Raw genomic sequence first — 288,358 nt, 5'->3', positions numbered from 1 at the left:
GGATTAAATAAAATGTAATTACAATCTTGTTTACGATCACATGCTACAATTGTAAAAGAAGCTACCAAATAAGCAGAGTTGTTGATAAACAACTTGGGATGAAATTTACGGTATAGTGTGAGCATTTGCCGTGATGACACACATTAGTAAGTCTCAACAAGTGCAGAAACAGTGATTTTCACAGACCTAGCCTTCCTTTTGTGCCCAATTAAATAATGGCATTGTCATTCTGTTCTTAGTGTAAACATAGCAAAGGTGCGCTTGATCAAAACCAGTCCCCCGATAATCACAATTGTCACTCGGTCACCTTCTGCTGCAATAAAAGTTACCAAGTGTTAGATTGCTGGCATTCAGTTAAACCCATAATGGCATTGGCTAGGGTGCAGTTTAAGAGAAATTATGGAGTGAAATCTGTTGGCATAAATCTTGAGTAGGAGGAGTGTATGTTTCTAACACACTGTGTGCTTCCATGTCCATCTGGTGTTCTCAAATAAGAAGAGCTGGAAGGTCTGCAAAATGTACTTGATGGAACATTTGAGCAAGTGATCTGAGATAATACATAGTCACACTTTCATTTTATTACAGTACCTATTAGTAAGGGCAGTGGACTGAGTAGGTTATAACTGGATTCTGTTTAAAATGAATTTTAGAGATATGATCCTTCTCATTTGATGAAGACATGCATGATATTCAAAAAAAAAAAAAAAAAAAAAAACAACTATGGAGTCAACTGGTATTGTATTTTTATTTTTTAACTATAAGAAACACAAGTTAAACAATAACCTTAAGTGTGACAAATGACCATGTTTTCACTTTTCAGAATGCAGATATTTGCTTCTTTACCTGATATGTGATTCACTACACACTACTTCATTTTATTAAATTAAATTATATATATATATGTATATATATATACATATATATGGTGTGTGTGTATATGTATTTCAACATTTCAATATGACAAACTTGATGAAACAAAAATAACTTTAAACAGAGTATCATAAAGACAAAATACCTTTCCTTCTATTCCCCCAAAATTACAAAGTATTTTGATGAGTCCTTCCAACATTATATGCATTGACATACTCAAATCTACACTCTCCTCTCAAAATATTTTTAGATATTACTTGGTAGTCTGTTCTTTCATTTGGAAAAATAACAATGATATTTCTTTAAGTTTTTTTAAATTACATTTTAATCAGTGTGTGTGTGTGTGTGTGTGTGTGTGTGTGTGTGTGTGTGTGCGTGTAAACGGCATAATGTTTCAATTAAGTTTATGGTTCTGTGTGGAGATTTATTCACTAAAGTAGCCCGTACTCTATGTGGGAGCAGACTCAGCTTGTCTATAACTTAATGACATCGAGGAGGTGTTTCCTATGAAGAGTAAATCTTTTCTCATAGGATGCAGCTTGTCAGTATCTTGAGCATGGACTCCCCATATCCCAAACTGTGCTGTGGAAAACTCTCCTTTGCTTGTTTGCTACCCCATTTATGATGTGTGGTAATAACAACCTAAGTGAACTCTGAAAAATGTCTCCATTAGAGAGGGCTGTCTCTCAAATTGTACCCCTATTGAGCAAGGTAGCAGACTCCACACTTGCTGTCCCAGAGCCTATGTCCCATTCTGGTGTTGGTTCCCTTGTATATGAACCCAGATGTCACAGGTGGTCTGTTCAGTTGGCCCAGCAAACTTCAGGCATTGGACAGGTTGCTTGTTATTTAATTTTTTCCAAGGCCTGGCTGAAATATGTAACTCAGGAAAGCAACTTAGGTCTCTGTGTAATCCTCATCCTCTGAAAACAGAATACCCTTCACTTCCCTTTCCTCTGAGAAGGGATTGTATTTTCTGGATCAAGTCAAATGGAGTACTGCACTCAGCATCACACAGACATGTGCTTTTGGTGCTAATGTTTAAGGGGATGAAAAAGGAAAGGATGTTCTAGAAATGTTATGGTGGGCTTTGGGGCTCAAGTCATTCCTCTCACCCTGGAAACCTCTTAAATCCAACACAGACCTTTATGTCTTCCTGAAGGATCAGACCTGAGTGATGAGCTAGAGGTTTCAATGTCACCAGACTGGAAAAGTACATACATTATCAATGTAGTGTACCTTTCTGCTGTTGAAGAATTAAGAAAAGAACTTCACTCTCATGATGACCTCAGAACATCAGTAAGATCCCCAGTCTTCCTTACTCTCATTTTCTGCCCCGTGTTCAGCTAGGTAACATGAAATCTGAAGTTATTGCTTGTTTCAGAAAACCTGGCTTTTAATGCTTAACAACATAGAAAGGCCATGACTTTTCAATATGAAACAGAAAATAATGCATATCTCCTTCTCTGATTAATCCTTTCTCCAAATTCTGGCTCAAGTAACTTTAAAATTATATCCTCTCTGATGAGTATGGTTGTACCCAAAGTGGTCCACACCTCATTAACTTGCCATCTATCAAGTGTGTAAATTCTGATGTTTAAATTCATATTTGGATATTATCTAATCATTTCTATGGATGTCAGTAGTATATCTTTTAAAAATAGAATATTTTAATTATTTTAAATTAAAATAAAATATCTTTGCCCCTTCCCTCTTTTCTCATTGACTCTTCCAATGTACCCCCACCATTGTTTCTGTCAAATTCAAGAACTCCTTTTTCTTTAATAGCTTACTGTGTTTTATTTCACCTGTTCCTAGAAAAATACCTAATATGTAGGGTAAGTTAAATCACCCGAGGCTTGTCTATTGTCTCCTACATAAAAGGTATCAATGGTTCTACTAAAGAGGATGCAGCTGCCTTTCCTTTTGTTGTTCTTGTTGAACAAAGATTGTATTCTTGATGGTACAATTGCTTTCTTCTTTTAACAATTATTATTCTGCTAAAAATATAAACATTGTGACATCCTTTAAAAATTAACTATGTTCTTTATAAAATTGACATCACTATATGGATTCTCCTAAGTTTTATAGAATATTTGTTCATTTTTGACTCCATTTTACCTTTGCCATATCATTCTTCCATCCTAGTAAATTGTTATATTTGTATTATCATTTGTTTTGTCTTTTGTTTCTCTTGAGATAGGGTATCACAATACGGTCCAGCCTGGTTTCCAACACATGACTTTTCTGTCTCAATGTCTGAGGACTGGCATTATAGGCCATTATAGGCATTATAGTCCATTATAGGCATATGCCAGCACTCCTGGCTTTAAAGTTTTACAGAATCAATACATGTGGGATGGATTTTAAGATCCTTGAACTGGCCTACCCCTGTAATCAGACTGGTGAACAATTCAACTGTCACCATAGAGTTTTCATCCCCTAATTGATGGAATGAGACACAGAGATCCACAACTAAGAACCAGGCCATGTTCTGGTAATCCAGTTAAAGAGAGAGAGGAGGTAATATATGAGCAAAGGAGGTCAAGATCATGATGGAGAAATCTTCAGAGACAGCTGAACCAAGCTCGTGGAAACTCATGAACACTAGACCGACAGCTGTAGAGGCTCCAGGGGATCAAACAAGACCCTCCATATGTGAGAGGCAGCTGTGATACTTGGATTATCAGAGGGGCCCTGGAAGTAGGACCACATTACAAACCTGGTATATGAACTAGCTTGTTGGACCCCACTCCCTATGCCATTTTCAGTCTTAATGCATGGGAGAAGGACTTGGTTCTGCCCCAACCTATTGTGTTAGGCTTTGTGTTAGGCACAGCATGGGGGTGCCTACCAGTGAGGAGGAGTGGACTGGAGGTGGGCTGGGGGAGAGTTCAGGGGGGGCAGGAGAGAGAAGAGAGGTTGGAGTGTAAAATGAAATTTAAAAGAACAAATAAATTATATTTTAAAAAGACCAGATGAGAAAAGATATCCTGTTGCTCCTAGTTTGATGGGACCACTGTGGTCAAGAACAGTTTCCAGAGCAATGCTATCAGGAAATCTTTAAGAGTGACTTAAGAGACTGGGGACATGAAGGATTCTTCATGAGAGTCCTCTGGTAATTTGAGCAAGAGCATTGTTATAAGATCAGTGTCCACTCTCTTATTCTCTGCTTACATGCAAGATGTGACCACATGACACACATTCTCATCACAGTGTGTCCCCACCAGAGGACCTCACCGTGTCAATCCAAATGCCTCTAACATCTGATCTCCAAGTAAGAACACCAAGACTGTAAGATAAAGAAACCTTTTCTTTATAAAGGGTCTCATCCCACTGCAAAGCTAATAATTTACTACCTGAATGCAAAGTCCTAGGACTCTTTGATGACCTAGGAAATCCAGGAAGGTTAAAGACCTGGACAGTCTCACAGACCACAAGATATTGGTGACAAAGCCAGGACTGCAGAAAGTACTTTGTTAAATTGGCAGAGAACAGGACTGGAGAGATTGCAAGAAGTTAAAGGCACTTACTGTCTTTTCAGAGAGCACAATTTAGTTTCCAGCACCCACATCAGGTGGCTCATAACTGCTTAGAACTCCAGCTCCAAGGAATCTGATACTGTGTTCTGGTTTGAGGGCATCTGCTCTCATGTGCACGTCCTCTGCTCTGAACACATATAATTAAAAAAATATTTGAAGATGATTTGGAGACAACAACAGGGATAGGAAATTTGGAGGGGGAGGGAGAGAGGAAGGAAAAGATGAAAGGAGAAAGATAGGGAGGGAGAGATTTCTTTAATATACTTCTACTGTCAGAAATAAAAAAAATGCAAAAAAAAAAAAGTATCAGAACAACCACATTAACAGAGAACAGTTAAGTTCTTGCAGTGATTGTCATCCATTTTGTTAATCAGCATCTCCAGCATAGGAGATCAACAAGACAAATGTCCAGACACAAAACAGACAGAGGTTCTGAGTGAGAGTAGGCGACTTGTCCTTGCTTTCAATAATCAATGCTGAAAGTAGAAGTTGTTGGTACAGATAGTCTCTGCACATCCCCATCTAGCAGATCACAGAGCTTACCCTTGGGTGAAGGGTGGCCCTGCCAGTGGGCGAGTCATACCCAACCTGGTGACTGGCTTATTTACCATTAGCATTCTTGTCGGTTATTTATAAGTCTTTTGAAACAAGCAAACATTTCTTTTGCTTTGTTTTGTTTTGATTTGGTGAAAAAGAAAATGATTTCCTTAATTACTAATGTGTTCTTTTAACATTGTGGAAAATATGTTTGGTCACTTAATATGCTGCTTTATTATGCAATAAATTAAAAAAAATGAATGATGGGGGCTCAGCCATTAAAGGCTAGTATCACAACCAAAAATATAAAAAGCGAATGATGGAACTAGCTATGGAAAAACATTTTTGTGCAAAAATTACAGGAATATTTCATAATTCAAAACGACATTCAAATGAGACGATCATATGAGGGTTTATATGAAATTTTCTAGAGTCAAGTCAAGCTTATTGTAGGAATTTATATGAAATTCTGAGGTTTTTCATAATGAGGCATTTAGATTTTTAGAGGTTTAGCTTATTTTAATTGTGATTGTGTGTGCGTGTGTATTGTGTGTGAATGTGTGTATGTGTGCATGGGTGCATGTACATGTATGTACATGAGTGCAGATGTTCACAGAGGCCAGAAGAGAACATCAGATCCATTGGAGCTGAAGTTGTAGTCAGTCCTGGCCTCCTGATATGGATGCTAAGAACTGAATCCAGGTCCTCCGCAAGAGCAATAAGCACTCTTAACCACTGAGCCATTTCTCCATCCCCTGTGGAATTTGTTTTAAATAACAAACTTTGAACAAAGCTTTAACTTCAGCATTCCTTAGAGAACACTCTCTTTGATTGGATAGCACTGACCGAATAATATGTCTTTACTTCAGTAAACATCTGTAATCAATAGATAGGGAAACCAAATATAAAATACTGTACAAGCAGTAAAAAGTATTTATGATGTAGTTATTTCTGTCAGAATTCTTTTAGTCTAATATCCTGTGTGGGGTGATTTTTTACACTGTGGTAATCTAATGGCTTCCTTTTAGAATAATTATAGACTAATACTGTCTTCATAAAGTTATATCTGCTCCCAGGAAACACAAATGATCAGGGAAATTTGAAATTAGCTAGAAATTTGGGAACTTGTGGCTAAGAACAAGCTAACAGTAGAAAAGATTTTTCTCCTTTTAGTAGATTTCAGATGCTGGCAACACAGATTTGCATCAAGTAAAAACTATTATAATTTTGGACCCCAGATGGAAGTTGTTTATGAATAACTAAGGAACATCCACTTTATTTATAGCACAGAAACCACTAACACTTGAAATACAAAACAGCAATTGCTGTATCTCCAACCGTGTAATGACCATATTAGATAAACATTTAACTCCATAATTCTTAAATCAAAAGCTGGGTGTTGGAGAATGTGATGCTTTTGTAAAATTAGAGAAAAATAACATTTTTAGAATTTAAGCATAGAAAACAATTAAAGCTGTTACCTTTATTCCCAAGAATAGTAAAGTTCCATTTGGGAGAAAAGAGAAGTAAGTCCTCAAAGAAATACTAAAATAAAATCAATTAAATAACAATAACTAGATCCTTTTACTTCACATGTGTGTGTGTGTGTGTGTGTGCCTGTGTATGTGTGTGTATTTATCCTATGACAGATATCTTTTTACAGCTTCCTCTCCCAATGTTTTTCTTTGTTCAGAGTCCCAACATTCCTATTCCTTTTCAGAGGAATTAAATGTGCCTTTCTTACTCCTTGTTATGAGGTGACCTTCCACTATACTTTGGCTGCCATATTTGGGGGCTTAGAGATGGAAACTCAGTGGCTCTGTCAGGTTTTACCTTCCATTTCCAATACTCTAATTAGGAGACAGCTGGTGGTCAAGAGTACAGCAAGATGTCACCTTGTCAAGATATGGTGTAAGACTCTTTGGGAATATCCACTTTCTTTTTCTTTTTTATTTTAATTTTTTTTTTTTGCTCTTATTCCAGTTCCCACTCTCTCCCTCCCTCCATCCCTCTGTTCCTCTGTCCCTCCATCCCTCTGTCCCTCCTTCCCTCCCCTGCCCCCAGGCTTCCTTCTCATCCCCACCACTCCACAGGGATGGTGGTGCCTTCCAGAAGGGGTCAACAAAATCTGTCAAGTAATGTAGAGTAGGAACAAGGCACTCCCTCCTGCCTCTAGGTTAAGGAAGTATCCCTCCATGGAGAATGTGCTCCCAAAGTCCTTTTATACACCAGAGATACATCCTGGTTCCACTCTCAGAGGCCCCTTAGACTGCCCAGGCATTCTAATTGAGAGCCATGTTCAGAGGGTCTGAGTCGGTCCAATGCTGGATTCCCAGCTATCAATCTGGGGGCCTGTAAGCTCCTCCTTGTTCAGGTCAGCTGTCTCTATGTGTTTCTGTAGCCTGGTCTTGTCCTCCCTCTCTGCATCTGGATTCCAGTTCGGCTCAGTGTTTAGCTGTGGATGTCTGCTTCTGTTTCCATCAGCTACTAGATGAGGGCTCTATGATGGTGGATAAGTTAGTCATCAACTGAAGAATGGATAAAGAAGATGTGGCACATTTACACAATGGAATATTACTCAGTGGAAAAAAAAACAATGGAAACTTGAAATTGGCAGGCAAGTGGATGCAACTTGAAGAAACTATCCTGAATGAGGCAATCCAGTCACAAAAACAGAAACATGGTATGTACTCACTCATATATGGATTTTAGACACAGAGCAAAGGATCACCAGCTTATATTTCACACCGCCAGAGAAACTAGGATACAAGGAGGAAGCTAAGAGATTCATAAAAGATCCCTCACAGAAGGGGAAAAGAACAAGATCTCCTGAGCATATTGGGAGTGGAGGGGCAGTGACTGGAGAGGGAGCTAGGAGAAAAAGAAGGGGAGGAGAGGAGAACATATGGGACTAGGAAGATTGAGACAGGGGAGGAATAGATGAGAGGAGAGAGAGAGACAGAGAGAGAGAGAGAGAGAGAGAGAGAGAGAGAGAGACCATAAAAGAGGGAGCCATTGTAGGTTTGAATAGAAAACTGACTCTAGAGAAATGTCCAGAGGCCTACAAGACTGACCCCAACTAACAATGTGAGCAACAGTGGAGAGGATAGAAAAGCTACCATAAATGTCCTTCCCTGATAATGAGAAAGTCCAGTTTCTTAAGGAGCATTGTTTCAATAGTCCAACAGCCACAGGGAGGGGCATGTGTATCTTTCAATATCTCCATTCCTGCCAGGATGTTACACACTCCCACATTTCCCTCCTTCCAGTTTGTTTCTCTTCTGTTATCTCTGTTATTATATGCAAGCTCTATAAACTCTGAAGAATGAATGAATTCCTCTGATAATTATATAAAATGACCACAAACCACTTTTCTGGTAACGAACCCTTTGCTTCAAGAGATGAACAAGGAGACAAAGAAGCTACTCTCCATAAAAGCTAAATGTGGTACCTTAATGACTGCATTGAACAGCCCAAAATTCTTTCTCAGTACTAGCACAGTAAGCTTCCATGCATAATTTTGTACCATCACTGATCATGTAGTTTCCCACATGATGCTATCCAGCACTCTTTAATAATAATCATTTACTCCTTCCCTGACTCAATCTTCCTAGTTGCACTTGCTTTTCTCTCCTCCCCTTCTCTTTCTCCTACTTCTCTCTCCATTCACTGTCAGCTCCCCCCCACTTCCCATGTGCTCTGGGGGACTTGTACCTTTCCCCTTTTGTGAAGGAATTTATATGAATATCTTGGAATACAACTTATATCCTAGTTCCTTTGGTGGTGTGAATTATAGACTGGTGATCCTTTGCTCCAGGGCTAAAATCCATATATGAGTGAATATATATCATGTTCCTCTTTTTGGGACTGGGATACCCCATTCAGGATGGTTTCTTCAAGTGCCATCCACTTGCCTGCTAATTTCAAGATTCCATTATTTTTTTTCTGCAGAGTAGTATTCCGTTGTGTAAATGTGCCACATCTTCTTTATCCATTCTTCAGTTGAGCGGCAACTAGGTTGCTTCCAGGTTCTTGCTATTATAAATAATGCTGCTATGAACATAGTTGAGCACATGTCTTTGTTGCATGGATGTGCATCATTTGGGTATATGCATAAGAGTGGGATTGCTGGGTCCTGTGGTAAACTAATTCCCATTTTCCCGAGGAACCACCATACTGGTCTCCAAAATGGCTATACAAGTTTTCAGTCCCACCAGCAGTGGAGGAGTATTCCCCTTTCTCCCCATCCTCTCCAGCATAAGTTGTCACTGGTGTTTCTAATTTTAGCCATTCTGGCAGGAGTAAGATGGTATCTCAAAGTTGTTTTGATTTGCATTTCCCTGATAGCTAAGGATGTGGAGCACTTTCTTAAGTGTCTTTCAGCCTTTTTGATTTCCTCTATTGAGAATTCTTTCTTCAGTTCTGTACCTCATTCTTTAAAAGGGTTATTTGGTGTTTTGTTGACTAGTTTCTTGATTTCTTTGTATATTTTGAGATCAGCCCTTTGTCAGATGTAGGATGGGTGAATCTTTTCCCAGCCTGTGGGCTGCCATTTGGTATTGTCCATTGTGTCCTTTGCTTTTCAGAAGCTTCTAAGTTTGAAGAGGTCCCATTTATTAATTGTTGATCTCAGTGCCTGAATTCCTGGAGTTATGTTCAGGAAGCAGTCTCTTATACCAATTTGTTCAAGGGTACCTCCTATTTTCTCTTCTAAGAGGTTCAGTGTGGCTGGATTGTTGTTGAGGTCTTTGATCCATTTGGACTAGTGTATTGTGCATGGCGACAGACATGGGTTTACACCCTCATCCAATAGTGCCAGCACCATTTGTTGAGAAGCTGTCTTCACCCCATTGTATAATTTTAGCTGTTTTGTCAAAAATCAGGTGTTCATAGGTGTGTGGGTTTATAGCGGGATTTTCATTTCAATCCCATTGGTCTACCTGTCTATTTGTGTGCCAGTACCAGGCTGTTTTCAGAACTATAGCTCTGTAGCAGATCTTAAAGTCAGGGATGGTGATGCCTCCTGAAGTTCTTATATTGTATATGGTTGCTTTGGCTACCCTGGGTCTTTTGTTTTTCCACATAATGTTGATTATTATCCTTTCAAGTTCAGTGAAGAATTGTGGTGGGATTTTAATGGGGATTGTATTGAATCTGTAGATTGCTTTTGACAAAATTGCCATTTTTAGTATAATTATCTGAGAAAGAGACAAAGGGAGACAGAGACAGAGAGAGAGAGAGAGAGAGAGAGAGAGAGAGAGAGAGAGAGAGAGAGGGAGAGAGAGAGAACATGAAAGAGGGAGCTGTTATTGGTTTGAAGAGAAAACTGAACCTAAAGAAAGGTCTAGAGACCTACAAGACTGCTGCCAACTAACAATTTGAGCAACCGAGGAAAGGCTACCATAAATGCCCTTCCTGGATAGTGACATTAACAACTAACTTATCTATGGAGCCCTCATCTAATACCTGTTGGAAACAGAAGTAAACACCCATACCTAAACACTGAGTTGAACTAGAACCCAGATGCAGATGGAGAGGACAAGACCAGGCTGCAGAAGCACATAGAGACAACTTACCTGAACAAGGAGGAGCTAACAGACCCCCAGAGTGATAGCTGGGAAGCCAGCATGGGAGTGACTCAGGCCCCCCTGAATATGGGTCTCAGCCAGAAGGACTGAGCAGTCTAAGGGACCTCAAACAGTGGAACCAGGATATATCCCAGGTGCACAAAAGGACCTTGCAGACACATCTGCCATGGAGGGATACTGCCTTAACCCAGAGATAGGAGAGAAGTCATAGTCCTTACTTCAAATGACTTGTCAGATCTACATGACCCCAAGTGGATGGCATTGCCCTACATGTGGAATTGGGGTAGGAGGATGGGAGGGGAGGGTGGTTAGGGTGCATGTGAGGTGACAGAGAGGGTAAGAGGGAGGGAAGGAGGGAAAGGGAACTGGGATTGACATGTAAAATAAAATATATTAAAAAAGGAGAAAAAGAATAATCATTTACCTTTCTTTCTTCTCTCTGTTCATAAATGTAAAATAATCGCCCTCAAAGATTTGATTTCATATGAATTTGTTCCCTGCATTCAACATATTCTTATGTTTTGCTCTTTATTTTTAATCATTAATCTCTCCTCTTTTCTGTTATTTTATTTCTTTCACCTAATACGCCTATTTCTTTCTCTCCCATCCTCCTCACATATTCCATTTTTACATTTTTTTCTTTTTTTCCCAAACCCCCTTTCTCCTTCCTTTTTGCATTCTGATTCTTGTCCAGAAAAGGTTTCCCTGAGGCCTTGTCTGTCAGCCTCAAGGCCCAGAGACAATCAGTCATTAGAGAAGGAAAGTAGATACTGTCTGGCCTCATTCTGAAAAGATTACTTCTTAGTCCTCACTCTCTCATCACGCCCTCCTACCATGACCCTTTTCCCATTGAAATATTGATGCCATCTCACTGTTCACCTACTAAAGTAACTGTGGCTGGCACTCTGAAGAGGCAAGAGGAGCTGCAGCCTGGCAGCAGGTAAGACACTTTAGGCATTTTCCCACCTATCTGTTACTTGCTCTCCTGTAGTATCTGGGACCCAAGCTTGCCAAGGACAGAAAAACACATGTGCACACAGTATATTTGTTGCCCAGAGAAAAGCTCTGCTTCCCTTCAGCTGTCAACTTTCTGATGCTGTATCAGCATCTTCCTGGGATACCCTGAAGCAAGAGGAAAGGTCAGTCCCGGTTCATCAAGTGGGGAAATGGTCAGTGCAACATTTGAGATTCTAGTGCCCCATGCCTGCGTGTTTTGGAGAACAAAATCCTTATTGGCTTGGGTCTTCCAGAGCTGCATATTCTCAGCCCATCCAGAGGAGCAGCAAATGTATCTGCCTTGCCCACTGGTTTGCACACCTCACCAGGGGAGCCGAATTGGTGACTGCCTGTCCACTGGTATGATGGTTCTGGAATAAAGACAGTGTTGTTTCTGAATGTCAGTGTTACAGCACAGGTTCCTGGAGACTGATGACACTTCTGAGTGCTTCAGTGTGTGCCTCTTAATTACTTGCCCCATGGAATTTCAGAACAGATCTATTTATAGAGAGACTTAATTTTTAAAAAGCTTATATTTTAGAAGTAGGAGGCGATGCAAATCATTTTAGGCCTTGTAATGAGCCTTAAAATGCCACTCCATGGAGCTGAAAAATTGGCCTGCACTTCAAATGGGTCACATTTAGATCAAGATGACAGTAATGGCAGGGTTTGAAAAAATATGAGATGTAGTACATATTTGAATGGATAAGTCTGATATATGTTATTGTTGTTGTTGTTGGTGGTGTGTGTGTGTGTGTGTGTATTTATTTAATTTATCATTTTACATGTCGATTCCAGTTCCTCTCCCTCCCTCTTTCCCTCCCTCCCTCATTCCCTCCCTCACTTTTACCCTCTATGCCCTCTAACATGCAGCCTAACAACCATCCCCTCCCATCCCCCACCCCAATTCCATATGTAGGGCAATGCCATCCACTTGGGGTCATGTAGATCTGACAAGTCATTTGAAGTAGGGACTAGGGCTTCTCTCCTGTCTCTAGGTTAAGGCAGTTATCCCTCTATGGGGGATGTGTTTGCAAGGTCCTTTTGTGCACCTGGGATACATCCTGGTTCCACTGTCTGAGGTCCCTTAGACTGCTCAGTCCTTCTGGCTGAGACCCATATTCAGGGGGGCCTGAGTCACTCCCATGCTGGCTTCCCAGCTATCACTCTGGGGGTCTGTTAGCTCCTCCTTGTTCAGGTAAGTTGTCTCTATGTGCTTCTGCAGCCTGGTCTTGTCCTCTCCATCTGCATCTGGGTTCTAGTTCAACTCAGTGTTTAGGTATGGGTGTTTACTTCTGTTTCCAACAGGTATTAGATGAGGGCTCCATAGATAAGTTAGTTGTTAATGTCACTATCCAGGAAGGGCATTTATGGTAGCCTTTCCTCGGTTGCTCAAATTGTTAGTTGGCAGCAGTCTTGTAGGTCTCTAGACCTTTCTTTGGGTTCAATTTTCTCTTCAGACCAATATTGGCTCTCTCTTATGTTCTCTCTCTCTCCCTCTCTCTCTCCCTCTCTCTCTCTCTCTCTCTCTCTCTCTCTCTCTCTCTCTCTCTCTCTCTGTCTCTCTTTGTCTCTTTCTCCTGTCTTCTATTCTTACCTGGACTCAATCTTCCTATTCACACGTATTTTCCTCTCCTCCCCCTCTATTTCTCCTACTTCCTTCTCCATTCACTCCACCCCCCACCATGTCCACTGTGCTATGGCGGACTTGTCCCTTCCCACTTCTGTGAGGGACTTTATAAGAATCTCTTAGAATACACCTTGTATCCTAGTTCCTCTGGTGGTATGAATTATAGGCTGGTGATCCTTTGCTCTAGGGCTAAAATCCAGATATGAATGAGTACATATTATATTCCTCTTTTAGTGACTGGGTTACCTCATTCAGGATGGTTTCTTCAAGTGCCATCCACTTGCCTGCGCATATCAAGATACCATTATTTTTTTCTGCAGAGTAGTATTCCATTGTGTAGATGTGCCACATCTTCATTATCCATTCTTCAGTTGAGGGGCATCTAGGTTGCTTCAAGGTTCTTGCTATTACAAATAGTGCTGCTATGAACATAGTTGAACAGATGTCTTTGTTGCATGGATGTGCATCATTTGGGTATATGCATAAGAGTGGGATTGCTGGGTCCTGTGGTAATCTAATTCCCATTTTCCCAAGGAACCACCATACTGGTCTCCAAAATGGCTGTACAAATTTTGCAGTCCCACCGGCAGTGGTGGAGTGTTCCCCTTTCTCCACATCCTCTCCAACAAGAGTTGTCACTGGTGTTTCTAATTTTAGCCATTCTGGCAGGAGTAAGATGGTATCTCAAAGTTGTTTTGATTTGCATTTCCCTGATAGCTAAGGATGTGGAGCACTTTCTTAAGTGTCATTCGGCCTTTTTGATTTCCTCTATTGAGAATTCTTTCTTCAGTTCTGTACCCCATTTTTTAATAGGGTTATTTGGTGTTTTGTTGACTAGTTTCTTGAGGTCTTTGTATATTTTGGAGGTCAGCTCTTTGTCGGATATAGGGTTGGTCAAAATTTTTTCCCAGTCTGTGGGCTGCCATTTAGTATTGTCCAATGTGTCCTTTGCCTTTCAGAAGCTTCTAAGTTTGAAGAGGTCCCATTTATTAATTGTTGTTCTCAATGTCTGTATTCCTGGAATTATGTTCAGGAAGCGGTCTCCTATACCATTTGTTCAAGGGTACCTCCTATTTTCTCTTCTAAGAGATTCAATGTGGCTGGATTGATGTTGAGGTCTTTGATCCATTTGGACTAGTGTATTGTGCATGGCGACAGACATGGGTCTATCTGATGTCTTCTCCACACCCTCATCCAATTTTGCCAACACCATTTGTTGAAGATGCTGTCCTCCCCCCATTGTATAGTTTTAGCTGTTTTGTTAAAAATCAGGTGTTCATAGGTGTGTGGGTTAATATCAGGATTTTCAATTCGATTCCATTCGTCTGTCTATTTTTGTGCCAGTACCAGGCTGTTTTCAGAACTATAACTCTGTAGTAGAGCTTATGTGTTGTAGAGGTGGTTATTTATTACTAGTGAAAAAAAAAAACACAGAATAAGTCAAGTACATTTAGCATGTCTAAGAGCAATTTGTAGTTTATGTAAATATTTAATGAAACCAGATTGTGTCTGACATAGATTCAGCATGGATTCCAAAGATATGGGTGTGGCCAGTAATAAAAAGCTGACAGTAAGGATGTGGTGTTTTCTGTGTTGTCAGTCATGAAACAGTATCTGGGGAGAGTGGAGAACCTTATATGTACATGGATTTCTGTGTGCACAGAGGTTGTGTCTATGTGTGCACATGAGTGCACACTCATATCTTCAGAATCAGTCACAATCTGGCCTCACTGGTGGCATGGGCAATCTATTTTTGCCACATCCACATGGAGAAGTGGCTATCACTTCCTCAGCAACTGTCAGTGGCCAGTAGTTCCTCGGATACAGACAGGGCCTTGGAAGGCCCTGTATCTTTGTTGGAAATTTAACTGTCTTTACCTTGTGCAGGCCTTGCTCAGGTAACCACTACTTCTGATATTTCATGTGTGCAAAGCCATGCCAATCAGAATTGAAATTTTCCTCATCTTTCTTCCTTGACTCCCTCTAGTTCCCACCTTCTTTCCATGCCCTTTTGCATTCTTTTTATCTATCTCCTCTTTTAGGATGTTCCCTGAGCCATAGAGGTGGGTGGGAGACTAGGTAGCTATCCCATCTACAGATGAGCATAATTATTTTTTCTAAGACAAGACAGGAATGGCTGAAAATTGTAAACAATTTGAGAGGATCTAGAAGTACACCAAAAGTTATATGTGTCTTTCCTAAGAGTGAATCAGCTCTCAGTCATCTAATGTGATGTAATCAATTTTATCTCTCCACTTACCCTTGACTAAGATTCAGACAAAGCCCTACTGCAGGCCATCCAGAAATGCAGAGATGGCTAAGAGCTTTAGAGTTATCCCAACATACACCTAGCTGCCTGATTCCAGCATCAGATCTTTGGGGACAATCATGGTCAGGCCCATCCCTGAGCACAGTGGGGAGGCAGGATAATCAGTTGGCTGAATGTTTCTATTTTCTGAGCCTGATTGTTCCATTGTGGAGATACAGCTGCATCATCTCTTCTCCTTTCTTAGCTGCCCCTCCTTGTACTTATTTCTGGCTCATTTTCCACAGCCACATTCAGTCTTAACCCTTACCACTACCTCTAGGCATATGCCTGTCTCCTAACATTCAACTGTAGTTCCAACTCCCCACCCATGTTTCCTATCCTACCCTTTAGCTGTTCACTGCCATTCCGGGCTGTACACTCATGTTTCCTGAAGTAACCACAAATCATATGAGTTCACAGAGACTGAAGCACCAAGAACAAAGCTTACATACATCTACATTGGGTCTTCTGTGTATGTATTATAGTCTTTTTGGGAATCCTCACTGAGAACAAGTGGACCTGTGACTCTTGTGCCTGCTCTTGAAACTCTTCTCCTCCTGTTAGATTGCTGTGTCCAACTTTATTATGATAAGGTTTTCTTCATCTTAGTCTATTTTGTCAAAAAAAAAGAAAGAAAATAAATCTTTTGCAACCAAGAAACAATGAGGAGATTCAATACATTTTCAATATCTAGCACATACTCTATATTAAAAGTAGAATGAAAACATTGAATTTAATCCTAGGAACCAAAGCAAACATCAGTTTTTGAAAATGGATAGATTTTAGTTTGTTTGGCACAGGGTTTCTCTGTGAAACAGTCCTGGCTCTCCTGGAACTCACAGAGAACCCCTGCCTCTGCCTCCTGAGGGCTGGGATTAAAGGAGTGTGTACCACTACCACCAGGGTTAAGTGGATACTTTTAAGGGACAGTGAGATGTTTGAGTGAGGAAAAGAATTTGATAATCTTAGTGACCTGAGTTTAATCCCCAGAACTAAAGTCAGGTGGAAGGTAGATACCAACTCAGCCAAGTTACCTTATGTTTACCATGCATGGACTGTTTTATGTTTAATATACATTCATGCTAATTCACACTAAAACAGAAATTTTTAAACAGCTATACCTGTAGTAATCTAAAAACATATAACTCTACAGCATTTTATTTGCTAAACTAGACTAGACCCTGAGAAGAGGGTGTTTAATTGGTGCAGAATAAGCATTTAAATGATGCTAAATGTTTTCACATGTGTGCTTTCTTTATCCTCCTCACAATGCAAGGGTTCTGTCTCATCAGCTCATTTTTCTCTACATCATGGATATGCCTGGCCCTACAGGTGAGAAGCCAGGATTAATAATTGGTGGTTATGTGGTTAGCAGCGCAGGTTAACATCTGCTTTGGGAATTCCAAACACACATAGAAGGGCTTGACTATCAACTGACCTATCACAAATTTCTAAAAAAGGTGATTTTCTCCCCACTAAAGTAAACAGAGAAGAGGTCAAGCATGGTGATTTGCGATGCTTCAGTCTCTCCTCAAACTGCCTATGTATCCTGAACTCGTGATTCTTCTGCCCTCACCTAAGTGTTGAAATTATATTTGTCGCCATACCAGACTAAGGTAAAATATTTTACATTAAGCCAATATTGTGGTCCTAGTACAAATTTTGGAGTTTGCCATTCTGGAAATGTAATCATTGTATGACCAGCCTATTTTTGGAGCACTGATCTTAAAGCAGTAACAGACATATAGAACTGCCTAACAATCACATTTTACAAGTCATTCAAACACATACAAATGGTTATTTAATTTCATCACAGGTTATTGGGACACTATTTGCCATTTCCAATGATGTGTGTTCAAATGGGTCTGAAATTGTCAAAGCCGGTGCCTTTATTCGATCTTTGGTCTTGGGAACTGTACAAGCTAAAAGGGTGCTCTCATAGTGTTGTTATGTATTTCTGTCTTCCTTTATAGAATCCCTAGGGAGGTGATAGTGTGCCTATTCTAGCAATACCTGAGGCTTGCTGCAAGAATGAGGTCTCTGAGCCCTAGAATCTTTAGAAATTTTGAGGAAATATTAAGAATTCTGCCCACCAGGAATGTGAAGGTAAAGCACTAGAAACACTGTGTAAAGGAAAATAACTAGATGCAAAGCTTGTGGTAGCTACTGTATCTACAGAAGATGTCAGGGTTGATCATGTATGTTAAAGTTAGCTTAAAATAAAAGATGATTGAAGAAATATTTTGAGTAGGAAAGTTGCTTTTCTACTCCTCAACAAAATTATTAGGGAAATGTCCTCTTCAAGGACATCTATATTTCTTTGTCATAACCCAGACTAAAATAGCTCTTTCTGCGAAGTCCATGTAACTGGAACGAACGTCATAATTATTGTCACTGCATGCTCATTGATTGAAGGTCAGAGCCCTCCTTTAGCATCCACACTCTGTGAAGCACAGCCATCAGAGATATGAAGCTATAATGTCAACAAATCACCTGCTGCTTGGGAATCTCTTGTGCTTTAGAAAAGGGGCACTAACTAACTGTCCCTTCCAGCACAAAGGAGCCCAATGGGCACATGGCTAGAACAAGAGATACAGTGAAACTGGGAGTTTAAACTGTGTCAACTCTGTCTCATTTCCCTCTTTAGGAGACATTAGGAAGTCAGGCAACATCTCTAACAATCTTTTTGTTTTGTTTTGGTTTTTGGTTTTTTTGCTTTATTTATTTTTTCTTAATTTACATATCGATCTCAGTTCCCCCTCCCTCCCTCACTATCTCCCTCCCTCCCTGTCTCTCTCCCTCCCTCCCATGCCCCCCCAACTACCCTCCCATCCCATCCCCCCCCCCACTCCACAGGGCTGGTGGTGTCTTCCAGGAGTGATCAACAAAATCTGTCAAGTTATTTGGAGGCCCTTCCTCCTGCCTCTTGGTTAAGGCACTTATCCCTCCATGGAGAATGTGCTCCCAAAGTCCTTTTGTGCACCAGGGATACATCCTGGTTCCACTGTCAGAGGTCCCTTAGATTGCACAGGCCTTCTAACTGAGACCCATGTTCAGGAGGTCTGCGTCAGTCCAATGCTGGTTTCACAGCTCTCAGTCTGGGAGTCCATGAGCTCCCCATTCTTCAGGTCAGCTGTCTCTGTGGGTTTCTGTAATCTGGTCTTGTCCCCATTTTCTTATCACTCCTCCCTCTCTGCATCTGGATTCCAGTTTTGCTCAGTGCTTAGCTGTGGGTGTCTGCTGTCTGCTTCTGTTTCCATCAGCTGTCTCTAACAATGTTATGTCACATGTTAATAAGCATGTTAATAAATGCTTTGACAAACAGATTTCAGTTGTTGCAAGAATAATAGCAATTACTGTTCTGAGTGTATAGTATATAGCCCATGACTTTCTGAGTCTGACTGACCATCCCCCCCATGAGGAATAGATGTCTGACACTATTTTTAATGTTTCTTCATTCTCATTAGGTTGAGCATTTCAGCTGCTATCCATTGAAGGGTCTCTAGGAGTAGCTCGAGCCAGAATGGGTGTCAGGTCAGTAGCACAAGGGGAAGAGATACATTTCTTGGGTGGCCTTGTCATATGTGCTACCTTTCTTTTCTCCTACATGGTCCCTTTCTTATCAGAGCTGTCAGTGGACAAGTTTGACTCTCAAATACAATGAGTTCTAACATTTACAATCAAAGCCCCATTGAGGAGGACAGGAAGCATGAACAGCGATAGGGCATAAGAGACAATGATTCCCAGTGTATAGAAACACATTTATCTATCGGAGAGCATGCTGCCTCTGCCTTCTGCCTCTTCTAGCAGCAACAATGAAGAGACTAAGAATAATTAACTCTTTAGGCTCCCAGGAAGAGTGTCCCAATTCTCCTTTTCCATGGCTTTAAGATAAGTATAAACTTACCTAATGGTGCGTGAAAATTACTTTGCCATTGCATAAGGATTCTTGTGATCAAACTACATAGGAAAAAGCAGAGTTTAGGTTGATCATATTATTAGATCCAGTGCTACTATATAAGGTGGGTTACTTTTCTAGAACTTAACTGTCAGATCACATCTATCTCTGATCCTTTCCAAATCAGTTCAAGGGATACCTCTCCGTTCAAGAAAACGGCATATCTCATGTGATATTCAGCACACCTGAGTTAATCACTTTCATCTTTAAAGTCTTGGTTCAAAGTAATAGATATCTTCATTTCTTGCACACATCTTAATAAAGTCAGGTCATTGAACTATATCAATTCTTCCTTTTCCTATGATTATATAAGATGTAAATATTATATCATTGCAACAAAATACCCAACTTAAAATCAACTTAAAGATGGGAAGATTTTTGGGGGGGACTCAGGTTTTCATAGGTGTTAGTCTGTGTTGGCAGCATTCATTATTTCTGGGCCTGAGGTTGCCATGGTGGAAGAACATAGAAGAACAAGCTGCTCACATCACGGGAGCTTGGAAGGAGAGACTTAAGAGCGAGCCACAGCGCATACATACCCTTTCAGAGTATGCCCTACTGACCCACTCCTTCCAGTAGTCCTCTCATTTTAAAATTTCAGTTTCTTCTAGTTATGACATCAGATTATGGATGAATCAGTGAATTAATCCAGTGAGAAGGCTGCAGCTTTCATGATTCATTCATCTTCCCCAACCCCCAGACCTGAACTCTGCTGTGCGGGGAGCCACCTTTGGCTAGTGTCCTACAGATCTGGCATTTCTCAGTCACCTCTCTGTCACAATCACCACTACTTTTCTATTTTACATTAAGCTCTTCTACATAACTTGCTTTACTTACCCCATCTGGAGATGTTTTTCCATCTATTTATAACCGTAAAGTAATTGAGTTAACATGGAACTCTGATCAGAGCTAAAAAGGCTAAGTGTATGCTTAAATATTTAGCTCAGTTGACAAAGAAGGTAGCAGCACACCCCACTTGGAGAAGATAAAGTGTCTTTTTCCTTTCTTCCTGTCATGTGAGATAGCTTTTAGTCCATAAGCTTTCCATTGTCTCCCTCCTTGGTAAAGTTTATTCCTTCATCATTGTGATTGATAATATTTCTGGATTGTGGCGTGAATGAGTACTTGTGTTTTCTTCCTGATCCTCTGTGTAAGTGTGTTCTTCTGTGCAGGGACAGGTGTTCACTCACACATGCGAGGCCAGAGGATAACTTTGATAACCTTGATAGTTGTGTCTCGGTGTCTGTGAATCTTGCTTTTTTTTGTTTTGTTTTGTTTTGTTTTTTTTTTTGTTTATGCTTTTTGTTTTGTTCTTTTTTGAGACAGTATCTAAATAAACAAAAATAAAAAGCATGTGTCTTTGTGTGGCTTTGATTTTTAAACATGACTATTTGGAAATGAAACTCAGTTCCTCAAGCTTTGAGGCAAGTACTTTACTGATAGAGGTACTATGTTGTTCAAGTCTTGTTGCAGAAGGAATGCTTTCAGTTTCTTGCTAAGGAATCTGTCTCCAGCTAGTTGTGAGCCTTTCCTAGATGACTTTCCTTTAATTTCCTTTAATTTTCCTAGTTTTTTGGGGGGTGTCTTTGTCATGAACGGGCTTTAAATTTCATTGGATGTTCTTGGTACATCACATGAGATTATCGTATTGTCACTATCAATAGTTTTACTAATCTGTACAGTAAATTTAATTGTTTTCCTCTTTAAAACATAATTCTGCAGAGAGCATGGTTAATTTCATTTTTTGATATTAGAAGAAGTATTTTTTATTAAAACACCATTTTTTCACATCACTTGAGAAGCACTGTCCTTATAGATCCCTGTTTATGTGTGTGGGGTGTCATACATATGTATTTGTCCATGAGAGTGTAGAGTTCAGAAGTCAACATCATGTATTTTCCTCAATTATGCTCCACCATATTTATTGAAACAGGGGCTCTCAATTGAGCATGAAGCTCAACAATTAATTAGGGTAGCTAGGCAATGAGCTCCCCAAATCCACCTTGCACCTCATCCAGTACTTACTGAAGTTGATTTCTTCCTTTTGGATATTTTAGAAGGGTTTGAGATGACCATTAGATTGGTATGGCTCTCAGATTTCATCTGCAGAGTTTGTTTGTTCAGTGAATGGTGGTTAATGCAGAAACACTGATCAAATTGCAGAATAAATGTCTATGAACTGCCTAGCCACACCTGGAACACATATACATTCTGCCTCCACCCAAGGTTCAGGGACCATGATAAACCAGAGGATAGAAAGACTGAAAGATACAGAGTACAAAGAGGACTGGAGGAATGCAGGGTCTAAGGACATAGCAGGACTTATGCACTCATGAACTCACAGCAGGAGAGTCTGTATGTATATGGGATGATGCCAACAAACATTCTAGTATGGAGGCGAGAGAGACTCATGAGTCCCTACTGCTGACAGGGGAGCTGTTGACAGATTAAGACTTCTAGGGGAAGGAGAGCCAGTTTTCTTTAAAAGTGTAGTACCTGATAGATTGATGACACTCCAATGGTTGGATTCATACTCATGAGTGTATTGCAGCACAAGTTGGAGTTGTTTTGGTCATTTGAGAAAAGTGAACACAAAGTTAGGGTTTGTGTGGAGGTGGAGAATGGATTACAGAGGAGTTAGTATGAATAGTGGGAAATGAAATAAGAATACATTGCATCAAAAAAAGAATATATTGCATCAAATTTTCAAGGAATTAATTAAAATAGTATATTAAAATGAACAAAAATTAAAAATATCTTGATTCACAAAGCAATCTACAGGACAAATGCAATCATTCAAAAATTCAAAAACCACTTAAAAGTATAAAATACTAATACTTCTAAATAAAGGCCATCGATAGAGAAAGCAACTCTAAGAAACGAGAATAAAGTTGGAAGCCTTGTACTTCTTAACTTTAAAACACAATACAAAGTGACACTAATCAAATAGGCATGGTAACAGCATTATTAAAATAGATGTAGGGATCAATAGAACAGAATTAATAGGCTAGACAAAAACCAAGGTACATTATCACCAAATGTTTGACAGAAGTACTAAGACAACATAATGTGAAATAACAGCTTCTGTAACTAATATAGTGGGGGAAACTGGATGTTTATATGCACCATGGCTATTATTGTATCACACACACACACACACACACACACACACACACACACACACACACACATATTCCCAATGTAGAAGAAAATTAACTATAGGACTTCAACTTTCAGATGGAAGCAAACACAGTGAAAGTCTTACAATGTTGGCTGTGCAAATGACTTCTTGGATACAATATCCAAATCACTATGAGGAATAACAAAGAAAGACCACAAACAAAAGTTTCTCTGCATAAAAGTTAAGTGATATAGTCAATGTATAGAATGAAAGAAAATATTATAAACCAAATATCTAAATAAGCATTCAATTTTGAAAATACATAGGGATAATAGACAGTTCAATAACTCAACTTAAAAGATCATATTACTTGAATAGATAATTCTCAAATAAAAGCATGTTGACATGTTTATCAAACAATGCTTCCTCATAAGTATTATTAGGCAAATGCAAGCGAATAGTGCACTGAAATACCTCATATGGTTTAAGATGGCCACTTTTACTATTTACAAATAAGTGTTAGTAAGGCTGTGGAAAAACAGAAATCCTTGTGAATTCATGGTGAAAATGAAAACTGTTATGAAACTAATAGGAAGGTTTATCAAAAACTTAAAAGTATTAGAAGTATATCTCATCCAACAATCATATTTATATCCGCTAAAATCTAAGACAAGGCCTCCAAAGATACTCCCATTCCTCTGTTCATTTCTATATTATCTATGAGAGGCAGAAAACAGACACTCATGTAGAAAATGTGATCTATACAGACAGGGTACTATTATTTTGTCTTAAAGAAAAAGTACTAGTGCATGTTATAAGTATGAAGCCAGAAGATAGCATGATAATAGCATGATTCAGCATGGAAGAACAAATAAATGTATTATACTTCTCAGAGGTATCTAAAGGTATTGGAGAAGTTGAATCAGGAAATAAAATGCATTTCAGGAGTGAAGAAAGGAAAGATTGGTGTCAAGGTTCCGTCTTGCAACGTGATGCAATTGTAGAGATCTGTTGTACAACTGCACACATAGGTTAGTAATAGTGAGCTATACACTTAAACATTTGTTAGGAGGGTAACTCTCACGTGACGTGGAAGTTCTGGTTCATCACATATTTGTTTAGAGAAGACTAAGAAAATAGAAACCAATGTTGCTGTAGTCTAAAGACTGCCTACTAGAAGTACTCTGGGGGTTTGCATCTCTGCAATAAGATGAATTGCCCCAATGTTATTAGTAAGGATTTTCCCTGCAGGCCTGGACCCACAGCTGTACCAGCCCCAAATAATACACTGTTGGCCTGTTGGCCTGTTACTATTTTCTTATCTGCTAGCTCTGTCTTAAATATAAACCCATTTCTATTAATCTAAGTATTTCCACGTGGTCATATCTTACTGGAGAGAGGGGCTGGCATTCTGCTCTCTCTATCTTCCATCTTGAATCTCCCCCTACTACTTCCTCTCTCCTCCTTGTCTCCTAGTCTCACCTATCTTGCTTTCCTACTAGTCAACAGTGCTTTATACATCAACGAATAAGAGAAACATATTTACAGAATGACATCTCCCATCATCCCCTCTTTTCTGTCTAAAATAAAAAGAAGGGGTTTAACCTTAGTTATCAAATAAGAATCACAGTTAACAATGTTTAGTCCATTAACATTAGCAAGATTTAAATATTTTATCATCTATCCTATCTTTGTGAGTCTAAAGTCTTATATATAACTTATCTTTAAGCTTAACTAAGGAAAACTATAACCATAACTATCTATCTTCAATTCCTTCAAAGACCACAGAAGGATAATATGTAAACTCTAGAAATGACAGAGACAATTCACTGGCTGATTAGTCACCTGAAGTTCTTCTGTAATGTTCCATCTTCAGCCTATAGGCCATAGTGTGTCTGGCAGACTCCTCAGCAAAGCAGGAAACTTGCAACTGTCCATCTGTATTGGCAGTTTGTCAGTCACTTTTTTCTTGTCAGTCACTTTTTTCTGTGTCCTGTAGACTGGCAGACTCTTCCATGAAGCAGGAACCCTGTAGCAATGCCCATCTTGTATCAACAGTCACTTTCCCGTGAGTCTTGCATGTCCAGTTTATCCCGCATAAAGTCAGACAGTCCAGACAAGAGCAGTATGTTGCCCAAATGGCTAGTCTTGCCACATTGAAAGTAAACTCCATAACACATTTCTTTGATGTACATCTTCCTTTCTGATGCAGGTGGTGTTGCCAGGAGCAGTTATGTTTTATTGTTAAGGAAAACCCTAAACCATTCTAAATGCCATATTCTTTGGGTCTTTGAAAGGTTGAAGAATGCCTATCCATCTCAAATACATCTCCATATATCTAGAAAACCTAAGCAACTTAACTATAAGTTTGGCTATTATAGGTGACTATCTAAAATCTGTACTAAAGTATACATTTCTAAATGAGCTTTATAAAGACAATATCTAAACAAGAGGAGAAATATACATATCACAAAATTGATCTTAAATTTGTATCAATAAATGAAAATCCATTTTAAAACAAAGTATTAATATCTATACCATAATCCCCTTTTTCCCTTTAAAAAGAATTGGTTGTGATCATTAACCATTTATAACCAACCCCATTTAAATGAAAACAAACAAAATGAAAACAATATTTGGGAATTTGGGTGTTAAGTGCAAGTCCTCTTTAGTGGACCTTGTAATTGGAGTGACCCTTTATCCAGAGAAGGGGAAACTTAGGTTCTTTCTCTTTTCTGGAATAGAGGAGGTACTGTGTGTGTATGAAATGTGTCCATGGAATGTAGACAGCTACCCTCACTAAACAATTAGGAGATGGGTGCAGGTTCATTTATGTTGAGGAGTGGACTCCAGGTCCTTGAGAAAGATGCTTATCTTCAGAAAGCTCACAGAAGGCTTCCTAGTCATCTAAAGAATCTATAGAAAGTTCAATGAGAAGAAAATGAATCACATTTGGGGTTCACATGCATGGCAGAGTAAGCTTGGGGTCAACACTTTCCACTGGAGGACATTGGGCCAGCTGAAGATAAACTATTCCAGCCACATAGGCTGGCAAGCTGGGTTTGGGAATGGAGACTAGCCTGGTCTCTTCACCTCAGCCGTCAACTCCCATCTCCTAAAGTAGACTTTTAGGATGTCATTGTTGTGTCACTAGCAAACCCCTAGCTATGTTCAATTTTAGTTAATTATTTGAGATGTATGTGAGGATTTTTTAAAGTAAGGACTTGGCCCTTTCTATCAACTTGTAACTTTTGATGGATGTGTATTTTGAAATAGCATGCAGTTTCTTTCAAAATGACTACATTTGATTACTATCTAAAAGCTATCTTCATAAATTATTTTTCACTCAAAATAATTTCTTCTACTGTTGCTAAATGCAATGTAACCAAACATCTGAGTCCTAGTTAGGCAGTTTTCAAATCATCTTGTATGCAACCACAGGCTCTTTTTTGTTTAGTCAGTGAGAATAAGCCAGCCAGAATTTGAAACGAAGGCATATAGCAACCTTGGCCCATTCTTTCCGGTTACCGGATACTGTCCCATCAGATCAGTTGCTCTGCAGCAGCATTTAACCCAGACTGAGTGATAATGGTAATAGCAGGTGTGGGTATCATAAGACAAGATCAAGTTACCCAGCCCCATCTACAAATTCTGCTTCATTTTGGCTGTCATCACTCTTGGTTCTTGATTTTCTACAACACAAGTGAAGGTGAATGAGGCTGTGTTGGAACTACCACATCCATTGGCATGTCCAAAGCTACAAGCAATAAGAAATTGCTGGGAAAGGGATACCATTTATTCTACTCCCTGAACTGGTTTGAAGTTCTTCATTGGAAACAACTACATATATGAGTTAGAAGTAACCCTAAATACTCTGTGCTGTGGTGGATCAAGCTTGTTTAGCAAAAGCTTTAAGTAATGAGCGTGCATTTAGTTACTAACAATATTCAAGACAAAATGATAATTTTAAATTGTTCTAACTTCAGCATGAAGAAATGCAATGATTTTCTTTACATTATTATCCTGAGTTGAGTCCTCCCACTCTAACTCGTGTATATAGTTTACCAAAATCTCAATTTTAATCTTTGGTTCTTCTCCATTAATTCTCTTTCCTCAATTACACTTGGCTATACTATTCTTAGGAATATGTGAGAAAATATGTCCTCACCCTAGATATGGAACCAACTACAGACCAAGAAAAGATATCTTCAAAGTCCAACTTAGTGAACCAAAGAGTTTCATTAGTTTTACTTGCAAGAGTGTGAATGAAGTTACTTACAAAACCATAAATGACTCCAAGACAGCTGCATCACAAAATCCTTCTAAGTATGAGTGATGGCTCACAAAAAAAAATGGAAACCTGTGGTATAATACACCACCTGAGACATCTCAGTAAATTGGCCAGTGTCCCTCACCAGTCCTTGCTACTTATATAAGCTTAGAAAGAGACATAGTGAATCTGGTCAGTTTCAAGGATTTTCTGAAGCTATTGAATTGTTTATTTCTTGAATCTGAATGAACTTCCCCACAGAATGGAATGCTTATTTTAATTTCAAATATATTGAACGTTAATAAGTTTCTAAAATGGAATGTTTTTCATTGCAGGGAATTACTATGTAACGAATACTAGTTGGTTCTTTTTAGTTGAGATAATTTTTAGTACTCATGTATTGAAGAGAAGTGTTTGCAAGCCTTGGTCTTGACAAATATCTCTCCTTTCCTTTTATATTTGAGTGTAGCTCTTTCACCATATTGTGTATCACTAGATAGATCTTAAATTTCCTAAGAAATGATATGTGCTTTTGGAATTCATTTCTCATAGCACCTAATGGGGTGCCTATTGTTACAAGCAGTTTCCCATGAGCCTGGTCCCACAGTCCCATCAGCCCCAAATAACACACAGAGATGCTGTATTACATATAAAGCTGTTGGCCTGTTACTAGCATTTCTGATTGGCTAGCTCTGTCTTAAATATTAAGCCATTTCTATTAATCTAAGTGTTTCCACATGGCCTTATCTTACTGGAGAGAGGGTCTAAACCTTCTTCTCCCTCAAGTCTCTACATGTTGAATCTCCTCCTATCTCTCCGTGAATCCTCCTTGTCTCCTCATCCTGCCTATCTTGCTTTCCTATTAGCCAACAGTGCTTTATTAATTAACCAATATGAGAAACATATTTACAGAATTACATCTCCTCTTTTCTGTCTAAAATAAAAGAAAGCTTTTAACCTTAACATAACAAAATATATAACAAAACAGTTATCAAATAAGAACCACAGTTGACAATATTCAGTCCATTCACATTTAGCAAGATTTAAAGAAAATATTCAGTCTATTAACATTTAGCAAGTTTTAAAGGAATTATTTCATTATCTATTCTATCTTTGTGAGTCTAAAGTCCTATATGTAACTTTAATCCTAACTAAGGAAAACTATAACCATAACTATCTGTCTTCAGCTCCATCAAAGACCACAGAAGGAAAATATATATCTCTAGAAATGACAGAAACAACTCACTACCTGGTCAGTCACCTGAAGTTCTTCTGTAAAGTTCCATCTTCAGCCCATAAGTCATAGTGTGTCTGGCAGACTTCTCAGCAAAGTAGGACGTTTCAAACTGTCCCACCTGTATTGGCAGTTAGTCAGCTACTTTTTTTGTGCCCTGCAGAATGTCTGGCAGACTCTTCCATGAAGCAGGAACCCTGTAGCAATGTCCATCTTGTATCAGCAGTCACTTTCCTGTGGGTCCTGTATGTCCAGTTTATACAGCATAAAGTCAAATAGTCCAGACAAGAGTAGTACTTTGTCCAAATATTGGAGGCAAACTTCCTAAGGAGTTTCTTCGATGTCCATCTTTCTTTCTGCTGCAGGTGGTGTTGTCAGGAGCAGTTGTGCCTCACTGTTAAGAGAAAGCCTAAACCATCTTAAATGCCATATTCTGTATGTCTTTGAAAGGTTTGGAGAATGCCTATCCATTTGAAATATATCTCTGTATATCTAGAAAACCTGACTAACTTAACTATAAGTTTTGGCGATTATAGGTAACTATGTATAATCTGTAGTAAATTATATATTACACTTTTAAATGAGCTATATAAACACAATACCTAAACAAGAGGAGAAATATACATACCACAAAATTGACCTTAAATTGTATCAATAAATGAAAATCCATTCCAAAACAAAGTATTCATAGCTATACCATAATCCCTTTTTACCTTTTACAAGATTGGCTGTGGTTATTAACCATTTATAACCAACCCTATTTAAATGAAAAAAACATTTATAAATAATATCTGGGAATTCAGGCATCATTCTTTCCAAACTGCTTCCTGCTGGTAGTGGGTGCGGTCTTGGGAATCCTAAGAAGATGCAGAAATCCTGGTTGTAGTGATCTGCAAGGGTGCCTTGTCCCAGCTGTTTTGAATGTTGGATCACCTGGGACACTGCTTTTAGGAGGTCTTGCTTGATCAAACCCTGTATGTCTGGAAGGAATCCACAGCTTTTTGTTTTGTTTTGTTTTTTGTGGAAACAAAAATAGAAATTATTTTCCCCAGTGACCTGTCCTTAGACTTAAATTTGGAAGTCAAAGCATTTTAAAAATATATAAATTGGATTAATTCAGCAGCATTGAGGATCAAGTGTATTGTAGCAATTATTCCTTCCTTAGCAACTGAGTAATTCAAGACAACCTGATAGCATACAGTACCCATACTCTCTGTGTATTTTCTGTTTTTACATGGCTTTATTATTACTATATTTCTTCTACTTTTATTTTTATTTTTTTGAGACATGGTTTCTCTGTGTAACTTTTGCCTATCCTGGAAAAAAGTCTGTATATCAGGTTGGCTTTGAAATCACAGTGATCTGTTTGCCTCTGCTTCCTAAGTGCTGGAATTAAAGCTGTGGGCCACTACATCCAATTGCTCTCTCTTTTTTTTAAAACCACTTTATCCTGTTTCTTTTTCTATCCCAAGCCTACATATATTTTAAAACACACTGTAAACCTTTAGAGGTTTTTCTTAATCTGAATATGTATTTACTGTAAATCTTTATCTTTTTCTGTCCATGAGTCTTTTATCTGCTAAATAACATTGTTAAAATTAAAGCCACAGCTGTATTAGCTGGGGTATATCCAAGATGGTGGGGGTATCTTTACTGCCAGAACTGAGAGCTGTGCTCACTGTCTTGGTCTTCGCTGCCATCCACCAGCTGGCTTGGAGATGTGGTCACTGCCATTGCCAGCTAGTGTACACACCATTCAATTGTTAGCAGAGCTCTTAAAAGCCTTATGGGTTTGTTTTTGTTTTTGTTTTGCCACTATGCTGAGTCAGGAAATTTCCCTTAAAGGAGCCATGCAGGTCTCTGGTTGTCTCTAGCAAAACTCAGTCCAACCAAGAAAAATGCTGCTACTAAGAAGCCTTGCTTGTCTCTGCTCTTTTGTTTCTAAAACCCTTTTTTTTAAAGCTTTTGTTAAGTTTTAAGTGGAAGTTCTTAGTACCCATGTTGTTCAGGCGCCATTTTGTTACGAGCAGTTTTCCCACCAGCCTGGTCCCATAGCCTATAACATTCTTTTTACTATATAGATTTTGCATTTACTGGGAGAATAAAAAGAACCCTGCCCAGTCCCCACAAAAAGAAAACTATTCCAAAATGCTAAGAAAAATTTAATTACAATTTAAGTCAATTTGTTAACATACATTCAATAAACTTATTGTAGTAATCTTTCACCCATTTTGCCATGGGCAAAATGTTGAACTGTTGAACTGTGGTTCAGCTTTCTGTAAAGGGTAGAGAAAGGAAAAGAATAGCCTTTAAATTACTCCAGGGATATGTGAATATTATAAATATCACAATTGCTTTTTAACTGTGTGTTTATGATACAATGCCGTTGACTAAAATAATCGCATATCTTTCAATACTGAATCCATTCATTTTTGGATGAAATCTGATTTTGTATTTGTATTATGTTTGTTTATCCTTACATTTAAGGAAGAGGTGAGTGACCACTTGGAGCTTGAAAAACATGGCACCTTACTATATTGTTAGTGTAGCAGAACAGCTAGTTTCTCCTTCCACATTCCTACACCAATGGAATTAAAATCAGTTTGGATGTAGCATCTGTGGTCCGTTTGGTTTTCAGAACTTAAAAAACAAAAACAAATGAAACCAAACTGGCTTACCTATTTTAAGAAAGATTAAATAATTTTTAATGTACCTTTAATATCAATCATATAAAACTATAACTATTTTGTTTGTCAGTGGTTTAAAGTCGGAGAATAGCTTACAGAAGTCAGTTCTCTCCTTCCAACCTGTGGGTTTCCAGGAGCAAACTCAGATAGATAATCAGGCTTGACAGCAATTGTCTTACCCACTGAGCCATTTCATATACATCATGTGCATATGTTATTACACCATTATTAAACTAAATGTCTTAAGTTGGATGATGTCTTAGTTACTTTGCTATTGCTGGGATAATACACTATGAACAAAGACATTCATAGAAAAGAGAGTTTATTGGGGCTTTAAAGATTTAGAGGATGAGTCCATGGCCATCATAGTAGGGAACATAGCAGTGGGTATGCAGACTTGGTGCTGGACCAGTAGCTGAGAGCTTATATCAGAATCCATAAGCATGAGGTAGAGAGGAAGCCACTGGAATTGTCATGGACTTTTGAAACTTCAAAGCCCACACCCAATGGTACATCACCTTCAATAAGGCCACATCTCCAAATCCTTCCCAAACAGTACTACCAACTGGACAGCAAGTATTTAAACATATGAGCCTGTAGGAGTCATTCTTATTTAAGCCACGACATATGACATAGATTAACATTAACACTAAATTGGCTTTGATTCTCTGGGAATTAATGCATGGGTATTACTGTGTATTACTGTGAGATATTTTTAATTCCTCAAGTAGATATCATAATTGTATGAGTAAAGCTGGGTCCTATAATATCAAATCAAGAAATTGTACTGTTGGGGCAATCTTTTAGCATAAAACTATTTCTAATGAATATTTAGGAGCAAGTGTTACCTACTAATACCATATATTCTATTATACTTCACCAATATGGGAATTTGGGGCAGTTAACAAAATTAATTTTTGTAAAATAAAATTTATTTGTAGGATCAGTTTTGATTTAGTAGGAATCCACAGACTTAAGTAGAAAATTAAATTTATATGACTCTAAGAGATTTGTTGGTCAAATTTGGGATGCTGAATTCAGGCTGAAGCTATTCAAACCTCCATCTTTGAGTATATTTTTCTTCCCGGTGAATATATTCTCTTGGGTTTATATTTTATTCTTAATGTAAAATAATATGTTCCATTATGATGCTTCATAATGCTTTCTCATCCCCGCTATGTTCCCTCATACCTCTGCCTCCTTTTGGGTATTCCTTTCCTCCCCCTGTACAGCTCCTATTGTGTTTTAATGTCATGTGTCCTGTGGATGTACTTTGAAGCCATGGTGGTCTCAATAGCAATACTCAGGCATCCTGAGAAGAGAGTGATGTTCAGTTTCAGCAATTATGTCATGCAGCCACATGAAGTCATCATAAGTGTCCTCTTGGCAATACATAAAGGCCTCAGACAATAATAAGAGAGCCATCTATCAAAGGGGTCTGCCCTCTCAGTAAGAATTCTCAATGACCTCATCCCTAACCAACATCATGAAGAAGCCTTTAAAGAGACCGCTGAGCCAAAATTCCCCATATGAGACCCTTCTTAACAGAAACAGAAAAGTTGTGAATATTTATCATCATAACATGCTAAGTGTAAAATAACTAATTCAGAGCCAAAATACATGGGATACATACACATTCATACATGTGCATGCCTGTGCCTGTGCCTGTGTGTGTGTGTATGTGTGTGTGTGTGTGTGTGTGTGTGTGTGTGTGTGTGTGTATGTTCTTTTGTTCTCTGAGTATTTAAATTTAGCTGTTACATTAGACTGGGTGAGTAAAAAGAAATGTATTGAAAACACAAATTACCATTCAGAAAGTACCACAGAAGAAGGTGAAGTAATAGCCTTAAATGTAATATAAATGAGAATTTTAGTTCATTCTCTATACTGTCCACACTGACAAATAAATTACCTAAGAAGGCACATAAAACCTTTGGTATCAGAAGATGTTGCAAAGCCAGAAAGGACTTGGAAGAAGCTTCATTACAGCTTTTACTCATCTGTTAGCATTTAGAAACAGTTATAAAGGATTTTCTGAGTATTTTGCCTTAAAATTGTTTCATTGTATATTTGTAATTTACATTTTATGTCAAGAATCACACATAAAAGGTAAGATTTTATAATATGTTCCTGTGCCTATGAAAATCAGTGTAAAGCACAAGACTAGTTTTGAATCATCAGTAAATATAGATGTCTGGACTCTCAGCCTTCTATAAATTCTAAGTTCTGAAAGTGGTTCAAAATGTTCCAAAAAATCCTACTGAACTCCTGAGCAGTTTTTCTTTGGTTAAAGATTTGTACTTGCACTAATTAGCTTAAAGCTGTCAACATGCTGTAACCTGGAAATCACCTGAGAGAAGAGCCTTAGGTGTTCCTTAGATCAGATTAATCTGTTTATTAATATGCAAGGGATTGTCTTTATTGTCAGCTTGACATAGAAGTGCTTGGGAGCAGTGGGTGATGGCAGTTTCTGTGCAAGTTATCCAGACCTATACATAGAAGGTATCTTAGGGTTTCTATTGCTGAGAAGAGACACCATGATCATGGCAACTCTTAAAAAAGAATAACATTTAATTGAGGTGGCTTGCATTTTCAGAGGTTTAGTTAATTATCATCATGGTGGGACATGGTGGCATGGTGCTGGAGACAGAGATGAGATTCCTACACCTTGACTTGTAGGCAACAAGAAGTTGTCTGTCTCACTCGAAGTAGCTTGAGCATAGGAGACCACAAAGTCTGCCTTCACAGTGACACAATTGCTTCAACAAAACCACACCTATAGTCCACCAATGTCACACCTCCTATAGCGCCACTTTTTATGAGATTATTGGTACCAATGCATTCAAACTACCAAAGAAGGTATCTGAGCAGGATTTTGCATTGACGGCATCCTCCTTGCTTTCTGCTGTACTTCCAGGGTTGCCAGTGAGTTATCTGGTTAGAGATAATTCTCTGTGGAGCAGCAAGCAGGCCTGCCTTCAGGTTCCTGCCCTGACTTCATCAACAATGTCCTGTGAAATGGTAGTGTAAGTCAAATAAACATTTTCCTCCCTTAATTTGCTTTTGTTATCAAATACAGCAACAAAATAAAGCTAGAACACTACCATAGAACAAAATAACGATGGGGGTAGGTAGGTGGGCATGGCTGACATGAAACAGAATTCTGATTATATTTAATGAGCTGTGTGTCATCCTGGATGACATTCCTTTTCTCAACATGTTGTCTTGTTCATAAAACATTGATAATAGTTCTGATTTCATTACATTTCCAGGAAAATCAAGTGAGGTATTATTCCTTGGGAAGCACAAGGCCAAGCATGCTTCCCAAGGAATGTGTCAAATGAACAGGAAATGGATGCTGATGTCTTTTTTTTTTTTTTTTTTTTTTTTTTTTGAAGTCATGTTAGTGACTGAAACCTTTTCTGTGTTTTTTTCCCAAACATACTCAAATAGAAGGACAAATAACTCCCATCAAATTTCCATTGATCTTCTACCCCATGTTGCTTTTTCTCATCATTCTAATTCTTTCAGTACATTTTACTGCAGGTCAAACATAAAGTAAAGGGATTATAAGCATTCCTCCATATCTCTTGATCCAGCCTTTCGAAAAACTATCAGAAAACAGAGACAAATAGTTTTAACTGAATTTTAGAAAAAAAATGTATGTATGTTTTTACTTTATGAGACACTGATTAATGTAGTACAGGTATATTTCACCTTATATTATGAATTGGATCTAGTGATGTGTTTTGTTCATGTCATTACCTATGACAAAGGGGTAGAAGTTTTCACAGCTTAAATCATATTTAAAGTGATTATAACATCTATAAGATTTTGAAATAATTTTGAGTGAAACATCTAATTAGAGTTTTTCAGATCTGTTTGCAAGGTCATAAGAAGGTAAGAACTATAAAATTCTATTAAAAATGAGATCTCCTCTTACCTCAAAGACCACTGGGGCCAAACTCTGTGTGATATTTGCCCTCATTTTAAGTCCTTACTGCCATTCTTTCAAACTATAATTTGCTTATTTTCCTGGATTAGGGCAGGTCCAAAAATTCTGGATACACTACTAAATTTATACTTTTTGATGCTGGTATCTTCCATTCTGCTTCAAACTCTGGGAAGATGGAGATACACACCATTTAGTTTGTTATGCTGTACTCAGTCTCCCACACAATGCTCAGAAAATGCTTGTGGACATTTGAATAATCCTTGACATGGTTACAAGCTAGCTTTTAAGGTCCTATTTTTATGTGGACTACAATACTAGTGATGCACAATTTCAAGCATCTCCTTCCTATATCTTCTTATAACTATATACATGAATAGTTATATATAAGTAAATGTATAAAGCTAAAACCAGATATATTTCCATCTTTATAGGTTATCTAGTGAGCCAAAGTTTAATAAGACCTGGAAGGGGAAATCACTAAAGTCCCCAGACTTAAAGAATGATGGCAATTGGGTAGACTTTTGAAATTGTTTGTTCCATCAAGTTTATTCCCAAGTAGTACAAAACACGAGTTGAATAATCAATATACCTACAAGGAGTTTTGTCTTGTCTACTACAGTATCTCCAAGATATATAGTAGTGTCTAGCTTGTAGAGGCACATGCTACATAATTGTGGAATATATTGTTTAGCTGTCACAGATGAATCAATAAGCAAAAGATAGGTCATTGATTCTTCCTATTACCTCATCAAGATCATCTCTGGACTAGAGTATATATTCCTATAATATAGGAGGACAAATCAAGCCTAGAACAAATTATTAGTAGTCTATGCACACACACAAATGAGTGCACTAATTACATCTAGTTACCCAGTTAGAAGATGAGTGGCACTTCTTCAGAGTAGTAGATATTGGCTACCAATATAGAGAGAAGATATTGAAAGACAGTGCTTATGATGCATAAATAAAATCTCAATAGAAGGCACAGTTTTCTCACACAAATGGCTTTAGAGAATGTATTTGCTTTCAGAAAAGAGAAAGGTTAATCACAGGCTATAATGCATGTTGCAAAGATATAGATCATTTTGACAGCGCCATATTGAAGGACACAAATCAAAATTGTCTTACAAGTGGCATTTGCTATAGATGATAAAATTTTAGGTCTTGTGCTCCATACATACCTCAACTTTTTTTTTTTTTTTTGTTACCTGCTCCCTAAGTAAGGATCTATTTTACATTTTCATAGGCCACAAGTGTATTGTTGAAATTTTGAATATGTGTTATTTTTTTCAAGTAAAAGTATTTTGTATATGCAATTGTTTCAAGAACTAACTTAGCCTCTGTGAGTGAAACATGTGTTCTCTCTCTTTGTAATTGCCATTGCCAACTCTGTTTTAGAATCATCTAATAGGTATCTGTGAGGTATGTATGGGAGCGAAGGCCTATCGTAAGTGTGTATGTGGTGCCCAGACTAGTAACTAAAATTCTGTTCTCAGTATCTATGACAGCAAGTTTATTGTGTCCTACATATTAGTAAAGTCACATGGTACTTATTGTATGCCTAGCTTACTTCATTTAACATGGTGATTTCCATCTCACTTATTGCAAATGACGGTACTTAGGTTTGCTTATGATTGGTTTAATATTTTTTTATCCACCACGTTTCTTTAAAAATCCATTCAGCCATCGACTGAGAGATTGCTTAGTTGCTATGAGTGAGTACTGCTTCTGCTGAAGACCTGGGTTCAGTTCCCAGCACTGGCATTGGGTACCTTACAACTGCTTCCAGCTCCAGTAGATCCAATACCATCTTCTGGCCTCTGTAAGAATGTATACTCATGTGCACAAACCACACACACACACACACACACACACACACTTAAAGTAAAAATACCTGTTTAGCCTTTGATGGCTTACATTGATTCCCTTTCTTGGCTACTGTGAAAAGTGATATAACAATCAGGGGAGTACAGGTGTCCCTTCAACAATCTTTAATTTTCTTTGAATTCATAACCAGTAGTGGGATTATCATATCATGTGATAGTCTACTTTTTAATCTCTTAAACATTATTTTATCTTTTAATTATGTGTACATGTGTATATTTCCGTCCCCATGGAGTCCAGAAGAGGATGGCAGATCCCTAGAGTTGGAATAACAAGATGTTGTAAGTCTCCTGACATAGTTGCTATAAACCAAACTGGGACCCTTTGCAAGAGTGGAAGTCACTCTGAACTGCTGAGATGTCTCTCCAGGCCCCACTTTTCATCTTTTGAGGTCTCTTGATAAAGACTTTAGTAATTTGTATTCCCAACTACAGAATACAAGGAATTATTTTCTCCACATTCCTGACAGTTTTGTCATTTTTTAGAGTTTTTCTCTAAAAATGCCCTTCCAATAAAAGTTAATATCTAGAATATATAAGGAGCACTGAATGTTCAATTGGTATAAATCAAAAGACTTGAGAAAATAGACTTAAAGAACCATCTGTCATAGGAAGGCATACACACTCAACAGCATATGAAAAAACTATATTATTAATCAACAGGGAAATACAAATTAAACCACCGTGAGATATTACTTCACACAAGGAAAACAAGGTGACCATATTTAACATTTCAGTTTGTTTCAGTAAGTGGCAGAGGTGCCCCTGTGATCCACACCTGTCACATTTATTCTTTTCCTCAGATGTGTCACTCTGTACTCAATCCAGCATTGTTTTGCCTATTTGGCCCTTTGTTTAGCTTCAGTGATTGATTTTCTCCCATGAATAACATCCCTTTTCATTAATTAACATTCATCAGAAGGATGGAGAGCAAATCCTAAACAAAATAAACCCCATTGAGCCTGGAAACTAGATGATCATCCACTGCCTTATCATTTCTTAGATGTCCTTATCTTCATAACTTGTTGTCTTCTGATTGATCAAATGTAAGACTCAGAGCACAATAGCAGAATACCCCCTGCCCCTGGCATGAGCACACTGGTTCCTCTATAGATTAATAATTTAGGAACAAAATGTGTGTTCAAGTCCATGCAGACATTCCTATTATTATATTGTTCTAACTGGCTTTCTCATTGTCTGAATTGTCTGTATAAAAACAAGATATTTAAAAATTTCCTGATTCCAGTTCTTTACCCTTAAATTAAATAAATAAAACAAAATAAAACAGAAAAAAAAAAACCTTTCACCTCCAGTTTTGTAGAAGAAAGGAGAAACCATCACGCTCAATTTTCTTAGCTTGTTTCAATCTACACATGATGTCCCCAGTGTGAGACTTCTCTAACAATGTGTTTTCAATGGGAAAGATGCAGCTATTTGCTTTGCTTGTTGTTTTGGGTCTTAAACATATTTGTGTCCTCAAGGATTGTGTTCTGATTTCTTTTGTTGTTGGTGGTTGTGGCAAGAGCAACCATGGTGCACTCCTGAATACATCTGCATTGGTGTTAGTCACGTTCCAGACCACACAGTTCCTCAAACTAACTATGTAGCTCATGTACACAACCCTCTTCCCTACCCAACTTCTTCTGTGCTGGCAGTGTAGATGTTTCCTCAATTGGCTACCTCTATTATCTTTTTAATTTATCTTCTACTTCTTTTTTGTATTTACCATTTCAATGGTTAAAAATAATTAAAGAATTTAAAGGGGCTGATTGAGAGAAAAATAATTTAAAACAGAAACTCTCAAGAAGCAAACAAGACCCTTAAATGAGCCCTATACTTCCCAGGTAAACTAGTTTAAAACAAGGGAGATTGAGAACTGGCATTTGTGAAAACCAGTCAGTGAAGAAAACCCTGCTTTTTCCTTCAAAACAGAACTGTTGATACAAAGATTCTTGTTGCTATATTTGTGGGTAAGCCTGATAAAATTTTTATTAATTTTCTTTTTGACTGACATATAATCATTTTTCATATCCTGCAAGTACTATGGGTTGTCTATCACACACGTGCATTGATTGTATAATGATTAAATCTGAGTGGTCAGCAGGTACATCACCTTAAACATTATTGCTTCTTCCTACCCCCCTTTTTAAATTTAAATTAGAATCACAGCTTGTTTTACATGTCAATCCCAGTTCCCTCTCCCTCCCCACTTCCTCTGTCCCCCACCAACCCACTATCCCATCCCCTTTCTGTTCCCCAGGGAGCAGACTTCCATTGGGAATCTTCAAGTCTGTTATATCATTTGGAGCAGGGCCTAGGCCTTCTCCTTGTGTCTAGTCTGAGAAAGTATCCCTCTATGTTTAATGGGCTCACAAAGTCCACTTGTATACTAGGGATAAATACTGATCAACTACCAGAGGCCCCATAGAATTCCCAGGCCTCCTAACTGACACCTACATTCAGGGAGTCTGGGTTGGTCCTATGCTGGTTTCTCAGATATCAGGTGGAGCCCATGAGACCCCCTTGTTCAGGTTAGCAGTTTCTGTGGGTTTTTCCACCCTGGTCTTGACCCCTTTGCTCATCACTCCTCCCTCTCTGCAGCTGGATTCCAGGAGTTTGGCTCAATGTTTAGTTGTGGTTCTGCTTCCATCAAGCTAATAGATGAAAACTCTAGGATGACATATAAGGTAGTCATCAATCTCATTATCAGGGAAAGACATTTAAGGTAGCCTCTCTACTATTGCTTAAATTGTTAGTTGTGTTCAACCTTGTAGATCTCTGGAGATTTCCCTAGTTCGATTACTCTTTAAACTAATAATGGTTCCCTCTATTATGGTATCTCTTTTCTTGCTCTCCTTTATTTTTCCCCTGAGTCTATCTTCCTTCTCCCTCATGTCCTCTCCCTTCCTCTTCTCCCCTTTCTTTTTCTCCTGACTCCCTCCCCTCCCCCTGGTTCCCAATTTGCTCAGGAGATATTGTCCCTTTCCCTTTCTCCAGGGGACCATTTATGTGTCTCTTAGGGTCTTCCTTGTTTCCTAAATTCTCTAGCAGTGTGGATTGTAGGCTGGTAATCCTTTGTTCTACATCTAAAATCCACCTATGAGTGAGTACATACCATGTTTGTCTTTTTGGAACTGGGTTACTTCACTTAGGATGGTTTCTTGTAGTTCCATTTGCCTTAGAATTTCAAGATTCAATTTGTTTGTTTGTTTTTGTCCCCCCACCCCATCTGAGTAGTTCTCCATTGTGTAAATGTACCACATTTTCTTTATCCATTCTTCTTCAGTTGAGGGGTATCTAGGTTGCTTTCAGGTTCTGGCTATTACAAATTATGCTGCTATGAACATAGTTGAACAGATGTCCTTGTTGTATGAATCTACATCTTCTGGGTATATGCCAGAGTGAAATTGCTGGATTGTGAGGTAGACTGATTCCCATTTTCCTGAGGAACCGCCATACTGATTTCCAAAGTGGCAGGGAAAGTTTGCACTCCCACCAGCAGTGGAGTGTTCCCCTTTTTTCCACATCCTCTCCAGCATAAACTGTCTTGTTTTTGACTTTAACCATTCCAATTGGAGTAAGATGGTATCTCAGAATTGTTTGATATGAATTTTCCTGATGGCTAAGGATGTTTGTTGAGCACTTTCTTAAGCGTCTTTCAGCCCTTTTAGATTCCTCTATTGAGAATTCTCTATTTAGTTACATACCTCATTTTTTAATTGGATTATTTAGTGTTTTGGTAACTAACTTCTTGAGTTCTTTCTATATTTTGTAAATCAGTCCTCGTCAGATGGGGGGTTAGTGAGTATCTTTTCCCACTCTGTGGGTTGCTGTTTTGTCTTGTTCACTGTGTCCTCTGTCTTACAGAAGCTTCTCAGTTTCATGATGTCCCATTTATTAATTGTCAGAAAGGGGTCTCCTGTACCAATTCATTCAAAGATACCTCCCACTTTCTCTTCTAAGAGGTTCAGTGTGGCTGGATTTATGTTGAGGTCTTTGCAACATTCACAATGGCCTGTTCTCACTGTTTTGAAATCTATAACACTTTATTTGTAATTGTGATCTTTTGACTTTGTAACAAAACACCAAATCTTGTTCCTCCTGCATGACTATAAACATGTTGAGCAACTTTTCTTTTTTGCCCTTCTTTCTCTCACCTTTTAGTCTCTACCTCAGCTGAAAATTCTCCAGCACTTGACAGTACTCTAACTTGAAGGATTTTTTTTTCCTATGGAGTTTTTGTTATATAATTGTATCTTTCATTCTTCCTCTTCCTCCTTTCTTCATGCCTATGATTTCCAAATCTATAGCTGTAGACTACCTGTTGGTTTTGAATAGGTGCTAAAACAAATGTCCAGAAACTTATAACCATAGATATTTACTCTGTCCCCTTTCTGAAGCTTAAAGTATGAAATGAAGGTACCATACATCATCCAGTAGTCCTGGAGAGAATCCTTTCCTTGTCTCTTTTGCTGATCAAACACATTTCCTGGTATAATTTTCATATCTACTTCTCTAAGCTATGGTAACCAGTGATTTCTCTGCACATTGACAGAGGTATCACTGTGGTGATGATGGATTATAGATAAAGTTATCTCACAATCTGGTGACCTGAAGAAAAACTATTGTTATATGAGATACCATAATATTATTTTAAATTAGAACATTAGGCTGTTGGTGTAACTGGCATATGTAAGGAAAGGAACTAACCAATTCCTAGGTGATACTAGTTTCCCTTGAGTCCACTCATATGTTCCTGATATCTAGCTTCCTGCCTGACTACAGATTCTTGTCCGGCCTAGCTGAGCTATGTATGTACTTTCCATCTGAAAGATATTTAAGCAAGTAAGACCTATGTACTGAAATCTCTAAAATAATACTCAGATGAATTATAGGAGGAAGGAAGAAATGGAGAAATATACATCCATGATTGTTTTACATATTGATACAATCTGAACAAAAATTCAAGTAGACTTTGAGAACACCAAGAGACTGACTTAGACATTTATAAAAAATAAAATGACAGAGCTGAAGGTATAGTAGGAACAATCCAATCTTCATGGAACAAAACATTTGAAGAAGAAGCTACAATAATTGATACTGCTAGTAAGATGTTAGTAAATAAATAAGGAAGAACAAAAAGACATGAATTAAACAGAGAATACAGAGAGAGACTCATACATAGTTGGTCCCTTGATTTGAAGCCAAAGAATCAAAATAGTGACTTGGGAGAAGGGCAGCCTCCCTGATAAGTAGTGTTGTAGCCACTGAGTATTCACATGAATGGAATGAATACATCGAATTTGACTTCGTACAGCACATGTAAACATGAATTTGAGACAGATTCTGTGCCTGAACTTTTCATGTTGGTGACTTTCAGAATGCCGTGAAAGAGGTTAGAAAATGGGAGTATAGGTGGCTGTGTCTTGAACAAAAATTATGCTCCTAGTCTGATACACCCATTTTGCACTGACCTTGTCGAAAGCATAGCACATTTTGATTGATTATTAAGAAACATGAATACTGGTGGAAGTTTGGGGGGCTTTAATTTGAAAGATGATAAATGAGCCATCTGTGTTCTAACTACTAGACATCAAAGCACTTACCACTTCTCAAACAGCTTATATATGATCATGAAGAAGGATGTTCTACTCATTAACTGTGTTGATGTGTATGTACCATGTACCCACTTAGCAAGTGGTAACTCTCTCTTAGTTGAGTAGAAATTAAAATACAAATGTTTTGTGTACAATATTAGACTTGGACTTGATGCAGAATCTGATTGTTGTACCAGCTGCTTACCATAGTAGGCATGACATTTCTAAGAAGCCTGTCATCCCTTGTTGTTGTGTATATTTTAACATTTGAAAGATAAAAATGGAACAAAGTATAATAGAAATATGCTTGATCTTTAAAATACTATATAGGTGATAAATGAGTAGGACAATAATGAATTTCATCCTGAGGGGAAGACAAATACATATCACACACACAATGAGAGTCAATGATAGATTTCTTCCTCTGGAGATGGCATATACAAACCACACACACACACACACACACACACACACACACGTGCGCGCGCGCACACACACACACGCATCTCCAAACCCTTCAGTAAGCTGCTTGCCTTGTGTAGCAGTTCTCTTTTATCAGTTGGTTGGGGAGTGCTATCACATTTCACTTAACTCATCCTATGAATAGTAAGCAAGTGATTGCCTTAGTTTTTGGGAACCCACCCTTGCCTATAAAATTAGAATCCTCTCTAAGAATTTTTCACCAGATTAAGAAAATTTAAAAAGGGCTTAATCCATCTTTGATGCCAAAAATAAAGATTCAAAACTCAGAAGCCATATTTTTAATCCAGAGGAGGCAGCCAGCTTGCTATAAGAGGACAAGTCTGTCAGGAAAAGAAAAGCAAGGGCCACTGTAGAAAATGAGAAAGGAAGAAGAGAAAAGAGAATGAGAAAATATTCAAGTGGTTTGGTGGCTTTTTCTGAGTCATTGTAGCTATTTTTTTTTTCAGTTAGGCTGAAATTCCATTTTAGATAAGCCAAGGCTCTTATGATGAATGTTGCCCTTCATTTGGCTTTGGTTGTTTGTTTTTCCATCTGGTTTCCATTTTTTGGTGTATCCATCTGCTAGTCCTAAGCTGTACCTTTGAGCTGTCAGGTGTTCTTTATACTTCCAGAAGGTGTCGCCATTCCAAAGTGACAGACCATTTTCTCTTCTGGGAATTATTGCTTTTCAGATCTCTACTAGTGCAGTAAGCAGCCTGTCATGTCCTCAGGGTCATTTCAACTTAGCACTATCATTAATTCTTCTGCTGTTGATGCTTGGGTTGAACCCGGTTAATACAGGAGAAAAATGGGTTCTGACACTCCGGTTATATGCTAAAGAATAAAAATCCTTCCTCCCCCCTTTCTCCCTCTCCCTCCCTCCTTCTCTCCCTCCTTCCCTCCTTCTCTCCCTCCTTCCTTCCCTCCCTCCCTTCCTCCCTTCCTTCCTTCCTTCTTTCCTTCCTTTGTTTTTAAATGAGACAGGGGTTTCTCTGTGTAGTCTTGACTGTCCTGGAACTCACTCCATAGAACAGGCTGGTCTTGAATTCTTTGCCTCTTGAGTGCTGGGATTAAAGACCACCTGGCCCTTATTTCTTTTCTTTTAATTTAATTTTATATAACAAAGTCCAATTAAATAAAAACAAACATTTATACACAATATTTGGGAATTTAGGCGTCGTTCTTTCCAAACTACTTCCTGCTGGTAAGGGGCGCTGTCTTGGGGGATTCGAAGAAGATTCAGATATCCTGGCTGTAGTCTGTAGGGCTGTTTTGTCCAGCTGTTTTGAATGTAGATCAGCTTGTACTCTGTTTCAGGCGGTCTGGCGTGATCAAACCACATTAGTCTGGAAGGAATCCACATCTTTTCATTTTCTGTGGAAACAAAAATAGAAATCCTTTTCCCCAGTAACTTCAAGTTAAATTTTGGAGTCAAAGCATTTTTTTTTTAATTTATTATTTTACATGTCGATCCCAGTTCCCTCTCCCTCTCTCCCTCCCTCCTTCCCTCCCTTTTACCCTCTCTGCCCTCTCACATGCACTCTAAACACCCTCCCCTCCCATCCCCCCACCCCAATTCCATATGTAGGGGAATGCTATCCAGTTGGGGTCATGTAGGTCTGACAGGTCATGTGAAGTAGGGACTAGGGCTTCTCTCCTGTCTCTAGGTTAAGGCAGTATCCCTCCATGGGGGATGTGTTCGCAAGGTCCTTTTGTGCACCAGGGATACATCCTGGCTCCACTGTCTGAGGTCTCTTAGACTGCTCAGTCCTTCTGGCTGAGACTCATATTCAGGGGTGGCCCTTATTTCTTTTCAAAGAATAAATCTTTCTAGCTTATTTGAATGACATGTTTTCTTAACTTTTTCATCTCTTCCTCCCTCTTTACTTCCCTCCCTCCTTCTCTCCCTCCTTTCCTCCTTCCATTTTTTTTTTTTTTTTTTTTTTTGCTTTCTCCTAAATTGAAGCAGAATTTTGACCAGAGACAGTACTGAGCAACACTAGATTATACTAAGACCTCCCCGCCCCTCATTTTGAAGCAGTGTTGTGAGCATGTTCATGAGTTTCTCTGGGAAATATCTCTGTCTTTTAGATAGCAAGACCACAGGGGTATTTCTCATGTTGATCAGATATTCTTATTTACGTATAATGCTAGCTATAGATATAGGTTAGTCTGAGGCCAAACTTTTTACCAAACCTATATCAAATATTTCTGGATGAGAGTGGTAGTGTCTCTCAATCTTATTTTTAAATTGTGTGCATGTGTGCATGCAACCGTGTATGCGTGTGTGTGTGTGTGTGTGTGTGTGTGTGTGTGTGTGTGCATGTGAGCTCAGGTGTCCTCAGAGGTCAGGGTATCTGATTATGCTGAGAACTAAATAAATCCTCTGAGAGAGTGGTACAGGCTCTAACCACTGAAAATCTCTCCAGTTCCTCAAAGTTAGTTTTGTATTGAGATCATCCAAAAAGAAACTTAGAACACAAGAGTTTTGTGATCTGCTGCTAAGAGAAAAAAAAAAAAAAAAAAGCTTTTAAGCTTTTAGATGTTATGCCACAATGCATAAAAACAAAACAAAACAAAATCAAAAGCTTTGGCTACAAACTAGAAAGAAATATTGGTAAACCAAATATTCAAAATTGAAGATAAAATTCCCAATTTTTCAAAAAAAGGTTTTAAATTTATAAAGTATGGACACTCACCAAAGGGGTTAAAGATAGATCAAACAATACTCAGGCTGGTTGTGGTGGTGCATGCTGGCAGGATGTGTAGAAGAAGGCAGATATAGAAGGTTCACAAGCTTGAGACCAGCCTGGGCTACACATTTACCTGGGCATTGGTGAAGCATGCCTTTAATCCCAGCACTCTGGAAGCAGAGGCAGGAGAATCTTTGTGAATTTGAGGCCAGACTAACCTACAAAGCTACAGAGAAACCCTGTCTTGAAAAACAAAAGAAAACGAAACAAAAAAACCAACCAAACAAAAAAACAATACTCAAGAGCTGGAGAGGCAGCTTTGTGAGTAAGGGCCCTATGTAAGCAAGCATGAAGACATGCATCCCCAGGACACACATAAAAGCCACAGTTGAGAACTGTTGTGGACAATGTCAGCCTCCTGTTCCCTCTCTCTGTTTTCAGAAAAACTATAGCTGTACAACATTCTGTGTGTGTGTGTGTGGGGGGAGGTTGTGCAAAGCACATTTTTGTGCTTTTTATGAGATGGCATGCTATTACAACCTGATAGTAACACTTTGCTATCCTGATTCTGTCCTTGGGTATCTGAGAAATGTCTTTATTTCCAACTAAGACTTTCATGTTGGAGATTTCATGAAATAACATGAAAACTTGAATCCAGTTGTCCTCAGGTGCTGTCCCAGTTGATTTCTTTTTAAAGGAGTCATTGATATGGTTATCAAGTGGGCTGTGCTGGCTGTTAAAAAAGTGAGCCTCAGCGATCCATCTGACTGTCTTCCCAGAGCTACCACCCTGTGTGCTGGCTATTCAACTAGCTAAAATCCCAATGGCTGGGCATGCCTGTGAGCTCAAGAAAAGAATAGGGAAGAAGGAAGCTTTCTCTCCTTGCCTGATTGCTCTCACTAGGGAGCCCATTCCTTCACTGGCCTTAGAGCCTACTTCTTAGGGACTTTGGCTTATACTGAAGACTAGCTGACACATCCAGCCTACTGGATTCTCTGTTCCTATAGAGAACCCTGAAGAAAATACACCCTATTAATTTATTCTTAGAGAAGCAACACAACCTGTCTTCACTCACCATTTCAAATATTTTAATGTATCCTGTACCCTGGGATGTATTGCTACACAAAATCTTTCTCATTCATTTGTTATTCATTGCTAATCTCTTATCCAAAACAAAACAAAACAAAAACAAACAAACAAAAAACCTTCTATATGTTTCTTCTCCTCTTTCTTTAAAAATCACTTTGAATAATTTTAATTCAAAAAAATAAATTAAGCAATCCCCTTTAGGGAATGGGGAAGCCAGGCTCTACAACCTTCCTCAAATGACAACTGAAAAAGCCTCAGCACTGTTTTCCAAAGATGAAAGGGGTCTCATAGGCTGAAGTCAAGGGTACTGAAGGACCCCCAGGAAGTCCCAACGTGCTCTCCAAGCCATCTGCTGAAAATCTAATTGCTAATGGAAGAGCAGTGTTGGCTTTCTTTTTATCCACAAATACAGCAAGTCTTAGGAAAGGATCAAGACAGGATTTTTGAGGCTGCCTGGAACAGTGAAGATGTAGAAGAAAGCAAAAGAGGATAGCAATACTTTAGGTATATTGGACCACACAAAGTCCCTCTTTTCCATTACATGGATGTTATGTGAAACATTTTCAAATCCATTGTCCTTCCATCCTCCAGTAACTTAGCTTCACTAATTAGGACCAGTTTTTAATTTCTTTTTTGAAAAGAACGCCAGTTGTGACTCAAATATATTTTTTCCCTGAAAAGATGATGCTGGAGCTTTAATTGTGCTTGGAGCTGAAAGGTTGTCATGGTGATGGGAATCTGTGCTAGGCTGCTCCACTTCCCTGGCCTTGTTCTGAGCCTGAAGTGGATGGTTCTATTGTTAGGGTGGGATTCAATGTCAGCTAATCGAACCTGTATTAATTTTTTTAAAAACACAGATACCTGTTGGTATCTTTTGTCTCATGGAAACAATGCAGGCATTCAGGCGACGGTAATGAAAATGTTTTAGATTGACAAGCCTTCTGCTCCTGATTGCAGCAGATCGCGCACACACACAAAAATGGTGTCCGGCAGATACATGGTTACCAGCCATCGTTGGAAATGTCTGCCACCTGGTGGTCGCAGTGGAAACTGCTGAATAATATTGACAATCATTTGTTAGGAAGCCGAAAAACTGAAGACCTCAGTGAATGTACTCTTCATAGTTCTCAATTTCCAGCGATTCTTACTATGTTTGTAAAAACGGTGTTTCTGTATTTGAAGATTTCACTTAACTTTGACAATAATACTGTTTATCATGTCTTTTTTTATATACAACTATCAATGTTATAGGGATGCTCACTTTAGTGTCTGATGCCATTCCTTCATTCTGTCCATTTGGTTTAGAAATATGTTATCCTTCTCTGGGACTCGGCTTCTGCTTTACTTTATCTACTTTATTGTGTTGTTTTTCTCATTTCTTTGAATTTATTTGAAGGTCTTATATTTCTTTCATATTTCCCTTTATTTTACATATCAATTCTGTAAGTTTTCATCTAGACATGGCTTTACATACCGTGTTCATTTTGGTATGTCAATTATCATTAATTTCCAAGCATTTTCTAAATTTCATCTAGCGAGGCATGACTTTTAAGCACACGGGTGAATAGAAAGTACGAACGTTTCTTCCCATTTATCTTTTTGTTATGTATTTTTTAAATATAATTCTTTCTGAAGAGAATAGATTTCTTTTGAAACTAAAAACAAATAGGTAGATTGTTCAAGTGGATTGTTACTTAATAAATCTAAGAGCTAAGTGCTTTGTTTATTACTAGAAGTTTTTTTTCTTCCAGCTGGTACCTGGAATGCTCAGAGCCCACGTCAGCCACTCAATAAAGTCTTTGCCAGTTCTTTCCTTCCTTTGCTACCTGATAAGAAAAATCTCAAGTTTCTATTGTGTTCTCACTAAGCAGGGCACTGTGTATGTGTGTGTGTGTGTGCTTATATGTGTATGTATGTGTGCATGTGTGTGTGAATGTATGTGTATGTATGTGTGTGTATGTGTGTGTGTCTACACTTTGTTCTTCCTCTAGAGTATTGCTATTTATGACTCTTATCCTCTGTACTGTGTTTCCTAATGGAATGATTTCTATGCCTTCTGCCGTTGAGCTACCTCTTGAACACTCTACCCTGATTTTCTACCCTTCCTCTTACTTCCTCCTCAGTGGGATGGTGCCCATCTACAGACCCACCAGACAGGTGTTTCTTCTGCTTGAAATATTTGTCTTTTTATCCTTTCTCACCTCCTAGCCATCATTTGGTTTTCAGTTCAGTTGTCTCCTGAGGATGCTTTCTAAGGACAAATGGGACTTTGGGACACTCCTGTTCCTGAGTGCTTTCTGACTAGGATTGTCAGTCGCTTGGTACATTACTGTATTCATGTCTGCCTTGTCCAGAAGTAAGGAAGGCCCTTGGTAACTGATTCTAATAGACTGCTAATAGAACCTATGTTTACTTTTTTAAAAATATGGTTTGCTTATTTATGACAATAAAATTAAATATTAGCCTTATTGTACTTCTAAGATGTTTTACAAAAAAATTTAAAGGGAGTTTAAAAGAGAACAAGCAGAGAATTTCTGTACTTAATTTTTGAAATTTTGGTTGTGAGCCTTGCCTTTGAGGGCTGAGCCATCTCTTTGGCCCTGATTACCCCTACCCCCTTTTTTGTAAGAACAGAATAATGTGCAAAGACAATGTCCCTTCTTGCCCCTCTCCTCTCTTCTCTTCTACTCCCTTTCTTCATCACCTGGTAATTCACAGTCAGTATAGACTGGATCCTATTGTGCAGGCAGGGAGAGAAGGGTAAAGATACAGCATGGCCAAATTTCACTTACTGCTTGTTACACACTAACACACTGCTCCGTCTAAATGTCGTCTCTTCTCAGTACAAGATTTAGGGCTTGTCTTTTACTTTCTCTGTAGAAATACAGCAGTTTACAAAGCACTTAATATAGCCAAGACTTTCTCCTCATTGCTTTATGTGCCTTAATTCCCAACCCTTACAACAATCTCACTTCATACAAGGAAAACTAGGAATTGATAAAGGGGATAGCAGTAGTGACTATGTTATCTGTTGGTACAGAAATAGTAAGTGGTATGTCTGGGATTTAGACCCCGCAGTCAAGCTACGTAGTGACATGCTTTATCATAAATGAGTCCAGTATGCTAACAACAATAACAGTAATAATAGGTGTATATCTGATGTAAAGTATACTTCTACAAACTTGGCTGTTACCACTATCAACCCACTGCAGTTAGGAAAAATATTTGCTTACTTAATTTTTAAAATGTAACTAATTCTCTGGGAAATAGTTCAAGTTCTTGTCTCTAGTTTTCACCAATACATATAGGAAAATCACTAGCAGAGGGCAGTGCTTTTGCCTGCTAAGAGCCCTCTTGTGGAAAAATGTAACAATTCGGGGAAACAGTTTTACTTACCTAGGGACTATAAAATAGATGGGTTGCAGGGGCTCAATGCAAAGAAAATCCACTAATAATAATATGGCATTATCTACAGTTTTATTGACTGCAGCAAATTTTTATCAATGGCTTGCAATATGAAATTAAGTGGGCAAAATGTGCAATATAACAACCATTAAAAGCCAAGACTTCAGGGCAAATGAAATTTATGTGTAAGCTGTAATGAAGCAGAGTTAGCATGGCCCCAAAGACAGTTTTAATTAAGCAATTATAATTTTGGAAAAGTTCCAAGGTTAGAAATATTGTTTATTTGAAGAAACTAATTCAACATTAGCACTTTGTATGGCCCAACAATATGCTTTTCTTTCCATCTATTATTTATATTTAAAAATGTTTGACTGAGGGATTAACCTTGGACAAAGAAGAATCCTGAAAAAATTTAAATATTCTGTAGCATTTGAGAGGCTTTTAAATTAATTAAAATTAGGAACTGATTAAATATTAGTGCCTGGATGAATTGTGTATTAACTTATCTTATTGTGAGAGTTTAATGCATAGATTATGCTGAAGAATAATTGCCCAGGCAACAGGTCTTTATTTGCTTGCTCCTAATACTCCGTGGTTTGGTATTGCAGGAAGGTATGTGATATGATTTTATCTCTACTTTCATTTATAAACTGATGCTGTTATCAGCTCTCACCTCAGAAAGGGACCTGCATTTTCTGTCTTGTGTTGCTGAATCAGAAGTCATCCTGGTCCTTTGGGTTAGCCTTGGTTTATGCACATTCCCAACATGAAAGAGAGATGGTATGAAGAAGAATTCCCAAGTGAAAAATATTCCTGAAGGCTCCTCTGATTATGAGATTCCTATTAAGTAATTTCCAAGCCTCATCACTTAAACTGATTAGAAAGAGCTCAGTGGTAGCCTCTAATTGAATTTGCCTCCAACAAACATGTTTACTAAAGTTCTGTACTGTTACTCTGGCAATGTGCTAGTGTTTTCTGCCCACTGTCTTTTCTAATCTTCAGAAGAAGTCAGCGTGGATCCAGGTAATTAAGGTGTTCACAGGTGTTGGGCTGACACTGGAACCCAGATGTGCCTGAGTTCACTGGTAGTTTCCCAGCTACATCCAGTGACTTCAGTGGTGTCTTGGTGCAAACAAGAGGTAACTTGGGTGCTGCCCCATTTGAAGTGGGATTTGAAGAGACCTAGCAAGCATGAGTTGGGTTTATATCATGCTTCTAGGAACTATCTAAATGTTTCCTACTTTCTAGTGCTCTGAAATAATTTACAGAAGAGTTTTTCAACTAAGATCAATTTGAATTTCACTCTGTTTACACAGATTGCCTGGCAGTTTGTGTCTATGACTTGGAAGGGATAGTATTGGAGTTTCCCTCAGTGGCATTGTTGACTACTGTCCCCTTTATTGGTATCCTTTGAATCTCTTACTACAGTCCCTGTTAGAGTACGTATATAGTATGTTTGCACAGGAGTACATTACACCCAGTTTGCCTGGGCCCATTATTTCTCTTCCAGCTATATTAGAGATACAATCCAGATAATGAAGATGGCTAATAGGAAAAAAAAATTAAAATCCAACAGAAGAGCCTGAATTAAACACCCAAACATCATAGCTGTCACCCCAGGTGTATTTGAAACCTCCCTTCTCACAGAATTGGACTCTTTTGATTTGTGAGCTTGCATTTAAATCTTTGTGAGAACTACCTACCAAAACCTGCAACTAAATTCAATGCCAGGTAAGAACTAATGCATAAATCCAAGATGGAGTGTTCCCAATCAGCGTAAATAGAGACAAACATGCTTTCAACAGGAAAGATACTAGTCTCGGCCACATACATCTGTTTCACTAGGAAACTGATTATAATTTTGGGGAGGGCATCTCTCTTGGGACCAGTGTGGAGACAATATCTGTATCTTATTCTAAGTATTGCTTAAGCATTGTAAGTCCTTTTGCTTCTTGGTATTGATTTGATAGAAGAACTAAAAGGAATATGGAGTTGTTTTCTAGAGAATAAAGAAAACCCTATATTCAATTACTTAGTACAAAGAAAGTAGAGGTTCAATAAGATTTGGCAACTTGCTCAGAGGGCTGTATGGAAACAGCTGTGCTGCTGAGAAAACCCCCAGAAACTCCTAGGTCCTTCTTCGGTAGTCTGTAAACTTTGACTTTCTGAAGTGCTTGTCATATTGCCCTAAGGAGTCATAGTTGAGTATCATAAATGCAATGACACTGACACTTGCTTCTGTGTTTTATATCTCTATATTGGAGAGAAGAGTTGCTTTTGCCTGTCATTTTCTTCTAAGAGTTCCATTCTCACTACAACTTTTTCTTAAAAAAAAAAAAGTTGCAGTATTATTGCTTGGTGAGTAAAATAAACAGTATGTTTTCTGAAAAAAATCATAGGCATAGTTTTTCGGTTTTTTTTTTTGTTTGTTTGTTTTGTTTTGTTTTTTATTTTTTTCTGTTAATGTCCAAAGTTGTGAAGCCAAAGATGTAAGCCGGAAGATAAACCTGGGTAAGAGAGCTTGGGAAACTGGACATTTAATGATGCCACTACCTCGTATCAAGGAAACCAGAGAGACCTCCAAAATGGTGCTAAGGTGGATTCAGTGAGTAGAGAAAAGAGATAGTAGGAAGGAAGAGGGAAAGTAAGAAAAGAATGGAAGAAGAAAGGAAGAAAACATAAATTCAGTTTTGTCTACATCCCTAAAAATAGAAAGCTGTCTATCCAAGATTCATATATCCATGGAAAACTGAAATGATAAAATTAATTTCTCATTCTTGAGTCTATTAGCCAGGTCTTCACAACAGCCTTGAGTGTTAGCATGCTTTCCAGTTTACAGGGGGAGAGTCTGAGTTTTGAATGGTGCAAGTAATATTGCCCCTGTGGGAACATCAGTTGGTTGAGAGTCACTCCTTTTATTTTTTTTAATCTGGAGTCCAATGTGTGTGTGTGTGTGTGTGTGTGTGTGTGTGTGTGTGTGTGTGTGTGTGTGTGTGTGTGTGTGTGTGTGTGTGTGTGTGTGTGTGTGTGTGTGTGTGTGTTTTAATTTACAACCTCTAGAACCTGGCCCACTTATGATTATAGCTGTTAAAATTAGCAGTAAGAATTTGCTTTTTGTGTACTGTGTTAAAACCAACAAACAGATCATATCCTTTTACCCAAACAATGTTTTCCAGGTGAAATGTTTTTTTTTTTTTTTTTGTTCTTTGTTTGTTTGTTTTTTTTTTTATTTTATTCTCTGCCTCTGTCCTTTTTGAATATCCATTATCAGTGCTAACACTGGGAAGTAGAATGTAGAAGCCCCTATTAAAGTGTCTCTTTATTCATAGTCAGGGAAATACCTTCTCTCTTTAAGTCCTTACCAAGAAATGCAACAGTGTCCCTGATTGCCCAAGAACAGGCAACCAGGTAGGAAGTGGGAACAATGATACTAGCTGCCAACTGGACCCCCAGTCCCTTTCACTCACATCAGACTTGAGTTGCAGAGCTGAAAGCCCTGGGGTTCCCTGGAATAGGAAAGAGAACACCCTACCCCTGTAAGCCATGCATTGACATCTGGAGCACATCTGTGGAAACATATGTATATCTGAATGATTCCCTTGGCAAAATATTTCTGTCTTGTTGCCATGGTCATAATTGCATTTCTACCCTTCTTATTGTGTGTGTGTGTGTATGTTCTTGACCAATTCTGGAACGCAGTTTAGAAATGGAAAGAAAATTCAGGTTGATATGATAACAGTGCCCAGTTTTCAGGATAAATAGATTATCTGTTAGATTTATCCTTCCCCCTTTCCCTCTTTAATTACTTCTAGCAGGACTTCTTCAGTGTGTGTTTTGACTCTGGAAATTAAGTTAATGTATTCCAAATCACATTTCTACAACCAAATTACTAATCATAAACCCAGTTATTTACTGGGTAGGCTAGGGAAGCATCTATTCCTGATGTGGAAAGAAATATATATATGAGTATTTAAATATTTCAGTATGTTTTTTCCTGCAGTGCTTCAGATTGAGTCCAATTTATGTAAAGATTTAGCATGGAGCATTTGTGAAGCCTGCCTTCAGTTGTTGTAGATTTTGTGTAGGGAAAGATTTAAAGCATTCATTACAATTTTTCCAGCTATGCAACATCTTGGTTCCCCATATTCTACTGTGGGTGAATATGTGAGTTGAAGTGTACCCTTCAAAATTTGTCTCAATCTCATAATTTGTTAACCTAAGAGAAAAATACATCGCACCCTAAGGATTAAATAAAGGGAAATTGTAGCTGATCATAATTTAAGAGGTCCCCTGTAAATGATGTAAGGAAAATGAATCTTGGTGTGTGCATGTAAACATACACATATACATTTATGCATATATATATATATATATCCATATTTCTAAAATTAAGAATATAAACCCAGTTGTCTTTTAAGCATGGCCATGAAAACTAAAATTCTCTTTAAGAAAGAATAATAAGAGGGCTGAGGATATAGTTCAGTCAGTCTGTGCCTTCTCTGCATGCACAAAGACTTGAGTTTGGTTTCCCAAAACCTATTTAACAAACCAGGGTTACAAGCATACCCCTGTAACCCCATCACTGGGAGAGAGTAGGCAGAAACAGGCAGGTCGCTGAAGCCCATTGACCAGACAGCCCAGCTTAACTGATGAGCCTCAGGTTCAGTGAGGGTTACTATCTCAAGAAGAAGACGAGAAAAGAAAAAAAAAGAAAAAGAAAAAAAGAAAAAAAAAAAGAAAAAGTGGAGAGTGCTACTTGAGGCACGCATTTAAATAGCAAGTATACACAGCAGCCCTCTACACACTAGAAATAAGAAGAAAGAGAAAAGCCAAGAATACTAAATCATTGAAAATTATAGACTATTCATTAGAATACCCGATACTGGGGAGAGGGAGACCATATCTGTTACTATGTTTAAAATAACTTTTGTATTTTATATTTTTTATATTTGTATTTTTTTTATACTTATCTGGAAATAAAATGACTAAGTATGAACTTTGCAATATAGAGAATACCAAGTTCCAACACCACCCAGGGAAAGAATTTAATGCCGAAGGGCTGTCTAACAGGCTTAAGTGTGGCAAAGACTGCAATGGGGGTCTTTCCCACTCCACTTCACTCTCCTTCACTAAACCTTTATGTTACCTTCCTAAAGCTAGCCACTAAGGTCTATTCCTTTATTTGGTCACTTCCTCATGCCTGACTAAAATTGCAGTCTAACAATCAAAATTCATTACTTGGCTATACTGACAAGCATGCCTAATTAGGACTTATCAACTTACCCAGACACAGACTTCCCCTTTTGTCTCCTTACAAACTATTCCTGCAGAGACACCTGTTATTGTCTTTGCCTGATTATGAGGTCAGCAGGCCCCTTTCTCACTTGTCCTTTTGGGGAAATAACATCTTTGTGCTAAGAATTTGGTGTCTGGACATGTTCTGTGCTGAATCCATGGCTCCCTTCAAGGACAGTCTATGTGTGTACTGAGTGCCATTTGTTTAAGAAAACTCAGGTCTTAAAATGAGCCATCAAATAAGGAGACTTGAACTAGTATTTTAAATGACTTTATTTGACAAATTTCATTGATATTAGTAAGACCTTATCAGCAGAGAAATTTACTAGCATTTTTTGTTACTGATTATGAATAAGCAAATATAACTCGGTTATAATTATTGTATGTATCCATTCATTGGGACAAAGTAAAACTTCAGGAACTTAACAAAATTTTGTAATGTTTAATAATAATCAGAGAAATCTCCATGTCATAAATAAGACAAAGAGTGGTTTTCAAGTCTCCGATTTTACTTCTGAACTGTCTTCCCTGTGAGGTTAGCAGTATTTTCAGCCAGTACCAGTTATTGAGTGTTTATTTTAGGTCACACCACATGAACTCATCATCTTGCCTCTATTTGGATTGAACCATATAGGCTGGTATTTGTCTTAAAAACATAACTCTGGGGCTGGGCATGGTGATCTATACCACCTTTGATCACTGCATTCTGGAGGCAGAGGAATGTGAATCTCTAAGATTTCAAGGTCAGCCTGGTCTACATAGTGAGTTCCAGATCAGCTAGGGCTATCCATTGAAATCTTGTCTAAAAAATCCAAAATCCAAACAAACAAAAACCTATAACTCTGTAATGTCCACAGTCATTAAGGTTTATTTCTTATTCATATAAGCTATCCAGGTCGTGATAGATGTTCTAACACAAAGGCAATAAAGCTGGCTGGGTGGTTAAGCTTCTGCATTTTGGAACTTTACAAGACTGATATGTGGGGTGGTGAATATCAAACCATTCAACTCTATTTACATTTTATGAGTCATAGAAGTTCATAATCCTATACTACCTTAGGGAAGTTTGTGCTTCCTTATACAAAGCATATAGAAGAATGGCTGATATCTACTACAATCCCCATGTCACATACCAATTCGAATTAGCTTTAAGAAGTCTTTTAGTAATTCATTTGTAAAATTCTAAAGCCAAATTCCGTTTGAATCATTTAACAAAAGGCACACGGGCTGTATTTTAAACGATAGACTACCAAAGGAACAAAACAAGCACATAACAGGTAAAATGCCATTTCAGAATTAAGTGAAAAAAAATATGATTCCAGCTCTATTCATGGACCAAAACCCAACCATAGTGCCTGTTGTGTAGAGGAGTCACTCAAATCTAGTTAAAACATGTATGACTGTGTATGAGTCAAATGCAGACTGAAAGATTTGGAGGAGAGGAAGCCAGAGATGTACATTGATAAGCCTGGGTTGTCCTAAGCAGCTTTATTGAAAATATTAAAGAATTACAAGCATAATTAAATATCCAAGACAAGTAACCTGGAGAGATCACAAAAGATACACAAGGCAGGTGGCAGGAATGATTTAATAAAGATATTAATGAGTTTTAGAACAAGAGGGGAAGAAGTGGGATTAGTCACAAGTTCCCCGGGTGTGGTTCTTGGAAAACAGCAGCAACAGCAGCTGCTGGAGAAACAGCAAGAGCAACAACGAATTTAATATTCAGAGAGGGGAGAAGCAAAGCTGACACTTCACATTAGTAGCAGAAAATTCAATTATGAGCGGTCTCAGGGCAGTTAAGAGGCATGAAGAACCCAGTCCTCCCTTAACAACAAATAGTGTGTCAAATCCAAGATGGAATGGCATGATGGATGAAGTATAAATTATGTATTTTGACTGAAGCAAAGACTCATACCTGGAGTCCAACCACTGAAAATATTTAGCAAGTTGGGAGATCTTTATGGGAATTTGCAAATCTGGCTAATTTTAAGCATTAAACATTAATGCATTTAAATAATGCCTAATTTCTGAAACTGGAGTAAACTATTCCCTGGGTTGTGTACAGTGAGAATTATACACACATGAGAATCTGATGATGATCACATAGAGTTTTAAATGACCATTATAAAAAGATGTAGCATTCTTCCAAAATTCTTAATGTAATAATATGGTACTATATCTTAAATATTTATAGAATAAGCAATAAAATCAGCCCTTAAAAGAAAGAACATTTCGCTACATGTTTGAAAAAAATAGGTCCCCATAGACTCATAAGGAGTGACATTATTAGGAGGTCTTGTCTTGAAATAGGAGTGACATTGTTGGAGGAACTATCTCACTATGGAGGTGGGCTCTGAGGTCTTATAAGCTCAAGTCTGGCCAGTGTGACACAGGTTTTCCTTCTGTTGTTTTCGGATCAACATATAAGGCTCTAAGCTTCTCCTCCAGCTCCGGCCCTGCCTGTACACTACCATGTCCCACCATGATGATAATGGACCAAAGCCCTGAAACAGTTAGCCAGCCCCAGTTAAATGTTTTCCTCTATAAGAGTTGCCCTTGTTATGGTGTCTCTTCACAGCAATAGAAACTGTAACTAAAACACTACATTAAATATTTAATAAAAACCCTACGCAGGTTCTCTGGGCTGGAGTTCATATTCCCTTGGAAGAGTAAACCTAGGAACTTAGTAATAAAATGATCTGTAGTGATAAAAAAAAGACTGTAGTACTGTCTCAGAATTGACAAATCAATAGCAAACACCAAATGCAAAAGACAGAGCCAAATATAAATAGGATAACTGTATATGGTGTGTGTAATAAAACTAGACTGAAGTCTGCTGTAAAGTCAATAGCCTGTAATGGCCTGCTAATTTTGCATTTAAGGGTCCTTACAGCTGTGTTTCTCCTTCACTTTCCCAACTGGGAGAAACCACCATGTCTACTTGCTAGATTGTGTACTGACGCTCCTCAACCATAGTTTCTTGGTAATTTATAATTAAATGGACACTAAAATGATTTGAGAGAGGTTTATGTTGAAAATATTTTTGTTCATAAATATATTCTGATCATGGTTTCTTCTCAACTCTTCCCACCAGATTCTCCCCACCTCCCCACTTATCCAACTCCATGCTTCTACTTCTTTAGAAAACAAACAAAAATTCAAAAGGTGTTAATGTACAGCTAGCAATTTATATTACCAACAAAGCTCCACCTTATATTGAAAGTTTAGGATGTGTTTTAGTTACTATTCTATTGCTTTGAAAAAACACCATCACAAGGGTGATTCTTACAAAATAAAGCACTTAACTGGGGGCTTGCTAACAGTTTCAGAGGTTTAGTCCATTATCATCATGGCTAGAGAATGGTGGTAGGAAGTAACTCAGGCTGGGTGTCTTTTGGGAGGTTTCTATCTTTAAATGTAACCATTTCCTGACTCATCTCTAACTTTACAATCAGTCATGCATTTTGATGTGAACTATACTGGAAGAAGATGATACCTGTATGTTAGTTTGGGAAAACAGGGTTTTCTTTGTAATTGTCACCATATAGGTAGGTTCACAATGAAATTTATTGCATTTCTTGTGGTAGGAAATAATATAATCCCAGAGACAGATAATGGGGTTCAAGCTGAAGATCAGAGACACAAAGCAGCCAAGTCAACCAGGGAGTTCTCACCTGTACCAAGGCTGGGTCATTTCTGTCCTCAATGTGGCTGGGGACTAATTACCTGTGACTGTAGAGACTGAATGCCAGGTTTGAGACCCTGCTCCTGTTCTATATAACTCTACAGTGCTGGGATTAAAGGAGTGAGCTTTTCATGTAGCCCTGGGTGGTCTTGAACTCATAGAGATCTATCTGGCCTCTGTCTCTTGAGTCCTGGGATTAAAGGTGTGTACCACCACTGCCTAGCCTCTATGACTGTAGCTAGCTTTGTATTCTGATTTCTAGGCAAGCTTTATTAGATCATAAACAATATATAACCATAATTTCTAACATTGGTATCCACGTAGCATGATGCTCTTTCCAGCAGCTTTACCTTGTCCTTGGGGCTAGTGTGGAATGAAGAACCCTTCAAAGATGGTCCAGATCTACTAACTAGGACTTTTACATATCCTGAAGAAGGCCAACACTTTAGAAGCAGTGAGCTATTGTCTTCTAGAGTAACCCATATCAATTGGTGCTTTGATAGTTCCTTCTTATACCTATAAAGTGACAGAAGATAGCCAACTGAGTCTGTCTTACTACACATCCATTTCTTTCCTTCTCTACATATCCATCAATTATAAAAATTAATAATCATAGGAGACAAGATTAGATTGGAAAGCTTTGCCTGTTTTTCAGCATTTCCAGGCTATTTTACTAATCAGTCATTATCCCAAATATAAATGTTAATAACACAATGATTAGTATATTTTCCTCCTTCCTGTATCTTGCTTTCAATCAATTCAAATTATATTTTATTGTTAACTTTAACCTGTTTTCTTATATTGCCAGTGGACCCCCCCAAAAAAATCTATGCCTATAAACTATTGGCTATGGATAGATTCTGGGGAAGAGGGACCCACTCTGTTTATTTGTACTGTCAAATGAATCAATCTACGAGGCTCCAATGGATATCTCCAAGACCACTATCACATAGGTGGTCCTGGTTTGTCTTGGTGGGTCATAAAACAAAATGAATAGACAGGAATGTAAGAAGACATGTGCTTAGAGAGAGGTGAGTGCATTGTGGGGGTAGAAGGGTGGGAAGTGAGGGTGACTAGTATAAATGCTATATATATGTAAAATTGTAAAAGAAATTAAAACAACTTGAACACTGTATAAAGATGACACACTACAACAATTTCTTCCAGTCAGAATGAGAATGTTACGTTCTATAACTCCTTAATCTCTGCTAGAAACCATAGTTTCACAGTCATGAATAACCTTGGAAGAAAAATAACACATATTGCAATTATGTGCTCTAAATTGTAAGAAAATGCCTCTAAACTTGTCTAAAATTTTGTGTATTTCCTCACTTCAGTAATAAGACAGATTTTTTTCCTTCTGTTGTATTATTCATTCAGTCAAAGGAAACTTGAATAGTAATTACAGGTGTACTTTTGAGAGACAGGCATTTTATAATCTTTCTCTTTTTGTCACAGTATGGATTGGCTTATTGGTATTGTGTCTTTAATTTAAAAGCAGATGATATGCTCAATAAGATAAATCTTGTGCACCAGGACACATCCTGGTTCCACTGTATGAGGTCCCTTAGACTGTCCAGGCCTTCTAGCTGAGACCCATGTTCAGGGGGTCTGCATCAGTCCCATGCTAGATTCCCAGCTATCAGTCTGGGGGCGAATTAGCTCCTTCTTGTTCAAGTCAGCTGTCTCTATGTGTTTCTGCAGCCTGATCGTGTCCTCCCTCCCTGCATCTGGATTCCAGTTTGGTTCAGTGTTTACTTGTAGGTGTCTGCTTCTGTTTCCATCAGCTACTAGATGAGGGTTCTATGATAGTGGATAAGTTAGTCCTTGATCTCATTATTAGGGAAGGTCATTTATGGTAGCCTTTCCACTGTTGCTCAAATTGTAAGATGGGGTCAGTCTTGTAGGTCTCCGGACATTTCTCTAGGTTCAGTTTTCTCTTCAAACCAATAATGGCTCTCTCTCTCTCTCTCTCTCTCTCTCTCTCTCTCTCTCTCTCTCTCTCTCTCTCTGTGTGTGTGTGTGTGTGTTTCTTTCTTTCTTCCTTTCTTTCTTCCTTTCTTTCTTTCTTTCTTTCTTTCTTTCTTTCTTTCTTTCTTTCTTTCTTTCTCCTCCTGTCTATTCAAGCCCTGCAATCTTCCTAGTTTCACCTGTTTTTCTCTCCTCTCCTTCTCTTTCTCCTAGTTCCCTCTCCACTCACTGCCCCCTCATTCCCTATATGCTCAGGAGATCTTGTCCCTTTCCCCTTCTGTTAGGGATCTTATATGAATCTTTTAGAATCTTCCTTGTATCCTAGTTTCTCTGGTGGGGTGAATTATAGGCTGGTGATCCTTAGCTCTACATCTAAAATACATATATGAATGAGTACATACCATGTTCCTCTTCTTGTGACTGGGTTACCTCATTCAAGATGGTTTCTTCTAGGACTTTGGGAACACATACCACATGGTATTCCCTTAACCTAGAGACAGGAGAGAAGGCCTAGTCCCTACTCTAAATGACTTAACAGATTTAGATGACCCCTCTTGGAAGGCATCACCTTACATGTGGAATGGGGGAGATAGGAGGGGAGGGTGTTGGTGGGGGAATGAGAGGGTGAGAAAGAGAGAAAAAGGGAGTGAGGGGAGGAGGGAGGGATGGAGGAAGAGGGAACTGGGATTGATATGTAAAATAAAAATAAAAATAAAAAAAGGAAAAAAATTAGATAAATCTTGGCCATATGTCACAGCCCAGAAAAAGTTGATAGAGAACATGGTGAGAAAATATGGTACTTAACAAATTGTCCACATTGTTTTATGACTTTTAGTCATAAAACTTTCATAGTACATATGAAATTTACTCTTATAACAGGAGTCCTTCTTTTATCCAACGGGTTCCCTCAGCAGGTTTTCTTGAACCAACCTTTGTCTTGAAGAGGAATTTCAGATTGTATAATTCCTGTGAGAATATTCAGATTTATGGGGAAAGAGAATGAGTAGTGTAGGTGTCTGGGCTTCTGTGAGGTGGCTAGAACTGTGTCCATCTCAGGGACAATATGGAATCTCACTGTAGGTAAGCACAGTCCTTGTTGTGAGACATATGTGCTCTAGCTTAGCTAAGGTAAACATCAATATCATTCGCTTATTCTTCCAGCATTGACAGGTCTAATTCTTGTATAAAGCACAGATTGTGACACAGCACCAGACAAGACAATGTAGCTTGCTTGTATTTACCTAATTGTCTAATGGAAGAAGGAAAAGATAAAGTATGCAGCATAAAAGCAATCCAATACTCAGGATGTTAGCTTACTGTTGTGTGGGAAAAGGGAATCAGGAAAGGCAGCATTAGACAGGTTTCACTTGAATGTACTGCTTAGTCCACCTTCAAGTTCTAGTTTATCTCTAGTGGAGTATTAGAAGGATGCTAACAAAATGGTCTACTCTCTTCACAGATATAGGAAACACTATTAGAGTGTGTGCTTCAAAACGTTTTAAAAAACAGTTTTTTTTTCTTTTTCAGCTTTAAAAAGTGCACTTGGTGGTATAATGTCAGTCTTCACAACCTTCAAAGAACTGCTGTCTCTCTGTGTTAATCACAAATCCTTATGAAGGCCCTCAAGACTCTCAAGGTCTAACCTTCTGCTAATTGATTTCAATGCCTGCCACTCTGCTGCAGAATCATGGCCTCATTGCATCCTCAATACACCAACTTTTTTCTCAGTCCATCCATATCTACTTCCTTCCGCTTGAACTCTTATTCTACAGATAGCTAACAGGCTTGCTCTCTGGTCTTTCCTCAGCTTGAGGCTTCAAAGAAGTCTTCCTGGAACCCCTTAATTAAAACAATTCTCTGTCTACCTCTACCTCATCAGTCATTCCTCATTATGGCGACTGAACATTTTCATATTTGAATTGGGTTGTCCATGAAGGGCCTCTTCATATATTTGACACTGTAGCAAAAATTCAAGTGGCAAAGATAGCTTGAGGCATACACATAGCAAAGGAATGTTTTCTAGGCAAATGAGAATGATGCCTAAATGGGAAGTGAAGTGACAACTTTGGCTTGGAATGCTCCTAAGGCTGGAAAAGGAAGAAGATTTTAGATAATGTCAGAATGGCGACTAACATAAGAATTTCTGATTCACAGTAAATGCAGGTGGCAGAAAGGATTGGGGGTCATTGAATGAATTCACCCTTCATATCTGAGAAGAAAGAAATCAGATCAATCTTATTGCAAATAACAGGGGGCTGGGAAATAACTACAGAACTGCATGCAGCATGGGACAGTGAGCCCCCAGAAATCTCCAACATCCATTTTTGGTTGAGTTACTAGGTGTGAAGTTCACAGTTCATACCTACTGCTTTGGAAATGATAGCAATTCACATCCCCTGGCACACAGTTTTAGAAGGTTATCATGAGCTTCTATACACAGTAATTCCCAGTTATTTCATCCTCAGTATGCAGATGAAAGCAATGAAAATTATGCAAAAAAGGGTAGTCATGGTTAGTCATGATCTGGTCTTGAGAAGAGTTAGAGCAACCGTGCAAGGCTGCAAACTTCCAAAGATTCTTCGGTTGTAACCAGATGCATTTTTCTGGTCTCTTAGTAATAGTGTTCCCTTCACAAAATGGGTATAGGTGTTGACCTTTATCTGGCAGGAAGACATTCAAGGATTTTAAATGAGTAGTATTTAAGCAGATATTGTCTGTAAAGGACCTTGCTAGTCATGGTGTAATGGAATCTAAAAAAAAAAAAAAAAAAAAAAAAAAAATGCCAGGAAGGGGAGGGCCTTGTATGAGGGGGAGTAATCAGTAATTTTGTTTTGTTCATGTCTGGCTGATGTGCTTATAAAGTAGCCATATGTAGGCACCACATAGACACAGAGTTCTGGAGAAATGCCATGGCAATGATGTTGTCTTATCATGGCATAAGGAGAGTTATCAATTGATTAGGATGTATTACCTAAGTAATGTGCTCTTTACTGTGTATGAGATCAGGAACAGAGAGTTGATATTAGACACACATTTTTGTTCAATGAGTTTCCAAAATAAATAAGAATATTATTATCTGTGGTATTTTTGCTGTGATAGTATAACCTAGAAAAGACAATTTAACAGAGAAAGGATTTTAGTTTTGCTTTTACTTTATGACTCTGAGGATTTTGTTGTCATGTCATATATGTGAAGTGTCTGTATGGAGATTAGAAGAGGGTATCAGATCCTTTTTCTTCCCAACCTTTAGTCGCTGTCACCCAACAAATGCCAGTTTGTATTTGTGTATTATGTATTCATAATGGTTGAAGACTTTTACCTCTAACCATCTTCAGCATATATTTATCTCCCTCAAAGAGCACCCAAAAGCCATGAATTAATTGTTCTTCCTCCTCTCCAGCCTCTGGTATTGAATAGTTTGCTTCCTATTGATAACAAGATTTTATTCTTAAAAGTCAACACTTTTAAACCTGAAAATGTAATAACATACTTAACATTGTGAAAAAAATTATTATTTTTGCTACATAAAATTTGTAGCCTCACCAGTATGAAGTTTTCAGACCAAACTAATATATTTTAATCATACACACAAATATAAGTCTTCACATCTTCAAATTATTTCAAACACTGAAATTTACTCAAAAATATTATCTGCATATTTTATACATGTAGGGGCTGCAAGAACAGAAGAAAAGCAGAATGAGATAGCTAGCTCTTATACTCATGTAATTAATTTATTTTGAGTCATCAGTTTCAATCCAGTCACTGGAAACTTTAAACCCACCATATTTCAGAATAACTACTTCATGGGGACTAGGTGCTCTTTGAGGGAGACACAAATGTTTTGGAACTTGATAGGGGTGAAAGTTGTAAAACATCTTGCATATACAAAATAGCATTTGTTTGGTGACAGTGACTAAAGCCTGGGAGAAAAATACGATGAAATGACACTAAAATTCTCATGCTAGGGAGTGCTCCCAATCCCTAACCCTATCTCTAACCCTAACCCATAACTCTAACCCTAACACAAATACTAACCTTAACCCTAACCCTAACCCATAACTCTAACCCTAACACAAACACTAACCCTCACCCTAAAGGAAGTTGCTTCTTCACTTGTTGGACTGGCTCTTATTGCCTCAGTCTGTGTAAGGGAAGTGTTTAAATGAGGCGGACTGGTTCAGGGCTGTGGAAGTGACTTGTTTGCTTTTGTGTAGGATTAAGAGAATCATGGTTACATGGAGCTGTAATTCAAGTGGCAAATGTATATTTTAAGAAATATTTGAGTGTTGCTATTTATAAGGGTGAATTTCAAAATTCACATCTATAATATATGGATAGGTGTATCTAGCCGTAGACATATCTTTTTTAGTTTCAAGCAACTGCTCTGTGACTTTCCTACGAAAAATATTAGAAGAGGAAACTTGTGATAGAATAATTACAGCAATTTAGAGAAAGTTGAGCACTAATGTTACTGAAATTAAATTGTGTATTCCTTCTTTATAAACTTTAAGTTACTCAGGAAGAAATTTGATTTTGAATGGCTGCTTAATAATTGTCATTTGTGGGAAGGGTTGAGAGATGGGAAGGCAGTCATAACATGTGTGGCTGTTTCTTTTGCTGTAGCCTCTCCCAGCAAAAGTGGGATAAATGGGATAAATTAATCTAGAGGTTATGTTTTCTGAAGGCATTGGAATTTGCCTCTTATACAGTTAGAAGATGCTGCCACAGTCTCTGTGAATTCATATATGTATCAGCATCTTCCATCCCCTCTAGTTTTACATCATTTCCACCTCTTCTTCAGCAAGAGCTCCCTGAGCCTTGGGAGAGGGATTTGATAGAGACACCCAAATTAGGACTGAGTGTTGAAAGGCCTTTTGCTCTTCTCTGCATATTGTCTATTATGGGTTTCCCTTAATTTTTAAGCATACATACAATTATATTCTATTTATCTACCTAACAATCATGAAGGTTAATGATGGACCAATATCCAATTGATAGCTTGGGAATACTGTTGAAGAGGAGACAGATTTTAAGAGCCAGTGGCCATAGAAAATGCCTTCAGACATAACTGGACTGATTGACACATATGAACTAACAGAGACTGTGGCATCATGCACAGGGCCTAAAACAGATGGGTTTCTAGAGCTAAGAGAGGAAGTGGACACAAATCCCTACTCCTAAACTGGAAGCCAACTCTGACCGATAACTGCTCATAAAGGAAACATTATCTTCAATGGAATTCCAGTGTGCACATGGATAAAGAGGTCAGATAAATAGAAATTACAATGACAGCACTATTCTGTAACAGACAGAACCAAGGCTAGTGGATTGCCACTTTGTTAGGAAGAAATCTCCTTGGTTGGGGATAATTCTGAAGTTATAAAACTCTCATCTCTATAGAAAGCACCCCTCCTCTGTATAAAAATCCATCCATTTCTGCTTGCCTCTAAGCACCGAGGTTAAAGCACCCTCATGATGAATCTGATGTTGGCTCATCCTTGCAGTCTGCTAACCAGAGTTTGGATTTCCTTTGCTCTCCTTTGCTTCTGCCTTTGGGATGGACTTGCTTTTCTCTATGGCATCCTTCTTCCTTCAAAGCTTTCCTCCCCATCCCTTAATTGTTCTCATCTGGGAAAAACTTACTTTCCTCACACTTTTAAATTATAGCTTCCGTGGATGGTTCTGAAGTTGTGCCCCTAGGGCCTGTGAAAGGCCAGTGCCCCTGCCACGTGCTTATTGCAGTATAATCACATTGGAATCAGGAAGCAACAGCCAAGGTCAGGTCTGGTATAATTAACTAAGTCAAATCAATTAGAGGCCACATGGCAGGGCAGCTCTCTGGAGCCTCTGGACCAGGCACACGAGCCCAAGATTTATTCCTCTATGAGGTCATCAATGCAAAATGAAATTTTTCATCCAGGATGCTTCACAAGCTTAGCAAGTATAATATCACGGGATTATAACCCTATCCCCAAAATTGATGATTTAAACCTAGAAAATTATTAGTTCATATAGATATAGGCTGCCTTGCAATGAAAATTAATACCCATATTGCTATCTACCAAAGCCTAAAGAAAGAATTGAGTTCTATGTTGGTATGCCTTGCAATGTTAGGCTAAGCTGTTCCTTGGTGGTCAAGGGAACACATTCCAGAAGCCATATGTTGGTAGGCAGAAATCATCTCTGTATAAAAGCGTCAATTTGCCATTGGAATCTGCTATGAAGTACTGAGGTAAAAATCCTGCTTAGTTTGCCTGTTTGATCCATAGGAACTAAAGCTGTTGGTTTGGGCTGCTGTCACTAAAAGCCATGGGTAGATGTACAATAAAGCTTGGTCTACAATCACCGGCACAGTCTGTGGTGTGTGGGTCCATGTATGTCATACACAGCACCCCCAAAGGGAAATATACAATATCTCCTAAGTAGATTGGGAATAGGGCAGGAGGGTAGTGGGAGTGTGGGGATGGGATTAGGGGAGGGAGAAGGAAAATATGAGCATTTGGAGAGCAGGGAAAGAGATACCTTGATAGAGGGAGCTGTTGTGAGGTTAACTAGAAACCTAGGACTAGGGAAATTCCCAGAAATTCATAAGGATGACCCCAACAAAAATCTAAGCAATAGTGGAGAGGGTACTTTAACTGCCCTTCCCCTATAATCAGATTGATGACTACCTTTTTTTTTTTTCAAAATAATTATTTTATTCCATTTACTATATTTATTGCTATTGAGAGTAAATCTTTTTGTGTAATTATCATATTACTAAAAAATAACCGATCAGCATAAAATAACGACTATTTCAAGAGGAAATAAGAAGGTGGCTTATTCTGAACCACCTGTGTTCTAGAACTAGAAAAATAGGTTGAAACTACCCAGAAAGTATGTTCTTAAGAAAATGAAGTTGTAACAACTTTTCAAGACAGAACACAAGTAAGAACAAATGGTATCTTGTGACTACTACACTGGTGGGGACATTACCTTATCTCATCTAGGTAAACTCTGACAAATCTAATTTTGTACTGGGATGATTACTACTTCACTTAGAGGGAATATGAGTCAGGTGAGGGGTCCTTCCTTCCTGTTTCCTGTAACCAACTGAGAATCAGTGGCTCCTGCAGAAATAACCCTAGTGGCTGTGAGTTCATGGCTGCAATCTCCCATGCCATGAACAGAAGATATTTCAAACAACTTGTTTTCCTTTGGCTCTTACATTCTTCTGACTCCTCTCTGATAATTCCTGAGCTTTGAGGAAGGCTGTAATAGTGTGACATAGATGTGTCATATAGCGTGTGCTCTAAAAGGTCACTTATTCTCAGCACTTGGACAAGGCAGAAATATAAAAGTCCAAACCAGCCCTTATGTGATAAGCCTCACAGTACTTACTTCTATTTGTTTTCTCTAGGTAGTGTATTATAATTTCTTTGGAAATGCCACTTTCACAGAATGTTGTTTATAAACATCGATCAAGAAGCTAATACACTAGCATGTCACTGTTTTCACAAGTTAAATAAATACAAAGTAAAGAATAAAACAACCTTCCACACACATATGTGTGTCTAGTATGTGGAAACATCATAAAAACTGACTTTCTTGCTTTTCCAAGTAGAGCACAAAACTACTTGAAGTCTGAAACTGCCCAACTCATGGATTACTGCATGCTCAGATTGGACTCTTGGATTTCTAAAGTGCCTAGCCACAAGTGTAGCTTAGTGGTAAGGAATATGTTCATAGTCACTAGGCCCTGTGCAATATTTGGTGACTATTGCACAGTCAGCCAGCAAGCTATCAAGTGAGCAAATAAGAAGACAGAAAGTGATAGAGATGGGTAGAGGTTTTATTTCATCACTTTTTTCTTCATTATTTATCAAACTTCATGAACAGCCATGGCCATGCCAGTGTTTTTTTTTTTTTTTTTTTTTTTTTTTTTTTTTTTTTGCTACAGCCTCACCAGGATCCCAAAAGAGATGGTTTCCCAAAAATATTTATTGAATAACTTATTACTATTACGTATACCCATGAGTCAATAGGGAATTAATGTATACTGGTGACCTTGTCAGGTCTTCACAAATGTTCACCTTACTAGCTTTCAAGAATAAAAAACTTATCATGTATTTAATCAATAGATATTTCAGGAAAAGAAAAAAACACTGTTTTCTGAGATGGTGTGAATTTAAATTCATTGTTTTAAGTCATCAAATGACTATGATCATATAAGGACATGCCCTTCAGTACAGTAATACCATTTTTTAAAACTTTTACTCTAAGCCAAAACATGATGGGAAATTTACCCATAAAACATTTATGTAGTGCATATAAATAGGCTTGTGGAAATAGAAGCATCAGCCAGCAGGATTTTCCCTGTCAACAGAATCTATTAACATGGTAAATTGACATTATAAGTGGAGATTTCCTTTATAAAAATAAGTTTCTTCTGTAAAGTATGACCACTATTTTGGAAGTTTCTATTATCTATGAATACAATTGATTCAAACTGATTCTTGTGCCAAGAAAATATATTTTGGATTCTTAAATCTAGTATTTTCTACATTAGTATCTACATTATATATAGTTATCATATATATATATATATATATATATATATATTAAGAAAACAGATATAAATTTTGACTGCTAAGTAAAATTTAATTGAAAAATAATAATTCTGCATTATATTAAGAATACACTTAAAAACTTCAGTGCAAGACCTCTGAATGTATATAGGCCACTGATATCTAACAATAAGTTACCTTTATTTAGAATTGTTGTGTTTTAGGAACTGGTCAAAGAAGACTCTACATATCTTCTCATTATTTAGGCCTAGACAGCAGACACATGTATTGCTGATCTTTGATTTAAATTGTTGTGAGACAATGTAGTCCATGACAGGACCTGTGCCCTGTTTTGTGAAACTAACTGGCCATTCCTCTATACTTGGGAGAGGTAGTCCTTACACTGTTCTGCAAAATTATTGTACTTCACCAGTCAAGTTATGTACCTTCCTTTTAACCAGACTCCCTAAAGTCTAAAGACAAACACCACCTAAATAGTTAAGATGTTAACAGTTAAATCTCTCCTTACAATTTCAGAATCCAGAACATACAGAAACCTCTGTAGATTCCCACTGTCACCTGCACACACCAAGTAACCTTAACTACATTACATTAAAGCCAGCATTAATCTGTAGAAAACAATGACACCTGGCCATTAAATTAACCTGCATCCTTCCCTTCAAATGTTGCCTCTTGAGTATAGGCCAGTGAGTGGCAGACAGCCCAGGATTATTCTAGAAACAGTATAATGGACATATTTTACTAAAATATTGCACAGAAGATTGTCAAATTACATTTGAATTTGGACATATTTTAGCATAGCTTCACTACAAATTTTTAAATATTCAAATTTTCACAATATTCTCTTATAGGCTGATTCAAGCCATTCTCCTTGGTGTATGTAATTTGTTCTCATGACCACATAAAGCATTCAACTTTTAACATTTCTATTTGCTTGCATGTACCTCAGCACGAGGTCCAACAAAACAGAACTAATTTAGAGGACATGGGTTTTGCCTGCAGGCACTTTGTGTTCTAAATTGGACCCTTCTAGTATGAAGCAACTGAGTAGAAGCTCTCTATGTAAAAATGAGGACACATGAAACACAGAACTCCTCCTTGTAGCTGCCCCACCTCCTCTCTTTCGAATCTCTCCCATACTCCTCTTTCAAGTTAGTACCCTCTTTTTCTATTATTATTAGTGTTTTACATACACTTTTTCTTTTACATTTTAAAACACATGCTTGTACACATGCACGCACACACACACACACACACACACACACACACACCACAAATATGTAAGACTTCCAACCTATTCAGTCCTTTTTTGTTGTTCCTGTGTATATGGTTTCAAGGTTTACTATCTCGAACTGGACAACTGATAAGGGTGCTCATCTGGGAGAAGCTAATTCTTCTTTCATCCCTCATTATTTGCCTGTGGCCCTTTGTCTCACAGTGAAATCCTATGAGATTTCCATGTTAACATGTTTATTGATTTGCCATTGTTCCAGTCTTGTTTATGTAGTCATTTTTTAGGAGAGACTTGTTTTACATCAGGCTTCCTGGTATTCTAACTCTTACGGTCTTTCTTCCACAAGATTTTCTGAGCCACAGATGTAGGCACCTTGATGTTGATGTATTTGTTGAGGTTAGGCTACTCAGGATCTATTGATCCCAGCATTGAGACCACTTGTGGTGATCTCCATTTGATGCAGCTACACTTACCTGTGTGTATATGAATACAGTTTAGAACACAGGAAGGGATTGTACTGGTCTATTAAATTGGTGGTAGTACATTCCTTTTTGAAATTATGATCTCACTAGCCCTGGAAGACATTGCCAGCATATAAATGCCACTTGATGCACTTTTACACACATCTTTCCATGATGGTAATTGTCATATTCATAGTTATTTCTATTCAGTAACAGTTGCTTTGGGGACCTACTTTAACATTTTTGTGTTATGTTTTATTCCTACAAAGAGTCCTTATATTCTAGATATTCTAGAAAGAATTTATGAGTCCAATGATTCAATTCATTTAACATTGTTTTATCTTTGGAAAAGTTTTTTTTTTTTTTTAACTTGGCCTCCTTTATTTCACTTATGGATTTCCTTGAATTTCTCTCTCTGTTGGAAAATATGTGGAAATATTTAAATTTAATATATTTTTCACTTCTAAATTTTAATTTTTGTTTTTATTGCCATTTTTACTAAAATTCTATCAATGATTACCCTTCACCTATTCTCTTGTGATTTTCTGTACCCTGAGAAAATCCTACCTTAGCCATTCTAAGTCACTGTTGGTTATCTCCAAATGGGAGAAATTTAATGTGGATTTAAATACAGTTTGTGAAAATTACTTGGCTTGTTGCCTGACATTGGTAGGTGCCTGATAAATATTAATGTCATTTCTCCATTAAGGTGGATATCAAGGGTGTTAAGAAGAGAATTTAACAACTGTGAGTATTTTGCCAGAACAGAAAGTATAAGAGGTTAAGTTCTGAAGACATGGGACATAGATGGGCAAAAAGGACAAAAAGAAAAATGGAAGTTTTGTTTGATAAAATTTATCTCAACAAATGCCCATAAAGTGAATCTCATGTGGACTGTGTTTCTGATCATTAATTATCCTTAACAACACTTCTGAGCCTGAGATCTTGGACTTGTAAGACTTTTAAACCTTAGCTGTGCAGCCACTGTATTCTACCAAAGTAAACATGGTTATTTTTATCATACTTGTTTCAAAAGGAATAGAGGAATATGTGGGAACTTAACAAAGGCTGGTAAAGTATTAAAGCATGGTACAAAATGCCAGCTGGGTGAATCCAATAGGAAGATGAAAAAAAGCCCTTATATATGCAAACACTTGTAAAATGGAGTAAAAATATTGGGGATACATGAATTTTGTATTATCTAATTTGAATGTGAATATACAATTCATAGATACAAACAAAAAAGAGACAGGAAGTATAAGAAGAAAAAGTATAAAGAGAATCTCTTGGATAGCTATTTGGGTCAACAGAAGACTAAGAATGCAATGGAATGAAATCGTACATGGGTGGGTGATGGGAGATGACATTCTGTAAATATATTTCTCCTATTGGTTAATGAATAAAGCCATATTAGCCAATAGGAAAGCAAGATAGGTAGGACTAGGAGACAGGGAGGATTCTGGGAGATGTAGAGAGGAAAGTCAAGATGTAGGGGCTTGAGGGAAGAGGTCCAGACCCAATCTCTGGTAAGATAAGACCATATGGAAACACTTAGATCGATAGAAATGGGTTAATATTTCAGACAGAGCTAGCTAATAAGAAACACTAGTAACAAGCCAACAGCTATATATCTAATATAGCGTCTCTGTGTGTTATTTGGGGCTGATGCAGCTCTGGGACCAGGCTGGCAAGAAACTGATCATAACAGGTGGAAGCAAATGAAGATTTGATCCACTATCTTTACCTAGCAGTGGCTGCAGAGAGTTTCCAGCTCCTGACAGAATCCTTCATCTCTCTCTGAAGGCTGTAGCTAGTCTAAACATCCCCTGTACAATTTCTTGCTCAATCTGGTAGCATTTGATCATTTTAAAAATCAAGAAAATCTTATAGTGTACAGGCAGGCCTAATTCATTATACTAAAGGAACTAGTTTTCCCACATAAGAAATACACTGTCAGCCTATACCACTGACATCTTAACCTCAGTCTCTTCCCTCATTCCCTATGTATCTAGAGAAGTAGAGATATCCCCAGAAGGCTCAATCTCTAAAGTGAGAATTGAACCTCTAAAAGAGGGAATATAGTCTTTTGGTAGTAGGATTCTATTTTCTTTTTTAAATGATCTTATTTCTTGCTCTTCACCATAGTAATTGGTGGCAGTGCCTACTCTGGAAACACAAATACAACTTGAACATTTAATGTATGTAACTGACTTTGGTGGCTAATTCATAATTTAAATTTTCTTACCTGTTTGAGATCCTATTTCTCTAGGCATACTTACTTATAGCATGTACCATATTGAATTTTAATTGTCAGATATGATGATATAGTCTCATATGTATAGGCTTTTAAATTCATTGTACTGGAATTGACCTGTGCCAATAATCTGAGATGACAGTGATTTAGCATCCGAATGATTTACCTTCTATCTTATCTTCAGCCAGCAACATATATAGGGAAGGAAACCAAATGCAGTCAGTCATTTCAAAGGTTAGTACTGAGCCTCTGATCAGGTGATCACTTTTGTCTCTGAGGTTCTGAGACTGAAGATGTTGGTGAGTTTCACATTAAAGTTTCTCCTCTTCCCTCCCCTCCCTGTTTCCTCTTCCCTCCCCTTTGTATAATATATAACAGAATAAGAGAAAATGTTTAGTAAACTAATTTCTTAGAATTAAGATAATTGGTAATATTGATGTTTTATCCTAGTGATTTTTAATTTTTGCAATTTCTCTCATTTAAATACATATTTCAATTTTATTTACTAAATTTAATAAGGTTAAATTGACAAGTAAAATGCATGTATTTTTTAAAGACAATTATGGTGTTGGGGAGACAGCTCTTTTGATAGAGTGCTTATTCAGCATGGTGAATCCCTGGGTGTTGTGCCAAGAATTGCTTACATTGGTTGTGGTGACACAAGGCAATAGTTCCATCATATTGCACAATCTCAAGGATCAAATCTCAAGGTCAGTGCCATGCCATCTGCTACTTAGTGAGTTTGATGTTTGGAGCCAGCCTGGGATATGTGTATTCATGACAAAGAAAAAGAAAAATGACATTTAATCATGCAGTCTTTAAAGAAGACATGAGTTTGGATTCCTGTACTTGGGGTTCAACAGCCACTGAAACAGGTGCTATTGACAGACAGACTGATTATAGGGAACATCACCAACAAAGATCTTCTTTAACATATTCTACTGGGCTAACAAGATGACTTGGTATCTAAAAGTAGGCTGACAGTCCAAGTTCAATCCTTTAGAACTCATGGAGGAATAGAGAACTGACTCTTTCAACTTTCCTCTGACCTCCACACCCATGCTATAGCATTGTACATGCACCCACAGGAGCAGACACATGTAAGTATAAATACATACAAACAAATATAAACTACTCTAAAATCTGGACTCGGTGGTTCTAGTTCTATGAGGAGCATCCCCTGGGGGGGGGGTGGAGGCACTTTCTGCCTCCAATAGTGTGGCCCCTGAGTATACTGTACTATCAAATCAGTGGCTTAGATTACTTTCCCTAAACCTTGCATCTTACTACTCAAGTAGCAGTGAAAATGGATGTAAAACATATATACCAGCATGAAAAGAAAACACCAGCCTTGCTCTCTTGGGTGAGCTACCGTGCATGTCTCTCGTAGGACTGCCTATGCAAGTTTCCCAAGGTCATTTCTTATCTCAGTTCCACAGTTGAGAAAAATTAATAAAACTCCAGAATAGATGATGGGAATCAGAAAAACAGTAACAGCTGCATCTTACCCCCAAGAAGTAGCAGTTTTTAGGAAAAATTACATCTAAAATGGTTGATTTGGGCCTTGAAATTTAATTCATTCCTCCTTTGAAAGAAATTTAATAAATATTCCATTCCTCCATTTTCAGCTACACATATTTATTTTTTCTCTGATCTTATTTCTTTGTCTTAGAAGAGCTTGCCTGCTTTCCCCTCAGCATTTGAGTTGTCCTTTTGTAGCTTCCATTTGCTATTTATGATGTTGACTGCGATTTTTAAGTTGTTGGTATTTCATTTTGGGTATTCTGGCATGTATTTTCAAGTTATTTCAGCCTGCAGATAGTCAATCAGAAATAATTTATTAAAATGTAATTTATTTCACTTAAGTAGAAGGTTGGGTCTCTGTCCTTACTGTCACAGTTTCTGTGGGTGTGGTAGATGAACGCTAAGGATTTGGTGGGAACGTGGGGTTTTTTGAAAATTAGGTATCTAATTTTCAGTATCTATGTAGATAAGAAGCGGCATAATAACTTAAATGCTATGATTTCCAATGTGATATTTCCACAATAGAAAATAAGAACACAACACAGAACCCAGGATATTTAGCACACATACAAAGCATAAAAAATAAGAAAGAGTTGTGAGACATGGAAAATCAATAAGGGTTAAGCCTATATTTAAATTTTTTTTATGGAGAAGATCGGAGATAATACAGGAGAGATAGTTGGTCGCAGAAATACTATAAAATCAGTTGTCAAAGATGAGGAAAAATACAAATCTCCCAGTGAAAAAGCACTAAGCAATCTAATTTTTTAAAAAGACCCATAGACTCCTTCTCATTCTTTTGAAACTAAGATACAGAGTATATCTTAAATCTTATGGACACATTTTAGAATAGAATAGAATCGACTACAAAGAACTGAGATGCAAAATGACAGTGTTTTTCTTTCCACAATAACTATGATAAAAGACAATGAGACATGCTTAATTAAAAGACATTTTCCAGTATTAGAAAAATATTTATACACTAGGGGCATCCTGGCTGCATTTTTGTTTACTTGGTATAATTAGAGTAATCTTGGTAGAGATGCCTGAATGAGAAAATGCGTCCCTAAGATTGACCTCCATGCAAGTCTGTGGGACATTTATTAATCAGTGATTTATGTGGGAGGGCTGAACCCATGTGGGTGGTGTAAACCCTAGGTAGGTTTTCATGGGGTGTATAAGAAAGCAGGCTGAGCAAATCATTAGGAGAAACCCAGTATGTAGAGTTCCTATATGACTTCTGCTTCAGTTGCTACCTCTAGATCTCTGCCTTGAGTTTCTGCCTCAACTTCCTTGATGGACAGATGTATGGGACTGCATGCTGAAATAACCCCTTTCCTCCTCAAAGTGCATTTGGCTTGATGTTTTACAACAGCAATGGAAAGCCAGTTAAGGCAAGCAGGCACCAATGTTGTCTGTAATCTTTCCCAGATACATGGAGTAGTTTGCAGTGAGGTCCCTAATAAAGAATTGGCTTTCCTGCTGAAAGGTAGGGGGTCATATTCCCTGCTCCTGTCAAGTCTGTCTGGTGCTGTACAGATAAATGCAGATTGCTTCTCAGACAGTAGGTAAGTGGACCATCAGAGAGCACAAAACACAAGGGAGAAAGAATTGTCTCATTACAGGGTCCTTTATCAGTCACAAATCAGAATGGTAGAGAGAAAAATCTTTGCATCTATTTCAGTTTATATGTTGAACTCATCAGAAATGCAGAAGCAAGATCATAAAAGTTTTAAGTGTTCCCAAATCAAAGTAACTACGAGGTAAGGTAGGGAAGAGACTGTGATAGGATACTTAAAAAAAGAGGACCGAGGAAGCCCATGTCCCATGTTTAGAAGAACTTATGTCATTGGACACTAAGTTTCCTTTAGACTCCTAGGTGAAATTGTAGTTCCCTAATAAAGTATGCATAATTTGGAAAGATGTAAGGAATACATTGCCATAAAAATTGAGGCTAGTTTGGGTTAGGCCACAAAAAGTTAAAATGATCAATAACAACCCACAGTGGCTTTTTTTCTTTGCAAAGTGATCTAATCTAAGCTAATGTCACTATTTATGTCGCCATTAACAAAAAAGGCTGTGTCAGCATTTACGTGGCCACAGGTCTGAAAGTGTAGATGTACGCTACCTGTGTGCCCTGCTGATAATCACAGAGCACCCTTAGATGCTGAAATCACATAGGGCCCAAAGATAGTGCTTGCTGAATTTATGAGGTCTTAGTTTAAGGTTTGGGGAAGAAAAACAAACCTGTTTATTCCTTCCAAGCAGTAGAAATTACTCATCTCCTAGACTTCTTCGGCCTATAAATAGAAGATCCAGTGGGGCACATTTCCCAGTTTCCCACAGAGCTAGCTCTGGCTTCTTGAGTATGTTCTAGCAAATCTGGAACGATGCGTACATTTCCTTAAAAGGAGAGGATATATTCTCCTACCAACATTTTTCCTCTTCCCTTCCTTCAAATGCAAACATAGGGAAAATGGGCATTGTAGACTCCATAGGAGAGACCCTTGGGGAGGTTAAGAGGGCCCAACTGTTAGGCCACAGCACATGGCCTGTTACAAGAGTGGGATTTGCTGTTCTCTTTGGTTAATACTATGGAAGTTTTAGTCATCAAATATGACAGTTGGAAAAACTTCCTAAATAAAGCATTTCTGTTTTCAAATTGATAGATTAATAATGAAATTGGTTTTCCCAGGACAGTCAGTTTCAATGAATCCTTTCCTTTTAATGACTCATTATGAAACTGAGAGTGTTTTATATGATTCTTTCTGTCCTTGTGGAGAGTTGGGAAATTTGAAACTCCAAGAAACTTTATGATTTAAAAATCAAGATGAGACTTTTTTAGGTCTTGCTCTCTCTATCTCTCCCTTATCTTTCTCTCTCTCTTTCTCTCTCTCCATATATGAGCTATCAGTTAAATTAACGTGAACTGAAAAAACAATATGGAATGTATGCAGTGTACATAAACCATTATGACAATACTCCAGACTATACAAGGTTATTGGCGCTTTAGAAGCTTTAAAAATTTTTTAATACAAGCTGCAATCAGTATCCAGCACGGTTGCTTTCACAAGAAATCCTTGATCATGTTTATGGCATATTTGAGGAACAGAGGAACAATGAATGGAAATCAATTAATACAGAATAGGGTACTAAATGTGCAATACTAATAAAATGTAGAATGAAGGAATCTTTGGCAATAACAGTATAGCACTGATAGAATACAATTATATGAATTTCTCCTTGAAAATCCTTTTTTTTTTATTATGTCCACTTTTACGAACATAATAACATTACAAAAATAGTAATAATATCCAGACTATACTATTGTTATTAGTATTACTATTATTATTATTATATCTGTATTTAGGATGAATATATGAGATTAAATTAAGCTAAATTTCTGGTGTTCTTTAATTCATTACAAATGGGATGTATTATTTAGTTTGAGGGATAGAAAAAGTGCCAGCTTTGCCCTCATAATTATGTTTTTCTGAGACTAATAGTAACATTAATTAGTATTCCATTTGTGTTCATAACAAAATTGACTAGAATTTAAATTTGTCACGGTAAAGCCATAAGCAAATTAAGTAGTTTTTCTATGTATATTACTTCCCATGAAAAAAAATTAAATTTCCCTTGAGTAGAGGGAGGAAAAATCCAATTATAACATGGGAAAACATTGCCCAAATTATGTAGCCATTAATGGTTTGCAAGACCTCACTTCAATAATCTTTTCTTGCAAACACCTTTACCCATTTGTCAGCTATTCCCTAACCCACACAATTAAATGTTGAACAAATTCAAAATATCATTTGACATTATCCTAACTTGATGGCTACTTTCCAGAGTATTTGTTTGCAAAGGCTGCTATAACAAAGTCCCAATGATTGGATGTCTTAAAGAACAGAAAATTCCCTTCCACCCTAACTCCACTCACCACTCTAGAGCCAGATGTCAGAGGCAAAATGTCTGTAGAGTTGATTTCTTCCAAGAACTATCTTGTTGGCTATGGATGGTCAGCTTCCATAATGTTCTAATTTCTTCACATAAGAACACTAGATGGACTAGATTAGGATATACAATTATAATGTTTAATTTCACCTATATCACCATTGTAAAGGCTTTCTTTCCAAGTTTTGAGAGACAAATATTGTGGAGTTTTAAAATTAAACATATGATTTTGGAGGATACACTACCTATACCATATTATTAGGAAATAGACTATCCCTTTTCCTAACACAGAGATCTCAAACATGATTTTAGTAGACAAAAGGGTACAATGCATCTTCTGTTTCACTAAGGTTTGAAGTCTGGATGATCATGCCCCATACATAACTCTATTTGAATACCAAATTTTGTTAATTTGGTAGACATTCATTAGTCATTTTTCTCATTGTTATGACCAAATATGTGACAAAAAGAACTTAAAGAAGTAGTTCCATGGTTTGGCTCACAATTTGAGAGTACGATCCACCATGGCTATGAAGTCTTGGAAATAGGAGTATGAGATGTCTGGTCATACTGCATGGCAATGAAGGAAGGGCAACGGGAGTATGAGGTGCTTGGTCATGCTTCATGGCGATGAAGGCATGGCAATGAGAGTATGAGATGCCTAATTATAGTGCATCTGTAGTCAAAAAGCAGAGAGATCAGTGTTGGTGTCCAACTTGCTTCCTCATTGAGTTTTCACCAGAATTGCCAACCTATGGAATGGCTTTGCTGTACTCAGAGTGGGTCTTCCACTCTGGAAGTTAGAACTCAGAAAATGCCTTCACATACACCCAGAGATTTGTCTCTTAGGTGATTATAAACCTCATCAAGTGGACAATCAAGATTAACCATATATATATATATATATATATATATATATATATATATATGTGTGTGTGTGTGTGTGTGTGTGTGTGTGTGTGTGTGTGTATCTATCTATATATATATATATATATATATATATATATATATATATATATCTTTAGATGCCAACAATGTGTCCAAGCCCTTAGGGCAACAGGATTTTCTAATATAATCTCCATATTGGCCTAAAGTTAGGCATTCTGCTTTGCCTCCCTCTGAAGGAGGCTAACCACTGATGTATGCAGAAATAGGACTTAGAATATGGGGCACCATAACTTTGGGTCTTCAATTTTATTTATATGGGAATTTAGATTTTCTTTGTGTTTTGATGAATTATAGGTATACATTGATATTTACATGATGTAGTAGTTACTTTTCTTGTTTCCATGACAAAATATCTCACAAAAAGTAACTTAAGAAAGAATTTGTTTTGGCTCACCCTCTTGAGGGTATTGTCCAACATGGTAGGAAACTATGGTGGCAAAGGTGTGTGGTGGCTGGTAATGTCACATGGGTGGTTAGGAAATAGGTGGATGCTGGTGCTCAGTTCTCCGTTCCCTTTTTATTCCATCCAGAACTCCAGCCTATGGAGTAGTACCACCATATTCACATGGGGTTTTCTCACTTCAGTTAAATTTCTCTGCCAATACACACCCAGATTTACCTAGGCTATTTTTTAAATCTTGCTAAGCAGACAACATAAATTCATAATTACTTAAATCACTCTCATAATTCCATATACACATATAATTCAGATTGTTTTAAGATTTTATGAGTTTTATTTATTTGCTATCATAAGTGTTGATGTAAGTTTTCCATCATGAGACACATACTGAAAATATTTCTTGGTCATTTTGAATAAATTCACTGCCTGAACCATCAGGTGGTGTTTTTTTCCCCCTAAGAACATTTTATTTTGAAATTTTCAAACAGTATGCCAGCAATGATGGAGAGGATCCTTATACCAAAAGCTGCTATAGAGCTCAGAGCTGAGAACAGCTTCGTCCTTCTCCACTTTCTTAGAGACAGGGACTCAAGTTGTGTGAGTGTTGACAGGTTTCCTGGTGAGAGGCCGTCTAAGAACATGCTAGATGTTGTGAAGATTTGGTAAGGGAGGTACTGGGGTTGCAAGTCCTCACCAGACTCCCACCCAGCTCACAATAGGTACAGTAAATTGTCAGTTATCTTGCTGGACATAGGTGTAAGTGAATATAGATAATGATCTTGTAAGCCAGGGGACATATTAAAAAAGGAAGCATCCTTATGGATGCTGAATTCAAGGCAAGCAGAAGATATTAATGTTCTGACACTGTAAGCAATAGCTTGAAATGTATGATGTGAGTTCCTGGTAAGACAAAGTTAGCTTTATAATGAGAATTTATTGAGCTTCCACAGAGCATCACGCCATGTCCAAACTGGATTTCAGTTTCTGTATTTTTTTCCTTTATGCCAACAGGAAAATATGTTTCCTAATCATGAAGACCAAGAGTTTAGAAGCAACACAATTTTCCCCTGCTTTATCTTCGTAGAGGTAAGTACACTGAACATTTACCTCTAGAGTGTGTATTTTTCAAATGAAAGATATGCCATTCAAAGTAAGAGGTGACAAACATTTCCTTCCAGAAAGACTCCATGTAACCTCCTCCTGATATGCTGAAGATGTAACTGTTGAACCCTGATGTGGCACATATCATTTTCAGCTGAGCTTTTTCATGGTTAGGATGGTTGTGAACACTGATGCCATACTGGTACCATTCACAAATGTCTTTTTAGCTTGAGTTGTTTTTTTTGTCTCCTTCATGTCATCTTTCTTTCTGCCGCCACCTACTCTTCTCTTTATAAGCTTGTGCATAACCCAGTACTTCTCCTTCTCATTATAGAATGTCACAGTGTGTCTTGGCTTGTTGGTAGTATAACTATACTTGACCACAAATGAGTCAAGGGCCCTGCCTTTACTATGACTGTTTGAGGATCACAGCTATGTTTCAGTTTCCCCAGCTTCATTTCTCTTCTCTCACTTTTATCCCCCTGCATCGTGACAGAGACTCAGGGCTCCAGCTTACTCAGCTGTTAGCCTCATTATGTCCATCCTAAACTGAAGTTGGGATGAACCATCACTGAAGTTGGCCTTTCTAGATCAGTATATATATAGCCCACATGTTAAGTAGCAAGTTATCAATATCAAGGGTGCCTGTGGCCAGCCCAAACCACTACTGTATGCTCACTTTTTCTTTTGAGTCGGTATTTGTACTTATGCATAAAGACAATATTAAACACATTGTAATATATCTTACAATGAAATGCATGCAATTCCCATGTTGCAATGGATTATATTAAATTTTTGATTAAGGCAGAAATGTTAAACTGATAATAGCTTCTTCCCACGATGTCTTTAATAGTATTATAGCTTAGGCTCAGACATCACAATTACTTTCTTGGAGTCTTCCCATTCTTTGATTATTATGTCATTTTGTAAAAAAAAAAAATGACTTAGGACAAGCCAATGAAATTAGAGGCAAGAATATCTGAATGTTAAGATGGAAGAGTAAAATCACCTGAATTTTAGATTCTTTAAAATACATTTGAGTGCTTTAAGGGGACAGTGCACAAGACTCTTATGCGAAACTGAGTTTTTTTAAATGCCAATAAAGATTGGAAGTTTAATCAAGCCAACAAAAGACTTCAGCCCTAACATGAGCAATATATACCTAAAGATAGCAACAAAGGACAGATTTGGATAATTCTTTATAGTTGGGTGTAAAGACATCTCGTGTGCTAAACCCACTCATCTTTCTTGTATAATGTGAAAAACAAAGATCACTGTAGGAGGAAGGCTTTGGAAACACAATCACACTGTAAATAAAACAAGTAAGTGGATGCTCCTAGATAGAGGAGTAGGGCTGGAAGCAAGCATAACAGATGCTCTGTAGGAGAAAACCCACATGGGAGAAATCCTTTAAGGTGAGCCAGGAATATTTGGTCCAGCACAGGCAGAGGAAATCCATGAATTTGCACAGATAAGTGAGCTAGGAAAGAGGTTGGGACTGGGAGGGAGCAGACAGGATGGTGACCAGGTATTAGCACAAGAAGTTGGGAGGAAAAGTGTTGGGGAGAATAGCAGGGGAACTAAAAGGGAATTGGGGGAGTGGGTGTGATCAAAATATATTAGTAACATTTATGAAATTCTTAAAAGTAAAAAGGAGAATTAGTTTAGGTAGTACTTTTGCAGATGTTGATGTATGAACAGGTTGTTATATGATCAGCTTACTTGACTGATATTAACTGGTGCATGTGAGTACACTAAACTGGATACTACCTTAAAACATTTTTTATAGCAGCCAGGAATCCACTTTACTATGCTTGCAGTAAAGAAGGATAAAAACAGACATGTGAGGTTACATTTAAGAATATATATGTATGTACATATGGACATGTAGCAACAATTAATGGGAAACAAGTCACAAATTTAAGAGAGCAATGAGGAGTATGGGGGAAGATTTGGAAGGAGGGAAGAGGAAAGAGGAATGGAAAATGATTTAATTATATTATAATCTCAACAAATAAAAGAGATAATAAAACTTTAAAAAATTGGCATGTGCTTTTCTCACCATCTCGCCTACCCTAGTATATGTCAGATGCTGTGAAGGGCCCCCTGCCCATAGTGTACAACAGCCAGTCCCATGGAACTGTTTTCTCTGTGAAAAGAAAAGGCTTTATTTTGTACTGTACCAGCAGGGTGACCAGGGTTAACAAGCTCAGTTCTTCTTCCCTGATGGGTTGATAGCAAGAGGACTTAACTGCAAGGGAGGTGGAGGGCTATTTGTGACTGGACGTGGAGGAGGGCCCATTTTAGGGTATAGAATCGCATGCCTTTTCCCAGGCCACAGGCTTCTTTTGTGGGAGAGTTACATGCTGCTCAAGGGATTTGGAGATTGGGATCATCGAAGATCTAACTACTTCTGAGGTTGTTGATTATTCCAACACCAGGACTCTGGAAGTGTTTCCTGTAAAACACTTTAAATGCCTTGCTAACTGAAGGATTTTTGCACATATATGTCCAAGACTACAGTGATTTCACTTAATTAGCTGAGGCAGAATAGAAGATGATATTTTGGCTCTTTCCTGCACCTTCCCTTCTTGCTCAACTCCTAGGTTCTGACAGGCCCCAGGGCTAATTTCTTGTCATGTGCACTTTGCTACAGATGCCCTGATCTCTTGAGACACAGATAGCTCTCCTTGCACTTTCCTGATCTCTTCTTAGGCAGCTCCTTTGTTTTTCTTTATGATAAAAGTAACTATATGAGGGATCCTTGTTCATATTTTAAAGCAATCAACGGTTATTAAGTTTAAGAATAAGCATTAAGGAAGATTTCAATGTTTTCATGTACTTAGCTCCATTGCCAAATAACTTCTACATAAAATGCATTGTTTTAGTTTCTAGGGATGTGTTGGTGATAAAAGGTCATTGGAGACTCTGGTAGTGGGTCAGTATTTATCCCTAGCATATGAATGGACTTTGGGAGCCCATTCCACATAGAGGGATACTCCCTTAGCCTAGACTCATGGGGGTAGACCTGGGCCCTGATCCAAATGATATGACAGACTTTGAAGACTCCATGGAAGGCCTCACCTTCCCTGGAGAGCAGAAAGGGGATGGGATGGGGTTGGTGAGGGGAACAGAGGAGGACTGGAGCATGCGGGAACTGGGATTGATATGTAAAACAAACTTGTTTCTAATTTTAAAAAAAATATTATATAAAAGGCCATTATAATCCTGTTTTCATATGTGCTACATTCCCATAAGCAGGAAAACAAAAGACAGGATAGACAAGGGAATGGAATATTTAGAGCGTCAACTACGACAGAAGGGAAAGAGTCTGTACAGAGAATGGTTGTATTGCTGAAGTGCCTTCTCATAATTTTCCTAATGATGTTGCTGCTGGTGTTAACTCTCTGAATATTTTAACATATAAATCACCATAATTTTATCTCTCAAATCTCATTTTAGTTTTGGATTAATAAGACATAGGCATGAATTGAAAGGTCAAAAAGTGTTTAAAGTAATGAAAAGCTGCAGACAATTATTTGTTTGCCTCCTGCAACGTACCATTTTATCTACCTATCTGAAGTGTGTGCGTGTGTGTGTGAGAGAGAAAGAGAGGGAGAGAAGAGAGAAGAGAGAGAGAGACATGCTGTGTATTGATTTATAAGCGTAGGTATTATTTGCTGGCGGTATTTAAAGTGATGAAGACTTCTGCTTTTGTAAGTGTGTACTTATCTGCCTCCAATATATTATTGAAAATTCCATAGTACCCTAACCCTAACCCTATGTTTTAACCAAAAAAAATCTAGCTTTATACCTTTCTTGCAGTTAATAGTGGCTTAGTTACTAATTTTATTAGTTTTTTAAAAGTATCTATTTTTGACATTATTTGATGCCATATTCACTATTTCCCCTTCTGAATCCCTTGACGCTGCTCATTCATACACACACACACACACACACACACACACACACACACACATATATATATATCCATAGATAAATAAATCTTTCTATCCATATATATATATATATATACACATATATATATATATGTATGTATATGTATCTACTTCTATTAAGTATGCATTTGGAGACATTAGGAGGTCACAACCCACTCATCAAATACTAGCTTTTCTTTTTTTAAATTCTTTTTTAAATTAATTTATTATTTTACATGTCAATCCCAGTTCCCCCTCCCTCCCTTCCTCTCTCACTTTTACCCTCTCTGCCCTCTCACATACACCCTAACCACCCTCCCCTCCTATCCCCCCACCCCAATTCCATATGTAGGGGAATGCCATCCAGTTGGGGTCATGTAGATCTGACAGGTCAGTTGAAGTAGGGACTAGGGATTCTTTTCTGTATCTAGGTTAAGGCAGTTATCCCTCCATGGGGGATGTATTCCCAAGGTCCTTTTGTGCACCAGGGATACATCCTGGTTCCACTGTCTGAGGTCTCTTAGACTGCTCAGTCCTTCTGGCTGAGACCCATATTCAAAGGGCAACACTCCTCCACTGCTGGTGGGAGTGCAAACTCGTACAGCCATTTTGGAGATCAGTATGGCAGTTCCTCAGGAAAATGGGAATTAGTTTACCACAGGATCCAGCAATCCCCTTCTTAGGCATATACCCAAATGATCCACATCCATGCAACAAAGACATCTGTTAAACTATCTTCTGTCTTTAAGTGTGTTCCACAGCAGCTGTCTGGGGATTTGCCTTCCTTGCCACCTTGAGAGTTAACTTCTTGGCTCTTCCTTCTGTTGTGATATGCTTCCTTTCATTCCAGGTCTCCTCTTTCATATATTTTATTCAATAGACAGATTCTTCTAGAAGGTACTGTAGAAATTTATTACCTTATATTTCTCAAGGCTAGAATTCAATATAGACATCATTGCTCCAAAATAAATGAATAAATGTGGGTACAGCCATCTTCATTTCTATATCTCAAGCAGAGAATCTCTCTCTTAGATTCACTTTCAAAAACCTGTCACCTTCCTTGGCTGACTACAGAGTCTCAGATCTGCAAAGCCAACAAAGCCAGCCTTTGTGAGTGGGAAACTCCTCCCTTGCCGCTCTCTTACACCTTAAACAGTGTTTTTTAATTTATTGTGTGTGTGTGTGTGTGTGTGTGTGTGTGTGTGTGTGTGTGTATGTGTGTATGTGTGTGTGTCTGGCTGGGTTCACAAATGCCACAGTATATGTGTGAAGGTCAGAGTGGTTAGGGGTTAGTTTTCTCCTTCTACCATGTAGGTTTCAGGAATCAAACTCTGGTGTCTAGGCTTGGCTATAAGTGTCTTAACCTGCTGAGCCATCTGCTACCCATCTTATACTTTTAAGGACATTTATGATTATTCTGGTTCCACCTGAACCATCAAAGGCAAACTCTCCACTGTAAGGTCAGTTTGATTGTAAACTCTCTATTTCCAATCTTCATATTTCTTACCATTTAGAGAAGCATATTCACAGGTTCAAGAGCTTAGGACATGAGCAGTATGTGTGAAAGGTTCATTATTTTGTTCACCATGGGGTACCTAGAGAATATGTCTTGAAGCTTTTATTGCACATGAACATCTGATTGATGGATTTTTCTGGATATAGAAGTCTAGATTTATAATTTCACCTGTAATATATAATTTCATTCTTTTATAGCCAGCACATTATCCTTTAACTCAGATAATATTCTGAGTCACAAGAAATTGTAAAGAATTTCTTAGAACTAATGATATAAAATTTTACAGCCATTTATCTCAGTTTGAATATATTTTAGTCACTTCTTGGGGCTCTTTGACAGGCACTAAATCTGGGAGGCCTCATCTTTTACTTCGAGGGCAAATACTAATTATTCAAAATATTATTTTTAGGGATTGTTTTTTGCTTTCTTCTGTCTGGAACTTAAGGTTTGGCTGTTGGGAACCCTCCATATTATAACAAATAAGTGGAGAAGGTGCCCCCTTCTTATGTACAAACATACAGAAAAATACACACACACACACACACACACACACACACACACACACACACACACATATATATATATATATATATATATATATTCAACATTTTTTTTTCTTTCTGGAAGAGTCCCTCTCTTTTTTCCACTAACTTCCTGATTGAATTTAAAGAAATAGTTACAACTGGGCATGGTGGGGAATGTCGTTAATAATATCACTTGAGAAGCAATGTTAGGATGATTTCTATGGTGCAAGGCCAACCTGGTCTGCATATTGAGCTGCAGACCAGCCAAGTGACATAAGATTTCATATATATATGTATGTATGTATGTATGTACGTATGTATGTATGTATACACACATATACATGTATATACATACATACACACACACACACACACACACATATATATATATATATATATATATTATCCTGAACTCTTATACTCTTATTCTTTTTATCTGTTTTTTCTCAATTTAGAGATAAAAGTACTTTTTTTATTTTAGAAAAGTGTTTGCATGAATTTTTCATTAGCTATGGTATTCTTGTCACTTTTTAAATCTTATTTTTGTGCTTTGATATTATCCCATTCTCTTTCAATTTCTTTCCAGTATTTAATAACATTCAAATATGTATCCCATTAAGAACAAGAGACAGGAGCTGGAGAAAAGGATCAGTAACTAAGAGTCTGGCTGCTCTTCTAGGGCTGGGGCTCAATTCCAAGCACCTACATGGCTACTGGTGTCTTTTGTTACTCCAGACCCACGGTATCCCATTTTGACCTCTTCTGGACACTGCACATATGTGGTACACAGAAAGAAATACATTCAGGTAAAGCATCTTACATATAATTTTTAAGTATTATAAAATGTTTAAGAGACAAAAAATTTTAATGGGGGCTTTGCATTGGGTTCAGAACTATAGCTGATTGTGTTAGAATATAGTTTGCAAAGAGGTTATTTGGGTGTTGACTATGAATGACTCTGGATGTCACTAATAATGCAAGGGTTCAATCACCATTCTGTTTCAGTACCATACTAAGAACATTCAAACATTGTTCTAAGTAACTATCACAAGGGATTAAACACTATTCTAGTCTCCTTTGATCACATTTCATGACTTAGCAGCTATCTGCTTACACAGAGAAGGGGAATCTGAAAAATGGAAGTATCAATAGGTACAAAATAAAAATATTGTTTTCTCTTCTCTATTATGACATTAAAATCAATGCATTACACTGCTTATTTCTCTCATAAAACAAAAATATCTTACTACATTTCAAAAATTATATGGATTTTGATTTTATAAATTTTCTTTCATATTTGGCTATTTTATTCAAACAATCTCTCAGTTATTATTGTGTAAAAGTTATCTTGTTATAATTGATTTTTAATAATTATATACTTTATTCAACTCTAGATTTTAGGAACAGACCAGAAAAAGGAATCCTTCCTCTGGTTTCGCATTGTCTGTGTGTAAATATTATTGAAATCCTACCCTGAAAAGCACAATGATAAATTCTGGGGCCCTCAAACAATGGAAGCCCTGTCCTTATGCTGAGAATTGTTCAACAAACCAGCTGTTTATAACTCCATTATAATGCTTTCAGTGTACTTACATAAAGTAAAAAGGAATTGGAGGAAGGGTTGCCCATGTGAATACAGACTGCTGGGGCTTTATGAAGAGTCTTCTTAAGGCTTTATAGGCTATATTGGCACAGGGAAAAGAGATCATTTTAGCTTGTGACCAGTGAAAGGAGTGTTTAAGGGTTAAGAAAGAAAAAAATGAAGAAAGTAATCAACTTAATTTATTTACCATCCCTTCTAGAAAGGGATATGTCTTAATTTTGGCAAAGTATGTATCTCAAGGATTAATTCATTTAGTTTATAACTTAGAAGATAACAGGAATCATTATAAATATTCTTTTTAATAGAACAATTGTATCATTGAGTTAGGGGTTAGGGTTGGAAGTTTTTCGGGCATACATCTTTTATTTATCACATTATGAAAATATATTCACAGGATAAACAACATAATTTAAAGATACTAGACTATAATGAAAACCATACCTAATACCAGGAATATCTTAATCCTCCAATACTTTTAGAAGGGAGGCACGTGGAACAAATTAAATAAGAAGTGAAACAGCATTTTTTTTTCATCCTTTTGAATGAATATCTCACATTCTTATCAGTTCTTGGTGACTGAAGCATGCATTGTCTCCACAACTGCCACAAAGAAAGTTTTCTATTGTACTCCAGTAGCATACTTACTTCATTCATAGTCCCTCCAACATGCTATAGACTTTGTTAGATCTCAGAATTATTTGTGATCTCTGATAAGTTCTGACTTCTCCCTCTCATGTTTGTCTTTGTCTCTGGATAAACATGGTTCTGTGAGTTACTCACAAAAAAAGAGCAAACAGCATGTTGCCTCCTGCACACTTATTTCCATCAGTCTGTTTCAGTGCTTTGGTACCCTGACAGTTTCCACTCTCCTCCTTCCGGGAGCATTCAGACATCACAAAGGCATCTTTCACAGCAGGGCTTGTTGCTTGTCCATCCTTACAGTGAGATAATGATAGCCAATAGGTCTTTCTTCTAGTCATAACTCTCAGATTCATTAATACCCTGATGTGAAAATTTTTATCTATTATAAGAAGACTTGGTGGTTGTTATTGCTAACTTTTCACAATAATATGAGAACAGAAATACTTAGAGGATTCAGTGATTAAGACTCTACCAGAATGGTCCAATTATGAACAACTATGAAAACAAAATGTCAAGAAAAACTTTGTCTATCTACTGATGAAAGGCAGTCATGGTCCAAAAAACTATAATTGATGAAGAAAATCAATCAGTTAATTTCTGTTTCCATGGTTGTGTGTGTTTTGATGAGTGTTTAGCTTTCTCTTTCATCATTCCTTTTAAAGCAGAAAAACAAGCAGTGACAATGGACATGCAGTTTCTATGTGTTCAAGGTACTTGATTCTGGTGCCACCATTCACATAGTCAAGTATTTAAGTCTGCTCTGCTCCCTGGATGCCATGAGTAGAGCAGCTTCGCTCCACTCTACACTCCTGGCTATGATGTTCTATTTCAACACAGGCCCAGGGATGAGTGTTTCCCATCAGGTTCCACTTCTTAGTGCCACCAAGTGAGGACCCAATTGTTAATACCTGGGAATTTGGACCCAAACCATAGCAGCTGCTTTGTTTTTTTTTTTTTTTTAGAACATTTCTAATTTTTGGTGTCATTTCATCTTTGAGCTGTACTCTCTGTCAATGGGTCATATGCAAAATTTTGCATCTTAGCAATCAATTTTCCCTTTTGGTTAAATTCCCAGGATTTCATTTCTGGCATATAAAGGCAAAGTGAAAAACCAGAAGTGGTGGCATGGCCCACTTGGAAGTATGAGGCAGGAGGATTGCTATGAATTCCAGGCCTGTCGGGGCTATAGTGTGAAAGTCTGTTACAATAATAATAATGATAATAATAATAATGATGATGAAAATGGCATACTTTAACTAAGATAGGTGATTAGATAGGAGGGAATTTTCAGCTGTGGAAGCAAAGTCAAATCTTACAGAAAATTTGGTAGTCATAGAAATAGAGTTCATTTGGGGAAAGGAAGGTAAAGCTGAGTGCAATCTGAATGGGAAAAGCAGCACATACCAAGGGTCCTACCTAGATAGTACCCTGTGTGCTATCGTTCCCAAGCACAATTTCATGATCTACCCCTCCTTCTGGAAATAAGAACTCAGGTTACCTTTAGGAAAGATAATAAGGGGCTTCCCAGAGTTGGGATTGCCAAAGCTCATCTATGCTGTAATTTGGAAATAAGATTTATTAACAAAAAGATAGAGTCCCGTAGCTCAGTCCAGTGTGTACTCACACTGTCCTGTGTTGTGCTTTCTGTCCTTTTGTGAGTGGAATATAGACTTTTATACATTAGTTACTTAAATTCTGTGCCTTACATAATTAATAAACACTAGCTTTCTGAAAGATATTTGAGGTGGTACTCCATACTAATTATTTGTACTAATTAACTATATAAAATGTGCAAATTATCTTCCAGTAATCCTGGAATGTTTGGCATTCTAATTTTAGTTAATTATAGAATTAAAACCATTTATAAATCATTTTAAGTTTCAGGGAGGAGCTTTCCTAAAAAGCCAAATCAATTCTATTTAAATATAGCCTTTGTTCTGACTTTTGTATGTTATTAAGTTCCAAAAGTGCATACTTTTCATATAGATTTAATTTCTCAAAAGCATAAACAACAAAGAAAAAAAATGAATGAAAGCTTTCCTACTGGGGATGAGCCCACTGAATTTGAAGTCTTGCCTGTGGTAGAGGTCTAAAATGCTTTATCCCCTGGAGAAACATTTTCTCCTTTTGCAAATATTTGACAACTGCTCACTCTCTTAGAAAATGCTATTATTTCATTTAAAATATATTTTTATGACATTTCGTGGCAGAAATATTAGAGGAATAAGAACTGTATTTATGCTTCCTCCTGAAACAATTTCAAAACCACACAATTATGTTGAAGTAGTTTTCAGGTATTAGACATCAGCGGGGATGTCATGAGAAAGGAGAAGCGATGAGAGTAGTTTGGTGATAGTCCCAGTAATCCAGGAGAGGCTACTAGATAGAATCTGAGGACCCCAGCACCTGAGCTGAGCACAAGGCGATCCCCAAGGTGAAGTAATGAATGTTTCTGTAGGTGGGGCAGATCCAGAGAGCCACGGAGGGTCTTTCCTGAGCACTCCTCTGAGTTCTGACAACTCAGACATGAGAGGAAACAGTTCCGAGTGGGAATGGGATAGGGGAAGTTATGGGAAAAGAGTGGGATAAATACTTCCTGGAAATTATGTGAGGCCAAGAATAATGCATGTTCACCGGTCAGAAGTTAAAGAACAACTCATAATTCAAGGAATATTATGCAGAGTGCTCAAGAGCAAATTGCCTTACAGTTGGCAAAACTAATCTTACCTTTAATGCTGTTTGGGCCTGACTCACAAGCTTGCAGCAAGCCTTATAAAGATCAATTGCCAAGGAGCTTCATCAAAAAATAAATATTAAGAATATTTGAGAAATTATAGAACAGTAAAAAATTGGAAATAAAGAGGGCAAGTGTCCAGAATCTGGAAAACCAAGCAAAAAACTTGCAAGTCACATGAAAAAGTAGAAAATATGAACCATAATAAAAATAAGAACAAGTCAGGTAAAGCCATCGGTGTCTTTACCCTGTCCCATGGCAGTTCTAGCAATGCTGAGGCAATAGGAGTCTTTCTTTAGCCTGCAATTCCAGAGCTGTAGTGAGATAGTCCTTCTGTAGCACTGACCACACCCATTATGTCATGGGGATCCTAAGAAGTTGCAGAAATCTTGGCTGTAGTCTGCGAGGCTGCTTTGTCCAAGCTGTTTTGAATGTTGGATCACCAGCGACTCTGTTTCAGGGGGCCCAGCTGCTCAGTCGGTAGAGCATGGGACTCTTAATCCCAGGGTCGTGGGATCAAGCCCCACGTTGGGCGCCATTTGTAACGAGTACGGTTTTTCCGCCTGCCACCTCTGGTCTTGTCCTGTTGCCACACCAGCCCCAAATAACACACAGAAACTCTGTATTTGATTCAATGCTGTTGGCCCTGTTACTTGTTTCTTATCGGCTAGCTTCTCTTACAGGGGAGCCGGCGGCATACTGCTTTCTCCAGACTCTCCATCTTGGCTCCTCCTTCCTACTTCCTATTTCCTCCTTGTCTCCTAGTCCCTCCTATCTTCCTTTCCTATTGGCCAACAGTGCTTTATTATTAACCAGTATGAGAAACATATATACATAATGGCATCTCCCATCACAGAGCTTCAGAGGTTGAAGCAGGAGGATGTAGTGTTCAAGGGAAGCAAACTATATATAGAGATAGCTTCTTATTAAAAAAAAAAAACAGAACAAAACAAAACAATTAAAACACCCCCTACCTTTACACAAAGTGGAGGACTCATATGCTGTCCAACCATGTTTATGAGCTATTCACCCAGGGAGGAGTGATGGAAATTCTCTTATATTCTTCTCTGTTTTATGCTTTCTTAGTCACTGACTTAGTTACCGGCTGTCATTACTACCTCTACTGTCTACCTGTCAGGTGTCTTGATGACTGTCAATTCTACTAAGCTGCTGTTCTCACAGTTACATGACCAGCTCCTGGCTTTAACATGTCAGAGAGAGAACTCTATTTTAGACACTAAGGAACAGCTGTATTCCTTCTGGGTTACCAAAGATTTACCTCTTTGTCTATGGGGTGGTCTCCTGGGTGAATGCTTTGTGTTAGAAGCCATCCTTTCAATTTAGTCTATTACAGTTAGCTGCATTAGACATGAGGGTATGTTTATTCTACCTATGCAAGAGCATGGGAGATCTTTCCATTTTCTGGTATCTTCTTTAATTTCTTTCTTTAGAGCCACAGAGTTCTTATTATATAGGTCTTTCACTTGTTTGCTAAGCATTACCCCAAGATACTTTATGTTGTTTGTGGCTATTGTAAAGGGTGATGTTTGATTTCTTTCTCAGCCTCTTTGTCATCTGAATAAAATAGGGCTACTGAATTTTTGAGTTTATCTTGCATCCTGCTAGTTTGCTGAAGGTGTTTATAAGCAGATTGACCCATGTCTGTCGCTATGCACAAAACTCAAGTCCAAAGGGATCAAAGACCTCAAAATCAATCCAGCCACATTGAACCTCTTAGAAGAGAAAGTAGGAGGTATCCTTGAACAAATTGGTATAGGAGACTGCTTCCTGAACATAACTCCAGGGGCACAAACACTGAGAGCAACACTTAATAAATGGGACCTCTTCAAACTTGGAAGCTTTTGTAATGCAAAGGACACAGTGGACAAGACCAAATGGCAGCCCACAACTGGGTAAAGATTTTCACCAATCCTATATCCCACAAGGAGCTTATCTCCAAAATATACAAAGAACTCAAGAAACTAGTCAACAAAACACCAAACAACCCTACAGAAACAAAGAACAAATTCTCAATAGAGGAAATCAAAAAGGCTGAAAGGCACTTAAGAAAGTGTTCCACATCCTTAGCTATCAGGGAAATGCAAATCAAAACAACTTTGAGATACCATCTTACTCCTGCCAGAAAGGCTAAAATTAGAAACACCAATGATGACTCATGCTGGAGAGGATGTGGAGAAAGAGAAACACTCCTCTACTGCTGGTGGGAGTGCAAACTTGTACAGCAATTTTGGAGATCAGTATGGTGGTTCCTCAGGAAAATGGGAATTAGTTTACCAAAGGACCTGGCAATTCCCCTCTTAGGCATATACCCAAATGATCAACATCCATGCAACAAAGACATCTGTTCAACTTTGTTCATATCATCATTATTTGTAATAGCAAGAACCTGGAAGCAAACTAGATGCCCCTCAACTGAAGAATGGATAAAGAAGATGTGGCACATCTACACAATGGAATACTACTCTGCAGAAAAAAAAAATAATGGTATCTTGAAATTCGCAGGCAAGTGGATGGCACTTGAAGAAACCATCCTGAATGAGCTAACCCAGTCACAAAAAGAGGAACATAGTATGTACTTGCTCATATATGGATTTTAGACCTTGAGCAAAGGATCACCAGCCTATAATTCACACCACCAGATGAACTAGGATACAAGGTGTATTCTCAGAGATTCACATAAAGTCCCTCACAGATGCGGGTAGGGACAAGTCCCCCAGAACACAGGGGAAGTGGGGTGGGCAGTGAATGGAGAGAGAAGTAGGAGAAAGAGATGGGGAGGAGAGGTGCGACTAGGAAGATTGAGTCAGGGTAGGAATAGAAGACAGGAGAGAGAGAAAGAGAGAGAGTGAGAGAGAGAGAACATAAAAGAGGAGTCATTATTGGTTTGAAGAGAAAACTGAACCTAAAGAAAGGTCTAGAGACCTACAAGACTGCCTCCAACTACCAACTTGAGCTTCTGTGGAAAGGCTACTGTAAATGCTCTTCCTGGATAGTGAGATTAACAACGAACTTATCCATGGAGCCCTCATCTAATACCTGTTGGAAAGAGAAGCAAACACCCATATCTAAACACTGGGATTGTTGTGTAAAATAATAAATTAAAGAAAAAAATTAAATTAAAAAAAGTGAGGGTATGTGAAAGGATAATACAATAAGAACTTAAATATGCCAATTAAGGGCTTTCGGAGGCAGAGTGGGAGATGAGAGCCATCTCTATCCCAGAGTCCTGCTCTGCTCTTATATGTCTAGCTTGGTTATGTCATACTTATCTACAAGCCTTGTATTCATGTTTTTCAGTGTTCTACATCTTGCCATGCTAGTCCTCAAAACTTTTTAAAACCCTAGTTTCTGTTCTCACTGCAAGTTGGTGAGTAACTTGTAAATGGACCCTTTCCCCTTACTACCTGCTGAAAGCTAGTTCTTGACTCAAGTAATGATCTGATAAATTTGCTGAACCTAAGAAGACTGTCTTAGTCACTTTTCTGTTGCTGTGAAAAGACACCATTGGCAAGTCAACACTCATAAAAGGAGGCATTTAATTGGGGGCTTCCCTAGAGTTTCAGGGGGCATGTGGGAAGGTAGAGTGAGACAGAGGTACACCGGGTCTGGTATGTTCTTTTGAAATCTCAAAGCCCACCCCTAGTGGCACACCTCCTCCCAGAAGGTCACACTCACAACAAAGCCATACCTCCTAATCCTTCCAAACAGTTCTTTGTCTAAGAACTAAACATGCAGATATATAAGCCTATGGGGCCATTTCCATTCAAGCCAACACACTGAGCAAAGGACGAGTTGGCAAAAATGTGAGTCAGATAAAACAATCATCCTGAATGACATACCAAGTGTCAATCAATAGGAAGATAATCCATGGTTATGTATCAACATAATGAAATGTGTTTCAGCAGTAAAGCAAAAAAAAATATCAATTTATGAATTTATAAATTACAGATTAATTTCAAAGTAAGCATAAGTATGAGAAACTTAAAGTCTACACTTTATATTATTTTATATGTTAGAAGATGAAAACAATATGTAGTAAAATGGGCAGAAGACTCTTTGCTGGAGTGTCAGGAGGTAGAAGTTTGTTATATTAGCTCCTTTTAAATTTTTTACTGTGATAAAATACCCTGGCCAAGGCAATTTATAGAAGAAAGGGTTTATTTAAGCTTATGTTTCTAGAGGAATAAGAGTCCATCTTGGAAGGAAAGTCTGGCAGCAGGTGGCTGGAGCAGGAAGTTGAAAGCTCACATCTTCAAACTCATCTGCAAGTAAGAAGCAGGGCAAGGAAACTAGGTGTGTGTGTGTGTGTGTGTGTGTGTGTGTGTATGTGTGTGTGTGTGTGTGTGAGAGAGAGAGAGAGAGAGAGAGAGAGAATGCCTATCCCTGTAGGGTATCTCTTCCATCAAGGTTCTACCATCCAATCCTTCCCAAATAGTACTGCCAAATGGATATCAAGTATTCAAAAAAAAAAAAATGAGCCTATGGCAGGCATTTTCATACAAGATCCTCCAATAGTGTAAAAATAGTTGGAGTAATTTGGGGGTTGATGGATTTGTTCAATGTTTGATTATAGAGATATGCATAAGTGTATGTATCTCCAGTTTGCTAAAATTGTATATTGTAAACATATTCAATACAATGTACTGACTTTTAACAAGGAAAAAATTGTGTCAGTTCTTTTCCATTTAAATTACTTGGACATTTCCATTTAAATTTCTTGGACATTTTGAAACTTTGCAATGGAGTATTATTTGACAATTCTGTGTGTCATTAGTAAGAATAGAAATAAGAGTAATGTCATTGACTATGTACTAATATTTGTTGGGTAGTAGTAACTATCTACAGGTTTGTTACCATTATCTGTGCTTCAATCTATGCTTCTCATTTATCTACATGTCTGCTTTAAATTAAATAAATGGATTGAAATAGCTAGTTGAATGAGTAAAGAAAGGATTTATTTTATTAATTTGTCACTTGATTGATAAAACTATCTATCTTATGGTTATATAAAATAGGTTTCTTTGTCCTTTTTCAGACAGTTTTAAGTGACATGTTTCCTGAATATTTATGAACATTCAGACAGAACACCATCACCCACCTCCTCATTGCCTTTTATTAAGAAATAATAGAAATTAGATAGTGCATGTTTTGATGCAGTGAACCAGACCATTAAAACAGAGGAGAGTTTTGTCTTAGATCAGTGATATTCAACTGTAATTTTGCTACAGATATGAATTATATTGTAAATACCCATGTTTTCTGATGATCTTATATGTGACCCTTGAGATGGGTTCTCAATAGCTATGAAGTAGCAAAGAAAATAATTTTATGGTTGTGGGTCACCACAATGTGAGGAACCATATTAAAGTGTTGCAGCATTAGGAAGTTTGAGAACCTCTGCTGATAATCTGTCACAAGAAGGAATCCTACACATAACAGCATCATTAAGCGTTGGATGTGATGTTATTGGAGTATTGGAGGCAAGTGGCCTCCATGATTAAACACAAATGATCATGCTTGTATTTTATTCTGAAAAAAATGGAACTACTGGGGTAGGAAACAGAACAAAGTTCATCAGAAGTTAGAGAAAGGACCATCTCTGGCTAGAGAGTGTTTACTCCTGTTTACAGGAGGGAAATCTTTGGGCTGCTGGAAGTGTTTCACCTTCTGTGAGGTGACAGAAAATTCTTTTAAAGTTCTCATAATCTTGATGTATAAACTTTCAATTTGACAAAGTACATTTAGCAAATATGTTGAATTATTTCTATTATTCAAGTTGTAATTCAAGAGACCAATGAGTGCTCATGTTAATACAAAATGTTTAGTTTAAGGATACTTTTGTCTTCATGTAAGTGACAATTCTGAGACTAGGAAGCTACTCAGCCCAAGATCTCATTAATATAACCAAAGACTTGAAAATATTTAAACTATTTGGGGAGGAGTGGAAGGGGATATTTCTACCAAATGGCACTCTGACAGAAAGAGGTGAATTCTAATTAACTCATTAAAAGTCTATTATTGGGAGCTGACTCGACTATTGTACTGACAGAAATCTAAAATTAAGATAGGGTTTGACATGAAGGAATAACATATTTGATTATCAATGTATCTACTGGCTCACAAGGGGAAGTGAAGTTTCATATACATCAGAGAGGTCCTGTTTTCTATTTTTGTTGCTTAATGAATAAAATATCCAACAAAAGTAATTCATTGTATAAAGGGTTTAATTTTGGCTCATGGTTCAAGGTTATTGTCCATCATTTTGGGGAAGCTGAGGAAGCAAGAGCATGGAGCAGCTGGTTGTATTGTATCTGGGAGTCAGAGATGGATTATTGCTGATTTTTAGTTCTTTTTCTCTACTTATACACTCCAGGATCCAAGCCAAGGAAATGTGCCACCTATAGTGTGTGTCTTCCTGCTTTGATGAAATTAAGAGAGTTTACCATAGATATGTCCAGGGACCTGTCTCTCAGGTCACTCTAGAGCCTATTTAGTTGATCATTGACACTAACCATAGCAAGAAGCAAAATCGACTTCTTCATTTTATTAGCTTGCTAACACAACTCTAACAAAATATCAGAGATATCCATTCTCCTAGATACTCCAAAATCATGAGTACGGGCAACTTGATAGGTGTCCTAGTTAAAGTTATGTGGGTTTTTTAAGAGGTTGTCTTGATTGATGATTGATATGTAAAAGCCTACTGTGGGCAGCACCATCCCTATGCTAGTGAGCTTCAGCTGTGCAAGATACAAATCAGAACATGAGCCATTGAAAAATTCAGTGAGCCAGCAAGTCTCATTGTTCCATGGTCTCTGCTTCTGTCTTTTCCTTCAGTTCTGTCCTGACTTCTCTCAAGAATGGATTGTGCCCTAGAAGTATAGCCAAATAAACCCTTGTCTCTCCAGTCTGGTTCTGGCCAGAGTATTTTATCATAGCAACAGAAGAGAAAACTAGAATGCTAGTCTAAATCAATCAAAGTTCATAGTACTAATAGAAGCTGGTGACTGATGAAAGCTGATGGCAAGACATAAGTGGTATCAGTAGAAGCAGCAGTACAAATCCAAAAGAAGGGCAGTGGACCCAGAGCAACATGGTGTCCCCACAAGGGCCATTGTGACAGTGGTTGCAGTAGTATATATGTCATTCAAAAACCAGTGGTGGCAGCATCGGCGTCAGCTATATCTCTTAAGTGACTCATCCAGACTGTGACTGCTTGAGCTTCTTGTGGATGACTAACTTCTTTTCTTCTCATGAAACTGTGTTTTTAAGCCATAAAAAGGATCCCATATAAAACAGTTCAGTAAGTGTCCTTTCCACTTAATGAGTCTGCATAAGTTTGTCATTTTCAGCAAAGATCTCTGATTAACAAATTGTGATTTCATTAGTGACAAAACTACTTTTGCTTTTTTTCTACTTGCACTGCTTTGTCACTTGATTATGGTAGAAAAAAATTATGGTCTTTTTGAAATGTGTGCATCTATGTAAGTTCTCAATAGATTACTTAATGCAGTTTCTTCAGTAGTTGGAATAATGGAGTAGATAAAATTTATGCCTTTTTGACAAAGAGTCACTTATTTAGAAGTCTGAGTTGAAAGTAGAAAATCCATCTTCAGAAATGTGAGCAGTATGAATCATTTTTGTCATAATTTTTAGTAGTAAACAACTCAACTACTTCTCACATCTGTATTTCAGAATCATTGTCATCATTTCTCATCTTACTGCAACATCATCACCATCATTTCCCACCCTCACTGCAACATCATCATCATCATTGCTCATCTTTACTGCAACATCATCACCATCATTTCTCACCCTCATTGTAACATCATCATCATCATTTCTCATCTCCACTCCAACATCATCACCATCATTTTCCACTCTCACTCCAACAACACCACCATTATTTTCCTGACAGTTCCTCAGCAGCTAAATAACTGCTCCCTGGCCCCTCTGTGTTCATAAGACATATACAAATTATTCTCTGAATAAAACCTTCAAGGGCATCTCTTTAGGGAAAATGATTTTCCAGTCTCTATATTATTTTACTGTTGGCACTCTCAGAATCCGTACCTACCATTGTTGGCCTTTGTGCTCTTAATTATCACAACTAGAAAGACCCTGTCTAAGGGCTTTTGGTTTGTGGTTCTCTCTGGCTTTTGGGATGCATCGTTTCCATATTTTTATAGAACTTATCTACTCACTCAGCTGGTATCCCACAATGGGATTATCCTTATCATCATTTCTAACTCACTTTGTATCCTCATAACTTCTTGTTTTTTTTTTATTGCATTTACTTTTCAACTTTATGGTCAGCATCTGCAGTCACTTATTTATTTTTATTTATTCTCTTTCACTTTTCTCCCCATGAGAGTATGAACCTCATGGGAGATAGAAACTCAAACATGCTTTGTGTTTGTGTGTGTGTGTTGTGCCCAGCAGTATTTCTGGTACATAGTAATGAAGGAAAAAACACAGTACTTCATAGCGGGGTTCTAGAAAATGAGGAAATATGTTATATAGCACCTCATACTTTCTTGCTGCTGTAGTTTGTTTATTGCAACTGGTCTCAATGTCAAATTGACATCTTCGAGATATACACTTGACTACAATTTGTACCAAACAATCTAAAATGTCTAAGCACCAAGAGACTGTATAAAACTAATGATGACTAAACACAATTTAGAGAACAATAAAATGATGAAATAATAATTGGACATGAACTTGGAACTCTCACAATCATTAGGAATACCTTTGGAGGATTGACTTCTCATTTATAAGTTTGCTAGACCTATATATAGTATTTTGTACAATTGGCTTGACAAATTTTCTGAAATCTTTATATTAAATCAGAACAGGAAAAACATTTTAAACTGCTTTAAGTCATAGATATTACTTTCCTGGTATATATGACTCTTACAGATTCACCTCAGCAATCCATTTATCACCATTTATCACAAATGTCCGGGTCAGTGTGATTTACTCTCTTCCGAGAATACGTGTTATCTGTTGGTTGGTTCAAGTCAATTATATTGGGAACACTACACTATAAAATGGAGGTTTTTTTTTTTAAAGAAAATAACATATTTCCTGCCATCAAAGAGTCTGTCAGTTCTAACATTAGTACAAATCAGGTCTCTTGCTGAATGTGACACTTGGTTTCCTTCCAGCGGAGTCAGTCTTCATCTCAAATTCCTCAGCCAATAAAATAAAGCTAATAATATCACTGTCAGGAAATAAAATGAAGAACAAATATGTCAGTGTTTAGAGATGGAACTTGCCAGTGCATTTTGGAATGCTTTGGTTGTGTGAAACAATGAACAATGAAATTTGAATGTACTCTTCTTTCTGTTAGAGATCAAATTTAATTTTTTGAATAGTATTCAAGTTTTTAAATGTTGGGATTATATAAAATATTTAAGTTAATGAAAATAATCAAATGAGTGAGGTAAATAGAATAATACACATGTATACCATTCAAATAAAGGCTGACATCCCTTGACCCTAGCACCTGGGGATTCCTCACATAGACACAAACTCTTTTCAAGCAGTCTCTAACAGTGTTATTTATGATCATTTACACTAATTTGGACATTATTCTGTCTTTGACAGCCCAGGACAGATATGATTAACTTCCAAGACAGCAATCTAAGTTGCTCTGAGCAACACCAATAACCATAAAGCTATGTGTGCTGGTTATAAAAGAGCTCTGCTTTTCATCTCAGCAACCTCTGTTAGGTGTTACGAATTCTAAGCAGCCCTCTTTAATTTAAGTTATCTGATCCCTGTGTGTGATGTTTCCTGAAAGCTTAAGAAGCCCCCTATGCCTCATATTTGCCTCAAAAGTTATTTTGTCTTAGCCAAATGTACACACTTATATGTCCATGAGTATATATACACAATCTTATTTCACAAAGCTCTTGGTACCAGAAAATACTGGAAGTGTTCAGATCTGAACTTCTAAGAGGATGTGGATAAGAGACTTTCTAGATCTTGCTCTCAGTTAAATTCTAAGGAGGAATCATATGTCTATAAGTACATACATACATACATACATACATACATACATATGTACATACACTTATTCACCACTCAGTAAGACATATGATTTCTCTGGATCCAAGAAATAGTGATGGAAAATAAATTGGGTCTTGCCTTCATGAAGTTAACAGTCCTATACACAAATAATGCTTTGATACTTGGGTGGAAATCTTATTTTAGAGCATGTCATTTATATCAAATTGTAACAGAATGTGGGAAATTCCCCATATAGTTCCTAACATCAAAATTGTATAGCCTCTTCACTACAACACTTTCACATTCCAGAATGTTGCTGTAATTCATGAACCTGCATTGATGTATTATTAACACAGCTTCTATTGTGTTCTTACTTAATGTTTTATGTTCTGTGAGTTTTGAACAATACTTAATGATATGTATAGTCCATTAAAATGTTTGACATGGCTGGTGAGATGGCTCAATAAATAAAATTCTTGCCACAAAAACACAAAGACCTGAGTTCAGAGTCCCCAGAACCTACATGGTTGTACACATTGCAAACCCTAGTGCTGGATGAGAGGGGTAGAGATAGGAAAACAGATCCCAAGAGCTTTTAGGACAGCTAGTCTACTCAATGAGTAAGGTTAGACTTGGCTTCAGAAAATATTATGGAGCCCATTGGAGAAGACACATATACATTCCAATCTGGTCTTCATGCATGCATGATTAAACACACACACACACACACACACACACACACACACACACACACACACACACAGGCAAGCATGCATGCACGCACACACACACATTGTGTAGCATGATCTAACTTAATTTTATACTAAAATATCTTAAAGTTTAAGAAATACATAAATTAGCACTTACTCTCAAATTTTCTGTGTAAATATTTCCATTTTGTGTGATATTTGGCTTTCTGAACCAGCCCTCCCTGTCTGCAATGCACTTCCAGAACACATGATCTCACACATGAGTAAAGACTCTGGTTCCTCATTACTTCACAGGAAAACATTTTTATGAGAAGACCTTGAGGTGAGGCAACTTGTGAAAAAGAAAACATTCCTCCCCCTTTATCATCACTATGCACATACACCATTTCACAGTCATTTTGATGCTTTTGGACAGAGCCTCAGGTGACTGATTTGAATTTCAGAAGCTCACACAGTTTCAAGTGATTTGTCTGTGACTTAGAAATGATTCCTTGGCATGGAGTCCCATTCAGCCTCAACATAACATGAGGTGTTTAATTCCATCAGGTACACTTCTTTGCACACTTGGTCACTTAGCTGTCTAGGCTCTAGACTCAGAACTCCATTCCAGTGTACATAGAACCACTTTCTTGACTCAGAGATTATTGAGGCAACAAAAATTTGTGGAGGTGAAGGCACTTGTTTCAGAACCAAACAGCTAAGTGACAACATAGGTTCCCCCAGAACTCAGGATGTAGAACATTAATTTTTACTACTTTGTATGTATATTCTCTTCTATGATGTGCTGAATACTATGTGTTAAAGCCAACAGTAACAAACAAAATGTGTAATTGATTTTGCTCAGTAATAGTGCTCCTGATTACTAAACATGAGACAAAGAGAGGGATAAATTGGTCCCTTAGAGAGGCAGCAGCCAAGAAGCCAAAGACCAGCAACTGTCCTCTCATCTTTTCCATATTTGAGACACACTCAAGGGATCCTTTAATAACGTGCTCCATAAGTCAGGCACTAGCAAGTCATCTGCAGGGCCTTAGATTGTTTTAAATTCTATTTCATTTGAAGTGAGTGGTGTGACTATAGGAAAGATGATTCAATTTTATATACAGTTTTTGTTATGCATATATATATGTATATATGTACATGTATATGTGTGTATATATATGCATAACAAAAACTGTATATAAAATTGAATCATCTTTCCTGTAGTCACACCACTCACTTCAAATAAAATAGAATTTAAAAAAATATATATATGTAATATATATATTAAATAGAATTTAAAAAAAATATATATATATATTAATTTACACACACACACACATGAACATTAATCCCTTCTTTCAAACTTAAGTATAATGTGACCAATACCAATACAGCTGTACACTGTAAGCCAGATGAAAGAATGGTTTAATTCTCAGAAATCTGCAGGGAGCTTAGGCAAATCAACTAAAATTATTCTTTTGGAACTTAGCCCTGGCCTGAGCAGAGACACCATCACCTCAGGGAGGATGGCATGGAAGTTTTTGTAAGAAGATATAATAAAACATTGGTTTTATCCTTTGAAAAACATTATCATATTTCAATTATTTGAGAATTGTGTTGGAGTTCATAGCTACTCCATCTGGTCATAAGACTTCAGAATTGCAGAAATGGAAGCAGACAACTTCATTGAGCCAAAGGTTACCACATCCCTCCAGCATATGTAGCAGATGGATGTCTAGACTGTTTTTGATCACCTTGGGGGCAAAATTTCCACAGATTTTTAATTATAATGAACATTTCTAGACTATGTCAACATGCTTATACATGGTTTCTCTACTTCATATAGCAGTAGTAAGGATAAGATTAAATAACACAACCAAAATGGAGTTTAATACACCTTAATTTTATGCCCTTTGCTCATAAATCTAGGAGAAAAATTCTAGGGGAGCGTGGTCGGGGTGCATGTGAGGGTGGGAGGGAGTGAAGGAGGGAGGGAGAGGGAACTGGGATTGATACGTAAAATAAGATTAAAAAATAAATTAATAAAAAAAGTTATCCCCTTTCTTACTAGGAAGTCTACCCTCCTTTGTCATATGTGTAGTGGAACCAGGTTCTGATAGCACACAGGATGAGATGAAGAAAGTCAGTGGCTGGGAACAAGCAGCTCTGTTCTTCCAGAAGGAAGCTGAAGCCCTCTCCAAAGTTGGTAGAAGTTCAGTTTTCCACTTGGTGCCTGTTGCTTTATGGGAGAGCAGCAAGGTTTTTCCATGGATATAGAGATGCAGGAGTGAGGCTAGGGCAAGAAACATTTTCTGTTGTCAGGAAACATATCCTACATTTGGTTCAGGAAGACTTTTTTAGAGCTGGATTTGTTGTGTGCCTAAAGGTAGCTTTGAATTAGAGGCCCCTGAGGCTTCTGGGATGGATGAAAGGCAGCAATGGAAGGCTGTGGGACAGGATATCTGTCCTCTAACTCTGGGGTTCACAGCTGAATGTTGTGCCTTCCATTTTCAGAGACTTACAGTGCTTGCCTATGATTAGGATTGTGATAAAGTCTTTTCATTTTCGAATGGCTCATCCACCAGGGATAGGCATTCTAAAAACTGCCCAGCCTTGTGGAATTCTCCTGGGCTGACCTGATTGCCCAACCCCTGGGCGCTAGACATTCCTGGAATTTGGCCAGATCACACCTTCCTCTTTCATCCTATTGCAAATTAGCCAGTCTTGTCAGAACCTGAGGTTGAGCTTCCCCAATGAGATGAGAAGAGTCACCACCTGTGCTGGAGTGAAAAGGAACCTCCCACCCAGTATGCTTGCTCAACTTGGTTTGTCACTGCATACCTTTGCACAGCAGCAAATAGCTGTGCTGAGTTTCTTCTGCTTTGTTCTCGAATTTCCTTGTGTGACAAGGTGCATATTCTTTTCTGTCAGTATTCAAACTCCAGTTGTGAAAGGGATCTGAGAGAAAGAATGCTACACAGTCTTGGTGTGATGTGAAGTTCTCAAACTCTTTCATATATCAGATTTACATAAGGTCATAAGTATATGATTTGTTCACTATAAAATATGTGACCATATAATGAAATAAAGCACCTGCCAAACACAATTCTACATTTCCTATGTAAATTAACAGAACTTCAAGAGGTCCCGAGTGCTGGGACTAAAGGAGTGCGCCACTAAAGCCCGGCTGCAAATTCTATTTTTCATTCATTAGAACACTTTTTTTGTTTTTTTAGGTTTTTCAAGACAGGGCTTCTCTCTTTAGCTTTGGAGCCTGTCCCAGTGCTCTCTCTGTAGAACAGCCTGACCTTGAATTCACAGAGATCTGTATCTCCTGAGTGCTGGGATTAAAGATGTATTGTAACAAGTTTTATGTTTATTTTTATTTGTGTGTTGAGAGAGAGAGGAAGAGAGAGAGAGAGAGAGAGAGAGAGAGAGAGAGAGAGAGAGAGAGAGAGAGAGAGAGAGAATGTAGGTGCCACAGATGTCATAAAAAAGCATTAGATCCCCTGGCACTGAAGTTAGAGGTGTTATGAGACACTCTGACATGGGTGCTGGGAATGGAACTCAGGTCATTTGGAAGAACAGTTAACAGCCAAATCTACAGATATGAAAACTGTGGTGTGTCTTTTACTTCAGTATTCTACAATGTCCCCAAGGATGGTTTCTACATGTACTCAATAGTGCAACTGAGAACTTAATAATCAAACCTGCCTCCCCACCCTCTATTATCTGTGTCCCACATCCAATTTTAAGCATTTTCCATCCGGAAATGTTCCTGAATCCACCCATTTCTCCCCACATCTGCTGCCAGCCTCTAATCCAAGCTACTATCATGCTTTGCTAATGCCCACCTTTCAAGGAGATCTACAAGTATCATGGCAGGCAGCTGTCAATTGACCTTTAAAAGTAAATAAGCATATGTCAGTACTGTCCTTAGAAGTCCCCAGTGGTCTCTCTTAAAGGAGTTGGTTTAAAGCTATTCTGATCACTCTAGTCTTTCTGTCTAAGGTGTGAGATTCTCCAGCTATTTAAGCTTCCACCTTACTTCTATTCAGAATTCCCTGCTCATGCTTTTTGTTTTCAGATGGCCCTGTTATTTGAAGACCCTTACCTAAGGAAACTCCTGGTTAGAACTTTGAGATCTTCTTGAAGTGGAGATAGCAAAGGCCATTTTAATTTCTCTAAAAATAAATATAATTTATATTTTATGTGTGAGTATTCTGCTTATGAATCATGTGAATCCAGAGCCTACACATTGAACCCTCTGGATCTGGAGTTACAGATGGTTGTTAGCTGTTGAATGGATGCTGGATTCTATTAGAAACACAAACTAGATTTGACACATATGGACAAAGGGATTGAATATGCCCATCAGACCTTTATTACTGCTGATTATCTGGGTCACATTGTTTCATAAGCATAGCTGCAAGTTCAATCTTAAGCTGCTGTAATCGTACTTCTCAGGTGAACTAATTGGCCTTTTGGTATAGTGCCATGATTAACAAAGTCCCAGAAACCTTCATCTCATTGATTATACAGTATATGAAGGATGTAGTGGGTTGAAATTGAAATGTTCCCTGTAGACTCAAATATTTGAACACTTTGTCCTAACCAAGTTCTAAAGTCTTCCACATTCCTCCAAAACCCAGCATGGTCAGGTTCTTTATAGCAGTTCACTGCTTGGTACCTACTTCCTACTTCTGTGTTAGGGTCTTCTGTTGCTATAATAAAATACTGTGAGGAAAGGCAATTTAGGGGTTAATGAGTTTATTTTGGCTTATGGTTCCAGAGGGAGAGTCCATGATGGCAGAGGAGGCAAGGAATAGGCAGCAAAAGCAAGAAGCTGTGTGACCACAATTTCAATTACAACCAGGAACCAGAGAGTAAACTAAAAGTGGGGCTAGGCTACAAACTCTCAGAGCATACACCCAATGACCTACTTCCTCTAGCAAAATTCTACTTACTAAACATTCCCCAAACAGTGTCAACAATTAGGGACTAAGTGCAGATATATATGAACTCACAAGGGACTTTACTCCTCTAAATTACAGCAAGGGCCATTAATTTAGGAACAGATATGTTGTTATTTGTAGAAATTATATTGTGTCTATGAGTATATATTAGATTTTTTGATAACAAAAGACCACTGTGTATTATTTATTTACAAGTGTGTATATATGTCTATGCATGGTCAGGTATGTGTAAACGCATGTGTGTTGGGAGGTGCCTATATACATGGAGGCCAGAAAACAACCTCAAATGTTATTCCTCAGGCACTGTCCACCTTTTTTAATTGTTGTTATGTTTTGTTTGTTTAAGACAGAGCCTATTGTTCACTGTCTTAGCACTTAGCCCAGTAGATTAGGCTAGCTACATATCCAGCCTTGTAGTGGGGTGGGGGTGGAATGGGAGGATGATTGGGAGGAATGGGAGGGAAGGAGGGAGGGAAGGGGAAGGGAGAAGGAACTGAGATCAATATGTAAAATAATAATAATAATAATAATAATAATAATAATAATAATAAAGCAGCCTTGTATTTCAAAGACACATGCAAAAACAAACAAACAAACAAACAAACAAAACCATAAAATTGTCTCCTGATATTTTCAATGCTGACAATAAGCATTTTCATTCTTGAAAAATTGAGTTCATTGATATAACTTCTCATCAATGAGAAACAATTACCGAATAGTTGCTTGGAGGTTCTAGACTAGGTGGCAAGGGGTGGTAAACAGGGAGGAATACAGAAAACAAGTATAACCTGTTCCAGTGAGAACTGAGGACACACAGAAAGAATGTAGAATGGAAGAGCCCAGACAAACAGTATTGTCCCAATAAAGTTATTAGTTATTAAAAAGCTCAATCCTACTCTAGGTTCATCTTCTTAGGTCTAAAGATAAAATGGTAAATTTCCCTTTAGTAAGCACTGTAAAAGCATGCATGTGCTAATGTAACCAGGGTAACAAACATTTTTTTTTTTTTTTTTTAGAAAACACTGAAAGAGGGACCAGAGTGTGACTTAGTGGTATTTGTGTAGCATGTGAAATGCTCTAGGCTTGATCTGTGGCACCACAATTTATAACAATGATTGCTATTATCATAAATATTATTTTTAAAAGTCATAAGAAAAAAAAGACTACTCCCAAATAAACACGATGGGCAACTTTGTCATAGCTGAGACTTAGTTGTCAGTATTTGGACATAACAGGTGCTCAAGGAAGCTTCAAGATAGACTCTCATAGCTACTGCAGCTGTGGAGTGGTCAGTGGCCTCTGACCTCTGGAAATTGCAAAGGCTAGTTGGGAATCTGCTGTCTTCAGGAGCTTGTACAGAGCATACAGGTTGACAGGGCAATGTAGGACTGGATGCCTAGTGCTACCTTAGACTGGAAAGTTGGGAGATGTTTCTTAGGAATCTCAGAATCATTTGTGGCCAGGTATATGGGGTTAGGGAAGTATGTGTGCAGTCTGAAAATGGTGTTTTCAAGGTTTGTTTTCCTCATTTTGAACAATTCCCATTATGATAAAAAATAATGTTTAAAGTTCTACTTATATTGTGTTTCCCCCTGTGGATATGTGCAGTGAACCAAATGTATATATACATGATTACAGACTTCATGTATTTAGGTATAACCATTAGTAATAGTAGAAACAAAATTATTTTCTCATGTGGTCAGGCACATATTATGCGTGTAATTCTCATGTTTTTGTATTCTTGTCAAGACTATGCCATTCTCTGATTTTATTGAGAAAACTGTTCTTTAAGCCTCAAAACAGCAATATGTCTGCTGTAATGGCCATACTGCTTTAGAAACAGTTAGTAACCATTGACCACCCTCTTCCTGGATCTAACCAACTAAGAAATGGAATCAAGGGACTGAATCCAGAACACATTTCAGCACTAATTTTATCCACCCTCACTCTGAGATCAGACTGTACATTTTCTGCCTTCTTTGAACAGAGGCTTCCTGACTGCCAGGGAAGCACTTTACACTTATAGACAGAAATGTCAATCAAACAAGCAGAGAAAAGCAGAATGTGCCATGGCTTTCCTTGGTCTGATTGGTGGTACTTGCAGATCAGGTCCTCAGTACTTAAAGGCATGTGGAATCCAGGCACGCATGAGGAAATGCAAAATCATTTGGCAAGACCACATTTCTATACAATGGCCCCATCTCCTGTAAACTAAACTCCACCAAAGCTTGCCAGCAGGCAGCCACTTCCCTCTGCTTCTATATGTGTTTAAGTTGCCTTCACAGCACGAACTAAGAGAAAGGGAAACCTGAGAATGAGCATCAGGCAAAGTCTCACTGTCTTCCCTCTCTTTCTGCTCTCTGTCACTGCTCCTGTAGACATCCACAAAGTACTTAAAAGTAACCATCGTACAGCATAACCCAAAGTTCATAAAACCAGAGTTCATTTCTTGTTCAGTTTCCAGCTTCAAACTCTGATCATCCATATTGACAAATGCTTATTTGAGCCTACCAAAAATCCATCCCAAAGTGAGAGTATGACAATAACAACAAAACTTCCTAATAGCTGTCAACATGAACTTGGATCCTCCTGTTGTTACATTCTCAGAGATGAACCACAAGAAAAATCTGACTCCTACTCACTACAGTATAATGAAATTAAAATTTAAAAATTTATATTTTAAAAAAAAATTGGCGTTTTGATTATTATATGTCGAGGGGTCTTTTTTCTTTGGTCCAGCCTATTTGGGGTTCGGTATGCTTCTTGTACTTTCATGGGCATGTCCTTCTTCAGATTTGGAAAGTTTTCCTCGATGATTTTGTTGAATATGTTTTCGACACCTTTGAGCTGGGCTTCCTCACCTTCCTTTATGCCTATTATTCTTAGGTTTGGCCTTTTCACGGTGTCCCACATTTTCTGGACTTCAATTCTTAGATAATGGGACCTTGGTGGTGACCGAATAAGGGAATAGGCCATAGTGGCTAGCTTTAGGAATGTAATCCAAAGATTTTTTTATCAAGGCACAGGTAATGGGGGAAGGGAAAGACCTATCAGAGCCATGTTTGCCAGGCCCCTGCTAAAGTCCCTTCACCTGTTACTCTTACCTCTTCTGGCAAATTACCAAGGTCTATGAATCTCATGTCTTAGGAGGACCTTTTCTTTCCTCCCTATATCTGCCAAAGCTGGTGGTTACATGGGCTTAATTATCTCACTGCTACTTATTTTTCCAAGGTTTGTATCTTTGGTGGATTAAAGGAAATATAAATATTCCCATGGGAATTTTATCCCATGCCATCTTCCTTAGAGGTAGCAGAACTTCAATCTTGTTTCCTTCCAAGGCATTTTAACTATTGCTCTTGCTCTCTTTTCCTGAATTTCTGCATTTGCTCCTGGTATATTCCTTTCAGCTACTCTTTGCTGTTGGCAAGGCCCAATTGAACTTCTAAGTTTTGCAAAATTTTAAAATTATCTTTTGTACTCTCTTCAAAGCTCTTATTTGGAACCAGATCCTTTGTCAAGACATTTAAAGGTAGATGTGGTTAGTTTCTAATTATAGATAAGCACGTGAGGAATAAAGAGGCTGAGGTAGTTTTCGGAGCTAATAGACTTCAAGTGTACTTCCTGGCTTCTTTGTTCATTAATTGTCATGACACGAATCTATGTATCAACATGTACATATTAAATATAACCTACTTAGTCTGTATAATGCTACTGGCATGCATGTTTTCAGGGATGACCATCATTATTCGATAACGAATTGGTTTGCTCTTCTCTGGGGAAGACATTATTCCCCACTCTCAGCATTCTTTAATTGTCTACCTATCTCCATGTAGGGTCAAGACCTTAAGGTTTTCCCCAGTCTACTTGGGCATGTCCATTGATGTTATTCTTGTTCAGTCCATGTTTAGGCAGCCATGTTGGTGAGACTTAGGGGTGTAGCTTTTAACATTACTGGAAGGCAGAATTTCATAACAACCTTCCCAATCCTCTGGCTATTATAATCTTTCTGACCCTATTTTAGTTTTCTTGAGTAGATTAAAAAGCCTTAATATTTACAAATAACATTTAGGATAAAGTACTGGCATAATAGAGATTGTCAAAGAAATATTCTGGAGTTAGGATCTCTATCACACTCTTCATGATGTGGCAATGCATATACAAAATGAATTGACCAACAGGGTCTCCTTCCACTATGATTGTTCACATCCCACACTTAATGTCATGAGCAGGCTACTATTGTACAACACAAATTTTCCTTTTGCTCTGTCATATATGTAGATGTAAAGTGAGTTTTGCCAAGTTTTTCAAGCAGAAATTGTTGATTTTAGTAATGAGACCTGTCTTATTATATCATTTAGTAGCTTTGGAAACTCATAATTTAGGATGCTGACCACAAAGGGAGGGACTGGAGAGATGGCTCAGAGGTAAGAGCACCTCCTGCTCTTACAGAGGGTGCCAATTGGATTCTCAGCACTCAGAGGGCAGCTCTTAGCAGTCCTTAACTCCAGTTCCAGGGATCCATTGCCCTCTTCTGTCCTCCATGGGCACTGTGTTCACACTGTACTCATACATGCAGGGAAATCAATGCAAAAAGAACAAAGGAAAAAAGAAAAAAAATCTTCTGAACACAGTTTAGAGCTAGTTTGACTATGACCTGTTTCCCAGTGTCAATGCAATTTTTTTTCAATATCCAGTCTCTCCTGAACATTCTAGAAATATTGCTCTGAAAAGTATGTGTTCTTAAATATGAAGAACTGTAAATAGGATAACTTTAGAATAAATTTTAGGAACACTGTCTTTTTTTCATAAGAACACTATAGTTTGGGTTTTTTTTTTGTTATAGCTTGTTTTTATATTTTTCTGTTTCATTCAAAACTTTGTCTCTATGTTGTTCAGTTCCTAGTTAAAACACTAACTGAGAAAGAAATTATCTCATGAATGACTTTACAAATAAGAACGTTTTATGCCTTTCAGGAAATTAGTCTAGTCTTACTTGTGAAATAAGGTAGGTGGGTTTTCAGATTTCAGAACCAACTAAACTTTTGTTCAATCTTGCTCATATTTTGTCATTAGGCTCTTTAGAACCACAAATTAGCACCAAAAAGGTAAAAACAAGCAAACAAAAAACAAAAGAAAACAAAAAAGACAAAAAAACCCCCACAAAACAACAATAAAAACAAACAAACAAAACTAGTAAATGAAACACATGAATTGTCCACCCAAGAAGAAAACAATAGCTATAAATAGGTGGTCATTAAGTCTTTCCCATCTTTAATTGAATGTGATTATCAATTTAGTAGTATGTACCATGGCTAGCCTATGAGCCTGAATTGCAGTGTTCCTACATTAGCTTTATATTTTGACCTCTTGTTTTAATATTTTTAGCATGCATATCTTATTCTTAATTCACTCACATATCCATTCATGTACTCAGTAATTATTTATTGATATTTGATTATACCCTAGATATATGATGTGATCTGGAGATATATTACTGAACAACAACAAAAAAGAATTGGTGCCTCTATAACTAATGGTTAAATAGCTTGTGGTCCATTGAATACTCTCAGGTATTTAGTATAAAGTTCAGAACTTTTCAAATGTTACAGAGATTTCTTGACCCCGTGTCAGATCACATAGCTTAACTTACTCTTGGAAGGGGGATTTGAGAGAGGATCTCTCTTAGCCCAGGCAGACTTCAAGCATACTGTGTTAAGAAGCTCACCCTGATCTACTAGTCTTCCGGCATCAGTCTCCCAAACCCTGAGATTACAGAGGTGCACAACCATACCTTGCTGATAGTCTGATTTTTATCTGTGACCATCCTGATACTGACAAACTACCTCTACCATGGCAATTGTAGCAAAACAGTATGCTACATGAGTGTATCTGCAAATGAGTCCAAATTCAACACAAGGATGATACAGCTTACTTTATATTTTTGAGGTGAGATTTTTATTTCTGTATTGCTTTCTAGTACCTTAGAAAATTCTAATATATAGAGACTAACATATTATGATTTATGCTGCAAAATTTTATCAAATTTTATTCTAGAACTTCCCTGTACCACACAAGCATTATGAAAAATTATAAAAATGAACTTTAGACAATTCTTGTCTAGCCAAAGAAACACTGAAATCAGCTCTTTAGGAGAAAATACATTAAGTTTTATATTTTAACAATAGAGGTAATATGTCTTCTATATTACTTCTGTATCCTCTTACCAATGATGCTGGAGGAAGAAAGTAACTGTTGATCCAGTCAATGTACAAATTTCTTTAGGTGACAGTTTTAGATACATTTTTCATCCTTCAATTCGTCTGTCCTTCCCTATGTCCAACAGAGTCTCATGATGAAGATGGGGACAGTCACCTCATCTCCAGTAGAGGAGGGAAAACTTGGGCCCATGTGCGTAACATTGAGTCTGCTGGCATACCATGCTGAAGTGTGTATCTGGGGATTCATTCCATCTTTAGTTCTGCCAGAGTTTAGAGATCTTCTCTTCCTGACTCAACTTGATGTTCACTTATTTGTTCTGAGAAGTCTTGGGTATTTTGCTTGGCTACATTTGACTGTAAGGCACCCAGTCCTGTCACAACTCTGTGGAATATCTGACATTTATAAGAGTTAGACATCTAATCCATCTGCATCTTCATATCCCTCCTACCTTGAAGGCATATAATATCTTCCAAGACTTTTCTGTGTCATCTAAGAGTTATAGGAATGCCTTACTCAGCCTAGACACAGGGGGGAGGGGCTTGGCCCTGTCCCAAATGATATGCCAGACTTGGATGATTCCCCATTGGAGATCTCATCCTTTCTGAGGATTAGATGGGGGGCAGGGTGGGGAGATGGTAGGGGGAGTGGGAGATTGGGAGGGAGAAGGAAATTGGGTTGGTATGTAAAATAAGATTGCTTTAAAATGAAAATTAAATATAAAAAAGTAAAAAAATAATAAAATAAAACTTATTTGAGCTGCAAAAAAAAAAAAATAAAAATAAAATAAAATAAAATAAAAGGACCATTGATTGTTACATGACCCCACCTGCATGGCATTGCCCTACAGGTGGAATTGGGGTGGGGTCATGGGAGGGGAGGGTGGTCAGGGTATATGTGAGGGGGCAGAGAGGGTAACAAGGAGAGAAGAAGGGAGGGAGGGGGAACTGGGGTCGACATGTAAAATAATAAATAAATAAATAAATGAAATACTACTGTCAAACAGAAAAGAGTTGTATTTAGTTTATAAAGAATGTATGTTTAAGAAATGTAAATTGTAATAAAGGAAAATACTTTTGATAAAAAAAAAGTTACAAACACTTGAAAGTTTCCCCCAAGGAAACTTTTATTTAAGACTCACTACACTTCATATTAGTAAGTGCCTTTGTCTTTTGCATTAACTCTGGAATGATTTCCTTCTGAGGAACATCAGGAGTAACAGGTTGTGCATTGCAAAACTCTCCAATGTGTCATATTTTCCGTAGAAACTGATAACCTGTCTATCTCAGTAAGAGTGTGGCTGCAGTAGGACAAAACAAACTATTTTCCAGATTGTACGAAACAAACTATTATTAGTACGAAACAAACTATTTTCCAGATTGTGCTGGAGAATGTCTGACTTTTCTTAATATGTTTCAATTTAAGAACTGCCGTGGTTTAGTTGGACACTTGGGATCAGACTAGTGAAGTTGTAGGCCATAAAGCATGGCTGCCACCAACAAGTAGCTACTTGATGGATGCTGATGTAGCTGTTGATGTGAGCAAGTGTAACAGAAAGTTATCCTTTCCCCGGGGAAGTTATTGGGATGGTATTATAATATAAACTTGTTGCCAGCAATTTATTTTTTCAAGTCATTTGCAATTTTAGAGACATCCACTTTGTACTAAGGCATAATGAACCCCGTGAGATTTTAACATTGTTGGCCCAGTTTTAAAAGTGTTTAACTGGCCTGTTAATGTCCTCTCAGTTCCTAGCATTGTCATTAGGTCTATCAGTCTAATTAGGTTGCATGCTTACTGGGCAGAGCCTGTGAGGGTTTTAGTAAGCTTTCCTGGAAAATGCTGTGCATTGTGTCTTAATAAATGTCTTTTGCACCAACTCTCATAAAACAATATTCAGAACACTATTTAAATATGTAAAAAAATCACGATTTATGAAACTAATACTTTCATTCAATTTACAAATTGATGATTATATGGGACAGTTTTGGAAGAGTTTCATTTTTCTTTCCTCTTTTGTTAAATAGTAATGGAAAAACAACCAGTGATACTTGTATGTGGTAGATAGATGTTAGGCTTTTAGTCTCTTTAGGAATTTATAATTTATATTGTTAAAGCATAATATATAATTTCCATCTGAGGCTTGGGGGAGTGCTTTATTGATTGGTTCTTACTTAAATCCATAGCTCAAGATGCCTTGAGGACATCCTAACTCTTTATTAAGTAGAATTGGCTAGTACTAGTTTGTAAAAGTGCACTTTTGTGGTTCATAGACAGCTAATTTTAAAAAGTCACCAGAAGGACCTGGAGAGATAGCTCAGTGAATAAGAGCCTTTGGTCTGTAAATATGACGACCTGAGTTCAAATCCCCAGCACCCATACAAAACAACCAACCCCAACTGTGAGGAGAGGAACTAGGTGTATTCTAAGAGGTCACTGGTCAGCCAGCCAAGCTAAAAAAGGCAAACATCCAGCTCAGTGAAAGACCCTGCTCTAAAGAATTGAGGCAGAGAGTTAGAAAAGAAAATAGCCCACCTCCTGCTGTAGCCTCTGCATGTATATGCAGAAGAATACACACCTTCACACTCATTTACAGGAATCATACACCTCCATCAAATACACACAGGTACCATGCACATCGTAAGACCTAACCTCTTTTCTTTACCTTCAATACACACAGGCACACAAACACATCATAACTGCTAACCTTTTCCTATTGCCCATAGTACTTATGCTCTTGGGATTATAACATTTTTCAGAAGAAATGTTGTTGTCATATGCCTATAACATAGTGACTAAGGCTATAAGATGCATAAGAATACATGCAAAGTTCTGCCACACAGAGATTGTAATCCTTAAGGAGGCCACAAAATATGAATGACTACACAGCTGATTGAAATTTCCTAGAAATAGTATTTTTTCATGTGCTTATGAGACAACACCTTGGGTGGGAAAAAAAGGGACAGAAGGACAGAGATTTTGACCTAGGAAACTGTAAAAGAGTCCTAGGACCTTCAGTCAGGACAAAATTTACTCAAGATTGCAAGATCCCTGTGAGTAAATGTTTCCCTGCAAATAATGTTATCTATATCTTGGCATGGCCATAGAAACTTTAATTTATTTGAGAATGCATAATAGATTCCACAAAATTCACAAGATTGCAAGATCCCTGTGAGTAAATGTTTCCCTGCAAATAATGTTATCTATATCTTGGCATGGCCATAGAAACTTTAATTTATTTGAGAATGCATAATAGATTCCACAAAATTCACAAGGCCCATTGTTTTATGGTCCATGAATGATACTGTGTGAGAAGATCTTAGAGCTAGTGAGAAAACTCCAGGAAAACAATATGAGAGTCTTGTGACCTCATTCCTCCTTAATACGTGTTGTCTTCAAAATATGGATTTATGCCCCTCCAAGGTATAGAAAAGAGGAATGGGTTTACTTCATTGTTACTCAGGCGATGCTTACAAGGACAGGTTGTTCTTGACTGTATACAGCCCAAATCATGTGACATTTGCTCATCTGACTTCACTTAATCCTCAGGATATACATTGTCTGATGCTCTGAATAAAGTTGGCTATTGAGTGAGACATTAGTCTGCCTCATTTTTAGGCTCCACCCTCCAAGGTACATGCAGCCAGCTAGAGGACTAACAGTCCAACTATCTTAGGACTATCATTATCATAGCAATGTTTTATAGCATCAGAAAATATTACAATTAAGAAGAATTGAAATATAGGTCATCAGTGCATGCTTCCACCAAAGATTTGTGATCTCTCCCCACTCATAGCAAATAATATAGCTTGGGCTTTTTATGAACAGGATGTTCTATTTTACAGATTGTATATGTGTGCTTGTGATACAAACAGGTCCAAAATTTAGGAAAATGCATAGGAGCGAAGAACAATATGGGTAGGCTAGAAGATCTGATTCTGGATATAACAGAATAAAACTGACTAACTAGAATGAGTCAAATACCCAAGAGAGTCGGGGAACATCACTGGATAAAGAGCAGACATACTTTCAGGCCTTATCCCAAACCTATTTGTTCATCATTAACAGTGTGGAATGTGCCTTTGGTTCAAAACCAACAACCAAACCCCCCCCCCAAAAAAAAATCAAAACCCCATTTGACTACGTGGAAAGGTTTACAATCTCTTGGGACAAACAAGTAATTAGAATGATAATAGAAAATATTTGCAAATGCTATTTAGAAAGTAATGACAGAAAGTGTGTGCTAAAACTTGTAAAATACAATTCCAGTGCTTCCATCATGTTTGCTGTTGTTTGTTTTGAAAGTCATTTTCTACTTTCATAACCAATGGTAGGGAAGGAAACTGGTTTCAATTCTGTGTTAGGAAATACCTATGAGTTTTGAACATCTGTGCTGCAGATAATGTGGAAGCAACTCACAGTTCACTGCCTTCATATCTGAATGAACCCGGGAGAAATGGGAGGCAGTTTTCACAGAACAAGGAAGGGAATTTTGGGCAATTATAAGTGAAAAGTTTCTACACTCCGATAAGCCTCTCTGCTGCTGCAGCAATCCAAATCAGACCAAATCAAACCGAATTAGAAAAAGCCCACATTTAGTGGATGCAAAACTCCCAGATGGCCTTCCAGTCTTCCAGAGTGGAGACAGGAAAGGGAAATAAGAAAAAACATGAGTCTGTTTTCTGGGAGGGCAGTTTAAATACCCTGTGGAGGTGGTCTTGAGCAATAAGAATAGTGGTTCTCTAGCTAGTTCAGCAACTACATTTAAATCTACAAGTTCATGAAGATAATAAGCCTCTCTATACCTTCCAAATCCTTGTTTTTCCTGTGAAAGTACCAACTCAATTATTTTTAAATTTACAAATTAAATCAGGAATTATTCACTTAACCTTTCAATACAATCTATACCTCAAAATAATCAATTATGAGTGGAAACTTCTCTTTATGGAAATCTTATTTTATTGGTGTGTATGTGTACACATTTATGTGTATGGTGTGTTAGCATGTGTGAGCACATGCATGCTATAGTGTGGACATAGAGGTCAGAGGTTGCTGGTTCTTATGTTCCATCTCATTTGGGACAAGAGCTCTTCGTTGTTTGTTGCTGTGCCACATAAGACAGGCTAAACAGTCTAGGAGCTTTCAGGGATTCTCCAGGATCTGTCTCACCCTAGCTATCACAGGGATTACAGACATGTGTCACTGTGCCAGTCTCACAAGGGTTCTGAGTATCTGAACTCAAAACCTCCAACTTCCATGGCAAGTACATTACCCACTGATTCACTTCCCCAAATCTCTTTATGGCACAGTTGATCTAACAAAATAAGGAATGAAAAAAAATATAGATGGTCATTCTGTACCTCCTAGTGCAAATATCATGTACTCTAGGCAATAATTGTACACATATGCTAAGAGGGCAGGACAACAACATTCTGTCTTTGTAGGAGCCAAGGCAATGTTTATGATCAGGAGCCATTTGGAGGGAGATGTGGAACAGGAAAGAACACAATAAACAGCATCAAGGCAAACAAAATAAATGCAAACTGGGATACTATTTAATTGTACCATGAAACCTCAGATTCCTGTAATACCAATAGTGATTTAAAGAAGAGAAAGAGAAAGGTGGGGGAAAGAGAGAGACTAAATACTTAGAAGATAGAGTAAATAAGTTATATAAGGATATATATTTTTAAGAGGATGAGAAGACACAGTGTCTGAGGTTGAATTTTAAATAACTCAGTGGTGGGAGATGCAGTCACACTGCTACAAACTAAAGACTGACAGCTCCTGGTTGATAAAGCTACAGCTGCTTTTCTGTCTATATCAAAATTTCTAAAATGAAAAAGTTTAAAAATCATGGAATAATCACACAGTAGTTCTCAGAGAAAATATTTTAGTCAGATAATTTCATCATTAAACACAGGATAAGGAAATCATTCAGTTCAAGAGCTTGGACTTGGTGCATTATTTTAAAATGATGAAATTGGGAAGGGAATGTGACAAGAAGGATATATGGAAGGAGTTGGAGTTGGAAAATGAGTGATCATATGATCAGATATTATTTAAAAATATCTCTGTGAGACAGCTGACCTGAACAAGGAGGAGTTAATGGGCCCCCACCCAGACTGATAGCTGTGAAACCAGCATTGGACAGACTTAGACCTCCCAAATATTGGTCTCAGTTAGAAGGCCTGGGCATCTAAGGGACATCTGACAGTGGAACCAGGATGTATTCCTGTTGCACAAAAGGACTTTGGAAGCACATTTTTCATAGAGGGTTACTCCCTTAACCTAGATGCAAGAGTAGTCCCTACTCCAAATGACTTGACAGAGTTTGTTGACCCCTCCTGGAAGGCATCACCCTCCCTGTGGAGTGGAGGGGGAAATGAGATGAGAGGGTGGTTGGAGGGCATGGAAGAGAAGGAGAGAGGGAGAGAGAGAGGCAGGGAGAGGGAACTGGAATAATAGCAAAACAAAATTTAAAATAAAAAAATCTCTGTGTTATAAGTAATCTTTAATATAATAATTGATTCAGTCACTTGGGCAAAAGTAAAAAAAAAATAACCAATATTAAAACCTATCTTTGTAGCAGGAAAAGTCCTTCAGCTGGAATTCATATAGAATATATTCTTCTGTCTTCATCAAGATTTCCTGTTCCAAATAATATATAGAATGCCTTTATGGTGTCTGATACCAAAGAGTCAGTGAAGGTTATGAGAACAATTCCCTTCAAGGCAGTCCAAAACCATTTTGGGACCCTGAATTGTTTGCAAATTTCATGCTCACAGTTGGAGGACTATTGATATTCTTCTGGTTTGAATGTTTATGAAGATCCTAATAGTAACTCACTGCAGGGGCACCTCCATTCATTGTCAACATCTGAGTTCCTCAAGGGCTTTTCAAGTCATCCCACCCTAGCTGCCTGCTAACTTCCCTCATGTAGACTCTTGTTCCATTCCTGCTCTCCCTAGCCAATTTTTCCTCAGTTTCCCCCCCCCAAATTCTTCCTTTTATTACCTCTATTCATATGATGAATACCTGAATACAGTTGTTTTTTCCATGATAAGTTATTTTCTGCTCAATTGAAGTGCAATTCCAAAATTAAAATTGGTACATAAATAGCAACAGATGGCAGACTCCCCTTGTTATTGAGGGATGCTGATGTTCAGTAAGCTAACTTTTTATGCACACAGTCAGTTTGTAATGTATCTGTAAGCAAATAGTAAAGGTTGAGGTATAGTTTACAAAATATTTCAATATGTAGAATCATTCAATTTATTAAAAGTATTTTTCTAAATTTTGAATTGGCAGTAGTTCAAGTAGGTATTGTTATATGTGTTTATGTAAACAGTCATCTAATTATTTTCTGCATTCCTGATGATATTGCAAAATGTTCGTCATTGAATTGAATTTCTTTACAGATAATGTTGAGAAAATAAATGTCTCATGGATTAAACAGCAATACAGAGTTTCAATTTACCCCTGACTTATGGTGAGGGCTATTATTATTATGAACTAGACAGAAGTTAGGATAAGCTAGATGACAGACATCTTGTCCTGTCTGTGAGGGCTTATCTTTATTGTGTTAGGTGAGATGGAGAGACCTGTTCTCTATAGGTGGAATCATTCTTAGGTAGAGGATCCTGTATTGCATAAAGCAGAAAAAGTGAGCACCAGCACAAATACATTTGTGGTTCTCTTCTTAACAGTGTTTGTGACGTGAGCTACTACTTAAACATCTTGCTGCCTTGACTTTCTAGTCATGATGCGGTCTTCCTTGAACTGTAATCTAAAATAAATCTCCCACCACCCAAATTTAGTCAGAATATTTTCTTGCAGCAACAGGAAAAGAAACTATAACATACACTGTATGAATTCTGTTTCTCTTAACATTTGGACAACATTTAAATATTAAGTACAAATTTCTTCTTCTTTTTTTGTATCTATCTGTCTGTCTGTCTATCTATCAATCATCTATCTATTTATTTTTCTTATTTTACATATCGATCCCAGTTCCTACTCCCTAACTCCCACCCTCCCTCCGTCTCTCCCTCCCTCTAATGCTCCCCACCACCTTCTCTTCCCATCTTCACCTACACCACAGGGAGGGTGATGCCTTCCAAGAAGGGTCATTTGTCAATTCATTTGGAGTAAGGACTAGGCCCTCTCTCCTGCCTCTAGGCTAAGGGAGTATCCTTCCATAGGGAATGTGCTCCCAAAGTCCTTTTGTGCACCATGAATACATCCTGGTTCTACTGTCAGAGGTCCCTTAGACTGCTCAGGCCTTCTAACTGAAACCAATGTTCAGGGGGTCTAAGTTGTATAATGCTATCTTCCCAGCCATCAGTCTGGGGACCCATTAGCTCCTCCTTGTTCAGGTCAGCTGTCTCTGTGGGTTTCTGTAGCCTGGTCTTGTCCTCCCTTTCTGGATCTGGATTCCAGTTCAGCTCATTGTTTAGCTGTGGGTGTCTGCTTCTGTTTTCATCAGATACTAGATGAGGGCTCTGTGATGGTGGATAAGTTAGTCATCAATCTCATCATCAGGGAAGGGCATTTATGATAGCCTTTCCACTGTTGCTCAAATTATTCATTGGGTCAGTCTTGTAGGTCTCTGGACATTTCTATAAAGTCCATTTTCTCATGAAACCTATGATGGCTCCCTCTTTTATGCTCTCTCTCTCTCTCTCTCTCTCTCTCTCTCTCTATCTATCTTTCTCTCTCTCTGTCTCTCTTTCTCATTTATTCCTCCCCTGACTCAATCTTCCTAATCCCACATTCTTTCCTTTCCTTCTCTTTCTCCTAGATACCTCTCCACTACCACACCCCACTCCCAATATGCTCAGGAGATCTTGTTCCTTTCCCATTTTGTGAGGGACCTTGTATGAATCTCTTAGATTCCTCCTTATCGCGGTTAAATAAGGATCAGGATAAACAAATGTATCCTAGTTTCTTTGGCAGTGTAAATTATAGGCTGGCGATCCAAAATATAGCCTTTGTCCAAAATCCATATATGAGTGAGTAAATACCGCATTCCTCTTTTTGTGACTGGGTTAGCTCATTCAGGATAGTTTCTTGAAGTTCCATCCATTTGCCCGTGAATTTCAAGATTCCATTTTCCCCCCTGCAGAGTAGTGTTCCATTGTGTAAATGTGCCACATCTTCTTCATCCATTCTTCAGTTGAGGGGCATGTAGATTATAAAAAACGACACCTACTCTCAAAACATTAGGAAAAATAAATTCACTAGAAAATATTTATTTGTAGGCTAATCATCTTATTATCTACCGAAACATATTGCTATGTGTCAGTATATTATATTGAAATCTTGACTCAATTTATAGAGTTTTTTGTTTTATTTAGCCTTTTTTTCTTTTCAGTCTTGCATTAGTCTTTAATTTCAGAGCAGATCTTCAAGTCCACATACATTTTGAGTTTTGAGTTGTACACAAGGAACACAACTAGGATTGGCATGCTAACCACTGACAGCATGAAACCATAGGTAGGGGTTGATAGCAGCAGGGTATTTTATCCAATTGAATGTTCATGATTATTTTATATGTTATATAAGAGAATAGTCAAAAGTTACTCAAATAGTCAAGTAAAGCCAAGATCAAAAGTTACTAAAATTCAGCCCTTTCTAGAAGGTAACCTTTCTTACTTTTTCTTCTTTTTCATCATCACCCATTTATTTTTATCCTGTTAAATATCTCAATGTAATACAGACTAATAAGACCTTATATTTGTGAAATCAAATTCCTTAATCTGTTACAACTTTTATTTTATTTTGGTCATTCAAAGTGTGTGCAAATGCAGGATATACCACAAATTTACCTCTCATCAAGAAACCTACTTTCATCCTTCCAATTAGATTTGTAGTATTTCCTTTGGAACCAATGCCAAAATATTAGCCCTATTTAAATTAGACGTATTGTGTTCTCTTTTCCTGTAGCAAGCTGATGCACAGGGGTAGGGGAAACAGGTCAATCAATGTCATTCAAATTCATCAACACCTTTCCAAAATTGTCTGTCATCCTACCACATTTCTTTGGTTAATTTGCTTTCTTACTCATCTGGGGAAAATAGTCTATATTTTCTCTTAGCTCACAAAACTATAGTATCTCCATCCTAATTCTCCTTCAGTGTCTTTTATCCTTTTTTTATGAAGAAAAGTTGTCACAAGAACACACTTCCTCATGCCCACACTCCCAAATTTTGAACTCACATGCACTGGTACATCTCAGTCTTCACGTACCCAGCTTTGTGTACCAGTCTTCACCATGACAATGAAAATTGATTGTATGGAGTTCCATGGAACAGAAAACCATACTTTTGAAAACAAAGTTTAGTTCATTTTTCTCTAGAGTACCACTCTGGCAGTTGTTCCTGCCTGTCTTGCATCATTGATTATCCTTGCTCACTGGATAATTTATTGGCATAAAATATGTTATACTGTTTCACATTTATGAAAATCTTCTTTACCTCCTACTTTTGGACAAATAGCATTTGATTATTTACTCCTCATCTTTAGAGCAAAGGTTTTAAATGAGTTTCGCACATCCATAGTAACTACCCTACTTTTTTCACTGTCTTGACCCCAAGGGATTCATCAGAAAATTGGTTGCTTTATTGTTGTCCATAACTTCTTGCCACCTGTTTGCCACTGTCCTGTTGTGATAAGAAATATGTTTTATTGGAACTAGTTCATGCCTTAACTTCACAATTCTGATTCCTGCTTCCTTCATAAGACCTACCCATAAAATAATGAGACCTGAGTGACATTTCCAAAACATAAGTCAGCTCATGCTACTTTTCTGCCCTCAACACCTTTGATTCTACGATGTACAAAATAATATCAGCATATGTAACACAGTCCATGGAACTCCCATGGCATGGCCCTGGACTGTCTCTGAGTTATAATCTCCTATCTACTTCTTATTTTGATCTCATCTCACTCAAACTCTCCTGCCTTACTTATATTTCCCTATTGAACGTCATGGAACACACCAAGCTTGTTCATGACTCACAAGTAACATGTACTTCAGAAAGCTTTCCCTCTTGTCCTCACTTTGATTTGTTACTCCCTCTAGTCTCTGCTGAAGTATTAATTCTGGTCAAAGGCCTTCCTCAAAGATGTCTGATGGGGTATACAAATCACACTTAAAGGTAGGCCCCATGCCTAGCAAGAGATGGCTAATACAAAATGAACTCAAGGGCATATTATTTTTTGTTTCATATTGCTTTATTTGGGATTATTTTTGTTTTTAAATTCTTACTGGCCTTTTGCTTGTATATTATGGTTTCAGACTTTTAGTTTTTATGGTATAAGTGCAAGTGTTAGTGTGTCTGTATTTCTCATGTTCTTTTTAGTTTTTTTAATCTTACTACTTGGTAGGTTATCTTTATTTGTCTTTTTAATGAACATTTTGTCTACTTAAAAGAGAAAAGGAAGGCATGGAGTGGGAAAGGAGGGGAGGGTCCTGGAGGAGACGTGGGATGAAAAACCATGATCAGAATAAAGTATATGAAAATAACTTTATTTTCAATAATAAAATAAAATCAAACCCTTCCCCAACTACCCGTGTCTTTGTTTTAGTTAAGGTTTCATTGCTGTGAAGGAAGACCAATAGCAAAGCAACTCTTACAAAGAAAAACATTGAACTGGGGCTGGTTTACAGTTCAAAGATTTAGTCCATTAATATCATTGTGAGTGGCATGCAGGTTGACATCGTGTAGGAGAGGGAGCATTTCCTTCCAGTGCCACTTCCTATAGGTCTCGCATTCAAACACATGAGTCTGTGGGGTCATACCTGTTCAACCACCACAGTCTCTATTTTCCTATATATCAATTTTCCGCACTTAAGTATTGAGTGTTTTGTTATCAATCTTCTGCAAAAGTATGTTACACAAGAAAGGAGAATCTTCATTATGTATTTTTCTATTTCTAGTCTCCAGAGTTATATTTTTATATTAACTGCTAACAAAAATATTTTTGTATAAATAATAAAGCATAATAGTCTACTATATATAATTTATTATAATTTCTTTACAGCACATATACAGTACACATGTTTGATTTTGTTCTGTATGTTAACTTGATGTATTGTTTTTGGGGAACCATTGGTGCCCAATACTACATCTGCATATATTATGTTTTTTTCTACTGTAACAACTGTAGGTTGCAGTTCTTTCATTTTATAGGTTGAGTAATAAAACCATAGAAATGAAAGATGCTGCTCTTGATACAGTTCACCAATCTCATTCTACTCCTGATTGCTTTCCCTATTATTTGATATTTGAGTTTGACTTTATATCACTTAATTCAGCCTTGGATATTTGTTAGAAGTTTCATTAAATTAAGTATCAGATCAATTAAATGTAAGTATCACATGCATCCCTTTGAAACTTGGGTCTGTAGAAATTGCTGTTGAGTTGGAAAGAACACCTTCCCTATTTGCCTTTATTTTCTTCTACACTCAGTAATGAAAACACACATTCATTAACAAAATACACTTAGAGTTCCATGAGATAATTGATTTGCCTAAGCTTCTGGGTATGAAAGGCTAGGAAAACACACAGCTAAAATAGCTGAGGGAGGCTCTGAAGTTTCTAATTTTAGAAGATTTTTTTTGAGGGGGAAAGTATGGTTGAATGACATACACAAAAATTTGAACTTGAATTTTGGTTCATCTATCTAATTCTGTCAGTACTTCAATCTTTAACATTTGTTTATATTTAATTATTTTTGTACCAGAATTTTTTAAATTACATTTTTCACCATAGTTCCATTAGGTCTCTGTTTTCTAATTCTTATAGATACAATTTAAGCTGGAAAAATTACAGAAAGTATATAGACACGTTCTGTGATTTTTCTAGATATTCTTACTTAATTCAGAGAGAAGCCATTGTGTTGGATGTGTTGCCCTAAAAGCCATAGAATAAACAAGAAGGTCTCAAAAATCAGAAGGAGCTGAACTTTCCAGTCTCAGTCCCCCCCTCTCTCTTTCTCTCTCTCTCTCTCTTTCCACACACACACACACACACACACACACACACACACACACACACACTTATTCTTTCCCTGGTTCTGGGGACAGGATGACACTCTGAACTCCATCCTTATAGCCTTACTGTTCTCATCTTATTGACTGTGGGTCATAGTTACACCATCCACCCACAGGCACAGTACCCATTTCTGCCATACGTGGAAATGAGCCTGGCCGCTCTGTTCTTCCTGGACCCTATAGAATATACATCACTGAATCTTATTATTTTACTCATTAACATCTAGGAATTTCTCCCTGTGTCTATTGCCTGTACCTTTGTCCAAGCTTCCACATTCCTATGCCAGGGTTTTGTGCTGCTATTTTCACACCTTTCTAGATAAACAGCTATTATAAACATAAACTAGATCAGATTTATGAAAACCTATTATTTTGCTATTGTGTTTAGGAAGAAATCTAATTCTTGATTGCCTGGATTGAGGGGGTGGGGAGTTATTCCTTGCTCACACCTAACCATGGCACTCATGACACTCTGTTAGAACTTTGCAGGTGATCTTACCTGTGTTTAGAATGTCCTTTATCAGATCCTGAAGGATGGGCTTCTTAACTTTGAATCTGTTTAGATAGCCCTTCCTTAGGGGGGCTATCTCTTACCATTAATATTAAAGTCACTATTCTCTTTGTATTTCCTCTTAAGCAATGTGTTCATTTTCTTTTAGTACTTTTTGCATTCTCAAATGTAGTTTTGCTTATTTTATATGTCCCTCCTGATATTCTAAGCTACATATGGATAGAGACAGTTTCTATGTGCTTTAGTGGATAGTAAACTTTGCATAGTCCCATGCATATGATAGTTTTCCCCAAAGAACTGGTGATGAAGGACTGGGAAGTTTTTTCAGTAGCTTAAGTGTAAAGCACACAGCCATGAAGTCCTCCATTTGTATCCATAGAATAAAACGTAGGTACAAACTACAGAACACCATTACATATATACCTGTGACCCCAGGGAATCATAGAGGCTTACTAGCAAGCCAGTCTAGCTGAATGAAAAATTCCAGATTCAATAAGAGACCACATCTTTAAACAAGAGATAAAGAAGTGATTACATAAGACATTGTCCTGATATCAGCCCCTAGCTTTCACATGTGTACACATGAGCAACTATAACCACAAAAACACACATGTACCACACACACACACACACACACACACACACACACACACACACACGTATGCATGCACCCATGCACACTCAGTGCAATTGAAGAATAAATAAACCAGTGAATGAACTGCTTGATAAATTGATGAAAAGTAAACATTTTACATAGTAAAATATTGTACTTTAATTTTCAAAATTATTTGTTTGAGGTCATTATCAGATGTTTAAGTCAAATTTAACCATCATTAAAATGTGTATGGTCAGGGTATTAACACATGTTCTGTGTGAAGACATCAATTCTACCAATAAAACATCAATTTTCAAATAAGAATATTGAATTTCTTTAGTCAAAAGTGAAGTCATGTCTGACTTGGTTCTGTGGTACACTTATTTCTCCAAGGCACCTCTTTCAGTTCAGACATTATGGCTCTCTTTTCAGGCCTGAGACTTGATATTGGAACTGCTCTAGGGAAAGAATGAGACTTTCCCACTCCTGCCTCTGTTCCAGTCAAAGCCACTCAGGCAGAGTCATATAAGATCAAAGGAGAGTGCAGGGAAAAGAAAGCACCTTTGTGAGTAGATGTTAACTGGTTATGCCACTCTGTTCAGACCACCTTTGAGGCTCATGAGAACAGTGGCCTGCTTTGGATGGCTCACTTAGTACACATGCAACTGAACTTCCTACTAGCTGTCATACCATAAATGTATAAAGTTTTATGAAGAATATTTTTCTCAGTTAGAGAGTTATAAAGAACAATTTTTGGAAAAATTTACTGAACTATATTGAGAGGTATATATGATTTATGTATGAAAAGAATGAGAAAAAGATTCTCATGTCTAAGCAGAGTAGGGCAGAGTATATCAAGCAGGAATAACACAGTCTGGTTAGATCAGAACAATTGTTTAACTGGTGTGTCTAGGTTACTTTTCTATTGCCATGATGAAACATCACAACTAAGGGAATTTCTAGAGGGGGAGGTTTGGGTTTATTTTGGGCTTATAGTTCCGGATGTTTAGGGTCCATGATGGATGAGCTGAAGCATGGTGTCAGAAACAGCTAAGAGCTCACATCTGGAACCACAAACAAGAAGCAGACAGTACTCACTCAAAAACGTGCTAGCCTTTTGAAACCACAAAACCTGTCCCCAGTAACATACCTCCTCTATCAAGGCCATATCACCCAGCCCTCCCCAAACATCTATCAGCTGGGGATAAAGTATTCAAATGCATGAGACTTATAGGGGAATATCTCACTGTATAAGATTTTTCATTCTTAGAAGAAGAAAAAAATCAGTCAATCAAACAAACAAACAAAAAACTCCAAAACTAATTCACTTTAATCTGACCACAAAAATAAATAAATGAATAAAAATCTAATGATGTTTGGCTGTTTTAGGATTTCATCAGTTTCCATCACTTAGTAAAAAGTTGCTTTATTGGGATATTCCATTTGGCTTCCTATATCCCTCTTATTCCACTGAATTTTCCCTTCTCTGGCTATATCCCTGGTGTTATATAGGGCACAGTTTAATCCTTTTGAAATTATCACTTCACTTTCAACACATGGATCTGAGATGATCCCCCCTCCCAACTGTGATTTATTTAAAGGATTTTAGTCTAGAAATGTTTCAAAATATTGTCCTCACTTTGTGTGTTTACTGGAGATTAAGTGTGAATATAATCCAGAAATAATAACTCTAAGTGCCTTCCTTATAGAAATATTAGATAAAAAACCAATCTGCATTCATTTATTTCTCCATCCATTCACCTCACATTTGCTTCTGAAGGAGTTGTTCCTGGTAAGATGTTAGAAGATCAGTTGTGATTGTGTTGAGGATCCTTTCATTCTTACAAAGTCTATTCTCCTAATGACAATATTAAGCAGGACTCTGCTCCTAGCTGAAGGGCCCCTTTATGTTTACATGCCTTGATTTTTTAGTTCCAGAAGTCTGAGATGATTGAAGTTGGGTTGCCATCATCATTATTGACAACCAAAGAGCAGTTGGTAAAACTCTTGGCTGTGCAGTGTCCAAAATGATAGGCTGGATAATAAGGGATGAGAAAATGTCACCACAAATTTGTATTAGGAATTTTGATCTAGAAACATATTGAGTGGCTTTGGAAGTGAAAAAAATGTGTTTTAATGGGTTAGATACAACTCTATAGTACAGAATGCTCTCCAGGATTAAAGGAAATTTCAACAGATGATGAAACACAAAAAATTGAAATACAGTCCTCAGAGATACAGTTTTGTGGTTATGCTATTCCATGGAGAGATCTGATGTTGGCCTGAAAATTATTTACTGATAGCTCATTGGTGCACAAGAGACTGAATGTTTCAAGGACTCAAGTCCAGCTCTGTTGGACTCCATAGCTTGCTTGGAACAGGGTTGTTAACAATCCAGGTGTCTGTTTTTAGAAGGAAAAACAACAGCAACAACAAAATACCGACAAAAGACTGACTGCTTTTATGGAGCTTTTGTTCTGCAGTATGAGGGATGGATAAAGGGACATTTCATAATTCCACATCTGCATTTAGGAGACAGTTACAACCTTATGAGCATCCCCTGTGTGTCACTGCTGAGTGGGCACTGATGGAGGTTTGCAGACTAACATGCAATAATTAAAGTAATGTGCAGTAGGGTGACTTGGAGAACTAAATTGCTGGTTTTCAAAGTTCGTATAGAAGTTTGGAGAAAAAGACTTTGCAGATACTAAATTAGACACAGAAATTTCAGGACAAGAATGAAACACATTGATGTAACTGCAGTAATTCATGCAGATGATGATAAGAGGTCAGGAATACTCTGTCACTTAAGGAACAAATGACACTAGAGATAACCCTGCAGAGGGCTTCTCCCTATTGTTCTAGTACTTCCCACATTGAAGCAAATGAAAGAAGGACCTGCTTCCCATCACTCCAGGGAATGCATGATGCAAGAAGCTTGAGGCAGCTGGTCCTTTGTTTGAAGTCAGAAAGCAGAGACATGAATTCTGGTGTTCAGCTTGCTTCCTTTTTTTCCATTTATTGTTTTCACCTTAGCCCATGGAATGGTGTTGCCCACAATGAGGGTGGTCCTCCCCACACTTATAAAAAGTCACATATATTATACTATTAAGCATCCTACATTTTCAGAAAATATCTTACTCCTCTTGTGTCTTCATTTCTTTACTTCTAAAATATAAATATTAAGTTGATAATTAATAAACATTAATAAACTCAAGTTCCTTACAGAAAATAAGTATTAAAATTATGATTTTAAGATTATAATAGCCAGAGATGGCAGATGATTACAATAAAATTATTTCTCAGATACAGTATGGGAGTTTCACATACAAATTCACAACACTTGTGACAACATGCACAATCATATGAAACCATGGAAGGAGTTTGATCAAGAAATCACACCTCTAGCTGAAGAGCTATTGGAAACTGATGACTTCGTTGCCAGGGAGAGTCCATTTCTTTTTCCTTTTTGTTTTTTTTTATTTTACATATTGATCCCAGTTCTCTCTCCCACCCTTCCTCCCTATCTCTCACCCTCCCTCCCTCTTTCAATCTCTCCCCCGTCACATGCATCACGACCACCTTCCCCTCCCATCCCTCTCCACTCCACATGTAGGGTGATGCCTTTCAAGAGGGGTCAATTCGTTTGAAGTAGGGACTAGGACATCTCTAGGTTAAGGGAATATCCCTCCATGGGGGAGGTATCTACAAGGTCCTTTTGTGCACCAGGAATACATCCTGATTCCATTGTTGAGGTCCCTTAGACTGCTCAGGCCTTCTAGCTGAGACCCATGTTCAGGGGGTCTGAGTCAGTTCCATGCTGGATTCCTAGGTATCAAGCTGGGGGCACATTAGCTCCTCCTTGCTCAGGTCAGCTGCCTCTATGTGTTTCTGCAGCATGGTCTTGTCCTCCCTCTCTTGCATCTGGATTCTAGTTCAACTCAGTATTTAGTTGTGGGTATTTGCTTCTGTTTCCAACAGGTACTAGATGAGGGCCCCATGATGGTAGATAAGTTAGTCGTTGATCTCATTATTACGGAAGGGCATTTATGGTAGCCTTTCCACTGATGCTCAAATTGTTAGTTGGAGTCAGTCTTGTAGGTCTCTGGACATTTCTTTAGGTTCAGTTTTCTCTTCAATCCTATAATGGCTCCCTCTTGTTTGATGATGGTGTGTTGAAGACTACAGATAGACCCATGTCTGTTGCTATGCACAAAACTCAAGTCCAGATGGATCAAAGACCTCAACATTAATCCAGCCACATTGAACTTCTTTGAAGAGAAAGTGGGTGGTACCCTTGAAGAAATTGGTATAGCAGACTGCTTCCTGAACATAGCTCCAGTAGCACAGACATTGAGATCGACAATTAGACAATAGAAGCTTCTGTAAGGCAAAGGACACAGTTGACAAGACCAAATGGCAGCCCATAGACTGGGAAAAGATTTTCACCAATTCTTCATTTGACAAAGGGCTGATCGCCAAAATATACAGAGAACTCAAGAAACTAGTCAACAAAACACCAAATAACCCTTTTAAAAAATGGGGTATAGAACTGAAAAGAGAATTCTCAATAGAGGAAATCAAAAAAGGCTGAAAGACACTTAAGAAAATGCTCAACATCCTTAGCTATCAGGGAAATGCAAATCAAAACAACTTTAAGATACCTGCCAGAATGGCTAAAATTAGAAACACCAATGACAACTTATGCTGGAGAGGATGTGGAGAAAGGGGAACACTTCTCCACTGCTGGTGGGAGTACAAACTTGTACAGCCATTTTGGAGATCAGTATGGTGGTTCCTCAGGACATTGGGAATCAGTCTACCACAGGACCTGGCAATCCCCCTCTTAGGCATATACCCAAATGATCCACATCCATGCAACAAAGACATCTGTTCAACTGTGTTTATTGCAGCAATATTTGTAATAGCAAGAACCAGGAAGCAACCTAGATGCCCCTCAATTGAAAAATGGTTAATGAAGATGTGGCACATCTACACAATAGAATACTACTCTGTAGAATAAAACAATGGAATCTTGAAATTCACAGGCAAGTGGATAAAACTTGAAGAAACTATCTTGAATGAGGTAACCCAGTCACAAAAAGAGGAACATGGTACATATTCCCTCATATATGGATTTTAGACCTAGAGATAAGGCTCACCAGCCTAAAATTCACACTGCCATAGGAGCTGTGATACAAGGTGGACTCTAAGAGATACATATAAGGCTCCTCACAGAAGGGGGAAGGGACAAGATCTCCTGAATATATGGGGAGTGGGGGGGTGCAGTGAGTTGAGAGGGAACTAGAAGAAAGAGAAGAGGAGGAGATGAATGCAAGTGGGATTAGGAAGATTGAGTCAGGGGAGGAATAGAAGACAGAAGAGAGAGAGAGAGAAGGAGAGAGAGAGAGAGAGGAGAGTGGGGGGTACATTTTCTTAAGGAATGCCAGACATGAGCAGTTACCTATGCTCCATGTAGTTAGTCTTAAAAACCCAGGCACATATAGATAGTGCTAATTTAATTCAGTGGGATTTAAAAAAAATACAGCACATGAAGTTGGCAGAAAAGTTGTGGGAAGGACTAGGTGAGGAATTATAGCTGACAGATAGAGTTAATCAAAACACATTTCATGTTTGTATGAATTTTCAAACAAAATAAAAATAATTGTTAAATGAATTTCAACTTGGGATCAGATGAGAGTTCCCAACAATTTCTGAAATAGCCAAAAATATTCTTCTGCCATTTTGTACTACATATTTATGTGAAGCAGCATTCACAGCTTTAATGCTTATGAAAAAAATATTGATCCACTCTGAAGAATGTTGAAGGTAGTCTGTGTCCTGCAGTGTCAAATATTTAGCCAAAATTAAATCCTTTATGTAAAATCAGGCAAGCATATCCATCTCTTTGGTATGTAAATATTCTATTGCCTGTAAAATGTGTTAAACCCCATGTGTATCAAAGACCTGCTTTAAAACAAATTTCTTTATAATTTATTATTACTAAAAAAGGATTATTTTAGCTATAACCACTTATGTTAGCTATAAACACACTTTTGTCTTCTATTTTCAACACTGAACTTATTTTAACCCTATATTTAAAGTGCTTTCATCTCTCTCATCAAATGAGCTAGGACTCCACACACAGTACTGATTTTCAAGGCAACATGCAGTCCTAGTGTTTCACATGGGACCTCCCCTCCCCTGTGAGAATCAATTTTTGCTCTGGTGTTTCTCGTCCTCTGCTAGCTTGCTCTACGGGAGACTCAACCTCAAAATGTGGCACCAGATCAATCATTGAATTTGGCAGAACTTGAGTTAATCTAATATAGGATTCTCCACAAAGAAATCATATTCAAGTTTTAGTTTCTAAAATAAAAGTGTGTGTCTTTGCTCTTTCTCCAAAAAGGAGGATGGGGAGGACTCAAGAGAGTGGAGGACATATTTTTTTAATCTCTGGGTCTGCCTTTGAACATCATGATGAAGCTTTGTTCTCATGGGTCTTTTAGGTTTCTAAACTGAGACACTTGGTTCTCTTCACACACACACACACACACACACACACACACACACACACACAGAGAGAGAGAGAGAGAGAGAGAGAGAGAGAGAGAGAGAGAGAGACTCCATAATTCCTTCAAAAACTCTGCTTTTGATTAGGTGAGTTTGCTTTATTTTTCACTCACTCTACAATCTGGAAGACTTTAATGCCAGAACTATGTTAAAGAGAATGCAATGCTTGTTTTCAAATAAACTGAATGTTATCTGCCTGCTTGAGAACACTGTTGGGAATGGTCCACTTTTTCATTGGCCCTTTTCTTTCCAGCACCTCTTGGTAGAGGTCCTCTCTACATTCATATAGCCAGCTCTGTAAGTTGCCATAGCTTCCCTTTCCTAGCCTCAGTGAGCAAAGCCCCTCATTTCTCATCCTTGATAATCTCCTTAAGAAGTGATTTTCAACATATTTCTGATTGGCTTTAAGCCATACTCCACAGGTAAAACCTGTACCTGGCACCATTATGAAGCCAAGAACCTGTGGCTAAATGGGTCCTAGGAACTTGGGAGAATCTACTACTATTATTCTGCTAAACAGACATAATATTAAACTGAGTCCTAATAACATATTGTTAAAACAATAACAAACCTAAATCAAACAAGCATCAACAATCAATGGTCCTTACTCACCCTCAACATTAATGGTCTTAACTCACCTATAAAAAGACACAGGCTAACAGAATGGATACGAAGACAGAATCCATCCTTCTGCTGCATACAAGAAACACATCTAAGCTTCAAAGATAGACATTACCTCAGGGTAAATGTTTGGGAAAATATTTTCCAATCAAATGGAAATAAGAAGCAAGCAGGCGTAGCTATCCTGATATCTAACAAGTTAGACTTCAAACCAATATTGGCTCCCTCTTTTATGTTCTCTCTCTCTCTGTCTCTGTCTCTCTCTTTCCTGTCTTCTATTCCTAACCAGGCTCAATCTTCCTGGTCGCATATGTTTTCCTTTCCTCCCCCTCGTTTTCTCCTACTTCTCTCTCCATTCGCTGCCCCCCCCCCAATTCCCCTGAGCTCTGGACAAATTTCTGGATAACTATCACTTACCAAAATTAAACCAAGAACGACAAACAACTTAAATAGACCTATAACCCGCAATGAAATAGAAGCAGTCATCTAAAGCCTTCCAACCAAAAAAAGTTCAGGGCCAGATGGATTCAGCACAGAATTCTACCAGACATTCAAGGAAGAACTAATACCACTACTCTTCAAACTGTTCCACAAGATAGAAACAGAAGGTTCATTGCCAAACTCTTTTTATGAGGCCACAATAACTTTGGTACCCAAGCCTCACAAAGACACAACTAAGAAAGAAAACTACAGATCAATTTCCCTGATGAACATCGATGCAAAAATACTCAATAAAATACTGGCAAACCGAATTCAAGAATACATTAGAGAAATCATCCACCATGACCAAGTAGGCTTCATACCTGGAATGCAGGGATGGTTTAACATACAAAAACCTTTCTTTCTTTCTTCCTTCCTTTCTTTCTTTCATTTTCTTCTTTCTTTTTTAATGGAGACTGCCAAAACCACTAGTACAGCATTTTCTTTTTAAGATCTAAACATATTTGAACTTCCACTCAAATCCTCCTAGCTTCATAGACTGCTTACTAAGCACTCTATCCCACTGTGTAGTCTCAAATTTGCTATGTTCTAGCAGCATGTATATAATTTTAATGGGAAAGAGTCTTTCAGGGGTGGGTTCTTTGCAGGATACCATTTTCTTTCCTTCTTAGGTACCAACATCCTGGCTTACTGTATCTACTTAGGTTGCAATCTTCTTAAACAGCATCAGTTTTGTTTTGTTTTGTCATGGTGACTGTGTTTTTCTAATAAAAATTCAGAATATAGAGAAAAGGGAAGGGAATACAGCAGAATTTGAATTATAAGTACAATCATGCAATTCTCTTTAAAATTCTTCAGTAATGTTTCTTTTGCTACTTAATAGACTGCTGAGATGTGATCCCGCAATTCCTTCCATAGTACCTTGTTGTTGGACATCCCCTCCCATTTCTCCATGGGGGTAAATAATGCAGTTAAACCATGATTTCTTTTTTAGGCTTCAATTATTTCCTTAGGAGATACTCAGCAATACAATACTGGTTCAAGTGTCCACTTATTGTTACTTATCACCTAATATTTTTTTCCAGCAAACTTGAACTTCAGATAGTGTAGAATGATGTTCACTTCAGCCCAGTCTTAATAGCACCAATTTTTATTGTTACATGTATTTTCTGATTAAACAAAAATGTGGCACCATTGTTTGATTTGAATCTGCATAAGTAACATCACCACTCCTCTAGCATTTGGAATATTGCTTGAAAAAGTGTGCCAGTGCACCCCACTGATAGAAGACTTGGTTATGAATTTTCATTCATTCCTTCTTTCTTTTCTTTTTCTTCTATCTTTCTCTTTCCTTCCTTCCTTCCTTCTTCCCTTCCTCCTCCCTTTCTTTAATTTTGTTCAGATCTGATTATATAGATCAACTTTTCCTGAAACTCACTATGTAGCCCATGCTGGTCTCAAAATTATGATCATGTTCCTCATGCCTCAGCCTTCTGATTTGTGGGAATACAGGCATACATAACCATGTTTTACCTATGAGATCAGATTCATTCATGGACACTATAAATGGTCATGGTGTCCCAAGTATGTGTCATAGTAAAAGTTGATGGTGTATCAGCAGACAATGAGGGACATTAGTTTTGTATAGAGTGTAAAAAGCCTTAAAACAGCATTTAGAGAGTCTAATAGACTTTCCATCCACAGTCACCCAGAACAGCAGCTTTGGACATTGCTTCTGCTTGGATTATTTCACAAGCATAAAACCAAGATTTAGCAGAATGAGACACTAGTGATAAAGTATTACTACTGCAGTCTAAATCTGAGTTTTCATTTGAGAAGCCTTGCAGCCACAGATGCACGAAATGCAGCATTCCGGAAACCACAGGTGTGTTAGCTGGGAAGAGGGTCATTGTGCTTGAGAAAAAACATTGTTAAAATCCAAACTCAATTCTTTACCCAACATGCTTGGCAAATGACTTTACTGTAATGTCAATGTATTTAATATTTTATCTGCATGAATTATGGCATTTTGTATGTACTTCCTGATTTCCTCTGTGAATTGCTTATTACAGAGTTATCTTTCTCCTAGCAATATACAAAAATGTGTGCAAAGAATTTTATCCACCTCATTTTGATTTAGTTATCAGAATATACAACATCTGCTGAAGCTGAAGCCCATAGTCACAGAAAGGGTTCTTTCATTCCACTCCCAGGCTGCATACCATCAGCACAATTCAGATGGAAATTTCACAGCGATGTGCTGTTGCTAGTGGATTAGATGTCTCTGGAAAATTTGACCTCCCAAATTTGATTTATTTAGCATATTTGCATTTTAATGGCTTTCTTCCTGAAAGGGTAATCGTCTCATCAAGATGGACTGCTATGGTTTTACTGAGTAATTCACATTCCTCAGCTCATTTATCTATGTTTATTACTGTTCAGTATGACTATACCACACAATATGCAAGCACATGTGGCTCCTATTCACCTGAAATGAAAACGTCAATGTTTTAGAAAATGGAGAATTTGGGATTTTGTCGAGCTAAGTGATGTTCATCATGTAGTGTTGGTGATCTGCTGAATCAGGTTCCCGGTTTCAAAGCTAACAGCAACTTATGCTTCTATGGCATCTTCTCATTTGTAGAACTCTTTCATGTATGTCCACTTATTTTATGATACGTCCAAATTATTAAAAAGCTTCAATAACCTTTTTAAGGCTACAAGGTCCTTGCCAGTATCTGCCATTCTGGTAGATACTAAGATTGCTCTAAGCATCTTATTGAGGTTTGGTGAGTGGGCATGGCTGGTGGCTGTAGTTTGATGGTAAGCCACTGTCTATTACTACCAACTCAAACTTTGTCATTTCAGTTTTACTATCTCCTTTCCCATACCAAACTCCATTTTTGACTTTTTTTATTTTGTTTGCTGCAGCAAGCCGTTTTCCTCTACCATGCCCTCTCTTCTAGAACACTTTAGGTCTGCCCAGAAATTACTATACTTCCTTTTACCACTAAAGCAATGTACCAATTCCTGTTAGCACTTATCATGGAGCACTTATCATGCCTTACCCATGAATAAGATCATCTTAGTATATTGTCATGTAGGCTGAGAAGTCCACAGCACTCCATAGAATAAAGCAAATGCAAATAAAATTTAGGAGACTATGTATCAGTCTCCATTTTATTTAGCATCATCTTCCAAGTGTATATATGTCAGGATATCGGCTGGTCCACAGAGGGACTACAGATCTCCAAAAGCCATAACCTTTTATGTAACATTAAAGCTAAAAAATATTGTAAGTCTTATTAGTATGCTGGTACCATCAATGATATTTTTATGGGAAAAAGCTTTGAGAAGTTCCTTTTTGTAATATTTTTATTGCTTTTATGAGCATTTTGTATGATGCATTTTGAATACATTTACCCCTCTTACCATTATTTCCACCATCACATTTCGTCCTGTCCAACTATGATATTGTTGTGTGGTTTTCATTTTCTTTACCCCATTGATTCCAGTGTGTGTTGAACAGCTAGTCTTGGGAGTGTAACCAGCTCTGGTATGTGATCAGCTTACCAGACATAACACTTCTGAGAACGGGCTCTCCTTCTCTCAGCAGATATCAAACGCCAGTAATTTCTCAACTAGTAGTAAGAATTTCTGTCCAGCTCCCACCCCATGTTAGGATTTTGTCTGGCTGGATTTTGCACAGGTTTTGTGCATTCTGCCACAATTACCATAAGTCCATATGTGCATCTGCTCGGTTGTGTCTAGAAAATATTGTCTCTTGGTTGTCATTGACTATCCCAGACTCTTAAATTTTTCTGCCTCGTCTTCCACAAAGATCCTGAGCCTTGGGAGAGGAGTGTCTTCTCTAGTATCTTTATGTCTTGCTTTCTCTTGATGTCTTTTTGGGCAGATGTGTGGAAGGTATGACAAGCACAACTCAGATTATCACTACAACACAGAGGACATAGATTTACCTAAGCCCAGTGCTGTGACCTTGTCCCAAGCTCCACCAAAGACTAAGGTAAAAAGTTCAATGCATTCAGAGTGTCTTCCTCTGTTACTTACACTGCATCAGAATTATAGACTGGGTTTAAAAGTCTGAAGACTCCAGCTGTGATCTAAGGTCACTGCAATATGACAGCCTGATGAATTCTGCTCATTTATGCCCCCAAATCATTGTTACAGTGCTAAAAATCAGGTGTTTGTTTCTTTGAGGTTAGCAAGCCAAATGTGAATGTCCCAATAAATCTCTGAGGAACATTTGCTTACACTAGCTCATCTATCTCATTCAACCCAAATCACATGATTAGTTGACTAATTACACAAAGTGAACCTTGCCACAAAGCATCATGAACCTTAATATTTATCTTGATCTGAAATCTGATTTCATCAAGTTATTTAGATAAATTTTAGGGTAAAAAGTATACAAGCACTGTTAAAATAACTAAGCTGATAGGTTGTAACAAATCATAATGTGTCAGCAAGAGGAAAAGAACCAGAGTAAAGTGGATCAGAAAAGTGAGCAAGTTTCTTTTCTTTCCTCCATAGCTAGGTGACCTAACACAGGCAGTCACTTAGGATCATTGTGTAAATGGAATGGGATTTAAATAGTAGAGCAACCTCAAGCTGTTATATTCAACTGGAAGATCTCTGCTGTTTACTATCTTTGAGAACAATACTAGCTCTAGAGAAAATAGGCTTTAGTCATAATTTGTCTACTTTGCTTATTAATCAGCGTAAAATGAGGAATGAAAAGTTGATAAAATTATTATTGTTTTTTTGTGAGCCTTTTCATTAAATTTAAGTGATTGTCTAGGGCTCCATTTTGTTGGAAGTTCAAATCCTCTGGGTTGACTTCTCTGTTATTTGGATACCCACTGAACTTGAGTGGGTTATTAAATCACTTAGAAATTTGAAGATGGTTCAATGGGGTCATATGAGATGGATTGGTGCATAAGCAGAAGGGCCTGAGTTCAAATCTCCAGATTGTATCTTAAAAAGTCAGTTGTGACTATACATGCCTAAAATACCAGTATTAGAAGATGGGAATTGGTAGGTTTCAGGAGCTACATAGCTAGCAAATCTTCAGGTTCAGTGAGGACCCTACCTCAAAGGAATGAAGTGAAGACATTTAACCTCTTCACTTAAATATACACATGTGCACACTTCTCTCTCTCTCTCTCTCTCTCTCTCTCTCTCTCTCACACACACACACACACACACACACACACACACACACTGTATATTCTTAAGAATATACAATGGTAAGCAATAATAATTTTTAGTTAAGAATGAAGCTATAAATACTTCAATTGATAAATCAGATAGTACTAAGTACTATGCGTAAGAATATGGATAATTATATACTGTATCCCCATAAACAACATTGTTTTGAGAGGAAGAACTTGTGAAAGTAATATCTTACTCCATAGTCTTCTGTTTGCTTTCCTGTTTTCCATTTTAATATGAAATATTTTTTGCTAATCATATTTCATTATCATGTTCTAGTCAGTGTTTCTGTGTGAGATGGCATCTGTAATATAATGCAGTGGATGAGAATAAAATAGTTTGTTTTCACTCATTGATGATTTGCTTTAATACTCCCTTTGACTCATATAGGTCTCCAATAAAAATAGGATGTAAATTGTAAAACCTTAATTAATTTCATAAACTAGAACATCCTGGGGGGAACTGTGGCTTTCATTGGTAGAAACCTTTCACATATTTTGTTAGAACTCCAAATTAGTCACCAAAGCATGCATTTTTGCTTTGGCAAAGGGTGACTAGTTTGAAGCTCAGTTCTTACTGTTTGTTACTATAGTGATTTGAGGAACAAGAGATTTCTTTATGTTTGTGTGTGTACATGCCTGTGTATGCATATATGGGCTGTGTGTTGTGTTGTGTGTGTTTATGTGTGGTATGTGTATGTAGTATGTATGTGTGGTATGTGTTTGTGTAGTGTGTGTGTGTGTGTATGTGTGTGTGGTATATGTGTATGGTGTTTAGGTGTGGTATGTATATGTTGTGTGTGTGTGTGGTATATTTATGGTGTGTATGTGTGTATGTGAATGGGGGTGTTTGTATGTGTGTGGTGGTGGTGGTTGTGGGGAGTGTGTGTGTTTATCTGATGGCATCTTTGTGGCAAAAAGAGGACATTTCAGAATTGGTTTCTCTTTCCAGCCATATTTGAGAAAGGCTCTTTGGTTTATGCCATTCTATGCCAGGCTACCTGGCCAGGAAACTTTGCTTCCTGATGATTCGCCTATCTGTCTCCCATCTCACTGTAGGATTTCTGCAATTACAGAGATGTGACTCTGCAGTCAGCCTCTTTTTAAGGTGGGTTCTAGGTACTGAACTCATGTTTCAGATTTGTGAGCAAGTGAGTTCACCCACGGAGCAATCTTGCCAGCTCATGAGACTGAGTTTTATTAGGATTAACAATAAAATAAATGCTAGATAATCTTTTAAAAGAACAAACTGGAGGGGGAAGATCCTCAAATACCATTATTTTTTCAACAACCATGATAATACTACTAGTGACTACTACTTCCCAGAGAGCAGAAAATTGTTTTACTCATGTATCATTAATTCTCTTGACTACCTCCTGTTTACTTAAGCGATATAATAGTGCCACTCTTAGTTTGCCTCTCTTTTGAAAAATGGTATGTGAGATGTTTGTATTAAAACTACTCTTCCTAAGGAAGGCTCCAATATGTGAAGAGTCTGGTTATAAACAAATTGGAGATTTAACTACTCAGGGTTATAAACCCCAATTTGTTCATTTGCTTTTAATTACAAATTAAAAAAAAGTTATTTGATGTGATCCAAATATGAAAGCCCGAATCCTCTTGAATGTCTACCATCTGCAATACTTTTATGTCAATCACTTTCCCCACACTGACAAGGACAAGCAGAGGACTGCCAAACAGCATTTGTATCTTTAGTATTGAACGCAGCTCAGTTTGCTCCCATGTTTTATTTCACAGATAAAGGCCCACTGTTGTTCCAATAATTTGTAGGATTTATGATTTAGTTTGGCATGGCCCCCATTAATCACAGCACAACTAATGACTTTCAGGTACTCTCAAGGAAGGTAAAGGTACACACAACTCAGCAGGGTTTTATGCTGGCATTTCCCCAAATAGATCAATGAAAATTTTGCTGATCTCACTATGCAGGATTATACCGGTTTGCTGAAGAATAACGGTACTAGTGATGACCTCTGATTGTCAGGAATGGTCTTGGCTCTGCATTATATTTAGATGAAGCAGTCAAGATTATCAACATTTTAGGATGGTCCTCAAGATGTAACTCTAAGACATAATTAGGACATCAAAATGACATGGTCAGGATCCTGTACACATGACTCCATAGCAAAGATCAGCAACATCCTTGATCTTTGGGTTGAAGCGTGGGAAATTCATTGTTACATCCTTAAGCGTGGGCAATTCATTGTTACATCCTTATTCCCGTTTCCTTCAAGCTGTTTGAAGATATTCTCAGGGAATCTGAATAGTTTGAAATGTCCCCTGGCTTCATACATCTATAGATCGGTACACAACATAACAATGTGTACTTTAATGCTTAAAACATACAGCAAATAATCCAATACTCATAGCCTGGGATGTGCATTAGCCAGAATTCATCTGGGTAATTGCTGAATTTAAATCAGAGGGAGAAAAACACCTAGGACTGCCTTAGATGAGACAGTCTGAACAACTGATTATGTTTTCTAATTCAGAGTTTCCCAAGGCTTTAATATTTATGAAGCATTTTGTAAATATAAGCCTTTCAACATCTGTGCAGTTAAGAATCATAAGCTGAATTTCACAGAAGAGCAAATGGACTGAGAGAAGCTTAGTAATTGTCAGGGATACACAGCGAATATGACCAGCATGTCTCAGTTAACGTTTGCCAACTTAATATTTTGAATTTCTGTAAAACAAAAGATTCCATCCAGGACATATTAACTATTTCTATTTTTCCTGATGTTCATATTTAATAAATTATTTTGCCACTTTTGGAAAATTCTATTCATTTCATATTCACACACTCAAGGTAAAGTAATTTCACCAAATGTAATATATGCTTTTTTTGTGGTAACTATGTTGAAAATAAAGATTTGAGATACTAAAAATGCAGAAGAATCAAATAAATTATAACATAGTCACAGAGTAAGTCACATTAAGGACATCTTGGTGGCCTCAGTTGGAAACAACTGAGTTATTCAATTTAGTTCGGTTCAGAAGCATCTGCCCTCTGAGATAAAGATCATGTTGTAGCTGGAGCATCAAAGAAGACACACAAATCACCATTCTTGCATCTTCCCTTGAAAAAGCAGCTACCTCCCTGCCAAGCACTGGACCTCATCTGGTGAGAATGCAGCCATGTGTGATGCCACTCATGAGAAGCCAAGGATGGTATCCCAAATTTTCAATGTGTCTTTTATGGTATCTTGTCTTTGGGTATGAACATTTTTAAGGAACATATTTCATGCTCTCATTTCTTGTTCGTGCTTCAGAGGTGCTTCCTATACCAAATAGTCAAGGGCTTAGTACATTTGTCTGTGTATACTTCTCCTCATCCAATCCAATGCTTTGTGTAGTGCACATTCAATAATTTTAGAATAGATTACTGGGTGGCCCGATTCTAAAAGCAGTTACCTGGTCTATTTTTTCAAAGCATCCTTTTCTTTTCACCTCTATTTCCACTCTACTCTCAGGAGAGCTTCTACCAATCTATATGCTAATATTTAAAATTCCTCATTAGTGCAAAGTCATCTAGTTTTCAGCCCTGAATCTCCTCAAACTTCACTCTCCCAGACATGGCAATATAAGTGTTTTTTCTTTCTTTCTTCTGTTTTTTATAGGAGGAATACTTTATCATGGAGAGTGATACCTGCTTAGTCTCATAAGAAACCTCTGGATCCTTCACATTCTACCATCCTGGCTATGTAGGAAGGGAAAAGTTACTTCCTGGGTTTTCTGTGGTGTGTGTCATTTCCTTTCTACATCTAATGACAAATATCTCAGGAAAACATCTGGGCTTACATATTAGTTATTGGAAATCCATGGAAATACACATTTTCTATTCTGCATCTTCCTATCTTAGGCAATCCTCAATCTTACCCTCTCCCCCTCCACAGCCCATCCTCTTTCAATGAATTGAATGTTGAGGCAGTAACATTTGTAACTACACCTGGTTCTCAGAATCAATTCTTTTGATTAATTAGGTTCCTTCTCTTTCCCCTTAGAATAATATTTCAGTAACAGTGAAGGCAATTGATAATAATCTTAAGGAATCACAATTAGGTGTTCTGTGTCTTTCCAGCAAGCCCTTCAGTTCTCAAAGTTCAATGGTGAGGATACATTTATTCACATTTCATTTATCTCATCACTCACAAATAATCAGTGTGTGCCTGTCCAGGTTATTCAATCTTTTTCTGTGCTCAGAATCAACATAGATCTTTTCTATCTTCATTTTTGGTACATCTGTCTTCTGTCTGCCTAAGAATGGTTGTGAACTATGTGTGGAAGGGCCACATCTTCCCACTCTGCTGTGGTACCTTTTTGTTTCCTAGTAGATCACATAGTTTTAGCTTGAAGGCAAGGGAGATATTAGAATTGACCAATAGTTCCCTGAGGTTTTCTCAGAAGTTCATTGTGACAAAATATGGTAAAAGGTATGAATGAACTGCCTGTTAAGGCATGCACATCTGTACATAATATGTGTTACTATAAGCTGAAAATAAAGATGTTTAACTTTCACATTTTCACATGAATTATGTAACCTTCCTGGGTGAGAGCTGATATGGGGAAATCTGAAGGACATAACAGTATTTTGTTAGGAGAGATTGACCACTGTACAGTTTGCACGCACAAAGATGTGATTAAGAGTTAAATTATATTACAAATTTAGTCCTGATTCCAAAAGATTAAACAACAATAATGCTATTTTTAACCTAGCATATATTATAGATAAAATTAAGGTAGAACTTCAAAAAGTTCTTTCTGGTTGGGAAGATAATTTTTTTGGAAAGGATTGCTTAAACTATGTAATAAAAAAGTACAGTGGAAAAACACACCCAATTAAAGTACGTTACTTGAACAAGATAATTTACACATTCTCACTGTTGTCAAAATTAGGTCAGAGGTAAGAAAGTGTCCACTTTATCCAGAAAGCAGCTCAGGTGTAGGAATGTGAAGTAGAGACCAGGAATGTATAATGCACACTCTCACCTACCTGGAACTAGATTGTGAATGTCCAGTTTGCCAGTTTGCTGATATCTCCAAGGAAGGTGATTGTTTTGTTGATGCCCTTAGAACATAAGGGAAGATACAATACTGGCTTTGAATTTTAACATTTGCTGTTTAGCTAACCATGCATCAGTCAACCTCACTCTTTGACCATCTGAAACGAAAATCAAAGAAGCCATGCTCCTTGCCCAGGTTTCGGGCAGTCACAGTCAGGGAGTAGAGCTTACTTCTGTACCCAGACAGTGGCATACTTGCTGCTCACTTTACGCTCTTCATGTCACTGTGACTATGGCAATATATAGGCATAAAGATTGCGGGTCTTACCTTTCAGCAAATTTTACATGTGAAGCTATTTTGTGTTTTTGGTAGGGGTGTAACCACATCAATTTTTCAAAATGTCATTTACTCAGTAACTGTGGTGTGTCTTGCTGCCAACACAGAATTGGAAACAGAACAAGGGCTTAGCTACATGCCCAGTACAAGGCAACAAATACATACCAGGGCTATCACAAAATATTTTTGAAAATAACGCAATTTTTGTCGACTATTTCAAAGGTACAACCCTTAAAATTAACATAATTCCTATTTTAAAAAAGGAAAGAAAAAATAATTTACAGAGTGGCCATGTTAGTGACAGTCCTTACCAGGGGACCCGAGGAGCAGTTCAAGCCCTTCAATAGCCTTGAAGTGATTTTTCTGAATGAAGCCTTCCTTCTCATATCTCTTGAGTAGCCACATTTTCATAAAATGGCAAATCACTCTTGTACTTCTTACTTCTATTGGTCAAAATTGCCTGTCACTCCCATCACTTTGGGTGATCTATTAAATGTTTGCTGAAATAAGTAGTTCTTGAATGATATTTGTGATTGTATGATGGCCCATCGCACATCTATTTAACATTCAAGAAATTCCACTCTAGCCGAAAACTCAGGGATTTGCCAAATGAAAGCTGCTATTGCTTTGAGCTTATGTCCTGATGTAAAGGCCCACTAAGGCAACCTATAAATATGAATGAACACCCCAGAATTGTGGTAAGTAATTATGCAATCTAACGAGAAGAGCTGGGTTCTTGGTCACCCCCAACCTCCCACCCCTGCCTTGAGCACATGCTTTTTTCTCTGCCCATTGCACTCACTGGCTGGTGTGAGCAAGCTCAAAGTGGCTTGAAGATATTGCCTAAGCTTGGGAGCAGAACTCACAAGGCATCATAGAACTGATTCTCTGCATACATCTAGCTCTTAAACTACTTAAATATCTACGCACAAGTGTGGATAGCTACGTAAGATTGCATTTTGTATGCTTGTGCTGTGACTCTGCTTGGGTCTTCTGACCTCAAAGGAATCCTGGCAATTCCCTAAACGCTGGAAATAGCGACATGAAGCACATAGCTCTTTTCCCCTTCCTTGGTAACTGGTACCCCTGGGTCCCATGAATCTGCAATGCCTCATCTCTCAAACAGCTAATCAGAGGAGACTGAGAAGATGAGAAAGGATATACTTAGAACTGGGAAAGAGCGGGTGTACCTAAGATGATGCCTCTCAAGCTAAGAGCCTTGATTCTGTCGTTTTATTCACAAAGCCTTGGAAAGCTGGAGGGGAGGCAAAGCCTTCCAGACTCTAAAATCCTCTGAGATAATTTCTGTCATCGCCCTGGAAGCTACACCGCCCAGTTGCTGTCCAGAGCAGGGGTCACGGAGTCCGGGCAGCTCTGTGAACATAGAGGATGCAACTCGCACGCGCCATCCGGACACTTTGCGCTTCGGTGGGCTTTGCGCTCTGAAAACGTGTCCCTGCACCATCTTTCCAGGCGCTGTGCGGGAGGTCTGAAACAGCCCAGCTGGTTGCCTCGAAAGGGAGTTTCTAGAAGCTCCATTTCTGCTGCCTCCCCTCCCCTTCGGATTTGGGATTTTACCCCCATCAGGGAGCTGCTGCAGCTCCACAGCATCTGACTGCCTTCCGAGGGGATAAGGTGTCACCGACGCCTTTTACTGCGGGCTGGCCCGAGGACTGACCCCAGCGCTGCGGTGTCGCGGATGCTCCCCTGCTGGGGCTGGGGACTCCCCGCCCTTGCGCGCGACCCCGCGCCCGGGCGGGCGGCGCTTGCGGTGGGCAGGGGGTGGGCAGGGCAGCCGGGACTCGTCCAGGGGTAGCCACCTCCTCTGCATCCTGCCCGCGCATCCCTGAGCCCAGCCTCATCATCCGCCTCTGCCTCTGGCAGCAGCCAGCCTCCGCCTCGCGCCACCTCGGCCTCTCGCCGCCCCCGCCCCCGCGCCCCCGGTGGCTGTGCCTTGGCTGAGCCCGGAGGGGGCCTGTGGCGCGTTGGCCGCCTGCTCGGCTCCGCTTGGCCGGGAGGCGTGCATGCCCCTGCTGCCCGTGGCGCTCATCAGCAGCATGCTCTATTTCCAGATGGTGATCATGGCAGGGACTGTGATGCTGGCGTACTACTTTGAATACACGGACACGTTCACTGTGAACGTGCAAGGCTTCTTCTGCCACGACAGCGCCTACCGCAAACCCTATCCCGGTCCAGAGGACAGCAGCGCGGTGCCCCCTGTGCTCCTCTACTCGCTGGCCGCTGGTGTCCCGGTGCTCGTGGTAAGCCCTGGGCTACTAGCCTTCTCTTGTTTTCTGCAGGTTGAGGGAGGCTCCTCCAGGAGGACCATGGTAGACCAACCTTTACCATCTAAGTTCCTCTAACTTGGCGGCAGCCCTCTTGAAGCAGAGGACATTCTTCTGGGAAGCACGGGGGATGGGTGAGAGGGAAACACCCCTGCCTTTCTCCAAACCACCCCTGCACCCTCTGCTGAGTCTGCAGGGCTGGGTGGCTCAAAGACAGGGAAGAGATGTGCAGAAGGTGATGGGTGGGTGGCTGGGATGTGAAGGGGGTGAGCCTCTGAAAAGAATAGACTTGATCCATTCTGTGGTGCTGCCTCACTGGTTGGCCTCCTGGATTTTGGCTAGGGAGAGGAGCAACAGCCTGGGGTGGGGTAGAGGTGTAAAGGGGCACATGCTCCTGTCTTATTCCCCTTCTTTTTCTCCAGATGAAAGAGCCAAGTGCACTGAGCTGGAGATCAGCTCACAAGTATCTAAAAATGTCTGTGGGCATCTGTAAATGAAGAGGCCTCAGCAACAGGGCTTTGCTGAAAAGCCAGAGTAGAGGTGCCTGCATCATAAGAGCACTTTAAATTTATTTAAAGGCTGGTTTCTCCCTGGACAGCTCTAGTGCTTGCCTCTTCCTGGCTGGATTCTCTCTCTCTCTCTCTCTCTCTCTCTCTCTCTCTCTCTCTCTCTCTCTCTCTCTCTCTCTCACGCACATGCACATGCACAAACACACAGGAGCTAATAATTACAGCACAGTTTGCATATATGAACACAATGCAAAGTTTTTTCTTCCTGTGAGAGATGAGTCATATTTCTTTGGATACCAACCAACCACACTGTGGTTCCTTTACATTGACAAAATATCTGAGGTTGCCTTCCCATGATGCTCCCTCTCCTTTCCTCCCTCCCTCTTTCCCTTTTCCTACATAATGAAAACGAAGTTAGAGGATGAGAAGGCAAGGGAACTTGAGTTTTTACTTCCCATAACAGAGCATATGAATTGTAATTGTGAACGTGTATATTGCTGCATCCATTTAAAAAAATGTATCTTTTCTTTGGTATTTCGGGATATGATTTAAAAATTTTCAATATGAAAAGTTCTTATCACAAAACTGGAGCAATACAAACAAACCAAGCAAGTTCTTGATAGCTTCAAAGTAACTCTGTTTATCACACCACTGCACAGATGACTTCAACTTCAGTGTTAAGGCTTTCTTGCCTTTAATTTGTTTTTGTTTTTGACATTGGGTTTACTAAAATATGTCAGAAATCTTCAATGCAGTTTCAAGCTCCAGTTCTCTCTCAACCCCATTTGAAAAGTTGCCAGAACAAAAGCTGTCCTAGTTTTTGGGGACTTTCTGACTTTGCAGATTCTGGGTTTTCAGGCACATGCTTTCTAGGAGACTAAATAACACAGAGATTTTTCAAGAAATTTTTAAAATGGAAAATGTCAATTGCTTTTGGGTCATTGATTTATTGGCAACCATAACCAATAATATTTGTCTCATCATTCAGTGTCATAAATTAGATGGCACTTGTCACTCTTGAACCTTCCCTTCTTGACAGCAGTGCCAATTTAGAGTTGGGAATACTTTGGTCCAAGATTTTGGTGACTCGTCACTTTGGGGAGACCAAGGGAGTTTCTAAGGGCTCTAATCAGCACAGAGTAGAACTGAACTGTTGTAGGCATGAGCATTTGTGGAACAGCTTCCCAAGAGACCTTACCTCTCCTTTTATTAGAAGAAAGTGGAGTTCAGATCCTAGCCTGGAAACATCTGAAAATGAAAACAAAAGGTAGATTTGGTGTTCATATACCCAGAGGTCTAGTGCTAAATGCCATGCTCATGCTTCCAAAGAGCATATCTGAAAGCCAGGAGCTGATGTCTGAAGATAGCAGGGAGGGACACATACACAGAGAGATTTATAAAAGCAGGGCTCCAACTTGGCTTTCTTTTGTTGACCTCCAGTTCTTAGATGAATAAATAAGTTTAAGAACCAATGTGAAAAGAAATACTGAGTTTTGGGTGGTTGGACTCTGTTTCCCTTTCTCCTCCTAGGAATAGTATGTTCTGTTACCACATAATGAGTGAATGCAGCAATAGCAGCTCTTCATTCTTCTCAAGAACGTGTCCTTAAACATACTATGTTCTCATAAGAATAGCAGCAATGTGAGCAATACTCAAGTACAGGGGATTTAGTACTTTATTCTTGCATCCTTGAGTGTGTTTTCCACATACTGTGTGGGTACTCATTAATGTTCATATCATCTCTGAGATCCCCCATTATCATTTTCATAACACATTTTGTTTTTAATTTAATTTATTTAATATATGTGGGTGTTCTACCTGCATGTATGCCTGAGTACCATATGTATATCTGGTGCCAAATGAAGCAAGGAAAAGGTATTGGATCCCTGGGACTGAAGTTACAGATATTCCTGAGTTGCAATGGGGGTACTTGGAATTGAACCCAAGTCTTCTTGAAGAGCATGCAATACTATTAACCACAGAGCCATCTTTCTAGCCTTTTCATTAAAAAAAAATACTCTGTTTTGGGAAGAAGGAGATGAAGATTATGTTCTCAAGGACCCAAGTTTTTATGTTGCCCTAATGCCCTAATGGTTTTAACCTTAGTTTATCAGTCTTCTAAGTTTGTATTTTATGTTATAATATATAAATTCAATCTGATCATAAATCATTATTCTAATTTAGTGCTTCAAAACTTTCTCTTGTGTCATACTTAATATATTTTGACTGAGAAGATTCATATTTATTTATTTACTTTCTTAGCTTTTCTATGTGTTCTTAAACTGGAAGGCGATTTTGAAAAGTTACTTTGGTCAATATTAAACTTATGAATTATTTTTTATTTGCTCAAAATTTGTTTAAAAGCCTGTGCCTTTTGGATTTTATTACATTTATTTATTTACCTATTTATTTATGGGCAGCAAAACAGACAGTATCTGTATACCGTTGGTAGCCTACGCCTTGTGAGTGCATGTAATGTTGAGATTCCAGGCACATGACTTTACCTGGTTGAATTTTAGGACTGGAAACTTCACTTGCTGTGAAATCTTGAACATTTTATTTAAGCCTATTAGTTCCCAATTCTTCCAACCGCGGTATTTTGTATATTAAATTATTTATAATATGCAAATATCCTTCTTGGCTCATGATCAATACTCTATCACCATTCATTGACATGCATGTTGTAATTTTGGGGTGCTGGGGATTGAAACAAGGGACTGTGTGGGTGTCTTCCTAGGCCAGCATTATTTTTAATAAAATGATGGTCAGGAAAAGTTTCTTGAATCCTGTGTTCTAAATACTTGTATATTAGAATAGCTGCTCTAAGAGTAATTTCAGATGTAAATTACAGCTGATTCTAAGTAGTTTACAGTGTAATTTGAAAAGACAAACACACTAGCCATCACAATGATCATGAAGACATATATGCTTTGCTGGATGTGGTGGTACTTACTTGTAATAGGTTGCAGAGACTGAGGCTGGAGGAACATCAATATCAGGCCAACCTGGACTACATAGTGAGCTTGTCTACACAGCAAGAAGCAGTATCCACAAAGCAAGACAAAACAAAATAGCTCAGGATATAGTGTAGTTGCCGATTTTGTTAACTTAGGTCCCCAACACTGCAGGAAAGAAAAGGAACTTCATATATATAGACATATGTATTTGCATACATATGTGAGTATAGATCACAAAGACCTCTGTTGATACAGTGAAGGATAAGAACACTTTCTTTTGGAAGTCTGAAGGAAGACTTCATGAAAATGGTTGCATATGGGAAATACTTCATCTTTAATTATTGACAATTAATTAATTGTTGGCAGTGTAAGTACCAAGAGGCTTTGTGTGAGTACTTGTAAAGTAATGTATTAATGAACTGCATTGCCAGCCCTTGGGACATGATTTGAGGAAGAGCTAAAAATTAGTAGAGGAGCAGCTTTGTGAACAAAATCATAAAAGCAGAAAATGTAAAACATCATTTTCAAACAACTACTACCCTGCCTTATTGAAGAGATACATTTTAGGGGAAATGAGTTTCATCGTTGGAGACTTCTGAGTTTCTCCTAATATCACAGCTGTGGATTATAGACATAGTCTGGCAGGTGGTATTTCCAAATATTTGGGGACAAACCAGAGGAAATTTTGTTAACAAAATAGGTAGGTACAAAAAACCATTTCATATTTCATAGTTAGGGATATATAATATTATTTCAAGATAGTTTGTGAGAAAAACAAGACAATGTTGGCTTTTTCACAAAGGTGACATGGTTTATAACCTCTTCAAAAATGATGCTGTATAGATTGATCTGTAAAGCATCTGTCAAAGCAAGTTGTAAACTATGTACAGATATAAACTTAATTGGTAGCATTGCTTTTGCTAATTAAAATAATTTGGTGATGGGAATGACATTTGCCCCCAAGATTTGGATTTGATGGCCACCAAGTCCTATCCTCCTTTAGACTTCTGAGCAACATGGATGATGTGGCAGAGACGATTGTCGACTATCCATCTTCATGGAGTCAGAATCAGGACTCAAATGACAAACAACAAAACCAGGCATTAACCAACGTAGCTCACCACACCATACAGAGTATTCTGGAAGGTTGGGATATGCATTGGTGACATTTTATATCTGTATTCTAGGAAGGCACCATTAGGCTCTGAGACTTAGATATGAGGGATGTATTCACAGCTTCATTTAGGGGAGGCAGAAGTAAGTGATGGCACACAATCATTTCCCAACCAGGGCTCTTTCGGAAACCTCTTCTTGGGAAACCACTTTTGTATTGTATTGCAGCACACAGCACAGATGAGGGCATTAGATAAGTATGAACTCTTACTTTGGCTTCTCTTATGAATTAGCCAGATGCTTTGACCAAAGTTCCTTATTTCATAAACCGGAGATTAAAAAAATACCTAATTTCCGGCTGGGCAGGATGGCTTATGCCTTGAATTGCCCCCAAACAGACAGATCTCTGTGAGTTGTGACTCATAGGCCAGCCCAGGATACCTAGTGAGAACCTATCTAAACTGAAATGAAAACAAACAAGCAAGCAAACAATCATCCCATGAAATCAAAACAACACAAAACTGTGTCTAACTCCTGGACAGTCAATACATGCAAGTAAGACTTCAGATTCTCTTGCTTGGGTTGAAGGCAAGTCTGATGTTTTTCAGTGGCAGGAACTTGAGCCTGTGTGTCTCTCTCCACCCAGGCTCTTGAGTGATAAAATGGAGGTGTTGTGAAAATTGGCCTTCTGGTGGTATTGTGATTGTAATTAGTTGATTGCATAGGCATTATAGTGAAGGCTCTCTTTATACTTTGTGGATTGCTTTATTCAGTGATACTCAGAGTTCTCTCCTTAGGTATGTGTCCCATTCTTACAGAAATTTTGTCAATGGTTCAGTGAGAGATCATTAGGTCGGAATTTAGTTATTTAAATCCATTAATGCAGCTCCTTTCCACAATACAATTATGAAGATGACTGAGACATAGAGAGCTTAGATGACAAATCCAGAGTCTCACAGTGACAGTGCCATTCTCCAAAGCCTGTGCAATTCTCTCTACAGGTAAACCCTTTTACTCTGACAGGCTAACTAGTCCTTTAAGATTTTTAGTCATAGTGATTCAACCCCAGAAAGTCAGTATTTTCTCAAACCTTTTGTCCTGGATTTCATTTTTCCTGGTTTGATGGTAAACTCTGTGCCACACTGTAGAGAATAGTCTCCATGTGTGATGTAGGAAATTGTTTTGTTTCCTGTTCTGCTTGGAAGTGTTGCAGAGAGGTGGGTGGCTGTAGAAGGGATTCAGAATTTCGCTGTTCTTATTTGAAGCCCAGCTATTATCTCAGCTGCACACACTGAGCAGAGGCTGTAGGCACCCACATTTGTGGAGATCCAAAGTCTCCTAGTTTTGCAATCTGTGATGTTGGAGAGTTGAGATTCCTTCTCTAAGGCGTGTTTCTTAAAATAAGGGAGACTTAGCACTAGATTGTGCAATGCCATGCATGCATGGAAACTAGATGTATTCATATACACACACAAGCAAAGTTTAAATTTTTAAGATTCCCTAAATGAATTACTCTCGCAGGCAGAGTTTGTTGGTTTGTTTGAAGCCCTCGAATGCCCCTCGAATCCATTCACTTACATTCCTCCTCCCCCTTTTATTTTTCCTCTTTCCTTCCTTTGCTAGTAAAAAATAAAATCTCTTTGCTCTTCTTTTTCCATCCACTCATTCCCACTGCTTTTCATACCAATAAGGAAATCAGGAGACACCAGCTTGCTTTCACCTGCTTCTTTCTCTTACTGTCCCTTCCTCTCTCTTTTCTCCTTTTTTCTTTTCCCTCTACCTGTCTTCTATAAGTCATAAGTCATCCTTATGACTTTTTTTTTTGAGACAGTCACCTTAACTGAGATATGTGGACTCACTTCTCTCTGCTTTTCAAAGCTTTTGAAAAGTATTTGGGGACCACCTCACTTCATAAATACAATGTAGATATAGTGTGAACAGGTCACAAAGACTGTGTAGCTACCTAGTCCTTGGCCATGATTGGCATTATTTATGCATATGTGTTGTGTTATAGAAAAATGAAGATGACATTTACACATTCTTTTTGCTGATTTTCCTATACATAGAATAGCATAGGTAAAGAGCTAGCAGTATATGAAGGTCTAACTAATTATTATAAACTATTGCTTGTGTGTAATCGTGGTTTCTAAAAATATGTCAATAACTTTAAGTATTTTCAAGATTATTATTAAGAACCATCTTATTCCCTGGGTGGTGATGGTGCACGACTTTCATCTCAGCACTAGGGAGGCAGAGGCAGGTGGATCTCTGTGAGTTCGAGGCCAGGTTGGTCTATAAGATCTAGTTCCAGGACAGCTTTCAAAGCTACAGAGAAATCTTGTCTTGAGAAAACAAAAACCAAAAATCAAACAAAAATAATCATCTTATTCAATTTTGTAATTTTAAGTGGATATTATTTTAGGGGAGTAAAGGAATGCCTGTGTTAAATATATACCACACTACATAAGGCCTTAGGTTTTTAATCCATCAAGCAGAAATCTGTAGACTTTTTAAATGGTAACAAGGCAGCTACCATATACCAGGTATAGTGTTGTTGACCAGGATTCTAGAAGAATCTACACACTTCAACAATTCATTCCAGATGAGTAAAAATTACACTTCTAAGCCTCAGTTCTCTTGTCTGTAAAACTGGCATAAGAATGCTTAACATGATCTCTTGCATGAATTAAAAGCATGTCTGTGCTAAGTGTTCAGTTGGTGGTAGCTGCTTTTCTACAATAAATGCCAGCTACTTTTAAAGATAGCACTGAGTAAAATGACATCACACATACTTAATCATGTTTGAATGAATGAGGTAAGCCATTTACTGTTCATTTTAATTCTTTCAGGTAGTGTGTGCAGCGGCACCTCTAGAGAGCCTTAGCAATTCACTTCAGTTGGTAAATGACACATTAAAGATCTGAAACTATTACTTCAAGTCCAGTGCTCTGGTTGCTATATACAGGTGCCCACTAATTTGATTCATAGTAAAAATGATTGCATTCCTAGCAGCAGAGGAGAGTTAAAGCATATTGAGTTAATATCAATGTGCTATTTATCATGTGCCCATTAATGTTGGTTAACAAAAATTGAAAAAGCAAAACCTCAGAAAGGGGAGTTTAAAATCTGTATTCAAATTTGTAAATCCTCTTCATATCTAAAGTCATCACAGTAGCCAGTAGGATTTGCTTTTCTCAGATCTGCATTCATGCCCACTCACATCACAGGGTAGGATCTGATGTCACAACAATGACCCTTACCTGTGGTTAGGAGGACCCTTTTAACAGACTTTGGAAACTCATGGAACATTAATTGGATGGAAGAGATTTTTAAAATACATGAAACAGAATTTTTATCAGAACTATTTAAACTATGTCTGAGAATGCCGGTTTTTACTCAGCAGGCTGGTTACTTTTTTAGACTTATTATGACAGATGTAGTTTGAGAATCATTGTCAGAAAAATTACCATTTTTGAAGGGATAAAAACAGAATTTTTTTCAAAACAGGTACATTTGAAAATTTAAAGACAGATTTTGTGATGCATGTTTCTCACTGAGAGAATATGAATGAATGACTCTCTCTCTCTCTCTCTCTCTCTCTCTCTCTCTGTGTGGGTATGTGTGTATATGTGTGTGTGTATGTATGTGTATGTATGTGTATGTATGTGCATGTGTGTGTGTGTATACATTTACAAAGGGTTTGATATTTAATACATTTGTAAGTTTTGTATAAATACAGTTTTATTTTCCCTGTGTTTCATCTCTCTGACACTTCAAACCAGCTTCCTAGAAAGTCTTTGCAGTTCTGGCTTGTATTTCTTGAACTCTACAAGTTGGATATGAATTATGACATTCATATCATTTTGTGCTGTGGGTGATAATGCATTATTATTCATATCCCTATCATTAGATTCAAACATTTCAGAGTTAGAATGTTGTAAATGGACTTAAGTAAGTTCTGTTTTGCTGACTATCTAGACTATTTTTTGATAAATAAGCTATCAAGGCACTCATTGACGTTGTGGTGATGAAGTTATAATGAATTTGAATTCAAATAATGGGCCAAATTCTGCTGAGCTTTCAGTTATTTAATAGCTTTCCATTGCGGCATGCAGAAGTGTCCAAATAACTTGTAAGGTCAATGAAACCTCAGCTGTTGGTCCTCGGAGATGTTTCAGATTGATGAAATGCTTTCTGAAGGGTAAGTTCAGCCAAGGTGGAATTTTTGTGATTAGATTGACCTAGCTCAAACCAACCATAGTTGGTTTCTTCTGGATTCATCAAGATAAAACCATTAGGGTATAGGGTGTAGACCATACTAGAGTCTTAATCCTTGCCTGTTTGGGTAAGAGAATATGAGTGGATTTGCACCACTTGAAATATTTTTTTTTCATCAGCAATGGTAAATTTTTCACAATTCATCATGATAATTAACATCTAGTCTTTTCATCAATACAGAAAATCTTTTCCTATCCTCTTTTCTAATTAAGTCAGTTATTAATTAACATACAGATAGCAAAGAGACTTTTGGCAACTTCTTTGAAATCATAAGACCTGTTTCAATTTTCTGTCACTGTTACAACATACCTGAGATGAATAGCACAAATGGAGGAAGAATTTAGTTTGATTCATGGGTTCAGTCCACAGTCACTTGGCTTCTGAGCCTGAGGGATACAGAGAAAGTGATGCATCAAAAATGGAAGACAGACAGGAAAAGGGGTTTACCCAACACTGGCTAGGCAGCAAAGAAAAAAAAGAAAAGAGTGCTTGCATTTATAGCAAAGCCCTACTCCTAAAAGGCATTAGATTATTACTTTATCAATGGATTAATCTTCCATGAGTGAGCTGTGAGCCCTCATGATCCAATCACTTCCTAAAGTCCCCACACCAACACACTGAGCACCAGGAACCAAAGCCTTCAACACACCGTGTTCAGGGCAGACTCATGAACCAAATCATTACCTAACTCTTCACTACTCTGGAGTTTGAACTTTGCTAGCTTTGTAGCAGGCCATCCCTGGAAGTACAGATGATACCAGTAAGCGTATATGTACTCATTTACATCACACACATTATCCTAGACTTAATTACAGATGTCAATACTTAGGGACTGCTTCTTCTTTAACTCATTATTTCTCAAACCTACACTCAAGATACCTTAGCTAAATGGTGGAATTCATGATTATATTAATTTTGTAGCCATTTCCATATTTTTCTGTCTTATGAAACACTCATTTATGTCCTGAAAATGTAGATCATGTGTGGCACAGTATAGATGGAGAGATATAAAACAAGTGCAAATGCAATATTAGAAAGCAGGGCTGTGAAAAATTATTTCTCTTCAACTTTGTACTTCCCTCTCTCCTCTCAGATTTTATTTCTCTGAACAAATACATGGTGAGTAGCTTTCATGTGCATCATACTTTGAAATGAAGTCTTGAAAAGGTTAAATTAGTTGTTGCAAAAAAACAGGTAAAGTCTCCCCTATTTCCCAAGGCAAATTTGAAAATTGTTGAAACATTATGTAATAGTGACGTAAACATATAGCTTATATTTCCACATATTACTGAAATAACCTGTGGTCTTTCCCTGCTAATAGAAGTCAGATTTGTGTTGAAGTAACCCAAACCTCTGTGTGTTTCTCATGCATTAAGCAGTAACAGAAGAAACTGTACTTTGTTGAAAACTCCATTTTAGATTTAGCACTCTCTCAGCTGGTGTACATAGAGGCATCTTGTATTTCCGAAGACCTCATCAAAGCAGAGTGTCATGATCTCACAGACACTGAAACCAAGTGGTCTCAGAGAAATGCTGCACAGGGGGAATTCATCTTGGAATTTCAAATGAACTCCTGACATTTTCAATTGAAAGAAAAGAAAAGAAAACAAAACAAAATAGTATTTTTGGGTTGGTGACAATGACCTCTTCCTTCCCATGTGCCTGGGAAGTATTTGCTCAGTTACTAAAATGAATGAACAGTTTTAGTCATAAGTACGTGATACCCATCTTGCTCCTTCACAAAGGGGCATTTGTTTCTTCTTCTTTCTGGTTTCTCATCACATGGTTATTTGGGGTCCCCTTGTTTTTCTGAGTGAAGTCTGGAATACAGATATCAGACTCTAGAAGATGCTTTATTCAAGCCACACAATCAGTCTCTTTCTGGCCTTACATTTTTTGGAAAAGGATTGTGAATTCAGTGTGAAATAGAACATGCATCCTGATAGCCAAACCTCTTCAATCATAGAAGAACAACTGAAGGATATTCTTCTTCTTTTCTTAATTTTCTAATGAGTTGCAAGAGAGATGAAGTGACTTGTCCAAGGCCACTCAGCTAGTGAGCAGATTTCACAGGCAGTTTAAAAGTGTTTAAAATATGTTTAAAACACTTAGTGCCTATTGAGCATTGTTGTAAGTGCTTCATTCATACTATTGTATCTCAACTTATAGACAAGAACATTAAGGCTCAGAAAGAGTCAGCAACTATGTATGACACACAGCATGGGAGTGTTCTTCTCTTGCCCGGATTTTTATTTCTCTTGGAAGGGTGGAGTGAATATCTTTGTTTTTCAGTACTATTTGGGAAAATGAAATGTACAGTGTGTTTTTTTTTTTCTTGTGAGTTGTACTTTTGACCCAAAAGATTCTACCTAACAGTGTTTTTACAGTTAACACTTAATTAGGATCTTCAAGAGGCGAGGCAAGAGAGAGAGAGAGAGAGAGAGAGAGAGAGAGAGAGAGAGAGAGAGAGAGAGAGAGAGAGAGAGAGAGAAGAGCTTTTAAAAGGCTGGGGAGATTGCTCTATGAGTAAAGTGTTGGCTGCACAGGTCTTCAGTTCAGATCCCAGATAGCCATAAAAATGTTGGCCATGGTGGTGTGGGTTCCTGATACAGGCAGATCCCAAGAACTCTCTAGCCTGCTAGCCTAGGCAATATGGAAAGTTTCAGGTTTCATGAATGATCATGGTTCAAAAACCAAGGTCGATGGCAATGGAATTAAAAATCTGAGACAAACCTCTGGCTTCCACACAAGGTGAAGCACATTATTCCAAACATGCATGCATACACACAAACTCCCCCTCCAATGCACCCATATACATTGAATGAATGAATGAATTAGTGAGTGAGTGAGTGAATAACATTAGAATCCAAAATCAGTGTTGGCCCTATATGATACTTTTTTTTTTTTTAAATATCAGCTATTTTCAACCAAAAAGGAAAGCCTCATTTGGAGTTTAAGAGGCAGCTGAGTAACAAAATTCCTATGCCGTGGTGTTGTCATAAAAAACCTTACCATTATCATAGAGAATATCAGATACAACCAAGACAATGTCTTTACCATCAGGCTTGGAACAAGAGAATGGAAAGGAGATTCAAGGGCATACATATATTTAGAGAAAAGCATGAACATTTTATATGTACAGTTTAAACTTTTATTTTTAAAGGATACACTATTTTTAATGTTGGTATCAATAATAGACACAACTCCTTTCTGGTCTTATTGCCTTTCTTGGAACCAGTTCTCTGCAATACTGTGCTTGTGTTATTCTCCCTCCTCTTCATTTCCATATAATTCCATATCCTCATCCTTAATTAAGGAAGCCTCAGTATATCTCTGTAATATCTGTTTCCTTGATGTTTGTAGTCAGCTTCAATCTGTTGTTCCTATCACTTCCTTTTTATATAATGGTCATTTGTTTCTTCTTGTCTTATATACTCTTTACTAAGGATAAATGACCTTGTGGGTATAGTATGGATTGCTTGGGAGAAAACAAAATGTAGCAAAAAAGAACAATTCATTGAGCTGACACACGAGTTCTCCTTCTAGCTCTGCTGCTGACCATCTTTTGTACCTTGAGATCAGGTTATTTTTTTCTGGCCCATATGCATCACCAGATATCTTGTTTTGAAATGCTCGAGCTACAACTGGGGTACAAGACTGATTCCTTGCCACTGCAGACAGCCTTTTCTGTGTTTGAAACAAGGCTGACTATGAGGACATTCATCTTAAGATGAAGTAGTATGTCCCTCTTAATACTCCATTCTCATATCACTTTGGGGACTTTGAAGACAAATGGAACTGCTTCAACGATTTCCCAACATTTAAAGTTATTTCTCAATTTGTTTGACCTTCATGAATCTGAGAATAGTCCTCATAAGGCTATGGATTTAAACATGTTGTACTGTTCCTGTGGCTGCCTTCATCTGACTTGCTGAGATGCAGTATGCTCTTACATTTAGCAGGGAAAGTGTGTATCAATAGTACTTTCATCCCTAGCCAAGTAGAATAGGATATTGCTTCTCTTGATGCTATCTTGCTCATTAATCTATTAGCCTTAGTTAGGCATGGAAGCTTCTACTGGTCAGCTACCACATCTATTAAAGGAATAGAATCAGCATCTTCCCATAGGCTGACTTCTTGGCTTCCCACACTTTAACCTTGAACTGAAGGCAAACTCTTCTGATTGAATATACCAACTTGGAATCAGATGACTACTAAAACACCTAATTGAAAATACCCTATACAATACATTACATGACCACATGGTTGGTTATACATTGATTTGACTGCATGAAAATTTGTTGGCTGTCAAAACATTATAAATTTCTATAAAGAAACAAATATGTGTCATAAATATATTTGATTCTTGCTTTCCACCTAACAACCTTGCAAGTGTCAGCAATAAATTATTATTTGTGTATTTTAAATTATTAAAATTTATAGAAATTAGAATTATTTCAGAAATGTTTTTTCTTTTATTTCATATTCAGAATTAAAACTATTTAAAAATTTTGTAGATAAATGAAATATATTTTAATCACATCTTTCCATATTCCCTGTTCCTTCCAGATACTCCCAAGAAGTCCCCCTCCTACTTCTGCCAACTTCATACCTCCCCTTTTGTGACCAATGAAGTCCAGTTATTGTTTGTATGCACACAGGTATTCTACCATTCTTCTGCAACATGTACAACATTCTAGGAGCCACATCTCCAAAGAAAAATAACTAGAAGCCCCCAACTGCCAATTCCTCATCATCTACAGGTAGATTCTTGGGTGTCATATGTGTTTTAGACTGTTGACTGGTTTGATCTTGTTCAGACAATGTGCACCTTACCTCAGCTGCTGTGGCTCTTTCATGACCAGAAGACAGTGATGCCCAGAAATCTTCCATAATTGCTGTCTCTTAAAGTCTTCCTCCTTGCTCTTCTACAATGTTTCCTGAGCCTTTTAAGTGTGGTGGTGTAGATGTCCCATCTAGGTCTGAGCTTCACTGTCACTTATTCTCTACCTTTTGGTCAATTGTAAACCCCTTTATCAACCATCATGAATTCTTGTTTATTCAATTTTATTATTTATTTTCCTGAGTGTATATCATGATAAAATATACCTAGTATATCATAGATACTCAGGTTGTTAAGCTCAAATTATTTTCCCAAGCCCCAGATTGTTAAATGTTTTATTCTAGTTTGTAGTCATCAATTTTAAATATTTTTCTTATGTGTGTTCATTTAAGTTTTCATTTAATCAAAGTTATGCAGAATGTATTCCAAAAGTAAACCTCATTTCCTCTAAGTGGAGAATATTTCTAATACCTCTAATTTTTCATTTACAAACCCTTAGCATCATTATGGTTGTGCTCTATAATCACTGTTTCATTTTTGTATGTTTGAAATTATAACTAGCACGTACTTTTATAAGTTTAAATTTTCACATGATAATTTTTGTTGTAACTGTTCTTTTTAAAAATTAAGTGTGACACTTTAGGTATTTTGGTACACTTTATTTTTTTCTCAGCTAAGCCAGCAGTCCAGGAAATATTGCTCAATAGTATGGTTAGTGCTTGATTAATATGCATATGTTAGAATCCCAGTATGTGGGTACACACACACACACACACACACACACACACACACACACACACACACAGACACACACACACACCAGGTTACCTAAAAGACTTCATCATCTTTCTTTCAAGTTCATTGAGTAAATTATTTATTTATTTTGTATCTGAAGCTTCTATGTGTGTGTCTTTGCACATCCATATGGCATGTATGTGAATATGGAAGCCATAGGTTGATGGCAGGTTGTAGTGGAGACAGGGGCAGACATTAGCTGGGAGAACTAACTCTGAGGAGGGGGCTCTTGCTTGCATCACAGGGACAAGAGTACATCCGGAGGCATCCTTGGGACCAGGAACCTGCTGGTGTTCACCTGTCTAAATTATTTCTCCCTGAATAAACATCTATTCTGCCTATTTTTTCTCCTGATCCTTATTAAACATCAATAGCAGGTGTCTCCTCAACTAGTTTTCACCTTAGCTTTTGAGGTGAAGTCTTTCTTTGAACCTAGGGTTCGTGGATTTCTTCTAACCTAACTGGCCAGCAAGTTCTAAGGGTGACTTCTTTTTCTCTGCCTCTCAATTTGATATTACACCATGCATTGCTACACCCACATTGTTTTGTGTGAATGGTATATATTTGAAATCGGATCTCCATGTTTGTGCTGCAAGTACTTTGCTGGCAGAGTCATTTCCCCAGCCCCTATAAAACTTTTTGATGGCATTCTGATGTTGCATTCCACATTCAGATAACTGCCAGAGTTTCTAAATGAGATGAGTCAGTACTTTGGAGTTATACAGGATCCTTGAAACATGCTTCATGCATTTTTATTGGTGATCCTATATTAAGATGAAACACTAGACATAACACATGACACAGTTTTTTGAGAGAAATTTCTTTCCTAACAGACTGATAAAAAAAATTAGTGATACTTTAGAGAATGGCATTAATAAAGAGAGAAGGGATTCAGTGTTGCATGGGCAAGTAAATCACTCACAATTAACTCAGGCAGAGATGGGAACATGAAATTTGCATTTTATTGTTTATGGATTCTCTCACTGTACTTCAGTACTTCCCAATTAGACTGAAATACTAAGTATGTGGAAATTTGCTCTCCACCTTCTCAAATAGTTGCACATGAAAAGTCCAACTCACATCCTGTCATAGAACATGACATGGCAGAATGTCGTCAACAGTGTAAGAGGATAAGCAGGCGAGGAGGATAGAAAAGGGACCATTAAAGAGAATATAATAGTTGATCAAGGAGATGAAGGAAAATGACTCCAAGAAGACAGTGTGTGCAGTCATTTGGGCAAGGAAGAGTTTGTCAGATTTAAGGAGCAATGCAAGACTGGAGTAAGAAAGTGTTTACAACAGTAAAGTGCTGTGTATGGAACAGGCTTCATTGGATTCTACATTCAAATAACATGTGATGTTTGAAGTCCACAGCCCATTGCTAGCCTGAGGAAATACTATACTACAATCTATACTGCACTGCTTGCCTCCCAGCTTTACTTAGTTTTCTTGGCCTACCTGCCACCCAAAAGTAATTCTATGTTGGTGATTGATTTAATTTAGTTAACTATGAAGAAAAAATAGATGTATTGATTTAGAATTTCAAGGAATCTAGGACAATATTTAGCACATGGGTCTTGGCTGTTAAAGGTGTTTCAGAAATAATATGTTTTTGTCTTTATCAACTATAAACACCACTGAGAAATAAAATTTTAATTACTTAGTAAGAAGTTAACTTCTGTGACATGCATACTACATAATTTTTCAATTAAGTGTTTCTTCAACACGGACAATGCTGAAGCTAAAAAATAAATATTTGTACAATTTTGAAGGTTATGCTGGGAATGAACAATTAAAATTTGCACATTTATTTTATTGCTATTACTGCTTTGCTCTCATAATTATTAATTCATCTCAACTCAAATTTTTCTAAATTGTATAACAAGTGTGCTCATCTGTGTATTAACTGTCTTCAGTTATCTCGTTGGAAACTGAAAATTAAGCTGCACACATTTTCATATTGTTCTAGCAATTCAAAGATCTACAGATGAAGTGCTTTCAGGAAAACATTAAAATCTATGAGAAACACAACTGTACTATCCTGGGTAGATGGAATGTAGATTTTTCAGTTTAGAGTACCCAGAATTAAGCATGCTTGGCTCTCTTGAAAGATGCATTATCCTTCTAAATTTGTTCATCTAATTAAGATTCCTGTTCATAGGAAATGGCTTCAAAGAGCACATGAATACCAGCTTTTCATGAGCATGCTTTGACTGGATTCATTAGATTTGCATAAACTTTATGGTGGGGATGTACTGGTGTCTTGGCTTCTTTCACTTAAAGTGGAGAGTTGAAAGGAATTGGAAAGGGGAAATTCATGAAAGCTTACAAACGATGTGTGGAAAAGCAGTTGGGTTCATGGCATAGTGAGAACAGATAATAAGAATCTGAAACAGCAAAACACTTTGGCAATATCAGCATTCCAAGCCCAAAAGTCTGAGCAGAGGAAAAAAGAAATAAATGATTCACATAGGTCACACAATTTTGGTGTTTCTTCTCCTTCTTATTTGTGTTTTGTTGTTGTTGGTAATGGTGGTTGGTTTGTTTGTTTCATTTTGTTTTTGAGAAAACGGTTTCTCTGTATAGCTTTGAAGCCTGTCCTGAAACTCCTCTGTGGACTTGGCTGGCCTCGAACTCACAGACATCTGCTTGCCTCTGGCTCCTGAGTGCTAGGATAAAAGGAATGAGCCACCAATGCCTGGCCAGTTTTGGTGTTTCTTATAACAAAAGAAGTGTTGTGACAGTTGTGGTGTCAGAGATGGGTCAGATCATAGAGGCAGAGGGAACCTCAGGTGTTTGGGGGAAAAGGTGGACCAAGACAAGCTTGGCTGCTTGAGCAAGTAGGCTTCTGGGAAGCAGCTCTGACACAGAATTACTGGGATATCAGATACTAGTGCTGATATAGGGCTAAAGAAGGGAAGGGAGCTGGAAATGGAACTCTGAGAGGGAAAGAAGAGGGAGCCCATGTGGATGATGGAAAGAACTGGGACGTGGACACAGACACCTAGAATAAAACAAAATTAATCAAAATGGGAATCAAAGTGAGGGAAAAGAAGTGAAGAGATGGAGTTCTAGGCCGGCACACCCTCTGGTATATAGGATCTGGTAGCTCACATTGGGATTTCAGGCATCATAGACCAGAAACAATCCTGAAATGTAGTATTCTGTAGTCAGCGAGTTGGAACAGAACTCAGGCAGAGTTTAAACAGTAGATATGATATAATTGAACTAAGGAGGCTTTTATATGGATCCAACCTTCTGGACTTCCAGCTTCTAGTCTAGAATCTCTCCGCCATTCATCCTGCCATTCATGGAGAATATGACAATGTGATAATGAGAACAGAAATAACAAAGACTCACACCTTTTTTAAAGTTGTCATTTAAAAATTTTTTTGCGTGTGTGTGTGTGTGTGTGTGTGTGTGTGTGTGTGTGTGTGAGTTAGTATGTACACATGCATATGGGTACCAGAAGAAGGCAACATGTCTCCTAGAAGTTGGTTTACAGGGAGTTGGTTGTGAGCTGTCCGATGGGAATGCTGAGAACTGAACTCTGATCTTTGCAAGAACACTCTTAACAACTCATTTATTGCTTCAGCCCCAGACCATACCATTTTATGACAATCTCTTGCTCATAGAATATCTGTGACATAGGTGTAACAGTCATTTCCAGATGATAAAATAGTGGCTGAAAAAAGTATGAGTTGTTCAGCTTGTAGATAAAATACTTGTGAAGCTTACATGAGAACTTTATTATGGCATTTTAAATATATTTTTTTAGGTATTTATCAGTGACTAAGGAAAAAGGAGAAAGTATCTTTTCATTCTAGGAAGACTTACAGCTCATGTAAGTGTCCAGATGGTGTACAAAGTGATAGGATTTCTAAATGTTTTCGGGTATCTTGTTGGGAGTGATTTGATTTTATTGAGAGGGAATGCGAACTAATATTTGTTAAGTCAGATTTGAAAATCAGACATGAATGGGTTTGATATTACCACTGCTATTAACCATTGTACTGGGGGGGGCAGTCAACCACTGAACTCATTGTCTCCCAGTTTGATTATAGTGGGTGCTCATTGTATAAGAGCTTATACTTTGGAAGATGTAATGGGGGAAAGGATTTAATTTTCATTCCAGCTGTGTAATTAAGAAAAAAAACTGGCATTCTTCATTTGTAGAAGAAAAACCTGCAACTCAAACACTAAGTAATTTGCACAATATTAAGTGATGTGAACCAGAACGTCTTCTTGGTTCTATAAGTCACATTTTTCTCTATGACACTTCAGTGACAATAAAGGATGCATTCTCACGCTCTACTGGTTTTTTTTTTTTTTTTTGGAAGGGGTATCTATGATGGGCTTAGTCAATTTCATTTTAGTGCTGTGTGAAGTTTTTATGAGAAGAAAGAGTCACAAACAAGTGAGGAGAACAATACTTGATGTGCATTTGAAGTGATTTCCAAGGGAGCATCAAACCAACAATAATGGAGAAGATTAAAGTATAAAATTCCACCTGAAATCAAATGACTGAGTTGCCATTAGAAGGTGTGGTATTTACAAAGTAAGATGTACTAGGTCTGCAGATATTAACAAATTCAACTGATAATCCAATATTACATTGGGATGAAATAAATAACCAGATTAGTTCATGACTGTGGGAATTTTGATTAGGAGAAAATTGCTTAAACATTTTAGAAACATTAAACTGAGTAGGGATGATAGAAAAAAAATGTATGTTAGCCCCTCTTCAGAGTATTATATTAGATGTGCTTTTGACAAATATTATTTTGTACAGTTTTTTTGTTAATTTTGCTTTTTTTCTAAATTACTCTATTTATGGTAGATACCAGATGAGTAGAAAGGGTAAAGATGTAAATTTTAGGACTTGTGAAAGAGGCTACTCTGTACCTGACAAACACAGCTACTTTAACTTACCAAAGTATTGTTGATGCCATGAGTTCTGTCTATAAATATAGACTAGATTTGAGTATGTGGAAGAATGATGAGAGATGGACACTGTACGATAATGGCATCAAAATAAACCATTAAAATATAAAACATATAAATATAAACAATCAATATTAAAAATATAAAGTTGGATCATCCATGCAGCATACCTAATGACACATTTGTGAATTAATCAGTGAATTAGTTTTCATCCTTTTTAATGTCTTCCTTCCTTCCTCCTTTCCTCTCTTCCCTCCAATCGTTTTTCTTTCCCTTTCACCTTCTCACCTTCCTTTCTCTCCCCATACTTCTCTCCCTTCATCTGTCCTCCCTTGTTCCCTTCATTTTTTCTTTCATCTTTGCTGTTTATTATAGCATCAGTTATTTTATGAAATCATCTCCATGCCAGGGACTGGTCAACATTCCAGTGATGCAAATATTAAAAATCAAAAGTTATTAAATCATCATTGAGGTAATGTTAGTGCAATCAAATTCCAGAGTTTATAAGTTTTATATGAAGTTACATTAGTGATGTATTTCATAGTTGTATCATTAGAGGTGGTTTGTTTTTTTTTTTTAAGTGCCTTCTTGATGGGAGATGTCATTCTGTATGTTTCTCGTACTGGTTAATAATAAAGCACTGTTGGCCAATAGGAAAGGAAGATAGGAGGGACTAGGAGACAAGGAGGAAATAGGAAGTAGTAAGGAGGATCCAAGATGGAGAGTCTGGAGAAAGCAGTATGCCGCCGGCTCCCCGGTAAGAGAAATACATAGATCAGCAGAAATGGGTTAATAATTAAGGCAGAGCTAGCCGATAAGAAACAAGTAACCGCGCCAACAGCATTGTATCAAATACAGAGTCTCTGTGTATTATTTGGGGCTGGTGGCACAGCAGCAGGACAAGACCGGGCGGCGGCAGGCAGAAAAACCTGTACACCTTACACCTTCTAGATATATTATGTCATGCATGTTACTTTTCTTTGGTGGGTGATTTATATAACTCATTTACAAAACCTTTCCTAAAGCTTTGTGTGTGTGTGTGTGTGTGTGTGTGTGTGTGTGTGTGTGTGTGTGTGTGTGTGTGCGCGCGCGCGCATGGGTGCATGCATGTATATGAGTGTGTTTGTATGTTGTGTAACATATCATATGAAGTGAATGTTCTGTAATAACCTTAATTAACAGGTCCACTATAAAACTGAGGATAGCTCTTCCTTTCAAGCAATACCAGAGCCTAGTAAAAGCCTTATAGGGTAACTAAACTGGTTAAAAAAACATGCCAGAAAAAAAGGTATGTTTAAATAATATCAGTGAGGAAGTATGTGAAAGGAAATGACTCATAGGGAAGAATTCATTGAACTTGCTGCATTCAAATAGTTTGTGGGCATAAAAAAAGGTGGTGTATGAATACTCTATGCTAGGCAAAATTATAGTCGAGGTAAAAATTGGTTAGAAATTCCAGAAACACTAATACATGCCCAAAGAAATGTTGAAAACAATTACCTTTATGTAGGAAGTTATTAAATCTAGCTCAAAGTGCAAATTATATGAGCTAATTTTAAGCTATGTAAGAGCAATGAATGATGAATTGATTGTTGCAGATTAGACTTCAGATGAGATTGACATGTTGGAGTAGGATCTAATTCAGGAACAGGAGTGATGTCAAGATACTTCATTAGAAAACTCCCACCTGTTACATTCTCATTTCTTGTGCATTTATTTTAACTATCTATAGATACATGCCAAGTTGCTTCATGAACTCTCCTCTGTGGGGGCATTTTGCCTTTTAAATATCAAGACATTATAATGAAGGCACATAATGGACAGTTTTCTCAAATCTTTCCTCATTTAATTTTATATTCGTACATTCTTAGAAAATTGATCTACAAACTAAATAAATCCTCTAAAGGTCTGGCCATGACATTAACACAGCTTTCTCCTGCGAAGTCTCCTTAAAAACCTGATATGGTTTTAATAACCATGATAACTGTGCCATTATTTATAGCTTTACACAGGCCAGAAAATATGATCATAGAGAAACCAGAGTCTGAGACTCAAATGAAGTGTATTTATAATTTTCTACTAGCTCTATTGAAAGTGAAAGGTAATAGAGGAAATTATCACGAACCTTATATATCCCCCAAATAATTCAAACCTGTAATCAGTATAAAGACTGAGTATCTGGTTCCTTTGTATGTGTATGGGGTGGAGGGTTTGAGTCTTAAATTCCTCTTTACTGTTTGATTGTTCTATAGGGCTTTCAGTTTGTACCAGCCTTGCTCAAACAGTACTCATGAACCAGTGCAAAAGCCTATTGGCAGCTGCATTGGCTAGGCTAGTTTAGATTCTTTATTTAATTGTTTTAAAGAATTTCAGTGGCTTAATGATTTAATTTTAAAGTAAATTCTGGGTAGTTAAAATAATATTTTAAATCATTACATGTGAATTTTATCTGTATTTCAGAAAACACCAAAATAGACTTTTAAATTTCCCTTCCATGTGTCTTCCTATGAGAAGAAATGATTTACTTGTGTATAGATTCTACTCTGCATTACAGAAGTTGTGAATAAAGGTTATTCATAGAATAATTAGATATCCTTGCTTTTTGTTCTATAAAAAGGCTCATCTTGTCTCTAGCATACATTATGCTAGACAGTACCCTGGAGACTGTAGGTGTGTATATTTTATGGCCCTACAGTGCTCTAGCTATGTAAGAGTCATTTAATGTATAGCTACATGTACCTGACATTTCATAAACTATTATAGAATGAGAATCTTCACAATGCTGTAGGAGAATTGAGTAAGAAAATTACAGTTCTTCTTGTATTTGTCTACCATTGTTCTCAGTGAGCCAAGCTATTTGTTCTGTGCTGGCACATCAGAGTGTGGATCGATCCAGATCTCTCTAATGCTGGAAATAGGACCTACCTTTCTCTTCCTCTAGTTTTATTACAGATCCCTGATCAGATTGTCATCTATAGGTGTCACCTTCTCCATTTCCTACACAAACAATTCCCTCAGAAGCTTATGTCTCTATTTGTGTTTAAATAACAGCAGTATACACTCCTATAATTAGATGGATGATAGGAAAAGTCAATTTTTTTTGTCTCCAAATCCATGCAGATATCTTCTCGTTATAATTCTTGACATTGTGTGTTTTCTTTTTGGAAAAGTTTATTCAAAATACAAATATTGGTAACAAATACACTGCTGCAACCTTAAATGACTTCAGTTTATTTATATGCATGAGTTCACACTTCTCACTGCTTCCTGTTCATATCCAAGTGCATGAATCACATGCTGTAATTTTTGTCAATGGAGGGGACAATGTAAAATCTGTTTTCCTTTAGTCTCAATTTGCAAGAATTTTCACTTGTTTGGATGCTATTCTGTAAAGATTGAATTGGCTCAAAACACATCATGTGATTGAACAAGATGAGGTAGAGGCAGACCCACTCAGGAACTTTGTGGAAAGGATTAAAACAGGAGGGGTCTGGATATGACACATTTGAAGAGTTGACACCATGAAAACATAGAATTATGTATTTCCCCAGGATGCTGCCTGGATATCTTGTGTTTAAAGAAAATATGGGTTCTAGAAAGAATAGTTGCACAATAAAAGTATTCTAGGAAAAAGAAATGCTACAAAGAAGCTTTATAGACAATAAAGTAACATGCTGAAAGACAATGGAATGAAGCTCTCAGGAATAGGAGACTGGGAAGTATTTAAAAAAATTCTTTGCTATATAAAAGGCTTGGTTGCCATATAGCTCAGCAGCAAGATATCAGTGACAGAGTATCAGATAGGATAAACAGTAATGGCCTTAAAAGAAGAGGTACTAAGGAGGTGATCAAAACAGAAACCCAGTGATGAGGATCAGGTAAGAGAAGTCAAGTACAAAATAGAATTTGTATTTCAGAAACAATGCATACATTTTGTTATCAAATGCTGGCCAGAATGTTGAACCTGAACCAGGAGACTGGAAACTGAATCTTAGATATGGCAGAGAGTATGCAAATCTCTACTTCCTATAGACAAAGTTTTGAGAGATCCACGGAAGCTGGAGCATTGTTGGATGATGGAAGAATTAATAGGTTTTTATGCTTTCATCTTTGTGAAGAGTATAGAGGATGGGTGGTGCAAAGCAAAGAATGAGTAGAATGAGATCTCTGCACCCATTTAAGATTCTTTTCCTCTTACTCCTTACCTAATTGATTTCATCATTCAAGTCATATCCATTGTCAGGTCCTTTAAGGTCATTCCGTATAGTTCCTGGAGTTATGCCATTGATTCACTGAGCAAGGCTTTCTGAATTGCACAGGCAGTGTGAAAACCTTTCTGCTCTCACCATACCAGGCTTTTGCCTGCAGATCAACAACTAACAACTTCTATGCTTGCATGCTTACTTCTTCCATTTCATTGCAAGACTGAATGTGCCTGGTCAGGGCAGGTGCCTGCTCCTGAAAGTGTGCCCACTGTTTCCATTGTTCTCTGTCCTGCATCGGATCTGGGTCTTTGTTCCTGTTTCATTTAGCACTCATGAAATGTAGGCTGTTGCTTAAAATTTCCTCTCATCCCTCTTTCCTTTTGCTATCATTATTTTCTCACATACTATCTAGTAAGTATATTTCCATGATGATTAATTGTTGACCATCAGAGCAGTGACCCAGGTTACCACTCTCTGAATCCTGTCCCATAATAGGTATCTGCTCAATTCTGAGGAGCTCTCTTCATGACTGAACAGTGGACTATACTATAAATCAAACCTATGCATAATGATACTCAGTGGAATTAGTACTTTCTGGATGCCAGACTTTTTAAAAGCAAGAAGCCCTGTTTTAGAAACACTCAGCCGTGGCAGACATCTTCTGCCTCATTGACCCAGATTTCTTATAGCTCAAGTCTTAGAAATTGCCAGTTGAGTAGACAGAGTCACTGCAACTTGACACGTTATTTATATTTTGGGGCTGAGGATAGGCTTAGCAGAGGTGTAGCAACTGAACAAATCCAAGGCTTTTTGAAGAAGAAGGATAAATAACATTGTTTAGGAAAATAATGTCAGCTATAGGCAAAGTTTGGGTTTGAGCTATTATTAAGTGGGGCTTTAGTTTTATATATTTTGAAGAAATTTTGAAAGTTTTTAATTTAGTTCACTCTTCTAATGGTATTGTGGATTAATGAAATGTATGCTTAATTAAGAATTTCAATACCACAAATGACAGGGTCATTTTTGTGGCACTTTAATATTAAATTAATATGGAGAGACTAAAATTAAAAATTAGAAAGAAAACTTACTTGGAATTTTAATATCTATCTAAAATTGCTGGCCAGCCGTCTAAGCTCAGAATTGCTCATTACATGGATTCTTTCCCAGTGATTTTTTGAGGGACAGCTTTGCCAAGTATTTTAGTCCCAGGACTCAAGTGTTTGCATGATTTCAAACTTCTGTTATAACTGTCTTTTGGTATTGAAACACAGAATTCTCAAAATATGTGACAACTGTGAAATGGGATATACAATAGGTCAGAAATGTTCTGTAGCTCTCAGGGGAGCTTACCAACTGAGAATGGCCTCAAGTTTAGGAAGAACACTTTCTCCTATGTAGATTCAGGCCCAAAACTATGCAAGACCATCCAAGGTTCCAAGGTCCGAACAAAGGTGGAAGCAGAGAATTGGGGGCAGTTGTTGGGCTCTTGCACAGGGTTAGGGTCATGATCTGAGATGGGGCTCTCGGAGCCTTCTAATGAACTGTCATCAAACAGCACAGATGGTCCCTTGTAGGAGGCATGGAAGATTTAGCACTCTTTGTGTCATCATGAGAAGGAACTAGAACTAGTCACATGCCCAGTAAAATGTTAGAAATATGTTTGTTTCTAAAGGAAGTAGAAAGTAGGGTTAGAGGAAATTGCTTCTAGAATCATCCCTGGGCATAGCTGTAGCATTATGGACTATGAAGCCCCAAGGCTGGGAAATAAATTTTATATTCTCATCAATACTCTGGCTAAGAGCTGAGATGGCATGACTTTAAATATTTTGACAGCTGGCGATAGGACTCACCAAACAAGCAGGTTCTAAGATTATGTCTTATCAAGTGTTCACTAGGATTAAAATTGCTAGGTAGATTGAATTCTTACCAAAGAGTCAGTAATTCTAATTGCATAGTATTTTTCCATGAATGTTCAAATAATTGGAATGTGAACCAGGACCTAGCAGAATGGAGAAGTGGGGGAATAACTTATAAACTTTGTAAACCTGGAAGAGGTAGTGAGCTTCAAACTCGTGTATTTTTTCCCATCAACAGTTAAATAATGGGGCCTCTTGTAGTGGATCAGTATTTATCCCTACTATACGAATGGACTTTGGGAGCCCATTCCACATAGAGCGATACTCTCTCAGCCTAGGCACATGGGAGAGGGCCTAGGTACTGCTCCAAATGATATGACCGACTTTAAATAGAAATTTTTTCATATTTCTTCTGTAGGCTTCTCCTATCCTGTTCAACATGAACAAGAAAACATTTACTCAGTATTGTCTTTGAGAAATAGTATTAATTTCTAATTGTTTTTTAAAAATATTTACATTTCTTTTACATTTATGTTTTAAAATTTCTACCCAAGTACTGTACGTACATTAATTCCATCTTATCTAACTCCCTCAACTCATGTATTCCTCTGATTTTCTGTCAGATCATATCCTCTTCTTAATTAGTATTATTTATGCACACACACACATACACACACACACACACACACACACACACACACACACATATATATATATATATATATATCACATGCTGTATCCATTTAGCTCATCAGTTGTTAATTGCCTGTAACTCTTCATCTAGGGGTGGGGCCTTGTCATATTTCTCCCTTCCTACTAAAATGTAGTATTTCATTCATCTCTCCAAACAGTATTCCAAAAAGTTACTTCAGAATATCATGTCAATTCACAAAAGATGATGCCATAGTCTAAGAACAGACTGTGGAAACTGCCATTACTAGCCCTCCTGTCTCCTTCCAGGAACCAGAGGGTTGGTCTCTCTTCTTTTAATGTTGAAACTATTAGAGCATGTTTGGCAACATTTATTGAGTTTTTCTAATGACAGTCTCAATGCTTGTGATTTATGCAAAATATATAATTGATATATATATCTGAGTTCAGAAGTTTAAAGTTTTTACTTTTCTAGATAAAACAAAACAATGCAATGTTATAATGGCAAGTTGGCTAATGAGTGACAAAGTCAATTTGTAGAGCTCCAATTTTTTGACCCCATTTTTACAGAAATCGATATGAAGAGTCTAGTTAAAACCAGAGCCAGACAGACTGTCTTTGTTTTACTCTCAGATCTACCATTTTTGCTCCATCTTGGGAAAATTACTGTTCATATCTCAGTTCCTTTATTTGTAAGATGAAGTAATGCCTTGTAAGTTTTGCAGGAGGACAAACTCACATTGATACGTGTGAGAAGTTAGAACAGCATTTGTGTTTTTGTTCAGGTTAAATTGCTATGTCACTTTTGAAAATGATAATGAAAGATAACATATATGTGTACATATACATTTATGGGATGAATGTGTATATGTAATAAGCTGAAATTAAAAGCATTCCAAGTGAATTTTTTTTTAAAAAATGTATTTACTATTATATAATGGAATCCTTTATGTTGGCTTTCTTTAAAAAAAAATCATTGAATTAGAGCCATTAGAACATTACAGTTTCAATTATAATGATGCCTCTTCCTAATACTCCATGAGCAGTAACCGGGAATATTGCCCTTGTACCAACTGCAAATGAGGCCAGGCTGACAAATGAGTTCATGTTCCAAGATTTGTCTCATCCATTTATTTTCTGTTTTCAGTCATGCTTTTCTTTATGCAACCTCATGAAGCATTTTTAATAGCTCAGTGCAATATAAGGGCTTCCTATGTCATCATCATTTAGTATCCTGCAGAAACATTTTTAAAAAAATCTTTCAAATGTCTAGTCTTTCTTTCTTTTCTTTTTTTTTTTTTCAAGTAAAAATCAGTGGCCTTAAAAACATTTGTTCTGGCAGTTGGTTTAAAGATGGGATAGATGAAAGCCAAAAATACAGAAGAAGATAGTCCCCAGGGAGGCAACCAAATGCTGAATTTGAAATGGCAAGGAATATAATTTCTACTTCCCTGGCAAGCCTGCCACTTTAAAAACTAGTTTTCATGAAAAGGACAGTTCTTCTGTTCAGGTGGTTTCTGTTCAGTCTATTGAATACATAGATCTTTATTGTTATTGTCGCAGTGGGAGCTAAAGGACAGTAAACATCCAATACCAGCATAAAAATCAGTGTTTTATTACTGAAACAAAACTAAGAAAACTGAACTGCACAACAACATCAGATAAAAGAAAGAAGAGTAGAATGGTTGTCTATGAACAGAGAGTGAGGAAGACCCTACAGGCTAGATCCATGCAAGTCTCCTTTGATACTGTAATCAGTAGATACCTCACAACCAGATGGAAAGAAGTCTATCTTTTTAACAGTATAAGAAAATAAGTGGTTACCTGGGCTGGGGAGATGGCTCAGCCATTAAAGGCTAGGCTTACTACTAAAAACATAAGAAAATAAGTGGTTCTTTGTAATCTGTAGATCTGGAAAGAAAGGTGTCCTCCTTTGGCTAGTTCCTATTACACACACATCTCAAAATTCTGCTTGAGTAGCTTTTAAAACTATATTTCAACCTTAGACTAATATTTATTTGCTCATCTGTTAGTTTTCCATCTTTTCTTTTCCTAGGAAGTTGTTCCCCAGTATGCTAATGTTAAGGTATGTTAAAACTTGAAAAAAAAAATAGAAAAGTTTTGTGCCCAGGCTTTGGAATGTAGCTCAAGTAGGTGGAGTGCTTGCCTCTTACTCAAGGAGACTTGGATTTAATCCCTAACACTGCATAAACAAGACATTTTAGCCCATGCCTGTAACCTTAGCACTTAGGGTATAGATTCAATTCAAGTTCATCCTTGACTATATAATAAGTTTAAGGTTAGCTAGGGCTTTATGGGGCACTGACTGTCCTGCCGCCTCTAAGGATGCAGCCTTTTATGTGGATAGCAGGGGTCTTCATGTCTGAGCATAAAATACTTCACTCACTGAGCCATCTCTGCAGCCTCTGAATGTGCTTAGTTTATTAACCCATGCTGTATTGTTAAGCAAATAATACCTCCTTATAAATTTATTCATATTTCCCTTTAAAGATGACTACTACAAGCATTTCTACATTACCAAAATCCTCAACTATCCTCTGTCAAATGTTGTTGCAGGCTCTCTTATTCCATTACTCCATTACTCCCAAGCATATCGCAGTTGTGAGTTGGACAGAACCATTATTGTCACCATTTAATGATAGCTACAATTTGTGAAAGGAATTCTGTGGCTTCCTGTCATCTAAGAATTGTTAGGGTTCTTGGTCTTAAGTCTCACTTTAAGTGTCTGAACAGTGGGGATGGGGAGATGTTAAGTCACTCAAGTGCTTGTTGTGTGAGCATGAGAACCTGGGTTTGAGTCATAGAACATCTGTTTAAGAATAAGGAAAGGGAACTGGAATAGTTATGTAAAACAAGAAAAAAAAGATATATATAGATATATATGTATATATATATATGCAAAATAATAATAAAGCTGGCAATGCTTTCACTACACACCTTTGTCTCAGCATCAGGGAGATCCCTGAGCTCGCTGGCTATCCAGCCTAGCTTACTAGACTAGTACCAAGCCAGTGAGAGACACTTTCTCAAACAGAATGTAGAACATGCCTGAGGAATAATACATAATGCTGTTATCTGGCTTCTTCCGGGGCACACCCTGTACACACACACACACACACACACACACACACACACACACACACCACACACTAATCGAAAAAGTATTAGTGTTGAATTTCTTTCAATTTTTGGCACTCATTTAAATTCTCTATACAAACTCACCTTTAGTTATAATGCTTGAATACTCTATGCAGCAGAAGGACATAATAAATTTTGTTTATATGAATGCCTAAATTTTCCTTTTTATGATACTCCTGAAAAGTTTAAAAAATGTAACTGAGTGTTTCAAATAATCTGGACTATCTATGGTGCCAGTGAGAACACAGATTGGTAGATACAAACCCCATAGTTTCCTTGTCAGAATTGTGCCTGGGCACTTGTTTATACACACATACACACTACATGATAGTAACCCAGACATTACACTGAGTACCACTACCCACTGAGCTGACAAAATGGACAGAAGCCTTTCTGAAAGCTTTACAGCTAAAATATAAGCTGACAAGCATATGGTACCAGTGGATCTGGGTTCCAAGTTTTTAGACCTTGCTAAAATGTTTAGTATGGATCACCTAAAGGCTTCAATCTTGACCCAAGGGAATGAGTCCAATTCTTTTCCTCATATAACTCTCAGCTGCCCAACAGGGCAGGGACCCAAAAACCCCTAAAATCTGCCTTCTCCCCAGCCCCTGGGGATGTTGTTACACCTTATGTCCACCCACAATCCTGACTACTGTTAGAAATACAGTGATTGCTCTATCTGGGTTTCTTTTTCATCATTTGTCACTGAATGTAAATAATAGTGCCAAACTAGGTAGTACTTTGAGGACTAAATTAGTAAATATTTCTAGAACAGTTACAACCTGTTAAATGTCATACATCAGAGTTTTCAATGAGTGCTGTCACTCTCAGGATGCCCATCTTAGTAGCACACTGCCTTGTCTTAGTTAGGTTTTATTACTGTGAAGAGACACCCATGACCATAGCAATTCTTATAAAGTAAAACCTTTAATTGGGACTGACTTACAGTTCAGGAGTTTAGTTCATTGTCATACTGGCAGAAAGCATGACAGTATGTATGCAAACATGGTCCTGGAGAAGTAGCACAGATTTCTACATCTAGATGGGCAGGGAGAGAAAGTGACAGGGGGACTCAAGCTCCTGAAACCCCAAAGCCGACCCTCAGTGACACATTTCTTTCAACAAGGCCATATATACTTTAACAAAGTGACATCTCCTAATAGTGCCACTCCTTATGAGCCTAGGAAGGCTACTTTCATTCACAACTGTCCTGCTCCCATAGGTTTGTAGCTATATAGTAATGCAAAACTGCATTCAGTCCTAATTCCAAAGTCCCCATACATAGTCTATCACAGTCTCCATGCTGTTTAAAACTCCAAAGTTCAAAGCGTCTTCTGAGAATCAGCATAATCTTTCAGTTGTAATGCTCTGTAAAATCAAAATGAAAAAGCAGATCACAGACTTACAACAGACAATGGCACAGAATATACATTGCCATTCCAAAAGGGAAGAAGGGAAACTTAGTGAGGAAATACTAGACCAAATCAATACTGAACACTAGCTGGGCAAACTCTAAACTCTGCTATTCCATGTCTGATGTAAAAGTTCTCTTTAGATCTCCAAGTCTTTCATCTTTGTTGACTGCAATACACTTCAACTCTCTTACAATGGTTCCACACCTGGTCTGCAACATTCCTCAGCATATAACCTATGGCTTTGATATCTCCAACATCATGGGGTCTCCAAGAAAATCCAGGCTTCACCCTCTCTGCTTCATGCATTGGCCTCTCTGGCTCCAGTGGCCATCATTAGTGGCAAAAGGAGATTCTAGAACCATTTTCTTGTATCCTTTACTCTAAAGCCGGAAACTATGTGGCTGAAGCTGCCAAATTCTGCTACTTGATGGGGTTGGAACTTGGCCCCTCATTCAGCTACATTTTCATCAGTTTTCTGTTTTTGATGGTTTCCTTCACTGCTGAAGCGTGGCTGTCCTGGAACTGGCCTCCAAACTCAGAGATTTGCTCTGCCTCCCCAGTGCTTTGGATTAAAGGTGTGCATCACCACACCATCCTTAAGCTTCTCTTTAATTCATTTTCACAAGTTAGAAGCTTAGCTGGGTGGGGTCTTGCCATGAAGTCACCCACTTTACTTCATTTAGCACAAGGCTTATCTTTTAACGTTTTCTTGGTGCTCCCTTACTCCTCAAATTTATATTTGGTGTTTTCTGACTCTTAGCTTTCTTCTTTGTATTATAGATCTGCATAAGACTGGCCACTAATAATCACACCAGAGAGTCAATACTAGGTTGTCAGGAAACGTCCTCTGCCAAAGTTTTTTAATTCGTAACTCTTCAATTGAGCTTCAGGCATATTTTTTTAGACAATGGCAGGAAGTAGTCACATTTTTCACCAGAATATCATAGCAATAGTATAGGCCTCATACTTATATTCTTCTCCTCTGAAACATCTTGAGACAGTTCAAATCACTTTCAGCACCAGTCTTCCATATTCCTAATAGTATGTCCCATTAAGCCCTGCTTAAAGCATTCAACTGTCTTCCTAATCCAGAGACTCACAGTCTACATTCCTCCAAACAAAAGCATAGTTCGGTATATCACAATAATTCCCCAATCTCTGTCTTAGTTACCAACGTCTGTTTTAGTTAGGGTTTTATTGCTGTGAATAGGCATCATAACAATTGTAACACTTATAAAGGAAAGCATTTAATTGGGACTGACTTGCAGTTCAGAGCTCTAGTCAATTGTCATCATGGCTTGAAACATGATGGCATGCAGGCAGACATGGTACTGGAGATGTAGCTACATTTGGATGAGTAGGCAGCAGGAAAGGAGAATGACACTGGACCTGGCTTGAGCTTTTGAAATACCCAAAGCCCACCCCACCACCCATAGTGACACACTTATTCCTGCAAGGTCACGCCTACTTCGTCAAAGCCACACTTCCTAATAATGGCAGTGTCTATGAGCTTAAGCGGGCAGGGAGGGCATTTCATTAAAAATGCATATACCTCAACAGTCATTTTTAAAAACTCTATTTACTTAACAAACTAAGAAATAAATGCTGGTGATGCTAGAGATCAAACCTGGGCTTCATACATACTAGGTAAGCACTTTTCTATTGAGGCACAAACTTAGCCCCATAAACAGATTTTATAAGAGGAGATTTTATATCATTACTGTAATTTTTTAAAATTATATGAACAGATAATAGCTATAAAATACAATAAAACCCAAGTATTTTTTCAATTTTAGATAGTTATTTTTTTCTACTAAAACTCTGCCTTCTAGTCTAATATACTGGGAAATTAGTATAGTCCTATGACTGAAATACTTTGAGATTTCCCATCCATAGCAGTAGCCACTGGGCACCAAAATCTATTCCCACTGGTAATAGAACATGTAAAAAAACACTCCTGAATTATTATTTTTGATCTAAAATTGATATATGTTCCAATTTTTAAAATCTAAAATGGAAATACATTCAGACATTTGTTTTATGCAAATCCACTTATATACAGGTGTGCAGGAAATTTTTCCTAAATTAGTACTCACTCCATACAAAAACTTTCTAGTATAAATGTTGATATGTAGAATGTGAGGTTGTATGCAGGTTGTTCAGTGTAGCCATCCAACAAATATACATATTTCAAAGTATTATTTTGTGTATGGCAAATGGATATATATTTTCCCAATTAAATGTATGTGAATGCGTTAGTATGAAAAGAAAGTTTTCTGGCCTTAAATTATGTAGGTATTACAGTATTTTATAAATCCTGGGAGGGGCTGCATTCCTATTGTATGATTAATCATTTTAATTCTTTGGTTCAGGTAATTCACTTCTATACTAGCTGTGAAGGTTAACCTCAAAAGTCATGTTCAGAGACGCCAGTCACTACATAATCATCAGTGATAAAGACAAGAAGATGTGGTTAGTCTTTGTCAGGACACAGACCTAAATAAAACACTATCCCTGGCAACACAACTCAGTAGCACTTAGAATTTCCTTGAGTAGGTTGAGTTTGATGGTCTAAATAGAAACATGCAAAAACTTAAAGTATCTGCCTTGACTACACTTTCCCAGATCATTGTTGTTTTTCATATATTAATTCACATATGTATGAAATGAATCAGACATGCCAAATACTATCACACTGATTGCATGACTTTTAGTACTACATCACACCCAAATTAGTTTCTTAGTTTCAGAGCAATGACATATGGCTGTCTTTGAGAAGAATTTCTTACTGGGTGCTTATGAATGAAAACATGATATTTTGATTTTGACACTAGAGAAAATCTTTCATGATTGCATATACTTTGAGAAGGTTACTTCTTCATTTTGCTGTTAAGGAGTTTAGATAACAAAGAGTTAACTTCTGGGTGTTGAGGCACAAGAGCAAAGTTCTGTGTTTACATGGGATGTTTATATATTTGATCTGGAGACAAATAATTCATAAGTGCATTTCTGTAATTTACTCTTCACCAACAAGGCATGCTTTTTTACTCTCTGGAAAATGAGTAAGGGATAATAGTGTATTTGTTCTTAGAATATAAATGGAGATAATATATCTGTTCTCAAATAACAGATTCAGATGCATCATTTGGAAGATACAATACATAGGTGCAGCTCACTAGGTGACATGGGGTTTGAGGGCTCCATGAGGTTGAATACAGCAGAAGATAGTGACCCAGCAGCAGGTTCTGCATAATATGGGATAATTCCAGTTTTTGAAGTTCTGTGTATGGGAGCATTGCTCAGGAGAAGACTCTTACCTCTAAGTGCACTGTCAGTTTTAATAGAGACAACCTTGTCTCCAGGAATATGTCTTCCCAGACCTATTCCTGAGTAGATAGATACAACTTCATGACCTACTTTCTAAGCTATTGGTGAGCCTCTTACCATATTTCCCATTGGATTGGTAAAGACAATGAACAGTCATAGGTCTTCCAAAGAGGTTGTCTGAGAGCATCCACTATAGCAGAGTACCAGGGAAGAGTTTGCCTCTGTTGCCAGAAGAGAGATGAGAAACAGCCCAGAAGAAGAGAATTGGAAAATGAGATGGGGTACAACCCTGTGCTTGCTGTGCCTGGTACTCAGTTAGAGTTGCATTATTTTTCTTGTTCCTTTTTTATTCCAGTAATTGCAGGATTTATACTGAGGTATAGAAAAGGTGCCTATGAGAGACTGGCCTGTGACAAACTGATGATGTTATCCATAGGAGCCATAATTATTACTCTGGAACTCTTATTTCTTTCACACTCATGTGGATATCTGTTGCCTATGGCATATAAGAGGGGGCATATCTTCAGTTGATTTCAGATAGTCTTGTTCACTACTTCAACTCTCTTTCAAACCGGGTTTTAATTGTTAGTTCACACAGAAAAAGAAATTTCACTAGGAAAACTGCAGTAATGATGCTCCTATCATGCCTATATGTGGCTTTAGTGATAAACTCCCAGGGAATCAAAACAGTTATGCTCTTTGCCCACGGGTTGCTTTTGCACATCTAATGGGAAATGCAGCCAATGATAACAAAATCAAGAAGTCCTCTGTAGACAGATTTTTCTTTGGGCTACCAGCTCACAAAAAATGGAGACTTATTTTATTAATTATGAAAGCGCAACCTATAGTTTAGGCTTGTTTCTAACTAGCTCTTATAACTTAACTCATTTCCAATAATCTATTGCTGCCATGTTGCTTCTGGCTTTTTCCTCTCCGCCTGTATATCTTGCTCCTTCTGTGTCTTGCTGGCTACTCTGCCTTTTTCCCCGAGAGTTTTCTGTCCCCAGAAGTCCTGCCTAGCCTCTTCCTGACTAGCTATTGACCATTCAGATCTTTATTAAACCAATCACAGTGACACAGCAACACATAGTCTAAAGGAACACTTTGCAACAGTCCTCTAGTCCTCCTAAGAGCCTTGTGGAGAAGACAAGAAGCGATTTTCCTGAAAAGGGAATCTATAGAAGAAATAATAAGAGTGGAAGGATGCTCCTTGAGTTCGTGTTAGAAAACTGCATTTTATCAAATAGGATCAGAATGTCTTTCTGTGTTCAGTTGTCTTACCGCTATCTGTAGAGTTGCCAGCATCCTAATGAGATGCTATGCATCCAGTTTCTCCTTAACATTCTATAAACTCTATGAATGGGGTGAAACTGAAAGGCACAACCTGTATTCCAAAGCATGGGTCTACTTGCTTTAACCCTGAAAAGTTCAAAGCTTGTAGGTTCTTAGACAGAGTCTGAAATAAAATACCTTTGAACTAGGATACAGATGTGGGTTATACAGTAGCCCCATGATGAAGGCCTCTTTGATTTTTTTTCTATTTTTCTCTGAATAGTTTTCTTGCTTACTATTGAATGGATTGAGCTGGATTTTATTCATCCATGTGGCATTCCTATTTACTGTCAGCAATTGAGCTTTAAAACTGGAAGTAAAAACACTGTACAATCTCTGCCTAAGCTTTCAACTGAGTGCAGTAGACAGATGTTACATTTATAAAAACTATGGAATTACCATAATAAGTGTATGAAGTATCATTTAAATACAAGAAGGAAGGGATAGACTATAGCAGACATAGAACAAACTTGTAACAAAGCAAGTGACATTTAAATCTTGTCTCAATGCCTTGCACATATCAGGTCATATTAGCCTGTGGACAAGTATAAAGGCATGGGTGCACAGAAAGTCCTGGTACATTATGGAATAAAAATGTGTGGGTGTAACTATAGCATAGCACATCCCAAGGCTTTGTAAGGATCACAGAAGCCAAGAAAGATGGATTTAAATTCAGCTTAAAAGGCCTCCAGTATCAATTCCTGTTAATCTATAGGCTGTGAGTCCACACTGAAAATATATGTAGAAAGTTTGAATTGCACAAAATTTGGTTTCAGTTGATCAATCTGCTAGTAAACAGTTTGGAAAGCCGAGGTGAGTCTCAAGTACTCTACAAGGCATGAAAGAAATGGCAAGGTACCAGATTTTAACATAGGAATAATAAGAGAAATAGACATTTGAAGTAGAATTAATTTATTCATGATTTTGAAACTGATAGCAGTTTGATTAGGAAAAATAAAGTCAGTAATCTCTTAAAGAATATGTTGAATATTGCAAATAAAAAGATTACTACATTGTATACTTCAAAAATTCTAAGAAAGTAGATGCATGTTGCTGCCACAAAGAAGATATGTGACATAGTGATGCCCCAATTTATTGTCATTGCAAAATATGTGCATATTTTAAAACATCATGTTGAACAACCTAATCTGAATATACACAGTTTTATTAATTAATATAATGTAATTGAAAGCCACTGATGGAGAAAGGCATGTTAGAGAAACAGAGGGGCCAGTGTGATAGGTTAGAGTTTTAACTTGGTTGTATCACTGGGGGGTTAGAGGTGATAACATGGAAGAAAAGGAGGCTCATAGTAAGACCAATTGATCCAGGGTGAATGTGAGAGCTTTAGGGACTTCAGGAGACAGACCTGATCTTCTTAAGTTATTCCACTTTAATGGGAGCCCTGCATCTAGAGTTCAGAGAGAGATAAATGCTCACGGTTCCTTAGAGGAGAAAAGGTTGTTAAAGCCTCAGGGTAAATAAAATTCACTGGAGACAGCTTGTAAGAGGAAAAAACAAAACAAAACAACAACAACAAACAACAAACAAAGAAACAAACAAACAAACCCCAAAAGGATCAACTCAAATACTGGGAAACACAGACTTTAGGTCTGCAATTCAATGACCAGAGCCTTGAATTCAAATTCAAGCTAAAAAAGAAATGGACATATTAGAATCAACATAACCTGATATTAAATCAGTCAGGGAGAACAAAGAAGTAGGTGTGTGTGTGTGTGTGTGTGTGTGTGTGTGTGTGTGTGTGTGTTAGACGGAAGCCAATGCTATCATCATTAATACCACCATTATTGTTTTAATGGAACTATTGATAATGATAATGAGTAACATTTATCATAGGTGTCTGTGTCTCTGCCTCCAAGGACAATTCCATCTACTATAGCCTTTGCTGAAGTCAAGCTGAAAGCCACCATGAGAAAGACTTTTTCCTCCCACCTCCTAGCATTGTCTTTTTGGTTGGGATTGTTTGTAAATCCTCCAGATTTGTGAAGTCACAACCTTTATTTTATGTGTAGTCAAGTTCACACCCTGTCTTTCTTTGATCTTATAATAATTTGTTTTTCTCAGATGCAAGTATAAATGAGATGAGGTGAGACATACATGGGTTTATTAGGAGAAATACCTGTTGGAAATTAAGATGGAGAAGGTAGGCAGAACCTTCAGAGTGATGGGAATCAACCTCACATCAGGAGAAGAAGGAAAATTTGAACACCAAGATCACAGACTGTAGGACAGAAAGATAAAAATGTATTCAATCCCTGTGTCTTCTTTGGCCAGAGATGAACTGTTTTATCACACAGCTGCTCTACTTCACCAAAGCCAAAGTTAAAATGCAGGAGGAAGTTCTAATCATTTTTAATACAACCCAGCCTTTTCAGACAGAGAAGAACAGACTTAAATACAACTCATCTCAGTTTGTTCAGGTTTAACCTTGAACTTTTACTGTCTTGCGGGGGGAAATGGTAGATACAATGACAAAAGGAAGCAGAGGGAGAAAGTAAGAAAAGTTACCCAAACTGGAAGTGATATGGAAGTTTGCCAAACATCTAACCTTTTGTGATTTCCTCCTTTTCTGCCTTTCATTACTATTTTAAGTATCTTTTTGTCATGAACATTGATTTTTTTTATAGGTTTTCTAAAACATTTCTTTGATGTTTTAGTTAGTTTTTCATTTCTATAACAAAATACCTGAGACAGGGTTGGTACTTGAATTTCCAGGGTCAAAGCCTGGGACTTGGCAGCCCTAACATCCTCAGCTTAGTCATTTATCCTCAATGGGTCAATTTACAGAGAAATAATCATGGAAAAAAAGAAAACAGCATATTAATTGTGACCACATTGGGAAGTGAAACAAAGAAAGAGGACGACTCGCCCTCCATGTCCATCTTGGGAACCTAATATGGAGTTTAGATTTCTTATTCTTTTAAATATTTGATAAGATATTTTGTGTGTGGATGTGTGTGTCTGTCTGTTTTAGTATGTGTGTGTGTGTGTGTGTGTGTGTGTGATCATCTCATTTGGGGGGCTTTGTCATCGCCCTTGTTCCTACCTGAGGGGGGGGTTGTAGAAAAAGAAATGGCAAATAATGATACTAAAGAAAAGACAGAGACAAGAGTGTTAGGATGGTATCCAATGAATACTGAACCACCCATGTTTATTGCACACAGTCGTTTTATAGCCCCATCAACAGAGGGGGAGAAGGCAAAAGACTTCTTTACTAAGACACAAAGAACAAGCAAGTGTAATTAACTTCTTAATATCCATAGCATCAAGTAACCATCTCCTGAGTTAACTATTTTATTATTCAGGCAGGACATGCAGTGACCACATCCTATGCCAAGTTTCCTGTTGCATTCACATCTTAGGCCAAACATTCTGCAGTTTGACCTTGAAGGAGCAATGGTAAATAAAACTCTCTGATCTTAAGTCAAAATGAAATGGAGTCAATTCTGTGGGTTCCCACATGTGTGCGTGTGTGCGTGCGTGCGTGCGTATGTGTGTGTGTGTGTGTGTGTGTGTGTGTGTGTGTGTGCCTCATGTGTGTAGGTGCCCATGGGATCCAATAGAGGGAATTGAATTCTCTGGAGTTGGTGTTCCAGACTGTTGTTAGTCACCCAGTATGGATACTAGGAACCAAACTCAGATTCTCTGGAAGAGTAGTAAGTGCTTTTTATCTTCTGGGCCATCCCTTTAGCTTAAAAGTTCAGGTTTAAATAAAGAGTAATAAATATGCACAACAGCTATTTGTCATCATAGTGTGGTCTTCTCCATCAACTCCTCAGAACTCTGTGCAAACTCTTTCCTGGAGCCAAGTCCCTTCAGTGGCCTGGGGAAAGTTCAGTTTATTTGGCACAGTTTTGTCATTTGTCTGATAACCAGAGGGGGTATTATCAGACACACACTGCTCAGGGGAATGATTTTCCAATGTATGGATTCTACGGGACATAAGCAAATTATATCACATAAGAACTCCTTAGAAGATCCCTTTTATTTGTTTATTCTTCTCTCATATATTATATTTCAACCACAGTTTCCCTTTACTCACCTCCTCTCAGCACCCACTCTCACCTCCCTTCTCCTGCAGACCCACTCCTCCTCCATTTCCCTTCAGAAAAGTACAGGCCTCCCAAGGATCTCAACCAAACATAGCATAGCAAATTATAGTAAGAGTAGGCAGAAATCCTTAAATCAGTGAAGGCCAAGGAAACCCAACAGGAGGAAAAGGGCCCCAAAGGCAGGCAAAAGAGTCAAACAGCCCCCTGATCCCTCTGTTAGGAGCCCCACAAGAAGACTAACTGCACAACCATAACATACATGCAGAGCCTTAGGTCAGTCCTACACAGGCTCCCTGATTGGTGGTTCAGTCTCTGTGAACCCCTATGAGCTCTGGTTAGTTGATTCTGTGGGCAAGGTTGCTATGGTGTCCTTGACCCCTCTGTATTCTACAATCCTTCCTTCCCCTTTTCAGAAATTTGTCTACTAGTCTACTACTTCAGGTTCTGATCTACTAGTATAGCAAGGTACCATTAAGAATCATTTCATTGATTTTTTTTTTTCACAGTCACGTTTGGCTCTATTCTAGATATATGGGCTATCCAATCTCTGGTTATTGGGTCTGGACTCTCTCTCATGGCACAGGTCTTAAGTTGCACCAGTCACTGGTTGGCCACAACCACAGGTTGTGTGCTACATTTTCCCCAGCACATCTTAAAGGCATAATAAATTGTAGGTCAAAGGTTATGTGGCTGGGTAGGTATCCCAGTCCCTGCACTAGAAATCTTGCTTGGTTACAGAAGATGGCTTCTTTAGTTTCCATATACCCTATTTTTAGGAGTCTTGCTAGGATCACTCTGGTAGATTCCTAGGAGTTTCCATTGTACTAACTTTCTACCTTACTTCTAAAGTGCTTCCTTAATTCCAGTCATGTCTCTCTGTACTCCCTTACCCATTTCTGATCCCTCTTGTAGGTGTAAATTGTCTTTATTATGATTAGGTATATCCCTTGTATCCCTGGTCTCTCTAAGACTTTATCATGAAGGGGGTATTCTATTTACCAAAGGCTTTTTTTTCAGCATCTAGTAAGATGATCATGTGCTTTTGTTTTTTTGGGTTTTTTGTTTGTTTGTTTGTTTCAGTTTGTTTATGTGGTAGATTACACTGACAGATTTTTCCTATGTTGAACCATCCCTGTATTTCTGGCATAAAGCCTACTTGATTATTGTGGATGATCTTTTTGATGTGTTCTTGAATTTGGTTGGGGAGTATTTTATTGAGTATTTTTTTTTCATCAATGTTCATGAGGGAAATTTGTGTAATTCTCTTTTTTTATTGCATCTTTGTGTGGTTTGGGTATCAGGGTGACTGTGACCTCAAAAAGTAAATTTGACAATGATTCTATTTTGTGGAATAATTTGAGTAGTATTGGTATTAGGTCTTACTTGAAATTCTGGTAGAATTCTGTGCTTAAACTGTCTAGCCCTAGGCTGTTTTTGGTTGGAAGACTTTTAATAACTGTTTTTATTTCCATAGGGGTTATAGATATATTTAAATTTTTTATCTGATTTAACTTTGGTAAGTGGGATATATCGAGGAAATCCCCCCCTTTTTTTAGATTTATCATTTTTTGAGAAGTCCACTCTCTTAAATTATGATCTAATCATTCTTTGGATTCTTTTGGTATCTGTTGTTGTGTGTTGCTTGAAAAATAAAAGACCCAGAGATGGAAATTAGAGTTCAACCTGAAGATCAGGAAGCAAAGCAGATAAGCTACCAGAGAGCTCTTACCTATAAAAGGGCTAGAGTGTTACTATTAACATAGCCGGAGAATGAATGCCCGATCTTGACCTTGCTTCTGTCTCATATACCTCCCTAATGTTGTGATTAAAGGCTAGTGATCGCAGGTGCTGAGATAATCTTTGTGTGAGCTGTTTTTTCTTTAGGTCTGGATCAGTCTTGTGTATCTCTGGGTGGTCTTGGACTCAGAGAGATCCATCTACCTCGGTTGAGAAGCCAGGTGTAGTAATTGCGATAGGTCTGCTTTAATATGTTACTTCGCCTTTTTTCCTATGCAGTCTTTACTACTCTTCCTTTGTTCTTTGTTTTGAATATTATGTGGCAAGGGGAGGGGATTTTCTTTTCTGGTCTAATTTATTTGGTATTCTTTAAACTTCTTGTACCTTATAGGCACATCCTTTTATAGGTGAGGAAATTTTTTTCTATGATTTTGTTAAAATATATTTTCTGTGCCTTTTAGTTGAGATTCTTCCCTTTCTTCTATTCCTATTATTCTTAGGTTTGGTCTTCTCATAGTGTCCAGAATTTTCTGGTTGTTTCCTGGCAGGATTTTTTTTTTTTTTAGAATTTACATTTTTTTTGACCTATGTATTTATTTGATCTATTGTATTTCGTCTTCTGAGATCCTCTCTTCCACCTTCTGTATTCTGTTGGTGATGCTTGCATCTGTAGCTCCCGTTCACTCATCTAGATTTTCTATTTCCAGAACTCACTCAGTTTGTGTTTGCTTTTTTGCTTCTACTTCCATTTATAGGTCTTGAATAGTTTTATTCATTTCCTTCAAATGTTTGATTTTTTTTCTTGGCTTTCTTTATGAGATTTATTCATTTCCTTCAATTGTTTGTGTGTTCCTTTTTTGTTGATTTTTTTGTTTGTTTGTTTTGTTTTTTTTGAAGAATTTATCCCATTTTCTAAAAATTGTGTTTTCATGGACTTCTTTAACGGAGTTATTCATTTCCTCTTTAAAGAACTTTCTCATCTTCATGCAGTTGGTTTTTAGGTTGTTTTCTTGTCCTTCAGCTGTGTTGGAATGTTTAGGTTTGTTGTAGTAGGATAGCAGTGCTCTTATGGTAACATTGCCCTGGCTATTGTTGATTGTGTTCTTATACAGGCACCACAGCATCCAGGTCTGGGCTGATGTTAGATCTAGGTACTGATTTCTGAGTTGTTCTTTCTTGGATGGGTGCCCCGCCACCCCCTTGGTTTATGTTTCCTCTTTGATCTCTTGGTTTTTGCAGTTTAGATTTCTGACAGTCATTATAACAGGGAGTCTTTGTTCCAGTTGGGAGCTGGACTTCTGTCAGTTAGGATAACCTTTGGGGGCACAGAACAAGGAAAGTAGAGACCTGAGATAGTGTGGGGAGTCACTTAGATAGTGGAGAATGTCTACATCCTCCTATCTGGAGTTATGGATACTGTATAGTCTCTGTCCAAGTTCTCTTATCTGTTTTTCTGGCATGTGTGGTCTATTTTCCTGGCTGGCATGGCCTGTACTTGTTCTTCAAACTGATGTGGCTTGTACCTGTTTTCTTATTAGAGAGTCTTAATTAACTTTAATAGGATTGATTAAACTCAAAACTAACAGGGACAAGTTAGCAGGCAAATGATTGTTTCCAGTTTATTTTTCACTTAAATTTAATGTAAAATTTACTTCAATTTCTTAATATTGTGTGGATATCAATGCCATGGTATGCAGGTGAATATCAGAGATTAGAGGATACTTTTGGGGGCTTCCTTCCTCCCTTCCTTCCTTTCTCTCTTTCTTTTTCTCTTTCCATGGGTTCTGGGGATCAAACTTGTATAGCCGAGAGCTTGTTTTATCCTATACCTGCTGAGCCATCCTGTTGAAACTTATTTATTGATTTCCTATCTTATGCTTTTTCCATGATTTTTAGTGGAATCAGTCCTCAGGTTAAGTAAAAAAAAAATTATTCTTGACTTTTTAGTGTAGAAGAGAACGAAATATTTAACTGCCCAATTTTCCATGTCCTTATTTGTAAAATGAAGGAATTCTTGCTCTAAAACATCACTGAGGAAATGTTTGAGAACTACTGCAACTGTATAATGATTAGTAGAATATAATTGTAACTAAGAAGTATGTCAAGCCAAATCATAGTCCTCATCACAAATTCTTGAGCAGGCACTTATTTCTTCACTTGCAAAGAGGTATGGTAATATTCTACTTCATATGTCTGATGAAGATTAAAATAACACATTCTTAGAAAGATGTAAATAATAGATTAGTTGTTAAAGTTTCTTCATAATGTCTCAGAATAGAAACATCACAAGGTCAAACATCCATGTGTTGTTTTTCCTCACAAAATATATTGATGTTTTCAAATCAATATCTGTACAAGACCTTTCTAAAAATATTCAGAGAAAATATATTTTATCATCATCTTTTAACATGGTAATTATTCATGAAATGTAGCAGCACAAATTGATGGAGCTCATTGTGCCATTTTCATTCATACTTATGACATATATGTATTAATAAGGGAAAATCTGTTTTGAAGTTTAGAGAAGAGTCAGATTTAAGCAAGGTAAGTCAGTTTTTCAAAAATAAAAATTGTGCACTAAAATAACTGAGAATTTTTAAGGAACTTTTATATATATCAAGTATTATAGTCTACTTTTATTTTAAAACCCTGACATTTTAATATTTTTTAAGATTGAGAAATTATGTCTGCTGAAAAAATAAAAATTAAATGGTCTACTTAGCAATTGCCCTTCAGTTTTACATTGAGATAGTTACAACCTTTTAAATAAAGGAAACTTTCATATTAGTGAAACTAACACTCTTTAATCTTCTAATTTTTTTGCAAGATAATAGTTGGAGAAACTGCTGTGTTTTGCCTACAATTAGCCACAAGGGATTTTGAAAACCAGGAGAAAACTATTTTAACTGGAGACTGTTGCTATATAAACCCACTGGTACGCCGAACTGTCCGATTTCTCGGTATGTATCCATTGACTTAGTTTTATTTTTGTCAATAAAGATGATCATATATGAGACAACAACAGCAATTTCCACATTAAGAAGGAAAGACTACAACCCCTGAATAGTATTTTTAAAGAAACTAAATGTATTCAGTTAAAATAAGTGACTTAGTGTGTAATACACAAGGAGCAACCCTAAGTAGATCAATCAAGATGGGTAACTTGGTATAAGGAAGAATATCATATTTAATAAGCTCTATCCCTTGCACTAGTCTTGAGATAGTTTTCATGTAAACCTAGTTATATCCATAGTTTTGATAAAGAATGAGAGACACTGATACTTTAGCTTTTACCCTGCAAAAGTCAGCACTTAACAAAATAACAAATTACTAAGCATCCTTGTAGTCAATAGAAATTTAGACAAACCAATTTCATTGGACAACAAATTTCAATGTCAATTATCATTTCCTGGTTTATTAGACTAAAATGATCACAGCTATGTGTATTAAAAAGAATGTATGATGAATTCTGATGGACATTGAGAGATTCATTAAGAAGACTACAACTTTACAACTTTTCAGAGTGTCTCATGTTATGGCGTTCAAGATGAAAATTTTGGAGACAGCAAACAGCATACTATCCTATAGCTACTAAACTAGAGACTAGACATAAAAGAATAAGGACCATAAGCCTCTCTGAAGATGAAGGGTCTTTTTTTTGGAAGACTGAATATTTCATCATCATCAAGTTAGGTATCTCCAAAGTCCCTAAGTATCTTTTGAAGGAATATTATATAAAATATAAAAATATTATATGATAATAGAATGTTATATAAAATATATAAAACATTTTTATTTCATTTTCAAGATATATAATCTTAAATTTTTATTTTTTGTATACATAATATGCTATTGACCCATTTCTCTTTGAATGTGAGCCATTTAATAACAAAATAAGTAGCAAGCAATGACATCTGCAAGACTAAAAGTACTTGAAATTAGTACTTTCCAAAGTACTATTGAGCGAAGTTGGTTGTGTTATTGAGGAAAAACATTCTTTGCATTTACATGCATGTTTGTAAAGGGCCATGTGTCACAAAGTAAAGTGTGCCTATTACATGTCATGTTTCTTCCTGATTATATAAATTTTCTTTTGTTTTGTTCCTTTGTGTGACCTGAAGTTTCAAATCTGTTATAAGAAAATGAAAGCTTGTAACTGAAGAAACACTGAATAAAAACATTGCACTTTGCAAAAGGGGATTTGTGCTTTCTGTCAAAGGAACAGCTATGCCTACAGGATCCCACTTTGAAAATTATCTGTGTCATCAACAGCACTACCAGATTTGGACCTGATACATGAACATTTTAGTTTTAAGACATATTTGGGAACTTCTCAAGTATCAAGAGACATTTCTATATTCTTCCCAAATATTTCTATTTTAAACAAGGAGACCTATTACACTAGATAAAAAGATTAGCTTAGTTAAGAAATGAGTACATTTTAGCCTACATTTCAAAGGAGTACAGATATAGATGTCAGTGCTTACTTTGAGGTTTGTGAAGGACAGATTATGTTTGCATCTTACTGGCCTCGGTTTGCTCCCAGTTCTGTGCCTTTTCTGATTTTCTGCTTTTCCTAGCCTTAACTTGCTATGACTCATGGCACACTGCTAAGAATCAAGAAAGGGATTCTTGCTGTTTTTCTTTGGAACTTAAAATAGAAAAATCAATGTTTCTATCACCTTGACATTTGGAAACTTGGAGTTTTATTATGTGTAGACTTTTTTGTGCATAAAGAAATCTTATTTAACATGTTGAAAATTTAAAGAACATCCATGCATCTAATACTGGAAAATTATTTGATCCCTTGTAATTTCATGATGACTTTCTAATATAACAGCCAGTCATGATGGAAGGCTTAGAACAAAAAACAAAAACAAAACAAACAAAAAAAAAAAGTTCAGAAATACACAACTAAGAAGAAACAGGTCTAATTTTTATAAATAAAATTAATATGACCTTTTAATAATTCAATTCTTTGGGGAAATATTATTTTACTGTAAGTTTAAAAGTCATTGGAAATGAATAAATGGCCCAGTAGTTAAAATTTCATCCTGCTTCTACAGTGACCTTGGGTTTTATCCCCAACGACCGCTTACAGTGGCTCCCTGCCACCTGTAACTCAAGCTCCAGGCTATTTGAAGTGCCCTTTTCTGACCTCTGTGAGAACCTGCACAGATGTGGTGTACAAATATGCACTCAGATGCACACACATACTTTTGTCATAAATAACTAAAACTTGAAAATAATAAAAATCCTAACAGATTTTATTACCTCAAATTGGAAATCAGTGGATTTCCTCACATTAGAACCACACCTGTGAAGGTTCCATTTTATGGATATCTTGTTATCAATGACAAAATTTGTTTTTCTGAGGCATAAAAATAGGTTTTGTTCATAATTTAAAGTCTTCCATAAGATTTTAAAAATAAAAAAACATCTGCATATGTAATACTGGAAACCTAATAGGCATTTGCATCTCTCAGGTAGGAAATAGCCAGTGAATCTGATTAGAGAGATCTTCTAAAATTCAAGTAAATTCTTGTGCTTATCACAAAGGGAAGAAATGTCCATGAACTTAGATTTGTACTTTCAGGTAGTCACCGTAAAGGAACTTTAAAGCCTTAAAGCCAATCGAGAATTAGAATATTGATTGCCTGCTTGTTACCCAACTTGTTCCAAAACAGATAACTAGAAAGAAAATCTCTAAAAGATGAAGTGGGGCTACATGGTAGCTGTTCTGTGCCTTTGAAAATGTATTTCTGAAGGCAATGTAGAGACTTGAATCCAAGAACACTCTGCTTAAGATTTCTCCATGATATTTAAATATAAACTGATGACTTTGAATTTTCCTACTAACTGGCACCTCCATAAGTAGGTTTAGGATGCATAATCAAAGAGAAACAATTGCTTTGCTTTATGCTAGTGTCATAAAACATGTCAAAAATAGGAAAAATAGATATTGCTGACATTACTAAAACACGATAAATCATACCCTCTTTGGTGTCTGCCTCTTTATTTCAAAACCTGCATAACCCAAATATAATCTCAGAATATATTTTGTTTCTTGATTTTGTGTCTCACAAACCTGCCATACATGAAAATGTAGCCAGTGGTAGACAGCTCAATATGTTAAATACTTTAACACCCTTAACTACTCCAGAAAGCCAAGGCAGAAACTGGGGAGAGGAAAAAACTGAGTATGTGCACTTATGGAATGCATTACAGTTTCTAAAATATCCCCATATTTGATTGTTATAGAATGCTCTTTTAAGAAGAAAGCTAACGTTGTTTGTTTTCTTTCTTCCCCAGGAATTTATACGTTTGGACTCTTTGCTACAGATATCTTTGTAAATGCTGGGCAAGTGGTTACAGGCAACTTGGCTCCACACTTTCTGGCCTTGTGTAAGCCCAACTACACAGCTCTTGGGTGTCAACAGTATACACAGTTCATCAGTGGGGAGGAAGCGTGCACAGGCAACCCAGATCTTATCATGAGAGCAAGGAAAACCTTCCCATCCAAAGAGGCTGCCCTCAGTGTTTATGCTGCCATGTATCTGACGGTAAGTGACAATCAACAAGGCATAGTCCTAGGGATGTCTTTCCCGTTTTGCAAGCATGAAATTCTTTTCTGAACCATGATGAGATTTATACATAGAAATCTAATTTTTCTTTTGACCATACAATTTATTTCTAATATTTGCCAGTTGTACTGCGAATGATATTAACTCTGCTGGCTCTCTTGAGGTCATATGTGGGTAGCTTATTACATAAAGATATATTACAATTGTAATTTCTGTTTGTAAATATATTTGCCTTTATATTAAATAAGACTTAAAAGAAACAAATTTTGTTCTGTAGCACTATCCACTGAGTTCTAATAGCATAATTTCGAGAACTGTCTGGGTTCCTGACTGCCTACCCAAGCTCTCAGGTTACGTGGTTCTGGGAGAGAAGTAACTCTTATTTTAGAAAACTCCTTTGTTATTGGTAATTACATCATCATAAAGTTTCAATCAGTATTTTTATATTTCCTCATAGAACTAACCAAAATATCTTTAGAAATTATGTTTTCCTTTTATTCTTGAGTATTTGCCCTCATTTTGGTAATAGTGACCAGGCTCTGTGTATAGGCATCCTAAGACTTTGAGGTGAGAATGTGCAGTCATAGCTGATTGTATTACTGACAGCAGGGATGGATAAAAGGGTAGCCATGGCAGGTAGCTCTTGACCCCAACATATCCTCAGTTGGCTTTCTCAGGTCCCTCAGGAGGTATGCAGGTGTGGAGCTGAGCTTCAAACTTATTTTCTGTGGGCTTATCCATAAACTGTGGTGATAAGTGCAAAGGATGTAGATGCCTTTGGGGCCTCTTCTCAGTGGTTCCAAGACCTACTCTCTTCTGATATCAGCTTATCAAGGAAAGGTTTGTACTAAATAAATAAATAAATGAATGAACAAATAAATACTGGCCCAGCCTGAAACCAAATTCGATTATTTCTAATGACTTGGAAAAAGTTAGAATCTTTTTATGTTCCAGAAGCTATTTGGTGTTCCTAATGCAATCATGTCAGGTTACCACTAAAAGCACAGAGTCTCAAGCGTTGCTCAGTGCTATGTTTCTCTAAGACTGGAAATAAAGATTCTTAAGTAGAAGGAAACTGTATGAGGGAAAATGTAGCAGTGTTCATAACATTTGCAGTGCAAGATAAATATAGAGGTCACAGAGTAGAGAGTTTAAGAGTTTCAGGTTGCTGTTGCTCTTTATATATATATATGGTTGTTACTTGCTGTCCAGATGGATCTAGAATTTACTATGCAGCTAAGCTGGCTGCAAACCTTTGGAAATCAGTTCACCTTAGCTACTCAAGTGTCTAGAGTGAGACTTTCTAAAGCTTATAAACCATAGTAATTGTACTCCTCACTTCCTGGTCTTTATAAACTTCCCATCAAGAAATTTTGAATAGCATTCTGGGAGTGAATCGTATCCTATCATTTTGTCTGCCACTTCCTGCTGACTGCTGTAAAATGTTTGTTACGATTCCCTTCTTGCCGTCTCACTCTGTCCCCCAAAATTTGTATGTTCCTGGAGTTCTTCAGTTTCCTTAGTCTATCAGCTTTCATTCTCCTATACATTGTAAGGTGCCTCTCGCCATTGAATGAAATGTGCAAACACTCATTTTCTTCTGTATTCGCCAAGTTGCTTGACTACAGGCTTCTCCTTTGCTAGAATATGCAGCACTCAGCTGTTCAGGGAAGGTTTTAAGTGAGTGAATCAGAAGGCACAAGGCGGGTTTTCATCTATGCCTTCATCTAAACCTACTGTTGACTTTTTGTAGGGACTCTAAATATATCTGTACATGAATATGTGATCAAACAAATGATGGAAAGAAATCACATAGTGCTTTCTGAAGCCAGATACTGTACTCTCTTTTAACATTAATAGATGTTGAAATTTGTTCTGTATCCAGCCTTTGGCCATGGTAATGAATATGCAACTAGAATAAAATATTTAGCCTTGTTAGTATCCTAAATAATCCTTCAAAGACATTGCTATGTGTTGGGCATGGAAAATCAGGATGATTGGCCAGTAAGATAAAGTGGAGTTTATTAGGAGAAAATAACTTACACAGGACACAAGTGACTACATCGCTCCAGCCCCATGGATTCAGATCCTGCCACCCTGATGCTTTCTGTGACCTGAAGGGGCTTCTGAGCCCCACTTCAATCCTTGTAATTGGTTAAGTCAGCACTTTTGACCACGCCCAAATGGGTGTGGTCAGCACTATAAGTGAAGTGTGTGTGTGAATATCTCACTACAGCAAAGGGATATTGTAATAGCTCTTATGCTCTAGAAGAATCTTCACATTTTATATTACCTCTATTCTTCTGACCACCTGCAAGTGTTTCTTTGGGCTCATGCTTTGTACACTGCACTGTTCTAGGCATAATAAAGACAAATACTGTATTAATAATAATTATTATGACTTTAGCAAACATTTATTGAGCACTTCCTGTGGTAACTAATTTTTAATGTTAACAAATGTCAACATCTACTCGTGATTATTTATATTTAATAATTCATTATGTGTAATCATTTTTTGAAACTATGTCACATTTTGTAGCAGCTGTATGTACTCATTTCACCCATTTATAGATGGAGATACTGAAAAAGTGATGTCCTTTGTTCAGATCTAGTGAACCACAGATTTTTTTGGCGATAATGATCTTCAAGATGTCTCAGATAGAGAAACATTAAATTTTGCTATTTCTTATTTGTTCATGGTTAGCCACCCCCCCCCCCACATTATTTCACCAGCCAGTACAGTTTAAAGCCGAGGATGCAGATGGTGATGAGATTAGAAAACAGCCCAGTGCTGAGGAATCTTCTGTCATTAAATGCTGTTCAGACTAAGAGTTAGGATCCCTGCTTGTAATTACATTGATGGGTACCTCTGTCTTTTCAACAATAGATTCTGTTCTCTCCTAACTGCTTTCTTCTCTTTCCTCACCGCCCCTTTGTGTGTGAGAGAGAATGTGGGTGGCTGCTATGGCAACCCTGAATATAACTTGTGCTGCAAAACAGAATTTCCAGTCAGGTTTTAGCATTATATTAGAACTTATATACAAATGTATTTTGCCCCAGATTCACTAGTGACACCTTGGGAAATACTTCCTTATGGAAAGTTTGGGTGTTTCAAACTAATTTGGTCTCCTGGAATGTTGGCCAGAATTTTGATAAGCAGGTATATAGGAAAGAATGCCTGACAAACAGTATTCTTTATGGAAATGATCTTATGCTGGTGTGTGGAGGTATGTTTATTTAATACTAAGTCATAAACATGTGAATTCATAAGAATGAAGTGTTCCAGTATGACAAATCTGTGAAAGAACTGAGAAATATTTGTTTGATGATACTCTTGTGGCTTTGCATAAACCCAAGGAATTTGAACTCTCCTTAAGGATCTGACTTTAATTAAGGCTTTGGAGATAATTTGATTTACTGAGAAGTTTAAAGGGAAAAACATCCATAATCCTATTTTTACAAATGCAATTAGTTTCTTAAGTTGAGGGGATAATCTAAAAGTTATTTAACCCTCAACTGTCAAATTTCTAATTCAGTGTTAAACTACATTATAATACTATTTAAATTTAGCGCTGGAGAATGATTTATCAAATTAAATGCAAGAAAAAAGGCTTTCAATTTTGAAAATGAAAAATTATGTTTGAAATCCAGTTAAACCCCATACATTTTTGAAACAGAAAATGCATGCCCTTATATCTTTGATCACTTCCAAATCTGACCTTAATTTTTCTTCTAATAAAATATAACAATAGAAAATGGGTTGGAAAGATGATTCAGTGGTTATGAGCATTGATTGTTCTTGCAGGGGACCCAGGTTTCATTCCCAGCACCCACAGAGTAACTCTAGCTCAGGGGGTTCCTGATGCTCTCTTCTGTCTGGCTCTGAATGCACAAGGAGCACAGACATTCATGCAAACAATATACCTGAACAATAAAATAAAATTTTAGGAACTTAAATGTAATTAATTATAAGCCAGAGTCAGGGCATATCTAGGCATTGGCTTCCTTTGTGTAGTAACCCATGTTGATCCATTCTAAAGCTACAAGTGAGTTAGAGCTCCCTCCCCCCGGGTCTGGGTCAGCTCACCAATCAGCTGGGGTTTGCCTCAATTGGCACACCTAGAATAACTGGGCTTCTCTCATCCTGAAGAGGTTTTCCTGTAGGCCAACTTGACAGATTGTGTCTCTGAACAGCTTTCCAAAATGTTGAAGCCCCAAGCTTTGAGGTGTATGGAGACTTATGCTCTGATTCCCTAGGCCTTCCATCATGGCACTTAATCTATCCAGGTGAATCACAGATGACCTGTAGAAGGAAGAGTGAATCAAGTAGACTATGAAGGTGAATATAATGTCATAGGAGGAATTTGTGATCATTATATAATTTATCTAAGTATTTCCTGAAGAGTGGAAGGAGAAATACAGCTTTTCCTCTGTCTTCTGTGTTAGTAATCAGTCATTGGCACTCTCCCTCTCTTACTTACTGCAGTAATATTTGTAGTGACCTCATAGGATTCCATGTATACTAACTACAAATCATGTAATGCTGAGACAAGAATTAGAAGAACACACCCTATTTGTTTCATAAGACAGATCTGAAGTCATGTTTAAAGGGAGAAATAAGGTGTGTTAAAACACACTCTGAGCTTCCATTCTATCTTTTTTTGTCCAGTGATGAATGCTGCCATCACTAAGTTGTCCTATAAAATTCCACACATAAGAGTAACTTAATCTTAAAATGTATAAAGTCCCTGGGCTTCAGACTTCACAGGAACAAATTTGATCAAGTGTCTGCTCAGACATATATAAAAAAATATTACTTGGCACACAGACAATTCAATAGCAATGCCATGACTTTGGTGACTAGTGCTACCATTGCCATTATTAATTGACTGGCACTTTCCTTGTCAGCATTCAGCTGTTATTGTGTGCAGTGAGAGAAGTCACAAAGGCCATCTGTAAAATACCCTCTATGTCCCAATGTATTTGCTGTCATAGGTCCTTTAATCACACTGTCTCCCCTTTCCCACTCTCTACCCTGAACTCGGTCTCAAATTTTTTTCTATCTAATGCACAATCTTTCTTACTATCTTGGGCACAGGCATTAAGCTGTTATTCCTAGCAATAAAACATAATGATGCTGCTGTTTGAAAGTGCACACATAAAATTACAAAAATGGGTGAGTGGGATGTGATAAGCCCTTAAGCAAATGATTAAAGACACACAAGTATTTCCTATTTTTATGGAATATTTTTGTTTTACCTGGCTTCTAGAAATGAAACATGCATTTGTATGTTCTGTAGCTGACATGTGGATTTTTAATTGTATCTGGCTTTTCAGCCATATCCAAGAAGTCTCTACTTTGTCAACAGTGTATCAGAACCTCTGAGTAGTCTGAATTCTCCCATGCTGTCAAGCTGAATTCTTTCAGGCTGAAAGCAAAGAGCATTGACATTTTAGTAAATGTGGGCTTATTATCAGTGAATGCAGTATCTAAGGCACTCTTTTTCAAATATTAAAAAGTAGGTCATAGGGTTTTCCTAGGCGTTAGCAAATCAGTGTGGGAACTTCAGGAAACTGTCCATTCTCATTAGGAAAGGAGGTCTTACCAGCCCAGAACAATGCAACATAGTGAGGGTTGTATTATGACTTTTCTGGGCACTGGGCACTATACCTCCCTAGGATACTTTCACCCTATAAATCTTAAAAATTACATTATTATGAAAAGGACATTGTTTGTTTTGTTTTCTTTTTTGAGACAGTTTCATTGTGTATCCCTGGCTAACCCGGAACTCACTCTGTAGACCAGGCTGGAATAAAACTCACAGAGATCTGCCTGTGTCTGCCTCCCAAGTGCTAGGATGAAAGGCATGTGCAACAACTGCCTGCATGAAAAGGACATTTATTAAGTATTAAAAGTTTTATTGAACCTAAAATTCTGTTCTTTCCTTTCATTCTGTCTCTCTGTCTCTCTTTATGTCTCTCTCTCTCTGTCTTTCTCTCTCTGATCTGTCTTTCTCTGACTCTGTATCTCTCTCATTTTAAGAGAAGAGAAGACATTTTCCTGGCTTATTACAAGGATCTTAGGCAGTGGGTATGCTTAAGATACATAGAGGATAAGTCTTCCCAGAGGATGGAATGTAATAAAGTGATGGTTGTACTTCTAATCTATCTGGCAGGAAATCTGAGCTCCACACATTGTCCACTGTTGGCAGGCAGCAGGGTGGATGCCTCAGACAGAAGTGGCACTTGGATCTTGAGGTTGAATGTGCTTTGGAAAGTTGGAAAGAAACATGGGAAAAGAGCAGCAGAATCAAAGGCAAGGACCAAGAAGCAAAGAAAACAGGACCTTGTGGGGCTTGGGTATGTGTGTAGAATTACGAGATCTAAGTAGCAGAGAGAGAGTAATACACCATAAGAGACTTGTAATGAAACTCCTTGGCTCCAGTTCATGAGCAATATGTAGCCAGAATATGACTTGGATGAGAAGTAGTACTTCTCACCTTTGACCAAATTTCACACAAGCCTACTTCATCCTGTAAGGCACCTGACTTCTCTATCCACACTGAGTTAAACTACTGCTAAGGTTTTAATATGGTCTGACATAGAAGATGGTCACAGGATTTCAGACAATGAAGATTTGGATTCATCCAGCTTCCCAAACATTGAGATCGCTATTGCTCTGGAAACCAGGTTCAACGAATGCAAGATGAGGTTCCTTGTTTCTAGAAGGTGAAATGAGGTAGGAACCCAAGCTGCCAAGAGCTGGAGCTGTCACTAGCTGAAAGCAAAGCTGGAGTGGCTAGATATTCTTGAACATTCTTCCTAGAGCCCAACATCAGGAAGTTAGTCCAGCATTCAGAGCAGTACCCAGAGTGCACCTTGGGGTTTTTAAAGAACCAAGCTCATGGGCTACATTGTGGAGGTCAGCTCTCCTGATTGATTCCCAACCTCTGTCTGCCAACTACATTTATTGGAAAGCTACTAACGTGTATAGCTTTCTTCTGGGTACTTTATAAGGTATTGCTCAGCATGAAGTTCAATCTTCAGAGATCCTCCCTGCATCAAAAGCATTTGCATGTAAGTGGTTTAATATCCAGGGACAGCTTACAGCACTTACATTTCAGCTATCAAACTGAACCAAAAATATAGTTCAAATAGAGGTAATTTCTTGGCACCACTGCTGTTTTATTACATTCAAAGTTGTGTTCTTATGAACACAGTCTAGTGTGAGTTATTTGTTTATGCCATTTTAGAAAAATCTTGGAAGAGGAATGAAGGGCTTCAAATACAAAGTAGAAGTTCCTGTATATTAGTGTAGCAATCTAGGGCATAAAATTATTATTATTACTAAGTGCTTATGGTGCAGAGAACTCTTCATGCAGTGTGTTTACTGTTTTCTTCTTCTACATAGGGACCTAACAGTGTTAGATTGGAGACAAGGCAGAGAAACATCTCTCTCTCTCTCTCTCTCTCTCTTTCTCAACTCCCCTCTACTGAAACAAAAACTAACAATCACACAACTAACTTCTAATTAATTTCAGTAACTATTCATCTATAAAGAAAGTTCTAGAAACACAAACTAATACTTCCACCTCAGAATCCACTTAGAACACGGGTGTCTTGTGGCTGTGTTCATTATCCTTCCCCCTTTTTCTCCTCCCCCCTTTTGTTCGTTCCATGGTTGCTGTCTCTTTCTGTCTCTCTGTCTCTATCTGTCTCTCTGTCTCTCTTGCCTCTCTCCCTTTCACCTTAAGCTATCACTTATGATGGAGTGCCTCTCCAGGTTTTAAAAGGCAGCCTCTTTGCCTTTAGGAACCTGTCAATTTGTTTCTGATTGGATACTCTGTTCCTTGCTCTTCCATCTCAAGGCTGTATCTGAGCACCCAGCATGGTCACAGGGCTCTTTTCTACTAAAACTCATTTTAAAAGATGCTTGGCCTCAGCTTTCTTTTCCATGAACCTGTTGCTCTGGTACATAGATGCTTTTCATGTCAGCTTCTTCTTCTCCTCCTCCTCCTCCTCCTCTTCCTCCTCCTCCTTCTTCTTCTTCCTCTTTCTCCTCCTCTTCTTCTTCCCCTTCTTCCTCCTCCTCCTCTCTTCCTCCTTCTCTTCCTTCTTCACCTCCTCCTTCTCCTTCTTCTTCTTCTTCTTTTTTTTTTTTTTTTGAGACAGGGTTTCTCTGTGGATTTGGAGGCTATTCTGGAACTACCTCTGCTGGTCTCAAACCCACAGAGATTCTTCTGCTTCTGCCTCCTGAGTGCTGGGATTAAAGGCATACCTCACCACTGCCCGGCTAGCTTCCCTCATTTTAAAGCATTTAAAAGCACCATACCTTCCAAATGTGTTTCCTCTCCCATCTAAATGCCTTACTGAGTTGCCAGAAAACCATGACCTGCCTTGGAGAATAGTTCTTGATCCTTTCCAAGGGTCATCTCACCCCTCCCCACTTTGATGTCTTTTCTAATGAACCCCCAAAGTCTTTTATTGGCTCTTAGCTCTTTCCTGAGTTCTAGTCTTTAGTCTTAAAAAAATAGCAATTTAGGAAGTGTCCCACCACCTCCTTCTACCTAAAATTTGCCAAACCAGGGTCAACCCTGCTGCTACTTCTCCAAGTCAGCTGTGTGCCTTCTGACTTGGTGATTGGCATTCTCCGCCTTCTAGTTATTTATCTCTGAAATCTGAGTCATTTTCAAGTGCTCCTTCTTCCATACCCCTACATCCAGATGCCTGACTCATTCTGTTGCTTCTACCTTTGATCTATCTCTGGAATCCAGACTTTACCCTTCTCTTGTGAGCTCCTACTGCTTTAATTCAATGCTTTGTATTGCTGGCCTTGACAGTTATAGGTGCTTGTTAAAAAAGATTCTTAATATAGCTTTTCCCCACCCATCTACCCAACACTAGGTGCCTGGATTAGCATGAGTTTTAAGCACACCTCTGTTTGTAGCTGTCCCTTATTGCACCTTGACAATCCTATGTGATACATGCAAGGACTTTTTCATTCTAGCTAAGGCTAAACAAACAAACAAAAAACCCTTCCTGCAATATTGATTGAACTATGACCTCTCTCCTACTCTCTCCTATCCCTGATTCCTCATTGCTGTTCTAACCTACAATGTGATGATATTTCCACCTCCTTTGGAGGTGATTGCAATTAAATGAGGTCATGAAAGTAGAACTTCAAGATGGAATCAATGCCTTTAAAAGAAAGGCATCAGAATGTTCCTTTCTTCTCTCTCTCTCTCTCTCTCTCTCTCTCTCTCTCTCTCTCTCTCTCTCTCTCTTTGTACCTCAAGAGGCTTCAGCAATATTCTGACCATCCTCAGATCAAGAAGAATATCCTCTCTAGAATATTATATTTTCAAAAACCCATGAATTGTGAAAACGATTTCTGTTGTTTAAGTATCTTTAGCATTTTGTTCGGTGTTCTGGAGCTAACTAGGATACCTCTCTCATTTCTTGGTTGCCCCTTTTAGTAGCTCATTTCTTAACTCATGTGAATTCTGTTCCAGGTGAAGATTTCTACCATTTATTAAGCATGGCATTTTATTTTTTATTTGTATGCTTTTAACTTTTAGTTTTACTCAGCTTATGATATTTCCATTACCTTCATACTCTTCCAAAATGCCATTCAACTTTATGCTCTGGTCAGTGTTGTGCCTTATAGATGACTGATAATGAGGCAGGCTGAGTCAGGCAAAATCATGTAAAAGGACAAGCTGAAATATGAGGCTGGAAAAATGAGTAGGAAGCACTAAGACCTAGAGGCCAGCTAGAATCAACCCACAGGAAAAGTGAGGTGAGGGGTGCTGTGACCTTACAACTCTGGTACCACTAGTACCCATCAGTCAATGCCTCTTCCTGCTCTGCTGCCATTAGAAAGTGGATGTTTTTCTGTATCTGCTCTGTGTCACAGGAACAACCGAGTGTAAATTATGTGCCAGAAGCCTGTCTGCCAGGGCACCGAGGATGGCCATATCCAGGTGATAGGTAATTGCTTCCCATCTAGAAGGAATATATGAAAGGAATTTTCCAATCCCAATAAGATGCTCTATCAATAAATAAATAAATAAATAAATAAATCTTAATCTCTATTAGCAGTGAGCTCCCCTGTGAATATTTACCTCATTTGATTGAAGCTAATCTTTCTGATCTTGATGGTACATCTACCATATTTGACATAAAAAAAACAAGGCAATTCTAGCATCTCTTCTATATAAAAAACTGTTTATAAAATAATAGTCATATGATGAGAGCATTGATTATTTATTTTTTAACTTTAAAATCAAGAACACACAAAAATAAAAATGGGACCAGTGAATTACTCAGGACATAAGCATAAGGACCTAAGTTCATGTATCAGCATTCAGGTGAGGCTTAATAGCATCCATCTGTAATCTCAGATCTGTGGTAGCATAGGCAGAAGGATCCCTGGAGTTTATGGGATGGCCAGTGTAGACAAATTGGCAAGCTGGAAGTTTGGTGAGAAACTCTGTATCAAAAAAATAACAAGGCGAGTGATAGAGGAAGAAGTTAAATGTAAATCTCTGTCACTCATACATTCACACCCAAGCGGTGCACATATATGCACTCATGTCTATGGTCATGCCACACATATGCCATGCCACACACAAAATGTCTATTTAAAATATTTTTAAATTGAAGTATTAAATAAAAATTGAATAATTATGGTGATTACACAAAAATACAAATATTTAAATGTGAAAGGTTATCAGTACTTTATTTCACATATAAACTGAAATTTGCACTTGTCCAACAGAATATATTACACTATATATTCATATATTTTCAGTTTTAAATTTTAGCTATAACTAAGTTCTCTAAGTAGTCACATAGATTGGAAGAACTGAAACATACAAATTGTCCCTTTTCATCTTTAATTGCCATGCTAACACACTGATGCTTTGCCTCCCATCAAACCTACCATTTAAATGGAACACTCTAGGGTCTGGGGACATTAAATGTTGCTGTAAAGCACTTGGAAGGTTCCCGGAGTTTTAACCAACCTGCTTTACAGACAGATCTGCATAGCCGAGTCTGTATGCCAGGAACAAATGGATGGCTGGGCATTCTTTGAATTAACTTCCAGCTATAATACAGTATGTATTCACAATTATGAAATGGGATGTGCTAATTGAAATACATATATTAACACTCAGGAAGAAGTACAATAATTATTTCACTCTAAAGCAACATTCCACTTAATATCAGCCCATAACTAATCACCCCAAAGCTGGCAGAGAACAAGCAATTACATGTTCACAGATTCTGTAGGTCACATAACTGAAAAAGGCACAATGTGGTTTGGTGTTGTTTATACTTTTTCTGCTTTCTCCTGGGAAGACTCAGAGAGGCAGAGTCAAGAGTGACATGACTCCAGGGTCAGTGTGTATAATCCACTGTTTATCTCCCTGTTTGCACCCGCTAGGAGAGATGAAGACTAAGACTGACTAAATATGAACTTTCCACCTTCCTTGGCTTCACCATAGTGGTACAGCAATTGGGTCTTGCTGCCTCTAAGTCCCTGCTAACATTTAGAATGATGAATATATGGCAATAATAAAGACCATGCAGACATTGGCAGGTTTTATTTTTGCAAACATTTATTACCTGCACTTGGGATAGATCCTTCTTATAGCATGCCCCTGTGTAAATTCTGATCTCCAGATACCTGCATAATTTATCACTTAATAAGGTTTAAGGTTACCCTTGTCTTGTAGCTATTTGTATATTCATGCCTCACATAAATTATAAATTCTGAGGCTAGAGAACATTATTTTAGAGTTACCTCGATGCTAATCATGGCATGAATATAATTTAGACATAGGTAAGTATGTTGATTGTCTCAGACAACTGCAACCATCTATTAAGTGCTTATTATTTGGAACACTGAGTTTAAAATAGGTGCATTGGCTTTATCCTCTAATATATCTATCATCTCAAAGTACACTGATACACAAAACAAAAATGTACTCATGATTTAGGAGGCCATGCCTGAATGAAGCTCTGGATGGTTCTGAATAAATAGCTCCTGGTCCTTAAATAAATAAAACAGTTGCATTTTCCTGCTGATTCTATCAGAGCCATGAGAAGTAAAGGCTCTGACATTGAGGCATAAATTACCTCCATTATATTTGCATGTGGGTATATCTTAAAAGCATATGCTCTGTTCCCTACTTGATCTAGAACAGCCACGGCCATTGTGAGGATGCCATCTGTAGGCAAATAAGGAAGGTAGGTGAGGAAGCCATGGCTAGCAAGCCAGCAAGTGGCATTTATCCACTGTCATTTACGATCCTGCCTTGAGCTATTGCTTTGATATCCCTCAGTGACAAATTGCGACCTAGGACTTGTAAAATGAAATAAACCTTTTCCTCCCTCAGTTCCTTTTTGGCCAGTGTTTTATCACAGTAACATTAAACCAAGATAGAGAGCTCCCATTACTCCTAAATTAAAGATGAGAAACTGGAAGCTCAGTGCGACCCCAAGTCACACAGCCATTAAATACTGGAGCCAGAATCTAAACCCAGCATGCTCTCCAAGTATATTCTCTGAGTGGCCCCTTTGCTCTGCCTGTCTTATGCAATCACCAAATGAAAGCACACACCCTACGGTCCATCCAGTGTAAAAGTCCAGGTTCCTTAACTTAAAACCTTTGTTTGGGTGGCAAATATTTCTGCAGTTACCCAAATAGAATTTTGGTTCTTCCTATCACAGTCCAGTTCACACAGCTATGGCATGATATAGAATTCTAGTGGTGCTGGCTTCATAGAGAGGATTAAGGACAAGATCACAGTGAGCCCATTCAATAAAGGCCATGAAAATGTTCATGTGTATGCACACACATGTATTTGTCTTATATATATATATATATGTGTGTGTGTGTGTGTGTGTGTGTGTGTGTGTGTGTGTGTGTGTGTGTGTGTGTGTGTGTTCTCAACAACCTCTACACAGACCTTGGTATTAATTTTGACTTACAAAAACAACCAGTCATTCAGCTGGTTTATTCTGAACAAAATTGCTGGGGCTTTTCACTTGGCCTATAGTTGGTTTACCTTAGTCCACACCATTTTCTTTGTTGACACATTTAATTTCACAACGCTCTATAGTAGTTCAGCTTGGAACTTCAATATTATTACTAATATAATCAAAACAGACAAAATGAAATAATAAAGGTGAAACTTTCAATGAAATGTCCCTCTGGGGTGACATTTGTGCAGCCTTAGGTGAGGTCCCATTACTAATAAAAATTACTACATAGTGTGTACTTCGGCCAGGTGTGATCTGGTCATTCCTTCCCATTGTTTGAGCAGCTTTCTAAAGTGGATCTCATCATACACAGGGCCAGCTCAACATGTGTGCAACCTGGATTCACTAAGGGTCTATGCTCAGAAGCACTTGGGTTGGATTTACAATGTTACTATCATTGTCTTTTAGTCGTTAATGAGTTTTGGCATTGTGTCCCTTGTCACTGTGGACTTAGCTCTCCCAGTGGGGTAGCCAGTCTTATAGTGACATACAATTATGGCTCTGAGGCTCTGATACCCCACTATAAATTTATCAGAAGAATCTTGGTCTATGGTTTAGAAGTAGGTGAATTTTCTGTTAAGTTCCTTTTATTTCCTAAAGTATATCATGTACAAATGGAAACATCAAAGTAAGTCAGGGATCTAAATGTTAAACAGGCTCCCCAAAATTGAGCCAAATATTGCTTTAATTTCTGTTTCTTTCTTTTTGTCTGGTCACTTGTTTGCTTTAACAGGCACATCACATCAGACTGCTGTCTTGATAGTTCCTGGATTATTTATTATGCCACAACCATTATTTTTTTCATGAAAGTCAAAGATGTTGATCTCCCCTTTTAATCATTTTCACTGTCATTAGTCATCTTAATGACTGAATAGAAATTTCTGTTTTGATGTCAATTTACAGTGGTTATGCCTTGTATTTGAATACGGTAGATCATAAAACTAGCGCTGGTGAGATGGTTCAATAGGTAAAAGTACTTCCTGTCAAGACTGGTGACCTCAGTTCAACCCGTGGAACTCACATGGCACAGGAATGAAACAACTAAAAGTTGCTTATAGTATATGAGCACCCATCCACTCACACATGTATGCACATGTGTGCACACATCTATCAATGAATAAAATCAGAAGTACAAAGTGAATAACTTTGAATTCTTGGAAACTCCCATTGAATCATTTATTTATTAATCATTTTTTAAAACAATGAGCATGTAAGAGGTTAGAGACATCACAGACAAGAGACCTTAGCTTTGATCTGAGGGAGATCAACACTTGGGGACTCATGGGAGGTGGGAGCGGACACCCAATGCTACCAAATAGAATAACTGGGATATACTTTCCTAGCCTAATTCTCACTCATTTCCACACAGCCCCACCTACTGGAGCTTTCTCCCCGTGTTTGTTCCTTCTATGTATTCTTTTCTTTCAAACACAATCCCTCTGAGATATAGGGCCCAGCAAAAATCCAGGTTGCTATTATCCCGAAGTCCTTGATTTCATATGCAAAGATGCTTTATCCAAATGAGGAGTTATTTACAGGTTCCAGGCATTAAGATTTGATCAAGTTGCTTCAAGTAGACACTATCAATTGATCGAAGAGGTGAGGAGATGAAATGAAACGAGAGAGAATGGTAGTTTGTGGGTGTCTTGGTGTGAACTGTGAGCAATTCAGCATGGTAAGAGCATAGATTCTGGGAAGGAGTTCGGAAGTAAGGCTAGAGAAACAACACAAGGACATCAGGAGCACCTATACATCCTCCTGAGAGACTGAACTCATTCCAGAATGTATCAGATGGTATGGAATTATTTATCATGAGCTCTTCAGGCCGTTTCCCCTGCTCTTAGCACTTTAGGAGATGAATTCATGGTGCCTGACAAACCCAACTAGCAGATTTTTTTTTTTAGTATATAACAGACTTTTAAATTGTACTTATTAAGACACCTTAAAAATGAATGCATATGTATCAAAACTTGCATATCAGCTTACTTTTTTGAGATGTGAGTGACATGGAAACCCTGATGTCTGTTCCCTCATGGTGCTGACTAGTGACTAAAAATAGCTTTGCCCACTAGGAGGGGCTGGTCTCCTTGGCCTCAGCCATCATTAGTTATTTCCTCAGTATGGTGCTGGAGCCCCTTAGGCAGAGCTCTGTGATTTTGCTGTTGACTGTTTATTCATTTGAATTGCTGGGCTCATTTATATTACCTGACTTGCCCTTAAGGTAAATTAATTTGTAACTGTCTCTTTAAGAGTCTCTTTCTACAGAGGTATTTCCTCTATCTTAAATCTTAACCCCCCCCCCCCCCCGCTCCTATACCCTCATCCTTCAACTTCTTGTTAAGAGAACCCACAGGAGAAGGTGTTTTTAGCTCTCCCTCCTCTGAATTGCTAGTTGCTCCAGTGAGCTTCTCCTTCCCTCTCTCTTCAATCCTTCTACTTCCTTCCCCTTCTCCCTTTCTCCCCCCTCTTAGTAAGGACAGGTGTTATATTTAAGCATAGGGCTTAGAAAATGCTATTGATCTCTGTGACTTTTATTTTCTGCAAATCCTCTTTATCATTTATGCTCTAAGACATATTCTTCAATTATTCCTAGTGATTAATTTTTTAATGTTTGATTTTGAAACAGGGCCTTGCTACATAGCCCAGGCTGCTTGCTAGCCACTGTGTCTGCCTAGTAATAAATCTGCTTATGTACATTTCTCTTTTTTTCTTAGACTAATAGCTTCTTTGGATCAGCAAGACAGACATTGCTATCTCCATATTCCTAGCTCAAGCCCATTGTCCAGGACAGAGGAATATCCCATAAGAAGAAGCAAGGGAAGAGAAGATAAGGGAAAGGAAGAGGATGCAGAGAAGGAGGAGGGAAAAGGATAAGAAAAGAGAGAGAGATGGAATAGAAGAGTGATGGAGGGAATGTAGGCAAGTGAGAAGGATGGATTTAATTAATTCTGTCTCTATTTCTTTACTTTTCATGAAAACTCAGCAAGATGCCAATTTGGCAACAGCTTTTTCAAGTATTTATTGAATTTGAATTTTGGTGATTTTCTGTGCTTCCTGTGTTCCCAACCTTGTGCAAAGGACTGAAACTACAGTAAAGGACAGAACAAACATCTCTCTGACCTAGAGGAACAGAGTGTTGTTTTCACTCAGTTATTTGAAATTATTATCCTGAGACAACCATTTTTTGCAACTAGCTCAATCTGCAAATGCTTATTTCAACAACCCATTATGTATTTGTATTATTAGTAGCTTTATTAGGATTATCCTGGAATGCATGAGTAGGGACATCAAATGTTTTGATTCTTAGTGTAACTGAGCATAAGTATCAATCTGGATGAGTTAGAGATTTTCAGACTAGTTAATATGCCTGTTAGCATCACTCTACAGAACTTGTGCTAGAACAGAAGTAGGAATGGTAGTTCTTACCCCTTCCTCGTTTTTACTAATGATCTTCACCTGAGTCACACTTCAGGGTGTGCATAAGCACACATCCTATTTAAACATTAAAAAAAATTACATCAACTCAAGGTTCTAAATATTCTGTTCATAATCACAGCCTGGGTGTGACAACCCAACACTTGAAATCTCTTCAGCCAAATTGGTAATTTTGAATTTCAAGTGTTCTACAGGTCCTTTAGCACAGTCCTATGACCCTAGCTGCTTGGTTGTGAACAGGTGCTGTTGGGCAGATCACAAGTTCCTATCTCCAATGAGCAACAGAGTGAGTTTAAAGGCAGCCAAGACAAATTAAAATGAAAAATGGAAAAAAGACTGGAGAATAGAGCTCGATAGTAGAGCACTTTGTCCTCTGCAAACCATAGCCCTCCCCCTACACAAGAAAGATAAAAAGGACAGAGTGATTGATGTGATAATTAACCTTAATTTATTTCTGCATGAATCAAAATAGCATATTTTGATGTGTCTACATTTATGGGCTAGCCTCCCTAGCCCATAAATGTAGACACAAAATTTATCAATTAAATCTGAAATTTTATTAAATTAAATGCATCCTTGCCATTTTCTCACACCACTTTAGTAGTGTCTCATTTTGTTTTTAAATGAAAATCTAAACTCCTGGACTTGACAGAAGGGACCTGTTGGCCTTCTGGACTCATTTCCTGACTTTCCTTTCTAAACTCAGCCCCACTACCAAGCCCATTCTGTCTCTCAGAGCTATTTTCTTTTTGGAGCTGTTGCTCCTTCCACTTGAACATTCCTCAAGGGTCACACCATTCATAAGACTGCACTGAAGTCCTCATTTCTTCTGTAGCAGCCTGAGTTTGAGGGCATGTTCTATTCCTCCCTAGCGTTAAGTCCTTGGATGAGTGACTTAACATTTCTGTGTTCTACCTGCCTTCCAGTTAGGTACCAACCACAAGGGGTTGTTTGCATTACTGGATAGTGTGCATGAAAAGCAGTTAGATCCATAATTCAACTTCAGTACATTTAAAATGATTCTTCATGATTTTAGCTAGTTGCTAAATCAAGCACTGCACTAAGCATGGGTCCTAAAAGGAAAGGATGCTTCTAGCTTTCTAAGCTGATAGTAACAACAAGATATGGGATGTGAGTATAAATGAATAACTTGTAATGACTGGGAACAAAATTCAGGATAGTACAATGAGGACCAAATGATCCTTTGTCCCCAATAACTAGAGCTTGGCTGGGGGTGTGGTGTCAAAGGTAAAGATGCAGAAGTGTCTTTTGACCCCTTTGGTAATCTGTTCTAAATCCCTCTAGAGACTGTTAATGGAAACTGGTGAGTAGAAAGAAGCAGTTACAGGAGTTTCCCATTCCCACCTTCCTTCCTGAGACAGAAGTGAATAGGAAACCAGTTCAGGTCTGGGGAAGGAAATATGATATCATGAGAGATGGGAATGTAGGGCCTGTTGAGACTCTAAATAAAAATTAAAAACAAATTATTTGCCTTTGTTTTCTTATTGCTGTGACCTAAGATCTGACAAAGGGGACTTAGAGAAGGAAGGCAGGGCTTGTTTTGGCTCAGAATTTTTGGGTACAGTCCTCATAGCAGGAAACAAATGACATTTGGAGCACAAGGTTGCTTCTGTTGTATCATGTCAGGCAGCTGTGAGCGCTGGTGTTTGCCTGGCTTTTCTCTTCCACTCAGTGGGGGACCTTGGCGCATGGATCTGTGTCATCCATCATGCTATCCTACCAAGTTGACAAACAATATTCACCATCACACTTTCCTCCTGGCTTAGTCCCCAGTGGGGTTATGAATTAGGTTAGAAATAAGCATGCTCTCAACTTTTAAGACATCCTTTGAAATGGTAACCTGCAACATTGATCATGACATTTAAAATGAGTGTGGAATTGATATTTTGTGGCTGATTGCACGCCTCAATACTATTTGTTCACCACAGTTTACACTGGCAGTGACTGTACACTTGTGCTTCATGACATGCACTTTTTCTTATTTCAATAGAATATTTGTCCTTCCAAGATATTATTTATGTCTTTCTTTATCATTTTAAAATTTGAAACAATATCTCAAAATTTAAAGTAAAGTTGTAAATATAATTTTCTGCTTATATAATATAAGCAGTTCATTCAAAGATCATTTATATTGGAAGTTACAGAGACGATTCTGTGGGTAAAATGCAAGCCACAAAAGCATAAGCCCAGCACTGAGCAAACACAAGCAGATCCCTAGAATTCATTGAATAGACCTACTACTCCATCAGTGAGCTGCCAACTCAGTGAGAGACAGTATTTCAAAGTATGGAACATGGTCAAGAAAGCCATCTGATACTGACCATTGGTCTCCACATGATTATATGCCTGCATGCACACACACACACACACACACACACACACACACACACACACACACACACCACATAGAGAGAGAGAAACAAACATCTACACATACTACATACACATATATATGCCAAAACAAAATACCATATAAATAGAACATCACATTGCTAATGATTATCATTTCTTTCCTTAACACAACAAGCTTATAAAGATATCACTGTAAGAGAAACTTTAACTGTAGGTTAGAGACATTTGAAATATACATTTACTAGCTTTGTCTTTAACTTTCAAATGAAATTTTATAGGAATCTTTAACAGCTTTTTTGGGGGGAGGGAGGTACTTTCTTCGTTTTCCTGTAAGCTAAGAAAAAATAAATCCCTCAGAATTTCCTAACACTGTACTGTGCATTTCTTTGTAGGATTTAAAAATTTCAAATTAGCCATTTTCATGCCAGTTTAATTCCCCTTCTCCCAGTGATATACTTCTAAATCTTGGAAATGACACAGTTATTTAAACCACAGCAATCAAATATATTTTGTTTGCTAGTAGCCCCCTAAAGAAACAGAAATATAGCAGGCTGTACTTATGCAAAATTTACCTAGCTTTTTGTTTGGTGAATGGAAAGCAAATGCATGTAAGGGGAGCATTAGTGATATTGATTTCAAAGATGAAAATGGTATTTTAAAAGTGTTTTTGTTGTTCCATCTGATGGATGGAGGGCTAGGGGTGCAATACATTTATTGGAGAGCACACAAGAGACTAATGGTCTCCATGTGAAATCAGCCATTGCTGCACTTCAGGGATAAGGTGACTGAGGCAATGATGAAGGGGCTGTTGTTCACAGCCAGGCCATCAATCACCTATTGTGCCAGGGGCAGCTGAGTTACTGAGCATATTCTAATTGAAACTCCATGTACCAGCTGGTCCTGAACACTGAGGTGCTTGTTACTTACTTCACATTTGAGAATCTCTAATGTTACCCATTCAAGGACATCAATGACAGGGTAAATCCTGTATTTCAGATGATGTAATCTTTGTTAGATGTCCATTGAAGCTATTAAAGAAAAAAGGATGCTAACATCTGATTTCTCAAATATTATAAAAACATTTGCCCACACATGCCTGTAAATTGAGCAATTAAAAATTACATGTATTTATTGATTTTATAAGTGTGCACAAACTCATGTCCCATGGACTCCAAGTGGGAGTTTTCTCCTTCTATCGCGTGGGTTCCAGGGACCAAATTCAGATTATCAGGCTTGATGGCAAATGCCTTTACTATTGAACCACCTTGGCTGCCCATTATATAATTAAATTTGTTATTTCTCCTGTGTAATTTTAGTATTACTATATCATTTTTACCCTTTATTCTAGTCACCAAGTAAATAAAAGTTTTCATGTGTCCATGAATATAACAGAAACCCTACTTATGTGGTAACTGCTAAACCCTACAAACAGCATTGCCATTTTCTCCGATCAATGATACAGCAAAGCTCAGAGAAGGTTAATAATTTGTCTAAGGTTAAGGAGCTAATTGGAGGTAGATTGGATTTTCCTAGATTACTAAACTCATAAAATATGGAATAGTTCATTAACTTTAATGAAGTAAAACCTTTAAAAGCTGTTAAGATAATAGGAATATGAAAAATAGGTTATGTGAGTTGTTAAAGTATTCAAATAATTCTACAATATCATTTTAGCAGAGTGTGTGCCATTTGAAAAGTTCACATATTAGTATTATACAAGATACATAGAATTGTTGTCTGACAAAGCAAAGGAGATATGAAGACTGGCTTCAGATTTAGTAAGTAGTTAGTACCAGTGAATGCAAGAAATATAAAATGTACAGTAACAGTAACTGATGAATAGATGGAATCTAGGAGAATTCAAATTTCACCCCCCCCCCAGAATTAGGATGTTTTTATAGGTCAGTACTGTCTAATAGAAATTTAAAACAAGGAGTTGAGATGATATTTCAGTTGATATTTGAGTGCCTATTTTACATTATCAGGACCAGAGTTCAAGTCTCAGCACCTAGGCAAAAATAAAAACCTACATATCTGTAATCCCATTGCTGGGATGTGGGGATGGGAGGATGCTGTGTCTGGCTATCCAGCCAGCCTAACCTAATAGGTGAGTTCCAGGTTTATCTGTGTCTCAAAAGCCATGGAGGAGAGCTATTGAAGAAGACACCTGAGTTACTTTCCCATACTTGCATACACTATATAAACATATAACACATGTACATAAAAATATAAAATGAGCTATGACTTTTAAGTTTTCTAATAGTCTCAAATAAACAAAAACTGTGATAATTATAAAAACATTTGAATAATATTTGAAAATATCATTCAGCATATATCAATATAAATTGAAATAGGTGTTTATTTATGCCCCAGTTTTTTAGTTTTTTTAAATCCACCACATAGCTGACATCTTAATTCAGATATTGAGACTTCATGTGAAATATTTGACCCACATTTAGATTTCATAGAATCTAGAGTGTAAAATGTAAGCTTCCATACCCAATTAGTTCCAAACATTCTTAAAAATTGCCTGATAACCCAATCAAGCAATAGCTTTAAGAGAGTTTAATTCAATTAGACTTAATTTAATTAAAATAAAATGGAAGAAAAGATTTGGTGCCATAGTTACATGAGCCACAGTTGAAGAAGGAATCATTAGCTGAAGTTTCTATGGATTCAGTATTGGATTCAGCACCTCAGTGAAGGGCAGGGCTTAAAAGAGAATTCAGTGGCAACCAGATAAAGAAGTTTGTGCTTAGTGCGTGGTTGAATTAGGCCTTGTCTGCACAGAGAACAAGAATTTTTAAGTCTGAAATCTAAATTGGGCATATCTGAAGCAATAATGAGGGATCTAAGGATTTTACTTAAACCAGTAGGAGAGAGGATGAATGCAGAGCATAATTAGTGTATGGAAGAGAGGGAACTGCTCACTTTAGGGTAAGGAATGGGGGTGCATTGTCTTATGCATAAATTAGACCACATCCCAGAAGAAAGTTATCCTTGTATATGAGAAAATAGAGGGACTTATACTTTTTTTTTTTTTTTGGATCAAATTGGCAGAACGTTTATCCTAATATGTCCCTGATACAGGAAGATAAGTAACCCATAAGATAGTTGCCATGAAAACCAGAGGTAGCAAGGCTGTAGGTGGGTGATGGGAGGTACTCCTTAATTTTTCTATTGGAATATGGATTATATGTGTTCCTTCTGCTATTCAAAGACAAAATCATAGCTTCACAGAGTCTTTCTCTCTTTCCCCTACCAGGGAACATTTTCTATGTATAAGGACTTGTGTAATTAGAAAAGGTACTCAAAGGAAATACCATAGCAAGGGATGATAGGTTTCTCAGATTAGGAACCTGGGGATAAAAGACATGGTGAAGACAGAAAGATGCTCATTGTTTGTGGGTTTATATGAACCAAGTGAATCCCAGTACATGGGTTATGACTCTCTAGTTCTGGGTTCCATCTTGGGAAATAGGAATGGAATTTTGGTTTCTATAGCTTCCTTCAGGTAAAAAAATGAGAAAAAGAAAAAAGAGGGGACAAGACACCAGAAGGCAGAATAAACAAGAGATTTTGTTTCTGAGGCTTCATAATATACTTTACTTTTAGTATATGTGGAAAAAATCCCTGACATAGGACTCATCTTCTGAGTTCCAACACTTTAACATATCACTGCTTCTTGGATCATTACTTTCACTTCCATCACAGGCCTGAGGTGCTGGTTCCTAGAATACAAACCTGCCTTGCAATATCCTTGGTTTTCCACCATTACAATATTCCCATACAGATATTCTGAGATGCCTTTACATTACTATTTGGGAAAATTTATAAATGCAGATAATAATAATAAGTGAAAGTCTAACAATAATAAGGTTTCCAGGACTCAAACATGAGCTTGAATGAACACCTGATTTTGTTTGCATTAAAGTTGCTGTGCCACTTTGCAAGCAGCATTCTATCTTGGATATTTGTCATTTGAGGGACTCCCTTTAGCTAACTGAAGACTAGGGAAGAGTTGGTGTGGTAAATGACAGGACAAAAGTTCAAGGTGGTTTCTACAAGGCTGAGTGTTACTTTCAAAAATTCCAGTAGCGCAGAAGAAAAGAAACTTGAATGGGTTTCAGCCCCTTCTAAGAAGTTAAGAAAGACTCAGAAGATGACAGTTGTAATTGTAAGTCAAAGATCCCACCCTTCTATAAATTACCTTGACTATGGTGTTTTACTACAATAATATAAAAGTAACTAATACGCAGGATAATTTGACTGAGGCAAACTGTCAGAACTGTGTGAAATTTCTTCCTGAGAGGTTAAATTTTTCCTCTGGCTAGGGTTGTGGCTCTAGCCTTTTTGTTTTGTGTGGTATGGGATCCTGGGGAATTTAAAAAAAATTCTCTAGAGTCTGTTTTTCATAGTCTGATGAGGATAGAAGTATCTCTCTAGATTATCTACTCTACCATGAGGCTGCCAGTCGTGGCTGCATGCTCACTGATGATCTTAGTTTGAGTGCTTCGTTTTGGGGAAAATGACTTGTAGTTGTTACATAACTTTGAAATGTTCAGGTTTCTGTGGAACCTGCCAGAAGCTATTTTATCATTTGCAAAGAAGAAGTCATGGGAAGAGGGTACATGATAACCATTTCCAAGAGAACAAGTAGAGTGACTTCAGGATCTAAAAGGAAGAGAGAAAAGAATGAAGCAGCGTGATGAAAAAGTGAATGAAACATGAAGACAGAGGAGTTCCCTGAGTACTTGGTCATATGCTGTCTTAAGCCCAAGGATCAAAATTCAGCAGGCACTGTTCCAGAATCATGGTCATGATTGTATGTTTCCTGTTCTTGCTCCAACATAAACCCTACAGATACTTAGGCTCTACTACTTACCAAATCTGTGTTATGAACTTTAACTATGCTATTGTATTTAAACCTTATCACACTTTGGGGCAATACCTTAATTTCCACTTGTTTTTTGTTAAATAGACATGCTTTGACATGTGTCTTGTTACTTTTCTGTCTGTGTGATAAGACATCATAATCAAGGCAACTTATAGAAGAAAGAGTTTATTCGTGACTTACAGTCTATAACTGTCATGGCTGGAAGCATGGTAACAGACAGGCAGGCATAGTGCTGGAACAACAGCTAGGAATTTACATCTTGATGCACAAGCATAAGGAAGAGAGACAAAACTGGGAACGACATTGGCTTGGGAAACCTCAATCATTCAACCCCAGTGACACACTTCCTCTAACAAGACTACACCTCCTAATATTTCTACAACAGTTCCACTAACTGGGTACTCAATATTCAAATATATGAGTGTATAGGTACCATTATTGTTCAAACCATCATAACTTGCCTTATGCAAGTGTCAGAGTTGGGACTCCAACACATTTGTTCTGGTTCCAATTTGGATACTTTAATCGCAATGTCAAAGGGGGCAAAAGGGAACTTGTCATCTGGTGGCCAACCTTGAAGTCATTGTAGTGGCAAATCAATCTCTTGCCTTCCTAGCTTTATCAGAATATATCTGTGTTCCTTCCATCCATGGCTTCACTAAGTCATTTTCTCTGGCTACAATGAGAGAACATCATCTGTTTTCAGACTCATGTGTTTGGGAACACATTTGCAAGAAATAGCAAGGAACTGGAGATTCACAGATGTTCTTTTGGGACTCATACTCCTCTTTTTCACAAGTGACTACCCCACTGCAGACCTTGCTCCTGGAAAAATAAGACAGTAAAAGGAGAAAGACAGCCAGTTAGTAAACATATAGATGGAGAAAGGGGGACTTTTGATCTTATATTATCTGATATGCTTTCAGGTAATACAAGTTCAAAAGTCCCCCTTTCTCCATCTATTCCTTTCATGCTCCCTTCATATAGTATGTTTTGAATGCCTACTATGCAAAAAAGCCTTTTAATGCTTTTCAGCTATAGCAGTGACTGGAGAAATGTTTCATTGTAATAGAATATTATAATGGAGAGGAGGGCAGTGTATACATTATTCTACAAAGGAACAAATGTCAAAAGTCTCTGCACTCTCTCTTTTATCTATGTCCCACTCAATCTTCTCTTTATTAAATCTAGTTTTAATAAGAGCTCCTTGCAAGTCAAGCCAAGTACCAAGCACAGAGTTCACAGTGAAGGACCAGGCTTCATTTCTATGTCTTCCTTATAGTATCAGAAACAAATAAGATAAATAAGAGCCAACCACCATAGCAAGAGTTCTGAGAAGATGAGCATGGCTCTACAAGAGCACATGGCTGGATTACTCAGGTTGTAACTATGCTAACTCCTGCAACAATTTCAGAGAGAACATGGATGGATAACCCGGGTTACATCTAGGCTAGCTCCTCCAATAGCTTCAGATTCTCTTGGCTTAGACACTCGTGCTTATCCTTCAGGACCAAGCATTGGATGTTTCCCCCTTGGAGAAATTTAGCACAGCCTTATGCACACAGTAGGTGCTTAAAAACTTAAATATATTGGCTATAACAGTATAGCAGTATAATTTGTGATTTGACTAATTGATTGGTGTTTATTGTAACAAATGAGAAAACCTACAATACAGAATAATGGGGCATTGTAACTACACTTTAGTAAATGTGAACTGGTTAGCAAAACCCTCTGTTTGTGTATTACTGTATATATTTATATACGCAAAAAGAAACACTAAAGAATGTGTAGTGGGATATTAACAGGAATGAAATGATAAGCTTTGGCTTCCTGCATCTTCTTGCATGGAATGGGTAAATAAGGATGGACAATACAGCTAAATGAGTTAGCTGTGAACTAGTTAGCATCCGCAGACCCGTGAGGATGGAGGGAGCATCATTTGGCTCAAATCACATCCACCTTCTGTTTGTGTTTGTTTTAGCTACATTTTGACAGCTGGTTAACCTAGATGATTTCATAAGTGAATTAGAAACCAAGAAAGCATAAATAATCAATTTCTGTCCTCTATCTAGCTTCCTTGGTAGATCATTATGCTATGATTTTCCCTTCTGTAGATTAGCTATAACAGACTTTCTGCAAGGAAAACACAAATAGACTATTTAAAAGGCTCTTGTCATAAAGTACTGCAGAGTTGCCAAGTTCAAATGAAACATTCTATAATTTGTCTTTTGTTATATTCATGGTGGTTATACTTCAACATGTGTACTTTATAAAAGCATTGCTATGATCAATTTTAATGTTATATTTATGGCTTGTAAAATTTTTGTAACTTTTGTAATTCTCATAGCTCTGCAATCCTGTGATTCTTACATTCCATTCTAGCTTTGGACTTTAGCCTTGGAATTAACAGAAGATAAATCAAACTTGAATTTCTTCTAATAGAGGCACATTTTCCTTAGTTTACATATGGGCTACATTTGGGGCTCCTTGTAAGTCTTCTTAAGTCAGTAGTGGTAGTGTAATTCAAGAAATGAGTCATCATTGAACTGAAAGCAGCTACAGCACAAGCCAATAATTTGTCTGGACCTCCAGAATTGACTAAGTAAAGTTGTATCTGAGATGGCACTTGGGGGCTGATGGCAAGCATTTACCAAAACCACAGAGAATCTGTAGAGATTTTGCCTTTTTTTTTTTTTTTTTTTTTTTTTTTTTGCATTTTCTATATTTAATAATGGAGCCAGCCATTTTGTTACTCTTAGAATGCTATGGTGACATTTTTCTCTCATGTATACTCCCAGCTGTCTTGCATTTTCTGAAGTTCTGTTTAAACCTTTTCACCATCTCCCCCACCCCAAAAATAACTCAGTGAAGGAAATGGAATACAGGTAAGACCAGCTGAAGCCCTATGATCAGGAAGTGTTTAAAGTCCTTTGTTTATAGTCCCATTTCTTCTTTGCCAATATTTTCACCATCAAAATAAAGTTGTGTGGTCTACAATAAACTATCTTGATCTGCTTTTTTCATTTATATAATGGAGGTAATCATAATATCCAATTTATAGGATTATTTTAAAGACTTAATGAGACATTGGCTTGAAAACATTGCCTTCGACAGGAACTGCTTACTAAATGACAAATCTGATAAATATTAGCATGATTCACATCATTCAATTAATGCACATTTATTCTAATAAGGGTACGTCACTTTGAGTTTTCCAGATGTGAAGAAATGAAAAGGTGAAGAATTATGAGCCATCCTTGTGTCTTTGTTAAAGAAAATTGCGTGAACAGTACAAATTCAGAAGAAGGATTACCCTATCAACAGCATCCCTACAAAGCTCCACTGGCCTGATGCCCTTGTTATTCCTATGGGCACAGTTCTTTCTTGTTTTGTTTCAGAAGGGCAACACCATCCTTTAACCTTTCTCATCTCTCCCTGTGAATCCCTGTTCTCTATAACTGAAATATTAAGGTTTAAAAATCTACAAACCTTACTCCAAATGTCATTGGCCAACTGAGACAATCCCTCTTCTTTCTTTTTATATTTCAATGAGAATATTAAGCCCTGAGACAAACTACAAAGGATTAGAACTTGGCCATGGGGAAGACTAGAATTGTTTGAACTGCTTATGCATGCATACACCTATTGGCAGCTAACAAGCTGAAAACAATGCCTTGAGAAAAAGGTAATTACTGGATATCGTAGTGTTCTAAAATGATCATTATGAACTATAGGCTTAGACACAGCTCTTTAGTGTACTCTCATAAGCAAGACTCACGGTAATAGTCAAAATTATAGAATATAATGGATTATATCCATCTATTTTTTTCTGAGTGAGTTATCAGTACCTGTTATTTATTGACACAAATACCATTAATCTAGTTGTACTTTCAAACTTTCCTCTTCCACACTTCCTGTCTTGTTGACTTGAATGATATCACCATTCACTTGAATTCAACAGGTTTGTTAAAAGAATGATATGTGATTCAAGTTAGGAGAAAGAAAACTACAGAATAAGTGATATTTGGAGAAGAAACAAATTATTCCTGGTCATGCTGGTTCACAACCTGGTTATATTTTCTTCACCATAACAAGTTGACACTATGTGTTCTTTATTATCATGCCAGGAATAGTTTTCCCGCCGGCTTGGACCCACCACAGCACCATCCCCAAATAACACACAGAGACTCTGTATTAGATATAATGCTGTTGGCCGGTTACTAGTTTCTTATCGGTTAGCTCTGTCTTAAATATTAACCCATTTCTATTAATTTAAGTATTTCCACGTGGTCTCATTTTACCAGAGAGTGGGGCTGGTGTCTGCTCTCTCCAATCTCTACATGCTGACTCCTACTTGCTACTTCCTCGAATCCTCCTTGTCTCCTAGTTGCACCTATCTTGCTTTCCTATTGGCCAACAGTGCTTTATTCATTAACCAGTATGAGAGACATATTTACAGAATGACATCTCCCATCATTACCATTTAATCTCATGCTTTCAGATAACAACATGAAGGCCAGCCTTGGGTGTTCACTGTATGGACTACGTTCTTCACAGTCATCTTAGTTTGGAAGAAATTCCCATTTAATTTTTCTAGCTACTTTTAATTCTGATTCAAACAAGTACAACTCATACAAATGGAAACACCAGTGCATAATCAGTTTACCCCTTGTAACAGTAATGTTGAGAGTGACCTATCGTAAATTCAGGTGAAACAAAAGTGTGTTAGTAATGTTTATGGGATGGAGGGTAGGAGAGCTGTAATTTTAAAAGTAATTCTAGGAGGATATGAAATAAATAACTGTGCTCATGTCCATAGATAACTGATGTTGCTGTATAAGAATTGGTTCCTATAGAACTAAAGAGATGGCTTAGCAGTTAAGTTCACTGAGTTGGTTTCCGGCACTACCATCCCACTGCTCACAACTGCCTATCAAAAATTTCATTTCAGGTGTGTTGACACCCATCTATAATCCCAGCCTTCAAGGTCAGCTCTCCCTACATAGGGAGTTGGAAGCCAGCCAACTTTTTTAAATTATAAGAATCACAAACTATAGTTGATTATTAAAATCACACAGTCATATATAGTTGATAAACATATTTTTGTAATTTATACATAATGTACTTTATGTGTATCTCAAGAAAATACTTTTGTCAAAAGTCTTGTTCTATTTGCTATTTCAGATGTACATTACCAACACTATCAAAGCAAAAGGCACCAGACTTGCTAAGCCCGTTCTATGCTTGGGATTAATGTGTTTGGCCTTTCTTACTGGACTCAACAGAGTAGCAGAATATCGAAATCATTGGTCAGATGTGATAGCAGGCTTTCTAGTTGGAATATCTATAGCAGTATTTCTGGTAAGTACAATTTAAAAAAATATGTTTGTTTTTGATAAACTTGAATATTATGTCTAAGAAAATGCAAGGATTGGGATATATTATATGGTAATATGTATGTTTTTGATTACTCATTTCTTCTTTCTTACATTTATTTTTTTAAGATTATGTTTGAGTAGGAATAGCAAATAAATTCTACACTTAAAATACTTTCATACAAAATGGAGCAGAACTAAAAACAGTCCTTCTCAAATAGTATTTTACATTTGTTTATGGGGGGGCATGCATGTGCCATGGCTTGCATGTGTAGGTCCAAAGAACGACTTGTGAGAGTTGATTCTTTTCTTCCACCATGTGAGGACTAAGTGTTAAAACTCAGGTCATCAAGTACCTTTATCCACTAAATCATCTCACCTGTCCTTCCTAAATTAGTATTGTAGACTGAGTTGTTTGTGTGTTTACAAAATTCCTAAGAATAGTTTACCTCTTGTGTATTAAATAAAATGTTCTTAAGGACCCAAGTGCCTCATGCTTTCAGTCTATGCACTCCATGAGATCCATGCCACACATGTTCCTATCTCATAGGATTGTAAGATGAATCACTTCACCTCAGGGACCGAAATAGTCAAAGACTATGATAGGGACACTACCATCCCTGGTCATGTCTTCTACAAAGATAAGTTGCAGAGCCTTTGCATGGAGTGCTACCTGTGTGCCTGCTAAAACATATATTTGCCATGTACCTATAATTTTGTTCATTAGAGTGAAAATTTAACTGTCCATTGCTTGTGGGGGCTTTGTTTATTAGAGTGAAAATATTTCCACCCATTGCTTGTGGGGGTATATACTATCCTACTCAGATAACCAAGTGCATAGTTTATAAATCAAAAGGCTTTTACAGAGACACATTATAGCTTAAGAACACTTTACTTCCATTTTAATTCGGTGTGAGTTGTTTTCACTATATTTGCTTCTTCCTCTCTCATCCTCTTTTCTTTAGTTAACAATCAGTAGGCAAAACATGTATGTGAACTTTTCATTTATGTTTGAGTACAATTTATGTGCGTAGAATTGGAAATGTGCTTCCTCTAAAAACTCCTGTAGGAAACTGATGGGCATGACCTCATGTCTACTCCACATCTTGAGCTTCATTTCTTACTTGTTTTTCTTGTAACACCATTCACTGTGAATCTCAAGGTCATTGGAAGACTCTGGATCTAAAGTTTTAAAAAATATTTGAGAATAGTTGAACAGTTAGTTCAGACATTCCTCTCTATTGTAGACTGAATTTGCAAATACAGTGAAAGAAGGGATACTAAGTAACCTGATTGGCTCCCCTCAGCATTTGCTTTTTATGATAATATTCTGGCAGTTCGTGGCCTCTGAGTGGAGATTGAGCTGATCTGAATAGCTGAGATTCACTTGCTTGGTTACAGGTGCACTCCTAGATAAGATACAAATTGTTTAATGTTGAATTTTGCACGTACTTTTGGCTAAATTTCATCACCCAAATACAGCAACAGACTTGGACCACATTATCCTTTAATGCCCCCTCTCTTCTGTCTCTTTGAATTCTCTTGATGCCTCCTGAAACTCAGGACAAAGCATGGATCAAAAACTTCATCACAGAGTCTAGCGGTGGTGGTGCACAGCTTTAAACACAGCACTCAGGAGGCAGAGGCAGGTAGATCTCTGTAAGTAGGAGACTAGCTTAGTCTATAAGACCTAGTTCTATGACAAAGCCACAGAAAAACCCTGTCTCAAAAAACAAACAAACAAAAACAACCAAAACACAAAAATAAAACAAAACAAACAACCAAAAACTTCATTACAGTTGAAGCTGGTTAGCATCTAAAAGAAATAAAATAAAACTAAAATGTGATGGAAATTATTATGATGTCATGGCATTCGGCTCCCCTGGCACCTCATCAGCCTCCTGCTGTTCTTGTTGTGGCCATTGCAATCTTTCTGTACTCTCAGAGAGCATCTTAGCTAGGGCCTTACCCAGATCCTTTAAAACCAGAATCCTAGTGTCTTCTCAGACATGTCCCAGGCTGAGAACACAATAAAGAGCTAGCCTATGGGTCTCCCTGAGCCCAAGCCCCTTTACTGTGCATCTCAATCTAAGAATGTACATTACACAATTCTAAAATTGTCCGTCAAATATTATGACACAGAAGGAAAAGGATTCAATGAAAAGGGCACACCAAAATGGTGCTTCAACCACAAAACTAAACGTGCATTATGTTCTCATTAATGAACATCTGTGAGTGTGAGTACCTATAGATAACAACTGATGAACCAAGGATAATCATATAAATATGATCTGTCTCCAGTATGAGTTAGAGTTTTGTTTGGGGATTAGTCTATTCCCTTAGACTCCTTTTCCCTCCCATCCATCTTAAAATAAAACACAATAAAGTCCCTATTCTATACAAGCAGTATGCTTGATAATGTGAATATCTTTAAAAAAGAGAGAAAGAGCTCAGATACTTAAACATGCTACATCCAGTAGGAAAAGAAACAGGCATGGAACTTTATAGGGTATTAAGCACTATTTACCAATAGGGACTTGGGAAGGTTATAAAGAGCACAGGTTTAGACTCTGTGTAAAGAATGACAAAGCATGGGACACAGAGATAAAAATCAAAGGCTGTATAAGAACATCAAGCATGGAGCCCTTCCTATACTGCAGGCCCAGGACACGGTTTATGCATATGAAAGCATAGCATAGCATTCTGGAATGGTACCAGTCTCCCATTATGAATGATAGCAGGGATGGAAAGGTTTTGTGTGCCAGGAGAATTATGTGGACTTTTGTTTAAAATGTAGGTGAGTTAGTAGCTCCTGCCTTTAAACCAGGAGAAATCGAGTTGGTCTGTTTTAGGTCAAGTGTCTTTGTGTACTCAATTTTTCCCATTGAGTGCTTTATTGAGCATTTCTGTGCTTCAGCATCCCTCTTTAAATGAGGATAATCACAACCTCCCAAAGACTCAAGCTTGAACTTACAGAGGTATAAACAAAATAGTACAGGTTTAGTGAATGCCCCGGGAATAAGTGAAGTACAATTCCATAAATGATAGCTTGTCACCACTCACTACCTTGTACCATATGAGACTGGTGCTTTAAAAATATGCTCTAGAATAAAATTGCAGGTGAAGATCAAGGGGACATGTTATGAAGAACCAGGGAAATAAGATAGTGTGAACTAGACCACAGAGACAGAAAGAGAAGGGAGAGCCTTTGGAGGGACAGGAAGAAATATAGCCTGAGGGAACACAAGTTGATATGGATGAGGTACAGGAAACTTATTATGACTCCCAAATTTCTCATTTGGATAACCCAGTACAGCATTTATTTTGTTCAGCCACTCCAACTCCGGCTTACAAATGTCCTGCAATTATCTTGCAGTGTTTTCAAGATTCTAAAATGATTTCAAAATAAAATTAACATCAGTGTACTCCTAGCCTCTGTCTTAATTCAAAGATACCTCCACTCATCATCCAATAACTATACCTAGCATTTATATCTACTCATTCTCTAGTTCATCCTCCACAACCAGTGATTCATCTACCTCAAGTTCATTTTTGCTAGCAAATTATTCCTCTGTGTCCTATATGAGTCCTTCAAAACAGAACTGCTTGCTTCCTTTCTCATGTACAGCTGCAGTTTCTTACTGACCCTTTATTTCAGACATCCTTCACACCACCACCTTGCTGGTTTTGTCTATATTGTAGTAATTCATTGTCAGTAACAAGACAAAACAAAATTTTCCCTGATGCCTCAACTCCATACACTTCCAGGGCCCACAAGGATCTGATTGCTTAATTCCTAGTGAAATGTATCTTATCCTTTTCACTGTGCACATAAATCCAGGTCTTGGAATCATAATCATCTTTTTTTCCCTTATCCAAAACAATCCTGCCCTTCTTACATATTTGTTCTCTGGAAATTCCTTTTCTGTGTATTTCAGTTGCAAATGAGAAAATGGGATATCTGTTTACTGCCTTTGCGTATGTGCCACCCTGCACATGTCACTCACATCTCCCAATTACTCCAAAGAGAGTTAAACCTTTCCCCAAGCTACACTCAGAACATCTCCTCTCCTCAGTATCTTTTTCTTTGTGTTTCTCCAATGTTTTTGTTTTACCATACATCTTTTGCAAATAAGCCTTTGTGGAGAAATACTAGTTTATTTGTTCACAGCTTATCTTTTCAAGCATCTGTAATAGGATCTTGTATATGGGTAAAATGAATGAATTACTGTTTAATTTGCTACCCTTAGTTCTTTAAAAGGCTGGATGAAATTCCACGTGTAGTAAGCATAGCATTGTTGCACTGCTTAGCATGCTCACTCCTTATACCTATATTCCAATCCTCTACATAGCAAACATTTGGAACCAACAACACCCAATTTTCCTAAGCAGTAACTTCATTACCCACTTTTCATTTTCTTCTTTAATTTCTACTGTGTATCAGTCTGTACTGTTAATACTCTATAAGGAATTATCTTGTATTCTAAATCTGTCCTCATCCCTGTATATTTTTCTCAAGGGTAAAGAGTAGAATCATCATGCTTAGGAAAATACAAATCAACTACTTCTTGAACAGTAGTTTTTGATTGAGCATTATTGTTATTAAAAATAGATGTTTTAAAAACCTCTTCCAGATATGATACACAGAATTGTTAGGCGGAAGTGTTCAGCTTTGTTGATCCCAGTAATAGCTCGTCATGCTATTTTATGTAAGAGAAACAATCTTACAGCATTTTATTGAGATATGTTGCCTTAATTTTGCATATTAAAAAGTGAGACCTAGTTATATTAAAGATTTGGAGCATAGTCTTTGCTCATAAAGTTAGTATATAAAAGAACCCCAAATTAGGAGCCAATATTGTTTGACTCCACAAAGTTCATAATGCAATAATTATGGGAAGAAAAAAGTGAATACATAAAAATTTATTAATACAATGTAGAGAAACCAAAAATATGTCTTGTAGTGGTTAATTGGTGTAATATTTCTAGGAAAATATAGACTTACATGAGTGGAAGCCATTGATATAAAACTACAGTGTTTGAAAGGAAATTAAATTATAGACATATACCATAAAATTTTAAATTAGACAGTTTGTGACCAGGATGTATGTTCATTCATTAGTGTTCTCATTCATGAATTATGTTACTCACAGTGACAGTTGGGTACAGAGGCAGCAAACTTCAGACAGGTTTCCTGATTTATGCATTATATTCTTAGAAGAGACATGAACTGAAGTACTTCCTTATCCAGTGTGAAATATCATACTGAGACTGATGCCCTGGCAGAGTTCTGTGTGAGCATAGAGAAACACAGAGAGCTTGCGTAGCCCAGGGCTAGGGGAAGACTTCCATGGGAAAGCAAGGTAACAAAGTACTTGTTGCACATGAGGAGTTCCAGAACCTATGAAAATGCTGGGTGAGCAATGTGGGTGTCTGTAATCCCAGCACATGGAAGGCTGAGACAAAAATGCCTTTGGACAAGCTGGTTAGATAGAACAGTGTGTTTGGTGAACTCTGAGTTGAAGTAAGGGATCTTCCATGAATATGTGATAGAAGAGTGATTGCTGGAAGTGTGTGTGTGTGTGTGTGTGTGTGTGTGTGTGTGTGTGTGTGTGTGTTAGGATATGGATGTGAAGCTCTATGTCATCACAATCGTTGTCCAAAGTCACAAAATCTATCCTTTGTGTGTTAGAACAATGTTCATTCATCAAAGTCCATCCTGTACACCAAATTGGACCTTTTACCTGGTTTAGTAAGGGAAGCTTATCATAATTTCAACATGTCTCTCTGTTGAGCAAATGGAATAGCTGCCTATGTTCTCTGCAACACCAAAAATATTTACCACTGTATTTAATATCTTCCCTTTCTGGACAAAATATTTTAATGCTAATTTTTTTTTATCACCTACCTTCCCTCCATTCCCCAGAGAGGGTTAGGTTTCCCATGAGAAATCACCAAATCTGGCATATTACTTTGAGACAGAATCCAGGCCCTCCCTACTCTATCTAGGCTGAGAAAGGTATCCCTCTAAAGAGAATGGGCTCAAAAAAGCCAGTTCATACACTATAGATAAATCCTTTACCTACTACAGTGGTCCCACAGACTGACCAACCCACATTTCTGTCACTCATATTCAGATGTCCTAGTTTGGTCCTATGCAGGTTCCCTTGCTGTCAGTCTAGTCAGTGAGCTCCTACTAGCTCAAGTCAACTGTTTCTGTGGATATCCTCAAACTGGTCTTGACCCCTATGCTCATGTTATCTCTCCTGTCTCTCTTTGACTGGGCTCTGGGAGCTTGGCCAAGTGCTTGGCTATGGATCTCTACATCTGCTTCCATCGGTTACTGGATGAAGGTTCTATGATGATAATTCAAGTAGTCATCAAGTTGATTACAAAGGAAGGGAATTCAGGCACTCTCTCCACTGATGCTTAGCATATTAACTGGGGTCATCCTTGTGGGATCCTGGGAATTACCCTGGTGCCAGGTTTCTCACTAACCCTGTAATGGCTCCCTCTATCAAGATGTCTCTTTCCGTGCTCTTACTCTCTGTCCTCCCCACATCTCAACCATTCCATTCCCTCATGTTCTGCTCTCCCCTCCCACTTCTTTTCTGCTTTGCCTTCTCCCTCCCCACATTCCCAATTTATGTCTCTCTTAGGGTTTTCCTTGTTAACTGCTGATACTATTTCTTGAGCAATCAACTTCTTTTAGTCTTTTGTGGGATCATCAAAGTGACAACTTCATAAGATAAAAAGTGTACTGAATAACAACCTTCAAGCATTTACCATCCTTACTTTAAAGATCATGGTAAAAGCAGAAAAAGCTGTGGAATAGCACTATTGGGGTTTTATCTATGGTTTTAACCTATAATTCTTCTAGAGGACATGAAGGTTTAAAAAAAAAAAGGTTATCACAGCTTGCAAAGCAATGACTTTGTGATACAAAGTATTTTAGTATATGTTCTTATTTCATGCATTTGTATATTTTATTCAATAATGGGTGTGTAACCAAGATTTAATTAGTATTTAGAATTACTTAGTAATAATGTAGCTGGAAAGATGGCTTGGGGTTAAGAGCATTGGCTGCTCTTGCAGAGAACCTATATTTTGACCCCAGCACCCACATGTGGGCTCACAACCATCTGCAACTCTAGTTCCATGTCATCTGACCTCCTCTTCTGACCATCATGTACAACCTTGTACATGATGCACATACATATACATGGGCAAACCTATCTTACATATAAAGTAAATCTTTAAAAAAAACTTTAGGAACAAAATAAGCATTTGTTAATATACTTAACAAAAGTCTCCAACTGATGAATTTATGAAAATATACAATTTATTAAGCATTTACTTTATTTAAAATTAATATTAGGTTGAAACTAACATTAACTCCTATTTATTCTAGAACATAAAGTATGGGGAAAAAATAACATGTTACCCAGAGGTTAATATAAACTCTCCATAGGAACTAATTTTCTTGTGTTGCTTAAATCATTATTTCTTAAATATGATTCATCTTCATCAAAAACTTCTGGATTGCATTTAAAAGCTCTGTCTTCTGTACCCTATTCCTCACCCACTAAATCAGAATCATTTCCTTTAGAATGTATATTTTTAACATTACAGGAACTTGATTTTCATGCCTGGTTCAGTTCACATTCTTCCACCTCTTGGATAGAATCAGTTAAAATGGGGGTCAATTTCCTTTATGTGAAGGGTCCTCTATTTTGGTAATCTCTCTGATTGTTCAAATCTTACCTATATATGAGAAACAATAGACAATAAACTAGTATAATTAAAGCAGCATTATTATATTAGAGTGTGCCAACTGCCAAGGATTAGTGTAAATGTAATACTATTGAAGCACTGAGAAATAATGAGCATGAAAATTAAGTTGTAGGTTAGCTACATTAGGGATAGGATGGCTTGCTGTGAAATTTTATAAGGTTATGCTGTTAATTTTGGATTAGATTGAGCATTGTCCATATATTAATGAAATTTTAGAATGTCAGAATTTTCATTATTCATTCTGCTACATATTCATTGGTGAATTTTCTTTAACCTATCTGCATTGCAATAACTATTTAAATTTATTCATGGAAAATCTGGGTATAAAGTTTTATTTATATAACATTTAACTAATTTTAAAACTTGATTGCTTTGGGAGTATTATTAAACTCTTCAAAAGGTTAGGATGCATGACTTACTTAACTGCAATTGTTTCCTGAAATTTTAGGTTGTATGCGTGGTAAATAATTTCAAAGGAAGACAACCAGAGAATGGGCACATGCACAGGGACAATGTGGCCCGGATGCCGATGATCAACATTCCTCGAGTAGAAAGTCCTTTGGAAAAGGTAGCATCCGTGCAGGTGATTCATAACTTCCTTTCTAGACCAAATTCACCAGTTAGTTCTGCTTGTGTATTCAGAGAGTGTACAGATATTGTTTTGCTTAGATTCACCTCAGAATCTAAGGCCATTCAGCAAGATCTTAGAAAATGCATTTCTCATTTAAAGTACCCATGGATATCCTTCATGCTGGAAGTTTGGTAACTATGCATAGAACCTATCCACCACTTTGCTAGAGTGTCTAAGAAATACTGTTCACTAGCCTTACACACAGACAGAATAAAATGACGCATTTGTTTGCAAATATGTGCATTTTTCCATAAAGTATACTCCATTTCTCCCATGTTCTCAGTCAAGGAGAAAGTGCTTCAAAAGCTGTCATCATAAAAATAGTGCCCAGGAGACCTATACTGAATCTCAGTGCAGAAAGATCAGGTAGCATGCAAATTCCAGCTGTGTGCTTCTTTGATGGAAGAGGTACTGAGGGTTTGTGACAGATCATGTTTCAAACAGTGGGCCCAGGCCACAGTGGGTATCCTTGTGAGCAAGAAATCAAGTACTTTACAAAAATTGTTCTTGAAATTTCTGTGAACCAGATAGGGGGATGTTTACTAAATGTTGCTGCTATACTTTGCAATTGTAATTAAATGATTACTCAAGGAGTAGCTCACAGTTTCTCTCCAGCCCTGTGCCCACATATTTTCATATTGTTTTAGTATAATTAAAATATAATTACATCATTTCTCCCTTTCTTTCCCTCCCTTCAAGTCTTCCAATGTACTCCTTCCTTGCCTTTTCTCAAATTCATGTGTCTTTATATTTTACTCTCATTTGTTTACATCCCCTACTGCTCTCTCTTGCCTGCCCACCAACTGTTTGCCTCCCTTCCTTTCATCAGTTTTCCACTCTGCATTATCACATGTAGAATAAAACTTCTTTTGGTATAACCATAAGAGACACTTGACTATGGTGTAAGCAAATATATTCTTTTTGAATGAATGTTTTGATGTGTAGGGTAGGATGCATTGTTTATACACTTTAAGGCTTGTGAGGTCAGTAGGATTCAGTAGAACACTGTTATGCTTGTATCACAGCATAGGAAAATGGTATTCTTGGTAAGGAATCTCAAGTGTTCACATGTGATGAGATTAACCCTGTGTGTTGTATCTACTCCACAGCCTCCCACTTATACACTTTTGAGGATTTCCATTCCTTTCCTCTCTCATTTTAAAATTACTTTAGAAAAAAACTCCACCAGGTTCAAATTACTGCTTCCTATATGTGCATGGGTACGGAATCATCCACAGGACATGGCTAACTTGTTAGTGACAACCCCATAAAGAAAAGTGATTCTCCCTCTCTTGGCATCAAACAACTACCAGTGTTCTCCAGGTAGGGATGGGTCCTAAGGAGCTCTTCCCCATCCTGTGCTAGAAGTTCCAACTGGCTTGACTTCTGCAGGTTAGCACAATTGCCTAGATTTCATGTATACAACAGCCACATCATGTCTGGGGGATAGCATGTTATAGGTATTCTTTTCATCCTCTGGTTCTTACATTATTCCCACTCCATCTTCCACCATGTTCTCTGAGATATATTCAGGAAAAAGTTGATGAAGATACCTTGCCTATAGCTGAACACTTAACCGTTGTTCATTCTTAGTTAATGAACATTAATGAGTCTCTGGATTTACTGATTTCCACTGCAATAGAAGCATCTGTAACCAAGGTTAGGAGTAGTAGCACAGGTCTACTATAGCCGTAGATATTTAGAAGTCAGTTTGACAACATGACCATCTAAAAACAGCTTTAGTAAGTGCTTCCCTAGGTCCAATGACTTCCCTAACCATGGGATTTGACCATGCTGACAGTACCAGGCATGAAATCCCTCCATGAAGCAGATTTCAAACCCATATACACAATTAAATATTATTTAATTATAATGAAGTCTGAAGTCATCAACTTTGCAGGAAAAGGTCTAAAAATGGAAATTAAAATGTACTGAGTGAGGTGGCCCAGGTCCCTAAAAATGAAAATCATATATTCTCTTTTGTATGTGGTTTCTAACTTCAAAGCTTTTTAACATAGAGTACATGTAGAATACAGTAAATTAGAAACAAGACATAGCAGAAAAAGGATTAATTTAGGGGGCAGAAATTTTAGAATACAGATAAAATGAAAGCAAAGAGGGCAATGCTGGGGACAGAGGGTTCTAGTGAGTAGAGGAGTGATGAGAATGGAGAAGTGAGGAACTGGGGAGGGCTTAACCAAAATGAAATATACATGAACTTGAAAACACATAAAACATTTAATAAGAGCTAATAGTACACTAGGTGATACAATAGAAGGGGGTAATGTGAGCTATAAATTTAAGTAGGGATGGAACAGGACATGGAGGAAGGAAAGAATAGAAGGTAAGTTAAGCAAAATCAAGGATGTATGAAAAAGCTTGTGAAACCTTCGTAGTTTGTATGCTAAAGAAAATACTATTTTTTTTTTAAAAAAAAATTAAGATGAGTTTGAACAGAGGTACTTCTCATCTGTGTGCATGCTAGAAGACATGTTACTAAATGAAAATACCATGTCAGACATGGCTTGTCTTCACGTAAGTGATTATTTACGGAAACATGAAAGTAATACAGGCCTTGTTCTTGGTTGTCCATAAACCCTAGAGGCTAAGATCTTATTGCTGAACAGGACGTTCATTTTGGCTGATGGACATAGGAAAATCAACCTTGAACTGACTGAAAAACTCTAAAACTTTTCTGGCTGGCTGGTTTTCATAGTACTGTGAGGTTTTGTGCAGACTTCTGGGGGAGAAAGAACAAAAGTGATCTTATTTAGTACTAGACTCTGTAAGCTATAGTACCAACTTGTCAGGTAAGGGAGGCCCTCTAATGCAATACTGGAAACATTGTTTATGAGGGCCACTAGTCAATCTCTTGATTGGCTTTGAGGTCTAGTAAGCTTTCTTATTTGTGGTGAGTTTTTGTTCTTTGAGATAGTGTGTAGTAATCCAGATGCTCTCAAACTCCCTGTGAAACTTGGGGTGATTTTTAACTCACAGAAATCCTTCTGTTGAAGCCTTCCAAATGTAGGATGACTATCATGAGTCACCTTGCCTGGGGAGCTTGATAAGATTTAAATGGGGAATGGGAGCTGTGCTCAGTAGGATACATGGGTTCATAGAGATTACTGAAGGAATAAGAAATGACTAGTAAAAAAGAAAACTCATGAAAATGCATGACCTTCCCATAAGTGTGTGAAGGACTACTGTAGGACAGGAAAAATTTTTTTTCCTTAGAGACAAGATCTAATATGAGACAAAATAAAAGAATGTAGGTATAAGAATATAAGAGTCAGAAATAAGGGAAAATGGGATGTCTACTTTAAGAGAGATTATCCCATTTAACTATAGGAATTCCTGAACTGATAAACAATCTTTGTGTAAGATACTGTGGAGGGAACTGACGCATTTAGGTGAGCATGGAAATACTATTAATGATGACTCACAGGACTAACAGTGGTTTCTAGCCTCTAGTCATCAGTATGTTCTGGTTGTTTCTATGTATTTCACAAAAGCAGTTCTATTCTCCACAACTATATTTTTTATCCCTCCCAATAACTTATAAAGCAAAGATTTGTAGCAGCAAATATTGCTAATATTCTGTCAATATACCCTCTTCCCTTACTCCCTCTAGTGATGACATTCTCTTACTTTAACTGCAACAGCCCTCTTTCCCAAACAACTTGCTTGCTATTAGGTGTGACCATGTGAGAAGTTCAGACCAGTAAATGTGAGTCAAAGCTATATGATAAACTGTTTGGTGATGCTTGTTCTTTGAATTTTGTTCTATTCATAAGTGGGAGGGACATAATGACTCCAACAATCTTGGAAATCACTTCTCAAGATGACCGATATACCCTACCTACTTGTAAGGATCCTCTGTAAGCTCACAGAAATTAATGTGAAATACTTTCTCATCTAAGTTAGAAAATAATGCCATTTGTTCCTTCATACTGGTCCTCTGTGAGGGAAGAGGAACCATTGTTAACATTTGCTATGCAGGCAGGCCCAATAGCTTCAATATAGCCATGCCATTGTTTTGTTTTCATGTTTCTTCTGGAAGTTATGTAAACTTTTAAATTTCTTATGCTCCAAGCACACGTTGTTTGGTTAACTGTAACATACAATGTCATTATAATATACAGACACACTCTATTTATATGCCAGTGATTTGTCCCTTAATTTTAGGGAGTTTTTCATATGGCAAAATAGCATCATTTATGAGGAAGAGTCATGGGTTCTCTCAAAGCAACTAAGTACGTCTGAACATTCATTGCATTTTATGAAATGAATAATTCATTTGTGGAAACTGGCTCATCAGAGTCTAATGTGAGAAAGTTCCTTAAGTTAGTCACAAAACAGAATAGTGTCTGGTATGTGTGAAACTTAGCAAGGCTAATTATTATTATTACAGTGGCAAAAGGCAACAGGTACATCAAAATACAAAAATAGTTATTGTAAAGTATTTTAAAATAAACTTTTGGGGGGTTAGGGTCCTTGAAATTGGGTCTCATGCAACCCAAGCTGGTCACAAATTTGCCATGTAGCCTAGGATAGCCTTGAAAGCCTGAGCCTCTTGCCTTCACCTAAGTTCAGGTATTATAGGCGTCTACCACTACACTTGACTCAAAAGAAATGTTATGTATATAAAATCTTGTGTATATGCATAGTGAAGGAAGTTATTCATAATACCACACAAAATAGTCACCTCTGGTATGTGGAGAGTACTATGGGTATAGTAAGGCGAGGGCAGAAAGACAGAGAGGGGGGCAGAGACAGACAGAGATACACAGAGACACAAAGACAGACAGGGACACATAGATGGACAGAGACAGAAAGAAACAAAGGCAGAGACAAATAGACAGAGACAGAGAAAACAAAAACTAATTTTCAAACCTTAAGAGAAAATGAGACCTTGAAACATGACTTTGTATCACCTCCAAGGCCTTTCCTTTGGCCTCTGTTTTCCCTCTTATCTTTTCTGACTCCATTTCTCACCTTTTTCTTTCTGTCTTTGTCTCTCTCTGTCTGTTTCTCCCTCCACCTCCTCCTTCTTTCTCCCTATAACTAGATACTGTGCTATTCATGAATAAATACACAACTAATGGTCATTAGAGTTTTAAAATACTCCATTTTCTTAAGCTGATCTCTACAAAGTTTGGTGATGCTTCCTTGTTAAACCCATTAACTGATATGTCCAGACTGCTCAAAATTCGTTAGGAAAAATAATCCCTCCAGGATAATTTCCTTCCCCGTGCTATTCCCTTGTGATCTACAAAATACTTTTGAAAGTGTTCTGTTTGTTTGTTTGTTTGTTTATTCATTTTGGCCAAATTAAATACAGAAATCTTGATTGTGATTCTCATGTATTCACTTCAGGGATTTGATTTCCTTGATCTACATGCAGCCATCTTAAGTCTTATCAGTACAGGGGCTACGGCTTTTGTATACTCAGGTGTCTTTCCTTCATAGACTATTTTAAAGTTCCTACTGTCTCTTTCCCAGGAAATCAGCTCCCTTCAGATACCACACCACCCTTCCTCCCAAACTCTTTTCTTTTTTTTTTTTTTTTTTTTAATGCTTCCACCTTCAAGGCTCATTTCCAGCAGAACGGGCAGCAGTGTTAGCATCAGGATGTTTCCAAAAATTTAAAACAATATTAATTTTCCTTGGGAATCCAAGAATCAACAATCTTTGTTTTCTTCTAGGAAATGGTGATACAACAATTTATAGGTTCTGAGGTCTTTTGTCTTCTATTTTAGGAATAATAAAGAAGGCCTTGATGTCATAATAGCGGATTATCAAAGGGAATTACAGCAAAATGTTAGGAATTTCTACCAGATATAGCATAAATAAATCCATGCTGAGAGAAATACTTCCCCATTCCAAATTTTGTTCTTAATTCATGCCAGATGAAGAAACTCTTTTTTAAACAGAATGAGTATCCCAAAACTGAGTGGGTAACTACTTTCATTCAAAACAACAAGTACAAGTAAAGCAAACAACTGGCAAGATAGCCATGTGGTGAAGAGCCATGAAAATTCTTCCAGAAGACTCAGATTTGGATCTCAGTACCCAATTGGCAACTCACAACTGTCTATAGTTCCAGCCAAGATAAGATAAAATCTTTTGCATTCTTTTGGTACCAGACAAAAGTGTAGTATACTAACATACATGTAGAAAATAATACTAAATAAATAAAAACAAATATTTAAAAATAACTAAGCAGATAAAATTCAAGAGAAACTATTGCTTTCAATTGTTAAGCTGCACAGAACCATGATATGTAGTATGTCAACAAACAGAATAAAACTATATGGAGATAAAGTTATCTTTCTGAAAAGGCCCATGATCTGAATCTCCTCACATTTTCTATCCAACAGACAACTACCTCTTTCAACTCTTTCACTCAGATAGAAGTTGAAGATCCCATAAGGGAAATGCTTAGATTATTCATGAATCTTTTCTCACACATTTTGGGAAATTTAACTGAGAAAATTATACTTTACTTCAAGTGGTAATAATCAGGATATAAACTTAGATCCCTTAATGTGATTTTGTGACAAACATGATAGACAGTATTTACCTTTTATTGCCAGGGGTGGGGTGGGGCAGGGGATGGAAAGGGAGCAAAGATGATATAATTAGTAATGGGTTTTCTCCACAAACATGAGAGCTGAATTTGGATCTCTAGCTCAAACATAAAAAGAAGGTACTACCATGTGTATTTATAACCCTTGTGCTGGGAAGACAGACAAGCAGCCATTTTAACTATTTAGGGATCTCTACTTTTAGGATGCAACTCTGTCTAAAAATAAGGGATTGAAAAAGCCACACAGTGTTAACCTTTAGCCTTTGCATATATTAACAAATGTCTATTGGTATTCGTATATCTGCACAAGCACTTTACAACTTCCCTTCCCCACACACCATAAAAAATTGGATTACAGTTATTGTTCAAGTATCTCCTTTCCACAGCACAGGAAATTAAAATGAACACATGGAAAGAAAGATAAACTAGAACCTATATGATTATCAATCATGACATGGCAGGATTAAAACCAATAGCAGGTATCACAAAGAAGGAAGGACATCCTTGCTGAGGAAAGTAAAACCAGAAAGATTAAGAAAGTCTAAAGAGAGATTTGGAGAGATGACCCAGAAATTAAAATAGGATACGGCTCTTAGAGCAGGCCCAAGCTCTAGTCTGAGCATCAGTGTTAAAAGGCTCCAGGGGATCTTATACCTCTGACTTTGGCACCTTGGCAGGTACCTGCACTCACATGCACAAACTCATATATGATATACACACATACACATCATTAAATTTGAAAATATTTTGTTTCTTTAAAACATAGATTAAAGAATAAATGAGCAGGAAAGAAACTGACCCAAGGAAATGTACCGGAAGATATTCCACCATGGTCTGTCTTCTCAAACAGGATAATCAGAGGGCAATGACAACATTGTTTAACTTCTTCATGTCTTAGGATATAGTTTAGGAAAAATTTTCTTTCAAATAAGTACTTTAATATTTAATATGGGTGAGCTAGATATAATGTCAAACTGAAATATGCACTACAAACTATAAATTCATTGAATACTAATGAATACCAAAGAAAGAATTCTATAGATATGGTAGGAGGCAGAAGAATCCTACAAATGTTATAGAAGACAGAAGAATCCAACAGATGTGGTAGAAGACAGTGTCATTTCCAACCATTAACTACCTCTTCAGACAGACTATGCTTCCTGCTTCTTTGGTTTGGACTTGGCTATTAGCCTATGAATAGAATGGACAGATACTTCATTGTTCAAAAATTTACTTGTTCTTGGAACTATCTTTCCAACCTGCTGGCATTATGCCTCTTCCTGGGAGAAACCTGTTTCGACCTAGAATCCAGGCCTAGACTCCCATCCAGGAATGGATGGGAGGCAGGCTAGCAGCACAGAACTTAATGTGTAATATGAGAAATATGTGATAGGAGCAACAGGGGTTTGGAGGTTGTCATAGTGCATTGTGAAGTCATACATACACCTATTTAGAAAAAATAAGGACCTGTTGTATTTTGCATTTGACATGGTTACACACACACACACACACACACACACACACACACACACATTTTCTTTGTAGAGATGTGGAGATGTGTGTGCTATCTAAATGAAAGAAGGATTTACTAGACTGGAAATAGCTGATCCTGTAATGGCTGTCTACATATTGGATATCCAAAGAAAAATACAGTAGATAGAGCCAGTTGTAACTATTTCTTTTCTTCAGGTATATGACATTAATCAATAAAAGGAAAATAATTTGCTCTTGCCAACAAGAAAAGGAAAGTATTGGCTGGAATGGTTTAGTTATGATAAATGGCTGTTCACAAACCTGTGCCTATCAATGAAACTTGTCATGTATATTCACACCCTGATTAACTAACTGTCAGCTGAGTGACAAGTGGTGAGCAGTAGCAATGGGTCCACATGTCACAAAGAGTATGTACCATTACGGATGGAAATCTCCATGCTTACTATCATGGTAACTTCAAAAGTTAATACTATGGGTTTGAAGATAATTCCACATGATCAGAGAGTCTGGTGCACTGACTTTCCCTTCTCAAGGCAGCATGATAGGAATCAAATAGAAATCTGAGATGAAATTAATTCAGAATGGTGTAGTGTGTGTGTGTGTGTGTGTGTGTGTGTGTGTGTGTGTGTGTGTGTGTAAAGAGAGTTGGTTTTCAGTGGTTTGACATTCTAGCCCTGAAGTCCAGTTCCTCTATACTACAAACCCATAATTTCTTGTGTGGTTCACTCTTTAATTCCTTTAAAGTGTCATGAGTAACCAGTCAACTATTTAAGATTCAATTGCTTTTCTATAAAACAAATCTTTGTTTCATGGAACTACTGAATGATATGTAATGATCTACACAACCACACATGACAGATTTAGTAGTGATTAGATGTTGCAGTAGTTACTGGGAATAAATCAATTCACACTTTCAATGCTTAAGGCAAGTTTTGAGCATTTGTGAAAACTATTTAAAAAAATAAAACCTTATAGTCTATCCTCATACATTTTATTTTGCTTTAAAAAGAAAATGGAAACAAATAAAATGTAGCTTGCATCTACTCCTGAGATGTTTTTGTTTGTGTTTATTTCCCTTCCTTCCTTCCTTCCTCTCTCCCTCTCTCCTTTTTGTGTTTCTTTTTGTTCTTTTATGCATAGTTGTCAGTTTTTGTTGTTTGTGATTTTAAATATAGATAGATAGATAGATAGATAGATGATAGAGGTAGACAGATATAGGTAGGTAGACATACAGACAGAAAGACAGACAGAACATGAAGTAAGGTGGGTGGCAGAGTGAGGAATTGGGGGAAGGGAAACACAATCAAAATATTTTTTTTGAAAAAATAAAACCTTTTAAACAACAAGAAAAAAGAAAAATAATTGCAGTAGCTATTAACATCCTTTGAACTAACTATACACTGGCTACACTAGTATCCTGTGTCACAGTTTTAAATAATTGATTGTGATATTCATGTCTGTGCAGTCAGGATTTATTTTTCTAAACAATAGATGAATCATATTATACAAGGTAAAGAATAACAGGCAGATCTTTTTAAACAGGTACCCAGTAGACTCTTATAAAAAGCGTCTTTCTGAGAATTACTTTTGAGTGACATAGAGGTGATGAGTATGACTTAGGTGGATATGATTCATCCGGCCATTAATTAAGAAGAGAATAAACAAGGATGAACTGGCTGATGAACAATCTGGTCTCAGCAGCACATGCATTTGTACACGAGGTGTTCAGAGGTGCCCACTCCTTCTCAGTCTAAAGCATCTAAAAACCATGAAAACTTTCTGCAGAGAAAATACTCTTTAAAATCTACAATGAGGTAAATAAATAGTAAACCCACTGTCTTATGAAACCAACCCCTTTGTGATTAATTTATTGTTTTGGTAAAGAGGCAATCAAAAGCAAAAGTCACTAATACGAATATCTTGTTAAAAACTGAGTTGCAGGGTTGAGGTTGCAGTTTAGTAATAAGTTGTCTGCTGTGCTTGAGACACTTAGAGGACTATTCAAGGAATAAAAAGAAAAGAGGAGAGGAGAGAGCAAGAGGTGAGGAGGAAGAGAAGGGATGGAAGAAAGAAAAGAGGAAGGGAGAACATATTCTGATAGATAAAACAAAAAAATGAACAGGAAGTAGCCATGTCTAATCATAATAACTTGATTTTTTCTGTGTATGTGTGTATGTGGGTTGCATATAATTGTTTGTGTGGGTGTATACAATATGAATGAGCATATACATGTGTGCATATTGAATGTAAGCCAAATGTGTGTATCTGGTATCTTCCTCTATCATTCTTATCTTTCTGGCATAGTCTGTCACTGACTTTAATCCAATCAATTCAGCCACACAAGCTGGCCAATGAAACTGTCTCTTTTGCCATGGCACCAGGATATTGAAATATCTGTTATGCCTAGCGTTTTACCTGGGTATTAAATCCAAACTTTGGGCCTCTTGCTTATATGCTGGCACTTTGCTGGCTCAGCCATCTTCCTAAGCCTCTTGAAATATTTGCTTTTTAAAAAAATTATTATATTAATTTATTTTTTATTTTTATTTTACAGATCAATCCCAGTTTCCTCTCCCTCCCTCATTCCCTCTCTCCCACCCTCACATGCACTCCTACCACCCTCCCCTCCCACCTCCCCCACTCCACATGTAGGGTGATGTTCTCCAGGAGGGGTCATCTAAATCTGTCAAGTATTTTGAAGTCATTTGAAGTAGGGACTAGGACTTCTCTACTGTCTCTAGGTTAAGGGAGTATCGTTCCATGGGGGATATGCCCCCAAAGTCCTTTTGTACACCAGGGATACCTCCTGGTTCCACTATCTGAAGTCCCTTAGACTGCTCAGGCCTTCTAGCTGAGACCCATGTGCAGTGAGTCTGAGTCAGTCCTATGCTGGATTCCCAACTATCAGTCTGGGGGCCTGGTAGATCATCCTTGTTCAGATCAGCTACCTCTATGTGCTTCTGCAGCCTGGTCTTGTCCTGCCTCTCTGCATCTGGATTCCAGTTCTGCTCAGTGTTTAGTTGTGGGTGTTTGTTTCTATTTCTATCAGCTACTAGATGTGGGTTCCATGATAGAGTATTAGTTAGTCATTAATCTCATAATCAGGGAAGGGCATTTATGGTAGCCTTTCCACTGTTGCTCAGATAGTTAGTTGGGTCAGTCTTGTAGGTCACTGGATATTTCCTTAGGTTCAGTTTTCTCTTCAAACCTATAATGGCTCCCTCTTCTATGGTCTCTCTCTCTCTCTCCTCTCCTCTATTCTTCCCCTAATGCAATCTTCCTAGTCCCATGTGCTTTCCTCTCCTCAACTTCTCTTTCTCCTAGCTCTCTCTCTACTCACTGCACTCCCCCAATCCCAATATGCTCAGGAGATCTTGTTCCTTCCCCTTCTGTGAGGAACCTTGTATGAATTTGTTAGGTTACTTCTTGTATCCTAGTTTCTCTGGTGGTATGAATTATAGGCTGGTGATCCTTTGCTCTATGTCTAAAATCCATATATGAGTGAGTACATACCATGTTCCTCTTTTTATGACTGGGTTACCTCATTCAGGGTGGGTTTTTCAAGTTGCATCCATTTGCCTGTGAATTTCAAGATTCCATTTTTTTTTCTGCAGAGTAGTATTCCATTGTTTATATGTGCCACATCTTCTTTATCCATTCTTCAATTGAGGGGCATCTAGGTTGCTTACAGGATCTTGCTGTTACAAATAATGCTGCTATGGACATAGTTGAACACATGTCTTTGTTGCATGGATGTGGATCATTTGGATATATGCCAAAGAGGGGGATTGCCGGGTCCTGTGGTAGACTGATTCCCATTTCCCTGAGGAACCACCATACTGATCTCCAAAATGGCTGTACAAGTTTGCACTCTCCAGCAGTGGAGGAGTCTTCCCTTTCCTCCACATCCTCTCCAGTATAAGTTGTCATTGGTGTTTCTAATTTTAGCCATTCTGACAGGAGTAAGATGGTATCTCAAAGTTGTTTTTCATTTCCCTGATAGCTAAGGATGTTGAGCATTTTCTTAAGTGTCATTCAGCCTTTTTTATTTCCTCTATTGAGAGTTCTCTATTCATTTCTGTACCCCATTTTTAAATAGGGTTATTTGGTGTTTTGTTGACTAGTTTCTTGAGTTCTTTGTATATTTTGGAGATCAGCCCTCTGTCATATGTAGCACTGGTAACAATCTTTTCCCAGTCTGTGGGCTGCCGTTTGGTCTTGTCAACTGTGCCCTTTGCCTTACAGAAGCTTCTAAGTTTGAAGAGGTCCCATTTATTAATTGTCGATCTTAGTGTCTGTGCCCCTGGAGTTAGGTTCAGGAAGTGATCTCCTATACCAATTTGTTCAAGGGTATCTCCAATTTTCTCTTCTGAGGTTCAGTGTGGCTGGATCGATGTTGAGATCTTTGATCCATTTGGACTTGAGTTTTATGCATGGCAATAGACATGGGTCTATCTTCAGTCTTCTACTCACCACCATCCAGTTGTGCCAGCACCATTTGTTGAAGATGCTCTCCTCTTCCCATTGTATAATTGTAGTTGTTTTGTGGAAAATCAGGTGTTTGTAGGTGTGTGGGTTAATATCAGCATTTTCATTTGGATTCCATTGGTCTACCTGTCTATTTTTGTGCCAATCCCAGGCTGTTTTCAGAACTATAGCTCTGTAGTAGAGCTTAAAGTCAGGGATGGTGATGACTCCTGAAGATTTTTTTTTTAATTGTACATGGTTGTTTTGACTATCCTGGTTCTTTTGTTTTCCCATATAAAGTTAATTACTATTCTTTCAAGGTCAATGAAGAATTGTGGGATTTCAATGGGGATTGCATTGAATCTATAGATTATTTTTGGCAAGATTTCTATTTTTACTATGTTTATCCTATCTATCCAAGATCATAGGAGTTTTTTCCATTTTCAGGTATCTTCTGTAATTTCTTTCTTTAAAGACACAAAGTTCTTATTATATAGGTCTTTCACTTGTTTGGTAAGTGTTATCCCAAGATACTTTATGTTGTTTGTGGCTATTGTAAAGGGTGATGTTTCTCTGATTTCTTTCTCAGCTCTTTTGTCATCTGAATAAAGTAGGGATACTGATTTTTTTTTTAAATTTATCTTGTATCCTGCTAGTTTAATGAAGGTGTTTATCAGCTGTAGGAGTTCCCTGGTAGAGTTTTTTGGGTCGCTTATATAATCTATTATATCATCTGCAAATAGAGAAGTTGAAACATTTTCTTAAAGTGGATTTTAATACCCTATGAGAAAATTATGTGTGATGTTGCATCCCTGTAACTTAGTACTATAAAGGCTGAGGTAACAAAACCATGCTGCCTATATAGTGACTATGAGGTTAACCCAGACTGCATAATGAGAGCCTATCTCATAAAACAAAGACAAAAACCTTAGAGTTGTGTGTATGGGTTTCTATAAAGGAGGGATATCTTGCATCACTGGGTTTTCTCAATCTGATGTCATATAAATGGTTATAAATCAATAATTAAAACCCTCATGTCATCAAACTTAACAGTAGAAGCTAAGCTTCAGTAAATGTTTAACAGTTATCTCATTTGTCATTTTGTTTCTTCAAGAAAACATTAGAATAGGTCATATTACCATTAGAGAGAGAGAGAGAGAGAGAGAGAGAGGTATGCCCAGGGCCACAAAACTGACCATAATGCAAAAGTGGTAGTTTTCATTTTTGTGACACTATGTACAGTGACCATTTCAGAGATCAAATTCAAGATCGCTCTACTATACTATAATAAGGGAAGCATGTTATCAAATTATTATCTCTGTGTATCATGTAAGCATCTTCTTACTTAGGCATGAAAGATTCTCCTTCCATTTTCCTCGGTTAGTAACATTACTAAAGTAAACATTATAATATGTGTCCTTGCAAGATCAAGTAATGATTTCCAGCTCATAGGAATAGAAACACTGAATGCGTAGTGAGTATTTTTGGGTTTAATTCATTCATCCATGTCCTCTAAACAAGGGGAAGTACTGTTCTAGAGACTATTCATTTGCCTAATAGACCATGAACAAATAAAGTAGCTCATTTTCAATGTGTTGTTAGGACATCTCATATTCATATATATATATATATATATATATATATATATATATATGTATATATATATATATATATATAATTTCTTCTGTAACTAAGACAATTAGATGATGAGTTAATTACTCCATATCTGAAAAAAACAAATTCCAGACACTATTACCTTTATTTTGGGCAACTCATGAACTTTAGTCCTTCTATTAAAGTTAAATTTAGGTATAATAAGTGATTTATAGCCTATGAAATTCCCTTTGTCTGAGTGTATGCTTGTGTATGTGCAGGCATATATGCCCATGTGTACATGTGCATATTTCTGTGGCAGCCAGAGTCAAATGTGGGTCTCTTCCATAGATGCCATCTACCTTTGAGATAGGAGCTCTTACCACCATGAAACTGACCAAGTGAGTCAGGCTGGCTAATCATTGATTCTCAGGGTTCTCTGGTTGTCTCTGATTGTCCAGCCCTAGGGTCACAAATATGTGCTACCATAGCTGGTGTTTTTGAAGTGGATTGTGAGGTAGAATTCCAGTCCTCAGTCTTGTGGAGCAAGCCCTTTACACGTGGAGATAACTACCTGTTCCCTAAAATTTCCAATTTCATGAGTTATGACAACAGTAAGCTTTCATGTAACCATCAACTTCTTAAGCTGTAGAATTTTCAGTCTGTACAGAACAGCCTTCTTTGAATAAGCAGCCTATTTCCAACCCCCACCCTTGGCAACCACTGACCTTCTTTCTGCCTCTGTACTTTTGTCTTTCTCAGTGTGTCATAAACAGACTGACACAGTATTTAGGCGTTTGAGTCTTGAATCCTTTCTGGGAATGTCAATGGCTTTCCTTTTATTGCTGAGAATTGCTTTGTTTTTTGACTGTATCACAGCTTCTTTTCCCATAATCTGACTGAAGGGCATTTGGGTTGAATACCATTGAAGGAAATTATGAATGCAGCCAATATATATATTAATGTACAGTTTTTTGAATGAACAAACTTTCATTCATAAATAATAGACACACACACACACACACACACACACACACACACACACACACACCTGGAAAAGAGATTTCCAAAGTTGGCCATCTGCATTTTGACTGACTAGTGCATTTTTGTGGAAGCAGGCACGATTCTGGGTGTTGATCAGCAACTTGTCATAAAGGAGTTTATTATGCACATGCTCCTTTATCTACATCCCCACATGCTTTTTTATTGGGGGTTGCTGTATACTTATGAGGCCAATCTAAAACATTTTTAAAGACTGTAAAGGAAAGAAACAAACAAGATTGCAGCTAGTTAGGTTAAATTAACATGAAAGAATCCTGAGAACTGATGGATAAGCTTTAATTACTAGGAATGCCAATGTGATTTCTATTATGGTTGTAATAAATGAAACGAAAAAATACCCAGTCAAAAGTCCACAATGTATTCCACAGGCCTTTTGATTTTCCAGCTTAGTAATGAAGGCGATTATTCTGTAAGCAGGCACAGAGGGTATATGACACCTGTGGTAGATAAGGTCATACAGGTGAAACATACCTACACTTCACAGCATCACCTAAGAGGAGACTAGAGAACCACTTGACCATAGGTAAGCAAGACCACAGGGTTACGAGTCTTGGAGATGCTGTAAAGAATTGTCAGACCATCATGAGGTCCAGATGAGTGTGGAAAAAATAGAACCTAAAGCTGGTGTGGATGTAGGAATTAGCAGCCAAAAAATGTCCACAAAGTCAAACTTTGAAGTCAGATGAGGGAAGCTAGAAATTTATATTCCTAAACATGACAGATTTCTGGGAACCTAACTGAGAATATGGATTAAAGGTGTGATAGATAGAAAAGAGCTGACCCTTAGGAAAGATATGAAACTTAAAGCAAAAAAGTATGTAGATCACTACAACCACCAATGGCCATCTTTATAGCACTTTCAAAACTAGTGAATTTCTGGCCTGGAAGCCCAGGAATTTTGCTGCAATAGGCACTCGGTTAGATCTGGAGAGGGGAATAATACAAATAAGGCTTCCCATGTGATTTAGATATGAAACCAGAACTTGACCTTGATGCAGATGGGTTGGCTGAACTGATGCAGCAACTCTCAATAGGGCTGCACACTAGGATCAACCACAGAGCCTTTCTGCATTCTGATGGATGTGTGAGGCCTTAGACCAATTAAGTTGAAGCCTCTGGGGTTGTGTCTGTATTTAGTCAAATCACAACATGAATCCCAGGATGAGCAACAGGGCATCTAAAGATTGGACTGGGAGCTATAGCTTCTCTGACTACTCAGGCTCCTAAGTTCTGTAGCTAATGCCCCAGCAGAGCCTAGACCCATCTTTTGATTAATTAATTTGTCAAAGGAAGCCTCCCACAGATCCCTTATTCCTAAGCAGAGAGGATTCTCTTCAAAAATAGCTTTTGCCCCCTTGTAATTGCACAAAAAGAAAATTCTTGAATGAAAAGAAAACTCTGAATTAATACACAATCCTGCCCCTCCCAAAAAATCAATATATAGAGAGAAACTGTCCAAAAAAGTCCTCTGGGCCAATGAAGCTCATGTCTGAGCCTTTTATTTTCCCTTATTCTCAGTTTCTTTAAACAAAGTAATTGCTTACTTTGAAATTTCCAACCAATTCCACAGCACCAAGTCTGAATTTCTCTAATAATTTTAACATTACATCTAAAATGATTTCTCTTTACTAAATGATCTCACTCCTTTTACAAATCATTAGGAGGAAGACTTCACATGGGACATTCACAGGAATCAGAGAACACATTCCCTTCCCGGGATGCTACTTCTATTCTTTTATCTTTTTTGTTTCTTCAGAACAAATCTCTGTAAACACAGGCTACTATTGAGCTCACTACGTAGAAACACCTGCCCTTGAACTCTCTAGTTTATCATTTTGATGGGATTATAGGCATGGGCCTTCACATTAGGCCTTTTCTGTTCTCTCTTTTGTCCATGCTCCCTGTCTCAGAGCAGACAATGAATGAAATGGGGGAACAAATAGCAAAATGAAGCATGGCATTTTTTTGATTATGACATGCAATCTAACTTCCCCTGGCAGAATGTAGGCAGCATTCTAGTAACCGCAGACTCACAGGTGATTTTAACAGTGGTCTGTGATTCCTTATTCAATATCCTTAGTGTCAGATGGTTATCAATTTATTGGGATGTGAAATATTTTGCAGTTTAGAAAATTGTGTACTCTGTTGCACAAGTAGCCATTAGAATCCGGTGATTCTGTAATCAAAGACTGTTTCTTACTTAGTAAAATAGAGCCTAAATTGTTTTATGTCATTAGTGGTGTTTTTAATTATCAAATGGATTTGTATTCTTCTTGTAAGAAAATTTAAAACTTTGAAGTTGAATTGGATATTACATTTGTATACTTTCTGAACTGTAGACTATTTTTAATTCTTTTTTTTGTTCATTTTAATTCTAGAAATGTTATTTTTTAGCTCATTCCTTTGAATATTATCAACCACACATAAAAAACAGGTAAAACACAAATAGATGGTTGTAATAGGGACAAGAAAGAGTACGCATATATCATTTAACACTAATAAAAGATGCATTTAAGTAAGTATATCTGTATTTTGTAGATGAGAATGCTCAATTTTTGATGGTCAAAATGCTTGGCAATTTCCCATTGTAATGGAACCCACATTTAAATAGTTGGTATTTAACCTATATTCCTGAAGAGTCTATTATGCCATTCACCTTCCTCATCAAAAGGGCAAATGCTGTAAAAACAAAAAAAATCAGACTACAAATATTCCATTTTATGTTAAAAACATAAGCTCACTCTACTTCTTATTAAAATATGAGGTCTTAGATAGGTGTTAGTGACACACACCTTCAATCTCAGTAGAGGCAGGCAGATCTCTGTGTGTTGAAGGCCAACCTGGCCTACAGAGCTAGTTCAAGGACAGGCTACAAAGCAATACAGAGAAATACTGTATCAGGAAAACAAAAAAGAAAAAAAAAGAAGAAGATAAGAGGTATTTTTCTGCCATCTTGAAAAGGGAAACTTTATTCATCTTTGTCTAACAAATTATCTCACCCCTTTACAAATTATTTGAAAGAAATCTGCACATTAATGACATGTTAGCGAGGGCCATGCAGCCCACTCTCCCCTTAGGATACTTTTATACACCTTATTTCAACTCATTGTGTGTGATTTAACGATAACAACCTAAAACTCTGAAGCAACCAGTGGTTTCACTGATGCAAAGATGTTATTATTTAAATCATATGCAAAACATATTCTGTAGGTGTTCCAAAACCAATGTGTGGAAGCCGATCAAGAAGAAAATTCACAGGGGAGGTCATTTAAAGACTGCCTTGCCAGGCTCTTCGGCTGGATAATGGGGATTAGCCACTGTGAACCCCTCCAATTAAGGCAATAAACGTATGTGCGCATCAGCGCACTGGTGTTGGAGTTGTGTTGCAAAGCTACAGCAAATACGGAGGAGAATCATGTCCTTCTGCACAGGTTTCCAGCACAACCACAGAAGGTCTGTGCCTCACCCCTTAGCTTGTCTGCTGGTTTTGCTATTGGCTCCATTTTTTTTTCTCACTAGAAATGTAGCATTAAAAAAAATGAAATAGCCTAATATTTTTAAAAAATATTTATTTTCTGAATACTTTTCTGGAGTGTTATTTTTGCCTTTTTTTTTTCCTGATTTTTTAAGGAAGGTATTTGGTGAGTGGCAGATCTTACCAAACAGTAAGCCACTACTGTGGTATCATAAATAAATAAATCATGACTTCATTTTGGTTGTGTTATGCAGTATAATCTGCATAAAGAAATAAATAGTAAAATGGATATTTCCACATAGAATTTTAAGCATTAAAGTTGGACTTAAACTGGAGAGATGCCACAGTGGTTAGAGCAATTGGTGCCCTGGCAGACCTCCGAAGTTCCTGGCACCTATGTCTAGAGGCCCTGACATGCAGAATACCAAAATTGGCTTAACTTTTCTGAATGTCAGGATCTGAAATAATTTTAAGACACACAGTGAGTGATTGCTTCCCTAGGTGACACCTGCACTCAAGGACAAGCCTCAGTATTTTGCCTGCTGGTGTGATGTGGACTGGAGAGAACACTTTGCTAATGGATACTTAGCAAATTCTTTTCTTCATCTACTTTGGCTTAATATCTATCATTGTAACACCTAAGTTTCTATCTATGTAACTCTGAACATAACTATTGTGCAAGGCATGGGTAGTGTGATGAGAGATCCATTGTATCTTGCTGTGATACAATGAGATTGCTCTTCATGATAGATCTTATGATCATCCCACACATGTCAGGGTTAATCACATGCTATCAAATTTTTACTATAATATTTCAGCATCTATGGGATGAATATTCTATGCCTGTGACTATTTCAATATTAGCCATTCCAAAAGGTTTCTCTATAATTGATTTTTAAAGAAAAAGAGGCAATAAGGGTTAGGTGCTTGTAAATAATCCTGTGGTTGGAGGAAATAAGAACAACAGCAACAAACCAAGATTTTGGTGTGGAGTCTAAATTAATGCATCAAGAATGAAGGATTAAAGTGATCTCTGTCAACTAACAAATGCTATTTCAGTCTAAGCATTTGCCCACCTCACTTTACACCATCTGTCTCACAGAGAGCAATTAATCTGAAACTGCAGCTTGAGCATTGAAATTCCATTAACAGTGAGGAGAATATTAATGCATCTGGTATTGCCATTTATATCTACCCAAATTCAAGTGTTAATTTTGAACAAAGCAGGTATAACATTTTAAACTGTTCAGTCAATTAATACGGAATAAAAGACATAATTAGCTAATATAATGTAACAGTACAGAGAAGTAAGTTTAACAACACTGTGTGTTTTGGCATCATGCACGTGGGTCACAATTCTACATTAAGTTAGTAGTTATTTGTCAAAATGCTAAGTTCTTTATAGAATCCATTTGCCCAGGAATCTGACTCCGGAATCCCCTTTTCTTTTCCAGAACCACATCACTGCCTTTGCGGAAGTCACATGATATTGAAGCAGATGGCTTTTCCCTGCACTGGACATCATCCCTTTTTACCATTCATTCATAAGAAAGTTTATTTGGTTACACAGGAAATTTATAAAATTGCCTGAGACTTTTTATGAATTTAAAATTCAACAGCACCCTCTCTGCCCCCATCCCACTAGACTGTGAGCTCCTTGGGAGCAAGACCATCCATGGCTTTCTCTTGTGTACCCTAAACATCTACTGCAAAGCTTAGCACAAAGTGTGGGTGTTTAGTAAAAACATGATGATATAACGAACAAATTAATTCTTAAATAAAATGGTTGCTTTAGTTTCTCAAAAGAATCTCTGTGACTATGTGAAAAGAAACCTCAATGTGGGTTATATTTGTATAAAAGAAACCCTCTATTTTGGGCTAGTTGAGCCTTTTTTTAATTTTTCATACATCTATTCAACAGTACAGCATATTTAATTTGAAGTTAATTTTGAAAATCACCGGGGCTTTTTATCATGCAGCATGACATTATTTCCATTCTAACAGATTTCAGTGTGTGAAATCACTTTACTTTTAGAAAGTATGTCCTGTACTAAATTGTTTGCTCATTATATTATAATAGATTACACTTAAAACACCATTCATACTACATATTCTAAGACTGGTGCTTCTGCTTTTAAAGGGGAAATTGCCAATTTTTACTGTCACTGAGTAATGTATCATAATTAAAATTATTTATTTGGACTTTTTCTTTGACAATTGTGGTTTAATGGTTCAGTTGCAATTTTTAAATTCAGGCAATATTTAGAATGGTTTAAGGTAAATCCCGCCCTGATACCTTATTATTGAGTAACTTTCCCCCATTGACAGTGTCTCCAGAATGGCTATAGTCCATTCTTAAGCTTTCTTACTGGCCAAGAATTCAAATAATTTCAATGGGAAAGAATCACATCTTAGCATACTATTATGTATATGCTAGGAATATGATTAATATATTTTTCTAATTGTCTAATACTTTAATTAAAATGTATTTATATTTATTTTATCATTTAACCATCCCAGCAATCCTGTATAATTACTGAAAGAGGGCTTTATTTACACAGGAGAAAAATGAAGCCAAGACTGATAACATGCCTAATAACGTACCACTAGTCAAGGAGATAGCTAAGTCCAAAATTCAGATTTGCCCTGAACTTGCATTTTTTTTCCCCTCAAATATGTCACAGCTGCCTCAATACCCATGACACTGAGGCCATTATGAGGCCATTGGAGTCCTGAGCAACTACCTACATTTAAGGAATATGAAGAAATGTCAAAATAGTTTTAAGAAGGTCTGCAGTAGTTTAAATGTTTACCCTATATGAATGAACATAAACATTTTACAAAGACAGAGCTGTCTAGGCTTCTATTTATTTTTTTTTTTTTTTTTTTTTTTTTTTTTTTTTTTTTGCATATAGAGTATTTTTTATTTAATTTTATATAACAAAGTCCAATTAAATGAAAACAAACATTTATACACAATATTTGGGAATTTGGGCGTCGTTCTTTCCAAACTACTTCCTGCTGGTAAGGGGCGCTGTCTTGGGGGATTCGAAGAAGATTCAGATATCCTAGCTGTAGTCTGTAGGGCTGTTTTGTCCAGCTGTTTGGAATGTAGGATCAGCTTGTACTCTGTTTCAGGCGGTCTGGTGTGATCAAACCACATTAGTCTGGAAGGAATCCACATCTTTTCATTTTCTGTGGAAACAAAAATAGAAATACTTTTCCCCAGTAACTTGTTCTTCAACTTAAATTTTGGAGTTTTTTTTTTTTTTTTTTTTTTATTATTATTTTACATGTCGATCCCAGTTCCCTCTCCCTCCCTCCCTCCCTCCCCCCAAGCCCTCCCTCCCTCCTTCCCTCCCTTTTGCCCTCTCTACCCTCTCCCATGCACTCTAAACACCCTCCCCTCCCAACCCCCCACCACAATACAATATGTAGGGGAATGCCATCCAGTTGGGGTCATGTAGATCTGACAGGTCCTGTGAAGTAGGGACTAGGGCTTCTCTCCTATCTCTAGAATAAGGCAGTTATCCCTCCATGGGGGATATGTTTGCAAAGTCTAGGCTTCTATTTATAGTGCTAAGAAATAAGTAAATTCCAGTGTCTGGATATGACGTTTTTTTTTTTTTTTTTTTTGTAAAAGAGAAGTCCAGATCTGGTGTCTTCACTCTGCACCTCAGCTGCCATTCAGGAAAGGCCGAGGGACCAACTTTATAAGAACCACATGGAATTAAAGATGAATGTGGTCACCAAAATATAAGAAGGATGAAATAGTCTCTAAAATTAACCCAAGATGCACTGATTTAAAGGAAAGTCTTTCTAGTCTTGAGAGTTGAAAATAAGCATTTAATTTACTCTCTTAATTTCAACAGAAATCAGCAACAGAAATCAGGCTTGTCCCTTACTTACAAATGGATTTCATGTGTCCAATCCCAGTCCTGCAAGAGTCAAAACACTTTCACTAAAAAGCCAAATAAAGAAATTCCCTTTTATAAAAATTGAGATCTCTATAGCAATTCAGAGTAACAAAGTATGTGAGCATAATATCAAGCAAAGGCAGGTGGCTGGTTGGGCTTGTACAATTGTTTAATTCTACTGGTTCTACATCTGCTTTAGGACCCAAGAATGAATTATTTTCCCCTTGGAGGCCTTAACATTATATCAGGGTGTCAATGTCAGTGATGAATTTCTGTACCTTCCTAAACATGGTCAGTATGAAAGAGTTATAAAATGAAACAACAAAACAGGGTCAGAGTGAAATCACTTCTAATATGTAAGCATCAAGAACCCAAGGTTGCACAGTTATAAGGTCCAGGAAAAATTAAAGATGCATAGGAATAAATCAAACCCAACAGAGACTACTTAACCATGATACTATTACCAAGAATAATAGACAATACATTTAAGAAAATGTTAAAAACAATGGAAGGAGCTGGAGTTCTGTAGTACAGCTCTTTCCTAGCATGCACAGGCCCTGGGTTCTATCCCTAGGGCCTGTGAAAGCGTTAATATCAATATATAAATATGTATATACATAGTCTAGTAAAAGCAGGCAATCACATACCTTCCTGATAGAGACCCTCATTTTTATTCTACTTCCTTGGATCCCAGGTCAGTGTAAATTGTTCAAGCTGAAAACTTCAGTAGTCTCTGTATGCATGGCAGAAATTCTGCACAAGTCTTATCTGATGCCTAAGGTAACTTAAAAGGCTCTTTTATGTTAAAAGAGAAGTGAGCCTTCTTTGACAGACTTTGTCTATTCAACTTCTAACTGGGCCTCTCTTTTTCTCAGGATCTATCCTAGCCAAATATCTCGGTTACATTTACCTTAGTTTCCTTTGTGAAAGAACAGTGGGGGAGGAAATAATTCTCTGCTGTGTATTGTATTTTTAAAATAAAAATTTAAAAATTAAATTCCTTTTCCTTTGTGGATTGGTCTTTATTGGGGTAGAGTAATAAAGAATGATTGCTAATGTGCACAGAGTTAAGAGTTCTTATATAGGCTGGAGAGTGTTTAAAATGCCCCCAATTTTGATACCTTCTAGATCAGGTAAATGGTCCCTACACTCTGTGACCATCCTGAGATCTTGTCAAACACCATAGTTACAAAGCATAAAATTCTGGAAACTACTTTGGACACCAAACAGGCTTGTAATTTATAGTCAGTCTTCATCCAGTAAATGGCAGGGAACTAAGAAGCAGATATCCCTTCAACCTGTCCCTACAGGCATCATCTATTGAACTCTCGCTCTGAAAGGTTACCCTCAACATGTGACAAATGATTCTGTTTGTTCACTGAGAACATGAACCTCACAGTTTGCCTTTCTTTTATGAATGCTATGAATTATAATTTTTTAAAACATAAAAATCAAGGCATTTTATACCAGATTACAAGTGACCATCTCAAGTTAGGAAAATGAATGTTTAATGTTTTTTTTTTTCTCTTGTCACCTTTACTTTAGTTCACAGTTGCTTTTTAGTCTAATGAATCCATAGGATATGGTTGACTGACCATAAAATATGTTTCCCTAACCCATTATTCTTGTGACTCATTAATTATAAATTATTTATAAATTCAGACTGCCATTCATCACATGTTTTACCCAAAGAGTTTCACACAAGAAAAACATTGACATCTCCACAGTTCAGATGAAAATCAAAATCCATGACATTCATTATTTAGAAAGGTGATATTAACTACAACACAAACACTTTCGTGTTTTATTTTTATTAACAAAATTATCATCAGTTGAAAAGTGGTAGGGTTTTTTACTTCCCTTGAGAAGAAAAATGCAATATATTTTTTTTAATTTAAATTTGAAGCAAACATGTCAATCCCAGTTCCTACACCCTTCTGTCCTCCCCTGTACCCCCCACCAACCCCCATCCCATCTCCTTTCTGCACACCTGGGAGGGTGAGGTCTTCCATGGGGAGACTTTCGAAGTCTGTCATATCATTTGGAGCAGAGCCCAGGCCCTACACTATGTGTCTAGGCTGAGGGAGTATCCCTCTATGTGGGGTAGGTTCCCAAATTCCATCCATATACTAGGGATAATGCTGGCCACTACCAGAGGCCCCATAAACTGCCCAGTCCTCCCAACTAGCACCATGTTCAGGGAATCTGGGAAGGTCCAATGCTGGCTTCCCAGCTATTAGACTGGAGTCCATGAGCAACATCTTGTTCATGTAAGCAAATACCCAAAAGATGATCATTCATACAACAAGGACATTTGCTTGACTATGTTTATAGCAGCATTATTTATAATAGCCAGAACCATAAAGCAACCTAAATGCTCCTCAACTGAAAAATGGATGGAGAAAATGTGGTAAATTTACACATTACAGCAGGGAAAAAAAAATCAATGGAATCTTGAAATTCGCAGGCAAATGGATGGAACTACAAGGAACTATCCTGAGTGAGGTAACCCAGTCACAAAAAGACAAACATGGTATGATCTATTAGACATAGATCAAAGGATGACCAGCCTACAATCCATACTACCAGAAAACGTAGGAAACAATGAGGACCCTAAAAGAGCCATACATGGTCCCCCACAGAATGGGAAAGGGAGAAGATCTCATGAGCAAATGGTGGGGGCTGATGAGGGAGAGAGGGAGTTAGGAGAAACAGAAAAGGAAAAGAGGGGAGAGGAAAACATGAGGGAGCAGGAAGATCAGGGGAAGAATAGGGAACAGCAAGAAAAGAGATACCATAATATTGGGAGCTATTGTAGGTTTAAGGAGAAATCTGGCACTAGGGTAATATCCAGAGATCTACAAGGATGACCCCCAACTAACAATCTAAGCAATAGTGGAGAGGCTACCTTAAATACCTTTCCCTGAAAATGAGATTGATCACTACCTTATATGCCATCCTAGAGCCTTCATCTAGTAACTGATGGAAGCAGAAGCAGACACCCACAGCTAAACACTGAGCTGAACTCCTGGAATCCAGTTGTAGAGAGGGAGGAGTGATGAGCAAAGAGGTTAAGACCAGGCTGGAGAAACCCACAGAAACTGCTGACATGAAATATATTTTAATTGAATTGTTTTTAAAGAAAGAAAAACTCTTCCAAACTACACAGTAACTTTTCATTTTAAACATGTTTCTTTGGAGATATTTTTCCCTCTGAACAAATTCCAGCCTTCATTCATTCAGCGTTTTATTGAATAGTTCTATTCATCAAATGATTCACCTGCACTGTCTAAATGATAGCTAAAGGGCATACATACCTTTTCTCATGTACATGAAAGTTATCAGAGAAAACTTTTATCAGGGAGCTAAGGATCCACTGTAGGTTGGTATGAAAAAGCAGAAGCTTGCTGAGTGCTGGCACACTGCTGTTTGCCTATCTCATTCATTTGGCCAAATTAAGTTCCAGAGCTAGCCCAGTTTCAAGAGGGAACTACTAATGAGGTAGGTGCAGGGATGGATGAGGAATTGGTACTTGTTTTACATTAAATTTGACACAAACCTTTTTTTTTTTTTTAAGGAGACAGGGTTTCTCTGTGTAGCTTTGTAGACCAGGCTGACCTCAAACTCAAGAGATTAGCCTGCCTCTGACTCGCAAGTGCTGGAATTAAAGGTGCCACAACTGCCTGGCTTGCCACAACTTTTATTGCTTCTAAAAATTCAAGTATTGAATGAACATCCATCTGATTTGAATTTCTCACCTTTTTGTTGTTGTTGTTTTATTTGTTTTCCTTTTTGAGGGTTCTGTTAAATATGGGCACTACAATATGACAATGAAAAAAAAAATAACCAAACCCTGATAGCTGAACCTTTGTAACCACTCCATCAGGTAGCCAGTTACACTGACAAGAAAGGTCAGACACCTAGACTCCTTAGAGAACTGTATTTCCATTAATAATATATCAGCAAACTTGATGAGGTTTTCATTTCAGCGCCAACATTTTACGTCATTCCTTGTATTGAATAATAAAGAAGAAGACATGGTTTTCTATGTAAAAACAAAGAATTATAAGACCATGACAGGCATCCTTGGCATACAGCTCAATGGTAAGTGGGCTCACTTAGCATGCAATAGATAAGGTTAGTAATTCAGACCAAGAATAAATAAATAACTAAATAAATAAAGAAAATAAGGTATGACTTAATGAATTGATTGATTGTGTTTGTGTGTGTGTGTGTGTGTCTGTCTGTCTGTCTGTCTGTCTGTCTTTGGATTGTATGTGCCTGTAAACCTTCTTGATTTTTAGAGTTCTCATTTTTAGAAATTTTAGTTACTATAATTTAAACAATGTCACTCCCTCAACAGTGCCATCTAAGTTGTGACTGACTACATAGGTGACAAACTGTACTACCAGTTCTTCATCCCTCCAGATACTAGAGGCACATAGGACTAGCGTCTTAGTTACTTTACCATCAATGTGATAAAATAAAATAAAATAAAATAATGTGGCAACTTAAGGGGAAAAGGGTTTCCTTTTAGGCTTACACTTCTAGAGGGGTATAATCCATCATGGAGGGTTAGATGTGGGAGTAGCAGGGACAGCATGGCGTCAAGAGCAAGGAAGCAGATAGTCTCATTGTATCTATATTTATAAAGCAGAGTACAATAAATAATTGTTAGTGATTAAATTATTTTCTCCATCTTATAAGGTATTGTGTGTATAATTTATATATATATATATATGTATATAATTTATATTATATATATTGGTATAAATACATATGGCATATGTGCACACACAAATAAGTGTATGTGTGTATGTACGTGTATAACACTTGTTCAGGAAATTGTTTCCCTCAAAATTAAGACATATCCCCCTCACATCAATAAATATAATTAAGACTGTCCTACACGGGCACACCTGAAGACCTATCTCCCAGGTGATTATATATATTCTGATATCAATCATGTCACTTCTATAAGATTGATCACTAAGCATTTGTTATTTATTCTGGTTATGCACAAAGGATAAAGTAATTTGTGGAATCTTTGTCTCTCAGGAGTGATAGATCCTCATGACATTTTGCAAAGTGCATAATTTAAAGAAATTTTGACCGATGAAGTTAAAAATGAGCAGGGAAAAGCAAGTACAGTGTTGAAATTTAAGTTGAAATAGGACATATGTAGAGACACAAGATATGTAAGTGACCATGGGGACATTAACACTGGAGCACTGTCAACAAGATTTAAAAACTGCAGCCAGAGACACTTCATTAAAGTGAGCTTAGTGGTATAAATAAGGAAGGTGGTCAAGACAGATAGGATCAGTTTGTTCAAGGTAAGAAATGTAGCTCCATTAGCAGAGTCCTTGCCTATAGATTCACGAAGCTCCACTTCAACCTTAAATACCATATAAACTAGAGGTGGTGAAGTCCATTTTTTCCAGCTCCCTGGGATGATGAATATGATGATGAGAAGTTGAAAGTCATCTTCATAGACACAGTGAATTTGAGGTCAGTTTGCAATATATGAAACCCTGCCTTTAACAACAAAAAAAAAAAGTTCTATAGGTAGTGTTTCTGACAAAAACCTTCCCATTACTGAATCTTGTGGTGATATATTAATTATGATTTATTAAAGCTTTCCTGAGAATACAGTAAGCAAAGCTAGCCATAGCCATAGAGTCAGGCATTGGTGATATACACCTTTAATTCCAGCAGTCATACTAGCAAGCCATAGAGCCTGGTGGTGGAGGCAAACTCCTTTAATCTCAGGACTCAAGAGGGAAGTAGATGGATGTGTTAGTTCAACGCCACACTGATCTATGTGAAATTGATCCAGAACTAAAGAGAAACAGCTCACACACAGGTGATCTCAGCACTTGGGATCACACACTTTTAACTACAACACCAGGGAGGTATAAAAAGAAAATTCAAAGGGTCTCATTTGCAGATTTAGTCTCCAGTCACACAGAGAAGAGGCAGCAGTCTATGATTGATCTGGAGATTCATGGAGCTAGCAAGATCACCTTTTCTATGTGAGGTAGGAATAAGAGCTAGTAACTTGCTGTTTTGTTTATCTTATCATCAGCTTGAACCCTAATATCCATCTCTAGGTTTATATAATGGATGTCGCAGAATCTCTTTGGAATACTTTGCAGCACTGAAAATGATAAAATATTGATAGCCAATCTAAACTAAGAAACAGGAGAAATAAGTCATAAGTTGTAGGAAAGGTACTTACTCTTTATGCTAAGTTAAATGACACAAAGGAAAGAGCAAACTCTATAAGCAGTAATTCTTATGTAGCTCATGCTAATGTCATTAAACATCTAAGGTATTTGAAGAACAGACCTTTTTACTGGGAGATGAATCAGAGGGTAAGAACACTTGCAGCACAAGCATTAAGACCTGAGTTTAAATGCCCAGCACCTATGCAAAAAGCTTGGTGAACCATAACAGATTGAACTTGAAGCACTACTGGAAATAGAAACAAGATTACTGGGACTTACTGGTACTATGTTTGGTGGGAGACCCTTTCTCACTCTCCCCACATGCAAAACACAAAGAAATATACCCCCATACACACACGTACACACATATGAGAGAGAGTTGTTTTAAAAGATAAATATATACAGTTATGTATCATATTTATGGGTGCTATGTAATGAAATCAGTCTACAAGTTGACATGGTCAAATTGTGATGACGTGATGACAGCTGCTTTCTCACTGTGTAGTAGCATGAAGAAGAGAAGGATGGGGGAAAGGGTATTTTAACAAAAGGAGAAAGGTTTTGTTCTGCTCTCTTTTGTTTCTTACAGAGGCACTAATCCATATCATCAGAATGGTTTCACTCTCATGACTTCCCAAAGGTCCCACCTCCAGTTGATACCAATGGAACTGCAGCTTTGGCTTATGAATTGGTGAGGAAGGAAGGAGAGTAAACATTCAGTCCTTAACAGAACTAGTCAATGACATTTTACAAAGAAACAAAACATTTTCCACAGTGTTTCCATCTTAAAATACTGAATAAATTGGCTCAACTACTTTTTATTTATTTCCTTGTTTTTTTATTATTATTATTTGTGACAGGGTCTTACTATGTACCTCTGGCTCTCCTTGAACTCACTGTGTAGACCAGGCTGGCATCAAAGTCACAGGGATCCATCTGTCTCTGCTTTCTGAATGTGAATGTGAGAATTAAAGGTGTGCACCACCATTCTCAACAGTCTGACTACTTTTTAACTTCTCCCATATATTTAAAAAGTACGAGAGTTTTTCATGCATTGACTGAGATTTTTAAGAGTAACAGATTAACTGAAATTTACTCCTTTGTTTACAAGGATCACGTTGTAGGTTTTCAGCATGTAGGTACACTCTTATGGTCCATACTACTATATAAAGTGATGGACACGTATCTCTCCACATAAATACATGTATGCAAACATGTATTGTGGTGATATATTGTTTTTGATTTACTAAAACTATTGGAGACAAAAATAGCAAAGCAACTAGCCACTGGGTGGGTAGAGACAGGAATGATATGGCTTGGTAGAGAAAGGAATAAAAGGCAGGAGACAGGGACTGAGAGCTTTGACCTCTGAGGATTCATGGACACAGGATTACCATTTCATGTAGGTAGAGATAAGTTTTACTGATTTGGCTGCTTTACTTCTCTGACCTTCAGCTTGAAGCTTGAACCCCATTATCTGTTTCTGGGTCTTCTTGTATTTTTAATGTTATAATGTATATATGTACTCATGCATAAAATCACAACACAAACTTTAAGTGCACAAAACTTATTTATAATGGCTCATATATGAGGCTATTTACAATATCATATTTACTCTACATTACATATATCAATAAGAACTCTATCTTAATTATGAATCTTTAATTATTATTTTTTCTAAGTCCAAATCAAAGAATAATAGCCTTACCAAAGGTCAAGAAACACTTGCATTAAGAGTGATCCAGCTGTGCACATGATTCATTGCCAGAGGAAGAAAAGGAACCAGACAAAGTAGATCTCCGGATAACTTGGCTTTGTTATTTTCAGCAATCGTTCATAATAATATTGCTCACACACTGGCTTAACTCTTGACCATGTTCTAACAAAGCAAAACTCTTGGAAACTGTAAGGAGCCAGAGAGTTCACTCTCCTGATGTAAAGATTCTCAGAAGTCATGATTACTTATTTGACCATGCTTTCCCTATTCACTTTCTTATGGCATTCTCTGCCCTCTGCTGTTAATTCTCATTATTTCTTGTCTTTAAAACTGTCTTCTTGGAAGCTTATAGTCTTCTCTTGAGTTAGCAGTGCTTGCCATAAGAGAATATGGAGAATGACTAAAAAATAAAATTAATATTTTAAATGTTCTGTAAATAGGACGTTTGATTTCAAAGGACCAGTGTCTCCATTTGGCTGAGAGGTGTCTGTGGGTTTGGATGGAAATTACAGAAAGGAGAGCTAAAGCTCTCTCTTTGAGTTCTGGTTATCTCTTAGTGCTAAGTGTCAGTGACCCAGAATGAAGCAGCTCGTGTTGCACGTCTGGGCCTAGGAATTTAGGTGTTCTGTATTACTCCATGGCCATCTGAACTAGTAACTCTGGGTGGCTTTCTGGAACTCTTCTGACTTGGGTGTTTGCAGCTGTACCAGTTGCTCCTCTTTCTTCCTAGTCTCTTGTGTCCTTGCTATTATCTCTTCACCACTGTTTGCCTCCAAGAACTCTTAGCTCCCAGCTGCTATCCTGAACTTTCCTTTGGTCCTCATGTTGTTGCTAGGTGTTCCCTGGAGCTGGGTGTTTTCATTCACCATGCAACCAGCTCAGTCCACTCTACCAGGGATAGAAGACCAAAACTAAACACCCAAACCATAGGATTTGCTTATAATGGGGTTAATCTCATAGCAAGACACAATGCACAAGAGGAAGTTTCCTCTGACTGCTGTCCTAGGGTGACAGGACTTTTATTTACCTAGCTAGAGAAGCATGTGTACTCCTGTCATGGGATGGGTGCTGAGGCAGTCCTCCAAAGTAAGCTGAAATCTGCCTTAGTGGCTTCCATAGCAGCTGTGCATGACCTATATGGAGGATCACTTAAGTGTCATTCAAAGTTGCAATGCCTCTGGGTGGCACTGCATAAATCCCAGTTTTTATGGTTCCTTTGTTTGGGACTTCTATGGCTAGTCTGGCTTCCTCTATATGTTGTCAGTCCAAATAATCTCCCCTTGGCAGCCAGGGGGATTTTCAAAACAACCACATCTTCCTGATAACCGGTAGGAGAACTGTGGAGGAAGGAGTGTCTGCTTGATTGACAGCTCCCAGGAATTCTCAGAAAGTGGTAAATGGTAGTTGCAATGGCTGCTTTACCCAACATAGATCTTCTGAAGTGACTGAATATCATTTAAGATCTCAACAGAGTCAGGAAACTCAACAGTGTCAAAAGTGAAGGCAAGAGCAGCAGCTTTCAACCCAGCCTTCATCTCTGCTCAGCCAGAGGCAATTGCTTCATTTCAATCAGAAAAAAACCTGCTCCTACAGCCCTTCATGGGGGGAAGAGACCAGTGGTTTTCAATCAAGCAAACATACTGCAGAAGCTTTACAACCTCTGATATTTCAAATGCATGATAGAGGATGCTTACAACAAAAATTAACATGGAATTAACAGTTGAAGTCAATTTTCTTTTGTTTGAAAATGCATAACCTCTCCTCCTGTCAAATAACCATAAAATAGAGCAAGTTCCTCTTGCTCTGTCTGGCCAGCAGGACAGCTGCCATTTTTGGGAACACAGAGAAAGAAAGTTGCTAGTCGCTTCCTCTAATAAGAACCCTAATACTAAGAGAAAGACCTCATCTTTGAGACCCCACTTTACTTGACTCCCAGTCTCTAAATTCTGTCACATTCAGGTTGATGGCTACAACACATGAATTTGAATACATGTTGCCACAGCTCCCCACTGTTATAAAATTTCATCTCCAATGATTATAGCCCTTAGAAAAATTGGAAAAGGCTGTTGTGGTTTCATTTCTGGTGCTGAGATAAAATGATCTGACAAAAGCAACTTAAGGGAGAAATATTTTTGTTAGGTTTTTGTTGTTGTTGCTGCTGCTTTTTATCTCCCAATTCCAGTTTAAAGTACTTGAAGCAGCTAGTCATGTCCTCAGTCAAGCACAGAGAGAAAACTAATGTATGCCTTCCAGTGCATGGTAAGCTGTTAACAGTAAGGTTTTTCCTGCCAGCCGATATGGTCCCACCCCAATGTAAGCCCCAAATAACACACAAAGACTCTGTATTTGATATAATGCCATTGGCCAGGTACTAGTTACTTATTGGCTAGCTCTGTCTTCATTATTAACCCATTTCTATTAATCTAAGTATTTCCACATAGTCTTATCTTACTGGAGAGAGGGGCTGGCATTCTTCTCTCCGTCTTCCATCTTGGATCTCCTCCCTACTACTTCCTATTTCCTCCTTGTCTCCTAGTCCTGCCTATCTTGCTTTCCTATTGGTCAACAGTGCTTTATTCATTAACCAGTAAGAGAAACATATTTGCAGAATGACATCTCCCATCAGTAAGCAGTCTCCTTTTCATATAGTCCAGGATCCTCTGTCCAAGGAATGGTGCTAGCCACAGTCAGCACCTCAATGAACACATTCAAAATAATCTCAGTTCAAGCATAATCCATCACTTTAGGGAAGTCAAGACTTTGCAACAGCTGGCGACATGGCATCCTTAGAAAAACAAGCTCAGTGGATGGTGAATGCTCAGCTAGCTTCATTCTTTTTATGTAACCCACTATCCCAATCCAGGAAATGGCACTGTCCTCTCTAGAGCATGTCTTACTACCTCAATTGACATAGAAAGACAATCTCTCACAGGCATTCTCAGAGGTGAACCTAATCTAAGTATTCTGTCATAGTTGTACCTGGAGGCATGTGGAGGTTTGACTCCTCTGTAAATCAAGATCCTGTCAGGTTGACAATATTAGCTACCACAGTTAGCTGGCTCTATTTATGATGCAGTGCTTTGTATTATAAAAGAACAACTTGTGTATCATACCAGGTAAGTCAAATGAGATGGGTCTTCATTTTCAAATGGGAAAATTTATAACATATGGTATAGGCTGCTGGGATTATAGCCATACCATTTCAGATATTTTTGTATTTATTCTGAATTCTTGGTGCTAATCATAAAACTCTGAACACATATGAACATAGCAGCTGGGCTGTCATCAATTGGAACTGTAGCACTGTTCATTTTAACAATATATATTTTTACAAATATTATTATTGTATTTCAACTCCCAATTTTTCATTTTTTCTAGTTCATTCATATTCAAGAAATTTCCAGGAAAATTGTGCTGATAACAGAAACAACATGAAGCTAATTATCTTCTGTCCAGTTTAATCTATATTTTAATCACATAATTTCAGTCTACTATTTATATCTGACATAAATAGGGCTTCTGTTGCTGTCATGAAGCTCCATGACAAAAGAAAGTTAGGGAGGGAAGGCTTTATTTGGCTTATACTTCCATATCACCATTAATCATTGAAGGAAGCCTGGCCAAGAATGCAAATAGGGCAGGATCCTGGAGGCAGGAGCTGATGCAGAGGCCATGGAGAGGTGCTGCACACTGGCTTGCTCCCTATGTCTTGTTCAGCCTGCTTTCTTAAGGAACCCTGGACCACCAGCCCAGAGATGGCACCATCCACCATAGGCTGAACTATCTTGCATTAATCACTAATTAAGAAAATCCCCCTTATTATGGGTATTATGGAGGCATTATCAAAGTTGAGGCTTCCTCCTTTATGATGACTCTAGCTTGTGTCAGTTGAATAAAACTATATTGGACAATATCCCAGATGAGCTTTGATTATATATATATATATATATATATATATATATATATATATATAAAGATTTTAATATATATGTATATACATGCATGTATACATACATATATATGTAGACATACACATACACACACACACACACGTATAAAATTCTGGGCAATTGTCCAATCAAGAACTTTTGTTTCTCTTGTTACATGGTGAACATTGTCCTTCTGACATTTATATTAAATATATCATTTTCTAATCTTAATTTCGGAATGTGATGTGACCTTATTTAGAAATAGGATAGCTCAGATATAAAATTATTAAATGATCAAATTGAGATTAAAATGAGAGCATACTGTAGTAGGATATGATGTCCTAGACCAATATGGTATCTCTATAAAAAGGAGAAATTTAGGTAAACACAAAGAAGGAAAGAGATGTAAAGATGAAGGCAGAGATAACAGTAATAAAGATAGTTAAAATTTAAGTTCAAGGACAAGTTACTGGGGAAAAGGATTTCTATTTTTGTTTCCACAGAAAATGAAAAGCTGTGGATTCCTTCCAGACTAATGTGGTTTGATCAAGCCAGACCTCCTTAAATGGAGTATCAGGTGATCCTACATTCAAAACAGCTGGACAAAGCAGCCTTACAGAATGCAGCCAGGATTTCTGCATCTTCTTCGAATCCCCCATGACAGCGCCCCTTACCAGCAGGAAGTAGTTTGGAAAGAACGACGCCCAAATTCCCAAATATTTTCTATAAATGTTTGTTTTCATTTAAATGGACTTGGTTATATAAAATAAAATAAAATAAAATAAAAAGAAGGCCAATACAGGGAATCATCACAAGGTGGGTAAGGGAAACACTCTTATAGCCTCAAAAGGGTTCAACCATGTTGTAGTTTGTTTTGAGAGTCTCCTTTTGTTCTCTAAATTGATCGCAAATTCCAGGACTCTGGCTATCCTGTGACCTCTGCCTTACCAGTGCTAGGAATAACAGGATGAGTGGGATACCGTGCTCAGCCCACAACCTGAGTATGGAACATCCTGTAGAATTGTGAGACAATAAATTTCCACTATTTGTGCAAACTAGTTTGTGATACTCAGCCCTAATAATCTAATGCAAGTGTTTACCCCCAAGGTAACCTAGAACAGTGGGAAAGGCACAAGCATCAAGTATGTGTGTTGACTTCCCTACTGCTAGCTCTGTGATTGAGGTCATGCTATCTGAACTTGCCACCTTCAGGGTACCGCAGACTATAACAGAGACTATAAATCTCTGTCTCCAGGGATGATTTTATTTTGGATTTTTATTACATGTCCCTCAAGTGTTACTTGGAAGCACTGGTCTATTTAATAGCTCTCTTACAGTGAGATCTAGTCTAGCAAAAGAGGTGTTCGGAACACAGATATTAGCTGTGGCAGGGGGAGAGGTTAGGTTGATAATGACCCCTGCTGGGATCATATACTCTGCTTCAAATTTATCACTTCTGTAAACCTTTCCTTGGACAGAGCAAACCCCATGGCTATGCTCAGAAGCGGTGGTATAGGAAGAGATAGAGAGACCAAGAATCCTTAAATAGTTCAGTGACCATCTGTCAAAACAAATACATAAATAAACAGAACCAATTAATCAAATCCTCCATTCAACCATGATTATCTAATGCCTGTCATGGGCCAGGTACCTTCTCAGATTTAAGTACCAAATGGTGGTGTATAAAGCAAAGCTAATGTTACCAGAAGAAATTGCACATTGTTTTGGAGGATTCAGAAAAATTAAGAGGAGCATAAGTACACACTATTATTTGACACACTCGTGAGTATTGTGAAGAAAAGGTAAAGCAGAGATTCGGTCCTGAGAAGACAGAGGCTGGGTAGATACTCTAGGCAATGAATGTAATTTTCCCAGACTAGTGATTACATGTGTAAATACCTCACAAATGTCTTTTATTTTCTCTCTAGACAACACCAACATTAGCATCATCCAAGGAGACTCAAAGTTACTATTAAAACAATTTGACTATGAAACACAGAAAGAAAAAAGATTAAAAATCCTAATTTTGAATAGGGCACAGTGTCAACTAATACAGACCTATATTTCTGCTATATGTCTGTGTCAATCCCTCTGGAATGCAATTTGGTACTATGTTTCATGAGTCCCTAGCATGCTCATAACCTTCTTCCCTTAGTAATTTCATTCCAGTGAATCTGTCTCCCAAAGTAATGTAATTTAATAATCATAGAGATGATTGTTGTAGTGTTATTTGTGACAGCAGAAACAATCTAAATATATGGCAATAGGGGAGTGGTTAAATAGATTATGGCTTACCAATTATACAGAATACTATGTCGACATTAAATTATAATTATGTACATTATGTAGCAATGAGAAAAAAATGTTTATGATATAATTTAAGTTGAAAAAGATGCAAATTATATCCTGTGATTATAGTTAGGTAAAAATCATGTATGTAAATGTGTGAGATTAAAAAAATGTAGAAAAGTGAAATGTAGAATGCTCAAATTTGTAGTGATTAAAACATATATTTTAAAGATTTCTTTACCCTACCAAATGGTTAAGATGCACTACTATAGTATTACTTCTATAGTGAGTTCGCAAATGAAACTAAGAGGGCCATGAAAAATAATGCTCTCCATTTAACCTATTTTATGAGAATTGAAATCCTAATTTGTGTATAACCTGATCTGATTGACTTTATCCTATAGTAATATATGATCCTAAGAAAAATCACCTATACAATTGTGATATTAAAACTACTAGACAATGATTTCTGTCTTAAAAATATGCTAATACTTAAATTCAGGTCATGACATATTCAGCCTTAACAACATATTTCTCATATATTATATTAAAATTGGAATTTTCAGGTACTTGATACCTACACTTGTGACTTTTTTAGTTTTTGAAGTTATGATATAATTGCAAAATTTTCCCTTCGCCTTTCTCCCTCCAAACTCTCTCATATACCCCCATATACCCCTCTTTGCTCTCTCTCTGTCTCTCTCTCTCTTAATTTCATGGCCTCTTTATTTATTGATTGTTGTTACATGTGTCTATGCCTGTGTATACCTACTTATATTCTTAATTATAACCCATTAAGCCATATAATGTTATTTGCATGTGTACTTTTAGAAGTGACCATTTGAAACTGAATAAATAATTACTATGTTCTTCCCAGAGAAAGATTCTTCATCCTGCTCCAGGTATCCCTCAATTGCCTATGTGTAGAATTGTGCCTTTGGCTGCAAATCGTCTGTTTTTTTGTTTTTCATTCTTAAAAGAAAATTATGAACTAAAGACTGCGTTTACCTCAATGGATAGAATATTGTCCCCAGGGGACATCGGACAATGCTTAGAATATCCTTGTCACAATTTGAGAACAGGCAACTATTATCAAGGCATCCATGAATTAGAGATCAGGTGTGCTACTACTAAATATCCTACCATGTCCTGGACAGCTCCAGGTTAACCCCCATTGCACTGTCTGAAATAACATAGCATGAGCGAAAATAAGTGGTGATTTATGGGACAAGCATGAGCTTCACAGTAGAGGAACATAGCTTGCAGTGCTCTTTTTACTATTAAGATGGCAGCTAGTTAAGTAAATCCTGTAGTAAAAGTTTCCTATTAATAAAATGAAGCTAAGTAGCATTTACCCAATTTCACACAGGCTCTGAGAATGAAAAGGGAGACAGAATATGAAAGTATTTATGATGCTAGAAGAAGAGGAGGATAAGAAACAGAAGAGGAAGAGGGGAAAGAAGAACATTGTTAACCCTAACTATGTATTAGATCAAGTTCTATAGGGTTTGGTTCTGATAAACTTCTTTGGTGAGTGATGGTTTTATATATTTGCAAAGTTTTCTATAATAGAGATTATTTAAAAAATTAAAAATAAAAGCAATACAAAGAAGAACCTACATGAACATTATCTCAACATCTTTGAAACTCTCTCTTGATGGTGATTATGAAAGAAAGCGAAGAAAGGGAGAGACAGTTACCAAATAGCTTTTAGTCATAATTTCTGTTTCTATTTTAATTAATCTTGTCTCACCAAAGAATATTGCTGAAAGCCATAAGAAAATAATGTCATCTTACTATTTTTATATAAAGTTATATAGCTTTTTTAAAAAATCAGTTGCCTGATCCTGCCTATGTCATGCATTTCTTCATTATCTAAGTCACTATTTTTAAAAGCAAATGTGCCCAGGATCCTTTGGTGACCATCTGTGCTCCACCTTAGGTTATTACTTACCAGCTCCAATATTTTACCCATATTGTTAATTTCATACTACCCCCTTTACTCACGCCAAATTGCATATAACCCATACATTTCTCCACTTCAACTGCTGAGATTAATATACTCAGAAGTAACTAGTGGCTAAGGAAATTTTCACACAGCAGTTATATCCCAATGACAAAAAGGAAAACCAAATCCTGTATCTTTTTTTTCTACTATTCAGTAAGAGTGTCTACCTTTTATATAGGGATTCTGGGAGAAACAGTTGACACTAGTACTGAGGTAGGAAATACCCACACATCAAGAAGATATAAACACACTTAGAGGAGAGAAGTGCTACCCCCCCCCCTCTCACACACACACCGATTGACTTCTTGATGGAGGCTCCTAGAACACAGGACATAGTAACAAGAGAGAAGACATGGGAACCATTTAAAAAAGGAAAGTTTATGTGTTTTTATGTTTAGATTTAAGGAAGGTTGTAGATTTCTAGAACAACACAGATACAGAAGGGGAAATGATCTGCTTTTGCGGTTTGCTCAAATGACAAGGCCATGGTGCGGGTAGTGTATTCTGAATGCTATCACACATGAGGAAAGTATATCAGAGTGACATAGGATCCAGTTAAAATAATGCCAAAGTTAGAATAGTAATAAGATGGAAAAATAATGAGGTGGTGTAATTCAATTCCAAATTTAAAATTAATGGTAAGGATCCCATACCAACAGAAATAGATGATAAATAAGTAAAAATATGGGGAGAATAGACAAATTCTGTAGCTTAATTGTGAATAATTTAAGCAGTGTCAAGATCAGGCTGTACCCTGCTCTAAGTCACTTCATATTATGTAAAACAGTGGCTTCAGGCTGTGCTTAGCTTCAGAAATTCCATCTTATAAGCAACATTTGTCTTAATTTTTAATGCAAATACAAAGGCAGGCTGGCTGAATCTCATTGTGCGTGCAAACACCATGACCCATGAAGCACAGAGTGATAGTTAACATATTCCTAGAATTATAGAGGGTATCACACTATACACCAATCAAGTTCAGTTGGGACAATATAAGCATGTAGACATACTTGAGTCATGTCTAGAAAATCACAGTGAAAATATGTCAAACACACCAAAACAAGAATGGGTACAAAACCCTTTCTTGGACTCCATAATGAGACTACCTAATATAGTATTCCTATGGGAACAAACCAGTCATCTAAACACTCTCTGTATTCATCAAGAGATGAACACATAGAAAGTCCTTGACTATCCTAGGGGTTTAAACTAGAGCCAATGTTAATAAGTAAGATTGAAATAAAGGAGTCTGTGTTTTCTAGGTGTGAAACATCAAGGGCAATTGGGAACATTTGTCAAATCGAAGTCAGTGGTACCAATGTATCTGAAATAACATGCTCATGATTAGCAGATACTCCAACTGAAGAAATGTTGGAGCACCATTTCCTGCTCTTTAAGTGTGACATTCACATATCACATAGTGAATTCCATTCAGAGAGTGGTGTGTAAAAAGTAAGCGTAGAGAGAAGAAAAGTTGTGAATACTTCCTTGGTTTGGTGAACAAAATAAAACTTAGTGGTCATAAGTTGTGTTTATAGGATGTTATTGAATATGTATTGAAATGAGACTTTAGTAATGACGTCTTCAACAGCTGATAACCTCATATCTAGTCTACTAGTCAGGAAAATATCATGTAGAAATCTACTGAGAGTTCTTTTACTAAATATCTTCTGACTAGATCTGTTCCTCAAAGCTGTGAAAATTATCCAAAACAATGACAGTTTAGAAAATAATTATGGCCAAGAAGAGTCTAAGAAGATGAAGTAGTAATTGAAATAGAGTAACTTGAATATAGTTCCAGAACAGAAGAAGGACATGAGGCACAAATAAGGGCATCCTAGTTAATGATGATTAGTCAATCATACAATATCTTCATTGTTCAACTCTTGAGCTGTCAAGCACACAATATGCTTATGGAAAATACTAATAGTGAAAAATTGAGTCTTCTGTACAAGGAAATTTTCTTGCATTATATTAAAGGAGTTTTGCCATTTATTATTTATTAAGACAGAGTTTCAGTGTAATTCAGCCTTGAACTCACCATGTAAACCAGGAAAGACTGAAAATTGCAGTAATCCTCCTATCTCATTTTTCCTAGTTCTGGGATTACAGGTATAATTCATTTCATCTAACATATATATTTATAAGATATTTTTGTAAATATAAAACAATACTAAGATAAAATTGGTTCTAATGCACATGATATTAGAATTTTCAGATTTTTTTCCCTTAGGGATTGGTCAATGTAACTTCTTCATTGAAGTATCTAAATAACATAGAAAGAAGATAGTCCTAAAGCTCATATTGCTATTCCTGAGACTATGGCTTTATATTTAGTCTGCTATCACTTATTTCTGGGAGAGGTAGTAAGAAGAGTCAAGATGTAGGCTATGAGATGAATAAGAGGTCTAGAAACACTTATATTGGTAGAAATGGGTTAATATTTAAGACAGAGCTAGCCAATAAGAAGCTCTAGCCATTGGCCAACAGCTTTATAATTAATAGAGTCTCTGTGTGTTATTTCGGGGGTGATGCAACCCTGGGACCTGGCTGGCTGGAAAGTGCTAGTTACACTTATTCTTTACTTAATATTTTTATTTACTCACAGTTAATTTCATATACACATGCAATATATTTTGGAAATATTCATTCCACTTATTCCCTCCCCTTATTTTTAATAGCACATTCAGCCCAGTTAATGCTACCAATGCAGTATGAGATGTATGGTATCCATTGGAACATGGTCAACATATGAGGGACCAATTGCCTGTACTCTCGCTTCCCTGACCTCAGCTAAGGGAGAAGACTCATAGTTCACTCCCTTATCCATACTGGAATGCTGACTGACTTAATCTTGTTCAGGTCTTGTGCAGACAACCTCTGAAGTTTTGATATCATGAGTGCAAAGATCCAGCCATTCTCAGAAGGTATTATTATGTCCCAGTTTTTCCAGATTTCTGGTGCATATAATCTTTCCACCTCTTCAGCAATGCTGATTGTACCTTTCTAAAAAAGCTTTAGGTTGACTTCAAGTCAGGGACATTTTGTAACATACAAACTCCCCATGCCTTTTCAAATGAGGGTGGGTTGCTGGATTAACTGCAAATGAGACATATCTGCCTGCGATTTGAAAGTGGAGTCAATATTGTGGTCAAGTACTTCTCTAGGCAGAAATCAAACTTAGTAGCTAATAATCTAATACTCTAGAAACTTGGAAATGAGAACAAAAGGTGATCAAGCATGCTGGTGTACCTCAGATGGGCTCAACATGAAGCAGCATAAATTTGAGAGACAGAACAAAGCACAGGGTTTGTGACAGATCCAAGTGTGTACCTAGTGATGAATGAATCTGGCAGCAGGATTTCTGAGAAAGAGAGAATGAGAATTAGTCTTCCCTAGGGACAAGGCCTGTGATACATTATATAATCCTATATAGTGGATAAACCTGTACATACATACGTATAAGCAAAACACTGAATGGGTTCAGTAGGTTGCATTTATATACACATATGTGCAATAATCATATGTAAGAAACAGTGAATTTGAAAGGGGGAAACGTGGAGGAATTGGAGGAAGTAGAGGAAGTGGATAGAAATGATATAAATCTAGTAATTGCAGTGGTTAATCTTGGTTGTCAGTTTTACTATTTCTGAAATCAACTAAAACCAGGATGTGGCAAATATTTGCAGGGATTTTCTTACTCATAATATTCAAGGAAGGAAGACTCACCCTAAGTCTGTGCTACACATTATAGTGACAGTCCACATGAAAGGGCACGGAAGATGGAAGCTTTTGTATTTTGCCTGCTTGCTCCTCTCTCATTTGCCTTGTTGATGCATTGTGATGTGTCTGGTATTAAATCCCACTTCTTCATGATTCTAATGTAGACTGAAAAGCAAAAGGTCTCTAGGATTCCTCCTGTACATGAGCACCAGTGCGGGACTGTAGAGATACCAAGCCTTGATGACTGAACAACTTGTATATTCTCAGTATCTTCCTGTGAGACAGCAAGTATGGGTCTACCCAGACTATCTATCCTATAAGTCACTCTATTAAATATTCTTTTGATATTAATTCTGTTACCTTGACTCATACAGTGCTCATGTATAAAATCAAAAGGAAAACCCATGTAGCTCTTAGTAAGTGAACAGGGTTCTATACATCTGACAATATCTGGCCTGCACAAACAGGATTTTACTCATTTCTTTCAAATTACTAGAGGAGATCGTTCCTGTGTACAACCTGGGCTCTTAATAAGTGCTACCTATCCCCTTAATCAGAGAAAATCACAGGGAGAGACAATGCCCATTCAATATACAAGGCTTTCCAAGCAGCTAATGAGATATGTTGAAAGTTGGAAGGTTTTGGACAGAAACAGAAGATTCTGACTGCCTGAGTGACCATCTTTATTATGTCCTGTGGGCATGAAAGTGTTAAGTAGCAATGTCCCAGCTAGGTGGCACTGTGTTTTAAGCAAATATATATTTTAAGCCTTGGTATAGTAAACCTGCCTGGAAATTTGCTGCACAGAACCTGGCCTCCAAAGAGTAAGGGCTAATTGTTGAAGCTAGAAAATGAATGAAGCTTGACAAGCATATCGCTAAATTCTACAAATTGAATGCAGGTGCCCGTTCAGCTTTAAATTCCAGATAAATAATGAACAACTTTTAAAAAGCATCCCAAATAGATCATGGTTTGATTATACTAAAAATGACCATCATTTACCTGAAATGTAAAGCCAAGTGGCTATTCCTTGTTTGGGTGGTACCCTTATACAGATAAACTAGAAACTCTCTGACACAGTACCAGAACAGAAAATCTATGCCCCAGTTTCTCTTCTTGCTCAGACCCTGCATTCCTCCTAGTAGTCCTCCAATTCCCAAGTTTCTGTGGAAATTGCTGTCACGTAGAGCAGCATCTCATGAGACACAAATGATGTCCTGTGGATAAATCTGGCAACCTCCAGACATCTCTATCTTCTTGCGGTCACCTTGGTTTTAGCTGAGCACAGTCAATCTGGATGCCAGGTACTATAGAGACCTCCACTGTGATTATTTCCTCTACTCTGGTTTGAATTCTTTCTCTGAAGATTGCTGATTCTTCCACGAATGCTGTCACTAAGGTCAAATCAGTGGAGCCTAGCTTCCACAGCACAAGGATGCTTTACACCTGTTAACATGTATACCTTCTTGTACACACACCAGAGAAAATTGTCTTGTGCTCTAGTACAGGATGGTAAATGAAACCAAGACTAATTGTAAAATCTAAGTCTTGTTAGTGACTGAAAATATTTGGTAGAATATTTATAAACACAATGATGGGTACATCTTTCAGTGTTGTTAGTAAAGGCTAGAGAACCTGGTGGTTAATACAACAGCAATTTTTAACTGTTCATTTCCACCTTGCCTGGCTTACAGCCCACTGTCAACAAACATCTACTCTATAGATGTGTGTGAATTGGATTTTAGCTGCATTTATAGGCACAGCCTGATGATATTCCCCAATTTCCTATGAAGGACAGCCGTGTTACTAGGTGAAGCATGGTTATTATTTTCCTCCCAAGAAGGATTCTCTCCCATGAAGTTCACAGTTTCCTAGAAATCACTCTTCCTGATCAATATTTATCACTTAGTAATAATTAATGTTTACTCTACCTAATGGTAGAGATGCTATTTCCTTCTTCTTTGATATAAGGAACCTGAGATGAGAAGTAACCCATGAATTGGAGAACTGAGTCTCTTATACTTCTCTGGCTTTAGCTCTGATTCAATAACTCATCAAGGTCATTCCTGCTTTCACCCTTGCTGTGATCATTGTCCAGGGAGACCATTCTTGGGGTGAATTCTTGTCTTTGAGTTTAATTCAAATGTTACTCTCCAGACAGGTCTTCTCAGATCCATTTCTCCAGCAGTTTTCAATTTGTTGAAACCACAAATGAATAAAAAACCCAAGTATTTAACAGCATCCTCTATTAGAGTCATGGATGACCATAAAATAACACCCGTTTAGCAACTTATAATATTTTATGAAATATTTACAAATTCATGTATCCTCATCTTGAAGAGACATCAATACAAACAAACAAAACAAACAAACAACAACAAAAAAAGACATGGGAAAATGATGGCTTTTTTGACCTAAAGTAAAATGTAGCAACTTTTAAAATTTTAGTAAAACTTCTTCAGGAGGCCTACTTACCTAATACAATTGAATATATATTCAATTGTATTAGGTGTTCAACCTTCATAATGATGGCATTTCTCAAGAATCTCAATATATATATTTCAAAATATTTCTTTCTATTCCTGTTAAGGATCTAATTATATATCTCCTCTGTAGGACTAAGATATGGAGTAGTCTGGTACTTGGAACTTCACTTGCCACATACATCATGGGTTACAAATTCAAATACTCTAAGAGTCAGAAGCTGAGAAAAATGCGTGGTCCATTGGTCTTCTTGTAAATACAATTTCAATGATGAATAGGAATGAATATATATAATGAATATATATATATTATATATATATATATATATATATATATATAATATATATATATATATATATATATATAATATATATATATCTGTTAATTATTCTTGAGATGTTTGGCCATCTCTTGTGCCCAAAGAATCCAGAAACGTGTATTATTATGGAAAGAAATTTCTCCTTGACCTGGACTTTATAAATTGTTTTAGGTTACATAAATTAAGTTTATATACCCAATGCCTATGTCAGCATTGGCTTCCATCACTAAGATGATTCTCTTCTCAAGATACAGGTAGCCTTTGGCTGTTTAAGAGCCTTGCCTCTCTGGGTTAGAATACATGGTTTACCAGACTGTGTGAGCCAAACAGCTTATCATGGGGTACTCTGATTAATAGTGATTGCAGCCTATTCTTATGGCTCATGCAGTGCCTAAGGCAGTCATGACAATGGATGCTATTGCATAACATTAGAATAACCTTGCTTTTGTGTAGGTCATAGACACATTTTTTAATATTGGAGTTTTCTATGCCTTTCATTGTTAAAGACCATGCTCTCTTTTCAGCTTGTGGCATTTGAGCATTTATATATCTCAGGCATATAATCAAATAATGATTCACAGATACACAATGTGTGAAGTATTCTTATGTTCATCTGCAGTTCTTTAGCTAATAATCACATAGATCACTTTTGCATTGGCTCACTCACTGTACTTGAATATCATGTTATATATTCTGTGTTTGAACTACTGATTATTCTTTTTAAAATTATTATTATTTAAAATTATTTCTAAATATTATTATTTAAAATTATTTCTAAATCTAGCCCTTGCCAGATCAGTTTATGTTCATTTAATCCCTGTACTTGAATTGTACTAGACTGGCCTCAAATCTTATACCCATAACTCTCACTGCTGTCCAAATAAATATTTCAAGACCAGAGTTATATTGTACTGAGATAAATATTCACAGTTAGTTGTCTACAGAATAAACTCTTTGCAAAGAATCACACAAATAATGCCCAGCACCTATTAAAAGTGGAAATTTTACCACTTTCTCTGCGATGTAATATTTACTCTCAGTTGTGCAGAATTAGGGTTAGTTTAGGTTAGGGTCTTAGGATTTCTACCACTTCCATGAATCACCATGACCAAAACTCTTTCCTCTCTAAGGGTTTATGTGAATCATAGTACATTGAAGCAGAAACTCAAAGCAGTCAAGAACATAGGCAGGAACTAATGCTCAGGCTTTGGAAGAGTGCTGGTTACTGGTTTGCTGCATGTGGCTGGCTCTCCCTGCTTTCTTATAGCGTCCTGTGGGTGGTACTACCTGCCATTAGCTGATTCCTACAATATGAGTAACTAATTAAAAGAAAACAAGCAAATTAATCATCCTGCAGGCTTATTTACAGTCTGATCTTATGCAGGCAAACTTCTCAGCTATTTATTCCTCTGAGATGACTCTAATTTATGTCAAGTTGATATAAAAGTAGCCTGCATACCGACTATTCTCTCACCTTTGAGAATGTTAATTTCGTGTTGAAGAGAATTCTACTTCCACCACCACCCCTTTTTTAATTTAAATTTGAAACAAACTTGCTTTACACTTCAATCCCAGTTCCCTCTCCCTTCCCTCCTCCCCTGTACCACCTCCAACCCCCATACCATTCCCTTTCTGCTCCCATGGAAGATTCTACTTTTCTGATCTCTGGTCTCATATCTTTTTTAGACTCTGACTAAATACCTGTTTAATTTTCTCAACAGTTGCATACAGCTTGTTCTGGGCTGTTCTTCATTGAGCGCTTATAACATCTTACTGTATTGTACCTGTCTCCCCATATTGTCTTTGGTTGAAGGTGCACACGAGCCATGTGTTGTTCATTAAATTAATTCTCAAGACTAGAAGACATTCATTAACATTATGTGTTGACATAAATTACATATTCTATTTTTTTGTTTGTCTGTTTTTCCCTACCTTTAGGAAAATAATATAGTAACCAAAAACAACAACAACAAAAATACTTAAATTTAAATCCTAGAACTGGATAATACATATAAGTTCAGGAATTTCAGGCAAGACATACATGTGTTTTGCTTTCTGGTCTTCCACTCATGTGTCTGTAAGAAAATGAAGGGTCAATACAGAACAGGGAGAAAATGTTTAGGATATTTATCTAAGAGAAAGCCTTCCATGCAAAATATAAAATGGACTCATTGCAACTGAATGAGACAAGCAAGCCAATTAGAATCCACAAATGATTTGAGTAGACATTTCAGTAATTAAAGGAGATATGAGAATGGCAATTCAGTACAGAAAGAAATGTTACCTCTCCTTAGGAATTATGGAAATGCAAATTAAAATAGCATAAATACTCATCAGAATAGTTAACACTTAAGTAACATAATCCTAACAAAATATTTCACTCAGTATGTGAAGTAAGTACAGTTCTTATTCATCATTGTTGAGAAAACAAACTGCTGTATAGCTTTGCAAAATAGTTCGCCAGATTCATAGAAAGTTAAATTTGCTTTCACATGTATTGAGCTATTCCAATCCCAGTCTTTACTCAAGAGACACTAAAATAGTTGTCCTCTCCAAGATTAAAAAGAGTGGTATGGATCTTTACTTGTCACATTCTAAAACTAGGTGAATTCCAAATGGCTAGCAACAGTTAGATGAAGCAACTAAGCCAAACCAAACAAAGGGCCATTGTTGTGGATCTATTCAATGAATAATACAACATAGAAAAGTAGTATCAAAACACACAACTTATATTAATATGAAAACCATTATGCTTAGTAAAAGAAATAAAGTAAAACTGATGCTTCCTCTATATTTCATTCCTATTGGGTTATAAAAAATACAATGTACTTTATTGTGACAGAAAGCATATCATTATTTTCCAGGAGAGTGAAGAGAAATGAATGCAAAGGCACAGGAAAATGTTAAAATATATGTGATGATGTGTATCTGTAGCCAGCTGTGCTGATTCATGGAGCTTTCAGGCCAGCCAAACTAAATCTGATCTAGCTTCAGTGAGAGACCCATTTTCAAAAACTAAGGCTAAGAAGTGATTGAGGAAGTCACTCAGATGTTACCATAAATACACCCATATAGGTTTTTGAACTCTACACTTAAACACACACACACACACACACATACATACATACACACACACACACACACACACACACACACAGAGAGAGAGAGAGAGAGAGAGAGAGAGAGAGTCAAACATGTGCTTTTATCAGCAAACAAAAAAGACAAATAAGAAAAAAAGTTTTAGGCTATAGGAAAATATTCCTAGACAAAAGTCTCTTCCTGTCTGAAATGTTGTGCAGGATACTGAATAGCAAACATTATTTTCGCAATGTCCTAGGGATATATTGATTAGAATAACAAAAACACAAAGCTCACCCAAGACCTCTAAAAGAAACAAACCCATTCACAGCAGTAGTTACAATAAAGCTAAAAAGACAAAATTGCTGTATTTAAAGAGAAGTGATTGTAGAACTAAAAAGGGAAACACTCAGATAAATGCTAGTTATAAGGTAATGGTTATGCTGAGGTAGAAGATGGTGTAGCATCTTCTACCTCAGCTTAAATCAAATATTTAATGTATCTGTTTTGATATCCATCAAATAGACTACCAAGACAAGGAGTGGCATTTTGTTTGTTTGAAAAGTTAATAAATACATGTATTGTACTTTAATCAAATCCTTTTACATTCCATCCCCTCTAATTTATCCCTGTACCATCATACTTTATATACACTTTTTTATGTTTGCATCTATTATTTGACAATGTCACACAATATATTTTGGTCATATTGTTTCTACTCCTCCAACTCCTCCCAGATACTCTTCCTTTTTTATCCACCCAACTCATGGTCTTTATCTCTCTTAAAAACAAAACAATGGCAAAACAACAGCAACAACAATAAATCATTAAGTCCAATTTGTGTTAGTCATTGTGCCTGCTTACTAGGTGGATTCTACCATTCTTAAATATATTTAATTGATTAAGATAACTTTTACAGGGTGCTGGAGAGATGGTTTAAAGGTGAAGAGTACTGGCTGCTCTGCCAGAGGTCCTGAGTTCAATTCCCAGCAACCACATGATGGTTCACAACCATGGAAAATGAGATCTGGTGCTCTCTTCTGGTATGTAGGCACAATACAATACTGTATAGGTAATAAATCTGAAAGAAAATACTGTTAAGAGTAACAGAAAGACAACTCTAAGGTGCTCAAAATAATAATAATAATAATAATAATAATAATAATAATAATAATAATAATAGAACTAAATGCACTTAGAAGTTGTCAATTTCACTTGAATACCTTAGCACTTTCCTTTACTATTGTTTTGTACTGGTCAGTGAGTTAGTAGGACAAACAAAAGCATGTGGTTCACCAGTCGTCAAGTGGAGGTACTTCAAGAAGGAGAAAGATCAATTTTGTGAACTTTGCCTATGGGTCTCATAGATAAAAAACTGGGATAGACCATTTAGGAGATGTCAACTGATGAGCTAAAAAAGTGCAACTGTGGTAAAAGTGACTGAGAAAGAAAATGGAGAAAACATTGTGCAGACAGCTACTTGGATTCACCTAAAAAATTCCTAAGGAAGAGCATTAGGTTACCATCTAATAAGGGAAGTTGGGTCAAAGGTGTTTTTTCGGGATGGAAAAAAAAATAACAGCATTTGAAACAATGAAGAAACTTAATAGAAAACAACTAGCAATTCAGACATAAAAGCAGAAAAGTAGTTGAAATGATGTCCTTAAGTAGCAGAGGATGAGCAAATTTAACACAAAAGGTAAAGAGGAGTTGTCCTCACTCAGCACAGCCAGTTCTGTTGTAACAGATGTAACACATGGCGTTTACAAATGAGGGGAACTTGAGAGTTTCTTTTCAGATTCATTAATCAGTATGAGAACAAAGTTAGTGAAATAGAACTAGAAGCCTGAAGTTGCAGGGGAAAAGAGCGGGTAGGAAGAAGTCATTTAAGAGAATAGGGGACTGAATAGATAGGAAATGGATGTGATGGGAGATGTCATTCTGTAAATATGTTTCTCATACTGGATAATGAATAAAGCACTGTGGAAATGGATGTGATGGGAGATGTCATTCTGTAAATATGTTTCTCATACTGGATAATGAATAAAGCACTGTTGGCCTATAGGAGGGCCTATAGGAGGGCAAGATAGGAGGGACTAGGAGACATGGAGGATTAGAGGAAGTAGTAGGGAGGAGTCAGCATGGAGAGACTGGAGAGAACAGAGGTCCGGGCCCACTCTTTGGTAAGATGAGACCACGTGGAAATATTTACATTAATAGAAATGGGTTAATAATTAAGACAGAGCTAGCCAATAAGAAACTAGTACCTGGCCAACAGCATTATATCAAATACAGAGTCTCGGTGTGTTAATTGGGGCTGGCGTGGTGGTGGGTCCAGGCTGGCAGAAAAAAACCTTACTCCTAACATATGGTGCCTAATGTGGGGTAAAACCCTTACTCATATCATGGATGTCTGGGTTGAATGGCATTAACAACTCAGTTAAAGTGATTAATAGTTATTGTGTGTGTCACTCAACTATTTAGCTTTACCAAAAAAAATATTCATCTGAGAACGCACAGAAGTAGACAGGCAGGTTTGGAGCCTGGATTGGAGCTTTGACACACGTGTAATAAAAGGGAGTCATTAAGTTTGAGAATGGAATCATAGGAAAGAAAGGAAGGAACTAAATAATTAGAATTAAGGGGTTTCTTTTTTTTTACTTCATAAAGTTGGGATGCTATATATATATATATATATATATATATATATATATATATATAATATAGCCAAGTCAATTTCAATGAAAACAAACATTTATAGAAAATATTTGGGAATTTGGGAGTCCTTCTTTCCAAACTATTTCCTGCTGGTAAGGGGCGCTGTCATGGGGGATTCTAAGAAGATGCATAAATCCTGGCTGTAGTCCGTAAGGTTGCTTTGTCCAGCTGTTTTGAATGTAGAATCACCTGGTACTCTGTTTCAGGCGGTCTGGCTTGATCAAACCACAAAAAAAAAAAAAAAAAAAAAAAAAAAAAGAATAAACAGGTTGATTGAAATAACAAGTCATAGACCTAGTAAGACGGCAAAGCCCAGGTAAAGGATGCTATCAGAAACCAGAGGGCTTGGATTTAGGCTTGTAGAGAGATTCTGTTATGGGCACCTTTTGATTAAAAGGGAAGGAGTGTTAGAAATAGTTTAGGGTAGAGAAAACATTGGCAGAGGAAAGTAGGCAAGGGAACAAATGTGAGGATTTGAAAAAGTAACTTCTGTGAACATTGGCAACAATCACATTAATAACGGAAATAGTATTAGAGTGACAGTAAACCAGGCATAACATCCTAAGGTCTAAGGCTGTAATGATGGGGGAATCTGTTGATATGGTATTAACACATAGTGGATAGAACCTGGGAAAGAACCTGAAGCTCTCAAGAGGACTATAGGATCAGGGTGGTTTCATATCACTTTTAGACTCTGAAGTAGAAATTTATAAGGTATAAAGTCTGGAAGACAAGCAGCCACACAGGAGATTCAAAGAACAGGGACAGTCCTCAAGAAAGAGCCTCATTTCAAATGTGTTCCTGATGACAGAACAATCTTTGTCTATAAATAGCCCAGAAAGATTCTGCTTTTCTGGCTGCTAAGATGTCTACACTGTCTTAACACTTCCTACGGAGCTGTGAGGAGACTCACTGCTGCATCTTTGGCACCCTCAGCCAAGCCCATACCATACCATTGACAAAGTGCAGATTTCACACTTTTGGTTGACAGAAGTTTCTGTGTGGTGAGCACAGGCACCCTCTCTTGTTCTCTCCTCCCCCCTTCTCTACTTCACACTCTGCCTTCTTCCCTCTGTTCTCTCTTTCTCTCAGGCTCCCCCTCCCTCTCTATTTTTTTTTCTATTTCACTTTGGAGAACTTCTTAACGACCCAACCTGTTAAAAGAGAACATGAGAAAACTATATAATCAAGACATGCAGTATGAATCTGTAGCATGAGATTTGTCAACACTCCCTGGAGTGCCAAATAGGACATGATGGATCCTAAAGTAACCAGAGGATTGTCAAAACCATTTGGTCAATTAAGAGTCAGCTTTCTGGATGGGTCTTTCAGATAGTTATCAAGAAAGCTTAACCAAGGGGCCACCGTCCTCTAGTTGCAACAGCACAGATATGAAAAGGTCTCAGGGAAAAGCACATTATGATAGGTCCATTCACTCCATTGCTGTCATTTATCACTACCATCAGAATCCAACTACCTTTGCCTTCCAATATTTAAAACAATACAGCTAGTTCTCCAGGAATCATATGGGATTTCAGTACCAACAGGGGCTGCTGAGACATTCGGTTTTGGACTGAGCAGCCACAGGATTACTGACCTTACCAGTGTGTACAAGAACACTGTTGAACTATCCAGTGGATATCCTGTATGGCAGTCTAATAAATTCCCTTTGTAATGTTTAATCATTTTTGTCTCTTCTGTTCCTCTTGAGAAAGCTGACCAGTGGGAACAGTGGGAAAGATTATATACCACGAGAGAAGAAAAATTCCCAAATGAACAAATAGCAAAAGAAAAAAAAAAATAACCTGCTGGTTCATTTTGTGGTTGTCTTAAAAGCCTTGCTGACACTCATGTAAAATTCAAGAATCTGTTTTGAACAAATGCCTTCCAAAGACTGCAGTCTGCAAAGTAGAAGATATTCAAAGACTCGCCTCTAATCAAATGTATTTAAAAATGCCAGACCTCCTGCACTTTCACCCAAAATGCAAATGTTTTTAATTCAAAGAACTTATTCTGTTTCCACCAAGAGCTGAGTAACTGTGTATTGATGGTGTGGGACAAAATCCACAGAAACAATTTCAACACTAAGTGAAATTAAGCTATCCTTTTGTACTTGTTTCTTCTGGAAGTGGAATTGATGTTATCTGGTTTGTGGCATTGATTTCCACTCTCCCAATGCCCAGTGGTAATAATAATCCTGAAAGACAGTTTTCCACAAAACACTTCATACAAATGTCTCAGGTGATCCTCCAAAATGCTTTTGTGAGGTGGAAAAGACAACAATTACTAGTTTAAGTTTGTGTTTGAAGAACCATCCAACTATGCATGACAGAACAGTGACAGAAAATCCCTTGTTCATTTCCTTATTGGCAATTCATTTCCTACTGTGTGTTGCACATTACAGAAGAAAGAGTTATTAGAAAATAACTAGATGACATGTTTGATCTTGTAAATTTTCTCTTTTGACAAGTAAGTACTTTCATATTCTTTCACTAGGTCTACTTCATGAAAAAGATATAGCTCCCATTTTGAAAAAGTTCATTGCACAGCAGAACAGAGAAAGAAGTTGTAATTTTCCTGAATGATGGTGAATGATGGGATTGAAATGAGAACATGTCAGAGAATCAGCGGGCAATGAACACTTTTCTACACTGTAGGCATTAAATAAGACTTCCTCAAGGAGGTGACTCAGATTTGATAATTGCAACAGGGAAAGCAAAACAAATGGAGACTAGGAATGGGAAATACATTTCAGAAAGAAGAAACAAGGGGGATTGGGAATTGACTTCTCTTAATATCTCAGCAGTAGAACATTTCCCAAAAGTTACAATGATTCCACTATTTCACACATTTCCTCTGATGCTAGCAACTCATTGCTGAGCCTCATTGGCCCAGCAAGATACGTTAAGACTTTGACATTGTTTTCTCAAGAGTTTGGCAGACTTTCATGGTAGCCAAGTTTTGTTCACTCTTTGCTTCTAAAGCTCATTCCTGGACACTGTCTAGAAAACCCTCTATGTGTAAATTCTTCTTTGTTTTAGTCCCTGAGGAAGGGCCACCTTCCTCTGGACTCTGCCAATCTGAATTTACAAGGATGCCTTCCCTTACCTGATATTAAATCAACTAAAAAGAGTAATAGTTTATT

At 37.5% G+C, this 288,358-nt stretch overlaps 1 protein-coding gene and 1 non-coding gene across 5 annotated transcripts; both read left to right on the top strand.

Moving 5' to 3' along the window:
* The first annotated feature begins 81,132 nt into the window (after window positions 1-81,132).
* On the top strand, window positions 81,133-254,453 carry Plppr5 (phospholipid phosphatase related 5). 4 transcript variants are annotated; one of them, XM_051185602.1, is made up of 7 exons: window positions 81,133-81,210; window positions 148,573-148,761; window positions 192,810-192,942; window positions 196,295-196,545; window positions 225,506-225,682; window positions 233,939-234,058; window positions 254,256-254,453. In XM_051185602.1, the coding sequence occupies exons 1-7, from the start codon at window positions 81,142-81,144 to the stop codon at window positions 254,286-254,288; spliced, it is 972 nt and encodes a 323-aa protein (XP_051041559.1). In that variant the 5' UTR covers window positions 81,133-81,141; the 3' UTR covers window positions 254,289-254,453. The 4 variants fall into 4 exon arrangements, with proteins under 4 accessions (XP_051041559.1, XP_051041558.1, XP_051041561.1 ...); XM_051185601.1 differs by having other exon boundaries at window positions 233,939-234,073; XM_051185604.1 differs by lacking the exon at window positions 225,506-225,682 and having other exon boundaries at window positions 233,939-234,073.
* Trnak-cuu (transfer RNA lysine (anticodon CUU)) lies at window positions 92,646-92,717 on the top strand. Its single transcript has one exon. It is a non-coding gene; the product is annotated as a tRNA-Lys (tRNA).
* Window positions 254,454-288,358: the final 33,905 nt, after the last annotated feature.

The sequence above is a fragment of the Phodopus roborovskii genome, unplaced genomic scaffold (genome assembly GCF_943737965.1).
Source record: "Phodopus roborovskii unplaced genomic scaffold, PHOROB, whole genome shotgun sequence".
Classification (NCBI taxonomy): Eukaryota; Metazoa; Chordata; class Mammalia; order Rodentia; family Cricetidae; genus Phodopus; species Phodopus roborovskii.
The sequence above is the reverse complement of the archived record's forward strand: the minus strand, read 5'-3'. Positions and strand labels throughout refer to the sequence as shown.

What these genes read in the sequence shown, in the direction of transcription:
- Plppr5 (XM_051185601.1), top strand. Translation starts at nt 81,142, where the DNA reads ATGTTTCCTAATCATGAAGACCAAGAGTTTAGAAGCAACACAATTTTC. An exon ending in ATGCTGCCATGTATCTGACG is followed by an intron (nt 196,546 to 225,505) that starts GTAAGTGACAAT and finishes TTGCTATTTCAG; the next exon opens with ATGTACATTACCAACACTAT. An exon ending in TATCTATAGCAGTATTTCTG is followed by an intron (nt 225,683 to 233,938) that starts GTAAGTACAATT and finishes CTGAAATTTTAG; the next exon opens with GTTGTATGCGTGGTAAATAA.